Source organism: Ptychodera flava, chromosome 19, assembly GCF_041260155.1.
Source record: "Ptychodera flava strain L36383 chromosome 19, AS_Pfla_20210202, whole genome shotgun sequence".
NCBI classification, from domain to species: Eukaryota; Metazoa; Hemichordata; class Enteropneusta; family Ptychoderidae; genus Ptychodera; species Ptychodera flava.
The window spans coordinates 24,724,844-25,013,201 of NC_091946.1; the positions used below are offsets into that span (position 1 = coordinate 24,724,844).

Sequence of the window (288,358 nt, forward strand, 5' to 3'; positions counted from 1 at the left end):
CCCCCACACACTCACGGCAACATCGCCTAGCTGCTAGGCCTCACACAAAACCAGTATTGGTTAATTAAATACAGCAGGTTTCGATTTTTCCCACCAAGAAACTAAAATTCATCAATAAAATCTCAGAGGATAACACACATGGAAACGTACTTGCGATGACCGTAGCTTTAGCTATGTACTTTCTGTTGTATTTGTCCATTATATGGCATTCGTAGGCGCCTTCTGTCAATGACGTCACCCTTTTGATTTGCAAGACTGATGTTCTGTGAAATTAAACGCAAATGAGTATTCATGATGGTAATGTTTTAGCCTTAGTTATGTATCTGTAAACACTTTAGTTTACAAAGAAAATGGACATACCCTATGAATTGGTTATCAATGTAAATTACGCTCGTCTGATTCTTAAAATGAAGAGATTTTCCATTATGGTACCACGTTATACTTTTATCCCATTCGTCCTCTAATTTCGGTAAGTCTATGTTTTGGCTGCTACAAGTCAACCCAGCAAACGTTCCATACTGAGGTTCACTTCTTTGAGGGGCCACCATTATGGAAGCCTTTGCTGCAAACGTTGACAGGAAATGACAGAATAAATTAGAAAACAACGGGAAAAATAATTGATGCCACAAGAGGTCAAAGTTCCAACGTTGCCTACAAAAAAGTGAAAAGCTCTAATAACACAAAACATGTATGTATGTATGTATGTATGTATGTATGTATGTATGTATGTATGTATGTATGTATGTATGTATTGTATATATATATATATATATATATATATATATATATATATATATATATATATATTGTATTATGTATATATGTGTGTGTATATACAACAAAATCAAGTCTTATGACTTTGGCTATTAAAAGTCGACGGTGTACTTGTGTTATTAGATCTGTCACAACATTTTACGTCTTCTGAATTGAGGTAAACCAACTTACAAATATCACATGCAGGTCCGGTCCATCCAGATGTACATTTGCAGGCACCATTAAAAACATTGCATTTAGCTCCATTCTTACAGATGCATTGTTTATGGCATTTAAATCCGTATGTTCCTATTGGACAACCTACCAAAATATGAAAATAAATGCATCTGAACAAAGATTGCAGGTGAACATTTTCCTTGAAACAATTTGTTCTTATACCTTTACTCAGAATAGTAAAATTTACCTGAACCCACTGAGGCTCATCAATGACAATTAACGTTAAGTCTAATTTTCCCCTTTGGGTAAACGCAAGAATTGCAGCCGTTTTGAATTTCAAGAGGCCGTAAATACGGAGTAATATCTGTCAGTAGTAACAAAGTTTATAAGGTAACCCCTGATTTATTTTTTTAATTTCCAAACGGAATGGTTGAAATTTTGAACAAACGTTTAAGTTTTTCAACTACTTTTTCTATCATGATTTTGTTCCGCAATACTCATGATCTGCTTGAAGCAGTGTTGGTTTGAAAAGAAAATTTAAGCTACGTACAGATGGTTCAAATCTCAACTACACAACAGTGCAAAGAGGTAATCATAGCAGTTCTTACCTATGAAATCTAGCCAAGCGGTTTCTGTGAAAACGAGTTTGCCTTCGATCTCCACGTCGCAGTGTAATTTCAGCGGTGATAATGTAGTGTTTATGTTTTCAGACGTCACTTGTACAAGTGAATAACGGATATCAGTATTGTTGTAATCAAACCACTTTTTGTTGATAATAGCGTCTTGGGGAAAGTCCTCCTGTACAGCAAGACAGTGATCAAATCAAATTAGCATGTGATTTTTCACATTTTGATTCTTTGTCCACCATGCCTAAACTTATTTTCCATACAGAATTTATTATTGCATAATTAATAATTTCAGATCCCTCGATAAAAACTTGGCAATATGCAACGTCTTTAAAGCTTTGTCGCCAATTAGGCATCTTTCAAAAATGGTGAGGGCTGGAGGAGTTCAGAGGGGAATTCGAATATTCAAAGGGGTAGTCGAGGGGGGGACTTTGAAATATTGGCTCCTAACATTTTGATGTCATCAATTGTTCTAATATTAGTTATAATTATCCAAAATCTAGAACTGCTTTGTCGCATTTTCTGACTTTAATTTCAAAGATATTGATGTACGAATGCCATTATTTTTTGGTAAAAAAACAAGTTTGCCTTGCAATGGGACAGGAGTTGATAATTCTTTCAATATTACTATGCAATTTATCAAATAAAGTTTCTTTGCATCTCCCTACAGCGTGCTAAAAATACAATATTCATTTTGTCAACAAAGCTCCTTTGTCCAAGTATTGGAGATAATTGAATTAGAGTTCAGACTGAAAGTTATTTGTCAATGATACAAATGAACAGTACACGTAGGCTGTGTTGGCAAGCTGAATACTGGACAGCTCAACATACTGTAGGGAGTAGAACAAGAAGGCAGTTGTAAGAAGTGAACAAAAATATTGTCTAAATACAAAGTTATTACAGCTACTGCCCGGCTACTGCCTACAGGCAGTGTCACTGTCACTGCATACCGGCAGTGACAGTGATTGCTCTGATTCTTATGTAGCTTAAGGAGAATGTGGGTCATAGGACACTCAACTGACAGTGAAACATACATGTACTAGTACACAAGATCAAACCAGAGATAGAAGACTGGGAGACTTAAAAGTTACCATTGATTTTTGAGTTCTGGCACATGAGGATAATCAAATATTAGAGAAAAAAGATGGATCACCATGCTTGATCTTATACAAATCTACGACTAAAAGTCTCAAACCAATTAAAATCACCATTCTTTTCAAGTTCATTTACATAATAGTGAATAAAATTTTCACATCTCATCGTACAATAACACAAAAGCGAAGCTTTGAAGAGTGAAGACTCTAATTTAAATAAAAAAAATGTGTGACTAAATGGAATTATTTAGCTTTTACGAAATTCACCATTATTACATCCAAAATTTCTGAGATTAAAACATTTATTTCATTGAATATTTTAAACTTTCAATATTGTCAATTTTGTAAAACATTTGTAAGTTCACAATTTGCTACATGTAGCCAGGAATTACAATTTGTACATACTCTCTTATAATCCACTGTGTGTAATTCTCAGCTGGTCCCATTGACCTGACCAGAGTCGGATAAACTCAAATAAGCTTAGATTGATAGATCCAAAAAGTCCATTGATACATTTAAAAATGAATCACTTTAAGAACTTGCCCTAGGTACATGGCTCTACAACCTGCAGATAAGAGGTAATGTCGAAAATATACGTGCATATCTACGCAATACATGTTTACTTTTACTCTGCGTGCATTCCTAATAAATATGCGGCTATATGATAATTTCGGAGACACTTCAGCCCTTAAAATTTTTGATCATATAGACGGGGGAATTGAAAATTGTTTAGGGTATTGAGGAGGCATCTGTAAAAAACAAGATTTCAATCGCTATTCCTCCAGCACTCCTCCCCTCACCATTTTTCTGAACGCACGGAAACTTATTGCGTTCATTGAATAATGTCCAAACAGCCAACCAGCTTCTCGATAACCCTACTTTCAGAGCCGGTGTAAATGATGACAATCTATCAATCGAATTTATCCTTCTTAACTAGGAAATGACGATTATGGATTCTTCAAAGTTTCATGAAGGTTAGTAGCCATGATAAATAATAATACAGACTTCCGCAAGTGCATATCTACTATGTACTTGGTAGACGTTGTTGACGTAAAATAAAGTTAAAGATCATTGATGGACAAGTCAATAACATGTATGTGACACAGTTGAAATTATGACAGGATGTCATTGTCTTTCTTAAAGTCTACTAAAAATGTACTGAATATTCAATAAACGAATTACTCCTGAAAACCAAGGAATGCCTCAAAACTAAAAAAGCAAATTTTAACCTATGAAGCACAACAAACCAACGTAAGTATAAAGAACAAATTGGGTTACAAAGCATATCACATATATCATAAAAAGCTCTGTCGACAAATATTAACTATCAAATACGACTATCAAGCTAAATTTCAGCTGATGGCACACCTTGCTTACTTTAGCTAAAGCCGTCCGGTACATAGACAATAGTTATAGCTATACTATTATATGTATTATCACTTACAACTTGTACTTGATGAAATTAAAGGTTGTATACGCCTCGTAATTGAAAGTCTCTTGAACTTTGCTCAAATTTCTCGAACAATGTTCCCTTTACAAATAAAGAAAAAAAACACCAGGGATCTCCTTGCAAATTTTGGTATAGTAAAAACAAAATAATCTAATAGTTTATGGTATTTTAAATTCAAAATGGAAGTCATCCTTGTGTTAACTTTATTGGAAAAATAGTTTTTCAATTTTCACAAAAACTGAGACGGTCTAAATTTACTTTCTTCGAGAACTTAAAAATGATCCCGCAGAATCAGTAAACCCAAAAAGATTGTAAACGTTTGAAAGTCGGAATAGTTGCTTACGAGGCACATTCTACCTTATTGTCCATTTCTCTTTTACAATGGAAAACCACCTCCAGTACCACTACCACCACCACAGCCATGGCTCGAAATTAGCGGTAGTTCCACGCCAACAGACTATCAACTTTTCTCTGGGGCTACCAAAATCAATGAAATGGTAGCCCACACGGACTACCAAAGCCTGGGACCTTAAATTCAGTCAGTACTTGGCATGCCATGTACCCCTTTGGGACCAACGCAGTCAAACCCAGCTGGACACAGAAAGGCAAGACTTTAACTTTATTTTGCAAATGACGATGATGACCGTGCGGCGGAACTTTGCAACAAAGTTGTATCTGAACTGCCGTACTTGACTAACAGGCACAGGAAATGATAGCCAATAAAAATAGCATTTTGTTGAATTTTGATCATAATACCAATTACAGTTACACAGATATTATATGCCTCCACCCTACAGAAAGTCCATGGTGTATTTTTAGCTCAGTATGCCTCACTGCTGAGAAGGTCGCATCGTTGTATCAAAATGGCATACAACTCTGACAGTGAAACCGGGTGTCAATAGGTCAACAAACTTATGAGTATCACTAACGTCCATTATACCTGCTTTCTTTGGGTATAAAAGGTGTGCAATATTCACATCAAATGACTAGAATATTCACTTAATGGGCATAATCTTGAAAAATAGCTTTTTTCTTGTCTGGTTAACAAAAAAATATCCCTCAACTATAATATGCATTAGCTACCAACTTCAGAAAATGGTAGCCCAAGTGGACTACCATGGAAAAAAGTTAATTTCGAGCCCTGACCACCATAATAAATTAATCAACCAACCGATCAATCAATCAATCAATCATCATCATCATCATCATCATCATCATCATCATCATCATCATCGTCAATAACAACAATAAAGGATACAACAACCTCCACATATAGTGTTGTCAAAATTACCTTATGAATGTATAACCTTACGTGTATACCATTGCTTGAGCACTTTTGAAGGTTAACGTCTGTAACGTCATGGTACTGTGTTTTCGTTTTAGCTTTGGAAAATGCTGTCAGCTTACCTGTTTAAAAAAGGAATAGTCAGATTTAGAGATGCAGGTAACCATGAAAGAACGGAAGTTTCCAAACAGAGCATCTTTACTGAAGCACTTCCTATGCAAATGCCAAGATCGATGACCCTGAAACGTCATACAAAACTTAGGGCTTCCATACATATTTGTAAATTTGTTCTGCAATGCTATCCAAATCGGTCGCTAAGAAGACACTGTGCTTTGATATTACAGTTCCAGAGAAAGAGATATTCAAATATGCCTGTATCAGACTCTCATGTGAGTGTCACTAGGAGACCATGCCTCTGTCTATATATGCAGGGGTGAAAAAATCAATGTTTTACTGCATGGCGGACACTTGGCCGTAGTACCAACGCAAGGACAACTTACGTTAAGTTGGCTAGTCGCCCGTCTAAGACCGATTGACGCGTAAGGTCATGCAACGAAATCAGTTCTTTTAGATTATTAGTACTCCCTCCCTCAAAACAAATGATCGAAACTGTGAAGTGTTGACTTCAAATAGGGAGAACAGACAGTTTGGATAGAGTTTTGATTATTATTGAAAAATAATGTTACCTAAGTTAAATAAAAAATAGACGACATTTCGTGATTAACAAAACATTTACCACAAAGAAAAGTTAATGTCAATTTTTTTTAAAATATTTTCCTTTATAATGTAATTAAATATGTAATTAGTGATTGGCTACAGTAAAAATGCACCATATGTGAACTGAATGTGCTCACGTGTTTTACAACAGTTTCATTAATAGTAGTACGCTTCATTGAACAATAAGTTATCTGTTATATCACTATATGTGGCAGGTTTAAACAACTTTCGCATAGTACTCTCAGAGTTAAATCACTTATTACAAAAATGTTATTTAATATGCAAATACGCTGTTCATTAACGTGACACTGCTCAATTCTTCATGGGACAATTAGATATCTATCAGATCAACATTTGTAGAACATTTCATTACATTTAATGCTGTAATTTTAGAGTAATATCACTAATTACAAGGTTAATTGAATATGCAAATGAACCCTCAATTAAAATGACACTGTTCAATGTTTCATAGCACAATTAGATATTTATCAGATCAATATCTGTAACTGTTATCACCAAATTTGGTGCCGTAATTTCAGAGTTATATAACTAATTACAAAGTTTATTACATATGTAAATGAACCCTTAATTAACTTCAAACTACTAAATGCTTTACAACACAGTCAGATATCTTTCGAATCAGTATCTGCAGCAGATTTCTTCAAATTTGGTGCAGTTATTTCGGAATTATATGATTAATTACAAAACTTCATTAAATATGCAAATGAACCCTTAATTAACTTCACACTAATGAATGCTTTACACGACAATGAGATATCTACAAGATCAAAATCTGTAGCACGTTTCATCAAATTTAATGCTGTAATTTTGGAGTAATATCACTAATTACAAAGTTCATTAAATATGCAAATGAACCCTTAATTAACTTGACACTGCTCAATGTTTCATAGCACAATTAGATATTTATCAGATCAATATCTGTAGCAGGTTTCACTGAATTGGGTGCCGTAATTTCAGAGTTATATGATTAATTACAAAACTTCATTAAATATGCAAATGAACCCTTAATTAACTTCACACTAATGAATGCTTTACACGACACTTAGATATCTGTCGGATTAGTATCTGCAACGGATTTCACTAAATTTGGTGCAGTTATTTCGGAGTTATATGACAAATTACAAAACCTCATAAAATATGCAAATGAGCTATTTATTAACTTTGCACTGCTCAATGCTTCTCAGTACAATTAGATACATATCAGATCAATATTTCCTGCATGTATCATCAAATTTTAGAGACATGTCACTAAATACAAAAATTCATCAAATATGCAAATGAGCAGATAATTGACATGACACTCACAATACCATCATAATGTTTTGAGAGTGTCTTCTGGGAAAAGTTTCATGAAATTTTGTGCAGTATTTCTTGATATATGTCGACACTGTCATTACTGTCTCAATAGGGAAACCACTATATGAAAGAATTGATATTGCATAACGTCATTAATATGCAAGCCACACTAACAAAAATCTAATCAGTTTTTGCAAGTAGCATATGGTACCGGTCTACTAAATCTGAATCGAATCTGTTGAGGCGTCTTTCACTCATCGTGTAAACAGACAGACAGACACACACACACACACACACACACTCACACCCACCCACACCCACACACACACACACACACACATACACACACACACACACACACACACACACACACACACACACACACACACACACACTGACAGACAGCAGACAGCGCTATAGCATAAGCTCCACACGCGTGAGCTACAAATGACTTACAAAAATGTTATATCATAGTATATTCAATATACATACCACGTTTCGTCAACTTTGATCAAGTATATCCAGATATATAACACAATTGAAACTAATTTCGTTTTTGGCAATAATTCAAATATTACAAATATCTTTCTGGTTCAATCATGAACTAAAACTCACGATAAACACTCAACCGGCTACTATACCGCTCTTGTGTACGACAACCTTTTCATCTGTGAGAAAAGTTTGTCAAGAATACATTTGGCGTCGCCAACTTGTTCTTCAAACCACATTATCCCTTCCATAAGAGTAAGTTTTAAAGTGGCTAACTCATGTCACTCAACCAACATCTTGTACATGCTTTATACCATTTGATAACGTACTTATAGATATCTATCATTTCTTATTTCAATTAATTTAAAACAATCAGAGATACACATTTAAAAACAATTATAACATAATTATAGTCTACCACATTCCTCAAGCAAGACAGGCGCATTCAAGCTACTATTCATGCCGTTAAAAACATACTAACCTTGCTTTTCACATATTTGATACTTTCCGAATATTCAAAACCCTGGACCCTACTACCATACCAAAGTACAGGAACAAATATTATATCAAAAAGTGATTTAAATTACAATTACAATTAGAGTGCTCGATGCTAAGCAGAGCGTTATAAATAATAACACAAATTACAAAGGAATGAAATATGTTACATACTGAAAAGTATTTTGCTCATAAATAACTTTTTTGCAAATATTCATACAATTTAATTAATTTGTAAATACAACAATAAAATATTTATTGGGTTTACCTTTTAGCTTATCAAGCAATCGTAAGTTACGTGCTAAGAAGATGTGATTTATGCAAACATATACAAATCAACCGATTTCCTGGCTTCCGCCCAATTTCAAAAATTCCAAAGTATTTAACTCCATATTGGTTGGATCTAGTTTTCTTAAATTTGAAAAATAATATTTTGAAAACAACTCAGAGAGTTTGTTTAAGAGTGTAGATTTGTCAGCATTGATAATGTGTAGCTTTTCTGATACAAAGATTACATCGCTTGCTTATGTTAGAGTTGCTCGATGCTTTGTCAATGATTGCACATTATCAATGCTGACAAATCTACACCGTTAAACAAACGCTCTGAGTTGGTTTCAAAATGTCGCTACCAAAATAAATATTACTTTCAAATTTTAACACCACCTACAATTAGAATGGTACGTCCAAATGATGTAAAAGAGAGTGTTGGGCTAAGGATCATTTCACTTTATCTGTCTGATGATTGCAGGATGCATGAAACTCAAGTAACAGATTTAATTACTTTGCACTTGAAGTAATTTGTGTTATCATGTATATATATATATATATATATATATATATATATATATATATATATATATATATAGATGTCCTTGAGGAAAATGGCAGTGTTCAATGTTGAAAGCAGAGCGATAACAGCAGATTGTGTGTACGTATGTATATTTGTGTATGTGTGTACTTACATTTTCCATTATTCATATCGCCCTCAACAAGGTCATCGACTGGCCTTCGAAGAATGCGACCCAGTGGTACTTTCAATGTCCCGACAAGAAAGGTAAATGGTAAAGTCTTCGGGGAAGAAAAATTAATTTCTCTAAGTTTCACACAATGGAACGTTATAATGGTAGTATCGATGTTCACAAAACTGGCTTGCTTTCAGTAGTTTTGTAACATCAATACAATATAGAGAGGGCAAGGTCACTATTTGTATGTTGCCACCTAAAATCTATGTTACTCACGACGGTTATAGTACAGATGTCCGTGCCGAAGGTATTGAATAAGAATCTGTATACATCGTCTTTATCAACCAATAATTACCGCGAACGGAAACTCTCGTGTCTGAACCTTTTCATATGAACTCGTCATGAGAACGTAAAACGGATATGTCACGTGCAGAGTGTTGACATGGTCAACGGCTCCATTATCTGATCGTCATACCAAGCATTACTTGGCTAGTCGTTCCAAATGGCAGGGCCAGAAACTAAAGCACGACATTTTGTCATGAAAAGACAAAAGCCAGGGCAAACACAATTCAAATATTTAGGCAGCAGGTAATTTCGCCGCAATGGGCGGGCAAAGTCTCCTCTTCCATTTTTTATCAGTTTGCCACTTGCTGAACTGCTTGAAATTCGTTTTCGTGTAAGATACGTCCCTCATACTCGACTTCATGTTCAAAGAGAGACAAGATACGAGGGGCTCCGTTACCGTTTATGAGGGTTTTAGTAACTCGACTTGAACTATTACCCGAAACGTAATAATCCGTTTTGGCTTCCAACATGTTCACGGAAACCTTTATATTTTACATTTTCGAGACATAATTAAAATTTTCGAGTAACTTGTTACTTGGTTAATAATTGACCAAGACACATCAAAGTCCTGGTAATCCTGCTAATCAGGACACGCCTAAATAATCACAAGCAACTGCTTCGTACCAAAGGCAATGAACTATATTTAGTGTATTTGGTCTCACAAGAACAAGGACAGAGACTTTGGTGTACCATGGTCATTGACAGAGCACCAAGTTACCCTAACATAAGCAGTATACCAAAAAGGTTACGAATAATTTATGCTGATAAGTCTACACTGTTAAGCAACTCTCTGTATAGCTTTCAAAGTGTCGCTATCAAAAAGACTATTTTTACCAAAATTCAACACCACCTGGAACAATAGAACAATATTGAGAAATTCGAAAAATATGAAGACCCAATTATCCCAAATTAGTTCCAATCGTGTTATATATATATATATATATATATATATATATATATATATATATATATATATATATATATATATATATATATTATAAAATTGCACTGATATAGCTAGTTCTGTATTGGAATAAATGTTCATACTTTGTGCCTAACCTCCATCTTAGCCCTTACCCTATTCCACAATTCCATGAAAATTATTCATAATTTAAACCTAACCCAAATCTTAACCCTGACCCCCATTCCAGAGTTCCCTGAAAATGTTCACAGTTTTGTGCAATAGAAAACCATTTATAGGAAAATTAAACGTTTTGGCCCAATATGTTTTTACACAACCTATATGCCCTCCAAATCACCGTATTTTAGTGCGATAGATTAATATCAATTGTCAAGCGCATGGATGTAGGCAGGATTGTTTTTGCAAACAAACCATTCATAGTGTACGCCATATAGACAACTGAGTGTAGTGAAATGTGTATGGTGATATGCCACTTTTGGGTGTAATATAAATCAAATTTGTACCCATTTGCAGTTAAATTTAATCACAACAGTTTAGTAAAGCTCGTGCTTATCTTATCGTTTGTCAAACATAATATATAAAAGCACAGATTCATCTAGTTTTGAATTGGGGATAAGTTGTTCATAGTTTTGGCAATAGACTACCACGTATGGTGAAATGACATTTTTATGTGAAATCGAAGTATCAAATTTCTTTGTACACGAACTCAATTTCAGTTACTGTACTCTTGTCAGATAGACGTAAGTTTCAAATAAGATATATGACACGGCTAATTTCATGTCTTTGTGTCTGTGTGTAGCCGTTAGCTCCCGCTTAGTGTTAGTGTTTTTTGTGTGTGGTACATATATAAATACATAGATACATACGTATATACCATGACAGTAGTAGCTTATGGAATAAATTGGTGTAGGTTGGCTTGAATTCTCATATTTAGTGGGGAAGGGAAGGCTCTCGAGACTTTTTGCCGACAAAGGGGTTCGGAAGATTTGGACTCGATTACAGTCAGGAGAGTGAAAAAATCTGAACATTGCCTACGGTTTTCCTATAAGGAACTCCGCGGGCGTACTGATAAGATACGCACACCAAAGATAGTGAAATCAAGACTAGACCGAGCTACATCAAGGGCTGAGGGCTCACTATCTGAGGATGGTGACTAGGATCTCAGCATGGTGCTGTACTCTTGAGCAAGTCAATTTACACCTCATTGATCCATCGAGTAGTGGGTGATGGGTACCCCATCCTGTAAAGGAGCTTCTATCTCACTGGATGATTAACTACATAAAATAAAAGCTATCGAAAAAATCTAATCTTCCGCTCAAGTAAGGGAGACAAATTTTGAAGGACAGTGTTCGTCTAATCAAACTTTTACAATTCTCTTCTGATATACCACTTGTTGGAACTCATATCAAGCTCTTGGTGTAAGAAAATTTTTCACCGGCTTAGTTTTTCGAAATTCGAAAATGTTTATTTTTCTCCATGAAATTAACACAGGGATGGCGGCCATTTTGAATTTCGCATATTGGTAAATATTGGGTTATTTGTTTCTGTAGTACCAAAATTTGCACAGTGAACCCCGATTTTTATTCTTGATTTTGAAAGAGAATGGTTGAAAGATTCCTCAAGGAAATTTTGAGCCAAAGTTTAAGTCTTTCATTTTCGAAGCGCATACTACCTTAACTGTATACCAGTGGACAGTAATTGACTAGCGGGGTTCAGGGAGTTAGTTTTTTTTAACTTAAATAATTACTTAAAGACGTACCCATCCATCCTGCTGGCCTCTTGTTGGCATTTCGCATGTCTCGTTGTAATATGGCGGCCAATCAATGACGTCATCAACCACTATTCCAATGGAACACGTTGACTGCATTGCTTTCTACTCGTAAAAGGAAGAAAACACAGTAACTGCAGAATTAAACAAAATTTGAACCACGAATTTATGTACATTGAGAGTTAGTAGACAGAGGATTTTATGAAAATGTTTCATATACTGGGCATTTTTGGTACGATTGTGAAAATTACATATGCTTTTAAATTTTAAAAAGTATTATTTAATTCTTAACAGAGATAAAAAGTAAGTAAGGCATCTTACCTGAGAGGTTGGCAAGGCAATCGTTAAGGTGTATTCCGAGTCTATATCGTAATCTAGATAACCATTCACTGATATAATACCGGTAATTGCATCCACTTTGAATCGATTATTCTGAAGACAGCAAAGTAACAAAACAACATCAGTATCATTTGCATATTTCGAATGTGAACATGGCCGAGTTTTGGTGTCTTTCAGATATCAGCGAAGTAAGGAAGGTCAGACGAACATGTTTGCCGTCAACGTTTTGTCGCATTTGCAAGAATCATTTGACGTTCTACAAATACATCATAATGGCCCTTTGGAGAGAGGTTATGTTTTTTTCCGTACGAGTTAGGTGATATATTCGCATTTGAATATAGATTTGACTGTACACATACACCATGGCAGAGAAATGAACTGTTAGCATTTGAGAAAATGGCCATACCTAACATAAGAAATGAGTAATAAAACTATCAATTGACATCTAACCTTGTTGCCCTCAACTATTCTTACGCCCTCATAGCCAGATTGTGAAGAAAGCATTCCCATCGTTTCGGTCATAGAGGAGGAAGCGTTGCCAGAAATGTTATCCTGTGTAAATAAAGTCAATTATACAATAAACAAATAACCTATTAAGGTAATTACGCGCCTCGAAAGTAAAAGACTTAAAACATTTGCACAAACTTTTTTAATGAAACTTTTTAACAACTCTCTTACTAAATCAAGGGTACCATTCAAAGTTAGAAATAAGTTACCTAAAAATTACTGATATATTTCATTATGTTCGCCTTCCTTGTGTTAACTCTATGGGGAAAATATATTTTTTATTTCAAAAATCTAAGACGGTAAAACCTTTTGTTATTCCAAGAGCTTTAAAGGAGCCCTCACAATAATAGGTTAGAATGATAAAATTTAAAATAATCAGAGAGTCTGAATATCTGCTTCCTAGGAGCATTCAACCTTTATGTCCCAGGCTAGCAGTTAGTCTACGTATGTTATTATATGGGTTTAATCATAGATTATTTCAGAAAAATTACTTTTCAAATCAGATGTCTCCATTGTAAAGCCTGTTTAGGGAACAAATAAATCGCCATCTCCTTCAGTGGGCTATATAATAGACACCGTGCATGTGCAGGCTACCTTATGAGAAAGCGATAAGTCTACCGGTCTAAGCTGTTTTGAAGTAATTTCCGAAATGTTACACCGAGGTGAAGCTGTGTTATCAGGAAAGGTTCTCACTAATATGAAAATTCCATGACATAGAATTTTACCTTAGCAACACCTAAAATTTATAAAGTGTGAGCAGAGAAGTGAGAAGTGAGAAGTGAGCAGATAAGCCAATAATCTTACCCAGTTTGTAGTATTTACAACTCTGTGATTAACCAGTAGCTGATGATGATCAGTCGTTAACGTGGACCCATTGGTGAAGGTTGTGTCGCCGTTTCGCCGTCGCAAAGTGACAATGACTTTCCCAATTGGAGTGTCCTGGAATCATATTTGAAGAGTAAGCGCTGCCATATGCACGCATGCGTCCAGACACTCACAGCTCCTGCTTTCATTTGAATAACAGCAGAGTTTGTAGCTTAGCTGAAAACAGATCGCCTCATATTTGTTTTGCACTTATGATTCCAACATTGTGCCACTACATTTACACATTACAGGTAAAATAATATAGAAATAACAGGCGACGCGCTGACCATTAACGCCTATTTGTGGGCAAGGTCGACAGGAAAGCCAAACATTAACGGGCGAGGCTTGCCGAGCCCGTTATTTTGCTTTCCTCGAGCCCGCGCCCACAAATAACCGTTAATGGTCAGAGCGGAGTCTGTTATTTCCATTATATTATCAGCGAACCCACGAAAACCGTCAACATTTCCGAAAATTTCAGGAGCGAAAGACAACTGGGCCCAAGAAACTCAGCAATACGCGACGCACTGTCACGCACGCTGTAAAAAATTGCAAATCCGGAGATGTTTTCAGAAAAAAGTATCTCAACTTGACCTACAAGTGCTCCATTTTATTTTGTGATTGATTATGATTTACGTTTGAGCTGTAAAGTTACGATACTTTTAGTTATTATTCATATTCACGGGCATGTAAACAAACCATTATTGTGTATTTGTGGTCAGTCACGTGGTTCAGCTCGCCCAATCAAAATGCGACGGGCAGGGCATGGTAATATAATTCAATATTGTTAGTGATTGATTGTCCCTTGAGTGGGTTTATTAAGTATTTATGTGCAAACGTGTATACTTGTGGGGTACACACTTTTGGATAGGTTCAGGTTAGAGAGAGGCAGAATGGCCGGAGACAGCTTTGTATTGTGTCTTAGTATGACCAAGTTCAAATCTTGACCTTTATTACTATCAGAGGTCCATATATACAATGTAGTATGAATAGTCATTAGGATTAATGAGAGACACGCCTAACTAATGACACGCCCAATGCATAATTTGCTTAAGTTAGTAAAGGAGTTGGTGGGCGGAGCTACACCATACTCGTGATTCCCAACAATACTTTTGATGTCCCTTGCTTTCTTTACTCACCTCGCGAACGTGAACTTGGAATTTGCATGGCGAAATTGGCGTCATCTTCCACCCCATCCATTCCTCCTCTCGAGAGGCACGTGATCACTGAAGAGAGAGGCAATAAATAAATTTATCACATGAACTGGCCCGGATTCCCACCTGTGTGACGTAGAACAGGACGGATAAGAAATCCGAATTACCCCTGTTGTACGTCATCACCGGAACTTTTTTCTTGCATGGTACCGTTCATACAGCAGGCGTCGCGACACGAACAGATTGTTGTGATCGATGCCGTGCTGCTCCACGACACTTTTTCAAAAAGGTGACCCGATAAATCCACACATGGAAACATAGAAGGCATGTCCAGCGAAATTTCGAGTCGCTAAAACTATAGCTGTTCCCGAGAATCGAATGGGGATACCGCCGATCCAGTCGAGTCGCCTCGTAAGGCTCAATGTGGACGTCGTACCTGGCGATCCCGGTTGGCGATAAACCTGAAATCTTCACCTCAACGGAAGTTCAACTGAATAAATGAGTACAGTATAATCTTCGGGAAAGCGACATACAGGCACAAGCATAAAGTCATTCGACTAACAACGATAAATTTCCTTCATCATACAAAAAATTCCGTGAATTCTTGCTCGGAATCAAACCTGTAGCGGCGTAAGGCTGTAGCGCTATATATAGCGAAGACATCAGCTGTTGAGCTGTATATGCATTGCAGCGCTGTGGAATCCGATGTACTTCGAAAGTTGACTCAGACAACACTCAAAACAGAGTTTCCGTCAAGTAAAATTAGGATGTATCTACGGGTGAGATATATGTCACTGCAAACATCAAAGTCCTTAAGACGAAAACATTGACGACCGAGATCGCGATTAACGAGTTGACACCGGCATGGCAGAGACCGGTGACTGCAGCGTTGTGGGCATAAACATGCAATGAGGTACACTTTGTGTGTCATCGAACGGAATCTTTCGCGCTCGCCACGGTCGGAAACTTGTGTGATATTTTGAAAAGCCACGGAATCTCTGAGAATGAGAATTACTGTTTCGATCGTGTCGTTGCATTTACTTCATAAATCTATTTGTAAATATTCTGAATAACTCTAAATACTATGGCTATCCGTCGCTAGCACGATGAAAGTTATGTCCACCGTACGACTTGCCCTAGCATTGGTACAGCGCGAGACAATGATTGACAGGTTCACGTGACAGAATCTGTATGTCTGGTTGGTGGAGATACCATTTGATGTAGCGAATTTCAGCTTGATGGCATTTATGAATGAAAGTATCTCCTGGGTGACGGGCCGCTTTACTCTTTAAATGAAAGTAATCCGCGTAATTAAAACACAAATCGCGACGAAATTCATGCAAGTTGTTAAGATAATTTTGATCCATTCACGTCAAAAGAAAAATAAGAAGACTGTTCATGTGATAAATATATAATCCCATGGTATTTTTCTCTGTTTGACGTCATCGTATACTCGTGTTTTTCGCGGAGCCGCACAACTTCTCGCCTTCGGCTCGAAGTTGTACGGCTCCGCGAAAAAACTCGTATACGATGACGTCAAACAGAGAAAATACCATGGGATATAAATAAATAAATATGTTTTGTTGATATTGAATAACAATATGACACGTGACAATTAAGGAAGTTCGTCATATGACTGCAATATGTCATATTTTCAAAACTAGGAAATATATTTTATTAAATGAGGTGCTCACGATTTGGCAATTTGTTTGACTTTTTAATATTTGGTTTCGACACAGTGAGGAAGGAACAGTTACTGTTCTTTCGTTTTGTTCGGTGTAGACATGTAAACTTGTCCTTCGTTTACTACATTAGAAAGCCGTCGTGATCGAATTGTATTACATTTCTTTCACATAAAAGCATTTTGATAATAAATTGTGACGCTAAAAGCGTTCTGATCATAAATTGTGACGCGAAAATCTCAGCTGTCGAGTAACAAAAGACCGTTTTGCAGCAACTGCCTACGATTGCGTTGTCTCGTAACTTGCTTACTTAGCCTGACCCGGAAGCACAAGTCAAGGCTAGGAACGTTTAAAGATGTGTGTCTAAACGTAAAACCAATCATTAAATGTAACTGTTCTTCGGATATATTCATGGCATTAGAAAGTTGACATTTCTTCAAGATTTACCCTAGCATCTGACAAATCCCTGAAAATGGTCCAGTTACCATGCTCTATTACGGTAATATGCGCCTCGAAAGTGAAAGACTTAAAATTTTGCTCAAATTTTCCTCATGGAATATTTCAACCACTCTCTTTTAAAATCAAGGATAAAAATTGGGAGTCACGGGGAAAATTTTGCTACTAGAGAAACAAATTACTTGAATTTACCGATGTTTTAATTCAAATTGGCCGTCGTCCCTGTGTTAACTCTATGGAGAAAAATAAAATTTTTGATTTTCGAAAACAGAGACGCCGAAAAATCTTCTTTCGCCAAGAGCTTTAAAATGAACCCCTAAAAGTGGTAGACCAGAATTGAACTGATAAAGTTTTAAAGCCCGAATATCTGTCCCCAGGCGCGATCTACCTTAAAGTCAGAGCCTCAAAACTGCATAGATATGTCCCAAAGGGACACATGCAAACACTGGGTCCTATGAACAACGCATGCAAAACAGGGCCCGATAGTGGTAAGAATCATAAAACTGATGTGACAAAAATGCCTTCGTCACACGTTGGTTAATACAATGTATCTAGCTTTTCTCGTAAGCCACTTACCTTGTAATACAGCAAGTAACAATCTTAGCGCGAGTTTTTCTCTCCACATTTCGGATAGTAAGCAACGGTTACACCACTGAAACTGAATAGGATTCGGATTACTTTCAGATTGAACACTAGTTACACCTTGCTGACCAACGCTGTATTAAACACATCTGTGGGGAGTACCAAAGGCTATTTACAAATTTTATCTGACCTACTCATTTATCATTGCAGGGTCTAGTCCGCATAAGAGGCTGCGATGACAGACAGGATTATAGATAGTTAATAATTAACGTGGCAGAACGAGAAGGTATTGAAATGAGTAAATAGCCACATGTGTTGACCATTGTTTCTGCTGTGGCGTCATGATACATTGGCGTCATACATGTAAGCCATTAATATGATACATTTGCTCGACTTTCTTATCCTAATCAATTCTAGTTTATGTTCCGATATCGAAGTACTTTTTAACTTGAATTCAAGTATTTTTCCATAATGACCTGTTCCCAATCCTCTTACATGTCTTTGCAGCATGGCCCGACATTGTTCTTCTCTTTAATGATTGCATATCGGGAAACCCCACACACGTGATTTGTTTGTTTTATTTTTTATTTGTTATACATCGAAACTCGTATATGTTTCCTAATGTAACTTGGGATACACGTACTCTGACCGTGACGAAATATATTACCATTCTCTCTGATTTATAAAAGGAAATATATAAATTTATTCTAATTTAAACATCAGTGAATGAGGGCATTCATAAGAAGCTACATGTTGAATTTCAAAAATATAAGACGAATGCTAGAGGAAACAATATTCGACCAATAAAGAGAAAAATAACCCAAACAATTTGCATATGCAAATGACATTATCGCTTGAAAAAAAAACACCGAATAGGTTACCCTGTATTGCAAACCTACATTTAACAATTATCGGTATTGGACAGACGATTAGAGGGAAGCATATTTTTGAAGAAAGTTGAGCATAAAGAACAAAAGAACTTTTTTTCAAAATGTAACCATGCAAAGTTTATGCTAATTTATTCATAATTTGTATCAAATATTTTTTCAAAGTATTGTTACATTCAAGAAAACTATTTTTGCCCAAGTATGAGAACATGGGTCCAAAAATGTGCAGAAATAAATTTTTTCATCTTTTACAAACCACATTTAGTATTGGACAAATATTTTTTTGAGAAAATAAGACAATTGAGCAAAAACTAAGAAACATATTCTAAGATATTATACGTGCGAATTTTACGCTAATTTTACATCACTCTATAAGAATATCTCTAAAAACTGCAAATTGAATTTCAAAGATGTAAGGCTAGTGGATAGCGGAAAGCTATATTTTGATAAACAATAAGAAAATTAATCCTAAAAATGTGTATATGCAAATTCCATCGCCGTTTGAACAAAAAATTTATGACGTCATCCCTAGGAACTTACCAACCAAAATTGAAAAAACGATTTTATAGAAGTTTTTTGAGAAAATGAATAAAAAGCAAAAAAATTAAATTCAAAAATTGCAGATTTACATATTTGGACAAATCTCAACCAGGTCATAGCTAGGAATATGTATGCAAAATTCCAAAGCTGTCTGACGAGTTGATTGAAAGAAGATGTTTTCAAAAATGTCCTTAAAAATTCAGAGTTGGTTATTTCATCGTATTTGGACAAATCTGATTTGAGTCATCCCCAGGGACCTGCAAACCAAATATCGAAGCTATTGGACTGGCGGTTTGCAAGAAAGAAGCTTTGAATGCAAAAAGTACATGGTCAACGACGAGCGACGGACTGTCACCGATTTTGTAAGCTCCGAGTCGCTGACCTTTTAGCTCAATAGGGATGAAAAGTCGCATGAAGTGAAATCACTCCTAATGAGAACTGGAAAAGCGCTAGTCTTTTGAGTTTCATTTCCCTTCACCGGTTACACGTATCTCCTTGTTCTCGTCGGCATACCCTCTCCGAAATGCAAGTCTGCCATGCAAGTCTAAATGGAATATGAATACAACTATTTTATTCAGGAAAAAAACGGAAATGGGTTGTTAGATATATTTTATTTTACAGAACTATAAATGACGCCGATTTTGCCACTAGACGTACAAACTTAATAGCGGCTTATTAATCTAATCTAGTCTAATCTGATAAAATATTATCCAATCTAACCTAATCTAAAAATAATCTAATCTAATCTGAAATAATCTAATCTGAAAGAAATCTAATCTAATCTAATCTAATCTAATCTAATCTAATACAATACAATACAATATAATGTAATCTAAACTTATATAATATAAACTAAATAATATAATATATATAATATAATATAATATAGTATAATATAATAATATAGTCTAAACTAATATAATACAATCAAATCTAATCTAAACTGAACTAATATAATCTAAACTAATATAATATATATAATAATAATCTAACTAATATAATATTATATAATATAATATAATCGAACTAATATAATATAATATAATATAATATAAAATAATATAATATAATATAATATAATATAATATAATATAAAATAAAATAATATAATATATATAATATAATATAATGTAATGTAATGTAATGTAATATAATATAATATAATATAAAATAATATAATATAATATAATATAATATAATATAATAATATAATATAATATAATATAATATAATATAATATAATATAATATAATATAATATATATAATATATATAATATATATTATATAATATAATATAATATAATTTAATATGTAAGATATATAATATAATATAATATAATATAATATAAATAATATAATATAATATAATATAATATAATATAATATAATATAAATAAGAACGTCCCAATCTACGGACTCAGTCATGCCATAAAAAATCACAAACATGCAGGCCAGGAAGGTGAAAGGCAACACCTCACTATATACCAATTATCATAGCATCAGTGACTTTCGATGCCGTTGTTATTTGGAAGATAAACCAAAAGAAACATGACACTGTACTACAGCTCATATAATCAACTACTTGAACACACTTTCGCATAATGCAATAGTGAAAGAGCCTTTGTATCTAATTGTGCTTGTGCCTCAGTGAAAGTACTACTAAAGTTTTGAGTGCGAAAATCCATTGCCTGTTATAACCATTCTGTATTTTTAGTGCAGTGTACCAAGGTTAAGGAGTACCGATGGGCGTATGATGTGGGTTATATTGATGTCCATTTTTTGTGACATAATTTCCCGAATTTGCTAAACAATACCCCGAATGTTACATCCTCTAAACAACACTGTGAGAAAATCCCGTAGCATTCAGTACACGTTGGCGATGACATCGAGTGAAAATAAAAATACGCTTCGTCTCCCAAAGCATTGCGAAAAGGTAAAGATCGGAAGCAGTGTTTTTTTTCTTTGTTGTATGTCTCTACTATTCCCTGCACCAAACAATAACTATAACGATAATGTATTCACTGCGAGGGGAACGGCCAATTTAGTCGATAAGATAAGCCACTTCACTTCATTACACACTTTGAGAGTATAACATGATCAAGCAAACACAATTGATTTTCAATTAAATTCATGTACGGATTGAATCGGTTTCATTGGTGGCTGTAATGCGTGTGAGTCTAAGCTATTCTAAGAATCTTCCAAACTGTGACTCAGAATTTATTTAAACCTTCCAAAACAATTTTTATGCCAGAAAAACTTTCAGGGAGGTGAATTTAACCCTAGTTGATTTCTTTAAAATTGTGATCTAAAACTAAGCAAGATATAAAAATCTGAGACGCGTTTTGGAAGAGCGTTGTAACAGCTTGCATTCCAGCAAGTTTGAGTCAGATATTTTGAAGTTGAGACAAAACATAGGGAAAACCTATTTTTGAAAGGTTATGCAAATTACCTTTACATAGCCATAGTTATGTAAACAATGGTGACACTGTGGTTACCAAAATGTTCCCCTACATTTAGGCTTTCAAATAATTTACGGGGGTTCTGAGCTTATTAACCACCGGAAAATTGTAAGTTAAAAAGGTCAATTACTTGTCTTTGAACCTTAACTGAGTAAATGATTTCCTAAAAAAATGCCTTGTAGCTAATACATGAAGGTCATGTTCAGCTCTATGGTATAGGTCTTTGTTTCAGCTATGCGATGTCTTCATACACCTCTTCAAACAACTTGAAAACTAGTTTCATGTCTGTATTTTGTCATAATATGTCGTCATATTGTGTCATATTTCGTCATATTATGTCATATCTGTCGTTCGACAGACAGTTTTTTTTTTTCAATATAATGAAACAGTCATGTCATTTCAACATCCGACACTTTGAAGATGGAGTTGCACGGAAAACAGCGTATCTTGCTGAAAAATGACGTTTCCCAAAGATTCAATGCATTTTCATTAATTTGTTAACCCAAGATTAAAATTTTTATTTTGGTTCCTTTGTAAGCATGACAAGCAGTCGTAAGTCAGGTTAGAAAGTAATGTAAATTAATGCATTAATGCGTGAAAATAAGTCGATTTCTGGCTTCTTTTTCTCCCATTTTCAAAATTTAAAAGTATTAATTACACCCTGGCTAGGTAAAATTTTACGAAGTTTTCACTTTATGTTCTGAAACACTACTTACCAAAATTACATATCTTGCATGAGAGTCATTTCACTTTTGCTTATCATGATGTTATCTCTGTGTTTGAATGTCAGTCTTTCGACGCCTGCCATTTAGGAATGAGAATAGATAATAGTAATGCAAACCCAAATTTTCATTTTGTTTACATATACTCTAGTGTTTAATTACATATTAAAGTTCATAAAATAGTATCAAGGTTTTGACTGAAAATGATTTTTATTACTCATACGAAAATTAAGGTTTTGTACCCCAAATATACACCCCTTCATATCCTTCGAGTAAACTCTTGCTGCCATACTATACTTTTACTGGGATCATTTGCCATGAGGCGTTTTCTCGTCATTTTGGATGAGAAATATTGCTTTCAAAAAGTGCGTCGCTTCAAAGTGAAGTTAACAAATTCCATTTCTTCGTATAGTAAAGCGTGAAGTTCTCAGTTCGACAAGCTGTCAAAAAGGGAATCGAGACGCAGTGACCGACAATAATTTTGTTATTTCTCTCTTGAAGAGGTTTAAAAAATGCGGATAAATTGACTACTCAACAAATTAATTTTGCTCCCAGGAGGAGTTGATAAGTAATAATATCTGTTACTTAAGTTTCATGCATCCTGCAATTCAGGTAGAATTGAAAGGGTTTTTATCTTGCACTTCGATTTAATGTTTGTTTTGCTGGCGACATTTTGACAGCAACTCAGATCGTTTGTCAGATCGTCAGATCGTTTGTCAGAATTGATAATGCGCAGCTTTTCTGATATACACACATTGCATCGCTTACTTATGTTAGAGTAACTGGATGCCTTGTCAATAATTGACCACGAGACGTCAGAGACTTGGTCCTTGTCCTTTAAGTTACAAGTAAACTTCGACAACTCTGTATTATTTCTGTATTTGCTGTTACTGAATGATTGCATGTGGACAGCGAAGCGGGTCTTGAAGTTGTTATCAGTGACTCCCGTTGATGGCCTTGTATACGACACCTTTGGCTTGACAGTTACCTTTCAACAGGCATGCAGACTTGTCCCGGCTATTGCCATCAGCCAGTCGATCTTTATGCTGGCCTCCGGTGATAACGCTATTATTATGCGACTTGATTATATTCTTCATACAGGTTTAACTTAATTTAATTGTGTGTTCCTATTGAATATCTTTTGGAGTTTTGTCCCCTTTGGAAAGTGTTTATCAACAAGCTGGAGATATTTCTTTACTCAAAGGGGGTTGAACCACGTGATGTTTGGTCTCCTGTTTATTGCTTATCCTCGTTGATTGGTTAGTCTTAACGTATTCAATTTGGTCTGTTTTCCCACTTGACTTCAATGCTGTGTTGTAGTGACCTTTTTATTTATCAAAGATGCCCTTACCACTGGATATTATTGACATGCGTTTGCTTATTGCGTCGGGTATGTGTTTAATTATGGTTGGCGCGTGATTTCATAGCTTACGGACATACGATACGGATAGAACTTGCCGTTATTTAGATTAAATGTCACGTCGAAGAACTTTGTTAATTTTTGGTTTGTCTCACTTTTGATCTTCAGCCTGATGTCATGAAATACCTTTGTGATTTCATTTTCATTTTTACTGATATATATATATATATATATATATATATATATATATATATATATATATATATATATATATATATATATATATATATTCAAATAGTAACGTTAGACACTGTGTATATTTTAAAAACAGTTATCTGATGATTAGAAACACTAACCAAGCTTGCATTTGGGTCATGTTTGATGGTATATCGAAGTTTTTGAAAGTTTTCATTGAAATATTGTCACGAAGTTTGAATTGACACGTTTTTGTCCTCTCCACTAACAATTGTTTGTTCATCGATTAAAATCTGCTTAGTATATCATACTCCCTACCCAAAAATGCCTTCATTTCATACATTCCATAGCTGACATTATGAACGTCATATATCAGCAATAAAAATATAGGTATATCACTCTATTTGCGCAGCCTCTTACCATTAATTACATCGCAATCCCTCATAGCCACCACGGCCAAGTTACAGGCTGAGGACGCGTGCGCACTGTACTGATTGTTCGGTACTGTATGCTCGGTATGTGACTTAGCAAATGACACGGTGACCCTTGCATTACCGGCGTGGGGGACTATATAGTGCCAATAAATATAATTTTTTGGGCCAGGGGGATGATTATCAAGTTTTATCAAAATAAATTCCGGGATCGAACTGCTTGTCTAATGCTCTAATGATTTAATTTGGAGATATCTGTACATGGTTGCTCTTATTATAGTGTGTTGATTAAAGAAAAATCTGTATAGGTTCTTGTTAGTTTCTTACTGCTATGCACTGGTCCAGTATTTCGCGCTGTTTTGAAATTAAAGCGATAAGTATTGACAGTGTTCTGTCAACTGCATTAACCTATGAATAGAGTCACTATTTTCTGTGAGATCTCATGGTGGAGTTTATTGTCCGCTCGGCCTCGGTTCGCATACTGCATTGCCGATTTTCTATTCGTGCATTTATCTTTTAAAGGTATTTTCCTTAACCCATTATCACTACCAGGGGTGTCCCTAATAGTATTTCTTTGTATTTTAGACATATACACAATGCATTTTAGTCAATTTTGATTCCAGCAGAATGTCACTTGCGCGGAACCGAAACGTCTATATGATTCTGAGAATCACTTGAAACCGCTCTATGTTTCCCATCAAACTTAGTGCGACAAACTTACACAGCGAAAAACGGAGCCAGGGGAGCTTTGGTTTTGAGAACAGAGCTAAGGGAGAGGTAACTTAATAGGGGCAAGGAGAGGAAAAACTTTGTGCGATAGAGGGAAACTTAAAAATCGTCTGTGGGCACTTGCGAACAGTTTTCACTTCTTTGCGGATTATTCTCTTTCAAACACAACAGCGTACGTCTGTACCCCGAGGGACTGTGAGTCGCCCCCAAAAACGGACTGTTTCCCGAGGCCGAAGCAACTGTTTAAAATAACCTAAATTCGCAGTAACGTAAATTCCTTGTATTTCTACTATTTTGCCAGATGCATTTGTGTGTAGAACGTGGAGCAGATTTACTTTTCATCAGTCTTTATATTTCAAGTCTGTAAATGAAAGATCTTATTGTCGTTTGAAAACTTTTTAATATAGCGGAGTCTTCCCCTAAAATATGTTTTGTATTAGTTCGGAACTTTTCATCAATGTGTAAAAAGCTCATCTTATAAGCTTATGGGTCAATGACTGAGTTGATTCAATATGCTAGCTAAATCTTTTCATCGTAATCGGCAATTCTACTCTTTCTTGCCTGTATCTCTTCTTTTGTTCTATATATGTGTAGTATTATTGTTTCCTTTCCGTTTACCGTTTTATGACAATAAATCAAAGAGTACGAAAATCCTTCTAAATAACAGTCATTGCTAACAAGGTAGGTAGTTTATTAAACATATACATACATTAAAATAATATACATTGACAAGTATACATACATGTGCCTATATTAAAAGTGCAAGTAGACAAATATTCGCTTAATCAAGACAAATGTCAGCGGTACATATATGATGTCACATCCCTTCCTTCGAGTACATGAGGCACTAATAAAATCAAATTTGAAGTATATACTATATGGTAACAAACAAACAAACAAACAAACAAACAAACAAACAAACAAAATGTATGTATCATGAAAATTAGTTAAATATTGTCATCGATATCCAGTCCGCATCAAAATTAAATAATTATATGATTTACCGCTCTGGGAAATTTTACATTCCTAGTTAAGTAAAGTAAAGTAAAGTATTAAAGAAAAGGAAAGTAACCTTTATTGTCATAAACTTTATAGTAAGCTGAAAAATTCTGGCTTTCAGCGGCAAAAACGTCGATAAAAGTATTTCTACCTACAGACAAACGAGTGGCTTGCATATCTGCGGTTTCTGACCTAATAGTCAGCGTGTGGGTTAAAAGATATATATCATTACAAAATCATTGTAACTCCACTTCAAATATTCGAACACAAATTTCAATAATCAAAGCATCAACTTGTTGTTTATAGGGTAAAGTTTAAAAGCGGTTATAAGTGTCTTTCAAACGATTCAATGAAACAAAAAAGTCCTGATCTATTTGCCCGAATGACCATCCTACCAAGTTTCAGAAAATGTTATCGAGTTATGAGATATCTCTGTATACACCTAACGGCATGGGATGCAAGGCATTCAAACAGCAATGGCCTAAGCCCGTCAGGAGCATTCGTTTTTGTACGGGAAGGCGGTCGGTAGAACTTAAGCTACAAACAAAATGCAAAAATGCTACCCCCTCTAAATTAAATTGCTAAAATTTGACCCTCTCCCTATTCATCGATTGTATAATGTGACACCCCCCTCCTTTAATTTTTTTCATCTGATTTTATTTATTAACCATTTGCACCCTAAAGCCCTCGGGTGAAATAGTGACCCTTTAATGTATTTGCAAGAAAAAGATTGACCCTCCCCATTTTTCATTCACAAAAAAAGACCCTCCCCCCAGATGTCACAGTCCATATCAATAATATCTCAATTGACAAATAATTTCTCATTTAAACTTTGAACTTTAAAAGAATCCTTTTTGAACTTTACAAATTATCATTTGAGTAAAATTCCAACATCATATTTGTTGTTCACATCTGCTCTTTCAAACAGCCTATTCTCATCATGTACATTGTCAAACATATATAAAAGCACAGATTTAGCTAGTTTTGTATTGTACAAAAATCATTCATAGTTTCCTAATGGACTATGAGGTTATTACGAAAATACTGCAAAGGATGCACGAGGATATTGGCGCAGCGTATCGCCCGACGCGAAGCGGAGGGCGATGCGAGGCGCCAATGTCCGAGTGCATCCTTTGCGGTATTTTCGTAATAACCTTATTATTATACATCTTACATTCCTGATCGGGGCATCAAAATGTCGGAGTAGTGACCGTTTTCGTGCAATGTCAACAATTTTTCTTCCAATTTTATCGCGCCAGTGTGGAACGCTACCTCGGACGCGCTTCTGCAAGTTTTGGAGTGTGTGCACTGCACACATACGTACGTACAGAGCGCGCGCGAGACTTGTTCTGGCACTCGTCCAAGGGGTCCCTTGAAACCGTTCTACAGTGAACGCGCAGATACAGCCGCAGGGAATGGGGCGCCTTGAAACCGTGCCGTACGGAACGGGCGCGAGTTCCGTACGGCTTTTTTAGCGCACGCTAAATTCTATTGTTCTCGATGGTAGATGTATAATAATAGTATGTATACTAATGAATAAACATTTCTGTGAAATTTCAAAATAAAATTTCTTGCACACACATGCACCTGTAACCAGCCTAGTCTAGTCAAGTATATTAATATCAATAATCAAGCTTCTGTAAATACGCAGATTTAGCTAGTTTTGTGTGGGGAAAACATTATTCATAGTTTCCTTATAGACTGCAATGTATAGTTAATCAACATTTCGGTGAAATTATATTCCAAAATCAAATTTCTTGCAACCACATGCAGTTGTAACAACAATAGTCTGACCAAGTACATTAATATCAATTATCAACTGTCTATAAATACAAAGATTTGGCTGATTTTATATTGGAAAAGTGTTGTTTGTAGTTTCCTCATAGACTACATTATGTATGGTCAATCAACGTTTTAGTGAAATTCAAAAATCTATTTTCTTGTTTAATAATTGTATGTAATTACAAAGTCCAAAAGTCTCTACAAACACTACATACAACACCATATTTTCAAAACCTTAAGCTATTTTCCCAATATTGGAAATGTTCTAAAAGTCATATCCTGAACATGGCATGACACTTATTTATATTGGTCAACTTGAAATTTGTATTTTTATGAACAAAAGTGCTCCTTTCTGCCTGTTATCACCAGTTCAGACAGTAAACCATACTCGCATTCTGTTATATATACTTTTTTGTCAATTCCGTTTTTGACATAATTTCGTAATACAAACCTTTTAAAATTTGACCTCCCCCCAATCATCGATTGTAAATTTTGAACTCCCCCCCCCGCCCCAAAAAAGTTTTTTTTTAAAGTAAACCTCTTATTTCCATCGCCCCCCCCCCCCCCCCGTAAAAAACGAATGCTTCCTTAGCCACTCAGCCACTAAGCGCTCATGACATGTAGGCCCGGACAGCACTCCGTATTGTCGTGCGACAGAACGGACACTGTCTTAGCTGGGAGGAACACACATCACAAGTCACCAAGTGTCCACACGGTTGGAACAACATGCAGACATCACGATCCATGCAAATTTTACAGGTTTTCTTTCGTTTCAACTGTTCAAGCTCGTCCAGCATTTCTTTTTGACTGCTCAGATCTGAAATTTCATATGTAATATTACAGGTCTGTCAATACAAGTGACTTTTGTGATGTCATCTCCCAAAATTCTCACTGACAGTGTATCAAATTATCTAGTAGGCATATTTTGGCCCAGAAGTTTTGTACATGTACAAATGCCCTGGCATTACCAAAACTATAAAATGATACTGTACCCATCCCAGCCGGTAATGGACTAAAGCAAACTTTTGCACTACATAATGTACTCTACATTATGTTGTGTCAAGTTTCCTTTCGTTCATTATTGGCCGGGAAGGTTGCACATTATTGCGTAAGTAATATCTTGGTTTTACACATTTCATGTAACAATCGCACATTACAACGACGGAGCATTGAAATGACAGACGTTGGATTGCAGAAGACGCTGCAAAAGACATTGATATTCTGATTTCAAGTTTTAGACTGGTTGCTCAGAAATCTTACGAAATAAAACATGCGCTGCCTCTTCCATTTAAATTGACTCCCCTTGCCGTCACTGCCACGATTCGATAAGGATCTAGCTAGCGTTAACAAAAAAAATGGGTTTTCGGAGTTGCGTGTAAGGTCACTGATTGCACAAACTTTGTTGTTATTGACCCCCTTATCAGGTGTTCATATTTACATTTCTAGTTTTAGAACGGGAAGATTTGCTGATCAGATTTGTGATGAGAATATATATATATATATAATATATATATATATATATATATATATATATATATATATATATATATATAAGCCTTAAGTCGTGAGAAGTAAGCATTTCGAGCTTCCGGTAACAATAAACTTTTCAGCACTTACCGGAATTGAAGAGTGACGTTTGGTACTGGTCATGAGTTAGTGACGGGACTCCACCGACCGCACCAAGCAACTCTTCATTCTTTCCATCGCTAACGTCTTCGTCATCTTCATCGAATATTAATCTGCCGTTCGCAGAACTCTCGGCCTCCAGATCCCAGACTGCTAACAATAAGTCGTGGGTACTTTTGAAGCACTCTCCGTTTCGTTTCAAGTGTTTCCTCACCACTGCCTTCACCATATCTTTGCTGTAACCCATGTCTAAGACGACTTGAGCTGTGTCAGTTCTCATAAAGTCAGTGACCTGTCGTTTTACTAAAATACAACGGAATAAAAATATGCATAACTTGGTGAACCGTTCCATCATCTTGGCCGTAATCATGTCCTAACACAACGGTGCGCTAGTCTTGTACTTTTATGTTACCAAATATTCAAAGTGGTAATCTTCTCGGCGTTATTTTGTTATCCCTATCCATATGGTCACTGGACCACAAGTGCTGTGCATGCCCCTCTGATTGGGCCATAAAAAGATTTCACCACGTGACTGGACCAGTCAAATCAAAATTGTTGAGGAAATTTGACGATTTTCTTTCGTCATAGTTGTGGCACCCATCACCAGCTTTAGCTTTTGGCGGTCAATACCAAAACGAACAGAGGCAAGACAGGGTACATTAAATAGATACAGAAGTCGCGATCCTACGATGCAAACGTCTTTGAAAAAGCTAATAATCTGTGTAAGGGACTCATTCTTGCGAGCCAGAGCATGATTTCCACTCCGCGGACCTACACCTCTTTGTGGCTAGCGCCAAGTTGTTGCTGTAAAGGGGCGCGTGGTTTACAACGATAGAAGGAATATGTATAATCTCTGTGATAACGTATTTAGGTAATGCTATTATAAATCGGGATCTCTTTGCGTCGAAAGGCTTAGTCTTTTCATCTGACTGATGACTGAGGACAATGATTACTTACCGATTGTTTTTCCAGATATTTCTCCATTCCTTTGAGCAGTCTGAAACCAACAATGATGCTTTTGTAATTAATAATTTTAAGGTGAAATTATATTATAGCTTTGTCTATACAGTGAATTTTGTGACGTCATATCCACACATTATTACTGATAATGTATTCCATTATTCAGCATTGCGGCCCCACAGCGAGCAAGTTTTTCTTTTGGAAAACGAAAAAAGGACTGCGCATTTAAAAGGAGGGAAATATCGGATAAACCATGTCAATGCAAAAAACTATAAATCTTGATAATGGTGCACAATGTTTATAATAATGTCTTACTGTACGATTTATCACATTTTTTGAGTCCTCACGCACGCATTTGTCGTCTGTCTGGCTGGCGCTCAGCATGCAGTCCCTGTCCGATACGCTGGTTGTACTACTAGTACGTTTGTTGACAACATGGTTTGCTTCGTTGCCGTATAGGTGAAACAGAACTCAGTACGTTTGCAATTCCTAGACGATACTGGGTTTGACACATGGCATATTATGTATGTCAGTGGCCATGTAAACGATGCAAGCGTGAAAGGCTACTCAAACCAGCCGTAAACGGGCCAACAACGGCAGCTTGCTGTCATCAACCTTGACCGGAAGTGTCTACGGATATACTACGGAGCCATTCAAAGTCTCGGTCCAAGGTCAGCTACTACCAACAATCATGACGACCGTGGACTCTCCGTTGATCTAACATCTCGGCCACCTAATTCTGATGCACTGACTGTAATCCGAGACAACTTTCATTCATCGTTTTTTTCTCCATGTCTGTGATTTTACCTTGCCTTGTTCTCGATATCGCGACGGTAACGAAACCCTCTAGGCCTAGTATGTTTGTCAACTGTACCTTTCAAGCACCCGTTTACGTCAAGTTCTGTCGTTCGCCGAAATAAAATAGCTCTTCTCAAGGAGCCATCGAAAATTAAATTTATAGACACAATTATTATTGAAATATAAACATTTGAATAACAATGTTAAACTCTGTTGATATCGTTTGCAATGAATGCTGTACTACTAGCGACATAATAATGATCGTATTGATCAGCTGATACCATGGCATGCAGCTCGCTGATCATACTGATGTCGATGCATGAACATTCCGTTTTCTTCATCTCTGGCATTTCACCGTGTCGATTTTTTGAATGGCATGATATTTAAAGGGGATGTTTCAAGTTTGATATAGACGGTAGGGATGCAGTTACTTTTCATTTCCTTCGAAATACATCGTTTTTCAATTCAAAATGAACCGTGAAAGTGCTGGTCATTGTTTGTGCTGAACGTGCGTGTTCAGTGCAGTGCACTGTGCAGTGTGGAGTGCATGTAATATGTACAGAGTCGGGGCCGATCATGCTGGACGACGCTCACTGGCTTCAAACTCAGATAAAATTTCCTTTTTTATTCGTTTTCTACAACTACAAATTCACTTGCATTGCCAAAACTATAAAATAATAGCAATAATGCACCCCGTCCCGGCCCATAATGGACTCAAGCAAACTTTGCACTCCATAATGTACTCGGCTTCGCCTCGTACATTATGTCGTGCAAAGTTTGCTTTCGTCCATTATGGGCCGGGAGGGGGTGCATTATTGCTTAAATATATTTGCAGGGAAATTTCAGGATAAAACTGGTCAATCAGTGTTTATATTTCAGTATACGGGGAATTATGACCACTACAGTCTGGTTATGGTCAGTTGTAGAATGTGTATGTACCATGCGCTACGACTGTAACGTTTTGCTGAGTAAGTTTTAACTTATGTGGCGAAGTTAGTGTACGTTTAACTTTGCAGCGTTTAAACGTAGCTACTGTCAATTAAGATATGAAGACAATGCCCAAGAGTGTCCTTTTATCTTAAACTAACCTTTGATGGAGGATGTTGAACACCGGGTTTTGGGAATTTTTCTGCAATATATTTCATAAAGGCCGATCCTCTGTGTTTTGAAACGAATTGGCACTTAGGAAACCACCTTGCGTGTTCTATCCATGGTTCGTCTGTCGGTTCCCAATTCCTCAATGCACCGTCGCAGTGAAAGCATTTGACGTTATCCTCGATACCTTTAAGGAGAATAAAGTATTCAATAAAAGGTGAAAAAACTTTTCTTTCAAACATACATGTAGATTCTGTACTTCACTGATCACCGACGATCCGGTAGAAGTTCCAATCGCTCCCTTTGTGGGTGACAAAATTCTGCAAACTTGTACTGTCAAATATCGTGGGTTTTGGTTACTAAATATGAATCATCGGAGTTTGTCAATGCACACGCGCATATAACACACACACACACACACATACTAACACAAAAATCTAGAATGAAACATACTATTTTTTCTTATTGCTATGTAAAATGAGTTCGATATAGTGCACGTGACTGCATACATACTTCTGAAATAGCATCGGAGTCACAGAAAGGCATTGCCTTCGATGCTAATTTTCCAGAATTGTTTATAATGTTTGATGTTACTCTACCTGTGTAGTAGAATCCGGCCTTCGCTAAGAATTCATATGATAAGCTGCCTTTCCATTGCTGATAGCTTTTTAATCGCACTGCTTCATCTGCAAATTCGGGATGTTTTGGCGGTTGTACCTGCTGGGTAGAGGATTCCAACGGCGCATGTGCTCCTGCAACAGTACTGCTGTCTGATTCTTTACTACCGATGACTTCAACTCGACTGGGATCTCTCGGTCTTTGTCTTGCCACTGATACGAAATTATTTTCGGATTGTTTTGAAGTACTAGGTCGCATCGGTTCATTTCCGACGTCTTCACCCTTGACAAACTTGCAAGATGGAAAGTAGTATCTGTGTTCGTTCATGGGTATGTCGCCTCGTCGCCAGTTTTTGAGGATACCGCTGCAGGAGAAACACTGGACTTTGTCTTCCGTCCCGGCGTAATAGAAACCCGCCTTGGCCAAATCTTCCGGCAGGACAGGTGCATTCCTTGGCCAATAGATGAACGTTAGTAATCGCTTATACTCGCTTTTTAATATTCTGTTGGCTTCTTTTAGTTGCGGGTCGTTAATGTCAAAAACTATGTGAATTTCTTTGTTATCATGATCTTTTTCACTAGTTCCTTTTTTATCGTTTTCTTCGTCACTTGATGTTTTCTTATTTTTACCCTTCCTCTTTTTCTTCTTCTTGCCGTTGTTACCACTCGTAATCGTTTGTTTGGCGGCCGATTCGTAATCTTTGCTGTTCTTTTGAGCATTCTCTTCTGTTTGTTTAGCAGCGCAATCGAGAGGAATGTTTCTCGTGTCTCTACCGTTCACGAAGTCACAATGTGGGTAAAGCCGTTTATGTACTTCCATAGGATGTTCCAGGCCCGTCAAATCATCGAGTCTGATTTTTCCTTTACACGAAAAGCATTCTGTGATGTCCCCCTTGCTCTTGTAGTATAAACCTGCTTTAGCAATGGGAATCTGAGTAAGCTTTAGCTTGATCACCGACTCACAGGAAGTATGAAGTGGACTGAATGATACAGGACGCACTGCTTCCCTGTTCTGACCTTGAAGCTCTTGTTCCATTACTAACACTCACTAGGTAATTTAATTCGTACTTGTCGGTCAGTTAACAGTATTAGGAGGGGTGTCCACCAAAATCTGCTTGATGTGTTTGCCTATTCATAAAGAGAGAACGCACAAAGTAATGTCACTGCCAAGTTAGTTTGCCAAGACTAATCTAAGTAAGGTGGCGGGTTTCATAATTCGAGCCGAGTTCAAACGTACATACGTTGGTGGAAGATACATACGCACTCCAATTATAAAAACGCATATAAAGTTTGTATCCATCATATCTATGCTACCGAAATAAATATCAACCGACAGCTAAACCAATTTGGATTGAGTTTTCATTCCATTATGTTAAAAAATGAAATACATCATGTCCCGGTATAGATGATATTTACTATAATAATTCCAATCTTCGTCGTCAATGCTTTACAGAATCAGAACTATGAACGCGCAATAGTTCTTTTATCGGTTCCATAACGCAGTGCGCGCCAGGATATACAAAGCGTACGTTACGCATAGAACATTTTAGCCGTAGGGTACACGCAGGGTACGTTACTCATAGAACTCTATGGCAGATTACACCCTGACCTATACTTTCGTCGCTGATGGTTAGATTATACACAGAGCATTATTTGGTATTGCAATTTGTGGTCATTCTTCTTTAACAATCCATTGTACTAAACAAATCACATGTTTTCGCTGTTTTTAGCTTATATACGTGTTTGATAAAGTCACTGCAATGCATTGTGGGATAACCGGGAAAGGTCTATTAACAAATTGTACCCTCTTCACAGTTTGACTGGCATAGCGCCATGTTCGAAAATTCGTATGGCTTGCAGGAGCAGACGACGAAATGTATTTTGTAGCTTAGCGAATTTAGGTACCGTCATACGATTCTAATTCTGTGGGTTTTTGAAAAGCGTAAGTCTTATTCCCCCCAAAACCCGCATTACACTGTGCGTTCCCATGAAGTAAAAAAGAGAAGCTGTATATGTCGTGTTTCTCAGGCACGCCTTTGATATACCTCAAAAACATAGCCTACGACTAACAGCTTATCGGTTACATGTATATCGGGTATTTCATAATATTGTGAACTCATTACAACAGGCTTGTATGATGGACCTCAAGTTGAAATGATAAATTGTAATTTTATTGCTGCGCTTTAATTTTATAATTTACCTATTTCGTCAAAGTGCATGCGATCTAGTATCAATGGCCATGAACTAGCACGGCCAATATAATACCCGTCACTATTCAAACGCTTTGTATTATGGCGTTACGGTGACTAAGTGACATTAAAAAATATTGCCATTTTTGACAATTAAATATACTTTACTTTACTTTATTGCCAATTCCAAATATATAAGTAAGTATACAAGGTATACAAAGTATACAATGACGACGAAAAAGGCAAGTTGGAGCCAGGAATAATAGCTCAGAGCTAATCGAGCCTGGCCCCATTTTCATGAAATTTACATTGCAATATTTGTTTTAAAGGGCTAATTATGTCAATTGTTAATCAAAATTCTATATTTGAAATGAAAAAAAAAGATAAACATTCACACATCTTGGTATTCACTTAAGAGATGCTGTCTTAATGAGTTTATAAATAAATCTCTTGTTGCACTTTGTTTGACAATATTGGGTAGGCTGTTCCAGACTTTGGCACCCATATATGAAATTGCAAACTGTCCTGCAGTTGTAAATATTGTAAGGTAGAGGACGTGGACAGGAAACGAGACGAGAAATATTAATGTTCCTATCTTACTTTTTAGATCCCCTACATCTTATATCTGGAAAACGCCATGCCTTTGATTTTCTGCAGTTCAAACCGAAGCATTGCTATTGCCTGCACAGCGCAGACTTATGTAGCATTTCTGTATCGACGACTTTTAGATTGTACGGAGAAAAAATGTGTGTTGCTGACCAAGCAATGAAGGTCCACGACAGGCTTATAGACTGCGCTTTGAAAAAACTGCTGAGTCAGCATTTTGGCAGGTTATTTGTACACATAAGAATGTTGTTTATATTTCATTTAAAGTCGGGTTCAGTGTGGCACAGCTTTTGACGGTATATTTCAAATGAGTTCTCATTCAAAATCGTTTGTGAAAGTTTAAAGAAAACTTAAATATAATGGTTGTTTCTTGACTTTGTTCGTGTATACAATTGGAATAGGCCGATACTTCTCTACTCATGGGAAGCCCAAGTCTCCTTTACCCAGAATGCTTCGCGGAACTCTTATTCGGCTGGCCCAACAGAACAGTCTTTTTATACTACCTAGGGAAGTCCCCTACACTAGTCGCTGACTAATCAGAAAAGATGTGCTCGCCTTGCGTGACCTTCTATACTAATGAACGTATGACAATACACCAGCCATGACAGACCACAGGCTTTCGACTGAATGCGAGCAAATAAGTTGCTGCGGATCCGTAGCCCTACCACTCCCTTCGCTGGTTTTCCCAACACAACCAGCAAAAGGAGTGGTAGGGCTACGGATCCGCCGCAAGCAAATCGCCAAACCGCCACTGATGTCTGCATGAGTCGAAAGCCTGTGTGACTGACCACTGCCGTGACAGGACCGGAGACAGGAACAAGCAATCGCCATTTCATGACCCTCTAAGCTGTTTTTCTGTCTTCTCCAACTAAATTAATCTGAACTACTGATAATTTGGTTTCCCAGCAAACAGTACCATAAACTATTGAATCAAGGCCACTGACCAGAACCTCCGAAATACCAAAAACGGACAGAAATAATTTCGACGAGTTTTCTGCAATCTAATGGGTTTTAACGTTTCCTGAAGGGATTTCCACAAACTACAAAAAACATTGCATCTGGTAATTACTCCAGCTACTCTAGTGACGTCAATAAATTGGAAATGACACACATTTCTATACTAATGAAGAGGGTCTATTTTCATAATATAGGCCTAGCCCTATCATAGAGACCATCACAAAAACCGGAGCTGAGGGGGAGCAGATCAATCTTGCTGATCTGAAAATAAATTTTTGCATACAGAGATCATACCCAGGTAGTTTACCATGGGTCGGCTATCGTAGACACCATGTGTATATGCAGGTATTTCGAGGTATCAACAACGGAGGAGTGAGGGACATAGTGCGGGGCACGCAAACTGTTACTTATGGCACTGAGAGGGACGTCCCGCACTGTGTAAAATATGGGACTCTGAGGGAACGTCCCGCAGAGAGTTAAACAGGAACTTACAGGACCGTGGGCGCACAATAGAGCGATTATTCATGACGCTCATAATTTACATACACTGGGCGGGATTTTCGAAGTCACGTGTGGACGATGGTTAATGGAGGGGTAAACACTATCTGTTACCGATTAAGAGGGATTTCAATTATCACCTTCTGTCTAAATGTAATGGAAACCTGAGCAAGGAATTTGTCTCCACGGGTAAAATAAACTGAACGCGATCATTTTATGGCCGCAGTAAACCCCGTCTAACTTGAGGTCCCGGGCTTGAGGTCTGCCTAACCACAGTCCTGGAGGGACTGTGGCCTAACTGCAGTCAGAGTGAACGTCGACTAAAACTCGTTGTATACTACAGCATGATGACATCTTATGTATAACTAATTCAGTTGTTATAAGGAATGAATCAAAGGCAACATTTTCGCCTTCTATTTGAAAACATAAACAGCGCTGGCAGCGTCCGACAACGTCCGCAAATTCACAAACAATGGAACACAACACCGACCATAACGAAGTGAAGCGTGAATGTCACTGGCAGGATTTTGACCCCAGGGTGACGTAATTGAGGTGAAATGTACGTTGAGGTAACGTAAACTTTGACTGCACACGATACGATATGCCTACAGGAATTCGCACGATGCATAAATTTTGTGACAAACAGAACTTAAAGTTTTCCATTGACATTGAAACTTAGACTTGTAAGCTTAATACTGTAAATCTGAGCGTTGATATTTCAATTTTCATGACGCTGTAGTGTAGTTCGCCGCGATCGCCCGAGTAAGCTTGTTCGGATCGGATACATCGCCGTCAAGAGTTGTCTATACTCGCGAATGACGCTTGTCTGTCCATGCAGTTTTTGCATTTTTCGTTTATCTGGTGACTTAAGTTCCGACGCCTGATAACGTTTCGACACTGTCGAAAATGAAAAGACAGATGCGTCTTTGCCCGCTTTTCGTCAATCACTAGTAACATTTGTCGACACGGATCGACTGGCATTGGTATCAAGTTTGATAAACGGTACAAAGAAGCACGGTCCCTCCAAGTTGGCAATCTATAGACGCAAGCTGAATGTGTGAATCGTTTCTGGAACATGTCCTGTGTCACGAGTAGGGTATCCAAAGCTCACATGTTTATATCTGTGTCTTGATTAGGGTACACAGGTGTAATTTGTTGTCTCAGACTAATAGACCGTAGAAAATTGGACGTGAACGGAAAAGGCGAATGCCCAATAGCATCAGCTGGCAATGTCCTCCATAATTTCAAGTTATGGTACGAGAATACAGTGAAGTAGCATTTATATATGTTTTTTTTCTTTTTTCTAATTTTCTAGGCCTTACGTTTTTGTCATGCTATACCTCTATAACTTTTATCTAGTAACGACATGGTAAGACTTGCTGTCACATCTTGCAATAAAACGTGTGCAATCTAAACGCTGATGAACAGCGAGCATGGAGCAACAAAGACTGATGTGGAGCCATGATTTCTCATTTTCCGCTAGCCGGACAATTTTTCCTGAATGTTTATTCTGATGAATGAACGACAACTGGAGTAAACTGAGGCGACTCCAACCCAATTTGAAAAGATGGTCTACATTTTACTGTCACTGGCGTTTTCTACAGACAAAACACACAGACAAATGTCATGATGATACTGCAGTATGATGACGTTACCGGGACTGACTTTTTTTTGAACGTGTTGATTTCATCATGGACGTGTAAGACAAAGATATCCAGATATTATTTGATTACAATGTCGGATCATCGGATGTATACCTGACTGAGACCTAAATAGGGTCATAACTTTGACCCTGAGATCACATTTTATCGACCATTTAGGGTGATTTCGGTGACATCGTCTAAGACTCGAGACTTGCAACTTTTAGGTCAAGCCCTGACGTCACATACTCTCAAATAGGCAATTTTTGTTCATTTCGATATTATGTACGCTATCATCAAGCTTACACTGTCAAACTCCGTGTGACAAGAAGCCGTGACACGACCTCTGCTAGGATAATGTCCTATCATTTTGAACATATGATCTTAGACAGAACTAAGACTGTACACTTGTTTCGCACTTGCCATTGGTGGATGGAAATGACGAGAGTGATATCAGAACACATTTCAAGCCTTTTAGCACCCAAAGTCTTGTCACAGGAAGAAGCATAGAAAAGTTATCATTTTCATTATCCTCAAACTCAGTTGACACGACGGAACGGTATTTCGGGTCAAAGTTGCCAAAGTTTTGACCCCATGCTGAAGGCGTAATAATCGGACTGCAATCCCAGAAATCGGACGTCGAGTTTGGAATGTGATTAGGAGCTAAGTATTAATAATTTGAAACTTAAACCACCGATTTTTAATTTCGATGTGTTTAGAAAACTGTACATAAGAACATTTCATGATAATTAGTTATGTTTAATCCAAGGACGACTCAACTATATTTTCGACCTGTATAGCGTTTAGATATCGGTCTGTGTGTGTGTTGCTTTCGGCACCTTGTATCGTACGGTGTGGCTAACTTCGCTAAGTTTGTGGAAACGCAGCTATCTGTTGGCGGGGTGGCGTCGCTGTGCGTGTCAAAGGTCAACCCCGCCACGGATAGCTGCAGGCCAACTGCCGGCGAAAGTGGGTCCATTACGACGACACCACTTGTATCGGAACTTTGAAGGGCAAAATAAACCAATAAAATGACCTATACCTGCCTGAACTCTAATTATTGCTCATTCCCTAACTCCTTTTGTGACAAATTTCTGGTTCGTTTACGTAATTCGGCTGATTTCTGAGGAGTACTCAACAGGTTCGTGTTCTCCTCTTAAATTTAGAGATGTATTATGCGCACTCGCAGTAACGTTTTGACCCGTTGACCCTTTGGTGCGCGTGCGTAGAGCAGGAAGTTGAGCGTACCTAAATGTCAGAGGTCAGAGCTCGCTCCGATCGCGCGAATCGCGCTAAGTTTTCTGCCTGACCACCGTGTGTACTCCTTCGGAAGATTCTGCTGTATACAGTAAACTTGCCGAATCAGTCCACAGTTACAATAGATCAGCAATCAACGCAATATACCTCTTTACAGTGATCCCATGATAAATTTGTGGAACCAGCGCTTCATTTTTAACTTTCCTGGGAGCACGATGCAAGGCCTGCGTGGAGTGGCAGGGCCTGCAGGGCTGTGTGTGTTACCGGCGTTGAGGCCACATAACGCCGGTACCCTGCGACGCAGAGCCCGCTGCCCGGACTTGTATTTCATGTTTGCATGCACGGCAGTTGTATTTCTTTTGGTGTTAAACTTCGCCATTGTACCGTCGACTGTTTGTCCCTCCCTGCCTGTCGTTGTTGATCATTTCGAATATATTGCCATGGGGCTGTGTATGGCTTATAATTTAAATATGATGCTGCATGGAGGTAGAAACTTCTTCTGCCATCACCACGGTGAACGTACGTTGATGCTCCGATGGACGACTGCACTCTAGTCTGCAGAGGTACGTCAAAGGTGATCGTCAAAAACCTAAGCTTCCGCAATGACCCTCGGGGGCTAGGCTTCCATAACTGACGTAGGTTTCTAAAATTATTTAATTTCCCTTCCCCCCAGTCTTTTGCTACACGCCAACGACGCCAAAGGAGTCTCGCCATAAAGAGGTTGGGAGGATCCGGACTAATGGAAGGAAACCAATTGAAGAGGAATTTTAGTCAGACGTAGTACCGTACGACGGCAGGATGATAAAATTTGCCTAAGTAAAATTTGCTTCATGTGCATTATAACGTTTGTCTAGTCAAGCTTATAGGCTGATTTTCAGGTTGTTTTGATTTTGCTCTTGTTTTGGGGAAAACTATTTCCTCCAAAAACATAGTTTGAGGTTTTTTCTTTCGGTTTTGTTCTTATTTTTTTATCATCATTATATTTTTTGCACAGTGCAATGAAAGCATTTGTTCTTAGGTTAATATAAAAGACACATGTCAGCAGCATATCACTCATGGTTAGTTACTCAACAGGACTGTCCATGCAGCTCTATAAAGTACTACACAAACAAGACAGAGAAACATTTATTTACTGCAAGAGTATTTATTTGAAAATTATAATACTTATATTGTTATACATGTTCATGGTGTTGTGAAATATAATAAAGATACTGCAATATGACTTAGTAGTGTCTTTTTAGTGTCTTTTTAAATTCAGATCCTCAGTCATGAAAAGCAATACAGAATTACTGGAATAACAATACTGACTAAATTCAAGGTATCTCTTGTAGAAATACCCAAACTGCAAACCTTCAAGATGCATCACCAAATTGACTAATCACAGGGCCAGGTTGGATACCCGTGTGAGCCCTTACATGTACCATCTCAAAAACAAAAATTTACTATAAATGCTTGGCAACCCTAACCTCAAAATTATTTGTCTCTCTAGAACACAATTGTTATTGTACTCTACAATATCTGATACGTGCAACATTTATTTTAAAATGGGATCAAAATCCTAAATATTTATAATGGTGTATTTCCCCTCCTATCACTTAACATCGAACTCAGTTTAAGTTTGAACCCATCTGAAGTGCGGTACGTACCCACTGACTTGATTCAATTCGTATACTGCCACTTGACGTAGCCGGCCCTGCGTACAACGCTGTAGGTAGAGTTGACTTTTCAGATCCTCAGATTCAGATCCTCAGATCTCAGACCTCAGATCCTATAACTTCAGACGTAGATTCGGAATTAAAATTTCACAACTTTCAAAGTTTGATGTAATAGACTGATAAATAAAATATAATTTAGATTTGAAAAGGTTTTAAAAATTATTTTATTTCTATCTTGAATCTTGAACTTAAAAACTTCGATCTCAGAATCAGAACGTCATCACTCGAAGACAGGGTGCGCAATGATTCGACTTGTTATATCATCACGTGAACGTTCCCTCAATAGTCAATACATAGAGACATAGAGATAAACACACACCAGCGATCGAACGATCAAGACCGCGACGATCATGTAAATGCTGGCTATCGGCAGTCCGTATTTTACTATCGTTCGTAATATTGACGGCCAGGGAATATAACTAGTCCATGTTGGAGGCCAGTGACCCTGGGCTAAATCAGAATCCAGGGGGTCGGAAGAAGCAAGTTAGCTAATCTGTAATTGTAGACCCGTTTGTCGTTGAAACTTGTTAAGCGAAAATGTTTATGTAGACGTCCGACTATTTTGTTTTCATGCATAACTGCCTTGTATATGTCATATTCAAATTATTTTTTTTAAAAATTGCAATCATACTGTTAATACGGGTATTGTAAAAGGCTTGTAAATTTGAATCTGCATCTGAAGTTATAGGATCTGAAATCTGAGATCTGAGGATCTGAATCTGAGGATCTGAAATCTGAGGATCTGAAAAGTCAACTCTACCCAACGCTGTATGTTCCTGGCGTTACACGGATGGGAGGCCGTATAGCGCCGGGAACACACACCATCGTACGCAGGGCTACCACTTGACGCAGCTGAACACTGGGATGAAACTGTGGACAGTTGAAGGCTGTATTTTTTTCACTAAAAGAATTCCTTTGCGGGCTGTTCTATAAGTCGCCATGCATAAGATCGTTATATTCTTGGTACGTATACAAAACTAAAACGTCGGAATTTCCCAAATAGAAGTAGGCCGCGATGCATGTAAGGAAGTGTCGAGTGTCCCCCGATGTCCCCCATGGCGCAACGGCCATAAAATGCTGGCCTTTGTGTCCATCAATTGTTCATCGACAGTGTTGTTCACGTGGGATGAAAAAATCGGCCAAAAAAGACACTGTACGATGGATTTGAATATAGCTGAATGAAATCATGGATATTCTGACAGAAACAACATGGCGGAAACCCTGAGCGGACCGCTGAAAGTATTGCATAAAATCTACCGGAAATCCGAACTTTCCACCCTCGCTGGTAGCCATGACGTTAACTGAAAGTCCAAACTGTTTCTGCTTCCAAGTTTGACCCGAATATGTCTCTCTATCGCCTTTACACAAGAACCGAAAGCCCCCGATGCGGGACGCGTGCCCAGAGAAAAATCCATTTTCGTGTTGAACGGGTCGCTTATGCAAATGTCAATCTGCCCATGCGCAGTGCTCCAAACTACATCTCTAATTTAGAGAACACGAACTGCTCAAGATTTTCACTGCAGCAGCGAACTGAGACTTCTATCGATATGCTAATAAGGACGTCGTACGTTCCAATGTGAGGTCGTCCGAAAACTGTCACACTGAGTGTACCCTTCTGCGATTGGCCAATACAAAAGGTCATGACTTCAGCAAATGTCTCCTAGTTTAGAGTGTTACACGACTAATAAGCCCTCTCTTCCGCAATGATAGAAATGTGAACTACTGGTAATATGATGCCCCTGCAAAGTGTGTCGCTATAACGTTGATCACAGCCTGTAACGACAATAGAACATAGGGCTCCGGTGGCCTGATCCGGTGGCAATATATAACGCAGGAGTTACCTCACTGTCCTGAGGTGGCAAGTCTAACCAGATACATCATGTATGTGGACAGTCGGTTGTTCCGAAAACGAGTATTTTACCAAGGACTTGTAACATTGATCACTACAAGACAGAATTCACAACTATACCTTCTTCCCTCCCTCCCTCCTACCTACCTACCTCCCTATCCCCTCCCTCCCTCTCTCCTACCTACCACAGTCCCTCCACCAATGTGTACACTCAGTGTGACAGTTTTCGGACGACCTCAGTTTTCGGACATTTAGTGACATGCTGTTAGTTACACTCACTTCGCTCCGTATCGATAGCGTTTTACAGGTCATGTGACCTCATATTAAGTCAGGTGACACTGTTGTCCCGTTTTCGATAGTTTTTTTGGTAGAAGCTATTGAGTTCGCTACGAGCAGCGGTCACAAATTGTCGTCTGACACCGCGTCAGTGATACTGTCAACATACTGCCGTCAGGTCAAAGTAACTGAAATTTTGACTAAAGTCCTGATTTAGCATTGAATTTTGAATATGGGGGAGAATAATGATTTTGAAAATATTCTTTCCATTGTTCGCTACGATTGCACGTAGTTTTAACAAAAACTGCGCAGTTGTTTCGAGAAAAAAGTACATTTAATGAACGTAAGAAGTGTACAAGTTTTCGGACAGACAATATTTAGCACATGTAAACGTAGTAAGTGATTTACGTGGTAAAAACTTGACAGGTAAATAATTCCATACGATGAAATATACTCGCTATTTGTATTAAGTAATGCCTGTGCGATTCTCATACAAACAAAATATGCAATGGAAACAATTATAAGTAATACTCACTGGACAAACTTAGCGAAGTTAGCCACACCGTACGATACAAGGTGCCGAAAGCAACGTTAACACACACAGAGACAGCCCGTGTCCGATATCTAAGCGTTATGAAGTTAATAAGTTATACACGTCGAAATATAGTTGAGTCGTCCATGGATTAAACATGACAAATTATCATGAAATATTCTTATATACAGTTTTCTAAACACATCGAAATTAAAAATCGGTGGTTGAAGTTTCAAATTATCAATACTTAGCTCCTAATCACATTCCAAACACGACGTCCGATTTCTGGGATTGCAGTCCGATTATTACGCCTTCAACATGGGGTCAAAACTTTGGCAACTTTGACCCCGAAATACCACTCCCTTCGTGTCGACTGAGTTTGAGGATAACCACAATAAAGTTTCGAAAGGTATGGTAATAAGATTTCGTATTGCTGGTCATTTACGAAACGACTTTGGGCGAAATTCACTACCCTGTCCGAAAACTGTCACACTGAGTGTACCTACCTACCTACCTACCATTATCAAATAAGAGCCTATATAGGTGTATTTAGTGAACAGATAAAGCGGTGAGAATGGTGAACATATCAAGGTATAGTCTTACCTGCCTGTATAACAGCACGGTATACTGGTGAAGCACAACTATTGAGAAAGCTAAAAGCGCGGGCGTAATGGGCTGTAGCCCGAATCGCTTACAAATATATATACTATCGCCACCGGAGCGTCCTGCGTCAACATCGTCCTGCGTCAACATGTCAATAATAAACGCTCAAAAAACTTTAAAAAATCATGTTGTTGTTACATAGCCTCCGCTCCTCAAAGAAACTCTTCATTTGTTGGTTCGTCAAGCTGCACTAGACTAAAATTTAATATAAAAATCAATCTGAAGCCATAGACTTGTTCGACCTTATGGCTCGTTGAGCTCTCAAGTTGGTGTTCGAAATTTGCACGAGCTCAAATGTTACGCGGCGCGCAGGTCTTGTTGAGAATATAAACCCCGGCTCCAGCCAATCAGGTCCTGCGTCAACATGTTATTATAATATGCTTAGCTGGAATCCGGCAATCTAATTGGCTGGAGCCGGGGTTTATATTCTCAACAAGAAGACCTGCGCGCCGCGTAACATTTTGAGCTCGTGCAAATTTCGAACGATGAATGAGGAATTCAAAACTTTTTATGGGACTATCAAAGATTTTGTAAACAAAGCTGAAAATTGTGATGAGATTATGTATGATGTGGAGAGTTTCAATGCACCTATTGTAAATAATGAAATTGATTTTGTATTAACAAACTGAAATTTGGTAAAGCACCTGGTATTGATGGTATAACAAATGACATTTCCAAAGCATGATTTGTAAACTTTTCAATGCCGTATTGGATTCTAGCAGTTTCCCAGCTGCTTGGGCAACAGGTGACATTGCTCTAATACATAATAAAGGTGTCAACAATCATGTAGGTAACTTTAGAGGAATAACATTTCTTCCTCTAATGCGTAAAATATTCTGCAGCATTCTTGATTGTCTATTTCTGAACAATTTACATGCAAAGTTGGCAGAAAACAGAATTCTGCTCTTGTCCCAGCTTCTATATCTTGATAATGCCTTGTATGGTGCCAAATGCCTTGAGTGTTAAACTGACAGCCAGTTACCTGGCATGTTTTGTTGTGCAAAAATTACACAATCAACCTTTCACAGTAAAGAAAAAGTCAAGACAATGACCAACGTTGTTCCTGTAACTCTATTTATTTTGGTAAAAAAATCAGTTTTTGCACATCTATGTAAATGTTGACGTTGCATAGCAAGTATCTACAGACAGGCAGGTTACAGGCATGCCTGTTCACAGGCCCTGATCAGTCCTAATCTATATGATATGCCCCCAGTAACAGGGCCTGTAATTTCAACAAAATTTAAGAGCTGTATTCATGGTCCTGTTTCAGGTCTGTCAGTATATGGCTGTAAACAGTCATGTAACTTCTCACTGCATTTATTGCTTTGGCAACAGGTTTGAAACATGAGACAACAAACAGCTGTATCAAGTCAATTTAAGGGCCTAATTCTACAGAAATTTAAAACGCTGTCACAAATAATACGTCTCTTGTCTAACTGTATGTAGATGCAAAACATGCAAATATCAGACCATGTCACATGTCTGGTCTGTTGTGACGGGTGCTGATACATGATTATGTGATGTAACATGATTATGATTGTTACATGCAAATAACTCAACTCTCAACTCCAATCTGTACGAAGCCTGCCTGATTTGGAGGCATGGGAAATCGTAAATCTTGACATTTGTGCATGTTACAATGTGTGAATTCCAGTGAACTATAGCCTTTGCATGTATTTTAAGCCTATGATAACAATGGCATAGCTTGCAGCCACACCAAAGCTACTGAAGTATAATAATATTCTGAATCCTACTGGTGGTGCATGGTAGATTTACATCATGTCATTTCCTGCACAACTTTGACTTAATTTGGAGAACAAAACACGGATCTAAGTCCTGATAATCATTAACCTGACATGTGGTCCAGATATTACCTATATGAACATTCAAATATAGCTTAGTGTTTTTATCTCACTTCCAAATACACAGTTCAATATTCACTATTGAAACAATGGGTTTTAATACAGACACAACATATGGTAGTAACCAGGGTCGCAAATTATGACGTCATTGACAAAGGTAGCATTTCAACGGACTTACTAATGGAAGGAAACCTTTGAAGCAGATAAATAATTTCCCAGGCAATAGTCCCTGCTGTTCAGGCTTTCTGAACAGTGGCTGTTTGCTGAATAGGCTGAAACTCTACACAAAGGGTCTCACAGGCAGTCCAAACTGTGCTTGATAAAGTGGTATTTTTTGTGTTTGAAGTATGCATGGCATTGCTATATATGAAATCACAGTAAAGCTAATAGCTGTCGGACGCATGTCTAATTTGTGATTTTTTTGAGTTATTTTTATGAACTTGCTGGCTTTATGTAAGTAGCAGTTATTAGTTATAATATTTTTACTAATGTAAGTCTTTCCGTTGTCAAAGTTCATAGATTTGTGGGTACAGGATGTTATCACATCTCTGAACTTCATACACGTTTTTAAGTCGAACACATCTCATGTTTGAAAATCAATATGAGACAAATCAGGAAGGGTGATAATGGACAAAATTTCTGTTGGAGATACCTCAATGTAAATACCTAAGTGGAAAGGTACCATTGCAAACCAGTTTTACTATGTAGGATACTTAAAGTGTCGAATGTTCAGCCTTTATAAATGAAACTTAATGGCAGGAAAGGTCAAATGAGGTAACCAAGCTACCGTGAATTTTCAAAAGGTAGCGTGCTCTGATGGTTATACTTTCTTTATGGTATCTGACAATGGCATTACCTTCGTTTTCCATGGGCTTCAAGTGATAGGGGAAGAAACTGTCTTTGAACTTTGGAAGGAAATATAAACGGAAGCTAAATATCCCCCTTCTCACAGGATCCAAGTAAAAAGTGTTATTTTTGACACGTTTTTAAAAGGCACTGAATAACATGATAGAACAGCCAAAGAGCAATAGAAATGCAAAGGTCAATTTCTAAATAAACATTTAGTATCCTGAATTTCTGTTCAAGATACGTTATCAAAACAGCTGATTAGAAAAATTGACATGTTCTACCTTCGTATTTAAGATGTATACAAAACAAGACAACAATCTGAATACATGTTTAAAGGAATGAGCATTGTTCAACTGTAACAAGGTAGAAATATTCAATATTTGGTCAATTTTGACATATTTGGATGTGTGAAATTCACATAAGTGTAACTTGTATGTTTTCAAACAGGTGCATTCTGGTATCACATACTTGTTTACTTTTCAACTATTCTGTACTCATAAAAGTAAATTTAATCTTGCTGGATGTACAAATTTTTTCATTATATCTGTCCATTAAGTAACCGGTGTTGATGATTGCCTTTATCATTTAACCCTTATCATGCCAAGCAGTATACCAACATCCCCATTAGCCTATTCGTTAACGCTCTAAGTGCTGTAATTTTTCCCATTAAATTTTACTGCCACATTTTGTCAATTTTATGAATTTTTTCTTAAACTTTTTGATAATTTTAGACCAAATGGACACAACATTTCAATGGCTACAGTTTGTTATCAAAATTTTGAGAAAAATCTGAAAAAAACCTGATTGGAGTACATTTTCTAAAGGTGACAAAATTGACTTTGGCACTCAAACGGTTAAAAGACAGCACTGAGTCAAATCAATACATACCTTCACGTACTTGGCCTGGTGTGGTAAAGCAGATTTAGCCTGTCAAAATCATGTTGACAGTATCTATATTTTCAGAAGCCTCAGACGTTTTGTCTTTCAAAAATGCTAATTATGCAACATTTACTGTGACGCCTCACTGGTTTCCACCAACTTGTTTTGATGGTGATATAAGAACTTGACAGGATAAGGGTTAAGTGGTAAGTATACCTTAACAAATTACTGTTTATCAAAAAAGGGGAACAGTGGTAATTTGTAAAGTCATATATACTCCTGTTGAATGTCCATACAGTGAATTCTAATGAAAACTAGTGAATTCTGATTTTCGCAAAGGCCATTTCTTCATAGCCGCCTTTTTCATAAAGTAAACCAATGTGATTATCATCCACAGATGACAAACAGGAATATTCGCTATCGCCCGGATCAACAACCAAGGCACCAGCCCACGTCTTGCCATAATCTTCGCTCCAACGGACTGTCATGTTGACTCTTTTGCTGGGATTCGCCGGATTCGAGAAAAACATGATGTCGTTGTGTAGGAGCAGACTGCCGGCACAAGCCGGATCTATCAATGTCGCATCCATACTTATTTCTTCAAACGGAAAGCTGTTGCCACCGTCGTGACTACGAGCAATAATACGACACCTGCAGTGGTAGTGATACTGGTTGCGAGAGTTCAGAAGTAGTGAACCGTCTGGAAGCTCTACAATCTAGAAATAAATATCTGTTGATTAGGATTATAATAACTTACTAACTCACAGGTCAATATATGAGTAATTTTATCATACAGGATATTGATGGCAAAAATACTGCATTCTGATTGGTCGAGATGCAAAAATAACTGTGCTATATTTGCAATATAAATGTGATGTAGCACAGTATGTTTAGCTCTCAAGCTAGAGAAAAATCCCATTTTGACATTTCACACCAGAAGTTCATATGTAATATTATGATATAATTATATAGCAATAAACCACATATTTTGACCACTTCACTCCGTATATGCACTCGCTATCGCTCACAGCACATATGTCGTGAACTGGTCAAAATCTTGTGATATACCAGCGCTTTTATTGATATTCAACTTGACTGATAATGTACATTGTACATTGTCAACTAGTGTACAAGTACACTGCAAATGGGCAATGTAGATACCAGCTAGCTGAGGGGGAAAACCATTTGTGGCCACTAACTCTCATGTTTACCAATTCTGCATTAGGCAAGGCATGAAAACAGGAGCAAAGGTTGTATTCTATCCTTGGGCAAAATTTCAACAACTGAAATGCCAACTGTAAACAAATGCACATTTCAAACAAACAGAAAGTTCATAAACAGGAAGAGTCTGTCATTTAGTTATTATAATATGTAGTCTTTCTTTTTGATACCACAAATGGGCATTTGCAATCTCTGGTACATAAAAATGGCAAAACACTCAGACAGAATTAATTGGCACCGATGGGCGTAAGTCCAGAGATTAAAAGGAGGAACTTGTGTGTGATAGTGGGTGTTAACACAGAACCTGACAAGTAAAGTGGCTATGTTGTCAAAAAAAAGAATTTCAAGGCCGCTGTAACAGTAAAATAGTCAGAAAACAAATTCAGACTGAGAATAGGTATGGTGTTTAAAGCCTTGAAAGTGATATGCAACCATCTTATCATTTACCAGCCTTCAACCTGATTTTTTATCACACTGGTAACTCCTTAGCATAGCAGAAAATAAACTCAACTCATTGGATATTCTGAGAGGTGGCATTGCTATTGTTTTGCTTGATAGTAGATGCTCAAGAACCGTTTTGCTGTCTTCAGTAGAATAGGACACTTTCATTGATTCTGTCCATCCTAAATAATGAAATAAATTGAGACAAACCCTTCGACAATGGTTTGAAATCTGTGTACCTGTAATCTTTCAGTGTCAATCTGATGATGTCAGCAATAATCTTACAGGTTTGGAAGTACAGGTATGGAATTAATTAGCTAGCTAGAAAATCTCTGTATCTGATTTTAATCAGATCAAGAGGTCAAATGTCAACTACCAATGCTAAATCCCTGTGTATTTACAGGTGACTGATCATATAGTTTCAAGGGGATTCTTTTCTGACACAGAAAAGGACAGCAAAGAAACTCTAGCCTTACTGTTATTTCTATCATTCTGGAGAATTTTGTTTGCCATCCTAAAATTATTTTTCTCAAGAGTTTGTGTACACTTTATCTTAAATTTGATAGTAAACAGCTTGAATCTGTCCTCGCCTTGATAGCGTGAAAGATTAACCATGGACATTGACCTTGTAGTTTTCATCATGTGGTTGTTCAATGAAGTTTAATAATGCTATTATAGTGTACACTGCTGAGGACTAGCTGCCCCTTCGGTTGCTCTCTAACTCTCTGTCAACCAATATTTGTAAAATATGACCTCAGTTGCTTCTAGTTACACATGTAAGGTTGGTTCCATAGACACTGAGGGCGCTCATAAAAATGTTTCAACTATGGCATCTGACAGCTGAACAAAAATAATTATGAGGCACTGCCTATCCTTCATAGAGAATTGTCTCAAGTTCTCTTTTCTTTCATTATTTTTTTCCTGATACTTGGCACATTGTCAAGTTCAAATTGAAAGACACTAATAAATATGGTGAGGTTGAATTTATAAACTAATATGATAATACCGCATCTAATTTAGTGGCAACCTTTGGTAATTATAATTCTTTTGCTCAGAGAATTTAAAAGTATAAATCCCCATATGTCACCTTGATATGCCTGGCCTTTGATCTCCTGAACTGTGCAGAGACAGGTACATGTAATTCCAGTTTTCCAAATCTCTGGACTCAGGCCACCCCCCTCCCCCCACCCAAATCGGAGAATTCTGTTGCTGTTGTCTGGTGGACAAACCCATGTCCCCCAAATTCAGTTAGGATGTTCTACCAACTGAGCTAATGGGTCATTTTTTCACGCCCCACAAATTTGCTGTGCAGAGACAATCAGATGTAATTATGTGATTTTTCTCATTCACTTCTAATGTATATATATATATATATATATATATATATATATATATGTGTGTGTGTGTGTGTGTGTGTGTGTGTGTGTGTGTAGTTTTATATCAAAGGGAGTACAGGTATACTTACAGTTGATTCATCCATTTCAAAGTCTCCTGTTTTGTGACTTTGACCATAAGGAATTGTGGGTACTGTGCCTGCTATCTTCCATGTGTCTCCATGATCTGTCAGAAAGAACAGTATCTCATGATTATGCTCGGTAATCAAGTTATTTTGTGTAATTCTAAGTTAAACTGTACTGGAGAGACAGGATCTGTATTGTCTACGCACTGATACTGTGAGCTACTTTGTGACAATGGTACAGGTACAAAAATAAATAAACATATTAGGACGACTGCTAGCTCAATGTGGCTCTTCTTTTGACGGGGCAAGTTCAACCATTTTAAAGTTAGTGGTAGAACCTAGGGTATCAATTTGATATAGGAAAGATGCTCTCAAAATATATACAGTCATCCATATCAAACACTGACACGATCGAGAAATAACATGTATACATTTTTACTGCCTCATGTACTGTGCACATACAAAAATAAAATGGCATAATTGTCTACCAACTCTTGAAAATATGAAACTTTTCAAAATTTGATAAAACACTGAGGAAGTACATTTAAAGTTTCATAATTTTAAAATTTTATGAACTACCCTGTCCCTTAGCTGTTAATTCCTATAAGCAGGCAACACTGTGGTCAAGAAGTAATTTTTAGATTTCAAAAGCTTTGGAAAAGACAAAGAGGACCAGCAAATTGACAAGTATGCCTCATGAAAAATACACTTTATCCCAATCACCATGATATGTGAAATCCTAGAGCCATACAGAAACAGCTGGTATGCAATATCACTAATCATGTATTTCTAAAAAAAATGGCACTTACAGAATAATGTAAAACAATTGGATGTTGAATTGAAGATGATACGTTAATCACCATGTCGGACCGAAACTGTACTTTTTACTGTGTCAGAGTCCAGACACAGGTCAATGCAATGTCAATTTTACAGTGGGCTCTTGAAATGAGATCAGCGTTTGCACGTACACCGCTTTTTCTGTCAGAATCATCTGTCAGGATCAGGTCGTGCATTAACAGCCAGAGAACAGTAATACAATATGTGTTTCCTGTTTTAACAGACTGGACAATTATGAAAACTACTAAACATGCACAATAGCACGATTTTCATTGATTTGCTTCACCTCTATTCCCCATAGACAGTGGACCGCCACTGCACCAACCACAGAGATTTCCTAACACTGTACCAAAATATACTTTCATTTACCATTGACGAATTTGACCACTTGCAGCATTTACTGATTTTTTACATCCATGATTTGTCATACATTGTAGATCCCCTGGATACCCTTTTTGCCTAAATTTTGAAGTACCTAACCCATGGAGCTTACCAACATGCCTTATTTCGAAAGAAGTAATATACAGGGGAAATATTTCTTTCAAACATGTTTGTATGGGATTTAAGACAGCAGAACCAGAAGGGATGTTGTAATCATTGACATCGTTGGTGCCATATCAACACTTACCGTCACTTACAAGACAATGCATTGCCCTGAAAGCACCAATGCGATGGCCGCATGAAATGAGCCGCCCCTTATGCGGCTCTAGTCTCTTCTGGATTCCGTAGCCCGGTCCTGGGCAGTATGGAAAGTTGTAGAAATCGGGATTGGCTTTGGACAAGTTCACTGCTTTCCCCCAACTGTATCCCCAGTCGAAACTTCTCATCATAAACAGGGTGGGGAGACTGTCTGTGCAGACGTTGTGTGGGCAATGGCAGTACAGAAACACCAAGCTATTTGCGACATAGTCAACAGTAATGGTTCCGAAGTTGAAATAGTCTGTACCCGGTCCTAGATCTTGTACAACAAACAAAGTTGGATCCCAAGTCGAGCCGTGATCCCGTGATCGTCTCATGGTTGCTATTTTCTGAACCTTGTCAGATGAGCTGTACTTTCTGGAGCCTGCGAACGCCAGGATATCACCGGTTGGGGTGTTCGTCAGCATCGGCGTTCGATAGTAGGCGATTTCTCCCTCTCTCCCCGATTGCCATAGTATCTGCTTTTCGATGACAACTGGCGACAGCGCTACAGAAACTGTTATAACCAGCGAAAGTGAACACGTGAAGGCGAAACTGGCGTACACTACGGACTTCGCCATGTTTACTATGTTGCGTTGTGTCACATGTCAGTTGTCAGCTGACTTCATTTTACGATGACCTGTTTTCGGATTCAATTTCTTTTTCAGATTCTTATTAATAAACATCAGCTGGTATGTTTTCATTGAAACCCAATCAATTAAATATTTGCTAGATATATTTATCGTTTCTTTCGCAGGACTTCTCTAATTTCATTCACTAAAGTAAACTATTTCAAAATAAATTCTTACAATTTCCCAAACATTACAAGATGCATTCTGATATCACAGAACCACCACGGTTACTCCACCCCACCGTGGGGTAGAGTAACCGTGGTACACTGTCGCGCTCGGCCCGGCCGTTGTCTTGGGAGCAATGAAAACGGCCTATCTCCTTGTCTCGAGAACTGCCTCTATCCTTTGGGAAATAACGATTAGAGTAGCTCTGCATGGCAGGGCTGTGTGTTACTGCTCAGATAAGCAGGCTAAGGGTGTATGATCAGAAAATTTGAACAGATTGTTACACTTATGCATTAGGGATTTTTGGATTCTTGTATATTAAAATAATCAACAATTAAACAAAAAGGTGCACATGTTTTGTATTTTTTAGGAAATATTTTTTTCGGTAGTTCATCGTGCTCAATTTTTCACCATTTGGTAAAGTGTAGCCTGGAATTCACAATTTGCATACTCATGATCGTAATTTTGGATGCTCTTCACTGTCTAATTCAGTGAGTTAATGACCTGATGTATTTAAAAATGAATCAATTTAAGAACTTGCCTTGGGAATATATGGCTCTACACACTGCTGACAATATTTCTATAACCACTACAGAATATTTGTGTGTGTGTCAAAACAAGGTAGTGTCGGCGCAATAGGCCTACTTGTTTATTTTTTCTGCAAGTACAGCCCTAATAAATATGCGCCTATATGAAAGTTGGGGGGGAGTCGAACAAACGTTGTCATATAGAGGGGGATTTGAAATTTTTTCCAGGGTAATTAGGAGATCGGGAAAAAAGGATTTCAATCGTGATTCTCCAGCTCCCCTCCCCCTCACTATATTTGTGAACGCAGCCCAACACCCTTGGAAAGCGAGGTTGGCTTCGACTCAATGTTAATATCCTGCAGCGAAGTGCCTCCAGTCAAGAAAGTGCGTTTACAGCGTAACATGTGTATGTAAGTCACGCACTCCACATGCTCCATTCCGCTGCGCGAATGCCTGCCAGAAACATGATTACAACAACAGACTGCCATGACAGGACACACAATGACGTCACGGCCACGCTTCGCCAGGAATAGAAGGAATCGCGATTTCATGAACACACAAACTCATCCCACTCTTCCAAAACGATAAAAACGTGAAGCACTTATAATTTGATGTGGTGGATTGTGGACGTTACATAAATACTGAGACATGAAACTCCGGGCTCCGGCGGAGCGACAGGCCGGTATGCACCAAGCCTGCTCCGGCGGTTGAGATATCGCGAATGTAGCCAGCTCCACTATCCTGAGGTGGCAAGTCGGAATAACAACAGTACCTCCGTGTGTTGAGGGATTCTGATATAACGAAATAATGTGTACCTTGTTTTAATCGTATCGATGCTCTATTGGAAGTTTAATAAATGAGAACGTGCGAAACTTAGCCAATAGTAGGCTAACCTGTGGATGATGTCATGATCAGAAATCATAAAATAGCGAGGGTTGATAACTTAAAGTACCATAACTTAATAGACTCTCTGGGTTTTCTTGTTCCCCCGAAATGGTCGCTGATACATATAATCGTAATACGGTCGTCGCTTTATTGGTATGGTGCATGGTCTTCTGCCCAGGCTCCTACGAAGAAGGTTAGTGAAAGATGTTGGATAAAACTTGCTTCAATATCTCCAAGCATTGTCATAAGGCACGTCATGCATTTCAGAATTGTATATTTTGTTTACCGATGTCTTGTCCTTCTGTTGTCATATTATGATATTTGATTTATATTACATACATATATTTGATTTATATTACATACATACATACATACATACATACATACATACATACAACTACGAGTTATGTATGTCTAAGGTATCAATATATTTATGGTTTTGGAGAACGTAACTCAAGTGAAAATGAAACCGTGTGAGAACACTATGATATCATACGATGATAAAAACTAGACACACGCCCACTGAACATAGACAGTGGAAGGATCTTTGGCGTAGTTTTACAGGTGTGGTATTGGCATCTGAGCTTGCGTGAGATTAGCTCCTCTGGCCAGTGCATTTGCATATGAGTGAAGTGAACTTGATCATAGGCTTACTTGATCAGTAGTCTGGTTCCCTGACCCATTTCTACCGCTGGCTGCGCTGCTAACGGAGGGGTGGGGGGTCCTGTTTCCGTTAGCAGCGCAGCCAGCGGTAGAAATGGGCCACAGAACCAGACTACTTGATCCGCAGAAAGTCTCGCAGTCGGGTATTTTCTGGAAAGCGTGTTCGAAGTCCAGCTAGTTTCTAATATGGGCCGATGGGTTAAAAGTTTGACATTGTGTATAGTCCTCTCTTCCAGCAATTTTCCTCCGTACAGCTCTAGTGAAGGTAAGTGACAGTTGTCAGACGAAATCTTACTTCGATATTTTGCAAGGAACATCTCAACCCGTCATTTGCACTCTACAACCTGCCCTGAGAGACCACTTGTAAAACTAACGGCGTGAGGTAAAAAAGTCGAACTTATCGTGACTTTGCTGTGATTCCCACATTGTGACAAGCGCTTTTCACATCGTTTGTTATGTTTGAGTGAAAGGCAACAGTTGTTTTGTCGTAGGAGCGTTTTTTTTGTTCTGTGAGATTCGTTATGATGACAGATGAAGTTCACTCGCTGGTCATGCCGGATATAATAAGATCTGATGAGTGCAATTTGTGCAATCTGTATTGAGGACAGACGGCACGGTTTAATGCTGGTTCCGTTTGTTTTATTTTCATAGCAGATAGTTTGTTTGTTTGTTTGCAAAACACATTGAAGCATCAATCATCCTTAATGTGCTTTAGGCTCTTTAAGCGTGTTCTGCCAGGCTGACACACCCACATTGGTCCTTACATGTGGTCCGTCATGGCAGTTAAAACTCAGGGCCGGCGCACAATAGGCTGCGTCATAGTGACGTTTGTCGTTTGCAACACTGTGCGCATGGTGCGGGCTCATCAGACTCAGAAACATAAACTAACTGTTACATCCGGGGCTTCCTTTTATCACATTTGCCTGATTGCTGAGAATTATGAAAGTGTAGGTTAATTCGCATGATTCAAGCCTAGCTCTGAACCCTGGGTTTATCATGGAGACACCGTGCCTGAACAGTCCCGACACTCCAGGCGACTTGCTCTAATCAACAAGTCTGGCCGACAGACCTCTCTCGATCAATCAAGAATCATTTCCGAAAACGTACTTCAAACTACGTTGAAAACAGGGCATTTTACGAGCTTCGGAAGGAAGATAACATGCTGCTGACTGAGTTTACGAGAGAATTCTCTCGGGCACTGTAGGCCCTATTGTGTTAAATCTGGCCCTATGAAGATCTCGTGGTTCGGGTACAGCATGGGCGTAAGCGAGCACACTCGTGACATACCAGTGAACAATAGGGAAAAGTTTAGCAAATAAATTATTCTCTAAAGCACGGCACCAGATTGTGATGGTTTTAAAGCAATTGTAAAGTTAGAACTTTCTACTGTTTGTGGCTTCATCGCTCTTTTTTTTGAACCATGCAGTAATGCATGACCCAGAAGCACGGCGCCAGATTGTGATGTTTTTAGTTAAATCAATCGTTTAAGTTAGAACTTTCTATACTGTTTGATGAAGGTAAAAGCCTGTCACCGGTCAAAAAGCCCGGCAGACCTCAGCTTTTGACAGGCTATAAAAAAATGAAAAATATACTAACGAAAAGTATGCAAAAGAAATTGTGAAGCTGAAAAAAATATTCAACCGTTTACATTTTCAGTAAAGAGTTTAGGTATTTTCAAACAAATTACAGAAAAGAGTAAGACATTTTAGTAAATTGCTCTAAAATATTACTATCCCGATTTAGAGCTCGGCACGCAACGGAATGGCCGGAAGTAATTGCAGGCTGCATATTCGGTTACCTCGAAGAGGGACCGGTATGGAATTTGCATCGGGGACAGGCATTTGGACTATCAAACGTTTCCTGTTTGGTCATCGAGGAACTAAAGTTTTCACAGTCTTGTTGGTAGTGAAAATTGAAAATTTGATTTTCCACGACGGCTAGACCTTTGAAATTATTTTGAATTTCGAATGTCGGAAACTATCGGGTGACTTGATTCTGTAGTGACCAAATTTTGCGCTGTGACCGCTTATTTTTATCATTGATTTCATAAAGCAATGGTTAAAATTCCTAAGAAGAGTGCAGACAAAATTTTGAAATATTAGTTTCGAGGTGTGTATTAGAACAACCGGAATTCAGACAACAATCTCCAAAACTTAACCATGTAATATCTCATATATCCTATACTCTCTTAAAGGGCCATTATTTGTAACTTTTGACCATTTTTTACCTCGGAAAATTCCATGTTGGAGGCTCATATTTGTTGCAAAATGTTGTCTTACGAAGAAACAAACATGAATTAGTGATGTTATAGCCACATAAAACTGCTATTTTTTGTTCAAACGTGTTTGCCCTTCCGAGCTCGTTTGTTGACGTCTGGCATGCTCAGCGTGCTGGGGAGAACGCAGATAATGTTGACGCCGCGATCACGCCAGATGTACAAGTTCACGTTTATTGTGGGATCAAAACAACATTGAGTCGTGGATTGCCAGACATCTGGCTACGCAACGTGCTCGACAATGGACTACGACGTGAATACCGGGCATAAGCAATGAATATTTATTTTGAAATCGCTGTGAATGGCTCGCGCAGGTGCAGAAGAATGCCTACGTTGCAATCCGCGTGTCAACAGAGCTTGTATTTCTGTCCGGCAAAAATTGAAAATTTCGTTGTAAAATCACATGTTATTTAGTTGTAGGGCACGTAATGTTTCCGAATAATATGCGATTCTCTGTTATTTGACAGGCTATTCAACATGAGCCAGTGATCATTTCAATCAAAACTAACGGAAAAATCGCAAGAAGATACAGCTAATGGAACTTTAATATAATAAACGAAATAAGTAGCGTACTATTTGGCTATCTCTTGCGACGTTGACCCAGCAAGTTCGTCAAAAAGTCCAATTTTCATGTAAAGTCACTGAGCATAGCCGACAACAGTCAGATACTAAAGCGGCCACTCGTCCTGTCTACACAACAGCTGGTCTCCTGTGGCAGGTCACCAAATTATGCTTTAGCCTTATGGGTAGGTCACATCGGGTAATCACACGGCAGTCCAGAGACTATTGTGCTGTGCCATAACTTGCTACTGGGTTGTCATTGTCACGTACAGTTTACACGTCTTGTTTTACCAAGTGGCGGTGATCGACTCCTGCTATGGTTTCACAGCGGACAGAATCTGTGGTACGTCGGTTAGTTTAGATTAAAGCTGAAGATTTTTTTGGACAGACACGTTTCATTGGCGCGTACAGCTTGCCATTCGGTTACTCTCGCACAGTAGCAACTAGCTCAACAAAGCGTAAACAAAGTATAAAGATTAGTATATCTGTCGCTTTCCATGACTCACTGCATCTTGCGTGTTGTTCTGTTCAAACATAGCTAAAGGAATATACGACACACGCTTCCGCACTCAATGTTGGGGTATCTCTATTGTTAAACAGTGGGCTTGGCCAAAAACTGCTAGGTATTCTTTTACAAATCTGCTCTGAGGGACATCCATATTTTACGCAATACAATACCACAAATGGTCATGAAGAACAATGTTTTTGTGAAGGCTTTTGCAAGAGAGGTTTTAAGTCTGAGCTGATGACATCACTAGAAGAAGAGATAGCTAAGTCTGTTGCGAACACGCGAACATAAATTCCGTATATGATATACATTGGAGTATGGTCCATTGATGTGGGCGCGTGCCAATATGTACAATAAATCATTTTAACGTCCGATGCCACTCATTTCGCTTCAGCGAACTTACTGATATCGCTTTATGATTGATTTCAGCACGCCCCTCAGTGGAGGACACGCCCAGAAAACGAAAAGGCCAGGGTCGGCGACGATGTATCTTTTAACTGCTCGTTCTTTGGTTTGGGGGAAAGTGGACCTTTCCCGAGATGGGACACCTCGGGAGCATATATCGAATGATCTCTAAAGGAAAGAGTCATACGACCCACACTGTAAAATAACTGGTGATTTTTTGGTGGAGAGTACAACCTGTTGATCCGAAATGTTACATTTGAAGATGAGGTGAATGGAAATGTCTTCAAGTGCAAGCAGTACCACAAGCACAAAAGGCTTCTCTGACAGTGATAGGTACGTACACGTGCCCATTTGGGAATCTTTGACACGATAAGCATGAATTCTATAAACAGACTCTGACGCATAGCTGGACTCTCTCACAGCCCCCCCCCCCCCCCCCCCCCCCCGGTCTGCTACGCACCGCTATCCTCATCGATATTGTCGTGCGCCCTCAACGGTCTTTCTTAGCAAGCGAGGCTCACCGAGCCAGCCAGTTTAGCGTAGCGGAACTCAAGTTGGCGGTTCGTCTGAGGGCGGTATTATGGTCAGAGGTGAAGCTGGCGATGGGCTGTGAGAGAGTCTAACGCATAGCCTAAATAGAGGGTTAGATTTATGCTAAAACGTCCAATAATGCCATCGTAAGTTTGGTTAGATCTGAGATGCAATTTACATTCAACTGAGTTTTGCAGCATTTATCGATACCTAAGTTGTGCCATATTTCGTAATTTAGACATTGAATATCACACTATATAGAACAAATTGATGCATACCCGCACTGCCCTTCCGCTCATCCCCTGAACAAAATAGATAGACTATTTACCACTTCCCCATCAGAACGGATACAAATTGACATAACTGTCCGGTTTTCTTGCATTTCAGAGAAAGGAGAAGAATCCGGAAGTCAGGCCACTGCATCTCCGAGTTACGGCGTCGTCGTAGCCGAAGTTGTAATGGTTGTTGTGTTCACTCTATTTGGTGTCGCATGAGTTTAGATTTTCGCCAACAAAGTACCATTTCACTAGGGATAGCCACGCTTTTAGTACATCTTTTAGAATTGCATGAGAATGTCTTATTAGTTACAAGTCATAAGCAGATCCTTCGAAAGATTTCACAGTGTTGTAAGATGTCTTTGCGTCATTTGTCAATTGTACTTACTTCTTGACCGCGTCATGTTCAGCCCACACACTTGAACGTACTACTATACAGGGTATTGTCGTGGATTGCACACTTGCGTGTGGCATACCTGCAATGTAGCCCCGATGACTACTACCCCATCTCTGTGTTACAAGTATATTTGACAAACTAATATTAACCTTTGTGGCATTTGAATACTTAGCGAACGCATGCATACTTCAGCAACTTTTAAATGTGTAAACCAGGCTGAAGAAGATGCTGTACATCGGTCAATTCGAGTTAAATTTTGACAAAAATGTATCTGTCTGTCAGATTTTTTGTCATGTTACGAAGGATTTGCTTCTTCATAGCAATAAACTGGTTTAAATTGCATAGCTTTCCTTGAATTCTTGTTATTATGAAGATGTTGGACCACACCACAACTTTACAGAATCCCAGTTACTAGTTCAAAGGCCATGACTGTACACATACAAAGCCATCAGCAGCCTTGTCCCGTGCACCTTATATTTCAGAACTTATTGAACGATTAAAACTGTTATGATTTCTTATTAAAGCTTTAAACTTAGATTGACCTGTCAGAGACAAAGCCCACTACTCCACTTTTACGACATGCCCTACCCACAGTCACTTGGAGTGGCCATGGCCTATAAAAGGAAATCTGTTCAGCAAAAATTGTCGTAGAACAAAAAATAACGTTTTCAAAATCGCGGCTGAGCACGTCGACTAATCCACGGACAATCGTGATTGACTGGTCAACACAGGTCAACACTGGAATTAAAGGAAGCATTTATGGGACAATTATACTTTGGTGAGATCACTTCATACATATATGTTAAATGAGTATCCTTTGAATGCATTGCATAATTTTGTTCTGTGAACAAGTTGAAAATAAAATGCCTCTGTGTGGAGAGCCGCCATGGTATAGTAGGATTCGTATTGTACTCTCACCTTTTGAGCCGGCGAATGCATAAATTAGGTGAATGGCAGCTATCTGCTCATCAGGCTCGTTGAAAGAGTAGAGCGTAACTAACAAGACATGTGACAAGAAACGGACTTTTCATGCTCTAGCTGCTTGAGTGAAGGAGTTGACAGTAGTTGCATAAACTTACATACTTGCCACACGAACCCAATTGCAATCTTTGCTGTCGAAACACGACATTGCATCGTGCGCTCGCGAGACCCATTTAAAAAATTTCGCGCAACAAGGGTTTAAAAGAGGGGTACAATTTTCGACCTCTGGGACACTTCATCATGATGACTCCATTGCAGTAATCCCTTTTGACATCATGATAGTTTTGCCTCGTTTGGTTCATTTACCGGTTGTTTGGTCGCCATAATTATTTGTCGCCCTGTGATATTCATGTTTACAGGTAAAGTTCACCTTTAATCGTGTTGGATATAATAAAGTTTGATTCGTGGATCATAGTGAGCTTTGTTTCAATTGTAATGCAATGAATAGAAATATTCTAACGCACTTAAAGTATTATTTTAATCACCTTAGTTCTGTTCAGGGGTCCTGCAGTTTAGATGTAATACCAATGCCGACACATCCACTGCTGTAAGCTTCTGAATCTGAGCATACATTTACTGGTGAATATAAGGTTTCTGTATTTTTTTTCAATGATTTTATTGCTTCTTTTGGTGAAACTTGTATAAGACATGCGATACAGAAGAATCGCATAAAACTGATCATGTACAATTCATCTTAAAAGTGACCTTCACAAATCGATGCAAATCTCATCATCAAAGCTGAATCCCATGTAACAATTTAAACTTCGATACCTTGACATATTTTACGCCTCATCAGTCATTGCATTGACCCGCCTTAACAATGAAAATGCAATATATCACTTTTCTCTAGGAAACTCTGGTCAAAAGGTTAAAACTTTTAGCATCGGGGTGAGTATTAAAGAGCCTTTTCAGATGAGACAAAATTTCTCCTCAGATTAAGATCACAAACCAACTACTTCAACGCGTAATACATCAAATATCTAATGTCTTCTGTTCCTTTTATCACTGAATGAAATGGTTCAAATTGACAGGAAGTGATCTATTACCCGGATTTGATGGTCCATGGTGGCATACCTAGCTCTACAGAGTGTTGAACTTTAACCTGCGCGGTCTTGCTTTCAGGTGGACTCATGTGGTAGGTCACAAACTCGTTCTTTTACCCCTGCATGTGAACCGATGATATGTCGGTCACCTTAGCTTACAATAAAGAATATTAAAGACCTTTTGAACCGTTCAAAATTTAACATACAAACACCTTTGGTCTGTAGGTACAATATATCATTCCATGTTGGTGCACAGTACAATAAATCCTGTTACGTCCGATGACACTCATTTCGTCGCCTCAGCGAACTTTATACTCATATCAGTATATCATTGATTTCAGCACGCCCTCGGTGGAAGACACGTCCAGAAGACGTCAACGCCACGGTCATGCAGGATGATGTGACTTTTAACTGCTTGAAGGAAGGTGGACCTTTCCCGAGATGGGACCACTGGAGGAATGACCGACATCGAATGATTTCCAATGGAAACGAGTTATACAACCCATGCTGTGAAATAACCGGGGATTTTTGAGTGGAGAGTACACGTGCTGATCAGAAATGTTACATCTGAAGATGAAGGTGTATGGAAATGCTACCAAGTGGAAGCAACGCCACAAGGACAAAATTCTTACACTGACAGTCACGGTGATGGGTACGTACACGGTTTCGGTATCTTTGACACGATAGCGTGAGTTCTTTACACAGACTCAGATGCATAGTCTACATAGAGAATCCAGTGCTACAACTTCTGATGTCATCGTGGGTTTGGTTCGATCTGAGATGCAATTTACATTCGACTGAGTTTTGCAGCATTGATCGGTACCTAAGTTGTGCCATATTTCGTAATTTAGACTCTGAATATCACACTAGACAAACTGATGCATACCCGTTAGGAACACCGCCCTTCCGCTCATCCCCTGAACAAAATATATAGACTGTTTACCGCTTCCCCATCTGACGGAATACAAAATTGACATAACTGTCCGGTTTTCTTGCATTTCAGAAAAGGGAGGAAAAAAGTCGGGAAGTCAGACCAATGCATCTCCGAATCATGGCGTCGTCGTAGCCGAAGTGGTCTCGTGTTGCTGTGTTCACTCTATTTGGTTTCGCATGATTTTAGATTTTAGCAATTATGATCACAAAGTGTCGATTTGCCAGGCATTGCCACAGTTTTTGTACATCTTTTAGAATTAGGATTCACTGTTCATTGTATAGTCTATGAGGAAACTATTAATTAGACAGATCCTTAAAATGCTTTCATAGTTTTGTAAGCTGTCTTACGTCATTTGTCAATTATATATATTGCTTACCTTGGCCACGTCATGTACATCCCCAATATTGCAAGTACTAACAGGGTATTATCGCGTATACCTGCAGTGTAGAACCGATGAAAACTACCGCATCTCTGCCATACAAGCTATTTTTAACAACTGTACCTAAAATTAACCGTTGTAGCATCCCAAATACTCAGCGAACGCATGCGTACTTCAGCAAGTTTGAAATGTGTAAACCAGGCTGAAGAAGATGCTGTACATTGGTCAATTCGAGTTAAATTTTGACAAAAGATGTCTCTGTCTGGCAGATTTTTGTCATGTCACGAAGGATTTGCTTCTTCATAGCAATAAACTGGTTTAAATTGTATACCTTTCCTTGAATTCTTGTTATTAACACGGTTGGAACTAATTTTCGATAATTGGATTTTCATATTTTAAACTTTCTCAAAAGTGTTGGGTGCTCTTTAGCAGATTGTTGCAATATTACAAATTATTCACAAAAACAATTGTGTAACGTAAAAGAAAAGCAGATGAACTTACATTTGCAGATCAAACAGACATCACTTAACCATCCAATTATCCCAAATTAGTTCCAATCGTGTTTATTATGAAGATGTTCGATCAAATCACAACTTCACAGACTCCCGGGTTACGAGTTCAAAGGCTTACTTTATACAAAGCCATCAGCGGACTGCTCCACTAAACATTCTATTTCAGAATTGATTTTATGATTCAAACTGTGACGATTTCTTTATTCAAGCTCTAAACTTTGAGTGACCTTTCAGAGACAAAGCCCATGTCATATCAACGCCGACCATTTGTTTATTCTGTTCCACTTTTAGGACATGCCCTACCTACGGTCACATGGAATGACCGAGGCAGACAAAAGTAAATCATGAACATGGCTTAAAAGGGGAAATCTTTCCGCCATAAATAGTTGAAGTATCATCGCTTTATCAAAGCTTCTTTGACTAATATTATTGAGTTCCGGGGAACATCCATCTCTCTCTCTCTCTCTCTCTCTCTCTCTCTCTCTCTCTCTCTCTCTCTCTCTCTCTCTCTCTCTCTCTCTCTCTCTCTCTCTCTCTCTCTCTCCCACCACTCACCCATCCATCCATTCGTCTATCTATCTATCTATCCATCTATCCATCCATCTATCTATCTATCTATCTATCTATCTATCTATCTATCTATCTATCTATCTACAAATTAATATGGTATAAAAAGGGGCAATGGAGGAGGCCACTGGAGGGTAGAGGAGATAGTCTGAATAATATTGCCAAAGGTGAAGACTGGCACAATGAGGGTGGACGAGTCGCCAACACGCCCTTCAGCGTCCGCGATCAAAGGGAAGTCTCATAAAGGAATTGTATCTCCATTATAATTTATCACAAGTGTTATTGTTGCGATACATGAATAGCACTCACTGGTCCGTGAAAGCTGTCAGCTCATTGAAAGGGGGGGGGGGGGCGTTTAACAGCTGGTTTTACTATAGTCGTGTGACCGGAAACGTGCTTTTTCAACTTTTCATTCTCTGCTGCTTTAGTGCTTTAATTGAAGGGGGTGAAAGCTGACTTATATCGATACTACGCGTACATAATCGCAATCTTTGCGTCGAAACACCCATCGTGAGACCCCACTGAGGGCGTCACAGGGGTTTCGCCACCAGGGAGTAGCCAGAATTTCGAGCTCTTAGATTCATTACAGTGATGGCTCCATTTTGTAATCACTGTTTCACATCATGAACATTTATTTTGTTTCTCCATTTACCGACTGTTTACCGCTATAACTTTGTCGCTCTGTGATATTCATGATGATAGTTCACCTGCTGATCGCGCTGGTCATGATAAAATTTGATTCTGTATCTGAGCATACATTGACTGGTGAAATTAAGTTGTTATTTTCATGATTTTCTTGCTCATTTTGTTACACCCACAGAAGAATTAAACAAAAATTGATCACCCAGCACATATCTGCATGAAATCTCACTGTGAACTTGGATACTTTGACAGATTTTTGCTGAGGTCATTGCGTGTGGTCCTCTTTAACAATTTAAATCTAACATCAGTTTACTCGGGAAAAAGTTTGGCCCAAACTTAAAAAAAACAAATTTCAGTATTGAGTCGAGTATTTAAAGATCGCTTATAGGCGTCTAAACTACCTGTAGATTAGGAACGCAAACCAACTTGTTGACAAATTCAATATAGCCAATAACACGATTGGAGCTAATTTTGGATAATTGGATCTTTACCCTTTTCAAATTTCTCAAAAGTGTTAGGTGCCTTATAGCTGAATGTTGCAATATTACAAGTTACTCAAAAAAAACCCAACAAAGTGTATAACTTAAAAAGAAAAGCAGATGAGCTTACATTTGCAGATTAAACCGACATTACTTCACCATCCAATTATCCCAAATTAGTTCCAATCGTGTTTCAAGCACTCTTCGGCTAGTAAACCCTACTCGAATATTGTTTGACAAGAGTCAACATCTCAATTTCTAGATGTAATGGATAAACGAAATTGGAAACGAACGTTGCAACTTGAATTTGTGTAGCGAATTGTTCTGTGATGTGATTCGAAAGTGGCACCGGACGCCATTCCTTTCCAATTGCTTTCAGATCTCGAGAGATTCTTGTTATGAGCCGCAAGCGATTTCATGCTGTTTCAAAGTAACCCTTCCTAAAAAGTGTTTGGAGATGTATGAATAAAGAGTGCAAATAAATATTTAAAATTTCGTACACTTTTTACAAAGATTGTGTTTCCTCTCTCATTTCCGTCCAGCTCATCCCCAATGGAAAAAACGTCCAGATGATGTGTATGCATCTGTCGGAGACAGCGTATATCTCAACTGTTCACTGACGGGCCTGGTAGGTGGTGGTCCTCTACCAAGATGGGAGTTTCAGAAGTATGGCGAAACCCGGATCATTTCTCAAGGTCACCAATCGTTCTTTCCGTGCTGTGAAATCATTTCTGACTTGTCGAGTGAACAGTTTGAAATGAACGTGCCGATATCGTAGGTCCATTTTTCGAAACTTTTGGTAAATTATTAGAAATTCGTGTAAAGTGTAAACCAGACATATGCCCGAGGTATGATGTACCACATTATGCTCGTGTCACGCACGCACTTCACCCGAAGTGTCACCTCTGTGAGCGCTAAATCTGTCATAAATCACTTCAACCCGTTCATCGGGCAGGTAACTAAAATTTATCTGCCCGGCCATAACATTACTCACCCCTACAGGCCGGTAGGTAGAATCGTACGTGAATGTGATCAAAAGCAGTGTGCCCTCGCTGTTGTTAGATATTAGCACTAGGGATAAACGAGGTGGAAAACCCAACTCGCATGAATTTGTGTCTCTTATCATAAATTGTTTCCTGGTTATGACGTAAAATCTGACATTTGATAAGCATAACATAACATAAGCATAGGCATAACAAATAAGTAATGCAACTTCTTGATGGAGTAAATTTTGTAACGCAAAAAATATATGTCATAAGGAAGCGAATGACCCGGCAGGCTTTCGTATATTGTTATCTCTGCCCCTGTGATGGCAATAAACAATTTTAATCACATGTATTTGTTTCCTGCTTTTCAGATGCGGATGATGAAGGGAATCCAGAGGCCAGATGATATCGACTTCAGTGTTTAACGGTCATTGTCGTTGGTGTTTTTGTTTTATTAACAATACCAGTTTAGATGTACGCATAACATATTAGTTATTGCTCAAGATTAGTACTTACGTAACCATATAAAGATTGTAAAATAAGGTTGATGGCCATCTACATGAAACTCAATTTAAACGCTTAGCCACTCCCTACGAAACACTCCCCTTTCTTTTGAAGAAGAACACCTAAAAGAACAACAACAACTTTGGCAGGTTACAACAAACATTTACGTATGGAGCTCAGAGGTAGCTACTGCTTGGATTCATGCATCTAAAATACAAACCCAATATGATTATGCACGGTCCCTCCACAAAACCGTGGATTATCCTTGCAGACCACTTCAACACTATCGCCACTAAAATTTTCTTCGATACAACAAAGAGCACTTCAAGAGGTTCAATCGCTGGTTGCATAGTTGCCTATAGCCATCAGCAACAAAGTTCTCGGAAAACAGTCAACCACAACAACTACCTCGAACTATAATGAGAAATTACGATTATTTGCCAATCATCGCAGACAACGCCACAAATGAAGAAACACATCGTGGGCATCAAACTAGAAACTACAAGTCGAGGTGATCGCAAGTCACTGAATGTGTATATGTGTAGATATTATATAATATATATATATATATATATATATATATATATATATATTATATATATATATATATATATATATATATATATTATTTATATATATATTAAAAATTGATGACAAGTAGAAAACAGGACTTAGGCGTTACTCAGAGTTTCACGCTACATGTGTTCTCTGTAGCGATCATCAGAAGAAAATTTTATAAATATATAATATATATATATATATATATATATATATATATATATATATGAGAAATTCATCGTGTATTTTGTAGATACACACACACATATATATATAATTCTAAATATATATGTATGTATATAATTATATATATGTGTGTGTGTATACGTACGTATGAGAGAGAGAGAGAGAGAGAGAGAGAGAGAGAGAGAGATTTCGTTAGAATCACTACAAATTTGACATTCACATGTGAATAACATGCAACCGGACTCAGTGCATTTCTATCGACTAGGGCATTGAATAAATTATGAGTGTGTATAGACAGTGGAGTGGAAACCGCTCAACTGTCTGTGCGGTATGGCAGTGTTGAACAGAGGCAACCGCGTAAGATAGATGGATGAACTTTAGACCACTTTTACCGTATAAACCTCTGACTTAACCGTGACAATTTGTTTGTTGTACATTACGATCGACTATGTCGTTTCCAGTTGCCAGTCCCACTCTTTGCGATTTTACTTTACATATCCAACAGAGTAATATCATAGACAGAGTGGCAACAGCTATTGTTTAAGGCGTGAAGCGGTTACGTAAGCAATCCATGTTTGCCTCGCCTCACGAAGCTCTTGGCTCTCTTTTCCGAAGAGTGCCGACCATGCACCCTTCGGTAATTTTCGGATTTTCACCAATTGTTAAGCGAAAGTATGTTCGACAAAGCTTGTGTTGTAGTTGTCGTGTGGTGCTGATCGGAATTGATGTGCTGGCGAAAACGGGAGTGTTTTGAGCTTCAGGAAAGTGGGTTTTACCGTTTTATAAATTCCTCTCATATTTTCATGAATATATAATGAGTGTGTTTGAACCAAATTTGAAAGTCTTTTATCGATACTGTCTGGTTTTACTCAATGGTTTACGGTCAGTCACACCGTCTTTTACACGTGCGCCAAGAAAGGACATGTTTATGAAACTGCTGGCGTGTTATGTTTTGATTGGCATGAGGCAGTTGGTTGCTACGCGACTGGCAGTACGATGCCATCTCGTCGTATGTTTCGCATAATCTCGTGTAATTATCAACCACAAACCAAGCCTCCAAAAAGTTTAACACCTTTAAGCTCATTTTAATATGAAAAGCCAATAGTCTACCGAGACGACCATGGAACAAAAGGCATGCAAGTGTTGCCACTTCGTCTATGATATTACTCTGTGCATATCCCCAACACTTCTCTTGTTTGCTTTCACATCAGGCATTCACTTTTCACTGTTTATATTTTTTCAGTATTTCAAAATTACACACGTGATCAAAGTAGTCGTCATTGTAGTTTTTTAACACTTCTACTCCGAATCAAAGCTTTATTTTCCTAGGACAGTGTATTTTTATACAAGCGTGCAAGAGGGTTTTATCACGCCCAACCTTTCAATGTGCCGGATAAATTTTCACACTTTCTCCACTTAATAGATATGTAGACACTTTCAATGAAACTGTATGCTTTCTTGAATTGACTATTGTAGTGATGTTTATAAGTTGAAGTCAACATGTACTCTGCAACCTTTTTCAGCATTATGTAAAACATTAAGTCTCTTATAAAAAATATTATGTTTTTCGTGAATAATGCGTCTGGAACTCATTCCGATTGTTAAATTAAACCTTTTTACCGTTCTGCCCATTCATAGACCGTTTCTTGGTATTGGGTTTTGCTTTCTTCACTTATTTACAGTTATGTAGACATGACGTTTCATGTTTATGGTTGCATAATCTGCTATCAAAAGTTTGTAATACTTTTCTCTTGCTCCGGTAGAAAACAAAATCTTGGCAAAAATACCAATGTCAAAAATCCAAGCGGTAGTAGGTCTTTATGAAGGCAACAGTGTAGCATCAGATACACTAAAATTTATCATAGTCCTTCCTATTCGAAATGCACAATTTTGAAAGAGGAAATTCACAGTACGTACGCACATGCATGCACGTATGTACGCATGCATACATGCGGCATGCAGGCATACATACATACATACATTACGACTAAAGCAATAAAGAGTTAATAAACACTTCGGGTATCTACACACGCCTTTAAAGAATGTATCTAAAGTTGTGCCGTGTTGGTAGTGGCATCTACGCTTGCGTGAAGCACAGACAAATATTTGTCTGTGCGTGAAGTGAGCACTCTGGCCAGAGCGTTTGCGCATGCGTGATGCAGGAGCGGGTATTTCTCTGGGCACAGGCGCGGGTATTTCTCTGGGCAGCGGAAGTTATTACAACAGGGGCGTGTTCAAGTCTTGCTATTTTCTAATATGGGCCGTTTGGTTATCAGTGTAACATTGTGTATCGCGCTCTCTTCCATAGATTTACCTCTGTGCAGCTCTAGTGAAGGTAAGTTAGAATTTTCAGACGAATATTACTTCGATATTTCTCAAAGGACCAGAAAGACCATCAAAACCTTCTTGTGGCGAAAGTCACCATTGTATTGGCGCTGTGTAAACCTGCCAGGACAGACCACTGGAGCGTAGGTAAAAGCCGAACTCATCTTGGCCTTTCCGCGATTTCCTTATTGTGACAGGCGTTTTTCATATATCGTTTGTTTTGTTTCATTTAAAGACGACAGTTGTTTTGTTGTTGTAGCGTTTTGTCTTCTGTGAGGTTCGTCATGACAGATGAAGTTCACTTGCTATCGTGCTTGCTATGATACGATTTGATGCATGCAATTTGGCTGTATTGAGGACAGACAATTTAGGGCCGTGGATAATTAAAACCCGCACACGGTAAACGAAACCTCTGTGTTTAGGAGGGGTGGCTGTATTTCGATTCCCATGCGCAAAAAACGTACTACAAGTTTTCATATCGCAACGTATGGATCGCAAAATATCGACCTATATTGTTCGGCGTGTAGCAGGCGCTACACCAGCATTCTTTTGACATACAGTACATGTGAATCAGTGCACGTGTAAAATAACGTAACAATCATTTTGGATATACTTTTTCATTTCATTCAGTTGGTTGCGTCATTGTTGAGTTGGCGCTGAACAGGGATTGATTTTAGAGAGTATCCGGAGGAGAGGGGTACGGGTCGGTAGCGTATGCGAGATGTCATAGCGACGTAATTACCGATTGCATATACAGAATGAGGCTTGGTTGGCGTGATTTCATAGCGACATAATTACCGATTGCAGACAGGGAATGAGGCTTGGTTGGATTTTCGCACTTCCAAAGGGAGGGGGAGCGGGGTTGAGGCCAAACGCAATAGCCGGTTTCGCTTACCGTGCGCATATTATACAGTAATTGTCCATGGCCCCTTACACGGTCGGTCATAATTGTGGAGTTTGTTTTTATTTCGTAGCAATTAGACGATTAAAATCATCACTCGTTAAACTTTCTGTTGGCAATGCACCTTGAGGTATTAATCAGGCTAATGTATTTTAGGGCCTTGAAGTGTGTCCTGCCAGGGCAATTTATATAAAATCACTGCCGACACTCCTAGATTTTGTGTTTTGTTCCTTACATGTGAGTACGTCATGGCAGTTCAACATAGAATGGGCATCGGGGACCGATATTCGGACTCTCAAACTTTTAGTGTTGCTGTATTTGTTTAATCTAACTAACCATTTCTAAGGGCTTACATGTATTTTGAAGGCCGTTGAGTGACTGAAGTTTTCACAGGTTTATTATTTAATATTGCCGTAGAGCTTACACAGGAATGGCTACCATTTTGAATTTCAAGCGTCGGAAAATAGTGAGTTATTTGTTTCTATGGTACCAAATTTTGCACAATATTCTTGATTTCGAAAAAGATGGTTCAAAATTTTCTTACTGAACCGTGACGGAACAAAATTTTACTTTTTAAGGCTCATACTATCTTTATTAAATAAAATTCCCATGCCCCTTATTTTTGAAGTCCTAGATCAAACACTGAAAGTGTGCAAAAAAAGTTTTAAAATACTAGTTTCGAGGAGCATACTAGTAAAACCGACAGAAGTGGAATAAAGTTAATTCAGGAAATGATCGAAAACCAATACTGAATAAGTGATACCTCCTATATCCTATTCTCTCTCAATGCAGTGAATGAAGTGGTCGCGTACTATTGGCCGGGTGGGATCGTCTCCGGCGATGTTGAAATTTTATTTGACCAAGCAAGTTCAGCGACGAAGTCCAAGTAATCATCAAAGGTCACTTGGCATCTAAATGTCCGACAGCAACAGTCTGATAATAAAGCGGCATTGTCTACGCAACAGCTGGTCTCGTGTGGCAGGTTACCAACTTATGCTTACTCCTTATGGGTGGGTCACGCCAGGTCATCACGATGTCAGTCCAGAGACTGGAGTGTTAAGTGCAATAACTTGCTATTGGTTGTCACAGTCACGTGTCGTCTATATGTCTTGTTTTACCAAGTGGTGGTGATCGACTCTGCCTCCTGCTATGGTTTCACAGAGGACAGAATCTGTGATACTTCGGTTAGTTTAGGTTAAAGCTGACGATTTTTTGAACAAAAAAGACCCACGTTTCATTGGCGCGTATAACTGTTCCGTATCTGCCGCACAGTAGCAAAAACCGTAAACCGAGTATACAGTATCAGTACATAGCTCGCTTCCGTGAGTTACCGCACCATCCTGGATGGTTTGTTCAAAACCATGCCCCGGTACACGCCCAAGTTAAACAAAGCTATTACAATAAAAGTGTAAAGGGCATATGCGACACACGCTTCCGCATTCCTGGAATCTGTCTTTATTACAAAGTTGGCTTGGCCAAACAAATGTTGGCCTAAGGTGTTCTGTAAGATAGAATGCGCCTCGGGGGCAGAGAGTCGGACTCTCAAACTTTCATATTTCTTTTCTGATCTGCCACTTGCGGGGGTTCATTTAAAGTGAAATAAAAATGTTAAACCGTCTTAGATTTTCGAAAACCCAAATTTGTTTTTTCTCCGTAGGGTAAACACAGGGATGGCGGCCATTTTGAATTTCAAATATTTGCACGTGACCGTCGATTTTAATAATTGATTTTGAAAGAGAGTGACTTAAGATTCCTTGAGGGAAATTTGAGGAAAAGTTTAAGTCTTTCACTTTCCAGACGCATACTACCTTAACTAATCTGCTCTGAGAAACAGCGATATTTTTCGCAATACTATACCAATTGATCATGAAGAAGCTGTTTTTCTGAAGGCTTTTTCAAGAAAGGCCCAGGTCATCAAAACAAGACGAGAGAAAGAGAGAGAAGCCTATTGCGAACACATGAACATAAATTTCGTGTGTGATACAGTGCAATATGTTCAACGTAAAATAACACCCTTTTAGGTCCGATGCCACTCATTTTCGCTTCTGCAAACTTTCTAATATCGATTCATCATGATTTCAGCACGCCCTCAGTGGAAGATACGTCCAGAAAACGTGAACGCCAGGGTCGGCGATGATGTGAGCCTTAACTGCTCGTTCTATGGTTTGAAGGAGGATGGACCTTCCCCCAGGTGGGACCACCGCGGGGAGAACGGCATTTATCGAATGATTTCTGACGGAAACGAGTCATACGACCCACGCTGTGAAATAACTGGTGATTTTTCGGGTGGAGAGTACAACATGCTGATCAGAAATGTTACATTTGAAGAAGCAGGTGTCTGGAAATGTTTCCAAATGAGAGCAATACCAAAAGCACAAAAGGCTACTCTCACAGTGATGGGTACGTACACGTGCATCATTTCGGTATCTGTGACACGATATCGTGAATTCTTTAAACAGACTCAGACGCATAGTCTACATAGAGAATCCAGTGCTACAACTTCGGATGATGTCATCGTGGGTTTGGTTAGATCTGAGATGCAATTAACAATCAGCTATGAAGTTTTGGATAAGTGTTGAACGGTACCTCAGTTATACAATAGTTCGTCCTTTTGATATGAAAAATTCACCAGAAAAATGGATGCATACCCTTAAGCGACACCATCCTTCGATGAACAAAATGGGTATAATATTTACCGCTTCCCTCCGTGACGGGAAAAACTGACATAATTGTCATGTTTTCTTGCATTTCAGAGAAGGGAGGAGAAGAATCCGGAAGCCAGACCACTGCATCTCCGAGTTACAGCGTCCAATATTCTTTCAGTCATGCAGAGAAGGGAAGAGCAGAATCCGTGTCCGGAAGCCAGACCACTGCATCTCCGAGTTACAGCGTCGTCGTAGCCCAAGTGGTCACGATTGTGACTCTATTTGGTTTCGCATTATTTTAGATCATGACCACAAAGTGCCGATTTGCCAGGCATTGCCACAGTTTTAGTACATCTTTTAGAATTATGATTCACTATTCATAGTAGTTTATCAGGAAACAATTAATTAAGCAGGCCCTTAAAAAGCTTTTATAGTCTTGTAAGATGTCTTACGTCATTTGTCAATTTTACTTACTCCTTGACCACGTCATGTTCACCCCCATACTTGTTAGTACTAACAGGGTATTATCGCGGATACTTGCAGTGTAGCACCGATGAAAACTACCGCATCTCTGCCATACAAGCTACTTTTTAACAATCTGTACCTAAAATTAACCATTGTAGCATCTCAAATACTTAGCGAACGCATGTGTACTTCAGCAACTTTTAAATGTGTAAACCGGGCTGAAGAAGATGCTGTACATCGGTCAGGTCGAGTTAAAGTTTGACAAAAGATGTCTCTGTCTGGCGGAGTTTTTGTCATGTCACGAAGGATTTGCTTCTTCATAGCAATAAACTGGTTTAAATTGTAAACCTTTCCTTGAATTCTTGTTATTATGAAATCGAAGATGTTCGACCACATCAGAACTTCGCAGACTCCCCAGTTACGAGTTCAAAGGCTTACTTTATACGAAGCCATCAGCGGACTTGCTCCACCATTCTATTTCAGAATTGATTGATGAATGATTCAAAATGTGATGATTTCTTTATTGGAGCTCTAAACTTTGAGTGACCCTTCAGAGACAAAGCCCACGTCATATCGACACCGACCATTTGTTTAATTCTGGCCAACGTTTAGAAAATGCCGTACCTACGGTCACATGGAATGACCGAGGCCGACAAAAGTCAATCAATGACCATGGCCTAAAAAGGAGATCTTTCCGGCATAAAGTGCTGAAATCATAGCTTTATCAGCAGCTTCTTTGACACTCTCTCTCTCTCTCTCTCTCTCTCTCTCTCTCTCTCTCTCTCCACCCAAACGCCCGCCCACCCACCCATCCATCCATCTATCTATCCATCTATCCATCCATCCATCTATCTATCTATCTATCTATCTATCTATCTATCTATCTATCTATCTATCTATCTATCTATCCATCTATCTATCTATCTATCTATCTATCTATCTATCTATCTATCTATCTATCTATCTATCTATCTATCTATATATATATATATATATATATATATATATATATATATATATATATATATATATATATATACTGAGAATCTAGGAACTTGTAGTTGTCACTCTACAGGCTGTTTCATGCGCTAAGCAATCATCAGGAGTGAAGGTTTGGCGGCAATTGAACTGTTTATATTGTGTTGCAGGTGGGCATGCATATTCAAATAAGCGGTTGTGGCCAATGGCAAGTCAGTTATTACAGAGGAGGAATTTGCTGCGGTGTCTGCATTTTGAGAGGAATTCAGCACGTTTGTTGAGGGTTGATTTGCTATCTGAATAAATTATATGGAGTTTTTCTGTTATGCAAAGGTTGCAGCGTTTGGTTTTATTTGAATAGGGGGGAGCTCTGTCAATGATTGACCATTTGATGTCGTAGTTTATGTTGTTGCCTTTGAGCTTCCATATGAATTTTGAGAGCTCTGTGCTATTTCTGTGCTTGGGAGTTTTGAAAGTGTACTTGTGATACGTGTATCTTTGTTTGAAGGTTGAGTCCGTGAGTCCAATGTAGTGTTTCTGATCGTTGCTTGTGGTGACAGTGGCTTTGTATATTACTGAAGAGGTGAGGCAGTTTCCTGAAAGTGGACAATCGTCTTTTTTGCGGCAGTTGCACAACTTCTCTTGCTCCCTGTCTCTATGTAGTATTTGGTTGTTGTGGGCTTTGATTATACTTCCCATGTTTCTGGAGCAACTGTAGCTTACTTTTACGTTGTTTTTATTGAAGAGCTTGTGTAGACGGTGGCCTTCTGGAAAGTGGGTCTTAATCAAGTTCAGGAATGTTCTGCCGATGTTGGTTTTCACTGCCTTGTTGAACGGGGGATTGTACCAAATGATTCGTCTGCTTCGTTTTCTTTGTTTTCGTTGCTTGGTGACGGGGGCTCGTACTTCATTTTGTATGTGTATCCACTTTGTTTCAGCGCCTTTTCGAAGTCGGGGGCTGCTTTCTTGAATGTTGTTTCACAATCTGAGATGTTTGATATTCTGCTGTTGACTGAGGTAGGTATTTGTTCCAGGATTGGCGGGGGGTGGTTGGATCGTCTATCGACGTAGAGAAGCTGGTTGTTTGGTTTGCTGTATGGTTGGTAAGAAGCATTTTCCAGGTTGAATATTACGTCAAGGAAGTTAGTGGTCTTGATATTTGCTTGGATAGTTATGCGGAGATCAAATGCGTGGAAAATGGAAGTGAGTTCCTTTTTCAGTTTTTCACATTGCCTTGCTGATTTACTGCTTGTGATGGCGAGCCCGTCGTCTCGGTAAAGACCGGTGTTTTCTTTGCCGAGTTTCTTGCTGAGGTGGGAGAGGATGTACAATCCGACGAGCTCACATATCTCAGCTCCGTCAAAACTTCCCATGGTTATGTCAAACATGTCTTCTGAGTTTCTCTTGGTCCATACGGAATCATTGTTGAACAGTACTGATTTTCTTGAGTGCATTATGATTTCTTCTTCTTCGTCGGAGATGTCGGTGTATTTCCGTGCGTGATGGATAGCTTCTGTTAGCAATTTCTTTGTGATTGACGGGTAGAATTCTATAATGTCAAAGGCGATGAAACTTTTGCTTGCTTTCCGTTGATTCTTTCAGGAAACTGCCTCACCTCTTCAGTAATATACAAAGCCACTGTCACCACAAGCAACGATCAGAAACACTACATTGGACTCACGGACTCAACCTTCAAACAAAGATACACGTATCACAAGTACACTTTCAAAACTCCCAAGCACAGAAATAGCACAGAGCTCTCAAAATTCATATGGAAGCTCAAAGGCAACAACATAAACTACGACATCAAATGGTCAATCATCGACAGAGCTCCCCCCTATTCAAATAAAACCAAACGCTGCAACCTTTGCATAACAGAAAAACTCCATATAATTTATTCAGATAGCAAATCAACCCTCAACAAACGTGCTGAATTCCTCTCAAAATGCAGACACCGCAGCAAATTCCTCCTCTGTAATAACTGACTTACCATTGGCCACAACCGCTTATTTGAATATGCATGCCCACCTGCAACACAATATAAACAGTTCAATTGCCGCCAAACCTTCACTCCTGATGATTGCTTAGCGCATGAAACAGCCTGTAGAGTGACAACTACAAGTTCCTAGATTCTCAGTATTACCGCCCTGCAGAAATGCATTGAGCACTATACTTTGCCTGCATTGACAAGCAAACCATTTTCGTATATATATATATATATATATATAATATATATATATATATATATATATATATATATATATATATATATATATATCTATCTACAAATTAATATGGTATAAAAAGGGGCAATGGAGGAGGCCACTGGAGGGTAGAGGAGATAGTCTGAATAATATTGCCAAAGGTGAAGACTGGCACAATGAGGGTGGACGAGTCGCCAACACGCCCTTCAGCGTCCGCGATCAAAGGGAAGTCTCATAAAGGAATTGTATCTCCATTGAAGTGTTATTGTTGCGACGCATGAATGGCACTCACTGGTCCTATCCGTGAAAGATGTCAGCTCATTGAAAAAGGGAGCGTTTAACTATACTAGTCGTGTGACCGGAAACGTGGTTCGCCGACTTTTCATTCGCTGCTGCTATAGTGCTTTAATTGAAGGGGGTGAAAGTTGACTTACATCGATACTACAAGAACATAATCGCATTCTTTTGCGTCGAAATACACGCCACGTGAGACCCCTTTGAGGGCGTAAGAAGGATTTCGCCAGCCATAGAGTAGCCAGAATTTTCGAGCTCTTAGATTCATTACAGTGATGGCTCCATTTTGTGATCATTTTTTCACATCATGAACATTTATTTTGTTTCTCCATGTACCGATTGTTTTGCCGCTATAATTTGGTCGCTCTGTGGTATTCATAATGGCAGTTCACTTGCTGATCTCGCCGGTCATGATAAAATTTGATTCTGTATCTGAGCATACATTGACTGGTGAAATTAAGGTGCTATTTTCATGATTTTCTTGCTCATTTTGGTATACCCACAGAAGAATTAAACAAAAATTGAACACCCTGCACATATCTGCATGAAATCTATCTGTGAACTTGGATACTTTGACAGATTTTTGGCTGAGGTCATTGCGCGTGGTCCTCCTTAACAATTTAAATCTAATATCATTTTACTCGGGAAAAAGTTTGGCCCAAACTTTAAAAAAAACAAATTTCAGTATTGAGTCGAGTATTTAAAGATCACGCATAGGCGTCAAAACTATCTGTAGATCAGGAACGCAAACTAACTAGTTGACATATGCGATATAGCCAATGTCTAACGCCTTCTTGTTCCTTACTGAATGAATTTGTTCAATTGGGAATGATCTATTAATCCGGATCTTATGGTCTGTCATGGCATGTATAACTTTACAGGATGTTGAACTCACTCATAATGATGACGACAGGTTAATATAAGACGGGAAGGATGTAAAGTCTGCGCAGCCTATATTTCACAGGTGACCTCCTGTGGCAGGTCAGCACTGGTTCTTTATATGAATCGCTGTGTCTTGGCAGCACTTCCTGTTCTACATATGAATTGGTGGTGTCGGCCACTTTAGGTCACGGCCAAGAACAGTGAAAAGACGTTTTGATCAGTACAAAATTATAAAAACACGTTTAGCCAGCGCGTACACTGAAGCATACCATTCCATGCTTGGTGCACACTAGCCACTAAACCCCACACTGTAATCCTAAATTGTTCTATTACTTATGTGACTTTCTTCACTGACCGTTTAGGATGTTGTGTAGAGGAATGCCTAATAATACAAGACTGAGGACAGAGTAGGAAACACTCTTCCTTGTATAGGTATTTGCTCGGTCGAAATAAATTAGGTATTCTTTCACAAATGTGCTCGGCGGGAGAGCCTAATTTTGACGATACGATGTATATTTGTCATGAAGAAGCATGTCGTGTCTAAAGGTCACCACAAGTTGACCCCTGCAATATATCCCTTTCGGTGCCCTGTTATCTCTGAATGAAATCGTCATATTGGACTCGGAAGCTATCTATTAGTATTACGCGGGTCTGATCGTATGTCTGACATATGTCGTGGAGAAGCATTTTGAATCCTAAGTATCCATGCCTTGACTTTTTGTTCAGAGAGATCCAGGTCTACAGTGATTCTCGTCAAGCCGGAATACAGCTTCAACCCCACATCACATACCTGGACTTTTACCCATCCTAAGGTGACCAAACTTTGTTTTCTATTGTGCAATCTTTTGATAATTTAATAGGTATAAGATGATGTGGAAAACGGCAAAAAGTCTAGGTAATAACAATCAATCATGCATGCATGTACCATGGAACCAAATTTTGACTATCAATGTCACAGCCCCTTTTAAGGCATCAATTTGTCTCACTTTTACTTGAGACTGGAAATGTGCCATCAACATTCTATGTTGTGAAGTGGGCACACCTCTTCGACACCTGCGAGATGATAAGTTGTCTTCTATGCCTATGAAATCAATCCTAGATTAGTCTAATAAACAAATAACTTTATAATGGTTTGCTGCAAGCGTTCGGATAAATAAACAATTTAAAAATGTGGTCAGAAATTACAGACTGGAGAGGGTCTGTAGGCCCTATTTTTTTCAAAATGACGTTGCTCATAAAATAGTGACCCTTCAAAAGTGTTTCAATGAATAATAGTGACTATATATATATATATATATATATATATATATATATATATATATATATTATATATATATATATATCCCCTGTAATTTCTGTCCAGTCGCTTAATCTTTCTAAGTGTTGAATACCTGTACTCGAACGTAACGTGGTTTTTTCATGTATGTCCTTCCAATTCAGAATTGCTTTCCCCGTTTAGTATGAACGCCACCGTACTGAATTGAATGAGCGAGAATCTTCCACAAAATGTAGCTGGTTACTGAGCAAAGCTTTGGTACAATGAGACTGATCCTGCTTACCGGCGCGATGAGTAAGCGAAATTGGTTCAGAAAATGTTGTTGTGACGGCATAGTTCAATCTCCGTGCAGAGATTTGCAGCGTTGCCTGGATAATTATAACGTAGCTAGAAAGTCTCGACTCGAAGACCCTCTAGTTCTAGTTTGGTTAGAATTGTCCACGCCTCGCAGCTGCCACACCGCGCTTCTATCTCTGAGTGGGAGGTTGGGCATAGTTGAGATCAAAATTGCGATACGAACTAGAGGTGACGGAACAACAATGGGCGTTGGTATTCACTCAAGTTCTCAATCTGTACTTCATGGAATTATCTTCATCCTTCTCTGTTCTGCCTTCAGCAGTAAGGAAGGTAAGAATAGTTGGTTTAATTCGATCTCTCGCAAGCATCGCGTAACAATGTTGCGTTCAATTCCAAAACATAAAAGATACCGCTTTTCACGGTCCGTGAGCGCATTAAAGATTTTGAAATATGTGATGTGTCATAAATGTGATGGTTAATATTAATCAACGGGGGCTTAATTCGATCATCTCCACCAGCCAAATCAAGTCCCTTCAAGTTGTAGGTGATATCCACAAAGTCAAACTGAAAATCAAGCAACACGGAAGTTTCCCAAATATAAGAACATGTAGGTCCGCACGCAAGTTACAATGTACTTGGCTAACTTTTCCCCGTTCGATTGAGTTGGGACGATATGGGAGGTGTGGCCGGTAACACAAAGCCCTGCCGCGCAGAGCTTGACCGACTTTATTTCGCTCTCACTAAAATGTGACCCGAATTAATTTCGAGGGGGTCGAATCTGGGCGTTGTTAAACTGTCTTTGGTGCATTCACGTCGTTGTCGGGTCGAGATCACTCAGCTGAGCCGAAACGAGCCACCTTTTATGCAAATAAAGTACTATAAACAACGAGACATCATGTATTTCGCTCGCAATGGCTACAGGCAGTACCAATGTTTGATATGGAATGGTAAATTATATTGGAGTGGTGTATAATATAATAAATCGTATCAGGGATATATCAATGAATGCAAAACTAGTTTCAAATGGGATGTATGTATGTATGTATGTATGTATGTATGTATGTATGTATGTATGTATGTATGTATGTATGTATGTATGTATGTGTGTATGTATGTGTGTATGTGTGTGTGTAGGTGTGTATGTATGTATGTATGTATGTATGTATGTATGTATGTATGTATGTGTCGATTCGAGCATTTTATTTTTATTTTATTTTTATTTTATTAATAAGACTTCCACAGCCGAGGCCATTTATGGAAGACTGTTAGTAAAAATACAGATACAGAGTTAAAGCATGAAGACAAGACGAACAAACTTTAACAAATACTGAGAAAACAATGTTTTTAAAACATTTTTAAAACCATTTAAATTTACAGAAAAAGGATCAATGTCATTGTATTCGTTTAAAAGCAAATTAAATTGTCTCGGAATTCTACTAAAAAGAGAGTCACGAACACAATTAACTCTACCAAATGGCACATGAAACAAAGTAGTACGCCGAGTTGAAAACCTCGGTACATGAAGACTAAAAATGAAGCTAAAGCATTAACATTAAACTTTGCATTTATGCATTTGTATAAAAATATATAATCAAAAATAGTCCTCCTTGATTTTAATGACTGTAAATTGTAAATATTGCACAACGAGTCAATGTCATCACTGTAAAAAACAGTAATTCTTTTATGAAGAAATGTTAAAAATTTATGCTGTACTCTTTCAATTCTATCAGACTGGTGTTTACTAATACTGTTCCAAATAACAGAAGCATATTCAGGCTTAGACCTTACAAGGTAAAGTACAATAATTTTAAAACGTGCACACTGTTAATACAATGGCTAACATTAAGCCAACTCGAGTGGGACAACACTAATTTTAGATTGGGATCGCACAGGAACTAATTGACACGCGCAATATATCCAATATCTACTCTTCACTTTTATCACTGAATGAAGTCGTTCACACGAATTGGCATTGATCTGTTACCCGGCTCTGATGGTCTGTGGTGGCATGTGTAGTTCTATACTGGGTATTGAACTTTAACCTTGCTAAGTAAGTTAACGACGATTGAGTTAATCTAAGGTCACTAAGCATGTAGTCATTTAACAACAAGTTTGTGCAATCTAGATTTCACAGGTGGTCTCGCATGACAGGTCACCGTGACCGACACCGACCTCTGCGTACGAGTCGAACTATGGTACCTTAGCAACAGTTCCTTCATAATTAACTATTGCACTACATGCGAATCGATGGTATGTCGTGCACTTTAGGTTACAGTAGAGAACATCAAAGACTTTTTGAATCGTACAAAATTATACAAACACGCTTGGTATGCGCGTACAGCCCACCATTCCATGCTTGGTGCATAGCAACTGGCCCCACGTACACTGTAGTCCTAAAAAGTTCTATTACTCCTGTGACTCTCTGCATTGATCGTTTCGGATGTTGTGTAGATAAATGCCTAAGCATACAAACTGTATTCTTCCGTGTTTAGGAATTTACTTGGTCCAAAAAATTAGGTGTTCTTTCACAAATGTGCTCTTAGGGAGACCATATTTTTTCGCAATAAAATATCCATCTGCCGTGAAGCAGCATTTTGTGTCTGAAGTTATCTTGTTGACCCGTGCATCCAATATCCAATGTCTCCTGTCCCTTTTTAATCTCTCAATGAAATCGTTAAATTGGAAACTATCTTTTACCCGGGTCTGATCGTCTGTCTGACATTTGTCGTGAAGAAACCAAGAAGAGCGCTGTCAGCGACCTGGAGTTTATCACTGAACACTCCACGACGCACCCGTGGCTCCCGCCGCAGATCGCACACCACTGTTTCACACATAAAATTATACACATGAGTAAGCAATAAGACTATTTCTATCTTCGGCTTGACAAGAATCACTTTAGACCTGGATATCGCAAGGTGAAAATTCAAGACATGGATTTTTTAGACACAAAATGTACATTATCATGAGATGATAATAAGTGAGAGAGTAGTACTGCATACTTTAATGGGTGCGATTTAAATTTGGCTTCGGTGCAAAATTCTTCGGGCTATTCACACTTGCTTGAACGGATTCTATTCAAATTTTGCTCGAAAACTATTCGGCTAAGTAAACCCTACTCGAATATTATTTGAGAGAAGAGTGCGCCATCTCCATTTCCAGACGTAGCGGATAAACGAAATTGACCAGATATGAACTGAAAATGCTCACGTGTTTCATTACATATTGAAGTTATGTGTAAGTTTGAACCTTTGCTACATGTTTGCAACTTCATTGAAATTATTATGATCAACATAATGAACAATAATCACCACCGATTAATTCTAATTCATGAAGTATACAAATATGTAATTAGCTGAAATAAAAATATTAAAGTTATTTGACTGCTCTTATTGTATCACCACTTTATCTAGCAAGTGTAATTACCGTTGGCCAAGTCCTTCAAGCTATATATGCCGAGCTGTGAAAGCTCATTAGATATGCAAATTATAAATTAGCTGACATGAAAATGTGAAATGACTTTCGATATTGTTTTGACCTAGTACCTGGTACAATCATCAATGTACATAGCATGTTTTGCCAACTTTGATCAAGTAAATCCCAGTATATATCCCTAATAAGCAAAGTTCATTAAATATGTAAATTAGGAATTGACTTAAATAAAAATGCTTTATGATTGTCAATAATGTTGTATCATGATATCTGCAATATGTGTAGCAAATTTTGTCAACTTTGGTCAAGTCAATTCAGACATATATCTCTAATTAGGAAAGATCATTAAATTTGCACATTAGAAATTGGCTGAAGAGAAAATGCTTAATGACTTTCAATAATATTGTATTATAGAGTCTTTAATGTACATAGTAAGTTTCCTTAATTTTGATCTAGTCAAATCAGATAAATATCCCTAATTATGAAAATTCATTTAATATTGGCTGAAGTAAAAATGTCTTTTGACTTTCAATAATGTTATATCACAGTATCTTTGATGTATATAGTAAGTTTCAACAACTACAATCAAGTTAATTCAGATATATATCCCTAATTGGGAAAGTTCATTAAATATGCAAATTCGGAATTGGCTGAAGTAAAAATGCTTAATGACTTTCAAAAATGTTGTATCATAGTGGCTTCAATACATGTAGCAAGTTTCGTCAACTTCGGTAAAGTCATTTCAAATATATATTCCTAATTAACAAAGTTCATGAAATATGCAAATTAGGAATTGGCTGAAGTTAAAACGCTTAATGACTTTCAATAATGTTAAATCATAGTATCTTTAATATACATACCAAGTTTGGTTAATTTTGATCAAGTCAAATCAGACATATATCCCTAGTTAGGAAAGTTCATTAAATATGCAAATTAGCATTTATCTTTCATGTCACCCCTTAATGGTTCCCACTGCTGATATATCTTGGTGTGATCAACATTTGTAGCAAATCTCATCAAATTGTGTGTAGTGTTTTTTGCTCACGTGTGAACACGTGAGCATATGTCGCAGCGATGTCTGTCTGTCTGTCTGTCTGTGTGTCTGTCTGTCTGTCTGTCTGTTGGTCCATTTTCTCAAAAACGGCTGAACGTATTTCAGTCAAATTTGGTAGACATCTTCAGAATTCAAATGGCTAGAACTGAAAAGGTTTTGGTGGGCGTGGCTTGGATATTAATGAAGTTATGAAAGTTTTAATTTTTCTGTTACGCCGCGTATGACAAGTGAAAACAATCGACTGTTTGAGGGCGCTGTGAAATGTGCTTGTCCAGGTTGGCTACAGCCACAGGGGAGAAAAACGTTCTGCGCATGCCTAACCGGAAGTAGCGTTCATCAGCTGTGTTTTCAATTAGCTGGACACCTCGGCCGCCTATTTCTGCGGGGTTTTTTAGCGTTATTCCATTACTATGTTGAGGTCACTGTACCAGTGGTTATACTATGGCTTGCATTATCATTATACCTCTCGACAGAATTCCTGTAAGCGTTTTTTATTCTACAAACCTGTTTTTATTTTCTGAATTGTGTGATTGTTACACGTTTTTGGCCATACGATTACGAGATGTCCTGTTCTTCCCACAGACGCTCGAAACATCGCTACGAGAGACCCATGTGTTGCAACCAGAAAGGGTTGGTTACAACACACTGGCCTCGCGTAGCGTTTGTTCGAGTGCCTGCGGTTCTTCCTGCCGATTTCCTGTGTGTCAGCGAAGGTACAGGTGTTTTTACAGTCTGCCTTTTTGCCGGAGGCGACCGGGGGCTGTTCCTCGTGCAACGTAAGAAGTGTTACTCACAAAGAACCACACGGGTTACATACCCGCGGTACGATCCCCATGCATATCTCCTGTTGAGTTGGCTGCAGACGACACATGTGCTGATGAGTTGAAGGGACTGACACTAGTGTGATTGCAAATGTCCTTAGAAATTAATTGACTGACATAAAGGTAAGTTCCAAAGTAAAGTTTTGTTTTTATTACATAAATGTCGTCTTTACTTTAAAATTTGTGACATCTGACTTGTCAGAAGGACATATAGAAATGAGCAAACATGTAAGTGTTTGGTTTGAAATATGAGAATAAATATGCAATTCAAACTACATTAGTGTATTCTACATATTGTATACTTATATACAGACGTTAAAAAATTGCGGAAATTTCAAAAGCACTTTACCATGCATGACCTATGTATGTCACATATATATCCATAGAAAAATTATAGTCCGAGTGTCAAATACCGGTTATTTACACAAATGAATCTGCACATATGTACATGTAGTCAGTTACAAAATGGAAGAGGAAGAGTTTAATTCTAAGGTTTTGACCTTAACTTAGCGACTTGTAACAGTAATACCTGTGACACAATGTAATACACCTTTTTAAAATTATTGGTGTTCTCCTCAGAGCAATGAAACAATGTTGGACCTACTCTTTATTTTTTGGGGGAAACAATGGAAGCTAATTATCATAAGAACTGGTTGCATTATGATGCCAATTAGCCAATACATTTTCAGAAATTCATGGGGAGAACACTGGTTATACATCAAAATTGTTGCATGTCTTTCTCTAAGTATGTACAGTTCATTTTTAAATACAATTTTCATTCTGTCTTTTATTGCAGAAAAAGCATTGCACTACTACCAGGGTGATAAACTGGTAAGCAATTCAAGAGATGGATGCACTTGAACTTTATTAAGGTAGGATATCATCATTTATCTTCTCTCTTACATGGTGTTGTGACAGAAATATGGTATTTTAGCAATTCACTAAAACTTAAATAAAGTCACTGTACCAATATTATGCTCTCCATCAACCCCAATGAAACTATCATAAAACTGAAGCAAATACTTGACATTTGAATGCTGTACCTGGGCAAACAGTGCACCATTCTGACCCCCACAGTGTGTATGTGAATCAGCAAGTAAAACATAGCCTTGATTCACAATAAATAAAATTGACATATTTCTTCTTACATATACTAAAGCCATTTTTGCCCTCTGTTTACAATAATCCAAGTAAAACTCCAATAACCCTTGTCTTGGTTCAGACATATGATGAGTATAAACTGGTCCAATTTCATTTGAATGAAAACTTAGCTTTAATTTATTTCCTAGCAGTCTCATTCCTTCTAAGGGTGAAAGGTTGAGATGAGGAGATAATTCATTCAAACGATAGATGTCATGAGCTTGATTACCAAGAACACAGGACATAATAAATCCAACCAGACATTCCTGTGGAAATACTGATGATTCTGGTAGGATCTGTATTGAACACTCTTGGTAGTACCATTGTGCAAGCAGTAAACAAATCAATGTACATGCATTACTCCCCGATCGCATGTTGTTGCTATGCAATGATCCTTGTGAAATGACATTGTTACATGACCAGTAACTTACACATCCATGTGACTGTGGTTTTGGACATAAACATACCAAATGTCGCAAGTGGGCATATTTGTGAAGTTGAAGGGAAGATTGACTCATTGATTTTCTGTTTTGCTTCTGTTTTATTTGTTTGTCAGAGACAGAATGCTGCTGTACAGGTATCGAAGAAAGGGTTGTCTCTGTCTGCAGTATAGCTGCATCTGGCGGTACATGGTGCCTGGAATGGGAAGTTTGTGTACGTGGAAGTGCTGAATCAGATGGTGAAGGTAAGTTAGCTGTTTGTGTCTGTGGTATTGCTGCATCATTCGTTGATGAGGGGGATATCTGAGTCTGAGGAAGTACTGCACCATCTTCTGAAGACCTAGTTGTGTGTGTCTGTGGTATTGCTTCATCAGTTGCTGAAGGCTCGGATATCTGTGTTGGGGGTATTGATGCATTAATAGATGAGGAATGAGATGTTTGTGTCTGCTGTGCTGATGTATTTGTAGAGGGAGAAGAAATGTTACTTTGTGTGGTGTGTGCATTCATCTCCTTGTGTTGTTTGTTTCGGAATTGGCCTGTCTGTGCGTTTGGTATGAGAGAGGCACGGTTTTTTATGTCATCTTCAAATTGCTGTGTTAGGTAATATTGTATGTCATGACTTCTGCAAGATGTTGGTAGAGTGTCACTGTCAGTTGTTTCAGTGGATTCATTAGAAGGCTGGCTGTGTATATCTTTGATGATGGTTTCATTCCAGCTGTTAGACAAGTGGACAACTTCAGCAGTTAGCAGAGGAGAACATATTGGACAGCCACTTTGAGATAAGCAAGTTATGTGAAAGGTGTGGCCACAAGTGAGGCGTTTTGAAAGATTGGAAGAGGAAGAGATAGAGCAGTTCGGACTATCACAAATGAGATCTTCACTTGGCCGATGATGGTAGGACCATCTGAATCCAAGTGGAAGGCACTTTGCTGTGATGTCTGTGTTGAAAGTTGGAAGATGATATGTGGTGCTGTTGACTTCTGTATGTTGTTCATGTTCAGCTGCAGACTGCATTACCTGATTGATAATATCAAGAAGTGTCTCAGCACTTCTGCCAGCTAACAATGTGAGGTCATGGTCATCTTTACCATGGTTATGGTGTTGCAAGAAATCTCGAATGAGAGTGTTATGTTTTGTGTGGTGTAGCATGTGTGCTTGTCTTTGTATGGTGATGCCGTCATCGTGAGGCTGTATGTGGTGTCTTAGTGATGAATGAAATAGTTCAACTTTCTTCTCAGTGATGATGTGTTGGTGATTTTGTGTAAGATGATTATAGCCAGGTAAATGGGATGAATGATAGAGGTCATCAGAAAGTAAGCTAAGAAGAGACTTGTTATAATGGTGTCTATTGGAAATTATAAAGTATATTTCTAACCGCTTTAGTACTTTGAGAAGCATGTTTCGGTCTTTACCTTGAACAAATACAGGATAATGAAAATATACAAGGGGAATTAATTCATCTAGAAGATAAAGCATAAACTGGACTTCCACAGATTTACACATTGTTAATTTGCTGATCACATAACGACGAATGCGAATCCATCCACTGAAAGCCAAATAAATACAAAGTGACACTTTGTAAGGTTTGGAGATTTTGCTAAAATGAAACGTTTATCAAAAACCCCATTGCAGAGTAACTGGAAGAAAAATCTTGCAGATATGACAATATCACGAGAAGCGTTTAAAGTGATATGAAATTGACCAACAGTTGGTACAAAGGAAAGTATTTCTGTGGGAATACTTGTATCATTATCACTGAAAGAAGCTATTATTTTTTTACCAAAGTACCACACTGGCCAGTCACCAGGTGCTAAAATAGCTTGCTTTGAAGTATATGTCTTCAGCTGTGGGATATCAAGAAGCATCATCCATAGTTTGAGAAGATCTTGTTTTCTCTTGAGTGGCTGCTCAATCTCGTCAACCAGTACAGTGGTATTTAGAGTATGGAGTTCTTCCACATCAACATCAGTGTATGGTCTTTAAGGCAGATGAAATTTAAAAAAAAATAATTTACATTAAAAATATTGGTACACAAAACAATGTTATCACTCAATATAATTGAAACATATGATATTTCTATTTTCAGAGAAAGTGTACCTTTCCTTGTATCTCATCAGGGACACATTTCATCGTGAACAGGTAAGTATTACTATTACTCAAATGATTTTGTTTATATGTATTCATATATATTCAATGTCATGTGTATAATAGTATATACACATATTGACTGGTGATTAGGGTAATAGCATGTTTGTTTACATGAGGGACTGTAAGTACATCCCAAAATAGTTTGTTTCCCTCAGGTTTTGGTCATGGGAAACAGACTCTTTTGGGAAATTCACAGGTTCTAGTGTACACAAAAGGTTTGCTGTTACCCAAATATTGCCAGTCAATTGAATATATGCTTTGTAACACACCTCATCCATTACTTCATGACTTCTTCTGAATATATTATAAATTAAGACAAATCTTTACTGTCTCTGTCTGCACTGCGGATGACATTTCCAGTTTTGTGAAAGTGTGGATGGGTTGTCAAACCTATCCAAGTAACTGATTCATGTATCAGTTCCAAAATAACTCTTCCCATAAGAACATATGTTGAGGAATTGCATGATAGCGATTATGGATCAGGTGTGTTGTAATACATAATAATATTTCTTTAAAATTGTAACACAATATACCACATGTGTATTTCAGTGCCAGTAGCAAAACCAAAACAATGTGAAAAGGTGACAGCCTTGTCCCATCAAATGTCATTGTTATGTGATAAGATATTGGAATCCTACCTCATGTTCTTAAGGGAAGAGATGGCATGTTGTGTATCCAGTTGGTGATATTGTATCGGGAGACTCTCAAGGAAACTCAAAGCATAGTCTTGCATGAACAATTTGAATTCCTTTCGCATGACATGGGGTGCTATCCCTCCTCTCACAAGTATCTGCTGTCCATTTTTATAGATAAATATATTTCTATAATGCAAAAAATAGTACCATTAAGTGCACTTCATAATCTCAAATGTTACATGTTTTGATATGAATTTGGTGCAATAATTTTATGCATTATGAAAACATTATTGATTAATGATTGTTAGCAGTGCACGTTATACTTACTATCAAAGTCAGGTCATTATAAATTGACCCTTTCACACAATTGATGTTGGAGAAATTTTTTTCGTATAGATGTAATACACATTTCACAAATACAGTGTGTGTGTGTGTGTGTGTGTGTGTGTGAATTCTACAACAATTACAATGATGAGTCTGATATAAATTTCAATTTTACCTGTGTATTGATTCACCAGCTGGCAGATCGAGTGACTCAACAGGCAAGATATCCAGCATTGTTGTTGCCATATGTACAGCCTGACTGGTTTTCAGTTCCTTGTGTCCAGAGGCCATCGATTTAAATCCATGGATATTATGGAAATCATCAATAAGAGCGAGGATGAATGCTTTACCTCTTGACTTAAATAAATAGACAAACAAATAATTTTAGAAGTAAGGTAAATTACTCACATCTATCCAATTTCAGGCATTTATTCAATTATTCAATATGCTCACAGCAAAATATGAGAAAAAATGATCTTCAAAAACAATTTGGTTTCATGATATCAGTGCAGTTGATTTCGCATTTTTACTTGAAAATAAAAATATATAAAATGTATTTAAAGTGTTCTTTGTCTTGTATTGATTATGTATGTATGTAGGTCAATCATGCAAAGCTAGAAAGTGGTATTTACTTGTAACTTATCCATCAGGTATGTCTTGATTCGCTTCCCATGTTCTCCGGCAATCTGCTGTCTCTTTTTCAACAAAGTGCGGGGATGTTGAGATAGACCAAAAATGTGGCACATATCCTGCGCTTCTTGGGATAAACCCTGCATATTAAAATATATCCCCATTGCCTCCTGGAAGCCTCTTGTCTTCTGTGATCTGAATGATTGAAATGGCAGATTCTATTCTATATGCATACATAACAAGAACACAACATTAAAAAAAAATAAAATGACACTGAAGAGAGAAAGTTGTCTCTTGATATTATTTGTTACTCCTGATAGACTGCACCACTGAGTTTTCTAGAGTTTACTGAAATATTCTGTTCTATCAGAGCATTGCTTTCAGCCTTTTTTTAACATCAAATTATTTTCAAAGATTCCAGTAAACTGAAAATAGTAAGCATCAGTGTCATGGGATATACCTTCATACATCTGTGTTTCTATAGTTACAATAGTAATACTTATAGCAATGTCATTTTAGACTACTGCAAAGCATCAAAAGATATATAATTAACCTCACTAAGCTTTAATTTATGTGTCTGCACTCTATATACTACACTTCAAAGCATGTGACTGTGTCCAAAGTAAAAGAGTTATCCCTAAATTGCAATTGTATTTCACCTGTAATATGCAAGTAAACTCAGGACAGTCAATATTCTCTTCTCTTGTTGCCTTTTTCTTTCCACAGACAATGATGGGTCAACTATTGCACTGTAAATCTCCTGATAAAGATCTGGGACATATTTCTTGGCAAAATATTCCATTTTTTTACATCAAGGAACACACCATTTTGTTGTGACCTGTACAGCATTTCCTGCAGTGTTTTCAATTGTTCAGAAAATGTTGAACCTGCATGAACAAATTTAAAAGGTACACAATTAAATAAATTTCATTACAGGCACTTTAGCTGTATCTTTTGAATTATTTTTAATATCATGATTTCCAATCAAAAGTAACTCAAGCCAAAATCCTTCCCAAAGTGTGGACACAGAAAGTTTTTGAATATTGGTGGAGAACATATATTATAACTCAGATATTTTACAATAAATAATTTTTGGCTTGCAAGCAAATATGGCCGCCACCGGCAAGAACACATGTATGGGTTTGAATTGATAGACCTGGTTGTTGCCATGGACTAATAAAGTAACATTTTAGAGATGATATAACTTAATGGCAGGGAATCAAAACCATAACTCTGAAAATTGGATGATATATTTGTTGATAAAGCAAAGAAAAGAAAAGACACAGCTATGGGGCTTTAATGTTTTCGATAAGAAGCCATAGCAAGATAGTGACACCCCCCAAAAGTAAATTCAATGGGATTGTTGCCAGTCATTACTTTGTCCGCTTGGAGATTTTTTGTAAATTGGTTGAATAAAGTTTGCAAAGAATGACTACAGTGCAGTAGGATGCATGGTGTATGACTTGTACAAATTCAAATAACTCCAGATCTTAACCAGTCATCCACTCTCAGTGTTTCAAATGGTTTTTTTCAAAGCTGAGAAAAGTATGTATACAATAAATTATACCAACCTTGCAACCTGGAAATAATGCCATTCCATTGAGTTTTTGACAGCAACACATGACCCTCATTTGTAGAAAGAACGGTACCACAGTACACGGAATCAGTCTTATTGAAAATTGTTGTTTGCTGCTTGTAGGAGACAAAATAAGATACAGTTTAGTAGAAATACCAGCATTATTCACCTGTTGTAATTTTGGGAATCGATGTGTATACAGAGTTCTCCTTGAATAAGATAAAAGGGGCGTGGGGGCCCTCTTATAAATTCTGAGAACCCTCTTGTGAAAATGCTTTGCAACAAATAATTTTCAATCGCTGCCGAGAAAATCACAAAAAATCATGGCCAAATCAGTGCTAGTGACGTTAAACAGTGTTTACTTTCTGGTTTTAATTTGAATGTGTGCCGGAGCATTCATTTGATTTCTCATCAATCCCTGAAATCTCCTATGTGTGACCGCTTCTTTCTGCAGTGCTTCACAACACATGAGCCCTATTGTGAAAATTTCCTATGGAGAATTCTGTGTATACCCAATCAGTGGATAAAAACATATGCAGGAGCTTGCATTTTTTTGTGGGGGGGGGGGGAGGGTAAAATTTATATTTTTTTATTTATTGTTATCAGTATCATCATTTTGCAGAGTGTGGCCAGCCTTAAAATACGCCAACTAATTAATTACTCTGTATTTAGCTTAAAACTCACAAACCTATACTTCATGATTTTGTGCAATGACCCCATTAAATGATTATGTTTTTGATAAATTGAAGATTAATTACTCTTGACATCTTTCAGTTCACAATTTTTTTCCCAATTAAACCACCAACAGTTTAGTGCGCCCTCGTGCACAGGTTCTCAATATTTCAGGTCAATAACCTGGAGTCAATACAGCCGAAAACAACACCAGCCGCCGAAGGACCTGTCACAACATACCCTCGCTGTTGTTCTCGATTTACACTTACCAGTGGAGACCTGTCTCGGATATTGCTGTTCCCGATATTGCCGCCTTTGATTTTCTTTGGTGGAAGGTACTGTGAAAACCCGGGAAAAAACTCCAGATCTGCTTTTGATTTGCATCTGGTACACCATCACGTCCCCGGGACGTACTGTTCATCTTTTGCACCAATTTCATCGAAGACCTGGAATAGCCTTGATGGGATTGGACGCTCACATATCTTATCACTGTGGGCCCATGGTGCCGGACAGGAACATAGTCGCCTGTTTCTTCTGATGACTGCTTTTTAAATGATGTAAACAAATAAGATCACCGGGACTTTGACAACACCGTCTTAATTCCACTGTCAAATGACATAAATTTCCTGTGCAAGTGGTTTTCGCACGCGTTTTACCGGCAAGTACACACTCAGACATCTTGAACAACACTTCATTGAGTTTTAGAAGAAAAATTCGCGCCAATATTTTTATCGTCTGCTGCTATATCATATGTGTGTACAAATGACAGTTTCACGGCTCTGGTATATACTGTCAGTGAATAGATCATGTAGAGGAAATAAATTCATTCTTGAAAAAATGGCAAGCGCCTTTATTATGTGCAAAGCCAGTAAACTAGTAGACATGTGCATATTGTCGCATTTGAAAGTTTGCACTACTAGCGATTGAAACTGGCGAATGTAAACAAACATGCGTAAATTTAGCGCCACCCTTTTTCAAATAGTGTTCCTATTTTTATCCAGGATCGGTTTTTTTTAGGCAAAGGGTATGTTGTAGTTTATAATAAAGAGAGTTATTGTACTCATTTATAGCAATCCCTTTTGCGTATTTTTCATCCCTTTTGAGAAAAGAGAAGATCTCCGTGTATTTCTATGCATGAAAACTACTTCGGTGAAGCATGCGCAGAACGTTTTTCTCCCCTGTGGGCTACAGCTGGATACATTTTACCCACAAACCCTAGCGGCATAAAGCCAGTCTTACTGCACTTACTGTACTTGTACATTTCGTCTCCCCGCCATCGTCGCGTAAATCAAGTTATACCGTCGTATCATAACGAGCACATAGTTCTTCGCTTGTCTCCACAGCCTTTCTGTGCTGTGAGTACGCTTATCCGGCTTTTTGCTGTACAAATTCTGAAGCGTGATTTTGATGGACTGTCGGTGTGGTGTCGGTAAGTAATTCAAAGTAATTTGTGTGTGATGTGTTGATTCTATGTCGTGATTTGATGTATGCACCTTTGTTCGATACCACGATTTGACTTGGACGCTTTGAGTTTACGGTTGAGAAAGTGAATAGTACGGTACATGCATCAAAAGAATTGAGAAGGAGCGCGACTGTGACTCGATCGCGACTGGGAGCTGTAGTTCCGAACTTGACTTTTTCATGGCATAGATTTGTACGGTCGGCTCTTGCCCTGCGTACCCTGCTGTGTGTTTCGGGCGTTACACGGCCCCCGCCACTATCATCTACATCATCACATCTTTCATCTAGTCTAATGAGGTCTTCCAAATCCTTTGTATTCATTTAGACCCATATTTTTGAGCAACGGCTTTTGAGATTTTCTGGCGCACGTTTGTTGGCTCATTATAAAGTGAGTCTTGGGGTCGACTGTTCAGAGATGACAGCTGTAGTTGCTTCATTGTAAGAAGGCAGACAAGGCCCTCTGTCACAAACCTTAAAAAGTCTGTAGCATGATTGAAAGAATCCATTACTTTACGCTTCACTGTTCTGTGATTAAATGTTTTCTTGGCGTGCGCCAATGTCAGCTACGCTGGCTCCTCTGTAGAATTCATCCATTAGATGTGGTGGGGCCGTGTAACACCTGAAACACACAGCACGGTACGCAGAGCTAGCTAGGTCGGGTAGATTTCTGTGTACGCTGCACTGTCTCCAAAACCCACGTGGGTCCGGCCCGACAGGGTATCCCTTAGCGTACACGAGAGGTCCTGCACGAAGAATAACAACTTGACTGGTGTCAATGTTATTACTATTTCATAAAAATAGTCCACGTAAAGATTGTTTTGTGACAATCGACGAGAGTCATAGGCTGGTTAGGCTAATTTGTCGTGGCACCTAATTTGTCGTGGCAAAGCCATAGATTAGGGTTAGGGATTTTAGATTGGGCAATAGTTTTCGTTCTCGTAGATGTCGCGGGGACATGGATATTCTAGGTACACTGGTAGCAATGATGAATAGTTACTATTATTGTTTGTGTATAGGGTCTGTTGTGGTGCTCCGAAAGGGTTTCAGGTAATATTTTCATGATATCGTCATAATAATATGTCTGATCATTTACATACTTTTTAGTTTCCTATAATGTGGGACAAGCTACTGAATTTCGATGGTTGGTACTCAGTGGCAAAGACTTTGCTTGGAAAATGCGTTACCATCAAAAGCGAATAAGAATGTAAAATGCCCCCAAAAATCTTCCAGACCCCCCACCCCCAGGATATCAAATGGTCCACCCCATAGGTGGGAAGGCTTGTATAATGAAAAAATGACATTTATTCATCATATTCATAACTTCCAGACAAATATTGCTTGCAAGATCCTGTGAGTAGGCCACCACTGTAATTGTTGATAGATCAATAAAGCCTGTCGGCTGGTAGGAACTGATCAATTAGTGTGTGTGTGTAGTGTGGAGATTTCCTGACTTTCCATCCTGTAAATTTTGACAATTTCTAAAGTACAGCTTGTAAAAAATTACACAAGTTTAGTAATATGCAGATTAATTTTAGTGCCCTTTCTTATCCAGCTTTGAGTGTTGAATGAATCATTATGAGGACAAAATGGTAATGTGATGAATGTCACAGGACAAAGTGATGATAAACCATGAATTCATTTATTATTCATGAAAAGTATACTCTATGAGTGAACTAATGAGGTTTAAATGGGTCCTAAAAGATAAACTTAATTTGATGAGATTTACATCCGTGTGTTGCCCTTATATTTCATTAAAACAAAATGACATGTCATACACACATCAAAAACATTAAGATAGCTATTTGAAGAGATTGTTGGACATGGAAGTTGTGTGAGAAATGTTAACAGAGCTTTCGATAATGTTGTATCACTGTTCTAGTAAATTATATGGCACTTCATGGAGTCAACAAAATTTATGACAGTGGTCATTTTAATCCTTGGTGTTATGTTTTTTTTCATTTGCAGAAGTGGTCTATTGATGATTACATCACCACAGGGCATTCATTAGGACATTCCAATTAAATCCACATATTTTTTGTGTGAGTTCATTCACTTTTGCCATTCTTTGTTAGTCCATGCAGCTTTTCATTGTGTGTGCATTCAGGCATCTAGGTAGATATTTCAGACATGCCCAACCGATTTCAATTTGTTCTTTGATACTATCAATGCCATCAGGCAGCCATTATGTTATATTTTGTGGCCATTCACAAAGATATGTCTGACATACCTGGACCAATGTCATGCAAACTTGCCTTTGTAGGAATGGTGTCGTGTCATCAATGATGAACTTGTTGGTCAATAATTTCCATGAAAAAAATGGAATAAGTTCTTTACATGTTGTAAAACATCAAATTCATCTTTTTGGCCAATTTTTTCACTGGTACAAATATGTATATTTAACAGGATGCAATGGATGTCTTACTTTGATTTTTTGTTTCTTTAACAGATTATACCAGGAGGCCATATACGTGGTGAAAATTCACTCGCCCATAGGAGGCACAGCAATAACTTGCCCACAGGAGGCGCAATAATAACTTGCCCATAGGAAGGGCGCAATAATAACTTGCCCATAGGAGGCGCAATAATCATTTGCCCATAGGAGGCGCAAACAATAACTTGCCCAAAGGGGTACAACACAATCACTTGCCTATAAGAGGCACAGACTGCCCAGTTGAGGCACAGTTGCCCATAGACGGTACAGACTGCCTGTAGAGGCGCGTTCAAGATCACAAATTGATAGTCAACAAGCATTGGTTACAACATTGCTGATAGTACTTTGAGCAAACACTGTTGTGGTTAATTTCGCATTTAGATCACAACTGATTTGACATTGATAATATTCAGTATTAACTTGCAGAAGAAAAAAAATAAGGCAGTAAAGTTTTGTCTTTGTCTTCCTCAGTGTACATTGTGAAATTATACCGTGAATATTTAACAGCACACAAGTTAGTGCTCTATCATTTACTTCCTGATAGGAAACAAGAGTATTGTTTACAGGCAGATTATTTGCAATCAAATAGAATTACTTCAGCGTACTGAATATATAAGGAAGACTGACATTTCTCTACAATTTCTGAAAATTGGCATTCATTTACTTCATAATAAACAAGAACAGTCATACCACATTCTATCATTGTCTACTTATAACTGACAACCCTTTTAACTGCTTTTTCTGTCTAGGTCCAGCTTCCCCAATAAAGTTGGACCTAAATTTTGTAGTGAAAGGGTTCAACGTCTAAACTGCACAATATTGACAAGCAATAACACATTCATAGTCTACAATCTCAACAAACACAATCATTCTTTCATCAATACTTCAACTTTTAGGTTTCACTTTTCATAGCATCAGAAGAAATCAAGGAAGCAATAAGCAACATCAGTCAAATTATTAATTTTTCTTCCTATACAAGTGCTTGAATTGACTGTAAGAACTTATTATAATATTAAGCACACCCATAACACAACGTTACTATAAAAGTACAATGAGAGTAAAAAAACTGAGCATAAAAGCAAAAAATGAAAGAAGTAAATTGTACATGCAACGAAAAAGACAGTTGCAGACTCCTCACAGATGTTACACAAAGGTTAATGTCGAAGGTGATGGTAATTGCTTGTTCCGTGCTATAAGTCTAGGACTCTATGGAACACAAGATCATCATCATGCAATAAGAGTACATACTGTTGACTATGTAATTGAACATTGGGACAGATATGAGGATCCAATTAAAGGTGAATATGAAGGCTGGCATATTGTCACTCAAGATGACTATAGGCAGTATATGTCCAGATCTGAACCAGGTAATGCAACTTATGGAGGGGACATTGAAATAAATGCTGCAGCGCTTGCATATAACATTAATATTGCAGTTCATCTTGACACTTTAAGTGAACCATTAGAGACTGTTGGTAATTCTTCTGTAAGTATACATCTTTTGTATCATGCAATCCGTGTTGAAGGAGAAATTGATAGTGGTCACTATGACTTTCTGCAAAGCACAGAGCAAAATTTGTCACAAGCAATAAATGTAAACAGTTTTGGACCAGTACAAACAGAGAAATCTTCTATGCCGCAAAATGAACATTGTGTAAATTATAGAGAAATAGAGAAACAGAGAGACATGATTGCCAAGAGAGAAAAGAGAGAACAAATAGAGTTTAGGCAAAGCGAAAAGCAAAGAGATTTAACAGCCAAGCAAAATAAACGAGCTGATCCAGCATACAGGCAAACTGAAAGGCAAAGAGATATGAATGCTAAGAAAATTATGAGAACTGATGAGCTGTACAGACAAACTGAAAGGCAAAGAGATGTCAATGCTAAGAAAACTATGAGAGCTGATGATGTGTATAAACAAACTGAAAGGCAAAGAGATGTCAATGCTAAGAAAACTATGAGAGCTGATGATGTGTATAAACAAACTGAAAACAAGAGAAACAGGACATCAATGAAATTGAGACGGTGTGATGATGAGTACAGACAAACTGAAAGACAAAGGAATGTAATTGCTAAGAAAACAAAGAGAAGTGATGATGTATATAAACAAACTGAAAACAACAGAAATAGGGAGTCAAAGAAAATTAAGACGGTGTGATGATGAGTACAGACAAAATGAAAGGGAAAGAAATGCTAATGCTAAAAAGACAAAGAGAACTGACCAGGTCTTCAGGGAAAGCGAAAAGATCAGAGATGCCAATATTAAAAGTATTAAAAGAACTGATAAATCATATAGAGAGAGAGAGCAAATGAGAGATAGATTAAACAAACTAAACAACAGAAGATGTAGTGCTGCCAAATCTATTGAAGAGCTGATACAATTTTTTCACGGTGCAGTTCAGAATGGCCCAAATTTTGTATGTGTGTGCTGCCAACAGCTGTGGTACAGAGAAAGTGTTTTGAACTACAATAATGTTAAAGAAAAGTTAAACACCTTTGCATCATCTCAGGCTACAGATAATGATATGGCACCATTATGTAAAACTTGTTATTCATATTTAAAAGAGTCAAAGTTGCCTCCTTGTTCTGTGGCCAATAACATGTCATTTCCATTAATTCCCCCCGAGTTACAGTTACATCCACTAGAAGAAAGACTTGTTGCCTTACGCATTCCATTCATGCAAATAAGAGAATTGCCAAGAGGTAGACAAGTTAGTCTCAGAGGTAACATAGTCAATGTTATAGCTGATGTATCAACTACTGTCTCTACATTACCTAGAACTTTAAATGAATCGCAGACAATACCTGTCAAATTTAAAAGAAAGATTAGCTATAGTCATGCCTATCAGGTAGAGAATGTCAGACCAGTGAAAGTCTTACAAGCAGCTAATTGGTTAGTTAAAAATAGCCCCTTATATAAAGCAGAACTGATTACAATATCTACAGATTGGGTTGTTTGCAGAAAGGATGAAAACCACAATTGGCAGGAATTTTGTGAGGAAAATGACGATCATGATTATTCTCACATGTCTGACAAACAAACATGTAAACAAGATGACAGTAATGATCATGATGATCATGATGATGATGATAATTGGACTGAAGAAATAAAATTGGAAGATCATCCTGCTGGCACACTGGATACAATGCTGTCACCTTTATATGATCAACACACAGACTCTGATGGCGCAGTTTGTTATGCACCAGGCGAGAACAATAAACCACTAGGAATATTTCAAGACAAATATTCTGAGGAGCTCTCATTTCCAACAATATATTGTGGTCAACCCAGACAAGAGAAACGCATAGTCCCTGTATTATATAGTACATTGTGTAAATGGGAACTTCGACACAAAGATAGGAGAGTTGCAAAGTCGATGCCTAACATTTTCTTTAAACTAAAAAAATTACAAATCAAGCAGATTAAAGACAAGGCAACATTATGTTTGCGAAAATGTAATCTGAAGGGCCGCAAATTAACAGCTGGTGAGCTTCAATCACCACAAAATGTTGATAAAATTGTTCGACTTGATGAGGGATTCAGAGTGTTGAAGACACTTAGAGGTTCACCACCATACTGGGAGAGTGCAAAGAAAGATATATTTGCCATGATACGTCAACTTGGTATTCCAACATTTTTCATGTCATTTTCATCAGCAGAATCTAAATGGATACATCTATTGAAAATTCTTGGAAGGACAGTTCACAACAAGGAATACACAGATGACGATGTATTGAACATGTCTTGGAATACAAAATCTGATTTGATAAAATCTGACCCTGTTACGTGTGCTCGACACTTTGACTATTCATTTCAACGATTTATGCATGATTTCCTAATGAGCTCACATCATCCAATTGGTGAAATACACGATTACTTTTACAGAGTGGAATTCCAACAAAGAGGATCACCACATATACACATGCTTGTATGGATTAAAGATGCACCACAATATGGTGAAAATAGTGATGATGACATCACACAATTCATAGATCAGTATATTACATGTTCAAATGATACCAGTAATGAATCCTTCGCTGAATTGATAAATTATCAAATGCACAGACATGCAAAAACCTGTAAGAAAAAAGGCCAATGTGTTTGCAGATTTGGATTTCCTGTGCCACCTATGCCAAGAACAATGATATTGCAGCCATTCCAATGGATACTGATGAAAGCACAGAACAGATCCTTCAAAAGCACTATGAAAATATCAAGACTGTTGTTACTGATTTACAATTTGGAGAAACTCTTTCTTTTTCTGAATTCTTAAATAAACTACAACTTGATGAACAAACCTATATTAATGCAATACAGTCATCTCTAACATCAGATAAAATATTCCTCAAGAGGTCACCAAATGAAATAAGAATTAACAGCTACAATGAAACCCTACTCAAAGCTTGGAGAGCAAACATGGACATTCAATTCATTCTTGATCCATATGCATGTGCCATGTACATCGCATCTTACATTAGTAAAGCTCAACGTGGAATGAGTAATTTGCTCAGTAGGGCTGTGGAAGAAGCAAGGGAAGGATGTCATGATATCAGAGAAAGTGTCAGGCATATAGGAAACAAATTCCTTAATCATGTTGAAGTTAGTGCTCAAGAAGCTGTTTACCTTGTTATGCAAATGAGACTAAGAAGAGCTTCACGCGGCTTCACATTTATTAACACATCACCCCTGATGATAGAGTTATCCTATTGAAACCTCTTGATGACATACAAAACATGCGTCCAAATGCTACTGACATAGAAAGTGATAGCATCTTGAAAAAATATGAGAGGCGCCCAAAAGCCCTTGAGAAATTGTGCTTGGCAGACTTGGCAGCATGGTACAGTTTTCAAAAGTTAAAAGATAACCCGCAAGATCATTATCAAGATAATGATGACTTCTACAAAACTGATGAAGAGGATGATGATGATGAAAACAACACACAATATATCAGATACGTGGCCTTGTGTATAAAAAACGCACCAAAAGTAAAGTTATCAGATATGTTCGTTTCAATAGGGGAAAGACAAAGAAAATCATTACAGAGAGTTAATAATGTTGTTTTATCCTTGGCGAAATGAAAATGAACTCCTTACAGGGTGCAAAACATACTATGATCGTTACATGCAAGTGAAATTTGAAGTAGATTCTAAAGAAAAGGAGTACAATAAAAATGCTCAGGAATTAGATCAAGCTATTGAAGCAGTACAAAACACAGCCATTGATATGTTTGATAATGTTGCTCCAAATACACAACATCAGGAACATCAAGACATTTTAGAAGGATCAAGGCCAAGTGACACATTGAGTATGTTTGCACCATGTGATGAGAGTCATTCTAAATATGACATTGGACAGGACATTGGCATCAGTACAAATAATCCCATTATTGAAGATCTTCAACAACCACGAATGGCTGATAATGAATTATATCCACTTTTACAGAAACTCAACAAGAAACAAAAAGAAATATTCTATCACATAGTACATTGGATGAAAACAAGGACAGAGCCGTTAAATATTTTGTAACAGGTGGCGCTGGTGTAGGGAAATCTCTTGTTCTCAAATCATTGTATCAAGTACTTTTAAAATATCTTTCAAATCTTCCTGGTGAAAATCCTGACAACATACACTTATTACTAGTTGCACCTACTGGAAAAGCTGCTTACAACATTAAGGGTACTACAATTCATTCAGCTTTTCAAATTCCTGCATCCCAAGGTTTTCATTATAGACCACTGACATCAGAAAGACTTAATACTCTACAAGCAAAATACAGGAACTTAAAAGTCATATTCATAGATGAAATCTCCATGGTTGGTAATGGTATGTTAAATTATATCAATCTCAGACTACAACAGATAATGGCCAACAATAAAATCTTGGTGGTGTCAGCGTTGTTAGCTTTGGCGACTTATATCAATTAAAACCTGTCTTTGATGGTTGGATATTTAACGACCTTCAACATGATTATGGGCCATTGGCTGTCAACATCTGGAAAGACCTGTTCAAAATGTTTGAATTAACAGATATTATGAGGCAAAAGGATGACCAGAATTTTGCTAAATTACTCAACCGTATACGTGAGGGAAAGCATACATCTCATGACATAAAAGTTCTGCAAACTCGAATAGTCAGTGTTGATAAAAAAACTTCATCTATTGATGAGTCGACAGTACATCTTATTGCGAGAACAGACTTGTTGATGACCACAATGCAATAGCATATGACAGACTTACAGGAATAAAAACATGTATACCTGCTACTGATACAGTCATTGGCGATGTCTCTGAGATCATAAAACACAAAACATTAGGTATTGTTGTCATGCTTCCTGCTCAAAAAACAATGGGGTTAGTTTCTAAATTATCAATTGGAACAAATCAGCGTATTGAGCTTTGCATTAATCTGTCTGTAAATGATGGATTGATAAATGGTACTCCAGGAGTAATCAAATACATCGATGGACCTGATTTGCATCATGTTACTATTCTATGGATTTTATTTGATGACGATTGTGTTGGCAAAAACCTGCGACGTGAAAAACGGCATTTAATACATGACAAAGTATCTCACAGATGGACGCCAGTTTTACAGATATCACGGCAATTTAGAGTGGGAAGACACAAAAATGCAGAAGTTGTGAGAAAACAATTTCCACTCAGACCAGCTAGTGCCAAAACAATACATCGTTGTCAAGGTGATACACTTAACAATGTGGTTGTGGACTTCAGTACAGCAAACAAGAGAAATCAGTGTCATGTACACTATGTTGCTTTAAGCAGAGTGACTAAACTTACAGGTCTCAACATAACCACATTACAAGAAAATCAAATATCAGTTAGCACTGATGTTACACAAGAGATGCAACGCATGAGAACCCATTCCATGCTACAACTCTGTTTCACATTACCATATATTATATCGAACAGATTCATTATTACTTATCAAAATGTGAGATCTCTTCATTGCCATTTTCAAGATGTTGCTAGTGATTTCAGCTTAACTTCAGCTGATGTACTAATTTGCAGTGAATCAAGACTACAAACCGGCGATCACAATGATGACTTCAAAATAGCAAACTTCAACCTTTTCAGACAGGATGATAAAAACCGTCAAAACAACACCAGACCATATCATGGTATGGTTATGTACAGCAAAGAAAACACTCTTGAAGCTACCCCACAGACACTGCATTGTTTTAATACAGATTTCTTAATTGCAATACACAAAACAACATTTGGTTTAGTTCAAATTGTTGGTGTTTACAATCCACCATCATCACCTACATCAAACTTACAACATGCTCTTCTTCAGCTCATCCATACACTTGAGTACAATCTACCAACCGTGATCATTGGTGATTTCAATGTTGACTTACAAAAGCAAACACAATCTACAAGACAACTATCTGAACTTATGACAAAGCACTTCAACTACACACAAGTTATTGAGGAGTCAACAACAGACTATGGATCATGCCTTGATCACATTTACACTAACATCCATTGCATGCAAAGTGGTGTACTTGAGTCATACTATAGTGACCACAAACCAATTTGGATTGCATTGTAAAATAGAATTAAATCAAAAACTGCGGTCATACTAATTACTGCCCGTGACTACCCGTAGCTGCCTGAGAACTGCCCGAGGAAAAAGTGGGACAAACAGGTTCAGTTTATTTCATGCCCAGCCAACCCAAAATATCATTGATTTGACGTTAACCTGATGTTTTCTCCAGCCGTTTTGAAACACTGAAGACACCGGGCTTCGAGGACGTCGCCAGCTTGACATTGAGTTCATACCATTCAGTCCGAGAGATGGTACAATAATCTCGCCAAACGCTCACAGTTTGACAGCTTACCACCCCTTGCACTGAATGGTATGATCTCACAATCAACTGTAAAGAAAAAAAAATTGAAAGATTTCTGCAGTGATGTCAATTACACTTAAGGATTACTCAGCAAGGGCACTTTGCAAGACCAGTACTGGTTAGCCACTTTCATACAGAGGAATTTCTCCTTACTACTCTTACACAAAAACACTCCATTATTTCTCCGTACTACTCATACTAACTCTCTATTGCTATTTAAACTATGTCCTTCTCAATGGCTCATTTTAATCTATTTTCTTGAAAGATTTATCAAAAATAGCCATGTTGTTTATTTTTACTTGAGTTCTTAAAAAATAAAAATGGTTTTCTGAAAGAATGCGTATATGGCTTTTCATTACTTTATGGTGATATCACTTTGGCCTATACAGTGTGAAGCACTGTACCAATCAATTGCACTTGTTATGTAAATGCTGATACAATGCCAGAAGCCAAAGACATTCAGCATTTTTTCCACCGAATTCATATTTGTAAATAAAAGGCCGTTGTCATTGGTCTGTCATGATAATGTCCATGATCTTGATCATCACAGCTTAAAAAACTTTAAAACTATGGCAAAAGTTTAAATTTACAGACAAATGCAATATCTATGAAAACACGTGAGCATTTTCAGTTCATGTCTGGTTAATATATATCCGTTATTTCTAAAATCATTAATTATGCAAATGAGCAAAAAAGTATGCAAGCCGCACCCACCAAAAACTAATCACTTCTTGCCATTTGCTAACCCAATATATGTACTAGATTTGATTCTGATCTGATCAGCCGTTTTTGAGATATCGGACCAACAGACAGACAGACAGACAGACAGACAGACAGACACACAGACACACAGACAGACACACGGACGCACAGACAGACAGACAGACAGACACAGACAGACATCGCTGAGACATATGCTCACGTGTGTGAACACGTGAGCAAGAAACGAACGTTGCAACTTGAATTTGTGTATCAAAGCTGTATGGCGAGTTGATATGTGATCCGAAATAGGCGGCGGACGGCCACTCTGTTCCGATTGCTTTCGTATCTCGTCACGTGACATTCTTATACTGAGCCGCAAGCGACGTATATAAAGCGGATGCGTACACATAATAATGGCTGCACTAAGTGTTGTTTACTAATTAAATGCAGACGATATGTAAATTTATGTAAATTACCCAAAGCCTAGCTAAGCTAGATTCTGCCCCCCCCCCCCCTTTGGGCAATGTACACAATCTGTGGATATCTGAAAATCAAAAATTGATCGAGGGTCAGGACAAATTCTAAACAATAAGTAGACTCCTACCACATCGGGTCTAGCACGAGCCTTGTTCGTACGGTTGTTCACTGGATACGCTACGAACAAAATAAGCAACTGCCGTACATATGCGTAGTGTGCGAAATTGCCGTTTGTGGAGAGTCTCACAGGCATGGAATAGGCGCGTATTAGTAAGGCCAAAAAATAAATTGTGCTATTCCGATGACATGGTTTTCAAAAATAGGGTGGTAGGTAGGTCGGCAGAATTTTTTTCCTAAATATTTTTATTTTTATATTTGCATTTTTCAGAGGAATAAAAAACATAAAAGACATTCTCATTCAAGCAAAAATCAAATGCCAAGTAACGAACGCGTGATTTTACGGATTTTTTTTCCTTTTTCTTTTACTTCTGTGTTTACGTAGCTCTAAAAAGTTTAGGGTCGGCAGGTAAGAAATAGGGTAGGTCGGGTTATCGAAACAGCACAATTTTTTGTTCGGCCTAAGTAAGCCCCAAGGGACGAATCTGATCAGCCAAAGAACACAAACTAAATACTTGATGAAAGTGCTGTCTAATGCTCAAAGTTATATTGTAGATCTGAATAAAGTTGATAAATGAGAAGTGAAGTATTCATTAGCGGGGCCTGATCGTCTCTTGTGTGGCACGGCCCTGGCTCTAGTGGCCTTGAACTTTCACGTGACTCAACAGGTTGGTGACAAAGTTTACTTCAAGCACAGGGTGTTGTCTAAATGTCCGTCCCCAGGGGTGAGTAGGTGTTTCGTTGTATTGCTAATAAAGATATATTCTACCACCCTTTGGTGTTTTGGCCTTAAACTTAGCACTGCCCTTGACAATCTTGCGTTAACGTTTTATCAACATGCTGTATCTATTATCTGATGAGTTTGAGTGCCTAATTGGCCAAAGTAAGCAAGGGTAAATTACTAAGCTGTGGACGCTGTCACCAGATTATCACCGGATTAAATTTGACAAAGTCAAAACGAACGCGCCAGTAAGGTATAACTGAAGAAAGGGGCGAAACTCTCAAAAGCCGTGTTCACAGAAATCTACTTTACAATAAACATTCCTAATTTTTCGAACGTCAACAGTTTTCTGACATGTTTAAACGGGGACTGGCAAATCTATGCCTTCGTCGGTTGCTTCTTTGAGCTGTAGGACGCTAATCGAAGAGGTGGAGTCAGTGTCCCGATGTGGTCCGTCAGACCGGAAGCCGGAACTACAAACCTTTAACCTTAGAAATGTTTAGTTTAAGCCCACATGATCGATAGAGGTAAACAAATTAGCCAACATGCTTTGGGATCGAGGGTCAAGCTCATCGGTGTTTATAAACACGGACATGACAATCCATGTATTTTTGACTACAGCCAGTCATCGTTTGCGGGAAGAAACTCGCCGCTTGTAAACATAAAAACTGACTAGTCGGCAAAAGTATTTTCATGCCTTATATATGCTTATTCGTTTCAAGACGAGATGAAAGCTGCGAAGACACATTGGAAGCATAGTAGTACTCAACCAGGTTGATCTATACGTTGGGGAGATACTGATGTCACAGTCTTGTCGAACGAAAACGGGGATGTTTAGGCCATAGCAAAGACGATAAATCAGTCAGCTGAATAAAACGAATTTTTTGGACACCATATCTTTTTATGTCAGGTTTTGAACCCGTGTGAAACCTTTCGTAACAATGTAATAACTATACAAAACCTTTGTAGTTTTGGACATATCTTTTTATGTCAACGTTTGGACACGCTTTAGAAATGCATGATATAGCGTACTTTATATGTCTGACTGTCGGGGAAACACTTCTTGCGCCGCTGTCGGACTCAGTCGCGCGATCACGGTGTCTTTCCCTCGCACATTCGCTTTACCAAAAATGTGTTTTTTGTATAAAAACCGCAGCTTTACAGTTAGGATGTTAGACTTCGAAGTTTATGCAATCCATCATCATATGGCCACTGGCTCGCCTTTACATGTTATGTGGGACTTTGCTCGGAGTTCACTACAATTTGACGTAGGTTTCGTCGACTGATAGAATGGAATAACAGAGATGTGTACATCGGACACAAATGCACTGGGGTTTTTTTCGCCTCCGTCGGACTCAGTCGTTGTGTCTTTCCCTTGTACGTCAGCTTTCTCAAAAATGTGTTTTGTATAAAAACAACTTTACAGTGAAGGATGTGATCCCTCGAAGTTAGTAATACACTTGTCGATTTGATATGCGAAGACACACTGACGACCGTTTATTTATTAGTTCTCAAACCTGGTGAAAATCATTCCGCGACACTAATCGATTATATGTCTTTTGGAGAATGTCCTAAGAACCTGACATGACCCTTGTTTGATGCGTTAGGTAGTTGAGTATAAGGATTGATAAAATAATGTATCAAAATATACACAGATTCACGCGACTGCACTATCATTTTCTTGGCAGCTCAATGACGTTTATGGCCGAGAGGGTGGGAGCATAAGCAGTATGCAGTACATTGCATGCTTTCCATGCAAAATCCGGCTTTGACTAATGTTCCCGTCCTGTTTCCGAGCATAACTTTCGAGCTGCGTAGCTAGTAATGTTGTGGTCAAGATATCTGAATCGTTCGTGTTCGAAATACTTCTTGATTTGCAGAGAGAACACTCGACCTTCTTGTTTGTGTTTTAACTTAGCACATGGGGTCAATTGAAAAATTCAAAGCAAAATACCGCGGTGTATAACATTTGCAAGCACGTAGTCACCAACCCACAACACTGCTTGTACTGCAAAGCACATAATCGGTCGTATGTAAAACATGTCTTTTGTTATTTGAAAAAAAAAGACTAATACAAAAGTGTACGTATTACAAGAACGCAGTTGATAAACTGGACAAGTTGAAGGCGAGCTCGAACGTCGAGTTAATAAAGTCTTTTCTGTTCTTGTTCTCGACTAACACGGAATTTTTCAATATACCGTGAAGTCTGATTCAGTTCGATGCGGTGTTAGGCACGTTGACCAACGTGGTTTTTGCCGGGCCAGCAGTAAGAGTATAAACACATCTCCGATACGTTACCAAGGTGTGTGGAACACATACCACGCATTCCTTGGAGGTCCTCCTTTCCGACCTGTTCGTTTACAAATGAATATTCAAGTTTGTTTTGCCTTCTGTTTGTTTATGAATACATGAATATAAAGTGTCCACTAGTTTTACGGACCACCTCTGGACACGGATTTTGATTTTGTCAAATTTAATCCGGTGATAATCTGGTGACAGCGTCCACAGCTTAGTAATTTACCCTTGATTACTTTGGCTAATTAGGCACTCAAACTCATCAGATAATAGATACAGCATGTTGATAAAACGTTAACGCAAGATTGTCAAGGGCAGTGCTAAGTTTAAGGCCAAAACACCAAAGGTTGGTAGAATATATCTTTATTAGCAATACAACGAAACACCTACTCACCTGGGGACGGGACATTTAGACAACACCCTGTGCTATGAGGGAGAGTTTGGGAGTCATACTTTTCAGCAAAACGAATACAAAAAGATCGGGAAAAGGCATTTTTGTTAGGCTTTTTTTTTTACGTTTTGAAATATCACCCAGAGATAACGATTCTGAATGTATTCAAGCGAAAAGAGAGACAGTTCTATTGCCGACACAGGTACATAAATTTCAAATTTGATACGATGGCGTACGGTCGCTGCCAGCAGTACAGCCTTATGACCATGCATAGGCTAATACTATGATTTTTTAAAAACCAATCATTACGCTTGCGCAAACTTATTTAACTTATCATTTATTCCAGCACATCCTGTATGGAAGACTTTTCCAAAAAACTTGAACGCAACGGTCGGTGATGATGCGAGTCTTTCTTGCGCGTTATTGGGCTTGGAGAAAGATGGACCTACGAGATGGGAGCACAGAAGAAATGGCAAAACTAATTATCAAATCGTCATCAGAGGAAATACTTCATACGATCCATGCTGTGAAATATCTGGTGACATTTCGCAAGGAGAGTACAACCTGCTTATCCGAAATGTCACAGCTGAAGACGCGGGAGAGTGGAGATGTGTACATCTTCAGGCACGACCGAAAACAAAAAAGGCGACCCTGACTGTACGATTGGCCGGTACGTACTTGTGTCGTTTATTTGCAGCGATAACCATAAAATATACTCTTTCGCTAGGGTAGCTTACATGAAGGGTCAATTGGTCATTTCGCAACAATATTATAGTCACTTGGTTAAACTTGAGATGCAGTTTTCGATATTTGACTATGTTTTACTATAATGGCTTGGAGAGGGATGGAGCTGATCCGAGAGTACATCGTCCGGATCAATGATACCAACATTGATATATAACTGTCTGTTTCTTGCAGATGATAATGAAGGAACATCCAGAGGTAACGTATTTTTTTCCTTTGAATATAGCTAGTACGAATAAGCTCTCCGATCACATCACAGCTTCGCAGGCTCCCCGTGTTAAAGCCTGCTTTACACATAGAAAGACATCAGCGGGCTTGTTCCACCACATATTTCAGAACTGATTGAGAACGATTTGAACGAGTCGAACAGTGACGATTTCTTTATTCAAGCTCTAAACTTAAAGTGACTTTTCAGAGACACCGCCCACGTGCACACGCCATATCAACACCGGTTATTTGCTTATTCTGCTCCACTTTAAAGGCATGCCCTATACCCTTAGGTCAAGTGGAGTGACCATGGCATACAAAAGGAAATCTCTTTGGCATAAAGTGCCGAAATGCAATAGTTCTCTCAGAGTCTCTGTAGCAAAAATATTGAAATGTAATTCTCACGACGCAGTATTTCATTAGCATTGGACTACTCGATGTGGACCGATCAGGGACACTGTCTATTTGGTCCTCGTCTCAAGCAAAAATATGTTGACTATATGCCACTGCCCTTTCTAGCGAAAACAAAACTGGCGTAATTGTCTAATTTTGTGTTTGTGTTTTTGTTTATTTTACATTTCAGAGGAGAGAACGGGAGAATCCCGAGGCCTAGCAACTGCAAGTCCGAGTTACAGCGTCATCGTAGCCGCGGCGGTTGCTGTACTCACTGTATTTGGTTTCCCAATATTTTAGATTTTCGCCATGCGTTAAGTAACCATGAAAACAAAGTTCGCTATTACTCTTTAGTGCATCTTTAAGAGAATGACATGGAAGGAAGTGTCTCATTAGTTTGAAAGCAAGAGCCTAGAAATGCTTTCATAGCATTGTAGAATATCTTTTTGTCAATTATCAATACTTTGTGTTTCGCTCAAGTTCAGTGTAGCCCTGATTGATGACTTCAACCAACTTGATGTCACACACTTTGCAATAGTAAACTGTATCTGCTATTACTTTTTGTAGCATTTTAAATGGCAAGCTAATGCAATCATCTATAATTTTTACACTTGTAAACCAGGCATGAGAAGCTGCCTTGCTGCGGTACATTGGTCTAATAAGGATATTATGACAAAACGTGTCCTTTTCACGTTTTCCGTCATGCCATGAAGCGTTTGCTTCTTCATAGCAATAAACTGGTTTCAAGTGTATATTCTTTCCATGAATTCTCGTTATTTAGACGAATTTCGGTCACATCACTTTTATTAAGAAAACAACGTCACCGGTTCCCCAGTTACAGTTGAAAAGCCCATACAACGCCATCAGCGGGCTTGCTCCGCCATATGTATCTTAACTGGCTGAAATATTCACACCACGAAGATCTCTTATTCGATCACAAGCTGTAAACTTACAGTGAAAGTCTCAGAGACAATTGCTCATGTCATACGGACACCGGTCTGCTACTCCGTTGTGGCATACCGTCCACGGTCAGGTGGAGTGACTGCCCTGATAAATGAAATTTGTTCGGCACAAAATGTTGAACGCTCATACATCTATCAGCTAGCCTTTTCAATTGACTGAATTGTGAAGTTCTGGTTAGCGTATGTTGCAGGGCCTGTTACAGGGTCTGAAAATTTGTCCTATTTCAGGGGTGTATATTTTCAGAAAAATGGGCTAATTTTGTCGACAGAAATTAATACAGGAATAATTGTGTGCACATTAAAATATTATCAACCCTGTTGTAGGTCTGTATTCACATTGCTGTGTACAGTCCTGTAAATACAGTGCTGAGACAGGCAGAAATTTCAGATGCTGTCACAGGTCCGTGTCAACAATAGGTCCTGTTCCCACAGCCCTAGATACAGACCTGCACATCACATGCATCAGCCCCTATCACAGCAATCACGTCTATAGCTGTGATATCGCAGCGGTACTTGTGGCGTATATCGAACGCGCTCGGGTCATTGGGGTCATCCCGGTGACCCCAATGACCCGAGCGCGTTCGTATATACAAGTACCGCTGCGATATCACAGCTAGGACGTCTATAGTCTGTAAAAACACTAACACTCCCTAGTGACTAAGTGTGCTCTATGTGGTACGCTACAAGCATTCAGAACAAACTGACAAAGAAGTTAGCCGACTGCACCATGCATTGGGGGAGGGGAATTACATGTATTACACAGAGGAGACACAATTTATGCAATTACTCTGGAGGAGGTCATGGGGGCACGTACCCTTATGACCTCTCCTGCCACATGACATTTTCAGTGAATATTAAACATGCAATGGAGTCATTTGGTGGTCATTCGGAGTGTTTTAAACAATTACATTACAAGCAGTTTTCATGAACACTCAAACTTATATAAATTAATTCATGATTATTATAAGACACAAAACGATTTGCAATTACTACCTTCTCAGTGACAATTGGAAAGAAATTTATGTGAAACTGCAACTTAAATTAAGCTACACCTAGTCTAAATGCAGCTGTTGCATGTTTTATTTGAATGCAGGCTGTATTCAGAAATTTACATAATATATATATATATATATATATATATATATATATATAATATATATATATATATAATATATATGTATGTATATATATAAACATATACATATACATATACATATATAGACACACAAACATATACATATACATATATACATATACATATATAGACACACAAATATATATATATATATATATATATATATATATATATATATATATATATATATATATATATATATATATATATATATATATATATATATATATCCTGTAATATTATTTGAAAATTTGAAAGACAAGCTCAATAATTAGTACGCATATTAAGACATTAGAAGGCAGTTGTTAACATGTGCCCCTGTATAATTCTGGACAAACTGCATTGCCAAACTTGTGCTTAAAGTTGATCGAAATTGAGAAAGAGTTATTCCGAAACATGCAGATATGTTCGTGGACAAGCTGAATTGAGTATCCCACCATGTTTTAAGGGAGTAAGAAAGAGAAAACTGTTACAGGAAGCGAAGCACAACAAATAGACAATATTACTAAATGTGTCGAATAAAAAAAAACAAATATATGCAAAAACAACTAGGTACATTTAAAGCGCAGGAAAGGTATGACCATACATATCATTCATAACAGGAATTAAGGTGAAAACGAATGCAATGAAATCTGGTGTTATAAAAATTAAGCGCCAAAAGGATGCACCGAAAACGAATGATGTTACGCCGGAAAATGGAACTGAAAACTAAAGACAGAAAGTAACTGTGGGACTATTGTATTTTTTATTTATTGTTTGCTTGCAATCTTTTTTATTCTCTCCTGCCCTTCTTGGCTTATCGTTTTCTAAGGCAACCCCGCTCCCCCACCCACCCCCACCCCCCAAAAAAATCTTCCGAATAATGGTCCGCCCATGAGTCATACTGCTGTACGGGCATGGATAAAATCCTATTTAGAATCACAATGCCCTTTATTATGAACCAAGAGTCAAATGTGTTTATTTGATTGAACCCTAGCTTGGTTTGCAAAGCAATGGATGCTTCGTTTCCCTCCTCAACTGTAGCAAAAGGGGTTTCATTGTTTTCCAATCTCATTTTTGCCAAGGTTGCGGTCAAAATGCTGCCAAAGCCTCGACGCTGGAAATCAGGTGAAGGGTAAGTAAGACCGATATCACCCCATTCTTTGGCAATGACCCAAGAAACAGGCTGTCCGTTGTCCTTGAAAATGGCCAGTGTTTGTTGATGTTTGATCGTGTTTACGTAAAAATCAAGAGCATGCGGTGTACCATACCTCCATGCATCATGTAACAGACTTGCATGCGTTAGTCCAAGGGGCCTACTCTGAAGTTCGTTGGTAATTCCTTACTTATCGCCAGATCTGCAAGTTCAGTGTTGTCCAGAACGTATGAATAGGCTGGTCCGACATCATCTGATTTCAATTCATTTCTTTGAGGAAGTCAGTGACAACGTCCATTGCTGGATGTTGACAATTGAACGCAATCCTTTCGCCCTGTCCTACATCAACAACGCCAGGTATCCTTATCATCGCTTTTAAATTCTCTTGTTCTCTTGTGAAGCAAACATACCACCGTTCTGTATGTTGTGAGTTCACGTGCCACACTGCTACCACGCTGGTCAGTTCTTCCAGATCTCTGTTATCCACATAAACATCAATACACGGCCACACGTTGTTTGCTCTGTGACTGTTCTTGATCAGGTAGTAGATTTGTAACGACACCGGTTTCCACTTGTCCAATGCTTTAATCAATGAGGGAATTTCAGACAAAGTCACCTTAAAAGCCATTTACTGGAGATAGGGAACAAAAAATCCATTTGTCATGAGAAACAATCCTGGTTTCACTGTCCGAGAAGATATGATTGCATCATGAAAGACATCCTAAGACACATAGACATGAATATTCTGATAGTGAGGCAGGGCCAATTAGCCTATCCTTTGATTAGCGTCGTTACGTTCAATTCACCGATTAATTTACACTGGGGATATGTAATGACATTATACAAAACAGGTACAAAACAATCCTGGTTTCACTGTCCGAGAAGATATGATTGCATCATGAAAGACATCCTAAGACACATAGACATGAATATTCTGATAGTGAGGCAGGGCCAATTAGCCTATCCTTTGATTAGCGTCGTTACGTTCAATTCACCGATTAATTTACACTGGGGGATATGTAATGACATTATACAAAACAGGTACAAAACAATCCTGGTTTCACTGTCCGAGAAGATATGATTGCATCATGAAAGACATCCTAAGACACATAGACATGAATATTCTGATAGTGAGGCAGGGCCAATTAGCCTATCCTTTGATTAGCGTCGTTACGTTCAATTCACCGATTAATTTACACTGGGGGATATGTAATGACATTATACAAAACAGGTATATTTCTCTGGCACTTTAGGGGGCTCATGCATGGATCATTTTAAAGCTCTTGGTGTACGAAAACTTTTCACCGGCTTTTTGGAAATAAAAATTTTTAATTTTCTCCATAGAGTTAACACTGGAATGGCGGCCATTTGAATTTAAAATATCGGTAAATTTTGGGTAATGTGTTTTTCTTGTACCAAAATTTGCACGGTGACCCCAAATTTTATTCTTGATTTTGAAAGAGAGTTGTCCAAAGTTTCATTGAGGAAAGTTTAATATTACCTTAAACACATGAGTTTTACAGGCATGTCTTGGTGACGACACCACAGGCGTTATGTGGACCGGGTACTTTATGCTATGAGCTTATGCTACGTCCGACGTTCTGTTATCTAGCCTTATCACCATATATAACAGAATGTCGGAACGTAGCATAAACTCACAGCATAAACTACCCGGTCAACATAACGCCTGTGGACGGCAAGTACCATACTGTACTGTGAACAGTAGGAAAAGTCACCACGATTCACACGCAACGGCTGCCTGATGGTCGTATTGGATCGTATCGCAAAAGAATTTGATACATGTATATCGGTCATAATACATGTTATTCATGAAACACTCTTCTTTAGTAGCCAATGTGGCCTTAAAAAAGAGCGTCCCCCCACTTTTAGGCTCCATGATCAAGCGAGCCTGAACCGTGACGATCTCTCAGGACTGGAAAAACTTTAGAGAGAAGGAAGGGCGGTATTGCAGTCCCATTACATCGTAAATCTCCAATTGTACATTCTTTATGTTTCTTAATTTGTTTTCGTTTCGTATTTTACGAACGTTGCAAGCGAAAGCGAGAGCAGAGCTGATTCCAAATTTATTTTCAGATTTCGCCGATTATCGAGGGTCAAACAAGAACAACAACTTGAACGATTAGCGCACAAAAGATTGTTTCAGTTTAATACCTAACCTTCTAGACTTGATGATCCAAGTCTGTGGGCATATCAAAACATGTATTTTAAATATATTTAAGGACTGAACATCGGCAGACCGTCTCGCTAAGCCATTGCGTAGATCGTTGGATGAACGCCTGCTGCTGTCGAGAAAAGCCAGGGGACTTGTACTTGTAGGCCAGTCTAGTAATCTTCTATACAATGCGTATAATACTCAAACGTATAATATTACTCAAGTGTCCATGGCCACGACTCCACAACCGGTCCTGAAGGAAAAACTTCGAAAAATACTTTATTTTCTCCTGACATACATCGCCACGACCCCACGACCGGTCGTGAAGGAAAAACTTCGAAAAATACTATTTTCTCTCGATGTTTATCCCCACGACCGATCGTAAAGAAAAACGTTAAAAGAATACTTTTTTCTTCTCTCCATGTTCATCGCAGGACCCCACAATCAGACTGGCCTTGATCGAAAAATCCTCCGTATCACCGTACGACTTGGGGTATCAAAAGAAAACAGCAAATTTAAATGCATTTTATTTTCCTTCGAAATCAATCCATCATCCGGGTATTGTTAGACGTATTCTTTAACACACAGCGGATATTTGATTATGCTGTAGTTCGTGACTGAAAACAGTAGCGTGCTCATTAAAATCGTTGGTTCATTTTGAGCCGGATATCTCCGGCCAAGCCCGATTACGTGGTCCGACTCTACTAGACTTGTCTAAAACTGTGGGTAAATATCCTATATTGGAGATTTCACCACCCACGGTCCACCTCACATACATGACCACACAATTCTAATTTCGATACCGTGTTGTCTAGTAGCTGTAAATATCCGATATCATATAAAAGTGTAACGGTGTTTGATCACGGAGACATAAAGAACCAAACTCCATGGTTTGATAAAGCCATGCAGTGCATTGTGGGATAACTGGGTTGCAGTTATGAACCAATTGCATTGGTTTGCAGCAGGATTGCAAAATTCTTGACACTTTCACAAAAGACTTGGGATGAGAAGTCCGATGATTTTCAAAATGTATTCAAAAAGTGGTGTCATCGGGCAAAGTTTCTTCATAAAATGGCAAAATTATTCCTTTACATACAAAATCACAGCGAAGTCTGGCTCCTTTGTTTCTTTATTTGTTAGGTATGATTATTTCCACATATATATATATATATATATATATATATATATATATATATATATAATATATATATATATATATATATATATAATATATAATATATATATATATATTATATATATATATATATATATATATATATATATATATATATATTCCATATATAATATAATCACCCTTAGAAAGGGCAAGTATTCAGAGAGAGTGGTGAACACACATGGAGTACTTACTCCTCATGCCAAAGGATGGGTATTATTTATTTCATATGTGGGATTGAGTTAGAAAACTTTTTAAAGTATTATTTATTCACTATACTTGTCTAAACAAATAAAAGAAGCAAACAAACACCAGTTCCTAATCGACAAACATGAACACAAATACAACACTTTATTGTATCTTTACTGTATATATGGAAATACAGTAATTCGTAACAAATAAACACGCATAAAGAAAGAAAGAAAGAAACAAGGAGCCAGAGTTCCCCGTGAAAACACTCAGAAGAGTCTACAAAAAGATCCGTAGTCAGTTTTTCTGTGCGTATTTGATAATGCATTATCATGTACCTTCATCGCAGAGTCAGTAACACGCATTTATGAGATATACTTTAGAAAAGATTACACGGCAGGAAATACCGATACTTCCAGTTTCAGTCAGCTCAAGAAAGTAGGACAGGCACACTTTTTCTCTTTATTTCTTGTTGAGTCACAGCAACCTACAACATGAACCATTATAAAGAATATGACAATATTTCTACTTTTGCGCAGTCCTCTACATTAAAGCCATAGTTGCGAATGTGTAATAAACCGATCTAAAAATATCCTATTTTCCATGAGTTTTCTTTGAATAAGCCTCATTAAAGACTGAAAAGTGTATAACACTGTCATAAGTGTCGGCAGTGGCATGAAAATTCAAATGTTTTTAAACATAATTTTAGATTTCCTGCTATTTTCAAAAACCAACCATGTGACAGAGAAAATAAAGACTACATAAACAAAATGTTGGCCGTCATGTGTTATGCATTCAAGTAAATGGCACCATGGTTGTTTCTTGTATGATCACCATGTTTATGTGTAGGAAATACTGCATTTTTGTACTTTTCCGTCGGGGTGCCATTTTATGAGTGCCGCACCTGTTTATTATTTAAACTGTTAAGGTAGCTAGATACCTTATAGACACTTTCGGATTTTTATTATTTCTCAGTTATGAAAGACCAAAACCCAAATAAAGTTATATATTTTCTGAAAGCCCAGGCATTGGGAAATCCGACCGTGAACAGAACACAGTCATTATTCGCATAATAGTCACGCGAGAAGCGTTTTCCAAAAATATGTTTGTCCTCCCTTTAGCAAACACGCTGCGCGATTTCCGACTGAAATTTATGCATTGAGAAGCCTCAGCAATACCCTTCGAATCCGTGTCTGCGATTTTTTCTCTGAGTTTCCATTCAAATTATGTGGCGCAATCATAATTCCTTGAAAAGGACCTTAGTCTAACACCTTATGATGCATAAGAAAAAACCAAACGCAAATAACGGAAATCCCACACAATGATTTGAAAGGTATAATCAAAACTTGTCAATGCTAAAATTTCAACCGGAAATTGTGCAGCATGTTTGCTAAAGGGAGGAAAAAGCAATTTTTGGAAGCTTCGGTAAATGTTTGTCACGTGACTATTATGCAAATAATGACTATGTACTGTGCACGATTGGATTTCAATATCAGGGCTTTCAGAAATTTGGGGTTTGGAACTTCTATAACTGAGAAAAAAATAAAAATGTGAAGGTGTCAATAAGGTATCTAGCTACCTTAAAACGTGTACGCATGGTCCATATGAGCAAGCAGTGAGGACTTCTATACACGTCGCACATTTCATAGTACACGAACCAACATTCATTTGAAAATAAAATAAAAATACTGCATAAATTCGCAGCTATTGTGTCTTTAAAGGGATATAGTCGTCGGAACTGTGCCTGTGCGAGTTTCTTGTTTACAAACAATGTATTTCCTGCATGATATCAACATGCACCTCATCATAGCTGCGACATTTAAATTATACGATGGTAGATTATGACAGACATGTGTAAACTTTCATGAATCACCATTGTGCCTTGGATACATTGTTGCCTTTGGTCGTATGGGTCCCATACAACCTTTGAGCGCAGTTCCGACCACTGTATCCCTTTAAGTGGCCTAACGTAGATGTGTAAATTAGTATTTCTTTACAATAACGAATGAGTAACATCATTAAAGCCAGAAACAAATAGGGTCCATACTTAATTTTTATTAGAACAATGATGAATTTCTAGATGGGGAATATCGTCCATGAGATGTACATTTGGTTCTACAAAAGTGGATAAAAATATGCAACCAAAATATTCACAGAACGTGTTCACTGCCACAGGACAAGTAATCTTGAAATTGAATTCTAACAACTCATTGAACTCATAGCTGCAACTTAAGACTTCAAAAACAATGAGCAGGCATGCTTATCTTCCTGTTATAACAAAAGCTGGTAAAATGACAGCCTGGTAATTGATAATAAAAGGTTCGACATTTTGTATAAATATGACATCATATACAATATTGACTTGTTTTTTTCTCAATCCATAGATGTTTGGCTTTCATTCATTATATTGCTTTGCTCGTTCAAAAGTGTTTGTGCAGTCCTCCACGACTAGAGGAGATTTCGAGGGCTGGGCCATCTCCTGTTCGGGTGGAATCTCCTGTTTGGGCTTTGCCATCTCCTGTTTGGGTGGCATCAGACTATATATGTGTTGCTCTCCTGACAACAGAGTCATTTTGAGAAATACTTTGATAGCGTATGCAAATTTCGCATTCACATGCTAATTAGCAACATTTGTTTTGAAGCTGTGGACGATACTGAATAATTAATTACGATCGACGACTTTTAAGATACGTTGTAACGGTACTGTTTGTGTTGTTACTCGGGTATTTTATCTTCCAGTGAGTAATGAGGTTAGGGAGACGGAAAACCCATTCATTTGTAGATTTAATTATGATCTGACATCTATCATAGTAATTCTATTTTTTCTGCATCTTTGCATAAGACAAAATTAGGGGGCAACGCTGAAGAATTCTGGGCCCGTACTGAGCAATTTTATATATTGGATAATCCTAGGGGTTCCAGTTACTGCACAAAGCTATGGGCAGGCCCCTTAAGATGACAAAGTTTCTTTCACACGGACAACTGGGCCCAGCATTCTTCAGGTAGGGAAAACAGTCAGCCACTGGAAGAAGTCAGTAAGTCCACGATATGTTTTACGTCAGTCCAATTTCTTCTAAAACACTTCTGTTGCCGTCCATTTCCTGAGAAAACAAAATTTGAAAATTTGTCTCAAGGGCCAGAGAAAGTCACGCAAAATATAAATATCCAGTGCTGACAATACAATGACTGGACAACATGAAAGCAGTGTGTCAACAGTGTTAAACAGAAATTAATGAGATTTCTTTTAGAAAATATGACAGTGCAGCATATAGTTTAATCTATAGCAAGCCATGCATTTACAACCTTGTGGATATAACAGGTGCTTTCATGCAGTGCAAGAGATAAGAGAAATGGCTGAACTTTGAACTCTGACCTTAAATAATTGAATGAATGAATGACAGACCGAAATCATGAAGTCTGATACAAGATATGAGACATGAATGGAAGAGCTTATAGTAACTGCACAGAGAAAAGTGTTAGTATTGGTGGGGAAATTGCAATATTTTTTTTCTGATTGTGTAATGATTGAACAAATTTTGGAATGTGTTTAGAGACAAATGTTTAATAGTTGTTGTTTAATTGTGCATGTGCTTCCTTTTAAGTGTAAGGTAGAGTTACATGCTTATAAACTGACCCCTGCCCTCCCACTTAGCCTGCCAAACAAAAGGGCATTCTATCTCAAATTTCTCTTGATGCTTTTTAAATTTGGACCCTGCTAAAACTTGCAGCGATAATTGGATTCAGACGTCAAAACCAGAAATTACAGGATTTTGTTTTGAATTTGGAGGGAAGTGAGTTACACCCGATGATGTTCTTCTTTGGGTTAGTTTCAAGAAATATTTGAATAGGTTCGACTCTGTGGTAGCTCTAGGTTTTTTTTTTTTTTTGGTTTTTTGTTTTGTGTTGTTTATTTTTGTGTTTTTTTTGGGGGGGGTGTTAAATCTTGAGAATTTCAGTGTTAATTTGAATACCACTCATAGGTAGCACATGCACAGCGTGACTGAAATTTTCAGTGAACATCAACATTGCAAGCCATATTCTGCCATTTCCCCAGTATGAGAACTTTTTAAAAACGAGCATTTGGTTAGTAAGGTTTGAGTTCCCTACAGGGTAAGTGAGGTAGCCACCGAGAGAGTTTTGATTTAAAGAAATCCCATCTCCTCCAAGGCATTTCGCATGGCATCAGCCTCCTACACAGCAAATGAAAAGAGAAAGTAATTTGATACAGCAAAAACATAGAAGAGGAAAAAAAAAATTCAAAGGTTAAAAAGGTAAACGAGTTATAAGCTTGGATATTAGGATTGAAGAAAGAAGATTAAAAAGATCTCATTCACTACGGAAGGCGTTCGGCATGACTGTAGCATCGTATCTTATTGCATTAGTCAATATGCCAACATTGCATAGGTAAATGTACCAAATGACACATTGCAATTACTTTGAACTCTAGAGGGCGAAAGCTTTGACTGTTACTTTCATGTCGTGACATAAACAAATGTTCTCATATTTTGTCAGCTTAGAAGAAAAAAATTCAATTTTCATTGTAATTCTGCATACAGTGGAGTTACAATCTCACGAGAGAATATTTACCAAGACTACAACTATTGCCTCGTGAATTGCAAAACACATTTAATAGGCTACATACTTTTTTGGATTTTCATAGCAATTTGCAGTGAGCAAGTTTTAAGTGTAGCTAATGGGACATCCTACCAATAATAGATATGTGGAAAGTTTTCACTAGCAGTATCTTAAATAAGCAGTTAGCACATTGACAAAATTAGCCAAATTTTGCTGAAAAGAATGCTAGCTAAAACTACAAGTTTTACAGAATGTTTCAAGAGCCAATATTATCTGACAAACTGTTGATTCGTAAAAAAATAATTATATACATCAGTAAAATTCAGTTGAGAGAACTTATCAGATAGTTTGGCAGCTTCAAATGCATTTCATGAATGTTGATCCACTGTTACAACTGGAGTTCCACGTGTGCCAGCCAGTATTTACAAAATCAACTGAACTGAAATACTTGAGCGAGTCTTTTTTCTCTGTTTCCTCAACACAGATCTATGAAGTTCATCTACTCTCCGAGTGTCCTTTCACTGAGGGAATGACACTGGCAGCTACATAAGGAGAGTTATTTGCATTGTGTAATAAGAGAGCTCTGAGAACTGTTTGAAAGAAGGCGCATGAATGTTTGTTGATTAGAAGGGGTAATTGCATTGTCACATTACACAGATTGCATGTTAGATAGTCAGTAATTCATGCACGGTGATATGGGTGGTCACACAGTGCCTTAGGTCACTTTTTGAACTTTGAGTACAATCATTATTGAGCTTGGCTGTGATTGTCGTACAAACTTTGTCACCAATGAAAATGACTCTCTCACAGAGCGGCATACCTCTTGTAGAAGGTCCTGTGCTGCGATGGCTTTCAGCACATTCTTTTTGCTCGTTTCTTGGATTTCGCCGCCGAGCATCAGCTCGTCAAGCATGAAGTAGGCTTTTTCAAAATTGAAAATGATGTCTAATTCACACACCTGGAAAAAGCAGAGAAGAACAGGAAGATTATTTTGATCGACATGATATTTTGGTGGAATATAATGAATGGATAGTGAAACATGAGTTTCAAACTGCGGGAAGTTATACCAGTATTGATGTTCAAATTCGTTCTATGATTGTGACTCACTGTAACTCACAATAATGGAGCAATGGAGCAGCAAAAGTGGAGAAATCTCACTTCTTCAAGGAATTTTGGTGAGACTGCCAAACTAACTTTACATGTTTGCAAACAATCTATCTCTTACAGCAAGGTCATTTTGTTAATAAAATGTCATTGACAACTGGCCGTGGTTTTATTGTGCAAACAAACGGACAGAACAGACAGACGTGAAATCATGCAAACGGACCACTCTCTGCCAGAACATAAGCAGGGAGAACACAGTTTTAACTAACTTTAATAGTACAGTACATGGGTTCACCTCACAGAATTTTAATATGGGATCTAATGCATAAAAAAGGTGAAAAGACAATTACAAGCTCTAAGAAAATGTAACGAAAATTAAGCCTTGTCACTTAAAACAGTGAAACTGAACAACAAGTTCTGCATATATGGTGTTTACTTGCATGTACATCGATAACTGTTCGGAAAACAGAATTTATATTTACTGCACAATATTTTAGTATGACTTGGAAGTAGGATGATAATAAAGTGAAGGATATACTCACGCTTCCAAAGTATTTATCTAGGAGTTCCACATATCTATGAATAATTTCCAGTGTCAGTAATTCATTGTCTTTTTCTTCAATAGCACAGCAAAAATACAAACTTGCGTACCTGTCATCAATGAAACAAAATTTATCATTGCTGCTGCTGGTTTATTTGGCCTTTTATATTCATTCTTTCCAACCAACAAGTCTTTCATTCTCTGCTACACACACAGTGATACAACATTTTTTACTTTTGCCCCTACTTATCCCATGCTAGGAGCTACCACATTCAAATGTACCGGTATAAGTGTTGCTCAATGAGTTAGCCTGATACAGAAGACATTTATGGTATGCAGCACCTCTGATGCCATAGTTTCTGGCGTAAACAAGAAATTTGGATAACAACAAACAGACATGTAATGATTGTAGTGGTATAAACTCATAAAGACTTTACCATCCAAGAACTCAGCACACATCTGTTTGAAATAACAATGTGTGCCTTTTCACAGTTCAAAAGCAGCCAATTTTCTATAATGTATGCAGCACACATACAGGAATGGCCCTTTTCCAGGTTGTCCCACAATGCATTGCCATGGCTGTTTGAAACTCTTTTTACACGATGTGTTTTGGTATCACATTGTTTGGTACCTTGGAGTTGCCTTTTGATTTGGCATGAATATGTATTGTTCAGGGTAGTATCAGTCACAAATGGCAGAAGTTACTCACCATAGTGAGACAAGCATCATGAAACTAGTACAACAACAACATCTAGACTCGTACATGTAAGTATACTGTGAGCAACATTTTTCTCATAAACACAGAAAAGGGAATTAACAGGACCATGGACTTGCTTTTTAACCCTTATTTTGTCAAGTTCATATTTCACAATCAAGTCAAGTTGGTTAAACCTCATAAAGCACATTGCGTCCCATATGGTGCATCCTGACAAAAAATTGAACATTTGAAGGACCCTAAAAACATAGATACTGCACACAAAATGTTTAGTTTACTGACTAAAGCTACAACAACAGACCAAGCCAAGTGGGTGAAAATATATATTGTTTTGGCTCAATACTGCTTTTTACCAACTTGGCAGATGGGGAAGTGATACTATCTAGCAGGGAAGAGTTAATTGTCAACCTACCTTTTATACACGATTTTTAGATCTCTCCATTCTAGAAAGCTGCACATTTTAGGTTTCCTGGAAAGAATCGTTGTCATCAGTTCCCTTGTGATTTTCTTTTTGTCCTTGTCCAACTTGGCAACCCACCACTTCTGCAGCCGCAGTTTCCCCTGACGGCTGAACAGCAACATAAACTGCATCTGCATTTCAACAATTAATAAAGCATCTAGTTAGTTGAGGTGATAAAAGTGAACACCATTTTTCCATGCGGCGAACACTGAGCTTGTGAGCGCTGAGTTTGTTTCATGTTGCATACAATAGTTGAAAAAAATATTTCAACCCCTGGAGTATTGCAAAGATGGGAATCAGAGAAAGATCAAAGCATTGAAGTTGGTGAAGAAGATCAGTAAGTCCCAACGATGGCTTAATAGTTTTTAACTTTTTTTGCAGAGATGAGCAAGTTTACGCACCTGAAGTCACGGAATAGATTTTTAACACTGGGCAAGTATGGTAATTTTGAGGCCTATTAGCTCTACGGGCTTGTAAAATAGGCCAGTAGGAAAATCAATTGACATCAAACGGAATAGATAGATAGTTGCCTGAAAAGCAAAGGGAACACTGCGCCGATTTCCCGTTCTTGCTGACACGGTATTCTCATGGAGCTAGTGTCTGTTTCTAGCTCCATAGTATTCTTAACCAATTTCAAATTTCTCGCAAAATTAACATGTCCACGGAACCTGAAGTACTATGACCTTTGTTCACATTTGTAACGTAACCGATTTATTGTGCAAAGTACCGAATCATGAATGTGAGCCAATAGTCAATACGTAGCACAGTACAACCACTCGCGACTGGAAAGCGGTCGTACGACCCGTCGAGTTTAGCCATACGTTTACTATTTGTCTTTTGTATCTTGATGTACCATGCCATTTTCTCAGACTATGTTAGAACGTGTTGAGTACCAAAAATATCGATTGATTGATGAAAAAGTTGGTTCATTTTGACAGGTATCAATAGTACGAGTAATAGTCATAGTGTATTTCATCTCTACAAACGAACGAACGGTCTTATAACTCTCATTGTATCACCAGAAAGCACAATAGTTAATAATAATCGGTGACATGGGGAGGTAAAGAAAATTGGACATGGTTATCTTACCATTTTTACGACAAATTCTCTCGTTGTCCAAAGAATTCAATGGGGATGCAGTTGCCGGAAGTGAAACGCTGTTCTCCTCGTCCCAAAAGCAAATACTATCGCAACAAATTAACACAATGATCCCAAAAGTTCACCTTCGTAAGAGTCTCAATATTTCCTAATAATTGTTTATATTTGTATTAAAATAATTATCAAATGATTCTGTAATTAATTTAGATTAATAACACTTTCTGTCCTTTCTGTAATAACTGTAACCACGCGAGACAGGGGCGGCGCGCGTCACGCAGGTCACATCACGGGTCACACCCATTTCTAATGCTCATCGTTGGCTGCGCTAAACTCACGAGCTGCAACCTGGCCTTAATCCGGCCCCATAATCAGATTCATCGGGGCGACCGAAGATTAGTGGACGCACTCTTGCTTTTGTTGCGAAGTAAATAAATAAAAATGATGGCGTGAGTAGACTTTCCAGGTTACTAACAATTAAGACAAAATGTTTCTTTGTGTCCACTAATCAATTTTGCCGATTTGGATAGCAAAATAATTATTTAGGCCTAGTTGATAAAACTTTCATTTGAAAACGAGAGTGACAAAACCTTAAAGAGTACTAGTACTCTACATGTACACGTCTACTAGCGCGAGAACCCGGGATTTGGATAACAGCAAATACGCAGTGGTCCAGCCAACAGATTCGCTTGGGAATGGTTTTAGGGACCGTTCAGTTTTTACGGCCGGGGGGGCCGGCAAAATCCAGGGGGGGGGGTCATCATAATTTTGGAATCCGAGAAGGGGGGGGGTCATCACTTTTTCACTGGTAGGAAAGGGGGGTCACCACATTTTCAAAAACATAATACCTACAATAAAGTTCACTTTATGCCATGGCTATGATCGACCCTCTTACCGGCGGGCCGCCTTCGGCGGCCCACTACAATAAATATACTTTATGTATTACCCATGACCCTCTTAACGGGCAGACGCCTTTGGCGGACCACTCCAATTAGGTTTACTTCATGCAATGGCCATGATTGACCCTCTTTACCGGCGGGCCGCCTGCGGCGGCCCACTACAATAAATTGACTTTATTGTAATACCCCATGACCATCTTAATGGCCGGACGCCTTCAGCGGCCCTGTTCAGTAAAGTTTACTTCGTGCAATGGCCATGGTCGACCCTCTTTTTACCAGCGGGCCACCTTGGTGGCCCACTAGAATAAAGTTGACTTTACGTAATGGCCCATGACCCTCTTAACCGGAGGGCTGCCTTTGGCGAACCACTCCAATAAAGTTTACTTTATACAATGTCCATGGACATAAGTTGTCTATGGAAATGAAGTTAAAAATTGCCTTACAGTCGTCCTAATTAACAGACTTTTGCATGGATGTGACTGAGAAGTTTGTGCACTGGCATCTCTGCTACACGAATAAAGTGCGCCGCGTACCGGAGTTCAAATCCAAACCGTGCGGGTAAATTTGACATATGGGTTTTGGTTATTTTTCAGCGGGGGGGGGGGGGGGGGGGGGGTCATCAAAATTTTTCGTCTTGACAAAGGGGGGGGGTCATCATTTTTTCGCGAAAAATGCAGGGGGGGTCTATATTTTTTTGAACACCGGCGACAAGATTTTGCCGCCCCCCCCCCCCGGCCGTAAAAAACTGAACGGTCCCTTAGAGACCACGACTACGTGGACGAAAACGAAAATTCTCCGCGGAGATAAATTTAACACAGTGCGGAGCTTTTTACACAGTGCGGAGATAAATTAACACTGCGCAGAGAATTGTCGTTTTCGTCCAAGGTACACGAGAGCCGAACCACTGGCATCCAAAAGCACGTTCAGTCTTATTGATTTGTCTTCATTATCCTACTCGTTCATTGATAGTTGTCATTTCTTTAGAAAGCTGCGCCTTATTAAATCTAGACTTTGTAATTGTCGTTCCTCGGATTTTTGGTGAGAAGACCATAAAACCAGATATTGAATAGCAATTTCAGGGAAAAATTTAAAAACTGTTGCTACTGGTACTTTTCAATCGAACCTTTCAACGGCAACTGTTTTTGGTTTCATAAAACGAAGTGAATAAAGGCATTGATAACAATTATGATTACTCATTCATTGTTATAATTGTGTAGGCCAGAGACAAAATATCGTTCCTCGGATTTTATAAGCAAAACTAGAGAGGCAGCGAGAGAATTTTCTTTATTCAGATGACTTGGCGTCTATATTTCACAAATTGTCCACAATAATAGAGGCATTCCATATAACGGGTAGTGTTGACAGAACAAATCCTGAGTATTACAACAGAAGAAGAAGAAAAAAATTCAAAAGATGCAAATGAAACTGCCCCAAAAATAATTGGCTCACTTTGGAAACAAATCCATATTGGCTGAAGCAGAAGCGACGATTCCGAGAAACAAGTAAATCATTCGGCTACCTAACCGTATGATATGCGAAAATATAGCTCTCCACTTCTGTTAGTGTATATTTCTTCAAATTCTTTGAGCTAGCTTGCCACGTTCATAAAAAAATTAAACTCGGTGACTCCAATCTTTCATCCAGTATTTACGTGTAAAAGGGACACAAGCTGTACCTGTGATAACATTAGGCAAAACAAACAAACAAACAAACAAACAAACAAACAAACAGATAAATAAATAAATAAATAAATAAATAAATAAATAAATAAAGCTGTTCCGATATGTGGTTTTTTTTAATAATAGGGTAGGTAGGTCGGCAGAATTTTTTATTTTCCAAAATATTTTTATTTTTTAATATGCATGGGTTCAGGGCGGTACACTGACCACAACATTTCCAGAAAAATGTATCATAATAAGAGGAAAGAAAAAAAACATAAAAGACATCCTCGGTCAAGTAAAAATCAAATGCCAAGTATATAAACGAACGCGTAATTTTACGGTTTTTTGACTTCTGTGTTTACCACGTAGCTCTGAAAAGTTTGAGGTCGGCAGGTAAAAAATAGGGTAGATCGGGTTATTAAACAGCACTATTTTTTTTCTTCGGCCGTAGCGGTGCTGTTGCTTTCTGATGGGTTGTATTTTACACGTTAATTTTGACTTCGACGACTTTTCGCGCCGCCACCCACACTGTGGTTAAGACAGAAAACCCACAGAAAAACCAACAGCACACGTATGGACCCACAGCCATATGATGCCAAAGCGCCCCCCCCCCCCCGCAACTGTCTATGCTTCAAGCCGCGAACGTTCACACATTGCTGCCTCTTGACACCACTCCTGCCTGCTTACACAGGTGTCCGGAGTTGCCAGTGTACATGCATAGAGAGATATCTCTCTCTATGCATGTACACCGGCAACTCCGGACACCTGTGCCTGCTTAGGGACTGGTCAGTTTCTTCAGCCTGGGGGGGCCCGGTGGATTCATGGGGGGGGGGGGTCACCCTGTTTTTGACTTTGGTGATAGGGGGGGTCACCATGTTTTTGAAATGCCCAATAGGGGGGGTCAGTGTGTTTTTTGAATTTTGACACAGGCTCATCATTGCCTAAAATGCTAGTGTCAGCCCCAAATTTCATCATGCAGTGTGTATTTTCGGCGCGCCCTTCGGGCGCGTGTAACTTTAATAATCAGTCGTATGTTTCAGCACGCCCAACTTTAACATATCAAGCATACATATATCAGAGATATCTGTATTCAATATTTTTCAGCGTTCCTTCAAGCTCATTAATTAATATATCAGACATTTTCAGCACGCCCTTCAGGTGCATGACTTTAATATACAAGGCATATACATCAGAGATATCAGGGGATGTTTCATATTTTTCGGCGCCCTTCTGCAGTTCATATGTAAAGGATGACAAATTCCTGATACTTTTATGTTCTCTCAATGAGAATTCAGTATGAGAAAGCAACATGCACTAATATTTCACAATATATATTTGATACAGTGACTTATTTTAGAGATAGAAAAATGACAAGAATTCTTTCCTTCTCATTGATGCAATTATTTTCCTTTGTTTCTCGGGTTTTCTGTAGAAAGATGCTTTTTTTAATAACAAAATAACAGTTAAAAAAGGCAGTTTTTGTCATTATTAGCTGTGCTTTTATGGTTTCAATGTTACAAGAAAAGGTCTTCTCAAACACTGTAAACATCAGATTTGGCTAAAAAAGCTCTCTATGGCTCAAACTTTAAGATTGACACTTTGAAATTCCTGTCTTAAAACTGATATGTCAACAATTTCATTAAAACATAGAATGACTATTTAAAATATATGTAAAATGTAAAATATAATATATATATACGTATATATATATATATATATATATATATATATATATATATATATATATATATATATATATATAAAATCTATGTCCACCTTTTGTTTTACCTGTGTCGCGCGCGGGGGGGGGGGTCACCCTGTTTTCGAAATTGGAATAGGGGGGGGTCACCCTGTTTTCAAAATTTTGAATAGGGGGGGTCAGCCACTTTTTGACGTCGGCAAAAAATAATCCACCGCCCCCCCCCCCCAGGCCGAAGAAACTGACCAGTCCCTTAGAGGCCAGTCTTCTCCCCTCTGGAGAAACTTGACTTACCTGTTAGACGAGTGTAGTCGTCCAAACTATCTGTTATACAACTTCGCCGAAAGCATTTTCGTAATAATATTCAGATTCGGATTCAATTACCGCGACAAATGTCGAGGTCACTGACATGACACAAATGCGTCTTTTTAAGAGGTATGGCACGACATAAATTTTATATATCGTTTCAAGTGCAGTATTCAAGGGGTGGGCGGGGGGGGGGGCATTTAAAATCAATAGCATTAGATTGTTCCATCATCTTGAAAAGCACATGATCAAAATCCTCAAGCAAAATGTAACGCGACGACTGAAAACCCTCCCACTCTTGACATATTTTCGCTCACTTTCAGAAATCACGCATAATTTCGCCTAAAAATAGCTGAATTTACGGGTCACATCGAAATAAAGCTAAGGGAAAAAAGGTCTCGAGTGACCTGCTATGTTTCTCGAGGGCTTGTCAAAGGAAACACACGATTTTTTCTTACATCTATAGTTTCTAAGCGTGTGAAAATATCTGCATGTATTTCTTGCCTTTCTGGTTTATTCGAAAGTGCCACCCACTTTTCTTTCACAATTCTTAGTTAAGTTTTCTCTTGTTTTTGTGAAAGAAAAGTGAAAGGCATGTTCAAAAAACAGGAGAAAACTTAAAATTTGAAAATAATTGATCGGTTTTCATATCAGTCCTTGCCACATTTGAATTTTTTTTTAAGTTGGAACAATACCAAATTGAAAGGCATTTATCAGGAAGTAATTATTCTCACGATATTCAAGTTTTGTCCTGAAAACGTGTGAAACATTGCGGAAAATGCATACAAGATTCCATTTTTCATGCCAAAGTACGAATAAAACCACAGGCGACCCAATAAGTATTACTGAGTTTTTCACACTGTTTTCTCTATCATTTTCTCTTCTTTCTTTATGCTCTGAATGATCGGAATAAATAAAATAAATGGTTTATATAACGTAACCTAGCCTCTAGATCTGTGACTCTTTATTTATTTTACACTCCATTACAAGGACGTATATCTCTCATACACACATGCTGTAATTAATTAGTCAACACAACTAATTATGCTAACTTACTCTTGCTGTCGCCTCTCCTCACTACAGCGAGAGAATACCGCGTAAGTAAAGACGTTGGCCGTGCAGGCTGATATTCCACGGCCAGCTGGCTGAGCTCGTGACTCAGTTTTAATTTTGTTTCAAAACAACTAGCAAATGTACCCATGTCCACTTGGTCTTTTACACCGTAATTCCTAATAGCATATATTGCATTTTAATTGCGGTAGCCGACAAATTTTGGTCAAAAACGTTGAATTGAAACGTTGCAATACAGGCTTGTCTTAATAGTACGAATCCGAGTACAAAAATAAGTTCAGGGACCGGGCGATATTATGTAAGGAAGTTTTGTAAACAGATGTCCGTGACTTCGTCCGCGTGACAATTGGGTGGGAAATCGAGTGATCTGATACCATTGACAGCACGTTGTACTCAGGGAAGGCAAGAGACTCAAAATGTATGGATCTGTGTACAGAAATTACACTTTCTTTATCAAAGGATACAGAGAATTTGGAAAGTAAGTGGAGCTCGTTGTTACGATCATGGACGCAGTACATATCATTGGGCACTGCAAGTGCAACTTGTTTACACGGTGTGAATGAACACACTCCTACAAGTTATTTGGATGGTTCACTGTAAAGTAACTGTAACCATGGAGGTAGTACCTCCATGCTGTAACGTATTAATGGAGCTGGAAAAGTCTTGCATGCAAAGAAGTCAAGGGGTTAAATCTTGACAAAACTTCTCCATGCACCACAGCATTATCATGGTGACCTTGAAGCACATCTTATCAATAATTAACAGCAGGTTGATAAAATCAGCAGGTACGTCCAGAAGGCGAATGTTTACAACAAGACGTATATGGCTTGCCATCACATGACTTGGCCCAGCTTCAGTACTGAGACTCGAGGTTTTACCTGGGTATTTGGGTTTGACTGTTTTGCCGTCAAACCCAAATAACCAGGCAAACCTGGAGCTACAGTACTGCAGCTGGACTTGGCCCATTGCAGTCAATGACAATCAGATACACCTTATCCAGGATGTCTGTTTTTTTACATCCGTGCTTTAACATTCGATCCTACATGGTACCTTCAGTATGATATTGTGGGGAACATAAAGCAGTGGGCAAGATGATTACGATTCATATGAATTAAAATCTAATATAATCAGATATTATTTCTGTTCAGGTATGGAGGTGCAAGGTCAAGGCAGCTGAGGTCAATAATTTTTTAGAGAGCCAAAGTGCATGGGTCCATTTAACTTGAAGTTGACCCCTATAAGTTTTTGCCCATTCACTGCTCTATGAGTATGATCAGCTGCACAGCTCAGAGTGTGCGGTTCGATCGCCAGCTCTAGTCAGGAAGCTTAACCCAGCTTGTCTGCCAATTCATGGGTTGAAATTGCATCGATTTTTAGGGTGTACTCAAGCTGACATTCAGGTGCCATTATCCTGTCAAGTCGGTGAAAAATCACTTAGTTTATAATAACCAACCACAGGAGGGATCGTGAGCCAGCCAAGTCCAGTGTCACACTTTGACACCATGTTTAAGTAGATTTTAACACAAGTGTGCGAAAGTCTCATATCCGGGTCTCATACATGAGATACCGAGTTAGGTGAAAGTGAGTTCCACTTTTACTGACTTTGCAGGAACCGCCAAGTGACAGACCTGGCAGGAAAAAGGTCAAACAACATGCCAAATGCTTTGAACAAAAAAGATCATTGCAGAGCTAAAAACATTCCATCTTAAGTCCAGGATTGAAGTTGTGACTCAATGAAACTGATCTCCAAAGTATCCTCTCACCTTTATGTAGAATGATTCTCTGAGAGAAAAAAGCATGGATGTGGTTCTTCCTGCTATACATTTCCATCGGAACTCTTTCAATATCACATGATCATTATGACAGAGCATTTCCTTTCTCCACAGGAATGGGTTCCAGTCAGCTGCCAAACACTTTGATCCAAAGGCTCTAGATGAAGACATTAGTAATAGAAGTTACATGATAACAGGTGCTAACAGTGGTATTGGTAAATCAGCGGCAACTGAATTAGCGAAAAAAGGTTTGTATCTATAGCATCAGAAGGGGCTACTCATTATCTTGTCCAAGTTCAAAGGAGAGATTAAAAGGGTTATTTTGGTTTGTAGTTTGCGCCTTTAAAGTGAAAGACTTCAACTTTTGCTCAAATTTTGAAATGTAAAATATTGGATATTTGCAGGTGCAACCATTCATATGGTTTGCCGGAGTCAACAGAGAGGTGAAGACGCCATGCAAGAAATCATGTCCAAAACAGGAAACCAGGTGAGTGCAGTAGTGTTTTGATGAGATTATACCAAATGCGTGGAAAGTGAGAGTTGAAATGTTGTAATGCAAACAAGGCTGTCCAGAGAGTTTCTGGTATGTTTTAACATATGATTCATGCAACCATTATGTTCTAACCCTCTCAGATGCATTGATACATTTCAATATTGCCATCGTCCTTTTGACAAACCACAATATGCTACTAGAAATTACAGGTGTAGCTAAGGCATCTGTCTGTATATGAGCCAAAAATTGTATTGCCAAATTTCAAGATAGCATTGCAGCACTTACACCTGTTGTTAGCATACAGCTCTTCGTTCAAACCATGGAACAATTATGGTGACCCATTCTGTCTGGCTCAATAACCAGCCCACATGTACTGAATTCTAAAATATGTGCAACTTATCAAATTTTGTATTCTTTACTATCCTATCATCTTCACTTTAATCTGAAATCCTGCTTCCATCAACTGAATTTTAATTATGAGAGATACTAGTAAGAATGCATCAGAAATTGCTCACAGCAAATTTACTCCCGTCAGGAGTAAATTGATGACTGTCGGAAAGGAAGGCCAGTTTTAGCTGGAAAAGAATTTGAATGTTATATTTGAACGACTACACTGAATCACAATTTTTCCCCTTTTGCAAGAAGAATGTGATATCGCTTAACCTTTCGCCTGGATATTCTAAAACTCAGCGGCATCATTGTGTGTCGTATATTTGTTTGAAAGTGGTAAGTCAGCAGTAGATTGTACATACACAGTCATAGTTTAGGGGCTGCTGTACACTCTGTGGACAGTTTTCAGACAGGGTCGTAAATTTTGCCCAGAGCCGTTTCATAATTAAAATGACGAGCACTACGAAATCTTATTACCATATCTTTTGAAACTTAATTGTGTTTATCCTCAAACTGTTAACAGGATGGAAGTGGTATTTAGGGGGTCAAAGTTGCCAAATTGTTGACCCCATGTTGAGTGCGTAGTAATCGGACTGCTGTCGCAGTAATCGGACGTCGTATTTGGAATGTGATTATAGAGCCAAATATTGATATTTTTCAATTCGATGTGTTTAGAAAACTGTATGTAAATATTTCGTGATAAATTAGTTACGTTCAATCCATTGACGAGGCAACTATATTTCGACGTGTACGGTGCTTCCATATTTGACATGGTCTGTCTCAGTGTGCTGCTTTTGACATCTTGTATCGTATGGTATGTTAACTTTGCCAAGTTTGTAGCGCCCGAAATGGCTTCTACCAAAAAAAAAAAAAACTATCCAAAACGGGACAGCAGCGTCACCTGAGTTAATATGCTGTCACATGACTTGTAAAACGCTATCAATACAGAGCGAAGTGAGTACATTGAACAGCATGTCATTAAGGTAGCGACTCAGGTTCATTGTCACTTATTTTCAATCCTCATTTTCACAAAGAAGACGTGGTCACACACCCGACATGTGGTACTTTTTTATCTGTTCGGTCACCGAAGAGTTCAGAAAATTTGTTAGTTTTTTAAAAACAGTGCGCATACGGCTGTTTTACTCAAAACAACGTGTTTTTTTTAGTTTTTTTCTCAAAAAAGTGTGAAGTACAAATCTCCAATCGCCTGTGATCTGTTTACGTCAATCGACGGCTGGGTATACTGGGCAGAAAACCGTGTCCCGGATTTTTGAAATTCGCTTTTGTTTTCGCACAATGCACCTTCAAAGTGTCACTTGACGTTTTTGCAAATTATCGGCCTTTGTTCACCGTTTGTCAGGATATCTTCACTTCCAGGCCCTTTGCACACTATTTTCGGCGAATTTTCTTACACCAGGACTAAGTTGAAATATTGAGAGTCAGTTTTGGGAATTTTGAATATGTTTAGGATTGCAGATCGTGTGAAAATAGAAAGAAATTATACACTGAACTGGCAAATGCTTAGTGCCAGCAGTGGGTGGTATTAACACAACAAACACAGAGGGGTACTTAGCGATTTAATCCATTTTTGGAACGTTTAACTTGTAGATTAACTGTATACTGTTGTCTTAACAGTTACAATCTGGTTACCAGAGTTCACAGTCAAGACAAAGACGTCGAAACTTGCGTAAAAAGTCTATCCGATCGAGACTTATGTGCTGTCGTCGCGTCGGGCATTCACTTGTTCTTGACTCAAGTTGTCTACTTCCTGTCTCGCGATCGGCAATTTATGCATGTTCTTTGTGAAAAGTGATTGTCAAGTTCATGTTAGCGCTGACACTGTGCGAACGGTACGTCACTTGCTTGTTTTCCTACCTCAAGATGAGACGATCACACGTAACTCTTGACAACATAAAATGTCTGTCGTATTTTCTTAGCTTTTGCACCGCACTGCAAACTTGTCGCCCTTCGTTACGACGGGAGAGATTGACTCGTGTTATTTTTTCAAACTTTATTTATATGTGTTCTTGTACCGATTTTATCAAACTAATAATAATCACGCCGTAGCGTAGAACAGTGCAGGCTGTCATCGACAGCGTGTTCCAAGAGACAGAGTATCGACTAGTCTACAGTGGAGTCACTCGACTTGCGCAATACCAGCGCACACATAAATATTTCTGAAATTTTTACTTTTAGTCAAACTTTCGATGACTGACCTCATATAGCAAAAAATGCTAGTTTCAGCACTTCTAGAAGTTAAGCCGGGTTTGTTTTACGTTCAGTGTTGAGGTCCAGCTAGCAGCTGTGGAGTCTGCGGGTAATTGATAAGTTTAGACAACACGCACACAAGAATCATTTGTGAACCCTCGCAATTCACGTTTGACGTAATTTAATTTTTGGGTTATATTTAAAGAAAGAAAAGGCATGAAATAAAAAAAATATTTGCATTTCGTTTCGAAAAATTAGCAGATCGGTGAACTTGCTCTTGTGAATCTACATTATGTGTGTATGAACTCCTGCACTGGCTTGGGAAACTCCTTGACATAAATGTTACGTGATGTCGGGTACGGTGCTGTTCAAGGTTTCTCAGCAGACACGAAAAGACTGCACGACAGAAAACTCGAGTTTAAAAATATAAAGAACACGATAGTAACACCAAGCATGTACAGCAAGAGTGATAAAATTATCGCAACTAACAGAAGTTTCATCTCGCTCAGGCTAATTTTTGGACTCGGGTATGTAATCAGCATAGCCTAATATGTTCGAAAAGCAGCGTGTCAAATACTTTCACAGTTGTTGAACTGAGCACGTCTCCGTTATCGTCTGCGTCCTCGGCCAAATCTGACTCTTCACTGCATTCTTGATCGTTATTGCAGGGAGTATGAGCCAAAGTCGGGCTGTTTTACATTTAAATCGACCTTTGCGCACGTTGCTGTCTTTTTCAGGTCCGCTTTTGTGGACCTCGCTTGCTTTTTCGACGGTACGGAGCGCGAGCGCCAGCTTTGGTCTGCTCGACGTGTTTGCCGTACCGATACATGTGGAGTTCAAAACGCTGAGCCTAACGTTGAAGCTAGCGCATGCGCACTATACCGCAAAGCGTATACATAATCTCTGCGTGTTTATCGTGGGTCGGTAATCCGCGACCGTTAAGACAAAAGGGAAATAATGGCACGCGGTGTAGCTGATAGTTTGCCATTTTAGTAATATTTCAGGAATTTCCCGGTACGATTTGACCAACACCTTTCCCCAAAGGAAAGACCACGTGTCAGTGGTTCGAAATTTGAAATAAAAAAAAATTGCTAAAATTGACCTTTGAACCTGAGTCGCATCTTAAATGTCCAAAAACTGAGTCGTCCGAAAACTGTCACACTGAGTGTACAGAAAATGACAAGATGCAAGTTGTAAAGTGTGTCGTAGTTATGCTGATCCAACTTTTTCTTGACACTTTCAGAACATTAAGCTCCATATACTGGACATGTCCAGTCCTCGCAAAGTGCATGACTTTGCTACTTCGTTCTCCGGGGATGGAAACTCATTAGATGTTTTGGTAAGTTACTGCCTTTAACTGCTAAAGTCCCAAATATTAAGAACGTCCTTGGTTAATGAACGCGCCATCAGCTGCATTAAATGTTAAATTCTGTTTGCAAATGCCATGAATAATGATGTCGTGTCGTAGAAATAATGTCCTGGGGGAGTTTTGCAATGATTTTGTGTTCTCTTTTCACCAATCAGACCTTCAGTGTACTCTAAGTGAAGTGTACAGCAACACATACAGTCAGTGGAAGGAATGGATGTATATTTGAAAGTTGGGAGAGGCTTAACCCTTTGAGTGCCAATGTCAATTTTTGTCACCTGTAAAAAATATACTCCAGTCAATTTTTTTCAGATTTTTGTCAAAATTTTGATAACAGACTGTAGCCGATGAATGTGATGTCCATTTGGTCCAAAATTATTTAAAAATTACAGAAAAATTCATAAAAATTGGTAAAATGTTGCACTAAAATTTTGGTGGGAACAATTACAGCACTCGAGGGGTTACATTGTAAAGCACAGTAAGCTGTATCATTCATTAGCTTACCAAAAAATACCATCCAATCTTCTGAGAGATGTTTTTGTCTTCGAAGATGTTACTATTTCAATCATTGGCGATGGATTAAGTCAATTGTTGGTAGCCTGTGTGTACTCTCTTGCGGCGACCAAATGTGACGTGCGCGCGCAAATTGAAATTATTTGGTTGTTAAAATCTAAGTTGTACATTTGTCGCCAGTGTTTGATAAACGTACTGTGCATGTGGTTACACTTCGGTAAGCATTTTTACATGTCATTGAGGTGCTGTTGATTTCGAACTATCTTGAAAAACAGTGTTGGAAAATAAATTAGAATAATGATAGACACCATAAGTAGATCCCAAGTTAAGTGATGGCCAATGGAAGCACAGTCAACAAAAACACAAAGAGAAAGTGACTAAAATTATGCAGTTAGTGCAATTTCAATTTCAGTTCACGCAAGAAATCTAGCGGTTAAGACTTCAATGTGTGAAACAACACCCACATAGGACAGCAGTTCAGTGTGTTGTTATCTGTGTGAGCTAGCTTGCTCCACTGTTTTAACCATCAAAAGAAACTGACCTTCATGATGTAACTATCAAGATCCAACTTTATAGTGAAAAGCGATTGTCTGTGATATTGCTTACTAGAAAGAGAATGAACGTACGTCTCCTTATTGCAGATAAACAATGCGGGTTGTATGATAAACACTCGAGAGGTCCAAGAAGACAACTTAGAGAAGAACTTTGCCACCAATACCATGAGTACATACGTCCTAACCAAATCACTTATTCCAACACTGAGTAAAAGCAGTTCACCGAGAGTGGTAAGTACATTATTGTGTCTACTAAGTAGTTTAATATCATGATCTGTTTCTCAAGATCTAGATGTACAATTGTTTCCTTGAGACTCTTTGTGTTACTGATAGCTACTTTTGTGAATTACATGTACCAACCATCTTGTAATTCAGACAGTGCCAAATTTATTTATGCACATACTTAGATACGACGTTCAAAAAGTGACAAAGTAGCTGAACATTGTGTATCTCGACATGCTTAGAACAAGATTTGATTGACATCAGACACAAAAATAGTGGTAATATCACAAAATGTTATGTACAGCTACTGGTCCTTCAAAAGATACAAAGAAAATGACATCTTTGGCCCAAGTGTCATGTGTGCATCCTTGTGTGTGTGAGTGTGGGTACTGTCAACCTTTGAGCACCTTAGTCAATTTTTTTTGCCTTTATAAAATGTACCCCAGTCAAATTTTTTCAGATTTTTGCCAAAATTTTGATGAAAAACTGTAGCCAATGAAATGTGATGTCCGTTTGGTCCAAAATTATCAAAGACATTACAGAAAAATTCATAAAAATTGGTCAAATGTTGCACTGAAATTTTGATGGGAAAAATTACAGCATTCAAAGGGTTAATGTGATATCAAAACACAATTTGATCATCTATACAGATCACAGTTGCATCAGGAGGAGCCTACACAATGAAGTTGGACTATAAAGATTTTAACTTTGAGAAGATGAGTAAATTTGATGGTACTTTTGTCTATGCACAGAACAAGGTATGTAAGAACATTTCAATTAGCTATTTTAGGAGTTTTAAATTTTGTCAATGGCAACTTTCCACAAAGGCATATTTGCAGATATTTGAAAACCATTGGTGTAACACCCTAGCGAGAACCCTAGCTCTGTCTACGGAAGTACCATTAATGCACCATATACTGTACTGTTCATGGGTTTCCCGTTTGGCATACTGAAGCTGTCCTTGCATTAAGTACAAAGCATATAATTATATACAATCATGGCTTGTCCATTGTCGTCATTGGTGCACATGAGAATTTGCGTGTCATTTTCCTAACACATATAGTGGCTTACATGTACTGGTACAGTGTTGCAGCCAGGAATTTTAAAGCGAGGGACACTGTGTCCCACTAGTGTTTATTTTTGGGACATATTGCAGATTTTTGGGGCAACGTGCATCAGTTGTCAGTCAAATTTTGTATTGTTTTATTTATTTCATTATAAATTAGTTTCACAAAATAAAATTCAAGCTACCAGGACCGTGTCGCTATGCTGTAATTTCAGGCAATTGTAACAGTATACCGTATCTGCCTCCAATCAGAGCTACAACCAAGTGCAGCATTTTAGTTACTTTTAATCAGAGCTTCAAAATTATGTAAATATAAGCCTCAAAATGATCATGCAAAACTAAGGTCATTGTCAGTAACAGATATTACTTTCAGACTACAACCAACACAGTTGACTCCTGAGTACACCTGAGGTGGCCCTCAGCACTGAGAATACGGGACAACAGGTTCCGTTTTTGGGTCACTGTCACAAGGGCACATCCTGGCTGCAACACTGCCGATAGTGCCATGGGAAAAACCAACCTGTAAATTAGACTTACGCAAAGAATGCCATGATTTATACAGGTTTGTAACTCACGCTGTTATACTTCAATAGAGGCAGCAGATTGTGATGATGGAGATGTTTGCAAAACAACATGGAGGAATACAGTTTTCCAGTATGCATCCAGGCTGGGCCGACACACCTGCCGTGCAGAATTCTATGCCGGATTTCTATGAGAAGTTGAAGGACAAGTTTCGGACATCGGAGCAAGGTGCCGACACAGTGGTGTGGCTGGCCGCGTCGAATGCAGCCACAAAGCAAGCCAACGGCCAGTTCTTTTTCGGTAAGTTTCAGAATGGCATCATTCTAACGGTTTCCATTTCCTCATTTAGAACATTTTTTCAGTCACAAATAAATGAAAGAACTTGCATGGACACTGAATATTAAACCATATGATGTCCCACAAGGATCATGTGTTGCATATTTCAAATGTTTCTCAAATTGAAGTTAAGATGGTTTGCTCTCTATAGCAATGGAAAAGTGGCAAAGAAAGATCTGAGGGCATAATAGAGCGATTAAAAATATTTTGGGTCCCAACCATAACTATATCAGTATGTCAAGTACATGTGTGCCATGCTGGGCCATGGCAATAGAAAAGTACACCAATACTAAAATAGGTTCCTCAATAAGTGTTTAAGGTTTATATGACGACATAGTATTCTATAGATAACAGAGGAAATTCAGGATTAGAAAAATTTTAATGCGTAAAAACATTTCATATTATTGAAAGGAGCACAACAGTTTAATTTGTTGTGCATCTTGCCATTACACAGTTGTTGCCTTTCACTATCGGCTTGACTTCCTCTTATGGCCAAGTATACAAAATGATTGAAACACAGTGGAATGAAGTCACAGGACATGCAGTTGTTACATCACAAGTTTACTGCCTGTAGTTGCTAATATCAAGGTCTAATTTCAACTAATCTTAAAAGTACTTGCTTGCCATTAACTGATTATTTTTTTCCTTGTCAAAAATTGTCTAACTGTACTTTTTAAGACAATTTTGCAAGATTTGTCTTCAATAAGTCTCAGATTCTTGAGTTAACGCCCCAATAGCTGCTAATTTTATGCAATATTTTCATGATTTTATTTTCAAATCAGAATTGGTTCGTTTAAATGTACTTACTGAAGGATGTGTATTGAAGTGTCACTGCTCGCTGATTTTGACCATGCCTACACATTTTAACAGGTTTAATAATAAACGGGTGCCACACCCATATAATGGTGCCCCACAGGAATATACAAAATACAGTATTTTCTGCACATATACATCGTGATCATACCAGAAACAAGCATGATACCATTTACTTGAATGCACAACACACGATGGCCAACATTTTGTTCTTGTAATCTTTATTTTCTCTGTCATATGATTAGTTTTTGAAAATGGCGGGAAATCTAAAATGATGTTAAAACCTTTGAGTTACATGCCACTTTCGACACTCATGGCAGCGTTATACACTTTTTCAGTCTCTAATGGGTCTTATTCAAAGAAAACTCTTGGAAAACTAAGGATATTTTGAGATTGGTATAATAAACATATGCAGCTATTGGGGCTTTAATGGGATGCATGTTTTTTGAATGATTATGAGAATGTTAGAGCGGGTAGATTTTACCATTACAGATTATAAATAGTCGTTGCCTTTATCTGTTTGTTTTAGTACAAATTTATTGGGATTCTAGGTTTGACATCACAACACGTCTTTCTCTTCCCAGATCGCAAAGCAGTGAGCCCACATCTGCCATTGGCTTGGACCAAATCAAGCGACAGAGAAAAGAGCGAGTTCATGGAGAGGTTAGACAGCTTGAGTCGTCAGGTCACTGGCGCGTCATAGAGGGGGTACTTCACAGAAACTACGGACAACTCCATGTACATATTATCTTATCAGGTTACTGGACCAGCATGAGACTACACCAAGTGCAGTATTGTCACTTCACATGTTCAGTGCCATATAACTGTTATGTATTGAAAATTAAATTGTAATATGTTGCCAAATTTTGACATGGCATGATTAAACTGTTTCAGCTACAGTCAGCAAGCTTTTCTGTCTACATCTCCCTTTGTCAGGTAGGCAATGGATAATCTTTACAGTGAACAGACAAATTGACTCATTGTATGCAGTGGGAGAAGGGTTTCCTTTATTACATCATCATCCACAGCAAAATTTTGCACTCCATACACACTCGCGTTTGCATGTATCCTTGATTCTCAATCACGGTTCAGATTTTGTTTTGAAATGTGTTAGTTACTGTTCAAAAAAAAGTTAAAGCGGTTAAACTGCAAACAACCTATATGTAAATCAGCACTCTACCAACCTTTGGGGGTGGCTGTGATCATAATCTCAACATAGTATTTTGCAATGTGTAATTTGTTCAGGGGATTTTGGGGTCAAATGCAATGAGTTCGATTTCCCATGTGCATGTTTTGATTATTGACTGTCCCTAAAGCTTTTGTTGAGAAGTAGTACCTGTATGGTAAAGTGAAAAAGGAGTTATGACTCCTGAATAAAATGAATTATTATTTAATGAATCAAAAAAAATCTGCAATACTAGTCAATGTGTTAACAATAGATATTGCCAAAGTCATAATACCAGAATGTTCATGTTCAAGGCACCATCAGGTGTCTTGATCGGAGCGAGGCAATTATAAGAAAAGCTGAGGTTTCCAAAATTTGAATCTGCATTGTTAATGTTTCTACATGTATGTCCCCATGTATTTTGTTCATTATATGCATCCACATGCTACAGTAAACTAAATAGTTGTGGAAATGCCTTCAAAAGTGGAAGGAAATATTAATCTTTATCTGTTCAGTATTCAGATAAAATCATTTGTTTTTCTTGAAAAAAATTGAAGCACAGCATCAGAAAATGAAAAAGCCACTTCAGAGACAGCAAATGCAGATCTGATCAGCATTCTGTAATTCTAGTATTTTGGAAATGTACATGTCTCTGTCGTTCACTATGTAAATTTCTAGATCTTGACTGTTGTGATATTCAATACTGAAACTGTTTCCAATCAAATTTTCCTGTATAAAATGTCCAGTTTACAGTCTCCGGCCACAGGGCTGCTATTGGTCCATCTGATACGGTTGGGTATTTGGATGAAGATGTGGAATAGGATAGCCATAGGGGTAGTTTATGCTTTGAATTCTCTGCCCTTCTCAATACACATATAGTTTGGCAATTTTGTTATAATGTGTGAAGCACATACAGCACACGTTTTGTTGTGGTGAAACTTTGTGAATTGTCAAACAACAGGACACCGTTTTTACTGTGGTTTGTTTATGTTGTGAGCAAATTGTACAGTATTGCACAATAAGAGCGAGTTTGTGTCACAAGTTTTCATTATTCTTGAACAGACAGAGCTGTGCATTTACAGTGTTTGACTTCTAAGAAAGTTCCGTGAAAGAAAGAAATTGAAGTAAAACCCATAGCCCATCTTCCTAGGTAATATGATCCAGCTTTGCATATGCACAAGGAAGAGGCCTTTGTAATTTTTTCAGATTTAGTATAATTGTAATGTATAAGGATCAACCTTTGAATATGTTTTGAAAAAAAATGCCATTTATTATTTCAAATATGTGAATTAAAGTTTACAGACTTTATGATGGACAAATGTGCCTCTTTCATGTGGGTTTTACATGAATGTTGTGTCAGAGGAGAGGAGTAGACTGATCCGTCGCTCAAGGACGCTTCCTACGCTCTTCTCCTCTTAGGAGGAAGGGAGCGTATAGGGAGCGTCCTCAGCCGACTGACCTTTCAGTCTAAGGTGTGCAGCTACCGCTACAATGGGCTGATATCCTTGAACCTCAAACTGTGCCATTCAAGTAGTCCAGCGATCTACAGTCCCTTACACACATGAGGGACTGTGAACCAATCTGTGCATACCACTGATAATGCACTTGTGTGATGAAGAATGCATGCTAGATTGTCAATCTACGGTATGCTATTAGCCCAGTAGACGTAATTGATGACCCTCATATAAATCAAACACTCCACACGTTTACTCAGCATAAAGTGTATCCTGGTCATCTGTAGCAACCTTTTCACATCAAAACCACTGTAGATGGAACGGTTGAAGACTTCTGCAGAGGTGCATTGAATGTTTGTCTTTCTGTCATGATGACAGAGAGGGATCTTCTCAGGAAGGATATCCAGTAATGAGTGAATTCACTCCACTCTCCTCAGTCCTGCATCCGAGCTGTTACAGTCCTCAATCCCTGGTTCTCACATCAGTGGTCATTGACGTTGACTGTTTACGTGATTTTAATCCTTTAAAATTGTTCTCCTTTGAAAGTTGTGCTCAGCTATTTAGTCAATTAGCTCAGTGATAAAGCTGAAAGAAAACTATCCCTTGAGCATGGGATTTGGAATCAGATCCAGCTGTTGGAAATTCCTCATCTCACTATGGAACGCAATGCAATGTAATGTGCAAACTGTGATATATCAACACAATATACATGTACTTATGTTTGTTGCATTTTCTAATAGTTTTACTGTGTTTTATAAAACAGTTTCATGTGCCACTCCCAAAATCACTTTGAAATGCATGGTTTGTAAAAGGTCAGTACCTATAACTTTTGTAGATTTTTTCACAGTTTGTTTTCAATTTCAATACACCTGTTCAGGCTGAGTTTACAAGCTCAACAATGTTCATCTTAACATGTTTTTGCTATTGGAAGAGAAACTGTAGATGTCATCAAACACAAATTGAGGGAAGACCATTAAAAGTTTTTATATTACCATGCCCTGTCCATTGGGTTTTATTGGTCGAGCTGAACCACGTGACTGCCCACAAATACACAGTAATGGTTTGTTTTCATGCCCGTGAATATCGTAAACATAGTAACTTAACGGCTAAAACGAAAACTGTGATTTGTACAAAGATCATAACCAACCACAAAATAAAACGGCATTTGTGGGCCAAGTTTAAACACTTTTTTCAAACAAAATCTCCGGATTTGCAAAATTTTTGCAGCGTGCACACTAAATGACAGGTTCTGGGGCTCCATTGTCGTCAGCACGGGAAATTTTTGTAAATTTTTATGGTTTTTCGGTGTTCGTTGATAATATAATTGAAATAACTGACTCTGCCCGTGCCTGTTAATTTTTGGCTTTCCTCTCGCCCTTGCCCATAAATAAACGTTAATGGTCAACGCATCGTCCATTATTTCAATAGTAATTGGCCCTTAAATATAAATTTTGTCACAAAATTGATTGTCACATACACTCCTTACTTGCTTGCACATACGAATCACACAGCACCAACAGGGAACAATCTTAAAGTCAATAACTAGTCACTAGAAAAATGATGCAAATGCCCATACAACTGGAGTGTAGTAAGGTACTCCTTTGAACCCAGTCTGCTTGTTCCCTTTACAGTCTTTCAACTTTTGTAAGAATTTGCACGTGAACACACACACACTCACTCACTCTTTCAAGACTGGACACCGAAAATATGAATGTAGTCTCAAAAGCTGTTTTTTAATGATCATGAAAGCCATTGTCATGGCTTCATCATGTATTTCTTACAAAGCTTCAAGAACATTTCAGAAAATATATCTGCTATGATATTTGCCAATATGTTTGGCAAGGGAACTGTTCAAGTCGCACAGATTTTAGTTTTCCCCATTTTTCTCATACATATTTGAACACCTATATATAGTACATCTCTTGTGTGTACAAGTGTATAATACTATTTAAGTACTTAAAAACAAGTCTTTTACCTAGCATCTTTTTGTAGCTAGTTTAGCCAAGTGTTTAAAATTGCTCAAAGATGCTGCTGATTAAAACTTTTCCCCATATTCACTATTTTCAACATGTCTTTTTAGCTAAATTTAAAACCCGCTAATTGCAATGAAAACCCAAAATCGCCAAAAAAGAATGCAGCTGAGCCAACTCAAAGTGTTTTACAGTTGTTTGGAAACCATGCATGGGCAATATTTGTATCTTAACAAGTGCGCCCTCGACGGCAGAACCTTGTTCCTTGTTCCATAGACCCTCGAGAAAGTTTTTCTCGACGTTCTATGGTTCCAGCATGTCAAAGTTCCACATGTACACTTCACGCAGAATCACAACCTTTTTACAGCCAGACAGCCGTACTTGCCAAAGTGCAGAACTCCACATGCAGGTTCAGAGGTCAACAGTGGAGAGTGGCACCAAATCATTTCATGGTATTTATCATCAAATTCAATGACCATTCAATTGTTTGTATACATTACCTGAGAGAATAAGAATTTTGTAAATAGGTGGAAGTTTTTTCAGAGAACATTACTTGCTTATTTTTTGACATGAGAAAAACCATCATCGTAAGATTCGGTATTGGTATCTCATTAATATAAATAACTGTACATGCATAATATTTTCCTGCCAATAAAGTATAAACTGAAAGTCGTAGAGGGATAGTAACACCCATCTATACTTTAAAGTAAATTTGAGAAAAGGATGGTATATTTACTCCTGGTATGAATTTACAAAATGATTGAACTCTGGCATGCATTTAGATATTTTGCACATTTTGGCCAGCAAACGTATGTAAAAAGTGACTTTTATACATAAAAGTACTAATAAAAGTAAAAATATACACAGTTGACATATTGACAATAAAGACCAAAGTTAAAAAGACAAATGGTGTTCGTACCATTTCATGAATGAAACTTTGCAAAATCTAAAATTATTTCTTTGCCACATGAAAGAATATAATTAAGAAAAAAGAAACATTGCACAAGCAATCATAATAATCAGATTGTCCATTCAGCGAAGCATAATAAAGTAAAGTTTGGTGGCACTATCTTGGTAGCATATCTTCCATGTCGGCTAAGATGTATGACACCACTGCCCACGCTGCGGCACACAAGTTCATCTGGTGTGGATCTTGCACTGTCATCGTGTCTCCTGTTGACAAAAACGCAAGCATGTTATAGGTTGGGAAAACTTACACACGTTTACATTGAGTTTTGAAGCAAATCAGTTGATGTTTTAACAAGTACTTGGATGCACAACAATCTCCTTTGTGAAGTATCACCTACAGCATTCAATCAACCTTGACTCTCAATCAACCTTGACTTTCCAAAATAGGAAAGCTTATTTGACAGTTAACATGCATTGTTGCTGGACATGTCATTAATGCTGTTCAGTCTTTTTCCATGTGATACCCATGTGATACCTTACCCTTTTTAAGACAATATGGCATTACCAATATCAGTATGAAAAAAGTCAATTGCTTCCAGACAATGTGTGTAAATGTGTGTTTGAAAGACAGCAACAGACAGAGAAAGACAGAATTACAGAGAGTGAGAAATATCTTCTCTTTTCTATCTTCTCTCTCTCAATATACTGTTGCTAAGCAACATTCACAGCACCAGTAGTCTAACCATGATGACCCGAGAGTGAGAGAGTCACTCCAGTGTTTATTGGGTCTTTAACCAAAGACAAATATCCCATCAGAGGAAACACACAAGACAGAAAAGACTTTGGCAAATCTCAAAACTTGTCTCACACTCACCATCTGAATGATGATACCAGAAGTAAGTATCAATATCGTCGGCAAGGCTGCCTCCCGGCACACCAGCTCGAAGCCACAATTCAATGTCTGTGCCTTCAGCGCCCTTTGAGAGCTGCGTCGCATTGACTGGTGCCAGAAGTTGTACAATATGCTCCATTATGGCGTAGGCGGCATCAGACCCTGTTGGTAGGAATGTCAGTACATGTATGTCTGTTATATGATGAGAAATACCAGCTACACCATCATACCACATTTACTGTTTGCTAAAGTTAGAAGTCATTGGTATACTGGCTTTGTGGCCCCTACAGAATAAAACTGATATTGCCTTACCCTTTTCTCATTACTGTACACCAAGCACTTGTGAGTTTACCTGATTTCTCATCGATATATTCATGATGAACATGGGGATAGCTGTAGCAGTGCTGGGAATCACGATGGTGTTGGTATCATGGTCAATTTATACCAACAAAAAACATTACGATGCAAGCTGGATCATACAGAAGAGATGAATATTACCAATTACTGAAGTATCCAAACCTTAAGCACTTTTCAAAGCTCTGTACTTTACTAAAACTTCAATAGACTATGGAGTCACTGCGCTGCATGGTGCATGGTCTTTGAATTTTTAATTGGGAAGTAAACCAATGTTCAGATTTAGACTACTTTGCCATTATCATGCTCAGAATACAAAGCTATGGAGGATTCCTTTACCTGTAAATTGGATGCCCAGTGGAGTGAATGTTCCCGCATCAGACTCCATGACAATGTTGAAGTTACTCATGTTGCCCTGTAAATGAAAAGAGTGCAAAAAACGTTGGTATAAACCGTCAATATATCAGTGTTGCTGCTGCGTATATGCAGTGAGGAAAGAGTACACTTACCCATTCAGATGCTGGAATGAAGTGCATGTGTTCGCATCAAAACCTGGTGAACCTTCTCATCTCACTTTGAATAATTTTTCTTTGTAAATTTTGTTGTTTTTACAGGTCTGCCAGACTACAAGAATGACAATGAGACTAACCTTGGGGACAGATATTCAGACTCTCACAGATTTACGATACTTTTTCTGATCCATAGGGGCTCATTGTGATGCTCTTGGAGTAAATATAATTTGCATCATCACAAAAATCGGAAAAGTATTTTTTCCCGTAGAGTTAACACAGTGATGGTGGCCATTTTGAATTTCAATTGCTGGTATTTGTTTCAACCAAAATTTGCACGGTGACCCCCCTTGTTTTTATGTGTGACTATGAAAGAGAAGGGTTGAAACTTTGCTTGAGAAAAATTTCAGCACCGAAGTTTAAGTCTTCCACTTTGGAGGTCTACCGTAAGCACATTTTTCTATTTCACATATGCTTTTCCTATCCATGGATTTTCTCATTTATGAATTCCATCCTTGTATTTCTACACAAAGAAAAATACAATCCCCCTTTGATGAAGGAGACACCATCCTAAATATCACCATCACAATAAATTCTACCAAAATTTTCATCACCATCTTCAGAGATTATAGATTCGAATGATACTATATGTAAGCTACAATATGAGCTTCTGGTGTATTTCCCTTTAATTGCTACTTACTTTGTGAGCATTGAAGTAAGCTTGTCCACCCAGACCACCTTCCTCTTCACCAGTCCATAATACCAATCGTAATGTTCTCTTTGGTCTGAGGCCTAGTTGCTTGACCAGAGACAGTGCCTGCAATCCAAATCTAGTCAATTATGCAAAGAACTCATGAAATACTAAATACCATTACGCTACATCACCATTGTTAGAAATGTAATTTATATTGCTGCAAATGCTTATCCTTCTTTCAACAGATTGATAATTTTCCTGAAAGCGAAACACATTTCTTCACAAAAGGCACTGTAGGGTTTTTTTCAATTGATGATGACTTGACAAAGTTTTCTTCAATCACTCAACAGTAGTGAATATCTGTGTACTATACATGTAGTTAAAGCCAGGTACAGTGGTCATGCAAGGGACCAAAAGAAAGTGAGCACTATGTGGAGGTTGACTTTCTATAGAGGGTGGGTGTGGCATTACTTTGGTGTAGGTGGTGAATTTAGGAACAGACACAGATAACAGTAATAATAAAAGTCAACATCATGAATCGCTTGAAGATCGTGATACATGAGTTTAATTTCTGAAATAGTTGTGATGCACATATAAACTCCGTGAAAGTAGACTCATTTCATACTTTGAGTCTAATAATTTTTTGACAGAGGTCATTCTGAGTCAGATATGCTGACCATGTAATATACAGGCTATGCACCAGATTGGAGCAATTACATGTGGCCACTGAGCACATACGAGAGGTGGCTGTTCTGTAGAGGACCTTGAACATGCAACATGATACAGGACTGCCACAAAGTGACCGCTGAAAATTCAAGGAGGTGACCACTCTGTAAGAGTGACCACGATGACAGGTGTGACAGTGTCAATAAATAACGACACAAAAGTGAAGTTGGCACATCTTTTACCTCCCATGATATGAAGGCACCGCCGCCATCATCCATTGCACCTTGTCCAACATCCCAGCTGTCCAGATGGCCACTGACAAGAACAACCTGAAGAAAACCATGGATAAACATCTCACTGCAACAATGAATAGTTTTGACAACCATCTGAATTTTAGATGTGGGAAAATAATGAGATGAATCACAAATTTTACAGTTTATTGAATTTTAAAATGCAAGGCCATGACAAAAAAGATTTTGTTTCCATATCATCAGGGTACACACTATCTACTGAGAAAGTAAAAGTGATGTTTCTGGAAGTGGTCCAAGATGTGACAAATCGATTACAATCTACACTATTGTAGGTATTATCTTTCAGTTATGGTTGTTGAAAACTCTCTGAGGAAATAACTATAATTGAGAGTTGGCCTTGGCCTTGATGTTGATCGCACATTATCTGAACTATACTCTAAGCACCTGTACCTGTGGGTATGTGATGTAATGTGATAGCACTTCTAGATCTCTATACAATACCTGTTCTGGGTGTTTGCTGCCAATGATTTCTGCAACTGTGTTTCGTGACTGCACTGGAGGTAGTGTTTTGGCTTCCATCTTGATGTTGACGACAATCTTTGTACCTACCATAGAATACAAGGGAACAGACATTATATAAAAAAAAACATTTTCTAGGGAATAAAAATTTCAAAATAATTTTCTGACAGCAGGGAATAGACTAAAAAGAATGTAAGAAATGACTTACTGTTATATGATATTAAAGTACTACTACAAAATAAACTTTGTATTTGAAAGCCGCATTTTCTACGAAAGCTTCACATTACTCACTGATTACTGGCTCTCAATATATTTTCTAATATTTCTATCTGTTTCTGCCTGTCTGTCTGTCTGTCTGTCTGTCTGTCTGTCTGTCTGTCTCACCTCTTGCTGCCATCCTTGCCATCATTTGTGCATCTTCAATTGTGATGCAAGCAGTGGGCACTTTCTTCACCTTTGGATCATAATCCTACAAGGAAAAATGCAAGGATACCTGAGTTGCTGTAAAATTAAAGGTTAATCAAAATAATTTTTGTGCAAATAACATTATGCCAAAGTTGTTCTGTCAGAAACTCAAGACAGAAACCAAGGTGTTGTTGTCATTACAATATTGCGGAAAAATATGGAGATGAGACAAAAAGTTCGTAAAGTTATTTTAAAACCAGCATATGCTTGGCAGGCTAATTTGAGGCAAATCAATATTCATAAAATGTTTGGGTAGAGGAGAGAGGCAACAGGAGATGGTAAAAGAGTGGAAGAGAGATTATAGAGAAGGACAAATCTACTGTCCTATATGTCATATACCTGCCATCCTGTGTGAGGACTGTGTATGGAAAATGGTCCGACGGATCTTATAAGTGAAGCAACTCCTCCAACCATGGCAGTTTCTTTGGCACCAAAGTCTCTGTATGCCACTGAAACACCATAGCCTTCGTAGTCTTCATAGAAGACGACAATTTTACCTTTCGCCTGATGGATATTCAATGGAGTTAGTAGATATTTATCATGTAGGCCTAATTATTCATTTCCACTGGGTTGTAAGAATTTAGATGATGCCAATATAACACTCAATATGATTGATTTTCAATGTACGACAAAGGTCAAACAGAATTTAAGATACAGCAGTGTTATAAAGCTTAACTGTTTGATCTGTTTTGCATTGTATTTGCCAACTCTTGTATTAATATGATTTGATGTACCACACTATGTGTTATTCATATGAATCAGACTAACACAGTATCATTGGCAGAGTCTAAAAATTCAAATTCAAGCAATTCACCTATAAATACCCACAACTTGGATTAGGCTCTGAGTTGTTGATATTGTGTGAAGATAGTTCAATGTTCAAAAACTTGGGAGGAAAAATAAGTAAACAGATACAGGTGTACCTAAGTATCAAATTTATGCCTGCATTTGGTTCATGATAAAATCCCAATGATAAAACCAACTTGCCTCTTTTGATCTGTTGTGAAGCTCATCGAAAGAATGGACAACAAGGACTTCTGCAGTGATCCCTAAAAAAAGTGACCAGCAATGATTTGTGTTATTTGATTGGACAACTGTCAGTCAAATGGCTTTCATTTCCTAAATATATAAACACAAAGAATGACACAAAGAATGATTCCAACTCCATTTCTAAATTAACAAGTATGAACAAAACCCAATCAAACTGATAACTGTGAACTTCAAAGTCAAGTCCAATAATTCACAATGCTAAATTTTGGAGGTCAATGTGATACAAATAAAGAGGAAGTGTAGATACTAGGGTATGGACGGTGCGTGACAGAACATAAGCGTGTTACACTGATAGATGTTGACATGACACATTGCATTTGTATGACGGAAAGAGGAAGTCACTAGACACCTGATATCAATACAGGAACTTGATAAAGGATGTCTGATCTGTGCACAGAAGGTATTTCCATTCATTAGATCTACTTCTAAAACACATTCATATTATACCAATTTCTGCTCTATAGTTTCTATGCTTTAATCTGTGACCATAGGGAATTCAGTCTCCGATGATGATGATCAGATGGTGACGATGATGATGATTAAACATTAAAAATGAAGGAAAATAAAAATATAATCGGACTCAGTAAAGTTGTTGTTGTTGTTATTGTTGTTGTTGATAGTATTTGTAGAAAAGAACAAAGTATGGGTTGCAAATTCAATACAGCCAAACTATACACATGCACTGCAAAATTCAATACAGCCTTTATAGTATACTATACACACACTTTTTTGCCGCCTTTGTAAAATATAACACAGACAATTTTTTTCAGTTCCAGATTTGTTTTCAGGCTTTTGGTAAATTTTAAGAAAAAAATGTTGCCAATGAAAAGTTATGTCCCTTCGGTCCAAAATTATCAAAACATTTTCATAAAATTTCATAAAAATTGGTAAAATGTTTCACTAAAATTTGGGAGGGAAAAAGTACAGCACTCAATGGGTTAAGGCCTAATATCACAATAGGTGGGTTGGATGGGAGACTCAGACTCAGTCTTGCAACTTTACCTTCTGGTGGGGTAGCTATACTACCACCAAGTCCCAGCATGGCAATGTTGTACCTCCGAGGCGCTAGCATGGTCGCTGATTCGTTTCCCCTGACCCAGTGTGTCACATTCGCCGGTTCACTGTGAACGTTGTCCAAGCCATCATCGGACAGCTCTTTCAGCATGTAGTCTGAAAAATGGGAAATTTGAGATTGAATTTACAAGAATTCCATTCTTGGGCATGGACAATGCCAACACTGGTTTTAAAGTCAATAAAGTTGCCTATGTTTTGATCTTATTCTGTACTATTGCGGTACATACCACAGACAGGGCTTACGGACTCAAATTCTATTGATGACATCATGATCAGGCCTTTGAACGCACCATCATGATGGTTTTTTCCAATTTTTATGACCAAACATTCATCAATTGACTTTCAACCATTCTTGTGATGTATACTTTATTGAATTTATTCAATACGAGTCATGGAGTCAACACTGGTGGATGCATGGTGTTACTTTGGTCATATACCACCAATGTGTACTTTATGCGTAATTAGACAGGTTTGGCTACACATTTTAAATGAACCTGAACGCATAGAATCCATGTTGGTGTTGGCGTACACTTTCACGTCACCTGTTCGTGTGGCTCGGGCATGAAATGATTTGGCTCCTCAGCTTGGGTCCCTGTAGTCTATTTCCACATCACAGGGATAGCTCAATGGTTATCTGGTATGCCGCAAATCGACGAAGAAATTTCACATAAAAAATAACGAAAATACATGAATATATCTCTGAGGATGTCACTATCATATATCCAACTAACAACATGCATGATTGTAACACACCTCATCCGCAGTCTGTATTCTAATTCGCCAGTTGATAGTCACATGGGATGCATTCTTTTTGTGCTGATCCACGTAAATGACGTCATCAGGCATCACTTGTTGGAACTGTTGCCTGCCAGGCATCAGTTCCGAAAAATGATGCCCGCTGACGTCAAAAACGACATTGACGCGTGCGCGGACCGGAATGTAAACAAAGATGTCGTCTGCGGCCGATCGAAACGATAGTCGAGAATTTTTTTGGTTTATCCTACTTTCTGAAGAAGAATTGAATGCTTTGGTTTCCAACAAGGACTCGAAACGGACGAAAACTATAATCAAAGGTGCATTGAACGTTTTGCAGAAGTATTGCGATCCTGTTAGGAAAAACGTTTTCTTACTGAACCACTCCAACATATTACATCATAGGCCTACATGAGACAAGTTTTGTGTATAGTACGTTCTTATGCATGGCTACGGATGAGATGTGTTACAAAACACAAATTGACTGGCCATGAGGGCAACAGCATACGTCTTTAACCCCTCGGGCCTGTGAGTCACCCCCAAAAACAGACTGTTTCCCTCGGCCTACGGCCTCGGGAAACAGTCTGTTTTTGGGGGTGACTCACAGTCCCTCAGGGTACAGATGTATGCTGTTGCCCTCATGGCCAGTCAATATGTGTATAATGATTCACAGTTATATACCGATACCATGTTTTGATACCTAAAGATGAGAACAAATTTACATGTTCACAAAAACAGCTGTCTCCACGTAAATATGCGACACCGGCTCCGGTTCCGTTGAGAATGTACGCACAAGTCAATGACATCATTGCAGGAATTTGTGACTTTACGCATTCACGTTCGCGTAAAACGTGTAGCCAAACCTGTCTGATGTCCCCTAAAAATCTGGGACATTTGTGCAGATTAGAGCAGGCTGTGGTTTTGCCATCGCAAGTCTGCGTGAACACCATGGCCAGGTGCAATGAGTTTAACATGAATAGAGTCAGTGGAGAGCCAATGACATCCAGAATGACAAAGACACTGTCACCTGAATGAGTGAATCATTCTTCTGCTAGTCAATAGGGAGCACAGAATACTGCAAGGATTTGCTCATCTCAGGCCCCCCCTGTGATTTATCAAAATTTGCAACCAACCTACCGACAGCTCTTTCAAAGTTCTGAGATCCTGCAATCCTGTTTCCAATCGTGTCTGTGAATTTGGCGAGTCTGTTGTATGATTGGTTTTGTGCAGCGCCATACACTGCCAGATTAATGATCTCATTGGCAACACCTGTTTATTAAAAAAATGTCAAATCCTTTGAAGTATAATGATAATTGTGCTTATTCAAACAAGGACAACTGTCATGCAAGAGATTGTCAGTGTAAGGCAAAATGTAAAACGCACATGGAAAATTATCAATGATATTTTAAATAAGAATTGCCGAAATGGAATGACACCGCAGAAACTTAGAGTTGGTACCAATCCTGATAACTATGTCCGACACCATAAATCACGACATTCTACTATGTAAGTTAAATCATTACGGTATTCGTGGGCCCGCATATAGGTGGTTTAAGCCCGCATATAGCTGGTTTAAGTCTTATTTGGAAAACCGTCGACAATTTGTTGACATAAACAGCTGTTCGTCAGATATACAGAGAATCACCTATGGAGTGCTGCAGGGATCAATACTTGGTCCTCTGCTATTTCTTATTTACATTAATGATATTCAAAACTCAACTGATACTTTTAAATTCAGGCTTTATGCTGACGATACAAACCTGTTTAGGTCAACGAGAACCAACAATGTCGATCTTAGCAGTTTGAACACAGACTTGGACAAGGTGTCAGGATGGTGTAAAGCAAACAAGCTTACAATCAACACTGAAAAAACTAACTATGTGATCTTTAAAACACCGCAAAAGCAAATCTCTCTGAATGGGAATCTGTCTATTGATGGTTTTCCCTTAGAGAATGTGTCTTCTGTGTTGTATCTTGGGGTTACAATAGACGAATCTTTATCTCGGAAATCTCCAATAAAAATGTAGTCAATAAGATTACCGGTAGCCCAAAAGTAGGTATTTTATCTTATCTGCGTCACTTTCTACCCAAATCAACCATTCTGATGTTGTATAATTCCCTAATTCTACCGCATATAAATAATTGCATTGAAATATGGGGCAATACACATATAACCTACATCAACCAAATTTTCAAACTTCAAAAGAAACTTGTTCGTTTGATTTCTTTCTCTGACCCTCGCTCACATTCTGCACCATTATTTAAACAGCTAGGTATTCTTGATATTCGTAAACTTTGTAAATATCACACATGTACCTTTATATTCGATTTGAGAAATAACCACTGGGACTACGCTCACACAATATATCATTATGCGTCCTTTGTGTCACATTCCTACCCTAATAGATCGGTTTTACGTTATGATTTTTTATTTCCGAAAGTTAATTTAAGTAGTACTCAAAATAATTTTTTCTGTGCATGAGTAAAACATTGGAATGACATTCCTACTTCAATTAAATCGATTAAATCAAGAATGAGGTTCAAGAAGGCTTTGAAAAACTATATCATGAATGAAAAATGAATGTTTTATTTACCCACATTTTAGATTGGTTTTTTTGTATGAGACTTTAATGCACTTTTTTTAACTGTGAATATTTATATTTCTTTTTTGTAAATGTCTGTTTGTATTTAATTTCTTACTATTGACAAGGGCTCTCAATCCTCATTTTCAGCTTGACATTGGGGCTAGGGACTAGATTAGTTCTGTTAGAAATACCTCCCTCGTCCCCACCATTTTTTTCTCGATTTATATTTTTCTATGCTCTGTTTTTATGTGTATTTATTTACTTACTTACTTTTAATACTTATTGTCATGTGTATAAAATGGTGAAATTTAGAAATAAATAAATAAGTGTCTTACTGTAATAGAATAAAATTTTGTGAAGAGGAGTATTAACTCTTTCACCCCATTTCCCTTTCTAGAGGTCCAACCATCCCATAGAAAACAATGGGACTGGTTCAAACCATGGTGATGAAAGGGTCTAGTAGCTGTTTTAGAACCGAGAAAATATGGCATTTTCATTTGTTCCATTCAAATCATTGATAGAAGGGAAAAATATATGTGAGGTTTGAATTTTCAGTTTCATTTCCAAAGAAAACGATAATGAAAGTTGAGCAACATTGAACATCCATTATTATACACCTGCTTTTGTAACCTATGGCGTTTCATTGTATACAGCTGTAAGTTTGAGTGTCAGTGGATAAAAAAGTCAAATAACAGTGGTGCACAGTCCGATAACTTAAAAATATGTTGCTATTGGATTTTTGACCACACCACTTTTATATAAATACTGTGAGAATGTATCTCACAGGATTTAACTCAACAATACATGTATGTGAAAACCAGTAAATATTACTGAAATAGTTCATTGAACTATACCACTTCTTGACTGCGCAATTTGAATTTTCACTGTGTGCACGGCTACTCCACTGGACACATGCCAAGTCGGCAAAAGATCACGCAACTTAATGTAGATACTGGGTATTCTGAAAACACTGAATTTTTACTTAATATAAATTTTGACTTTTAAAGTTGTTTGATGATAAGGTTATCCAAGAAAACATCAGTATTTAAGTCTGAGTATATCTGAGCTTTGCCTTTGTCCTCAGCGCTGTATATCTCAGACAATGCCCCACTATACAATGTATTTGGACTTAAAAACTATCTACTGTTGATTGACCAATCAGAGTGCTCAATTCAGGGTGTTTTATTTACTTGCAAAGCCTTGGTCACCAAATTCCAGAAACGAATGACAGCCTCGTTGTAAAGTACTGTCCAATCAGAAGTGAACATGTCATATTCTGTAGACATCTGGTACGTTTTTTCCCTAATATTCAAATTTGGTAACAAGGCGGAAACTGCTGCAACACAAAATCTGCAGTGGTACAAACATAAACTAATGTGCCTTAGGGCATTTATAGGATGTTCCATTACATTGGAAGGCTATTTCACAAATAAAAGTTTTAATTCATATCCTAAACATGTTACATTGACAAAGGGGATGCGGTTGACGTAAACACATTGAAAACGAAAATATATCAGTTAGGGGCAATAGTTTTTAAGTTGGATAAAACCCTCGTACTCGGGCTCTTCTTGTATATAAAGTCCAACCCTACGATAAAATGTCTCGGCCTGCGGCCTCGATATTTTATCGTTGGTCGGACTTTATATACCAGAAGAGCCCTTGTACTCGGGCTTTATCCTATACATAAATCCCAGTATTTTATGTATAATGTACCCTTATGTTGTGACATTGAAAAAAAGGCAATTGAAAAGTTAAATAGAAAACCTAACCAATTTCTTGATCCAATACATGTTGATGCGCAATTCTCGCATTTTGTCAGTCACAGTACAGGTAACCTTACCAATTCAAAAGACAATTGTCTTCTACAGGAAACCTTTAATTCAAATTACACAATAATTGCGCACAAACTGGTTCTTGTTGGTGCATAAACTACATCTCTTTTCTGTCATTCAACTGCATGTTCAAAATATGAAGTTTATATGATAAAGCGACTCACCTTTGTAACTTGAGATTTCATCAACAACTTTCGGTGAAACTTTGTTTGGAAAAGAAAGACTGTAGACTGAATAAGAAACACGAATGTTTAAAGAGACAGCCATTTCGACTCTTTAAACTTTTCCAAATTGTGGTGGTATGCTGCTTGTGTTAATTTACTCATTTCAAAGTTTTTTGGAGTACATGAAGTTTTTGAAAATTTGATTTTTCTCCATAAAGTAAACATAAGGGGATAGCGACCTATTCAGATTTAAGATATCAGTAAATTTTATGTAATTTGTTTCTAGAGTACCGATATTCACTTGTTGATTTGACTCCTGATTTCTGTTCTAGATTTTGAAAGGGAACGGTTTCCTTTTGAAAAAGTTTCTGAAAAGTTTAAATCTTTCAGTTTCAAGCTGCATACCACCATAAATGCAATTTACTAAAAGTTGCATTTTTGTGTTCTTTATTCAATGTAATGGTTTAAAATGAAAAAAAAAACCATGAATTTTTTGTATAGTTTTGAATAGAAGTGGTTTCATATCTTTATAATTGATATTTGTGTGACACTGTGCGTATGTATCAGAAAAATAACCATGATGTCATTTTCTTTTCATGACATAACAAAGATTATTGGTAAACAAGCGGTACCAGGCTGCACAATACATAACTTGACGCATTAGCTCTTTCATTTTCGTTTCTTTCAGATAACAGATAACCTTATAGACTTCAGTGCATTCTTTTGTCTCCAATGGTGATGCTGTCATGTTTTGAAAAATCTTTTGCATTTTAATGGACAAGGAATGACCTATCTGCCCTCATTGAGCAATTATACATCCTAGCGACATGCCTAAATAAAAAAAAACACACTGGTAAACTTAAGGTAGTATGCACCTTGAAAGTGAAAGACTTCAAACTTTTGCTGAAACTTTCCTCCATGAATATTTCAACCATTCTCTTTCAAAATCAAGAATAAGAATTACGGGTCACCGTGTAAATTTTGGTACTAGAGAAACAAATTACCCAAGATATACCAAGATTTGAAATTCAAAATGGCCACATCCCTGTGTCAATTCTATTGTGAAAAATAACATTTTGATAATCAAAAAACTGAGATGATGAAAGGTTTTTTACATCAAGAGCTTTAAAATGAGCCCCACAAGTGGTGGATCAAAAAAAGAATTGTAAAAATTTGAGAGTCGGAATATCTGTCTCCGAGACGCATTCTACCTTAACATACATGTAGCATGCACCTTGGACGGTTTATTTTTTCAGCAAATTCGTTTTTTTACAAGATTTTTCTGAACTCCTGCATGTGTGTATTCAGTACTATTTTGAAGTGCATGGAGAAATTCTGAAGCAGGGAACTTGAATTCGATGGAAAATTGCAATGGATATTTGGATAGAGTACTTTAGGTGTAACTTGCCAAAAATGGCCATGGCCTAAGTTGAAAAGGCCGCGGCAAAATAAAGTGTGTTCCCATGGTAACTGGCATCTGCCTGAGACTTGTGGATCCCGCCAAAAATGTCGTTCACCCATCCCATCCCCAAAGGCCTAACAACCCCCTGATGGCTCAAAACTTATGTGTACAATCACTGAATCAAGCTCTATTCTAGCTCTGCGTGGCAAGGGATATGTTACCGGCTGTGGTGGGAAGCACTATGGCCGGTAACACACAGGCCTGCACGCAGAGCTAATTACATTCTCGCCGTCAACAAACAACGCTTACCTGGCGATGCAACAGCCGGGACCAACAGTAAGAAGACACAGTAATGCATAGCGTTACTTTACGTGTAGTTTCACAATTTGGAAAACGAGTAGAAGAAGACTTGATATGGAGTTGACCCTGAGCAATTTTGGTACGGAAGGTTGCAACAACTTTGTCTACTAGTACTACGTACGTCTTCTCTGCTGACTACATCACACAAACTGCCCGCTCGAAATTAAATGAGTCGAATGACTCGAAATGTGCATCTGCAGTCACGTCCAGGCTACTTTTGTGTTCGCTGTCTGCTCTCGACCTCCTATAAACACGCCCACTTCTGGATAGTGTAAGGTTGGATACAAAAAGCCAACAACCTTTTTATTTCGGTCACGGCACGGCAGAGCTACTGACACAACAGTGCAGTGCAGGGTTCCGCTACTTTCGCCGGAGTGTGGAGCGTGTCACGTGTGCGCTGTCAGCTGATCAGTAACCGGTTGACCGTAAGCTGACGGGTCATCTGAGGTCACGGCATGCACATTACATCGCGCGCGATTGAGTTCGAGATTAGCGAAATATACTTTAATCCGCCTAAGGGCTCATGTCAAGCACTCGAAAATAATTTTAAAACGAATTAAACTTTAATTAATAAATCATTTATCAGTTTAACTGTAAACTCTCAGATTATACATAAATCAGTATAATGTGTCTAAAATTTAATTACAAATGATCGTTGCACCATAGACCCTCGAGAAAAACGTTTTTCTCGAGGGTCTATGGTTGCACTTAAGCTTACTGCTTTTAAAAATAAGCCTATCACAACAGAACTTTTTTTGAGCATTCAAACTCTCTATGCTATCTGTTCAGTACTGAGATATTACAGAGTACCTATACCCCAATACAATCCACTTACCTCCCAATTGAATGCCATGCAACAACCTAAAAGTCTTTTTTTGAACTATATACACTTGCAGACATGTAGCTTTAGCTATTAGACACTTGTTTATAGTATAGTTACAAATAGTTTTTTTTTCATTTCCTGCACTAACTGTCTTCTACCATGGACCTTAGTTTTCTCCAGGGTCTATTAATTCTTCTACTTACAAGGCAGTGGAGGAACTGTCAGCATAATGTTTGATGACTATCAAGTCGATAAGCGTATTTATTGTAAATACAAATATATTATGTTTGTGCAGTTATCATTTGCTGGAAATTTGTAACTGTCTTCAACTCACACTTCTCCATTTAGAAAACATAGCGTTAATGACACTTGGCTCACATTTGGTTCTATGTGGCAGGCTAGAGTGAGTATACTTAACTAAGTTTACCCCTGGGAACATGCATACCAAGTTTCAAAGCAATTGGACGAGCGATTTCAGAGAAAATGATTTTTTTGACCAAAAATGGGAAAAATTGCCCCAAAATACAAATATGAAAATTTCACTACAATTTGAAGAGACTGAACTAAGGTTGCCTCTAGGTACATGCATACCAAGTTTCAAAGCAATCAGAATAGTTAATTCAGAGAAAATGATTTACGAGAAAAATTGCCCCAAAATACAAATATGAAAATTTCACCACAATTTGAACAAATCTGGCAGAAGACAACCCTAGGATTACAAGTATCAAGTTTCAAGCAATCCAACGTGAACTGGAGAGAATGAATTTTTTACCAAAAAATGGGAAAAATTGCCCCATAGAATATAAATATGAAAATTTCACCACAATTTGAATAAATCAGACAGAGGCCAACCCTAAGATCATGCATACCAAGTTTCAAGCAATGAGAGAGAAGATTTTCTGACCAAAAATAGGACAAATTACCCCAAAAATACAACTATCAAAATTTCAACCAAATTTGAATAAATCCATTTAAAGTCACCATAAAGACGCTGCATACCAAGTTTCAACCAAATCTAGCGAGTGGTTACAGAGTTATGGCAATTTGCAGGATTTTGCTCTACTTTTTTTGCTTTATTTGAATAATTTTGACACTGACATGTTCATTTGTACAGATTCACATCTCCACCTCTGGGTGCACCTGTACACAAAATACTAAGTAGGTACTATGGTTTTGGATGATGCGGACAGACATACATCTGCACATACTAACAAACATACATATATACATACTGGTACATACCATTACATACATACAGATACAGACAAAGCTGACCTACCATATAAGCGCTCTTTGGTATATATACATATACCAAATGTACGCTAAAAACGCAATAATATGAAGATTTAAAAAAATACACATTGAAATTTATTGAAAAATGACAAAACTGAAATTAACAGTACTTAATATTCATAATTTATGAATTAACGTTTCATGATGAAATTTTTTTCAAAATCAATGGTCTGTGTATGTATAAATGCGCAAATCACATCACAAAAATGCAGACAGTCTATGGTTCAAATATCTTATTAGCAGGAGATATTCAGTTTCACAACTGTTCACTGCATGTGCTTTGTGCTCTTTGTCGGAAGCTCTGCAGTGGTACAGGAAAAGCCAGGCAGTGCCTGTTCATTTACACTATTCTAAACAATAATTCCGCAAGCTTGACTAAGTTGAAAGTAAAAATAAAGAGACTTGCAGCGCAAGTGATTTGTATTTACCCTGCACTTCAGAAGCTGTTACAAACTTCAAAGATAATTCTGCAGTCAGCAAGAAATGTAAGACGCCTTCACATAAACATCTGATGGCATTTCTAACCCATTCTCTCCATCTCTGCCTACAAGAGTCTAACTTTGCTGTTCTGTGTGGGCTTTTACCATAATTTGGTTGCAAAGAGTTGTTTTACAAACCATCACATTTTTATCTGTGAAGACACCCCTTTGTAATATGTACACTCTATGTAATTTGAGAGAAAACGACATATAAAATTATTTGTGAATTTCTCAATGTCCTTTACAGCTAAAAATGAGTTGAAGTTCTACCCTGTGTGGTCACATCCCCATAGGATTCCATGGTATGTTGTTGATGGCGTAGCAGTACTGATAGTCATCATTTTACGGAAACTGACCTGAAATTATTTTCAAGCTGACAACTTTGGGATCTAATTATGATTTAATCACACAATTTTTCATGAAAGATACAGGGAATCCTATATTTAAAAAATTACTCAAAAAAATAATAGAATGCAGAACAGTGACGTAAACATATTCATGCACCATTCAATGAAGAAAATTGTTGTAATTTTTCAACAGATTTCTGTCTATCATGATAATAAAGCATAAGATTGTCATTTACAAATCAAAACAAAAATTTGGTATGAAAATTGTGTGGGAAGGCATGTCAGAAAAAAAATTATAGCCTAACCAAGGGCTGTAAGTATGCTTGTGGCAAGAGACCTCTAGATGTCAGGCAAATGGGCATCTGCTAGCTCTCAAGTACATAGCCCCTTGTTGGGGCCATAATATATTCCGTAAAACCGTCAATGATGACCATAGTACTATGTCTCGAACAGTCTTCCATGGTTCGGTTTTATTTGGATTTGATGTGTTGTAGAATGTGTTGCTTCAATTTTGGCATATTTGTCTGTGCTTGTCTGCAGACGTGACATCTGATGAGAAAAAGAAAATGAAATTAAGTACACATAAATGGTGATTCTGACGGTCGGCATGCAAATTTTGGTACCATGGAAATAAATTGCATGTAACCAATATGTACATGTACAGGTATTTAAAAATTCACAATAAGCCCCCCCCCCCCCCCACCCCCCCCCCCCCCCCCCCCCCCCCCCCCCCCCCCCCCCCCCCCCCCCCCCCCCCCCCCCCCCCCCCCCCCCCCCACCATCCCTGTGTTATCTCTATGGGGAAAATAAAATTCTCAATTTTCACAACAAAACTAAGCCGATAAAAACTTTATTTACTCCATATGCTTCAAGATGAGCCCTGACTATTGGTAGGCCAAAATGATATTTAAAAGTTTGTGAGTCCAAATATCTGTCCCCAAGGCACATTCAACCGGTACCTTAGTAGATTATTTTTCATTTACCTGAGTGGAGTTTTCAAGAGTTCAGCATGTCTGCCAGCAGCTGGTGGATTAACCCTTCCTGTTGTCTCAAGTTGTTCAATGATATCTATGAAAGAAAACAAAAGAAACCTGTTTTACAGAAGGCCACACAAACAGACTCAAAACATGGAGTCATGACACCACTGGGTGGCGCCCCAATGCAAAGATGGCAACTTTATTGTCATCAATCTTTAGATTATGCTGGTGGCGTGGATGAGGAATACCACTATTTGTTGATTATCTATTTCATTATACGCTATCAGTGAAAGCAATACTTAACCTGAGAGGCAATACTTTGTCGACACTTTTAACATATTAACAAATCTTTTAAATGTGGCAGATTCAAAATTAATACATGTACATACATTCTTTTGCATTTTAAGGCTGTTTACATGCCACTGTGCAATACCAAGTTGTTGTTTTCTTTAATTGCATGCTTTAGTATATGCCTACTCGCATAACTTTCTGTGCATGTATTTTTATAAATTGAAAATGAACCCTTTTGCAAATGGGCTGGGGGCCTTGTAAAGCAAATGAAAGTACACAAAGTGGTAGACGAATCAATCAATCGATCGATAATTTCTTTTATTATCAACAGTGGCATGTTGTCAGCAAAGTCTCATTTATATATACACAAACTTAGCTTGGGTATCACCAATACAGGTACTTACCCTTTGACCCCACAAAATACTGAGTAGTGAAAGAGTTCCAGTGTTTCTTGGTTTTGAGGCACGGTGAGTTGAAGTCCTGGCTGATGACATGCATGTGTAAATGACTGTAAAGGAATTAAGTACTTCATTGTATGTTAATGTACAAAAGTCTGTAAATAAAGAAATCTAAACAGTGTTCTCTCTCTTTACAGAAACAGATAATGGAGAAAATTTTTTTCAATATGTCTGCGCCTCTGCGGAGTATTCACTGTCTCTGATTAAGCCAGCAATCAGCAAGACCTTAACTCTAAAATTCTTGTACTTAAAGGTATACTGTCACCTGTTCCAATTTTGCCACAGTTACCATGGAAAGAGAAAATCTAACCACTCACAGATTTTAAGCGGGTGGCCGCTTTTTAAAAACAGCGCCCGCACATGGGCATTTTGAATACCGAGGAACGCCCCTTTGACCATATATGGGCATATTTAGATTACAGGTGACTGTATACCTTTAATATAGAGAATTCCAATACGGTACAATAGATATTTAAAATCCCTTGATGATAGTTGTTTTATGGATATGACACAATTTTTACTCATTTTGAAGAACATCCTGCCTAAGATTCTTTGAGCAGGCTTGAAATATCAACCACTACATTTAAGCAATAATGTACTCCTTCCCAAACCACAATGGACGAAAGCAAACTTTAAATTTGCACAACCACAGTCCCTCCAATGTGGTACAACATACCGGTACTGTACGAGGCAAAGCCCAGTCAATTATAAAGTTTGCTTGAGTCCATTATGGGCAGGGATGGGGTACATTATTGCTATTATTTCATAGTTTTGGCAATACCAGGGAATTTGTAGATGTAGAAAACAAGGGGGGGGGGGTACAAAGTCAGATAATTGGATACATTATCAGTAATAATCTGGGGGAAGGTGTCACAAAATTCACAGACATTGACAAAGCTATAATATAATTTTCCTTGTACTAAGTAATTGTTATATGATCTCTCTCTTAGAATCTATGGCAAAAAAAGCACCAGACTGTACAAGCGAGAGACAATTCTGGTATGCACTACCTCATGCTGGGAACACAGTGATATCCAAGCCGGAAGTCTAGCCCTGACGATTTGTGTCTGAAATGGATAATGATATTATGTGTGAAACAAAGCAACAGATACACACTGTTAACAAGTAAGATGTACCAGCTTGTTTGATCTAAAATTCAGCATTATGGTATTGCTAGAATGAAAAAGTTTTGGTTGCTATGTCATGTATTATCTCACGTGACAGCTAATACCTCTGTAATATTGTTACATTTTAATGTGACTTAAAGAAATTTTCTGATTGTATTCAAGACAATATTACATATTCAGGAAAATACGTATCAAGGAAGACACTTGCAATGAATTTTACAGAATAAAATTACCTATTATACATGTACATAAACATTTCTATGAAGAAAATACTTTGGTAGGCTAATCGATTCTCAACATCATTTTACCATTACTTTAATGGTATGTTCTGTATGCTTATTCTGCCAAAGTAAATGATGCATTGTTGCACAATAAAACAAAACACACATGAACATACTTTTCTGTGATTTCTCTGCCCTTTTTGTGGATGTCTTTCAAGAGTTCCAAGTGTTCTGATTTCAAACTCTTCAGACTCGGTATGCTGATTCTTGGTAGAACTAAATAGTGGTACTTGGCCTGTGAGATTAAAAGTGAAAGCAAAAATGAAAATGTAATTTAAAAGACCCACATTTTTCTCCACTGTGCAGGAAATAGCATCGGAAACAAGAAGCAAAAGTCATTGCTACCATCACATCAAGTGCTAATTTGACAATTCGTGGGGACCTCTACTTTGAGACTATCCAAAGAACCTAATAAGTAAAATGCAGATTTTAGCAAACAGATATTACGTTTCATTGGCTAAAGTTTTTGATCAAAATTTTGGAAAAAATACTGAAAAGAGTGACTGGGTAATATCTTATAAAGTAGACGTACTTAAATTGACTTTGGCACTGCAAACGTTTTAACCAACACTGCAACATTCACCAATCATACTCACCTTTGGGTACTTGTCCTTGATGACAACAATTCTGTCATCTTTGTAGATCTGTAAATCAGGATTATTCATAGAGTCTAGCAGACCCATGCTCCAGTGTCCTGTCCTTACTGGAGGACGGTTGGCGCCACTCATCATGCGTGAGGTACCCTTTTTGGTCTTCTCATCCTCGTCTTCAGAATCACTGAAGTCTCTGCGCTGTTTACTTGGTTTAACACTTGCTACTTTGGACTGAATGATGAAAGGACATATAAACTTGATTGTTGTCAGATTGTTGTGCACAATTTGGTTATTACACGCATGCATATTTAAAATACGTATAAGATATATAGTAGTAGGCACGTTTTATGCATATAAGTGAAACGTATAACATGCTATGACTGCCAGCAATGTGTACAACAGCAAACCTCTCCCTTTCAATTTTACTGTTTGCAATGCTAATAAAATTTCCATATATGCAAGGAAATTCAAAAATGCAGCAGGAAGACAGCAAAAAGTTGACAGGTAATATTTTCTGAGTTGTGGTGAAACTGTCATCAGATATCATACCATGGTAAATATAAAACGATGATAATCTCACTGTGAGCAAGTCAATATAAATTATCTGCATTTGCTATCAGACACTGTGAATTTCTGAGTCACTGAATGATGCAATCACACATACCTGAACTAATACAGCTGGCTGTTCTTCCTCAGAATCACTGAAATCTTTACGTTTCTTCACTTCTGTCTTTATATTAACACTTGCAAATTTGTCCTGCAATGTGTAGAGAATGTTCATGGATTTGCATGAATTTTTTTTGAGAAACAGCTTCAAGTTACGGCCAACAATATAGAACCAAATCAAGTCATAAGGTTTAATCCTGTGTCTTGAAAGTTACAGGTCGCATCTGATGTAACATCGAATTTAGTTAGATCAATGCTTAATGAACCTGCAGTTCAAAATATCTCCTAGTTTTCATTTCTTGAAATATATCAATTGTCCAATCACGGTCATCATTAGTCTGGTTTGACAGTGCAGCTAGAGTGTGTCCAGATTAGATTATGTGTAAAAATACCGTATATTGAACTTGTGGTAGATATACAATATATGTCCCTCACAATAAACACATAATCAATGGGAAGAAGAGGCTATTAAACTAGCATAGCTCCACAGTTTTAAGGTAGTATACTCCTCAAAAGTGAAAGACTTAAATATTTGCTCAAACTTCCCTTAATGACACTTTCAACCATCCTCTTACTAAATCAAGACAAGTCATCGTTGATGACACAGTCCCCACTTGTTAATGGGTGCTTTGATTACAGGTCCTCAGAGAGGATAGAGTCCTCTTCATTAGGTCTGTGATAAAAATACTTTTGAATAAATTCGCTTGATACATGTCTGAGTTGTAGTTCAGGACATGAAAAAATCGTAATAAAATGGCCACATGGTGGCCATAATGGATCGAATCACAAAACAAATCAATGTGCATATGTATGACATACGGGAGGTCAATGTCCTTGTACCAACTTTGATTAAAATTGGTTGAAATATGCCTGAGTTATGGCTTTGTACATGACAAAATCTAACAAAAAAAAGCCGCACAGCAGCCATATTGGATCGTATCACAAAACAAATTAACATGCATATGTATGACATTGGTCAATCTCCTTGTACCAACTTTGAATAAATTTGCTTGATACATGTCTGAGTTATGGTTCTGGACATGAAAAAACGTAATAAAATGGCCACACGGCGGCCATATTGGATCGTATCACAAAACAAGTCAATGTGCATGTGTATGACATAGGTCAATGTCCTTGTACCAACTTTGAATAAAATCGGTTGAGATATGCCTGAGTTATGGCTCTGTACATGAAAAAATCGTAACAAAATGGCCGCTGTGGCCATATTGGATCGTATCACAAAAAGAATTGACGTGCATATCTATGACATTGGCCAATGTCCTTGTACCAACTTTGAATAAAATCAGTTGAAACATGCCTGAATTATGGCTCTGTACATGAAAAAATCGTAATAAAATGGCCGCCTGGCAGCCATATTGGATCGTATCACAAAACAAATCAACGTGCATCTGTATGACATATGAAGTAATCCTTGTACCAAGTTTGAATGAAATCGCTTCGGGCATCTCTGAGATATCTGCGTGAACGGACGGACGCACGCACGGACGCACGCACGGACGCACGCACGCACACACGCACGGACACGACCAAACCTATAAGTCCCCCCGGACGGTGTCCGTGGGGACTAATAAAAATCAGGGGTCAGCTTGCAAAGTTTAGGAGTGGTAGAGAAACAAATTACCCAACAATTTACTGGTATTTGAAATTTAAAATGCACGCTATCTCAGTGTTAACTCTATTGGGAAAAATACAATTTTCAATTTAAAAGAAAATAAGAGGGTGAAAAGTTTTCTTACTCCAAGAGCTGTAAAATGAGCCCCTACAAGTGGTGGTAGATAAGGAAAGAGTTGTAAAAATGTAAGAGTCCAAATATCTGTCCTCTGGGTGCATTCTACCTTAAAATGACCACACTTTCAGTCACAAATTGTTGGAAAGCAATGACATAAGTTTACATTTGTCTCATCTTCACTTCCTGACTCACTGAAATCTGGACGGTGACTGATGGTACGGACATGTACATTCTTTGGGGCTGTCTCCACTTTATCATCATCCTCTGAGCTGCTGAAGTCTTTGCGTGTCTTTGCTGACACCTGAGGCTGTGTGATGAGAGAGAAAAGTTTGATGAGAAAGCATATTTGTCGGATGCAATCATCATATGGGACAGAAAGCACCTGTCCAGTAAAAGTTGAGAAACATGCACAAATGTATTATTTGGGCGACATTTGGCTATCTCCTGCTAGTCAAACTTTCAAGCGTGTCCTAGTTCAGACTTAAAAAACCCAGTCAACAACACATTTTTTCATAAAAAAGTTTGATTAGTGCATACTGGTCTGCGATCAAAGCAACAATTCCTGCCAAACTTTTTTCAAAAATCTAACTTCTTGAGTGGATTCAATGTCTCTCTTGTAATTTTGTTCACACAGTAACAAGCTCTTTCCTTCATTCAGCAATAGTCCCCCACATAATTTGTATTCTTACTCATGACTGGGACTGCTTTTTGACATTGAACACTTCAAGTAATTACGTTGCTTTATCCAAGTTTGGTAGACAGAATATCTGCAATGATGTATTATTTGACCTTTCAGGAGTTTTCTCCTACTTGAGGTTTTTTTCTGTAATGTTGAGAATTTGTAAGTCGAGTGCTGAACTACGATACTTACTTACTGCTGTTACCGGTGCAGCGAAATCATTTCTATCAAAGCTGCTTCCATTCATTCAATTACATTCAAATCTTGAAAACAATAACTCAATTGGCAGTTCACTTACTGTAGAATCCCACCATAACTGACAAGGGGTTGTGATTTGTGGAGTATTATTATTAGGACTGGAACTTACATGTGTTTCATCTTCAGTATCTGACTCACTGAAATCTGGATGATGAAAGTTTGTTCTGATATTTGTACTCTTTGTTGTTACTCCTATTGCTTCATCTTCATCTGAGCTGCTAAAATCTTTGCGCTTTTTGCTTGGTTGGCTACTTGTTTCTAGGGACTGTACAGTGAGAAAGTAAAGTTTTAAAAACACTTTAATAGAACAGAATTGGATTCAATGCCTTACAAACTCTTGACTTTCTCATCGTTTTTGGCATGGTCTGTAAAGGTTATGTTTTGAAACAGAAAACGGATTAATGTTTAAAAGGGGTTTTAGAGACTAAAACTAATACTTTGCGAAGATATAAATGGTAAGTGTTCTTTAAAATGATGTTTGATATCAGATGTGAAGCTTGTGATTTTACAAAAGGCTGCTTCTTCACACTTTCCCACACTTTCCTGCTTTTATGCCACTAAACGACACAGTACAATAAATTACCCACAATTCTCTTTGATTTGTATCCGTGAAGGTTACTTTTCTAAAAACTTTTTCAGTTCTGCACGTAAGCAGTAATGTGCAGCATCAGAATATGTTAAATAATATCTAGTAAAAGTACGTTTAGATATTTTAGTGAAAGTTACAAACTAACCACTAAACAACAATAAAAGTCACATTCTGTAGGTACTACAAATGCCTTGCTTTTTGGCAGCAAGTTATGAGGAACTGAAGGGGTCATTCTCTGAGAAAACTTAGCATGCGAATTTCTTTTGTCACTTCCATTGCAAAAAAATCAATATCCTTTTGTTTCATAAAACAGGTGCAACTAGTCTCCCTACTTTCCATCACCTTATTTTGTATGGCTGAAGACACAATCAGTTGCAAAGTTTATAAAAATGCGATCTCCTCCCTCAATTATGCATAATTTTCCAAATTATTTAAAATGAGAATTGAGAAGAACGGCATGCATAAAAGTACGTTTTCAAAATTTTGACAACTAGTCTGTGAATTTGTCTACACATGGGAGACATGGTAGACTTCACTGAGGAATCTCCGTGGATACAAATCATAATGAAGTATGGGAAATCTACAGTTCTGTGAACGACGACAGGATGAAAATCAGACTTTAGTATGATGAGGGAATGATTACTACGAAAAAATTTACAAGCATTCCTTTTCATGGTGAAGCTCTAGCCTACGCAGGAAACATAATATTGCTTTCAACCATTCTGGAATTTTCCGTATCTTGATCATGCCTGTTTAGAGCTAAATTTGTTTGAAAAAAAATCATCTTTGGTTTTTAAAATTTCTGCGCTCATATGACGATCTGTGGTGGTTCTGCCATTTCTGTCCTCTTACAAAAACTGGATATTGATCTGTCATTGTTTTATTACATAAAATAGCAAGCACAAAGTTCAGTATGGTACAACTTAGGAGTAAAGTATTGCTACCAAGTTTGTGCTGATTTGTGAACATGGCAGGTCAAATTGACTACTTCAGCAAATTCAGGTAGAACGCACCTTGGGGACAGATAGTCGGACTCTCAAATTTCTACAATTCATGTCTATTCTACCACTTGTAGGGGTTCATTTTAAAGCTCTTAGAGAAAGAAAAACTTTCACAGTCTTAGTTTTTTCGAAAATTCAAGATTTAATTTTTCCCTCGTGGACTTAACTCAGGAATGGTAGCCATTTTGAATTTCAAATATCAAAAAATGTTCTAGGTAATTTGTATTGCTAGTTCCAAACTTTGCATGGTGACCCCAGACTTTTTATTGTTGATTTGGTAAGAGAATGGTTGAAAGTTTCATTCAGGAAAAGTTTGAGCAAAAGTTTAAGTCTTTCACTTTCGAGGCGCGTACTACCTTAAAGGTATACAGTCACCTATAATCTAAATATGCCTATATATGGTCAAAGGGGAGTTTCTTGGTATTCAAAATGCCCATGTGAGGGCGCTGTTTTTAAAAAGTGGCCACCCGCTTAAAATCCGTGATTGGTTATTTTCTCTTTCCATGGTAACTGTGGCAAAATTGGAACAGGTGACAGTATACCTTTAATGTCTTTCAATATTTTGTCCATCTATTTAATCCAAAAGACTGAAAAAGACAACAAACAACAAAACAAAACAGAATTAGAAGATAGTACAACCATTTCCATACCAGTGTTTCATTTTCACTCTCAGAATCACTGAAATCTCTGCGTTTCTTCTTGTCCGTCTTGCTGGCCATGTCGATATGCTGTGGGAAGTTCCTTTACACATAAAAGTTACAAACATACGCTTGTGCAGTAACTCTTGCAGGAACAAGACATTAATACAGGCCCGTAGTTTGTGGATTCCACACTGAATGAATGAATGAATGAATGAATGAATGAATATAAAATGCAAATTATAGTAACAGGTTTGAAATGATGAATTATATTGTTCTATGGTTGGTGACAAAAATAAATAATAATGCATCATAGAACACTGAAATTTGTGAACATGATTCTGCTAGCTGCCAGTCACATTCCTCCCTTCTCCATCCTCTTCTCCCACCCACAACAGCTGCTCTACCCTGCACCCGCCCATGATAATTTGGGGTGAAAAAGGAATAAAGAAACAATTGCTAAAAAACTTACTGTGATTAATTGCATATATATTCTAGGTGTTTTGGGTTCAATAAAGGCAGTGCATTGCGCAATGTAGGACAGGGCCCCGGCCCGAGGTGAGACTTTGTTTTTTTCGAGTCTTGTAACATTTGCGAACTTTGACCTTAAAGTTGTCTTTGACCTATCACAGCAGGTCTTGTTATTTGGAATTCTCGTCAGGTTTGTGATCTTACAAAAACATATGTTGATCAAAACATCAAAGATAGACATAATAAAATTAAAAGTGTACATATTTAAAAGAAACTTAGCTTATGTGAAGAAAATTAAAAAGTACGAGATTACACTGTTCCCATGATGCATTTGTCGCCAAAATGGCTGCGCCCTTGGAAAGGCGATCGGCACGTGAAAACGGAGGAAAAACACCGATTTACACGTAAATTAATGGAAACCAACAGCGTAATTAACTCTTGCTAAGTAACGTGTAAAACTTAAAAAACTGTCAAAGTTTAATTCACACGAAATCACGCGTTTGTTTTTGACTACACCGGTGCTTACGAGCTGACGAAATCAAAATTCACGCCTGTGCATTTGTATTGTAAACTTCATAGCTGAACTCCGTTGTGCATCGATATGATGATCGCATCGAGAAGCCGTGTACTTTGTCGTTGTCTTCGAGATGTACGATCAGTCACGACATGGTCGCCGTTAGCGTCTGCATTCAATACAAAGATTGAGACTCAAGAAGACTTCAAAGGGGCCAATGTTGTGAGTAGCATAATATTGTCTGAGCTAAAACCAAACACTCCTCCCCCCCGAACCAAACCACCCCTACACTCACTCAGTTAGGATCTTTCATTGCTTGCACTGTCTGCGATAAACAATTCCATGCTGTTCTCTTTAGTGAGGATATACAATGAAGCATAGCAGAATATCAATCACAGAAAATTGTATCTATGATGATGAAATACTTTTCCTCCTCCCCCTCCCCGCGGGACAAACAATTAAATGAAAGTACCCACAGCTGGTGCAACCAGTAGGGGCATTTTTTGGCATGTGTTTTTAGCATTTGTTTATCATGTTCAGTTTGCTGTGCTTGAGACAGATATAGAGATGGTTAGCTGCAAATTGTAGCTCTACGGTGGGGGGTCCTGCTAATTACTGCACGTGACTGCCCGTAGCTGCCTGAGGACTGCCCGAGAACTGTACGAGGACTGCCCGAGGAAAAAATAGGCCAAATTTCGCCCATTTTAACACTAAGCCAATAGGTCTAATGTATATCATGCCCGGCCAACCCAAAATATCATTGACTTTGCTGATTTCTCTGGCTGTTTTGGAAATCAGAAGACGCCTGACTTGAAGGACGTCGCCAGCTCGATGGCATTCAGTGCAAGAGGTGGTTCGATATCCTAGCCGCGTGCGTGCAGCTTGACAGCCTAACACCCCTTGCACTGAATGGTATGATCTCACAATCAAAGCTAGGGACGTCTTTCTTGTCGATGATCCAGCGTCCAAAACCGCTTGAGAAAACATAAGGTGAACGCCAAATCAATGATATTTTTGGTTAGCTGGACATAATATACATGTAAGTTGAACCTAATGGCTTAGTGTTAAACTTGGCTAAATTTGGCCTACTTTTTACACGTGCAGTCCTCAGGCAACTATGGGCAGTCACAGGCATTAATTAGTAGGACTGACAGTGAGGCGGTCGGTGATTTTTGGTTTTGTAGTGCAACCTTGTTCACCAGCACAGCTACAATGCCAAGGGCCATATAGAGTGGAAAACAAGCATGATGTCAGTGTAGCGTATTTAAGGTACCAAATATATTCGTTCCACTGTATATCATTGCACTTATCTATCAAAAAAGAACACTTCAGAATCTTCTACACTAAAGTTGTCATTTTGGGGGTTAAAAATATCCTGGGACACAGCGCTCATAATCGACAAAGATCTTCGGCAAAACAAAACATAACACATGTGTCACGCTTATTTTCCACTCTATAGGGCCTTCTGCATTGTAGCTCTACTGGTGAGAGAGGTCACAAAACCAAAAATCACCGACTGCCTCACCGTAGAGCTACAAGATTGCAGCCACAGATATGATATGCACTGTATAAATTATAAAGTTCAATTATAATATAAATGCATATGATACAAAATTGCTTTTTCATCTAGTTTTTAATTTAAAAGATTTTAAATGTTATAATTACTTTTTGACACACCACAAAGTAATGCCAATTTGTGTGCTGAACTAGAATTCACAGACATTTGCAAGTTTTGATAATTTATATTCTCATCTCATCCTCTTCTACAAAGTGACAATATACAATTTATGCTCAATGATTATGATGCATATGACAGCATGTCACTAAGAACTGCTGTGAGTGATACTGGTTGTCTTTTGATATGTTGACACTGTTCAAGGAAGGAAAATCATCTTTTTTCGAATCATGATTTCACCTTGTACAGGGATTGTTCGGTGTTCCAGAGTTAACTGAACCAAGCGGTTTCAGAGTAGCTCAAGAAAACTGTCTCAGGGAAGTGGAGGAACTGGTTCACAGTGCTGTTACCAGCCCGACGTCACCTGAAATCGTAAAAGTATTTGACAAGCTATCTGATGCACTCTGTCGGGTTGCTGATCTGGTGAGTACTACAAGAGTGCTCATATGGTGCTATCATAGACACTTGAAAAATCAATTGTGGCCATAAGTCGGTCAGTTTGTACACGCTTTCATGTATGTGTTTTGGTGAAATGTATTGCAAAATAAAGTTAAATGATAGATAGGAAGAGCTGCAAAGCAATGGAAAAGAAACCCTAATTCAAAATTAAGTAACAGAATTCAATGATATGAACTTACTTTGTACACAATATGCTTTATATACACGATGTGCTTTATATTACCACCTTCAGCTGGTGTAAACTAATCAATACAAGATCTCAATTTCCATATCTTTACAGAAGATATCATGCTGTGGCCAATGTTTGTGTCTATGCTTTTAATAATCAAATACACATACAAATGTATGGCCGTCATAAAATCCAACCACAACTTTTGATGATTCTGTGCATTTTCTGAACAGATATTGAACTGCAGGGATGTACTTTCTCTTTTAAAAAATCATCAAATATGTTCTGATTTATCAATTTTACGGCTCTGAAAGGTCATATTCCAGCTCAGATTCCATGAAATTGAAATGATAGGTCATTCTGAATCTGTGTTTCCTCTGAGTTCAATTTGCTCCTGGCCAGTGTTCAATTTTAAATCTGTTACTCCTGCCAGACAATTTCGCATTGTACCAACTTTTAATAAAATTGTCCACTGTGTGGACAATGGATGTCGGTAAGTCCCCTCGCCAAACTCAATTTTTGGGTTGCATACTGTAATTTGGTGAGTTTCTGAAATGCTGAAACACTGCTCACTATGAAAATCTTCCACAGGCTGACTTCATCAGGGTAGCACATCCCAAGAATGATTACATTGAGGCTGCTGAGGAGGCGTGCTTCTCTGTGGGTAATATGGTTGAAAAGTAAGTGAAATTCTCCCGTACTGATTACATCATAGTTTTCCTGATAGTTGTCTGTCACAGGCTAAGAAGAAACTTAGGGGTGAGCAAATCCACTAGCCTGACCTCATGGCCCAGCAGTTTTTCTCAATCTGTCCAGGTGGGCCAACGCTTTTTTGTATCTACATGCCCAGCAGATTAGTGATTTGGGAAAATTGGTGGGGAGGAAATACTTCCATGTACTTCCCCAAAATGCAGTGTCATTGCTGAATTATAACCTGCATAACCTGCAGCATATTAGTAGAATATATTCTGATAATGATTTATTGGTAAAAAGTGTAACTTGGCAAAGGGGCTAGTGGATTCTTATGGTTGGCCCATACTTTTTCAGAGCTACTAGCCCAGGGGGTGGATGTGAAAAGAACTTGCTCACCCCTGCAGCGTATGCATTTTCATGTTGCCATATTTGTGAATCATTATATTTACACTTTGAACTCTAGAGTGAAATATGTAATCGGGCATTGTTTGACAGACTGTCATTGATTCATGTTCTACTGTATTGCCATCTGATTGGGTGTTACGTTTCCTCTTCTCTTCAGTGATTTACAAAACTACATATTGGTCAAAATACATCATGATTCTTCCCTTTTTCCCCCCAGGTTGAACACACATGTGAAACTTCACAACTCTCTCAGGAAACTCTTAGACAATGAACAAGTGTTTGGAGCGATGAACAGTGAATGCAGGAGAGTGGCAGAACTCTTCATGTTTGATTTCCAACAAAGTGGAATTCATCTTAGTGCTGGCAAGGTGAGTGTATGATTTCCATCAAAGTGGTATTCACCCCAGTGCTGGCAGGATGGGTACACAATATCTCGTTGGAATTGGCAAGCACAGCCCTAAACATCATGTTGGTCAAGAATAGCATTATGTGTTACTTGTCGTATTAATACTGGGGTTCCCCTTGTATAGCAATGCAATCAGATTAGGGGGTAGGGGACAGTAGAAATGTCACGGGGTTCCGCAAATCATGAACCACTCTTCCCCAGCCATAGTGAAAAACACTGCCTTCAAGTCTGAATGCCCAAGGTAAGATCTGTGAAAATTTTAACAAAAACGAATACTGCAGACGGCTGCTTTTGCCACGATCATTTTGCAATAAGACATAGACATCTCTTCATGCACAGTGTCAGTGCACTCTAAACACTCACAAGGTACACATTTCCCTTGTTCATAAAGTCGGGATGCATTTTTGTGGGTTTAAATTGTGAAAAAGGTGAGTGATAAATGCTGTCGTACAGCAGGACATCTAATTAACAGAAAACATACTCTACAAAAACAACAGTGTCAGACCTGGGTTTGTTTGATTCTAGAAGTACCTTGAATGAAGAACTAAAAGATGGAGAGTTTGACAGTATAGAATGTGTCATTTGGTCAGTAATACCTTGCCCCTGATAAGTGCCTTATGCAATAATCCGTGTTTTCCCTGCATGTTCATAGAAACTAAGGGGCAGACATGAAATTTGTAGGTGGCTCTTATATTTCATCATTTATGTAACGTTTCAGGTCCTGCTTTCAAACTTCCCCACTATCAAAAAGAGAACATAAAATTTCACCTAGTGTTAATGGAGACGTAATAACAGATTAATTAACAAGTTATTACATTTGGTTCACCATCATACATGCGGATGGACAGTGTCCAGCGTGTGTTTAGTGAATTTGGCACTTTGGCTTGGACACTTACATTATAAATGTGACAACACACCGGTTTTATGCAATGTTTTGCATGATTGTGATTCGTAAGTGCTAAGTCATTAGTAATACAGTAGATTTAGACATTTACTTGCAAGTGTCACATCACTGATTTTTTGCTCTTTCTTGGCTAACTTTCAGAGGAGGAAAGTTGTTAAACTCAACAGCGAGATTCTCAGGCTGGGCAGTGAGTTCATGCAGGGAACCCAAACACCAAACGTTGTTGCCAGAGATCTATTACCTGAACATATCCGCAATTCATTCATACTTGAAGGTGACACTATCAAAGTGAATGGACTGTATACAGACTCACCAAATGACATTGTAAGTTTAACACTGATTTCGTTCCAGCTCATGTGTTATCAAGACTACTTAGGAGAGACATTTTTATTCCATCGGCATTTCTGTAGTTCATTACCAGTAAAATGGGTTCTCGATAAACAAGATGCTGCGCTAAAGAAAAAATACGTCAATCTTAAAACAACAAAAGTCGGACAAAACTGTTCCGTCTTATGTCGCTATAAAAGACAGTGAGAGAAATATAGTAATTTACAAATTTCTCATTAAAGCGCGTCTTTGTTGTGGAAAATATCATAGAACTTACTTGCTGCTACCCTATTGTGAGATTTTAGGTTCATATTAAAGTGGATACCTTTTCTGTCTTTTGTATATTCGTTCTCCGTCACTTCATATGCATCAAATTTTATTGATGCTGTCCATCTCTGGGCACTGAACAAAGATTATAAATTGATCTGGCAGAGTGAATTCAATTTTTCTCTCATGACGTTTGAGTCAAGAATTTACTTGAAATCATCATTTTGTGTACGTGTCCAATCCTGCAGGTCAGAGAGGTAGCGTACAAAATCTTTCTTTACCCCAACCCTCATCAAGAACAACTCCTGGACAAGCTTCTTTCAGCCCGACACGACCTGGCCAATCTAGTGGGATACCCGACCTACGCTGACAGGGCCTTGAAATCGTCCATGGCTCAGACCCCTCAGAATGTCATGAACTTCCTTGAAATGACAGCAAGCAAAATCCATGGCAGGTAGGACACTGGAGAATTTGAAAGGCATTGTAAACTAACTCCGAAAAGAAGATTCTAGAAATTTCTTTTCTGTTTATAAACTTTTAAATTGGTGAAATTGTGAAAATAATATATTGCTGATTTGAAATAAAAAGAATGTGATTATTTAGAAATTAATGAAGACAGTTGTTAAGGCTCATAGTACCTTCATTTGAACTCCATAGATGAACTGTTTAAGGTAGCATGCGCCTCGAAAGTGAAAGACTTAAACATTTGCTCAAACTTATGTGAGGAATCTTTTAATTGTTCTTTTTCAAAATCAAGAATAAAAATCAGGAGTCACCGTGCAAATTTTGGTACTAGAGAAACAAGTGACCCAAGATTTACCGATATTTCAAATTCAAAATGACCGCCATCACTGTGTTAACTCTATGGAGAAAAACTAAAATATTCGATTTTCGAAAAACTAAGAGCTTTAAAATGAACCCCACAAGTGGTAGATCAGAAAAGAATTGTAAAAGTTTGAGAGTCCGAATGTCTGTCCCCGAGGCATGTTCTACCTTAAAATGACACTAAAATCTGTGCTATGGAACATAAGTTGAATGTCCTTTTTTGCATGACCTTACATCAGAAAGTACAGTATGCCAGATATCCAGCCTAATATCTGTCTTCAAACCAATCCATTGTAATCCTCATAATTCGACTTCTAGCCTTTGTTTATATTTGAAAGCACAGTTCTGCTAAAACTGTCTTGTTTTCTGTAGTTCAGTTTTGAATGTTAAAGGGCCCGTAGCTGTAACAGTTGAAGATGGTTTCACAGATTGTGTTTTGTATATCAATTGCAGTTCTTGCTCTTCTCCCTAAAGCATGTTGCAAGATTAACTATTTAGTTGGTCAACACAGCGTCTATCAGCATCTATACTCGTATAGTGCACTGGTATTGTTTACTATATGTATGTATTCTGGTTGGGACCAGGATCGACTTGTCAACAGTAACAATGCAGTACAGGCTTAGTTGACAAGCAGAATACTGTGTATCTCAGCATACTTTATGAGTGTAGAGCAAGAAATTAGTTGACGATAAAAACAAACTGGAAAAAAGATCAGAAAAAAGTTACAGCTGCTGGTACTGTCTACAGTATGTTTAAACTAACCGAGTTCTGAGGTCTTATATGCTAATTCTTTTCTCTCTCAGGGCATTAGATGAAATTTCACAGCTGAAGACAATCAAGAAGAAGTACAACAGTAGAAATCCAGTAAGACATAATGTTCAACTGCTACACCCCAAAACCAGCGGAAGCATGAACAACCACAACTGTACATGTCAAAGTCTGTCCCATCCTGAATCAAAGGCCACATTGCACAGCGCCCTCTACAGGGACTTACTGAAGAATTTGCCAGCTCCCAGGTGTTATGTATTCATAAAGAGAAATATGAAATGAATTAGTACATTATATTCATGGTATTGTTTGTGTAAAATGCAGACTAAAGGTTTACTAATTATCAGTTTCTTTTCATCTCTTTACAGAATATCATGGCCTGGGATCTAGCATTCTATGTAGGAGTTGCCAAGCATCAGAAGTAAGTACAGATATGAACCCTTTGTTTACATGTACTCCTGAAAAACATTTTACCCAGCAGATGCCATTGTGCTTCGAGTAGAGGGATTACTATAGGTTGAAATTGAATGATAAGCTAGTTTCATTTGGGATTTACTGATCTTTGATGAGAGCCAAATGTGATAATTCCACTTATTTGCAGAAATACTGTTTAGTTTCCTCCTTCCATAGCTGGAACTTTAATGATTTTTTTCATTTTTTGTTTACAGTTTCTTGTTCTATTCCCCAAAGCATGTTGAGATACACAGAATTCAGCTTGTCAACTCAGCCTGCATGTATGTAGACTGCATTGTTATTTTTGATGAGTGAATTCTGGTCCTGACTGGAATCCTAATGTAAACAATAACTGTCCATATTAAATGTATTGATCCTGTGCTGACAAGCTCTGTAGTTGGTGTTTCATAATGCTTTGTGGAGCAGAACAAGAACTTGCAATTGACATACAAAACAAAAATAGTGAAAAATTCATCAAAAGTTAGAGCTACGGGCTCTTTAAGGTAGTATGCGCCTCGAAAAGGAAAGACTTAAACTTTTGCTCAAACTTTCCTGAATGAAACTTTCATCCATTCTCTTACCAAATCAACAATAAAAATCGGGTGTCACCTGAAAAAGATTGGAACCAGCGAAACAAATTACCCAACATTTTACAATATTTGAAATTCAAAATGGCCGCCATTCCTGTGTTAACTCTATGGGGAAAAATTAAATTTTGGATTTCGAAAAAACTAAAGCTTTAAAATGAGCCTCCACAAGTGGTAGATCAGAAAAGAAGTGTAGGAATTTGAGAGTCCAGCTCTCTGTCCTCGAAGCGTGTTCTACCTTAAATGTGAACAAAAAGGTTTTAATTAGAATTAATCTTGAAGTTAGTGGCACAAACACTTTATTGTAGCACCAATAGCGGTAGCTTCTCATGCTCACTTCCTATTGGTTGTTTGGCAGGTGTGACATTAATTCTATGCAATACACGCCCTACTTCTCACTGGGTACTTGCATGGAAGGGCTGAGTTTGATATTTACCAGTCTCTATGGAATCAAACTGGAAGAGGAAGACACACTGCCTGGAGAAATTTGGTCTCCTGATGTCAAAAAACTGGTTTGTATGAATAAAAGATGTAGTTTTCTTCTTGTGTGCAAAATATTGCCTTTCTGTAAATACAAATCTTCTAGTGTTTTTGACAAATCTTTGTGCAGCAGTAAACAAAGGGATAATAGACAGTTGGAAAAAATGCCCTGTTGATCATTATTCTGCACTGATTAAAAAATGTGTGGCAAAATTACAATTTTTAATGTTAATTGATGATATTTGCGTTATTTTCATTTTGTATGTCAATTATTAGTTCTTGTTCTTCTCCCAAAAGCATTTTGAAACACAAGCTACATTTATTTTGCTTGTCAACACAGTGTCTATACGTGGAAAATGCATCGCTATTGTTTACATTTGTACTCAAGTCCGGACTTGAATTCACTTGTTGATGACAACAATGTAATCCACACATACACAGGCGGAGTTGACAAGCTGAATACTGTGCATATCATCATGCTGTAGGGAATAAAACAAGAAAGTGTGTTGTCAATAAAAAACAACTGCATGGAAAAATTTAATAGCTAAGAATGTTCATTTAAAAGATTTGGAATTGTTTTTACTTTCTCAATGAAGGCTGTCGTACATGAATCAGAGGGCATTCTGGGATACATTTACTGCGATCTGTACGAGAGGCCTGGCAAATCCCAACAAGATTGCCATTTTACAATACGAGGAGGGCGTTGCCTTGACGACGGCTCCTACCAAAAGCCAGTGGTTGTTCTCATGTGCAGTTTTCCGTAAGTATGACAAAGCAAGATGTTTTGATATTCTTATCATCAGTTTCCAGTCGAAGGTGAACTTTTTAAGGTCAAATGTATTAACACAGATGCATAAAAATGGTTGTTGTTTGAAGGATGATGCCAAAAATTCCTCTTCATAATTATCACACATTACTTTTATTCTGTTCACCCCCGATTCATGTGAACGGGTCCACAATTACCATTGATAACAATAGGTTTGGGCCAAACCATGGTGGTGAAAGGGTTAAAAAACAAATATCTCACACTGTTGTACTGCTCCTATTCTGTGCTGTATAATAATGTGCACTGAAATTTGTTGCCAGGCTAGGCTAGCACAGCAACCAATACGTGTATGTGGCAAAACTTTGCCATGCTAACTCTGCCAAACTTGCTGAAATTGGCTACGCTCAACTAAATTATTAAGGTCCTGTGCACTTCCTTCAACTTAATTAAAAGGTTATGTGCACAGGTAGAATGATAGGACCACATCACACAGCCAATGGGAGTCTGTGAGAAAATGCTTGGAGCTAAGATGCCATTGTCATGCAGTACGTCTTATATTTCTGTAAATTCCCTTTCTACATTTCAGGTCTCCCACCAAACACATGCCTTCTCTTCTTACTCATTCGGTAAGTTAGCAGGTGATTTCAGCATATTCTCTTACTCAGCAGTTACTAGGTTTCATTTCAGGGAATTCCCATCATTCTTATAACCTTCAAGCCATGCAAAGAATGCAGCCCATTATTTAAAAAGTACACTAATGTGTTTCAATGTTAAACACATTATAAACTGTAGTCTGATTTTTGACCAAAATTTTAGTTTTTCAATCAACTAAATAATTCATGATGTATTTTCACCTTGCACAATCGAGAAATAATAGTACAACTGTTTCATATACATGACAACCATACACTTATGGATGTTTACTATCGTGTGTTACCAACAGACTGTACTAAAACTCTGCTATTGCATTCTATGTTTTTAGAGATTTGAATGGGACTTTACATGTGCTACTTGTGGCTACTCTGCCTATAAGTTTTTGCTTACAAATTTTGGAAGATGTACCATATAGGCCCATGTGCTTGCATATTGTCACATTGTAGTGTTCTTTATGGAGGAGAAAATGAAATTTCTGTCTTTGATTCTTGAATATAACATGGAAATAATCAAATAGAAAACTTGCATGTGTAAATTTTTCTGTGATGTTTTGGAAGTTTTAGAGTAAATGCTAAACAAAGAATTAGTTACTCTGGCCTAATGATTAAGCTTAAGATGTAAGTAAAATTGTGTATGATTGTGAATCATGTGAAAATAAATGTACTCACTTGAGAGAGAAAAAAACTAAATGTCTTACGCGCTATATCATGTTATAGAGATAAGAAATAAGTAAAGAAACAGAAACTACAAGCAAAAATTGTTCCAGGAATACTTGTGTAACAATCTGCTGACTTATTTAATTGTTACTGAAAGACAAGTGCAAGATTGTTCAGATTTGAAATTTTGTTCACACCATTGTCCTCTGTTTATTTCACAGATGATGGAAAACTTGTTTCATGAGATGGGCCATGCAATGCATTGTGAGTACCAAAAGTTTTAAATTTGAAGTTTTTTATAAAAAATTTTATATATCCTTATCAAAACTGTTTACTGTATGCATGATTTCTTCTCGCTTATAGAACTTTGTAGATAGCTTGCTTTGAAGAGTTTCTGTCAGTGACTGAAGAAACAAAATTGTGACAATGAACGTCATGATATCAGTACACAAGAAAAAAGATTGACCGTTTCAGGCCAAAGTCTGAAAAACTATAGGCTTGTTTCTTACGCATTGAAAAAATCCTTACAACAATGATATGTTGATGTTTATTTTTTGAGGTCGCACAATCCAATAGCAGACATGAAAACAACAAACCAGAAGTTTTACATACAGTTGCACGTGTTCTAGACTTCTAACTGTACTAACTGTGAATATGATCTTTCAGACATTACATAAGTGTGAACTTTATTATTCTTTCTGTTTATTTTTTAATCAAAGAGAGCAAGAAGTCTAATGCTGCTCTTGTCGAAATTGATGGATGTGAGGAAGAGAAACAAAGTTTGTTTTTCTGCCTTGGCTTAACTGACCTTGCTATGAGAATTCCTTGGTTTGTCACCATAGAGGGCGATGTTTAAGTAATCGGTTTGATTCTTTGTATCTCATCATAGCCATGCTAGCACGGACCACATATCAACATGTGACGGGTACTCGCTGTTCCACAGACTTTGCAGAGGTGCCGTCAGTACTCATGGAGTATTTTGCAAATGACTACCGTGTTCTCAAGCAGTTTGCAAAACATTACAAAACTGGTGAGGTAAGCCCCTAAAATACATAGTCCATTCAGAAGTCCGAGGTATATTGGTAGTGTGGCACAAGCCTAAGACATGACTGTACCAGTATTGGTCAGGGGCTGATGTGTAACTGAAAAAAAAAGATTCGTTTTAACATCTGACAATAAAACTGTGCTGGCTGCATTGTTCTGATGATGTGGACAGGTTCAAGTGCAAGATCACAAAGCTGGCAGATTGAGGAAGTGAGCTCATCAAATTTGAAATAGCTATTACCTTAGTGTCTGTCCATCAGAGCTCAGTTTCACTATTTCATCCCTTTTTTCCTGCATATCGGTCCAACTTTGCCACAGAAAACAATAGAATTGGGACAAACCATGGTGGTGAAAGGGTTGAAAAGAAATAAAGTTTGAACTGCACAATTTGTCAGAGAATCAGAATACTGTATGGATTGAAAAACTGAAGTCAAATCTCAGTTGTCTTTTATCCAACACGACATTTCAGGTTGTGTTGAAAATCTTAGCTTTAATCACGACACAAAAAACACTTGTCACAAACGGTGGACAAAGAATTCTACAGCAAGAATTGTACATGCTCTGACGATGATGCTTTCATGAAACATCTTTGCACAACAGCTTAGAATAACAGAATACCACAAAGTTATATCTCAGCAGAATATCACAGAAGGCTGTTGTTTTGAACAAATGAAGCCAGAAATGTCAGCCATTTGGATTCAATGTGAATCTGAGTTTATAAAATTATGTAGATGGTGTTAAATTATTGTTACAGCAGCTTTTAACCACCCAAATGTGGACTAGAAGACACCGCTAGGCCTTTCATGTTCCTTCTCTCACATATCCTCTGTGTTCACTTGGTTCAGACACTCCCTGAAAGGATGATTTCAAATCTGTGTTCTGCCAAAAAGATGTTTTCAGCCTGTGACATGCAGCAACAGGTCTACTACGCCATTCTGGATCAGCTATACCACGGAAAACATCCACTGCCTACGGTAATGCCAGAGTTCTTTGATCTTTGAAAATTTTATCAAATGCTAAAGAGACCTTCAGATGGTAGACCTGAAGGTTCGACCAGACATGTCCTTAAAGAACCGTTCTCAACACATTGTTATGATAATTTTCATTTACAAATAGGTAATGAACTTGAGATATATCCCCACTTTCTGCCTTTCAGTTTAAGTTGAATGGAAAATATACACTGCTGTCTTCAATCACTCTTCCTTTCTCTCTTTACATGCCTTTTCTGTTCCACTTACACCTCCCTCCATGGCTCTCTCTCTCTCTCTCTCTCTCTCTCTCTCTCTCTCTCTCTCTCTCTCTAGTAATTTGGTTTTCATGCCTACAGTTTCCTCTCATCCCATTTTGTTTCTCTCTATCACTTTTCAGACGACAACTGAATTGCTGTCAGAAATCCAAAACAAGTACAGCTGCCTTCCACACGTGGATGGAACTGTGAGTATTGCAAGACTTCTCCTCTGTGTCTTTCTAAGCATAGGGAACACTTTCAACTTGATCACATCCTAGGCTCAAGGACAATTCGCTGGAATTATTCAGATACCTGTTACACAACAAACTGTGTATCTGTGTATCCCAGTACACCTACTGTTTCATTGAAAATACAAGGGTACAGAAACAATTTTAAATAGTCAATGAATCAGTGATATATGCCATTTTCAGTGTCTTATATACAAGGAATTCTCTTCCACTATTTGTCATTAAATTTTCTATCAGCCAACAAAATTGTGCCATGTCTATATCAGAGTGTTTGTTTGTAAACGTATGTTCTTATCATGTCTTTCCTAGGCCTGGCAATTAAGATTTGGTCACTTAGTCGGCTACGGTGCTAAATACTACAGTTACCTGCTGTCAAGGGCGGTTGCCTCGCTGATATGGCAACAGTGTTTCCATAGCAACCCGCTGGATAGGCAAGTGGGTGAGAATTACCGACGGAAGATGCTGGCATTAGGCGGCGGTGAAGAACCTTCTATTCTTGTGAAAAGTAAGTTGGTTTGATAAAGAATAAATTTCTGTAAATGATGAATTGGTATCACTCTGCCTTCTTTTGTCTCTACCTTCCCCATTTCTGATGACAGTACTTTCTTTCCTGTTGACATGCCATATAAAAATCACTGGACTTTTGTTTTCAAAACAGTCACATAAATATAAAATATTGTACTCTCAAATTTCATTTTCATGATTCAGTGTCCATTATAGCTGCCACAGTAATGAATAATTCAACTCACTAGCTTTTTGTGCTGTTTTTGTATCGCCCTAGATATGCTTGGACAAGCGCCCTCTATGTCTCAACTTGTGGAAGCCTTGATTCAAGATGCCTTCTGATCACTAGCGCATTATCAGGTCACAGACTTTGATGCAAAGGATGGAAAAAACCAGCTGATTTTATGTGTGGTCTGTCGCTGCAGTGTTGGTGACGCAGAATTGTGACAATGGAGTACTCTCATGACTGATTGGTTGAAAAAAATGCCGAGTTTGAATGGATGCAAGGATCATTAGGCTGACAAAGTTCGTGTCTTCATATGCAATGAATAACATCAGCATGGGCATTATACAAGCGTAGAGTATGAGTGTGAAAATTGTACCGCACATAAAATCACATTTTATCTGCTTCATTGTACGTGAACATTTCTACTCTACAATGTTGTTTAAATGGCTAATCAGACACTTTGACACAAGTAAGAAAATTATCTTACTGAAGATCATAAACGAAATGTTTTGAAATGTAACGTAAGAGCAATACTGATTCTGTTTATACTGTTCTCTAGTTTTTCACTTTTTTTCAGAAAAACAAGGGTAGTTCAGGCAATTTTGTGATGAACCAGAGGGTCATAAATCTTTCAATAACAGTGTTTTGTAAGTGAAACCATGGTGTCTCCTAGCTTATGTATCACCCCTATTTTCCTGTATATGGTTTCTACCATACCAATACAAATAATGGGGTTAAAACAATAAGTTAGTATAATATGGGTAGGTTAGCTTTGGAAACGCCATGAAAGAAATATAAACCAATCCCTGATGGACTGTTTTATCTCTCAATAAGCAGCCCAGTTATCAACAGTTTGATGCATTAATAATTTCATGTTGATGAAATTTGTAAGACAAGCCAAGAACTTTTTCAAGTGCTTGGGTGTTAGTAAGGATAATGTGTTCGCCATATCGTACATGCAATGTAATTTCATTACAATTTTGTCTTAGCTTTGACAAATACTTGAACACTACCTGAACTGATCTTGCTTTCAGTCTGAATGATGACAAGCAATCATATGAGTGTTAAACACGCCCATTTCAATCCTTCATGTTAAACACGCCCATTTCAATCCTTCAATTTAATTATAACACTTGACATCAGCCTAACAGAATCTGATCACAAAACGAATCAGCCCATTGTATGCGTGCCATTTGTAATTGGGCATTGTAAGCAAAATTTACCAAATTGTGTATTTGCATCTTTTCCCAAACGTTCAGATGATTAAGTGTAATGTTTGAGTTAAGGGTATACTTTCATCTGTTCCAATTCTGCCTAAGTTTCCATGATCGATGATCGATGATCTGATTAGTCTAGACAATCCTGACATATCAAATTACTTACATCATATTTACCCTGACGAGTTGGAAATCAAAGAAACAACAGAGGGTAGGAACTCTGCTTCATATCTTGATCTGTTCCTACAAGTGGGTACTAATGGGCTACACACTAAGCTGTATGACAAAAGGGATGATTTCGATTTTGAAATCATAAATTATCCCCACTTGTCAAGTAATATTCCATCTGTACCTGCTTATGGTGTGTACGTGTCTCAACTTCTCAGATATTGTAGGGCTTGTGATTCCTACACTGATTTTCAACTGAGACACAGCTCATTGGCATCAAAATTACTGAGACAAGGATACACAACAAAAAGACTCATTAGGACTTTCAAAAAGTTCTATGGTCAATATGACGACATTGTGGCCAAATATGACACCTCGGTCACTCAAATGACTAACGACAGCATTCCCGGCTTTGACTTATTACAGTGATTCATATCCTGTATCCTTTCATACAATATTTAGACAATTTTGGGACCAATCCTGACGGGTGTAGCATGCTAGCAGGGTACACTTACCCATTCCGGACACCTGGTACCACCACTAATTATCTGTGGTTCAGGATGGTCCTACTTAAATTTGTAAATCACAATTGTCCCATGGACCTGGTAATATATTACCTTGAATGGAAATGATTATTGGACCAGTTTAATGTCATATTCCATGGAAAGAAAATCTAACCAATCACACATTTTAAGCCGGTGGCCGCTTTTTAAAAACAGCGCCCTCACATGGGCATTTTGAATACCAAGGAACGCCCCTTTCACCGTATATGGGCATATTTAGATTACAGGTGACTGTATACCTTTAAATTTGGAGTGTCAAAAACACTAACATTTTGACGAGATGTTATTTTCTTAAGATAATCATGTAAAATCAGTGAAAATCAGCAGTTGCAATCACATCATCAGCCCAAACAATTATTTGAAAAGGCATTATTGCAGTATTAGGAATGAAGAATATCACATCTCCTTGACCCTAGCACCTCTTTGCAGCACCAACTACTGACAAAGAGGCTCCATTTTTGCCTAGAAAAAGGCTCTGGCTCTCAAAGATGACAGTATTATAGTTGGAGTGATTAATTTACAAATATTCTGATGGTTAATCACCATAATTCGTCGTCTGTCAATCAGCATTAGACATTTTTTTAAATTTCAGTGCAGGTTTTGTCTTTATATCAGTGTTTGATCACAAGTGAGAATTTTCACTACTTGCCGTTCAATTGCAATTAGAAATGTACGCACAACAGAAAGTAAGTAAGGAAGTTTTGATTTTGTGTGGGAGTGAACGTGACGTGACTTCAGTTTTTGTGTGGGGGGGTTGTTTTGTGGTGTTAGGGTACAAGTGTCCTGATGAAACTATTTTAACGTGAAAAAGTTGTACAACTGTAATGGTTTGTTTTGAAATTAAAAGTACGTTTCATTGGGCTATACTGCTCTGTAAGTGTCTTACCATGCTGATGCTGAAGGCGTACGTACGGCAAAGTAGGCAGTGCTGTGTGAAATGGGTGGCGTTGTCTTCACACAGGGGAGTTGCTGTGGTGTGAAAACACTATAATATTTCTCTCATCTAGGAATCAAAATACAAATATTCCAAAAGTTGTAATCCATACAGATGAAAGATGAGACCAATATGTTTCAAATCATCATTAACAAAAACGTGTCGAAGGTTGGTAACCTATTCATAATCATGTGTGAAATATATGTACATGGTCGTAAATTTCATAATAAAGCTAAGGTAATATGCGCCTAGAAAGTGAAAACCTTCAACTTGTTTTCAAACTTTCCTCATGCAATATTTCATTTATTTTAATCAATAAGAATCGGGGTCGCAGTGCAAATTTTGCTACTAGAGAAATAAATTACCCAAGATTTTCCTATATTTAAACTTCAAAATGGCCGCCATCCCTTTTTTAACTCTATGGAGAAAGATAAAATTGTCGAATTTCGAAAACTTAAGCTGGTAAAACGTTTTCTTACACCAAGAGCTTTAAAATGAACCCCTACAAGTGGTAGATCAGAAAAGAATTGTAAAAGTTTGAGAGTCCGAATATCTGTCCCCGAGGCGCGTACCTTAACTATATTGGGGGAAAATAAATTTCCGATTTTCACAAAAAAAGATCAAAAACGATCACAAAAGTTTCATGAAGGCTTACCCCATCGGCTTTAAAATTAGTCCATACAGTCTGCAGTACATAAAAGTGAAAATTTTAGTGTTCCAAAACTGCCAAATAAGTGTATACGTTAACAACGGGTACTTTGAAGCGTGTGCGCATAAATATCTTTGCGAAATTAAAAGATCCGCGTCAGTAGGTTTAACTAGAGTGGCTAATACTGGCACATGGTAGACAATTACACTGTGACAGAAACACGTACAGGTTGAAGGAAAACAAACAGTGCGATCACAGTTGTCCTGTTGTACAATAAACTTGCCCCTTTACTAAGGGCTGTCGACTAGGTGAATACAGCTCCGTTGAGCTGTAGCGTGCCTTCTTAATAGTGAATGGAAGTGGTAACTGTTATAATTGGCATCGGGATGAAAAGAATAATGGTAAAATGTCGACTATAAACATGCTTAATTACTGTTTTTTTTAACCTGACAATTGCCAATTCTTACATCGCGTCTCTGACTACAGGCGCTCCAAGTGTTGAATGTTGTAGAAGTTGCAGGAGGGAAGAGGGTTCCTGACCGTTTTACTTTCTATGATTACAGCAAATACTCAAGATCGCCTGTTTCTCTGATCTGCCAGTCCAGCAGCTGATGTAACACCCTCATCCGACACTCTTCTCGGTAGTGCGCGCTTCGACATTGAAGTATTTAACTTCTACTCAGCTTTCTGCAAGAAATCTTTTGGACATTCTCTAACCAGATCAAGATCAAAATCAGGGGTCATCATGCAAAGTTTGATAGCACAGAAACAAAATACCCAATATTTACCGATATTTGATATTCAAACTGGCTGCCATACCCGTGTTAACTCTTTGGAGAAAAATAGAAATTTCGATTTTTACAGAACGACGAAAACTATACTTACTCCAAGATATTCAAAATGAGCCCACAAAAGCAGTCGGTCAGAAAGGTTTGGGGAAAATTTGAAAGTCCGAATATTTTTGTCCCGAGGTGCATTCTAACTTACAATCTTACTGTTGGCTCCAGAGGAACCTCAGCGACACGAGGGGGAGTAGTTTACTCTGTTTGAAGAGAAACGAAAATGCCCGGGGGAACGAATTCTCATCTCGAGTGAGAACTGCGCATGCGTAAGGATAGTTGTAAGCAAAATTTATTCATTTGCAAAGGATGTTAAGGCTGACAGCCTTAATCTAAGTCACATATTTGAAATATGCATTTGTTTCACTTTCCTTCGGTAGAGAGTTATTACATTTTTTTTTTTCCAGGTCATCCATTTTTCATAGAAAAGTGAACCCCGAACACCAGTAAAACTGGCATCATTATTAATTGAAAGTCGAAATGTGTGCTCTGTGTTTCCAATCAAATGGCATTTTATTGCATAATTGACATGACTTTAAACCCCGACCCTGGATCTTGAAGGGGCTTCGGTCACGATGGACCCGTTTCTCTTTTCAAGAAAGTGTTACTTTGACATGTTTCAGCGCATCAAAGAAATACAGCAGACAAAAGGGACCCAGTGCTGCCAGCTCAGTGTTTTCCCGCTTCTTGCCTGCAGCGTCTGTTGTTTTCTATATGACGTCTACGCTGGTGTTCCATGTCCTGGAAATAATTGACAATTACCGAATCTGTTCTGAAAGTTTCCCGATCGGCAGTATCGTAGAACGCGTCAACATTTCAGTGCCGAGAAGTCATCCTCATGAAAATGCGGTCAAATGAAAGTACACCTTTGCAAGCTGACGAGCGGAAGGTGCCACCGGCGACATAAGAGCGGCCGCGTACAAGAACACTTTCACTTGAGCACCGCTGCTGGCATGGGGGGCGATTAAAGCATGGCTTGTCTACGACACAATGGCTTGTATACTCGTTTGTCAAAGATAAACATACCCGTGGGCGTTAAGACAAACTATACGTTGTAGTCAGGAACGGGGGAAAAGAAAACTTCGATGATGTGAAAAATGAGGTGGATTCGCCATACACGTAGCATAGATAAGTAGTTCGCCCTCGTATGTAACGACAATATCAGTTGCGTGTGTACAGGGACAGTAACGTCATCAGAGCGACATTCAAGGGACAAGCTGTCTTAAAACGACGACTATTTAACGTGCTGCTTTTGCCCCGCCTTTTATTGGACAAAAAGTTTAGCTGTTGACGTAACCTCATGAATAACTTACAGCGCTCAGCTGGTTTCCCTGTGCCGGTCATATCTGTTTATAGCAACGAGGCATAAGCCAAGGGGCGGAGCCTGTAAGGAGTTTTGCCCACAGACAGCGGTGCTACTGCACAGCTCTTTCAAGCATTACGGTCTCCTCAAAGCACCTAAACGCCGGCGTCAGGGGAACTAAACATGGTAAGTGCAATGCGTTGCGTAAAAACAACGTTTCTTGTGGGCCACTTAGCATAAAATGATTGTTCGTGTTCGAAGATTTGTTACCCGAGAAGGAGTTTTGGCTGTGCATATGCACATGCGACTGCAGTTTCCAATTTTCTTCTCGCTTCCAAACCGTCGCTGATTATCTTCGTCAAGGATGATGAAATTTCTCGTCTCCTGGCCTTAGAAGTCACATATAACTGTCAACACACTCAATGACGTGTTTCTAACACGGGGTAAAAAGTGTTTAAAATCTTTCCTCAATGATAGCTTCTGATTTGCCCGAAATAATGTAAAAAACCCAGAAATACATCGGCGGTGTCATGGCGCCTCAACTTGCTTTCGGGTGCTACAATAATATTTTTGTTTTCGTTCGCTTTTGAACACGAACGTTCCTCCCGGCGACATTTTCTCAAGGGTTTGAAATTCTTTATACAAAGGATTATCGTTCAAAGTCTTTGCAGTGTCAGCAATTGGCATTCAAGCCATAGCTTGGTCTGTTGTGGTCAGATTTTAAGCGATTTAGAATATTTTATTAAATCTACACCCGACAGGAAAGTCTAAGCCGTTAGATAAAGAACAAAACACTTTTAAGTATGTGCTTCTCACTAATGAAGCAAATAATTCTGATCTTGATAATTAACTGTAAAATTTATTTGAAAATCACGCTAAAACCAAAACACGCCTTTCCATTATTCGTTTTCTGGTACGTCTTTAAGGTAGTATGCGCCTCGAAAGGAAAAGTTTTAATTTTGATTATAAACTTTCCTCAAGGGGTCTTTCAACCACACTCTTTCAAAACCAAGAATAAAATCTGGAATCATCGTGCAAATTTTAGTACTTAAGTTTTACCGATATTTGAAATTCAAAATGGCCGCCATCCCTGTGTTAACTCTATGGGGAAAAATAAAATATTCGATTTTCGAAAAACTAAGACGGTGAAAATGTTTCTTACACCAAGAGCTTCAAAATGAGCCCCCACAAGTGGTAGATCAGGAAAGAATAGCAAGAAATTGAGTGTGTGCATATCTGTCCCCGAGGCCTACTCTACCTTATTATCTTTAACCCCGCATTCAGTTTCCTCTCATATTTTCCACGTCCATGCAGACGTACTGTAAATCTTAGTTTCTGATCTCGCAGATAGGTTGTCACCATCATTGAAACATTAAATTTCTCGCCCATTTTCGGAGAGACAGACTTGCAACTATTTAATGTAGTAATCGAAATAGGTTTAATGTACTTTAATGAACGAATATGTACTTCCACATATGTGTACAGGAGAACGCAGTCAGGATTATGTTCGGACGGCCGAAAACATAGGTCATGACAGCTTTAACTTCGAAAAGATGTGTCGCGAATAATTCGTTGCAAAGACGAAATTCATATTTTAGAATCTAGCCCATCTCTCAATTTTTCTCATCGTATAAAATGCATTTTACTGGCCGCTGTTACATGTTAAATTGGCGAGATGTGGGATGTTATTTCTAACAGGTGTAGGTGCTAGCTATGTAAGCATAATTTTTTTGTGTACATCAAATGTGTACATGTCGTCGTTTTCTACTTTAAAAAGAACCTGTTTAACATATTCAAATCAATATACTAATATCCAAGTGTGGAAGAGGCTCTGCGAGTTTTGCGTAATTCGGTACAAATTATCTGACTCATATGAAAATCGTTTTAAATTTTTATTTTATTCAAACGGCGAACTTGTCTGGCTATTTAAGAGTTCTGATTCAGCGAACAACAGAATGATCAGGGGCTGTGTTTAAGGGTTCTTTAACGTGACGGCTTACTCAATTGTCGGACAAAAACCCATGAAGTTTTCAAAAGATTGTAAAGTCGCGATGACAATTGGCGGATTCTTTTGTTCAAAGCACTCAAGACGTAACATTTGCACGGATATTGCTCTGATCCAATACCAAAGCGTCCGCTATTCGCTCTACGCACACCTGGCATTTCTTCAGTCAGGGCTCTGACATCCGCCATTTTTCCCCTATAGTCGGACGCGTTCGTGTCTGGGTTTACTTTGTAATTTGTGTGCCAGAAGTCTTACCAAATACATCCCACAAGTTGAGTCTCTGTGGGTGTGTGTGAGATGTAGGAAAAAACAGACAAAGCTCATTCATCCCTTATTTTGTGACAGGCAAATAAATGTTTACTCGGTTTTCTCCTCATCTCGGATTGACCCGTTTTAAACCAGGCTCACTGTTGTACTAGACCGGGGCTCACGCTCGGCAAACAAGTGTCTCTGAAGGTAGACCACAATAATAAGACGACTTTCTCGTTTACTGACAGCAGTTGTTTGCGCACACTGACGTCAATTTTTCTTTCTCTTTACTGCATAGGCAGGACTCAGCGAGGAACAACTGGCAGGTGAGATTGGAAACCACATACATTGTCCATGAAGTTGTAATAGATAAAGATTGGTTGGAAGTTGCCCGCACAGATAGGAATTGTAGAGTGAGCGATAGCCATATTCAGGGGCGGAGTGGAAGACGATGGATGAAATGGAGAGAAAGAGAGAGACGGAAAAAGCAATGATTTTATTCTAGGCAGAACACCTTACTCGAGAAAGAACAAGACAGTCAAAATGGAGAGAGAGAGAGAGAGAGAGAGAGAGAGAGAGAGAGAGAGAGAGAGAGAGAGAGAGAGAGACTTCATGACGCAACGTTCTTATCATTTGTTAAGAAATGGGATCACAAGCATCCAACTACGCAATGCAGAAATTTCGCTAAATATAGCCAATATCGAATAAGCCGTAGACTTATACATGTGTGATTATTGCGTTCAGATCTACATAATTAAAGAAATATCAGTCACAATATGAAATTTAACACCTTTAATTGAAGTCTCACTCAGTTTGAACTTTAATACACGAAAGTAGAATGGCAAGCTCAGTTGAATCAACACTCATTGACTTGTCTTCAATGGTCGTTTTAGAAAACTGACCGACTATAAAACGTCAATCTTATTGTTTCTACTGCTTTACACAAGCTATATTGGGTGTATACATCTTTGAAGGTAGTCATTTGTAGCCGACAAAGCGTTCAATTAATTGATCACCTACAACGTTTACAGAGACAAAGGTTCCCTCGTTAGCGTCCGGAGGATCATCAACCCGTAACATGCCTAGCAGGGATTGGTCCCTCGGTCGTCGCATTGCGACACGGTTTAGCAAGGAAATTTACGTAATGTGTGCTGTAAAGACGGTCCGAACCACCTGACAAAAGCGACCGGGTGGGTGAAGGCAAAAATTATTGTGTTTTCGAAATGCAGACAGATGAGAGCAGTTGATAAGTGCTTGTGTTTCGACCATCTCACAATAGAAGGTTTTTTCGTGTCACGTGACCAAACATGTCACGCTTGCGGCGAAATGCTGATTGAAAGCAGCGCAAATAATCTACAATTGTGAGGGCTGTTCGTTTTGTTCCGATTTTACCAGTACAAAAAGAAAATGCGACTTGGATGTGTTTAAGCAAGTCGGCAAGCGATGCATGATGTTTACGCTCTTAACAAGAAGGATTTCTATATTCCACAATATTGAACAGACGTTCGGCACCAACTTACGAATAGCGGTCTATCAGAAAAAAAGAGGACGCAAAGATGTCGTGATACAAAAAAGCGAATGCGGCAAAATTTCTCCTTGTCCTTCGTAGCCATCCACAAAAAATGTTTGCTCTGGCTTTCCTTCAAAGGACAGTGGGACAATGCCCTCTTGTGAGTGATTATACCTATTGGACGCATATTTGCAGCTGGGGGCTATTATACGGACATATGACGACGTTCATATCTGCAGACTCGGATAATAAGATAGCGGCAGGAATACGCATTGTTTTCCTTACCTTTGGCAGACTGTACAAAGTTCGCGTTAGGCCTGAGGCAGAGACGCGTAACGATAGCCGACAGTGAAAGACGATGGCTATGTAAACTGAAACCCTCATTTCATGTACGGACAGGATACCGAACAGAAATCACCCAGCGTCCCTTTTATTTCTTGTGTCTTTCATGCGACATTGATGTCACTCCTAGGGTATGTTCACAATGTTGCAAATTGTATAGGGTGGGCCAGCATTAAACACGGAGATCGGCGTGCTAGGCGATCACTGGCTTTCAGATCAAGACGAAAAAACAATATCAAGTGGTCTGTCAGGCCAATATTGGACATTTTCTTGTGACGTAATGCAGGCAAGGACTTAGTAAAAGGTTTGCCCCTCAAGTGCTTGGAGAGTTCAGTTTAGAGTAATGGTAAAGAGGGGCGCTTACCTTAATGGACACCTCATGCACCTTTAGGTTTGCCAACGTCAATTACTGAGAAGAACGAAAAATATTTAAACCTTGAGCGCCAAAATCAATTTTTGTCGCCTTTATAAAATTTACCCCGTCAGACTTTTCTAATTTTTGCGAAAAAAATTGATAAAGGTCTGTGTCCATTGGGTCAAAAATATTCAAAATATTTAAAGAAAAATTTATAAAAATTGGTAAAATGTTTCACTAAAATTTTGGTAGGAAAATTACAGCACTCTCAAAGGGTTAAACAGGGAGACTCCCGTTCTGTTTGTGTTCTTGGTAGAAAACAGCATTAATTCTGTACAGAGAGAGAGAGAGAGAGAGAGAGAGAGAGAGAGAGAGAGAGAGAGAGAGAGAGAGAGAGAGAGAGAGAGAGAGAGAGAGAGAGAGAGAGAGAGAGAGAGAGAGAGCGAGCGAGCGAGCGAGCGAGCGAGAGAGCGAGAGAGAGAGAGAGAGAGAGAGAGAGAGAGAGAGAGAGAGAGAGAGAGAGAGAGAGAGAGAGAGAGAGAGAGGGTTTAAGAATTATCAAACTCTTTTAACGCCACAGACCGACATTTTTTCGGTGATGTATTTATTCATCATTTTATCGAGGAAATGCATCACCAAAATTTTATGTCTTGATTTTGGCCGATGATGTTTCCAATTTTTATGCAATTTTGCATGAGATGTAGTGCTTTTGAAACAGGACGCAAATAGAATATGTCAGATAGTCTGCTTACAAAAAAACTATATTGACGCTATAGATCGCTACAGATGCATTGTAAAATGAGCAGGCGTTGACAAAGAGATGTGGATTTTGTGAGTTCAAAGCAAGAACATAGAAATATAGATATCATTGGAATGAGAATTTGATACTGGGCGAATTTTATATACATACATATACACAAATATACAAAATGTATACAATGTGCCCTCCCGGTTATCACCATAATGGCTTTATGGCAACCTCTGAACTTGGGCACAGAGAGAATATATATATATATATATATATATATATATATATATATATATATATATATATATATATATATATATATATATATATATATATATATTATATTTTGTATAATTACTTATTTATATATCCAGAACTCAAGGAAGCTTTCACGATCTTTGATAAGGACGGCGATGGTACAATCTCTTCGGAGGAATTTGAAAGCGTGATGAAGAAGCTAGGTCAAAATCCGACGAAAGAAGAACTTCAAGAAATGATCAACGAGGTTGACGCAGATGGTTTGTTCCCAACAATATTTATAATTCATTGTCCCCTGAGAGTCGCTACTGAAATTAATATGGTTTCATGCTTCTTATAAATATCCTATATTTTCAATCGGTCTACACACGTGTACAGTATACATGTAGACACTGTCTCGTTGAATGTCCGTCAGAGCAACATCATCCATTTGTTTCACAGAGGGCCGGCCGGTCTGGCCAGGTCTAAGCGTCTCCCAAAAACTGGTCTGTTTCACACCCCGTGGGTTTCACTGACGTCACCGATTTTGACAGACAGTCTGGTCCCCTGCCCCATTTCCACCGCTGGCTGCGCTGCTCTCAACCAGCGGTAGAAATTGGGCAGGGGACCAGACGACTAGTATTTCACGGATTTTCATAGATTTGTTTGGACGGACAACAAAGCCGAAGGCAAACAACCGCGTGCTCTTGCCCGAATAAGGGCGCGCAGATAATTCGAATATACTTTGTAACGCACATCACCAATTTTCCTTAGAAAATCGAGAGAAATTTATCTACTACCACTCATCCCAGCCGCAGATGACACGGTCATACTCGTTTACGTTTATGCCTATAGAATATGCGCATGCCTATGGCGTTTTAAAATTTATTGAGGTGGCAGTTGCCCGCACTGGTACCCAGTGGGGTAACAGCTACCGGTAACTGGCTCTTCACATGTATCAGTGCCGAACAACGCACACCACACAAATGAAGACCAACGATAAAATTTGGGATGAGTTGTGTTGCAATGCAAGCTAATTTTTAATATTTCGGAAAATCATTGCAAACGGAAGAAAGATAACCGGGTCGTCTCCTAACTTTCAAAAAACCTTCAAATTCATTACAGGTACTGGAACGATCAACTTGAAGGTATTCTTAGCGATGATGGAAAAGAAAATGAGCGAGCAAGATCCAGACGAGCAACTCCGTGCCGCCTTTCGCGCATTCGACAAAGATGGCGATGGTTTCATTGGAGCACAAGAGTTACGTAATGTGATGGCAAACCTCGGAGAGAAAATGACGGAAGAAGAGATTGAGGAAATGATAAGGGAAGCTGACACCGACGGCAATGGTCAGGTCGACTATGAAGGTTTGAATTCTTGATTTCTTTCTCAGTTTTAAAATATGTAAGTAGGCAAGGGCCGGGCCACTTGTGAATTGACGTAAAACATTATTGAGGGACCATTCAAAGTACATTAAATATTATGTCAGGCGAATATTCTTAAGTATATCATACCAGTATATTGATGGCGCAAATACAGCGATCTGATTGGTCGAGACGCGAAAAGAACCGTGGTATATTGGCAATATAACACGGCTGGCACACGCGCGGGCTCTCAGCTTGAGCAAAAATCCGTTTTTGACGTTCCACACCAGAATTTTAATATACTGTTATGATATAATAGCAATAAATCACACCCAGCGACGGTATACCACTCGATTTTGACCAGTTCACTTCAAGTATGCACTCGCTATAGCTCGTGCATATATGTCGTGAAGTGGTCAATATCTCGTGGTATACCATCGCTGGGTGTGCTTTATTGCTTATACATACAATGATGTTAAAGGGGTTGCAACTGTAACATTTGATGATTTTTTTTTTCACCGTTTGTGTTCTGAATGTCAACTTCTATTCCTTGTTCCACTCCAAAAAGAATGTTGAAAAACCGATGGAATTGTAGGTTGTCAATACGGCGTCTGTGCGTGTAAAATGCGCTGTTATTGAATACATTTGGATTCTTATCAGACCGTAATTCACGTGCCAACAATAACAATTGATGGTCACGTCTACACGTGGACACATGTGCAGGCCGAGTTGACAAGCCTTATAATATGTATCCCAACGTGCTTTAGAACGAGAAACTGTGGTTGAAATTAAAAACAAAAATAATAAAAAAAACACGAAAGTTAACCTAACGACCCTTTAACATGTCTTGATTAAAAGCAAAACTTCGGCAAAATTTCGCATTGACTTTATGAATACCGATCGTTTTCTAATTAATATCATCTTCGAACATTTGAAATTGTGAAAAGTACTTTTTAACGGGATTTCGAATATGCAAGGATGGTGAGGCCATGCCTGCAATGTAACATCGGTACTTGAGGTTTTGGTGCCTAAAAGAGGGGCATTCAAATCAACTTTACACCCGATAATGCAGAATATGGCATTTTCAATATTGTAATATTTTTTCTTCAAATCATGGCAGATGCCGATATGTCAAAAATCAACTCCATTTAAGGTAGAATGCGCCTAGGAGATAGGTATTCCGGCTCTCAAACTTTTTAAATTCTTTTCTGATTCACCACTTGTGGCGTTTCATTTTAAAGCTCTTGGTGTAATAAAACTTTTCATCGTCTTAGTTTTTCGAAAATCTAAAATCTCATTTTTCTCCATAGCGTTAACACAGGGATGACAGCCATTTTGAATTTCAACTATCGGTAAACCTTGGGTAATTTTATGTCTGGTATCAAACTTTGCACGGTGACCCCCGATTGTTATTCTTGATTTTGAAAAAGAATGCTTGAAATATTCCTTGAGGAAAGTTTGAGCACAAGTGTAAGTCTTTCATTTTCGAGGCGCGTGGCCACGTGACTTTGACATTAACCTTTTCACAGGTGAAATACTTGCTGCACATATCATCCACAGACGCAATGTCAGCTCAAGACATCAACTGATATTAATCTCCCTCCTGCTCTCTCTTGATAATTATTTTTGGCGGGTATAGCATCGTCCCGAACGGACTGAAGCTGTAAATAAACATTCAGTAGATCGGTATTGGGTCCGATGTTATACTCGAAACCAAATAGTGCACCATTGACATTGACATTGACATTTACTCTTATCGTTATTTTACATCTTCTTTCTTACAGAATTTGTGCAAATGATGACGTCAACCTAATCCATTTTTAAATCACTATAGTTTAAAGGGCAGAGAAACGTACATCCTGGTTGATCAACTGAATGTAAACAAAACAAGTGTGTGGGATAAAACGACACAACTTGCGTCAAATGCAAGCTACATCCTTTCTACAGTTGATGAAGCAAATTTTTTCTGTAGAAGACAATATGAAAGGGAGAAGAAAAGGAAAGATGATATTTTACTTGTGTACAACTCAGTCTGTGTGCATTAATTAAATAATAGTAAATTTTAATGTTTGTTTCAAAATTAATTTTGATTTCTTTTAATCCAAACATAATGTTCTGTATTGAGTATAACTTCTTTTGTTCTTTGAAATGAAAACTAGCATTTCTTTATATCTTAAACATTTTGTTTTATTAAACAACATGGCAATTGTTGTTTTTCCCCGGTTTATCGTTATAAGGGTCGTGTTTATACATTAAGTTTTGATTTGATTTGACAATAATGCAATTTTCATACAACAATAGACAGTGGAGAACTCTCTATTGTCTATGATACAACTAACTCACAACGCCCTGATCTTTGAAACATTCCACATAATGCTTCTTTGGTGCAGGAGGTCTTGTGCAGGCCGTTGGGATCGACCGCCTATTATTTTTTTTTGTTAGTTTTGTGTGCGTTTTTCAACATAAGGTAGTTTAATTTCTCCCAAAATAGATTATCCATAATATTCACAAAATAAATTACGACTACACAGTTGAAAAATTGCATTGTTGTATGTTAGTATAGCTTTACAATGCCTTTTACACATTTTGCGTTTGCGTGACTGCAGCAGACAGCCGTTGAGGGCGCACATGTATTGGAGATGATATGATTAACGATGTGAATGTATGTATTTCAATAGTTATTAGTTTTGAATATCAAAAGGAAAGGCCATAGTTTAACATTGACTTTCTCGGGTGAAGTGGAATAGTATGTTTTTGAAATTATTTGTAGACTGTTGTGTTGCACACATTTGTCAATAAATGTTAGTGAATACAAAGAGTGAGTTTCCAGTTAATTTTCACTGAGTATTGACGGCAGTTTGATGTCTCGTACGCAAAACGTTTATCGAAACCAATATTTCAGGCTAACATGTTAGTTTCGAGTTTCTTGTGTCTTTCACTTTTCCTTAATGAGGCTTGTATAGGCAAATTTGTTTATTGTTTCAGTATCTGCACTTGTAGACAAGACTATCTGCGCGATGCGAGTTGCAATCATTTTAACACCAAAAAAAATATACCAATCACGTTATTGCCACTCATTCGAATGTCATTATCACTAATATCTGCCAATGTACACATTTTAGAAGATGAAGATTTATAAATTTCAGCTTGGCAAACATGACATGAAATCGACGTAAAAAACTTCATGGTTTGTTTTGTTCCTGCAATATCGCTTGTATTACAAGCTCTTTGTTATTTACCTTCACTCAAAAGATTGCATTGTCGTGGTATACAATAAGTAATCTTATGAATATTCACGAAACCCTATTGTAATAATGGTGGAATTAGAATCCAGCAATTTTAGGTTGCTTTCAGAAATTCGTCACAATATATGTTTTGCTCTTAGCACTTGCCAAGAGAAATAAAATAAACGTGTCTTTGATTACTTTCAACCAACTTCTTCTAATTTAGTGTGTTCCTCTCATTATTCAAAATAACAGATATTTTTGGGATTTTTTCCAACATTTCAAAAGATTATTTCATTTAAACGCGACTGTTCTGAAAACAAAGGTTGCTTACTGTGGTGTTACAAGAAAGTTTAGTGTAAGAGCAAATAGGTAGCATTGTTGGCCAAGGGGGGATTTTCCCTTGTCATAAAAATATCTGTAATCAGACAAAGTGATCGGAATAGAACTTTGCTCGTACTCCTTCCGTTGTATTCGCCAGGTATAGGTGAACGTCGGCGAACTTTTGAACTTCGGTATACACGAACAGGAGATAAAAAATTAAACAATATATCAATATTGGCATTTATCTGTCGCCGTGATCTTTTCCTTGCGAAAGTTATAATGTTGCTACGCTAAGCCAATCTTTCTTTAACATACTGAATGAATTCATAGACCCACCCGACATGTCATTTACCCAGGTTAAAATGTACATTTAAACCATTCATCGTTATGGCGTGCATTGTTTAAGTCAGCAATCGATTGTTCCAGGTCAAAACTGCCAACCATCAATATTCATTATGGTAGTTATCTAACAGCTGACTTACGCTACGCTAAACGAAGAATTGTGTAGATGATTGTCATTCCAGTTTCTATATGTATTCTTATGGAGACAATTGTAGTTTCATTCAGTTTATTATGACAGGCCTATTGTTAGCCGATGAATTAATCATTGACAGTGGATAACTTTCGATCATGTTTAATTTTTAATGTTTTCTTCCATTTTTCAAATAATCCGTTCTATGGGCGGGTAACATTAACTTTAATTGGGTATCGTTGCAAGATCCATATTCAACTTGATTGAGTTTTATCAACAATTCATTTGGTTTATCACCAGGTTTTACATGAATGGCATGACTTCCAAAACAGGCAAGACCCTGTTAAACGCACATTATTATTTGCACTGACAGCTAAAGTGACAAAGCTGGCCATGTTTTTATTAATTTTGTTCGATGCAAGATACCACTTACATGAATATTGTTTGATATGTTTAAAGATACTGAATGAATGGGTGACCATGCATATATTCGACCCCGGGTTTAGACAAATTAAATGACACCATCGCGAAAATGAATTAATGGTCATGACCATTAATTCATTTTCGCGATGGTTCCATGTATCGTTCTAAATCCTGGGTCCAATATATGCATGGTCATTCATTCATTCAGTATCTTTCAACATGTCAAACAATATAAGTAGTATCTCGTATCAAAACAAATTCATGAAAAATGGCCGACTTTGTCCCTTTTAAAAGTAATTATCCCAATAATTAGTACAAATTCAAACAAAACGTTACAATAATGCTGAATGCCCTGATCGGATCATTTTCAAGTTTCAGTATTGAAAAGTATTGAAAAGAAGCGACGCATAACGATTTTCAGCTCCTTTGTTTTGGTATCCTGCGTGGTGCATCATCAAATTGCTACAAAAATGAGAACCTATATTGTATGGGTTCTAATTTTTGTGACAATTTGATGACATACCTCTAACGATGCCACACAGAGACACTGGTTCATTTCACATCATGTTTCCACCGGTCATTCTTTACTGGTTCTAACACTGCCGTGCGATAACCTTATATTGCCGAGCAAACTAATTTAAGAATAACTTAAGATCCACCGACGTTCCGATGCGATACTACTTTGAAAATGCTCATCTGCGAAGTGTATGTATTACCTCATGGAGGTTATTCCCTTGGTCACGGAAAAATACCCATAAAAGTTGGCTCTAACAATGCAATTCAAATTTTTCAGTAATAGGAGAGAAGTTTTAATACTACGCTGATAAATTTATACATACATACTACATACATACATACATACATACATACATACATACATACATACATACATACATACATACATACATACATACATACATATGACAAAAATCTGATGAATGACCATGCATATATTTGACCCAGGATTTAGAACGATACATGGAACCATCGCGAAAATGAATTAATGGTCATGACCATTAATTCATTTTCGCGATGGTGTCATTTAATTTGTCTAAAACCGGGGTCGAATATATGCATGGTCACCCATTCATTCAGTATCTTTCAACATGTCAAAAATCACGTCCATTCGTCAATCAGTCTGAGACTACAATGAATATTGGCAAACTGATGTTTCTCGTCAAATTAAAAATCTGGCATTTCAATATTATTTTAGGGAGTTGAAAAAGAATTATTCTTGTGTTTCATTGGCACAGGCAGCTGGACCGTCGAATTGTGTGTTATTCAAAATGATCGTGTCACTTGGGTGCACTGAGACTTAATGCTGCGTTTCTCTTACCCTCTAAAGCTTCAACTTCTCAGATTTCTCATTTGTTTTCATCTTTGTATGCTATCACAAAGTGATTAAACTTTGCAAATCAAATGTTATCCAGTCCTCTGCATTTGCAGCATGCTGAGTCAGAATGTCACCTTATTGCACAAAGACTTCATGCTGTATTTCTCTTAATAGCTCATCTTGTAATTGGGTTCGCCTGTTGGATAAGTAATAAAATAAGAAATAAAAATTTAAAAAATCTTTTATTATTAAAGACGCGTTCTCGTTGAACTAATAAACTGTCAAGAGAGTTGCAGTGTCACTTGGAAATTATCTTTATACATCAGGAATTCTAAAACTTCAAGCTAGAACAAAAGACTGACAGAGTGTTGATGAGCGAGAACTTTTTTAATTACCGGTATATTGTTTTCTCTCCAAAAATGTTCTATATGCGAGAATGCGATAGCGCATGGAGATGCAGATGTCGATCCTATTGTGCCAGATAATACTATGCATGGAATGTGTTTCCATGAGCAGGGCAAATTTTCTTTTTCTTCAAATTATCAGTAGGCCATCTTGTGCTGGAAAATCAATTTTATTATTCTGAAATGCATATGGACGAGAGTGTATTCCGAAATAAACCGATGCTTTACTAATACTGAAGCCTCGTCCACAGGTCGCCAAAGCGAAGGAAAGAGTTGTCTACTGCCCCTATGTCTTGATCACCGTGCAATGACAGAACCATGACACGCTGCCAGTCAAAGATACGTAAAAGCTAATCCCTTTCATAATCGCTCCAGCCCCATGGACTAGCGAACGATACATGATAAATAGCTGTTACATAGTTTAGACATTTTGACGACCAAGGTGAACTCTGTCAGCATGTGCTTATTATAGCTGCCCAGCACCATCTTTGTGTAGTGATACAAGAAAAAAGTCCGTATCTGTTGTCTACAATAATACCCCTCTTTATAGTTTTCTCACGAGTATCAATGCGGAGGACCAGCGCCCTAACACCCGCTTACAACTCATAAGGTAAATAACGGATTCTTGGCAATGATCGCACGCGTTGGCGATCAGTAGCAAAAACTGGTGGGCAGATTTTGGATGGGCAATTTGTATGTATTGACTGTTCAAACTTTCCTTGAAAAAAGTTCACATAGATAATGAGGTGGAGATAAATAGGTAAACATGGTCAAAGTTCATGCCACTGTTGGAAAAATGTTTAATTATTGAGGTTACCTCCATAGTTTTAAGGTAAAAGTTTTGTTATCGCAATTAATAAATATATATGTTTTGTTCGCCAGACCTCGTGCTGTGATGGAAATGTGAGCGTAGTCATGTTAATTATTTGCTTGAATGTAGTTTGGGCATGGGGTATTGACAACAGTAAACTTTCTGAGAGAGTTCTTGGAAAGCATTCTAAGATTGGTCACAAATGGAAATGTCGTGTCGTGTCGTGACGCCATAAAACGGTATGATTTGCTGTAGGCGTAATCGACGCAGTTTGTGAGGAAACGGGATCATACATATAGTAGACACCGTACATGGCAGATACATATCAGTGCACGTGACAAAGGTATGAACGTTTCAAGCTGTACAAGTCTCATATGAACTGCGATGCAAATATTTTCGATGGCTAAATGAGGTTTAATGAAACAATATAACAAAGTATAATTGCGTGCACGGCATAGGCAGTGGACTGGAACAATGCGGAACACGTTAAAACAAAGATGGTTACTTTAATAATAATGGTAATAAGTCTCTCATCAGGATTTAAAATCAGTAGAGTTAGATTTCGCTGGTTACCCATATTATATAATATATATATATATATATATATATATATATATATATATATATATATATATATATATATATATATATATATATATAATGTGTGTACACTTCCTTGTTTGGGCTATAATATTTTGATAACATGCCTCTCCTACATAGTTTTATTCCAAAATTGTTTTGACTTACACACAGATGACTATCATATTCTTTATTTTCGTGTTTAACGAAACTCTGTTAAAATAATAAAACAATTTTCATCGTCGAAAGGCGCATTTCTATATTTTAAATCACTGCTATGCGGGTTGTCATACATACATACATACATACATACATACATACATACATACATACATACATACATACATACATACATACATACATACATACATACATACATACATACATACATACATACATACATACATACATACATACAGGCAGGCAGACAGGCAGATACAGACAGACACACACACACAGACATAAGCCAAAGGAAAATTAAAATGTTTCTCGTCCTTTAGTGGATTCAAAAATGACCTGTCAAGCGAATTACTTTTTTCCTTTCTTTTTTGGAAATGGAAAAAAGGCACCCATTATTTTGAGGGTGGGGGGAGGGGGAGAAGCAAACATGACTGCCATAAAAAAACAACCTGAGGATCATCCAGAACATATATTGAACATATCAACTGATCCATAACATGAGTTTACATGTAGATGTTATTTCGATGTAGACGTTATGCTATGTTATGATTTTTTTCGACTAGGCCTTATTTGGCGCTCCTATTACTTCATTATTTTAAAGGTTTTTCTTTTTTCAAAATTTAAAAAAAAGGTCTGAAATAGGCGCAGTAATGATTGTAAACAGCAACTAGAAAAAAATGTCAACGGGGAAAATGTCCACACGAATTCGTGAATATAATCCGCAATGACTTCGAATGGCCCTAGTGGAGAAATGTGGCAGAACATTGACATTAAGGCGTGTGATGTCAAGTCATGTAATGAATGCACATCACAATATAAAAATGCCCGTCATTGTATACGAAATGCAATATATTATATAAGAAATGCACATTCCCGTATAACAAATGTACATGAAAATGCCATTAATTCCCATTGCAATACGAGGATTGCTCACTAAATTATAACAAACGCCTATCACCATCTAACGAATGCGCATCAAATCATCAGTTTACTTAAGACAGCTATGGCTTTCCGTGCCTGTTGATTAAATTTGCCATCGAGTGATCCTCTCTGTTTTATGTGAAAAGAACATGCCCCCCACCTTTGCAGTTTTCAAATCTAAGCTCCACTGACCCCGATTTTACCATCCCATGTCCGTCCATAACGATAACGAATGAATGTTCCCTTATGATGGTTGTTTTCGCGGCAATTGAAACTTTGCAGACCGTACTCGAAACTCGCCGATTCAAACTCTTTTTTTCGCCATCTTTAGCGATCATATATGAACATGTATTGAACATATCAACTGATCCATAACATGAACTTGACTTTTCGTGGGACCACAGTGGAAATAAGTTTTTAACTTTTCTGTATTATCCCAGCACTTTTGTCTTTATCTTTTTTCTTGTTTGTATTATATGGTTATTTTTTGTAAGTGCTAAATAAATCAAATCAAAATCAAAGAAACATAGCATAATTACACACGTAACTCTGGAACAACAGTTACAGTGATAATAATCGTAATTTATATACAACTCCGATCTCTTTAGATTTTCGCTGTTTCATTTGGAGTTAATGTCACCTTTTAAACGGTAGCGCCGATTTTAAATGAAATGCAGGGTGCTTATACACAGAATGTAAACCGTCGATGCTAGGGGTCGATATGTGTGTGTGATTTAATGTACATTTCTTTCTGTCATGTGCTTTGAATTATTTGTCGCTGTTTCTCACCTATAAGGTTGCAATACTATATTTGTAGCTGCATTGCAACATGCACAACGCCAAAACGGCAAAGCAAAGTCATGAGTGATTAAGGGGGCGCTGCATCCAACACAGTGTATTTTGCTAAAAAATCACTTTTTTTGCAAACATTCAATTCGCGTCAAATTTTCTGAAATTTTCACATTATATTCTTTCAAATGCTATTTAACAAAACAACTGTTTTGTTTGACAATAAAATTCTTACATTTTGAATAAGAGAAATTTTAATTTTGCTAATCATGATTTTACTCACTTTTTTAAGTGTCATTCTTTCAACCCTTGTCATTTTAGAATGAAGATAGATAATGTAAAATAAAATATTCGTTTTTTTTCTACATATACTCTTTCTTCAAGTGAAGTATTACATTTCAGAAAATAGCTTCAAGTTTTTGACTTAAATTAATTATTATCATTAACATCAAATTGTGTGTTTTTTTACCCCAAATATACACCCACTTCATCCCTTGAGTAAACTACTGCTAACATACTAAACTTTAGAGTATCTCCTTTTTGAATATATATATTATGAGGGGGTTTCCTTGTCATCTTTGATAAGAAATTTTGCTTTGAAAAAAACTGGGTTGGCAACATGCAACTCCACCTTAATTGAGATGCGTTCCCATGGAACTAATAAGTATAGTCTAGGAAGTTGCAGTGTCACTTGAAGATCAGATTTACTCATCAGATTTTGAAATTTCATGCGAGAACAAAAGACTGACAGAGTGTTTGTAACCACTCCAAAATCAATCTTGCGATAGCCTGTTGCCGTTATATTACGGTTCAATTACCGCTATAACAGATTCTAATTCAATTTTGCCAGTTCTAATTTGGAAAATTTAAGACACACATCAGATTTTTCTTGTAAAGTAGTAAACTTTATTGCAAAAATCGCAACTTCATTGCATACATGAGGCATACTACAGTTACAAATGTCGAGGCAATGTACACCAGACAACATGAGCTGTACTTTATTGAACACTTCAGCTACAAAAGTCGTGGCAAATACACGAGTCCACAAGAGATCTATTTCGGTGATACCATACATTTCAGCTACATTTGTCATGGGAATGTACATCACTCAACAAGAGTTGTACATCATTGAACACTTCAGCTACAAAAGTCGTGGCAAATACACGAGTCACTATGAGCTCTACTTCACCGAACACAAACACTTCAGCTACATATGTCGTGTGAATGTACATTACTCAACAAGAATATTGTTTTCTGCGTAAAACATGGTTTTCTTTTGTAAAATTAAAAAAATTCAGAATGGGATTGTGCACGGACTTGCAAAGGTCAGTTTTTAGTTTAAGACAATGGGCGCATAAAGATTATGTCAAATGTTATTCGCAAAACATCAGAGGGAGATGCAAATTCTGATCTTTATTCAATACAATGGACGCATAAAGATTATAATCTTACGACAACCTCTTTAAATTACTGGGTATATTGTTTGCTGCGTAAAGCATGATTTTATTTTGGAAAATTCACGAACGAGAGAAATGAATTATGCATGGAGTTATGCAAATTCCGATCACCAGTTTAAGATAAATGACGCATAAAGATTACTTTTATTGTGTTCGCAAAACATCAGATGAATATGCCAATTCCCATCTTTTATCTAAGACAATGGATGCATACAGATTACTTTTCTTTTGCCAAATCAAATGAACAAAATATGAGGGCGTGAATAATACGTATTTGTTCATAAAGTGCATAAATAGGCCCCTGAATTGCTTGCTAGTCAACTTGTAGAGGTGCGCTCTTCACAGACTTTCGTCGAACGTCGATCCCTAGCATATCTTAAACCTTTCTGCCGCCTTCGCGGACCTGGTTATTTATAGTTTTGAACCGAGGAAGAAGCAAAACGATGGTGAGTACCTTTCCATGCCTTGAACTAAAAGCAGAGGAAAAAGCAATGCCATATTTAAATAATTGAGCAGACAGATTTTACCGTTTCTCATGTACCACCAAGAGTCAACGCAATTTAACCACAGATTCAGTCAGTCCTATATTCTTTCACACGAGTTTTTTCTTGTTTATGGCACCGTAAGGTGTCAGTGGTTTATATCTCCCCTAGGAGCATTTGACAATGTATCAGGAAGCTTCTTATTTCAGCAACAGTTCTGTAATCAAAGGGTGCTTCTCAAAGGATATTGTGATGTGGCTGAATGTTTCAGAGTTGCCATGTTAGTAGGTTTTGACACTTTAAGCTGACTTGCGACATCCACTCTACCTGGTATATGGCTTCCTTCATCATAGAAATAAGAAAGAGCTCCTTCCAGCCTTCGTGCCTTGCAAAGATACCCTCGGATCTTTGGATTCATTGGTGTGTCGCATTGTTGAACGAGTCCAAAAGGTTTAGTTGATGAATTTGCAATCTTTGCTGCAGTAATGCACGCATGGCTAAATACTTGTACATATACGCTGATATATTTTGGTCATTGGAAAGATCTTTTTCGATTTTTCGGTAATTTAATTAGTCATACTAATATATCTGTAATTTACCGTTGATTTACAAAACGGTCAACTCCCACTTGTCGAACCCAGTCCATGTATAGGACAGTATCAGTTTTACCATCATACCAACTTGTTAATTGTGTGCCGAAACTCAAAAAGGGCCGTTGGATATACCAATGAAATCATGAATACCATCAAAATTTGTCTTTGTCTTTGATATAATTCAATATTAGCAATAATTAGTTTCGAAAAACGGTGCTGGGCGTTAACAACATACCACGCGAAATTGCAAGTGCTTTAGAAAGTGCATAACTATATGTGTCTTTGCGCGAGCAAACATTTCGATCCATCTGACCGATTGACTGTCTAACTGCAATGTCTGTCTAGATGTATCTATCTTTATAGCTGTCCAGTTTGTATGTAAACATAGATATGGTGAGAAAGGACCATATTTGAAAAGAGATGAATAAGGCAAGTGCACAATTAATGAATCAGCCGGGAAGGTCGGTTATTAGGCACTAACTGGTCAGACGGTTAGTGATGTTTAAAATCAAACAAAAGTGAAACAAGGCAATTAAAACTCCCTGCAGACAACTCGTATAGAAGCAATGATTACCGAATTCACTTCCGCAAGATAAGGTCGTATTTGTGAGTAACTGAAAGGTTTGTTAATTTGACGGTTCAGATATCGACCATTCCGATTTTACGATAAGGTGTCGCCTTTTTCGATTTTTTTAAATTCCCGAGGATGGTCAGAATTCAGACATGCGAGAGCTTTCTGCTTTGCGATTCTTGACAATTTTTGGGTGGTATGGGTATGGCTGAGAGTCGGGGTGCGGTTGGTGGTGTCAGGATATCGCCGAGCGCATAGCTTCTTCCATTCTTTTTTCAAAATGCCACACCCTCTTTCAGTTGTTATCGACAGAGCGGCCATGTTGCACAATTTGGCTGTTCTAACTCTTCAAGCCTTATTGTTATTGGCAGAGCGGTAATGCTGCACATTTTGGCTGATTTTACCCTTCATTTTCCACATTTACAGCGGCAGTCCCAACACCCCTGGTGTTCTCGTATTAGCACTTGATGACATCGACCTTTAACGTGATGTTAGTCCTTGGTTCTGCTTTGAGAGCTGTTTACAGTCAATCCATTTATCTCATGATCTTTGACAATATTCCCCTCTTATTATTTTGTAGGCTCATCAACTGTCCGAAGCACAAGTTGCATGTAAGTAGACACGTACGTACACCGTTGACGTCAATACCGTGACACGTATGATTATCGCTACTTCACACTCAGAAGAGACCAACATCCAAAGGCCACACGGGTGGGGCGTGGAATCATGGTGAAGCCACGTGACTCGAGATACCTCGAGCTTAGGCTTGAGAAATATTTGTGGAATGTGTTGCATACTTTTCCCCTGTAATATGTTTTCCCCAAACATCCAAGTTGATTATTTTGCTAGAATATCAGGTTGCACTCTTTCCGCAACAAAAATTAGCTTCGATTTTTTTCCCAGTTTTTCACTTCTGAGATGATTCTAACTACTACTGTAGCAGCATTGTTGATAGAGTTTCGCTCTAGTAGGTGTTATTTGAAAACGAAACGACAAGCAAATATAACTAACGCCCTCACACTAGGCATAGAATCCAATATAGACTTGAGCTGAGAATCCACCCGTGGCTCTTGAACAAATCAACAGCCATCGTGAAATCCTGAACATAGGTTGTTACGGCCAGTCGAGTGCGAATATTTTACCTCAGAGATTCGAATTAAGGAAGTGTATCCTTATCCGGTCATTTGGAAACGACATATTAACATAAAATGTAAGGAAGTAAAAAATCTCGAACGTGCATTTTAATTCCAAAGGAATGACTCTACTTAAAGATGCAGAGAGAGAGAGAGAGAGAGAGAGAGAGAGAGAGAGAGAGAGAGAGAGAGAGAGAGAGAGAGACCTGTACATATAGCTACCTTTTGAAATCTTACGTTTGTTTAACTATATTTTGTTTCAGACTTAAGGGAAAAGTTTTCCGCCGTTGACAAGGATGGGAACGGTAGAGCCACGAGTACGGAACTGGGAACTTACCTGAAGTCACTTGGTCACAATGCGACAGAAAAAGAAGTTCAGGATATGATTAATAGCCTGGATACCGATGGTGAGTTTTCGATGAAGGACGTTGTCAGACTATCTGGAGAAATGATCGAAAACATTTTGAGACATTATACACGCTCGTATAGTGTGGCGATATTGCAAAACCAAAGTGTCGAAATTTTACATATACTATAATTTCAATCAAATTTAATAAAGTGGCGTCAATATTTTGATTAAATTCTGGTCATTAATACTAAAATATATAACCCATTCATCCTTAGAGTACACTATTGCTACGATGCTTTAGACTGTCGGCTATTTGCAAATATAAAGATATTTAATGTCATTTTGATAAGAAACATTATCTGGTAAAGATGTAGGTACAGATTTGCATATAGATATATAGTCAGTTACTAGTTTTGTTCTGTCGTGAAAAAAACAGAAGCTTGTTCTACTCCTAAAAATCACGTCCACTCGTCAATCAGTCTGAGACGACAATTTATGGTGACTACTAAAGTATCTAGTCGAATTCAAAATCTTGCATTTCGGCATGACTCAGTGGGTTGAACAAGAATTTTTTTTGTTTCATTTGCACAGGCAGCGGGACCGTCGAATTCTCAGAGTTCCTCACCGCGGCGGTCAAAAGATACCAAAACGCCTTCAGTGCACTGGACAAAGACGGCAACGGTTTCATCACCTCCTCCGAGTTGGGTCAAGCGATGAAGGGTCTCGGCATTCAAAAGACAGATCAAGAAATTGAAGAAATGATTAAAGGGGCTGATGTCGATAAAGACGGACAAATCAAATTCGAAGGTAGGGGCTGTTCTACGTATCCTACTCGGTGACAACTTGAAATTACATGTAAACTATGCTTTTAAAATGACAATGGTTTTCCTAAGTTTGGGTTAAATAAAAAAAGGCATTTTCTTAGTTTCAAAAAAATTAGCGATCTCATCGTCCTTAGTTTATATCGATTGGTAACCATGGAAGGGGTTTGATTGGATTCAGAAATTTCTAATTAAGGGCACTTGATCTACATACATGTGTTGATCTTCTACACCGTTTTACAGTTAAGAGGACAGTTTGCAGGATGTGTTGTTTGAATACACTCGCGTAGCAGAAGTGTTGATTCTTAACGACAAAGGTTACAGCCCACAAATTCAGAGAAATGTGGCCCTTGAAACAAAACTTTTTTTTTTGAGTGGCCCACAGACAAAGAGAAATGCAGTGTTTCTAGTTGTCTTTGGAGTGGCCATACCATCCGTAAAAGTTGTACATATTCACAGACACTGCATGATTGATACAATTTGTCAAGTACGACGTACATGAAAATGCTATGAACACTTGTAATCACATAATTCTACTCTTCGGAGGAGCAATTTGTTTGGTAAAAAAACCCTTCCCGACAACGCCTTCTTTACATGGGACAGTCTGATGTAAAAAAAATCTTTCAATGTGCAGGCACAAGTTTGTTGAAAAATGCGTATACATTCACGCTGAATATGTCCTGGTTCATTCCAATCAAATTTCATCAGCCCTGGCGGCAGCGGCCTGCTAACATTCCACCACACCAAACTTTTTTTTCACTTTTCGCGTTGTAACATCTTAAAATGTGTGCTCTTTTCCACCTAGAATTCGTCAGCATGTCGCAGAAATGATTCCCGAAACATGATGACGTAGAACTTGGATGAACATTCCATGGTGCCGTGTGGTGATGAAGATCACAGATTTTATTGTTTTAAACGCGGTGGATAATATAACGGTGTTTAGAAATGTTCGATCGGGATGTAAAATTATTTACTCTTTCAACTAATAATTTATAGTATTTCACGAACATACACTCACTCAAGTGACTTTTATTTTCCAAAAAATTTGGAAAATTTTGTCACATTGAACTGCGGAGTTTTGAATATAAAAAAGTTAACTAACATGTTGCGTTTTCTCAACAAATGAATAAATCTTCTGTTACCAACAATGTAAACGTTTTGCTGTTTATCTTAATCCAGAGTTATGACTCTACTTTTGAAGATAGTAATCAATTAACCGCGCAACAGTGATGCAAGAAAGACTCATATCATGCTCTGTTGAACGAAGACAACTGCTAGTGATACACTGTTGATATGTCGTCTAAAAATACAGGATTTCTCTCGTAATGACGAATATAATGAACAAATGTTTATATAGCTAAGGGTCGACAGAAGCAAGGCACTGGTCACGTGAGTTGCGAAAAATCATGAACGCTTGCCCAGCAAACATAACGCACAGCTTAGTCAGTAGGTTCTCAGCAATACGTATACGTCTCTTTGCTATGGTATATTCGGAAGGATAACGGTACATTAAGGTAAAACGCACCTCGGGGACAGATATTCGGACTCTCAAACTTTTACAATTCTTTTCTGATATACCACCTGTGGGGGTTCATTTTAAACCTCTTAGTGTAAAAAAACTTTTCTCCCGCTTAATTTTTCAAAATTCGAAAAGTTTATTTTTCTCCATAGACTAAATACAGGGATGGCGGCCATTTTGAATTTCAAATATCGGAAAATCTTGGGTAATTTGTTTCTCAAGTACCAAAATTTGCACGGTGACCCCCGATTTTTATTCTTGATTTCGAAAGAGAATGGTTGAAAGATCCTTTAAGGAAAGTTTGAGCAAAAGTTTAAGTCTTTCACTTTCGAGGTGCATACTACCTTAATTGGATAGGTAACTTGGGAAAAGCAAGGGTACACCACGATCCTATAGGGACCGTGAGTACACGTATCGCAAAACACATCCATGGGCAAAGATGACCAATCGTAATTGACGCAGGTCAAAGGCTGTTATCTTACACATTGAGAGGACAAATTATGAATTGTCGTGTGCGATATTTCTCTTTTTGAACAATTTAGTGGCCACGAAAAGGGTCCTTTTTAGGCACGTTTGGAAGCACGTATAGGTCTGTGTGGCCGACAGCTATTCAGTTTTGTTTTGTTCTGGTAAGACATGGTTGATATAAACAATGCCGACACTCAGCAGCAAAGAGTTCTATCGGAATATTTTGTCTGTTCTCGATTTGACTGTGTCTGTGTCTTCTCCGGTCTTCATCTGTATTCAATACACTTTTCGATCTTAATTTGTATCGGTAGAACTTCTCTCTTCCCCCTGCTTCTTGTCCTTCGCTGTGTTACAGCAAGAAGATCTCAATTATATAAGTCGATATGAATACAAACCATTTTTTGGCTAATGCACAAAGAAGCTAATTCCTTTTTACGAGAATGTTTACGAAGTTTAACGCAACGTATGGTTAAATAATATGAAAATAACGAAAATATGTATCATTAACGAATGAACATGAGAAAATCACGTGATGGGTTTGCAACGTGCTACATTGAGTTTGAAAATTATATCTGACATGTAAGCTGAGACCAAGAGTTGTATTGATGTTTATGATTGATGGATTATTCATATAGCTATTGTTTGCTAAAAGCCACGCCTTGAAGATAATGACTTTAAAATTCCATTCCAAAACTATGCTGAAATTGTACGGCAGAAATACAACGAAAAGAGAATTCACCGGACAACCAAAGAGTAGTACAAGACATTTGGACCGTGGGAAAGGTCTATCTTGGGCGATGTCAACTGTCAAGCTGTTCTACCAAGAAAGAAAGTCTATTTAGCATCAACGAACTCTGGACGTCTCCTGTCCTTTGAAGATCCGCAGTACCTCTCAGCAGGCCAAGATGAGTTTACGACATACAATACCCGTAAAAAACGTATAGTACCAGCTGATACGACGAGTAACACGATACATCTTTACGCGATAAACGCTGAGCGCTGTCGTTAACTCGGCGGTGACAAAATGTCCTGATCTGTTGACTCTGATGTGGCTGAGATGAAATCACGTGCAGTGACTTCTGACTTCTACAACTCCTTGGACCCTTTCACACTTCTGACTTTCTAGGCTAGGCTTGGTTCAAATCGGTGAACTTAAAAAAAATAAAATCATTTATAATAGTTCCTCCTGTGTCTCTCCTATTTCGTACAAACCTATTGCGAATTTGGCAGCCCTGGCAAGGTTTTCCCAGCGATTGAATGCGTTACCTTTGAGTCTGCGCAGTAGTGAGTTAGTTTCACCGGATTCCGGTTGAAACTCTCCTGTATTATTATTATTATTATTATTATTATTATTATTATTATTATTATTATTATTATTATTATTATTATTATACTTTATTTAACGAGGGTAGTCTGATTTACAAAATGAATTGTAATTTCCATCAGAGCCCTCTAAAATAAGTCCATTGTCATACAAAGAGAAAGCATACATGGAAAAAGTATTGAATTGGGGACATTTCGATAAATATACAGATTATAAATAAATATGCGAAAATAAAATGTAACAAAGGTCCAACAAGACACAATCAATCCAAATCAGAGCCCTCGTCTGTATAGCGTTCACCCCCTCATCACGTCCACCCCATTCATGTGTTTCATATGAAAACGTCGCGTTCACTCCTCTCAAACATTCACAAATCACAGACTTGAACCAAGTCTATTTTGGGCGTACGTAAAACAATTCTCTATCTACTGTCCTCCTGATCTGCATGGAGGGATAGCTCCATGATGGTCCTACTAATATCCACTCGCACGTCGTAAAACTCTGCCCGTCCTAAAACTAATTTCTAACTTACCATTTCCTTTTGATATCTAAATGGCAAAGACCTTTGCTAATTATAAAAAATTAAAGTCTCCGACCCTAAAACGCCGCTTTTTAGTCCAGCGGGCTACGCTATCGGCTGCGGTGCCTGAGCCATCTTGTTCTCGCCATGTATTGGCATATAGAATGTTGAGGCGAGCTTCTACTGACGTATGGTATTTCTATTCTTTGTTCAAAAGATTAGCACAACATAAAACTATTTTGTAACCTATAAAATATGGCAAATTATTTTCAATAACTCACGTAATAATGTTAAAGCTTCAATCAGTGTTTTAGATAGCGTATCATAACCGTTGCAGAGTATTTCTCTCTTTTTATATAAGGAATGTCAATATACTATAGCAGTAATATTTGTAAGTCCGATAACTACTTAGTATTCGAAAATCGGCGGGGTTTTTTTTTGAAATTTTGGCTATTATTTGTGGGCTTTTATCAATAGCTGTGGTCTGTGGTATTTAAATACCGATCGAATATAGTAATTGGTGGTTAATTTCGTGACGCGACGATTAAATTAGGTCCCCAGGACCCGAAAATTCTTGTGGTTTGGCACAGACAAGGAGAAAAGATTTTGAAGAAAAATAAAATTCCATGACAACTTCAGTGAGATCTACAACAAGCAACAGGGGAGCCAGTACAGTGGAGTCCATAACGTGTAATCAAATTCTTTCAACGATTGGCGAAAACCCTTTGGTCGCTTTCAAACAAACGGACTTTCGAAATGTTTTAGATGGACGTCGTCAAATTTATTTATCGTACAATTTCAACGCACTGTGTGTTGAATCATGGACCTTAAAAGAGTCATCTATGGCTTGGATGTGCAAGCGATATTGCCATGCCAGCGTCGTTGCCGGAGGTGCAGCAGGCCACAGTCCTTTGGCACGAAGGCTAGGTGGCCCGTTTTCATCGGCATGTCGTTTGTCGAATACTGAACCTGGGCCAGGGGCTAGTCTACGTGCTGAAATAGACCGGACACCTCGGTGAAACTGCAATTCTCAACGTTGTTATTGTGTCTGGACACGGCGTTGAATTGCCCAAAATGTAAAACCACAGTCCCTCCACCCACCGGTGTGGAGAGACTGGTAAAACACTTTGAATTACCTGTATGCTATTTTCATGTTAGCGCACAGTCCATAGAGGGACTGTAGTTAGCGATTTCGGACTTTTATTGCAATCGGCGGTTTTTTTAATTAAGCTGAAAAGGCATCTTGACCTTGGTAAATGTGGGTGAAAGTTTAAATTAGCGGCATCTTAAATTAGCGAATTTATACACTCAGCTCAATTAGCTAAAAGGGTGCGAGATAAAAGACTAGTTTACAGTACTCCGTGTAACTTCAACAAAATGTAAAAAAACTCGTTCACGACGTGATTGAAGCGTACTGTTCGACCATTGAGGTAATCACACGTTTACGTTAGGTTCAAGATGAAGATAAATCGAACAATGGGCCGGAATCGCCATGTAGAGTACTGTTCAGTACAGTTCAAACGTTCGTCCCTGGTATGTACCATCTCTACCAGTGAAACCGCCATTCACATGATGATTCAAGGGAGCACAGACCCTCGTGTGTTGAGGGACCGTGAAGGGACTAAATATGCTCAGGATATCGGGATTGTCGTCCAACTACGCCATTTACGCAGTGGATAACAACAGAATCCATTATCATACATTATGGCCGTATCCAAATGAATTAGAAAGGCTGAGCAGCCGCCCACTTCCGTCCGTGGGATTCAAAATTCATGGAGGTTATAATGAATGGGGAGGAGTCAGTTAATAGAAAATAATATTCATACTGTTCCTTATTGTAACAAATATCATCGAACAGATGCATGATTTTTTTTTTTTTTTTTTTATTTTTTTTTTGCTTTTCCCTGTGGTGTCACCTGATAATCGTTTTATCTATATAGGAAGGTTACGTATGATTAAAAATATTCAAACGAGAACACCAAAACTGATAAAGTCTTAAAGGCGGAGCCTCCCTTTAAAAGGGCGCCAACCTATGGCGGCGTTCATTGTGTAAGTGGACACCAAACAGGCAACATGAGGGCACACGCTCCAGAAAATGCCACTTTTTATTTTTTTCCGACTGCAAAAACGCTGACAGACTGCCAAGCGGTCAGCACAAAGCTGCTGCCAATCGAACTCTGTGGTTATATTCAAATTCTAACGTGACTGGAAGACGTTTTTTAAGGAAATTTGAGTGTGGTGCTGGGGAATAAATGACCGTTGGCAATTTGAACCGACCGTCAATCAAACGGTTATATAAGCTCTACTTGCAGGATTAGCAAAAGGTGACAAAAGATTGAAATCAGTTTGTGTAATTAATGTAATAGAAATCAAACATAGTACTGGCCATGTGTTTGACTGGGAGGAGAACTCCACTAATGCGAGAACCTGGGATTGAAAAGTGCGGCTTTAACGAGCACTTCACATATGCACCGACGTCAGAACCTTACAAACATTACCGGTATATCAGTGAGAATGGTTTTCTATTCAACAATCTTTACTTTAGTAATATTCATGAGTACGAGGATGGGGTCGTGCATGGAGATGCAAATTCTGATCATCAATCGACAACAATTGACGCATAAAGATCGCTTGTGTTCCGTGGAATGGAATGCGCAGGTCATCAAGCCGTGAACAGTCAGTTCTTGTTAACGCATATATAATAGCCCATCGAATATTTAAAGTCAACATAGCAAGGCCACGCGCTTTACAGACCTCCGTAGATCCCAAGCGTCATTTCCCCCTCTCTGTCACGCTCCTTGGAGGACCGATCTGATTATTTACAGTTTCGAAACACGGACGAAGCACACGATGGTAAGTACCACTCCCTTCCAATAAGCGCGGGTCGGATAGTGCAAGGAGCGACACGAATGACGTACAAAGGCCATTGCTACATTCAGACACAATTCCTCGTTTGGAGGGACTGTGATTCAAATAATTGAGGGAGCCATCTCCCATTTCAATGGTGCACCATCGAGGGGAAATCCAATTCACCATATATACAAGTATTAAAACATTTTTTCCTTCGGCGTTTTTCTTGATCACGGCATCGTAAAATTACAGTTGGTTAATGCGTCGCCCAGCCACCATTTCAGGAGGGTAACCGGAGAAGTCGGCCTGTTGCGAACTCGGCTAGCGCCGGCGCCGACCAACTCGGCCAGTGGGAGAAGTCGGCCAGGAGAAGTCGGCCACTCGCAACAAAGCAATATGATTGCATACGCATTCTCTTCACAGTTGAATACTTAATCGGCACATGCCAGTTTTTAAATTTTTGCTACCATAGTTTTTGTTATTTTGTCGGTTTAAACATTCAGAAAACAACGCCAAGAGGTCCCACGTCCACCCTGCAAACATGTACGGTCTGCCTCAGTGTTTCTGAACATTATGCCATTTCTTCAGTAAAATTTAGGTCGCTTTCGCATACAACTTTGGTGGGACTTCAAAAAAACACTCTTATAGATCATATATTCTAATTGGCTGCATACTCTACTGGCCGAGTTCGCCCACTGGCCGACTTCTCCAACTGGGCGAGCTCGTAATTGGCCGAGTTCCTCCACTGGCCGAGCTCGCAACTGGCCGACTTCTCTTGTATTCACCGGGAGCAAAATACATAAGAACGGTTCTTATTCAAGTGACCGTCCTATAATTTCAATGATGCTATAGTGAGACTGGGAGGTACAGCCTTACAATAATTTTCGCATTTGACACTTCAATCTGAATGTCAACATCAACTATCGGTATATGGCTTCCTTCGTCATGGAAATAGCAGGGAGTTCCTTCCAACCTCCGTGCTTCATCCAGAGACCCGCACTTGATCTTTGGTTTCAAGGGATGTGACACATCGTTCCTTTCAACATGCATGTCCACCAACAGTGGTAATATAATTTCAGGAAAAAAAACCATGATCGTTTATAGCCATTTACCCGCCAGGAAAAAGGAACGGTTCTGTTTGCTAATATTTCATGATACACTTTATACTGCTGTCATGGTCCGACAAGAAACGTTAAAATTTTGACACTTGACTAGGAGCTTTAGTCGTGACGTCGCAGTTTGCCGAACAGCAATACACGACTGAACCTGACATTGTCATTAGACTACGGAGTTCATATTTACCTCCCATGTTCAAACACATACAACCTCAGCTTGTAAAAATGATTATTCTCTCGGGTTGTAAAGTTCATCCTTACGGCACTAGGCGCCTCGAAAAGTAAAAGGCTTAAACTTGGCTCAAATTTTCCGTAAGAAGTTATTAAACAATTCCCTTTCGAAATCAGAGAGTATAAATCAGGGGTCAGCGTGTAAACTTTTGAACTAGAAAAACAAATTACGCAACATGCACCGTCATTATGAATTCAAAATGGCCAATGTTAACGCTATAGGAACAATCAAAATTCTCGAATTTCACAAAAATAAGCTGGTGAAAAAGTTCACTGACTGCATGAACATCAAAATGAGCCACCCCCTCCTCCAACGAATGGTAGACTGAAACAGTATCGTAAAAGTTTGAGATTTCAAATATCTGTCCCCGAGGCGCATTCCACTTCATGACCCCAGTCTGTATAAAACCTGCCATGCGATTTGTAATAATGCAGTGTCTTGGCTACAGAGGGATAATGGACTCTTTCCCTCCTCGACAGCTTTTCCGTCTTTCTATTGGATTACAAATAATTTACGGCGACAGGAAAGAACCATGCAAATCTGATGGTGAGGTGATTATCTGTTCAAGGGTAGAGGTCACCGTACCCTCACTGGCTAGGTTCTCGCTGCTTGCGTAAAATGTAATGAACTAGAAATTCAAAACCACACCCTATAGCTTGTATCGTGGTATACCCCCCGTATCTATTAGGCAAGCTCCGGTCCAAAATGTTTAACATGGTTCGCAAAACGTCGGTTTTATACATCAGCTGAAAATTTGAGAAAGTGAATAAAAATGCGAGTGATGGTGACAGATTATCGTCAAACAGCTATGATGAGTTTCACATTTTGAACTACAACACGACCCAATTATTTTAAAAGGTCAGGACGCAGAAATGGTGTATACATACCTGTCAGTGATGACGTAAGCTTTTACAATGCATGACGTCCAGTTACGCCACACCACACAACTAGCTACCCCCTGGAAGTGGACAATTAAAATTTATTAGTTACCAATATGGTTTGTAAAATATTATATTGTCATTTATTGTCTCATCGAATGTGTTGTTTGAGTTTGAAGTTTCATTTGGGCGTGGTATCGTGAAATACTTTGTCTCGGCGACAACAACAGATTGACTGAAGCACGCCGAGAGACCACCATCGTACTACATGTATCGCAAACAATGTAAGATTTACCCATAGACCCTTGCTCCAGGGTCCATGATCTACCACAGTCCTGCAGCACTACAAAAGAGCATGGAGGTAGTATGGGCAAGGGTCACAGAGAAGGAACATGTAAATTATAAACTACGCGAGCCAGAAGTACATGTAGATTTGATATTATTATGTAAATATTTGAAGATAACGCACAAAGACTAATTAATGTAATTTACGAAAGAACATGATGTTGCGCAACCGATACGCATACTACTTATTGTCATATTACACTTATATGAAACGATTTTTTCAGTCACCTGTTCGCCACTGGCAGATGTTTATCTTGGTCTATATGAAGCCCGATTAATTAAGTGATAAATAAACCCCTGTTCATTCAAATTGTTAGTTGCAAATGCAGATTTCCAGCCCGCCGACGTTTTAGTGCGGATGGGTGAAGTTTTGTTAATTGAATGGTGGGCGCTGGCTGCTATGACAGAGCATGCTAATGGATGAAATACGCATTGTTTTGCTCAGTACCGCTCTTTTATTGACTTTTGTGTTTGGGAAGTGGTACCGTCTGGCGAAAAGTGGGTCATTCACAATTTGGCAGCAATTTTATTAATTGCTATAACATATCATTTCCAGTTTCGGACGTAGTGATCATATTTAAAAAATTGATCATATACAAATACGAGACAAAATTTAAAACTCTTAATTTTGTAGAAAACTTTAACCCGAGCAAGAGAAAAACTCCTGTGTGTTCTTTGAAACCTTGGTCAAGTGTCAGATAATTTTACGGCAATTTTGATTTTACGATACTAAGAAGTCGCCCAGTCAGAATTCCAACATGTAATATTTTTTCCGATAAACGACATTTGACAATTATGGCTTTTTTGGATGGGGTGCCTTTGGGAGGGGATGATATGTTATTGTGTGGGGCGCACAATTTTTTACTTTGTTTTTAGAATGCCAAATCCTCTTTCAGTCCACAACAGCTTAGGTCAGGTGCAGGTTCGTTTTATTGCGAGAGCAGCAGCGCTGTGCACTCGGCAGTTTTTACTCTGTATTTTCAACGTTTACAGCGGGCAATCCCAAATCCCCTGTGTTCTCGTATAAGAACTTGATGACATTGACTATTACCGCGTTGTTAGTTCTTGGTTCTGCTTTAGAAGCTGTGTGCAGTTGTAGAGATAAAGCTGCTTCTTTAACACTTTCCGAAGATCTGATGATGGTTGACAATATTCGCGTATTACTTTTTTGTAGGCTGATCAACTTTCAGAAGAACAGATTGCAGGTGAGTGCACACTTATGACGTCATCAACATAGCATCTCAAGGCGCACCGCTTATTTATGATTATAGAGAATTAAGGGGGGCAAATATCTCTTGCTACGTGTCTCTCCGTTGATAGTAATATGCAAGCATCTCCCTGGGTGTGGGTGCACAGTCCTTGACAAAAACGAGACTATTTGTAAAGTCTGATTAAACTGTGACTGGAAAGTGCTGCGGTCGTCTGTTTCTACGCTCCCATAGCGCATATTACCAAAAATATTAATTAAACTTTCAGAGAAATAATATTCACAAAAGTTGTTGTAATTATGCGTGACTGGTAAATCGAGAGAAAAATACTCTATAAGCAGTTAAAAAGTAAGAAAACTATTCGCTATTATAAAAAGAAAAATCCTAAATACTCGATTGGATGAAATGTTCAAGTATTTGCATATTCATGCTGGAATCAGGCGATATCAACTTATGCTTATTGCTATCTATGGAATTCTTTTCAAGGTCATGCTGACATGTAAATATATGGCGCTATCAATATCATAGGAATTTAATACTTCTCGAGTGAAGCTACAACTCCAAGAATCGCAGAGCCAAAAGTCAATTAGTACATGTGTAAACTTGTTCACTTTTGTTTAAAACAAGTGTCGGCTGGATTGAAGTCGAGTTTCATAGTCAGCGCCCGTGTACATCTTTTGTTTGTATTCAATGAAAATGGCATTATTATTCTTCTTCGTTTCTTCTTCTGTGTTCGATACCTGAAAGGGCCGGCCGCTGTAACTTTCGTCAATTTATTTCCATTATAATATTTGTCATTAATGTCAACTACAGATTCTTGTTCGACCACCCCCACCCCCTCCAACCGATGGAGGTACACAGTATTCAGCATGACCTTTTGGGCTGCACATGTGTGAACTGCACCGTTATCGTTGACAAGTAAATTTTGGTTTGGACTAGAGTTCATATGTAAACAACGGCAGTACATTCTGCAATTATATACGCTGCCTTCATGAGATATGAATATTGGATGTGGCAACTTACTTTTGGCCAGTGAGGTATAGAAAAAGAATTTGCTGTTGACATATATGAAAACAAAAATCTTGAAAATAATCACCAAAAGTTAAAGCTTCTGGCCCTTTCATCAATATTCCGATACTAATATTTAACTTTATTTTAGAACACATAAAATATCACTCGGAATTTCACCGAAAGAAGACATAATTTCCTAACATTCGTCCAAAAGAGTTTCTCCATAAAATTAAATTCAATTAAAACAAGGCAGTATTGCTGAAGGCAATGAGTACTTGGGCCGTGATAGAGTAATTTTGAGGACAATATATACTACTATTCAAATATGGTCTTGAATTTCCTCCTGTCAATTAGGCATTTGATTAACTGGTTATTAAACGAAGCAATGGCATGACAACGGCAAAATATGTCTAGCAACTTTTGTGGAGTTTGAGGCAAGGGTTCTTTATTTATAGTGGAAATTGCTTAAACTCCTTAAATATTCAAATTACAGCAAATTTCTTTTGTTCTCGATGGTAGATGTCTAATATTTAGATGGGCATATTTAGATTTCTACCCTATAGTTATCCCTATATACCAAAAATCGGACATCCAGCTCTATTGGCTTGCTCAGAATTAGATATGCGCATAATTAATGAGTACAATATGTGGTGTCATAAGGTGTCCCATCATACCAAATATGAAGGGTGTAGCACTTGTGGTTACTGAGTTGTGGACAAATATATATGAGGTCAAAGGTCATTGAGGTCACGTGACATTTTGTCAAATAATTGTATTGCTAAGTTATTCCTGTATACCAAAAATCAGACCTCTAGCTCTATTGGCTCGCTCAAAATTAGATATGTGCATAATTAATGAGGTACAATATGTGGGTCATAAGGTGTCTTATCATACCAAATATGAAGGATGTAGCACTTGTGGTTACTGAGTTGTGGACAAATATTATATTTGAGGTCAAAGGTCATTGAGGTCACGTCACATTTTGTCATAATAATTGTATTGCTAAGTTATTCCTATATACCAAAAATCAGACCTCTAGCTCTATTGGCTCGCTCAAAATAAGATATGCGCACAATTAATGAGGTACAATATATGGTGTCATAAGGTGTCCTATCATACCAAATATGAAGGGTGTAGCACTTGTGGTTACTGAGTTGTGGACAAATATGTATATTTGAGGTCAAAGGTCATTGAGGTCACGTCACAGTTTTGTCAAATAATTGTATTGCTAAGTTATTCCTATATACCAAAAATCAGACCTCTAGCTCTATTGGCTCGCTCAAAATTAGATATGTGTATAATTAATGGGGTACAATATGTGGCGTCATAAGGTGTCCCATCATACCAAATATGAAGGTTTAGCACTTGTGGTTACTGAGTTATGGACAATAATGTATATTTGAGGTCAAAGGTCACCAAGGTCACATGATATTTTGTCAAAATGTCTGAGATATCTGCGTGAACTGATGGACTCACTGATGGACTCACGGACGGATATGACCCAATCTATAAGCCCCCTGGACTTTATCCGTGGGGACAAAAAACTGTGTCACTGCATCCTTTAGGCAATATGAATACGATGAGAAACTAAATTTTTATTTTTCTTGGCCTTATACATGGTAGTCTATAGAGAACTGCCTTATACATGGGAGTCTATGGAGGTGTAAACTAAAAGTCCTCTAACACGGCCAAATTCGATCGCATTGTGAAACAAATCGACGTGCATCTGTATGGGGTTGGGTACTATTCTTGTGCAAAGTTTGAAAGAAATTGACCAGGGCATGTCTGAGATATCTGCGTGAACGGACGGACGGACGGACTGACATGACCAAACCTATAAGTATAACACCCCAAGGACTTCGTCCTCGGGCACTAAAACAACGCAACAGTTATTACAGCTACACCGGCGATAGGTTCATATCTAGAGCCCCGTACGGTCTGCCGCCGTCGCTTGAAAACAATCTCATAAACCTGGCCATATCAACTGTGTATGGCAGCTGGATACTTGACTTCCCGGAGAAGGCGAGCTGTCACGTTCAAGCTCAGGATTATTTCACGATCAAATTTCAGTAAATTTACCTTACCTAGATGAAATTTTGTCTATAGGCTGAAATTTCGCCGAAGTTTGACAAAATTGCATCGATTTTTCAGGTTCATATCCGACATTTTTGAGTTTTGAGTGCAGACAGAAATAGCTACATGGCTGCGACCCCATGTTGACCCCTAGCCTGCGTACGATGCTATGTGCTACAGCTAACACACAGCATCGTACGCAGGGCTAGCGAGAGAGTTGCCGACATCGACGGTTATTTACGAGAAGTGAATAAAAGACTGTCATTTTTGGAAGCGATCGAGTAGCTGAGGTAGGCTGGGATACGACTTGGGCCCAAGAACGCTGAATTTCGGCAGTAATTTGGCTTTTTACGTCAAGTCCCAAAATGGATTTGAAGTCACCGACCCTACGTACGGGTCTTTTGCAGGGCTGTGGTGAGCGGGGCGATTAGCTGTAGCGGAACACACAGCATCGTACGCAGGGCTAGTTGACCCCAAGTGAAAATGTGTTCGCGATCAAGTCTTCCTATATTTTTTTCAGAATTTTCGACAAAATCATTGCTTCTTAAATCTTTTGTAAAATATAAAATACTAAAATAAAAATGCGATGTGCCATGTCTCCAGATTTCTAAAATATCGTTCGTTGACCGTTCGACGGAATACTCATTTCGCAAACTTGTGACGCAGTTGAAATTCAATACTGACCGCCAAATAATCTTAATGAGACGAGATCATTCTAGACATCCTCCATTCGCGTTAGAGTTCAGCTCGCTTAGAGTAGCCGATAACATTCTTCGGCCTTCGTTTAGATCGACCCTAATCTCTCCCATTTAGGAAATAAATACACAAGCTACCTTGACAAAACTTCGTGCACCATCCAGGACCAAACGCACTACAAATCTGTCTTGACGTCATCATCTCCTTACATGGTAATCGGCATACCGTATTTTTTAGCAAAGGAGACACAGAATACGTCGGAGTATTCAGTTTCAAAACGTATTACATTGTGTGATGTTGTCAAAAAAAGGTAATGTTACTGCAGTGGTATAAATTACAAAACACAAAAGTTCAAATCAGTTTATTTTGGACTGGCTTTACCCAACATTTCATATTGTTTCTTATGCCAGATTTGACCACGTGCTTACTGGCGACCCCTTTACATGCAAATTTTGTGTCAAATGGTGTGTTCTCCTGGAAAAACAAACGTACGATTTCTATATGAAGGAGGCGAAATTTGCCCTCAAACTCGAAACCACCCCTTTATGGGGTGTACCTAGCTATTTTGAACGAGCTTCTCGAATCTGCAGCTCTATTTCGAAATGATGGTCTGGTTTTCTCAGCTCAAGGATAAGTGTTCTCCATCGCTGTGGGCATTACTATTCTCAACTGGGGGTACAGTTTCCAGTCGTAATGTTTTTCATTGTGTCCGGGATATAAAACATTTCCTTTTCACACTTTTACTTGGATTAACACTAGTCCACATCTTGTCAGCGATTAAACATGTTTCAAGTTTAAATGTTAAATTCTGGTCTCGAGCCCTCTTGTTCGACCAAACTGAAATTACCCCTCCCACTTTGGCTCGTCCAGTGGGTGTAGCAAGGGTCGTGCCATCGCCTAGGAAACGGAGGGTGCATTAATTGTTGCATTTCGATGCACATTTTGATTATATTCAGAAGATTTTGTGGCAAAAACTCAGATAGAGAAGCATTAATATTCACATCTCACTTATTCAAGACTGGCCGAGAGCAGCACTTCCATTCAGTTACCATCATTACGCCATCTATTATGCCAAGAAAGATGAAGCCAAGACATTTTGCCCTCCCTGGTCTCAGCCAGAAATGGTTATACCTTACAGAGTTTTTCCCACGGAATGAAAACAAATGTACTTGGGCTGAGGCCCAAGTACAACAATATTAGTACAATATTCTATTCTTCGAAATTAGTTCCAATCGTTTTTAACACTGAAATTAGTCAGTACCAGTGTATATGACGGTACGTTACGTAAGGCTATGCATATAATTAGTATAGACCAAAGAATGGGACCGCATGTGTCATGTTTTACAAGAACACGATTTGAACTAATTTGGGAGAATTGGATCTTCAAAAGTATTGGGTGTCCTGTAGCTGAATGTTGAACTTACAAATTACTAAAAACACGAGAGCCACATTTGCATTTTAAACCGACCTGAGTTCACCATCCAATTATCCCTAATTAGTTCAAATCGTGCTCTAGAAAGATGATAAAACATGTGACGCTCTCCAGCACAGAGTGAGCATGACGTGATCGCAGATACAATACAATGTTATCAACTTCTATTAGCTGCCTCCCTATAGACTGAAAGATCCGTCGCTCGAGGGCGCTCTCGGAGCGAAGAGATCGCCCTCGCGCGAGAGATCTTTCAGTCTACTGCCTCCTATGCTTGCTTGAATATTTACCGAGCACAAAAGCCTCTAGGTTATGCAACGTGTGCTCTTGATCGAATATAAAAAAATGAAATTATACCGACTTTCCAATAAAAAATCAAAACAACTATTCTTGAAAAGTAATGAATTTGAAAAGAGCGGATACTGAACGTGTCGGAGCATAGGCTCTGACTTGGAGAGGATTTTTGGGTGGTTGTTTTCGTCATCGACTGATGTTGAGCCACAGCCTCACGCCAAACGCTCTTTTCAGCCAAAATGCGTCACAAAACTGAGAGTTTTGAACTTTTTCTCAAACTGTACAGAGGTAAACTTTCAACCGTTTTCTTTCGTAATAAAGATCTGTGTCTGGGATCACCGTGACAGTTTTGCCATTGAGTAAAATGCAAACAGGTTCAGAACATATATCAAAAAGGACGATTCTTTAGAAAACACACCTTCCTCGAACGAGGTTGCCGCGCCTTTATAACCACCGATATTCTGATTGAAAATCAAAATAAAATGAACAAAGGATATATATATATATATATATATATATATATAATATATATATATATATATATATATATATTATATATAATATATCAAACAAGATATACTATATATACATATATATATATATATATATATATATATATATATATATATATATATATATATATATATATATATATATATATATATATATATATAACGCTCTGCTTTTAGCATTGAGCACTGTAAGTTCCCACGAAGACATCTGTATTTGTTGATATTTTCTACCATGAAACATAAGCATACCCTTTAACATCCTAGTTTTTAGACGAAAAATACCTTAAGCACGCTGACAAACATAAAGATTTGGCATATGATAATTTACAAATTTTAAAAGAATAGGAAAGACGAGGTCGGTTTATTCAGATAAGATTCATTTTAATGTGAGAACTGTTGTCGGATAGAAACTGATCAGTGATTTGGATTGGTATACGTCAATACACTATAAGGTTAGAATTTTCTTTTAATAACTTACTCTCAAACTTCCCTGCTGACGAAGACGCGAAGAGGGCGCCGATCCGAGCGTGCGTTAGCAACATCGGAAAGTGCGTTGCTTCAATAATTGACCTGCATCTGATGGGATTTAATAAGGATCTCCTCTTCTCCAAGACTTAGAACTTTGACACCATGTTGTCGATAGTGGTTACTGAAAAAAAAGTGACATAAGCCCGAGAAACACCTCCCAAAGCGAGCTCGTTCTGCTATTGTTGTGCCATTGCGGCAATGCAAGGCAGATGCTTGTTTAGGCGCGTGTATACAATACAATCATGTATTGTTAAGGTAGGTGGCATACACGTAAATATCCGATAACAAAGATGCCTCTGCTTCTTGAACGTAAATCACTCACACAACAGTGATCGCATAAATAAGAGCACAGTATGGAATGCACAGTTGTGGTTTACAACCAATTATCGCGGCGTGCAATATTCTTTCGGTCAATTCAAAGTATAGCCGCGAAACAGCTAGTTTGACAACGAGAATACAACGTTTGTCGAATGCTCGGCTGAGCGAACACTGAATATACCACAACATTGTTGACGCTGTGCGCATTGTTTCGCTGTGTGCGTAAAGACCACTCCAGAGTTGTTCAGCCAACTCGGTAAACTCGCCGTGTTTGTCCGCCAACACGGACTTCAAACAATCTTTCAGCCTCAGAAAACAGTGTCCCGGGCGACTTTTGAAATCAAAGCAAGCGTAGAAATGTAGGGACGACGTGACGGGTGTTAAGGGTCCGCGGTCCAAACAGTTCGGTTCTCAGCGTCGTCTGATGACATTCGATAGTGTTTCGCTAAGTGTTCGCAGACCAAACGAGAAACGAAAACCAAGGCCCCCCGAAAAACGATGCAAGTGGTGAACTATTGAAGCTAAGTAGACGTTCTATATAAGACGTTGAACACGGCAGTCACACTACTTTACGGAGAGATGTCGAGATACAAGAAGCGACAGAACCGTCAGTCGTACAACACTGGGGATCAAACCTCTGTTTACATGAAACAAATTTTCCAACTAGTACCACGGGCGCAAGGTATGTTAATTGCGTGGGAGTATGTAGGGCGTGTTATAAATGTTTGTACAGCTATGGCAATGAAAGTCACTTTGATACATTCGTTTGTTTTTTTTAATCCAAATTAACATCGCTCACACGAGTTGCTTCAACTGTTGAGGTATTGAAAGGACCTCGCTTCGACCCACATATTCAGCATAGACCATTCTATGCAAGGAAATCAATTAATATTAATTAAATTATTGACAAAATGTTAACAAGATTTACGGCCCAAGTCCATTTAATTATCCAGTACTGTGCTGGTTAGATGCCTAGTGCAAAATTTCATGAGGCACGGAATCCAATATAGCTTTACACCGGGAATTGTACCCGCGGCTCTTGAACAAATGACCAGCCATTGTGAAGTCCTGAATAAAGGTTATTGGGGCCAGTTAGGTACAAATAAGGCCATTGTTGTGCCCACTGACTTAAAAACGGAGTTACAGTTCACCTCAGAGATTGGAATCAAAGTTCTGAAGTTTATTTTCATCCGGTCACATGGAAACGACATAAAAACAGGAAATGTATTTAAAAAAGTTAAAATATTGAATTTCCGTTTTTTAATTCAAAAGGAATAACCTCAGGGGGGGGGGAGAGAGAGAGAGAGAGAGAGAGAGAGAGAGAGAGAGAGAGAGAGAGAGAGAGAGAGAGAGAGAGAGAGAGAGAGAGAGAGAGAGCTCTACATGTCTGCGTCATCGAAATTTATAAAGTTTTTGAAAGCATGTTTTGGTTTTGGTTTCAGAATTCAAGGAAGCGTTCTCCCTCTTCGACAAGGATGGTGACGGCACAATCACGACCAAGGAACTGGGAACCGTCATGAGGTCACTGGGTCAAAACCCGACAGAAGCCGAACTTCAGGACATGATCAACGAAGTAGATGCCGACGGTGAGTTTTCGGTAAAGAAGGTTGTCACCCTATCTGGGGAAATGATTGCCAACATCTATCACATATTTTCAATCCGTACACATTGTTATAGTATAGAGAGGCTGTAATCGAAAAAAGCTGCATAACTTTTAGTGTTTTTAACGCATGTCCTCAGGCTCTATTTTTGTTCCATAATTGTAAAAAACTGTTTCTTGTTCTATTTCTAAAATTCAAGTCTACAATTCAATCAGTTTGAAACGACACTGTTGCCAACTGAAGCATGTAAGTTACAAATTGATCCGGCATTTAGTGTAGTATACCCCTTGAAACTGAAATATTTTAACTTTTACTGGAACCTTGCCAAGTGAAACTTTAACCATAATCTCAAGTTTGTATGCGCCTGCGTGACGGATATTCGGATTCTCAATTTTTTTCAATTCTTTTCTGATCTACCATTTGTGGGGCTCATTTTAAAGGTATTTGGAGTAAGAAAACGTTTCATCTCCATAGATTTTCGAATCTCGAAAATTCCATTTGTTCCCATAGAGTAACTCATGGATGGCGGCCATTTTGAATTTCAAATATATGGTTGTTTCTCGAGTACTAAACTTTTCACGGTGACCCCTGACTTTTATTCTTGATTTGGTGAGAGTATAGTTCAAAACTTTCATTTAGGAAAGTTTGATCAAATGTTTAAGTTTTTGATTTTTTTGAGTCGCAGACTACTTTAACAAATCAAGAATAAAAATCAGGGGTCACCGTGCAAAGGTTTGTTCCGAGAAGCAAGCAAGCTAACAGTTACTGATATTTGTATTCAAAATTGCAATCCCTACTTGGTTTACTCTATCGACGGAAGTAGAATTTTCGAATTTTACAAAACGGAGACAGTGAAAATTTTACCAAAGGTAAAAGATTCAAAATGAGCCCCACAACGGTAGACAAGAAAAGTTTTGTAAACATTTGAGAGTTCGAATGTATGTCCCCGAGGCGAATTCTACCTTAAACATCATGATTTGAGGGAGTTGAACTAGAATCAATCTTGTGTTTCATTGGTACAGGTAATGGGACCATCGATTTCCCAGAGTTCCTCACCATGATGGCGCGGAAGATGAAGGAAACGGACTCCGAAGAAGAAATCCGCGAAGCCTTCCGCGTGTTCGACAAAGATGGCAACGGTTTCATCAGCGCCGCCGAGCTGCGTCACGTGATGACGAACCTCGGCGAGAAACTGACGGACGAAGAGGTCGACGAAATGATCCGAGAGGCTGATATTGATGGCGACGGACAAGTCAATTACGAAGGTAGGGACGACTCCCTTGCTCTATTACAAATTTAAAGATATGTTGTCAGAATGGAGCAGACCATTTTTTCTACCGATGTGTTAAATCGAAATTGGGTTACATTCAGCTGGTACCCATGGACGAAATTTGATTGGTTTGACTGATTCATAATGAAAATGAATTCTCACCAAGGGCACTCAATCTATATGCAAGTATATTAAACGTTTTGCCGGAGAGGACAATTTGCTTGGTGTGTTGTTTGCATACTATTGAGTAGCAGTTATGTTGACCGTCGCCGACAAATGTTGCGAGTCAAAAAATCAGAAAAATCTGTCCTTTTGAAACAACATGTATTTTTTTGGAGTGGCTTCACCATATATGTGAAAGCGTGGGTGATTGGTATAGGTTGTAAAGTCAGACATGCATAGAAAGGCAGGGAACGCTGTAAATCCACATACTTCTCTCAACAGATGAGCATTTTGTTTGGTAAAAAACCACTCCCAACAACGTCCTTCTATATATGGCAGTCAGGTGTAACCATCTTTCGAAGTTCATCCTTATATGTTTATAGAAATATACTTACCGGCTCTAGAGACAATTTGTTCCAAAACCACTTTGAATACTTCATGTTTCAACCAAGTCAGAGTCCACCAGCCGGGGTAGACCTGATTGTATGTATTTTTGTCTCGCACGCACTTTCTATTCCTCGCTTTCAAATCACTGTAAAATATGTCTTTCTCCCCAGAATTCGTCAAGATGATGACGTCGAAATGATTCCCGGAAGATGGTGATGTTGAATTTGGATGAGCATTTCAGTGAATTGTGATGATGAAGAGCACAGACTTTACACTTTTATCATACTATGGTGGGTGGGGGGAGTTCTTAATAATTATTTTGGTGTTTGATCGGGAAGTACAATTATTTACGTGTTTTGTTTAGATATACCATAGTAAGGCACGAACATACACTCAAGCAAGTGACAATTGTCGTATCAAAAATTGGAACAACTTTATCACATCATTGAACTTCTAAGATTCGAATATTACAAGACTTTAATAGTTAATGAACATTTTGCATTTTCTCAAATAAACATAAATAGATTTTCTATCCTCGACAAACGAAATGTATTGCTGTTTATTTCAATCTCGGGTTTCGACTCTAATATTGAGGATCACCGAGTCTCAACAACTGATAGTTTGCTTTCCAACTGACAAGAAGAGTCTCTCCTTCACTATGTTTGTACGTTGAAATATGAATTAGCATTTTGTCCGAATGAATTAGAGACATACTGTGATGCTTTGCAAAAAAAAAAAAAACAAACAAAACAAACAAAACAAACAAAAAAAACACACACACGAAAACTTGTCGACACAGTTATTACGAAGATTCCACAGACAGCTCCTGAGGGCGTTCCCGAAATCCAAACTGTTTATTGATACTGAATACAGTATAATACCAACCCCGTAATGGTATCATCAGCGACTCCTGCTCCCGGAATGATTTTATCTGATTCATCGGATCTGCACATCAGCAAACGTTTACAATGTAACGTATAACTTTGTAAAATTACAACGAAATATAAAGGTGCCACCAACTCGTTGTGATACAAAATTTAAGAAAACTTACCATGTGTGATTGTCGTCATCTTCAAGACACCGCATTATCCATGAAACCTTGAGAGCTTTATAAAGGGCAAAAATTCCGATCAAACCTGACCCCCCTCCTCTTTGCTGTCACTGACCATTGCTAACCCGACCAGAGGCATTCCAAACGATAATGTCAGACTACAACCCTTTTCAGAATTAGAGCGCGAAGCCACTGCAGTGAACTGCAATAAAACTGATTACACTAATTAGTTTCAGCTGTAGCCGTGGCCACTTTGGTGTTGAACAAGGCTACTTGATAAAGACCAAAAAGTCTGCTTGTACAAAGGCAAAACTAGCTCTGTCTGAGGCTCGAGTTGTAAATGAGAGTTTACGATTGGCACCCTGTGTTCAAGATTAAGATACAATGTAACATTACCATACACTGGTCCATGTACAAATCTTTTTTATTTCAACTTCCCCAGACAAACTGTCTGCATGGGACATACAATGTTGTCGACTTTGACAGCTGGCTACAGCTGAAACTAATTAGTGTGAGCAGTTTTATTGCAGTTCACTGCAGTGGCTTCGCGCTCTAATTCTGAAAAGGGTTGTAATAAGATTGAGGATATAAACACAAACCGAGGAATAAGACGTTTCTTGACAAGTCGGACTTTACCGATTAACGTGACGTCCTCTTGAACTCCATAGGTTTAGCAGCTGAGACAGAGATTTTAAACGACTTGATATTTTCTTTGTGAGCAATCTCATAGTCATACGAAAAGTAAATCCAACCAATCTGTATCATGCCGGTGGATATGGTAAAACTTTTCGTTTCTATGCCTCCACCTACCAAGCCATAACTGCTTTGGTTTCACTGCAATTTATGGAAAGGCCAGATGCTGCTTGAAGTTTCCTAAGAAGAAAAAAGAGGTTTTCAAATGATGTCTCACCTGCTAAAAATGGCTGAGTTGCCCGCAAATGCGGATTTTTTATAACTTTTTCAAGAATCGAAATGCCTGGAATACAGTCTTTCTATTGAATGGCCACTAAGAGGACCTCTAGGCCCCTGTCTATGGACAACAGTTCTGATGGGGATGAAGGTCCCCCCCAAGCGACGGACGCCCTATTCAGATCATGATTTGAAATAACGATTGGCAAGACCACGATGAATGATACAATTATTATCTGAAATTTCAACAATCGTCGGTGGCTTTAACTCTCAGCAATTTTCAAGTATATGTTTTTGAATGGTGCTTTGAAACATCCACTCTCCTGATCGTCTGTGATCGTATGTAACTTGGCGAGTCTCTCAGTGTGATCCATAAAGCTGTAGATTTTATTACCAAGTACGTTACCACGCTCTTTGCTGAAGAGAAACTTTCCCTTTTCTTCCATGAAAAGCACATCGCCACAAAGCGACAAGGAATCAATCCACACCTGGGAATTGTTGCCTGCCATAAAAAATAAGGTAACTCACATGCAGTCCCTCCACACGTGGAGGACCGTGGTAGACTGTAAACAGTTTCCAAGGGGGAAAACGTTGCCTTTTAAACCATGTAGACTTTTTTGTCATTTGATGAAACGTTCTTGAAATATCGTCTCTCGCTGAATTACTTTGAGTAAAGAGAAGACTTTACGACCGGCTAATTGTAATAAATAATTGTAATAAATTAATATAAAATCGATAGTATTCTCCAAGACTAGTTGTTCGACATTAATCTGTAGGGCCAAGTCAGCTAATTTTTTCAGAACTCTCGTCTTTAGTTATGTACTTATATTTATTTAATTGTGAGGAGAAATAAAGAAGCAACAACAACAACAACAACAACAACTTGTCGATCCTAAACATTTAACTGCGTTACGTAAACGAGGTTGTGAAGTTTTGCGGAAAAATAATATTTAACGAGAACCAGTGAGATCTATGATAAGCAACAGGGGACCCAGTGAAGACCATAACGTGCAATCAAATTCTTTCAAGGGATACTATGATGGAGCCGAAAAAAACCTTTGGTCACTTTCAAACAAACGGACTTTCGAAGTTTTAGAGAAACGTCGGTCAGATTTTCTTTGTGGTACAACGCACTTTGTGTTGAATCATGGAGCTTAAAAGGCTTATCCATGGTTGAATGATCAAGCGGCATTGACATGCCAGCACCGTTACCTGAAGTGCAGCAGGCCACAGTCTTTCGGCAGGAAGGTGACCCGTTGTCACCAGTACGTCATTTGTCAAATATTGAACCTGGGCAAAGAGGCTGGTCTACATGCTGAAATAGACGGAACACTTCCGTGAAACTGCACTTCTCAGAGTGTTGTTATCGTGTTTCTCTATGGAAACGAGCGTTGCCCGAAAGACTCGTCTACTCTGTTGACGAATAAGTTTGTATTACTATATTTTAGCTGCAGTGCCGAATGCATCGCGCCAAAACGGCTAAGCAAGTTAAGTCACCAATGATTTATGACCACTTCACATACCAATCTTGCGATAGCCTTTTTAAAATACCGGTGTATTGTTAAGTTCTGCGTAAAACTTAATATTTCTTTTGTAAAATCGATAAATATGGGAAAAGGAATGTGCATGGACATGCAAATCAGGTTTTTAGTTTGAGACAATGGACGCATAAAGATTACGTTTATTGTGCCAAATGGAATTCATAAAAGTGAGACCGTGAATAATAATTACTTGTTCATAAAGCGCATAAACAGACCTTTGAATTATTTGCTAGTCAACTTGTAGAGACGCTCTCGTCAAAAACTTTCGTCTATTCATACCCGTTCTGCCACCTTCGCGGACCTGATTTTTTATAGTTTTGAAACGAGGAAGAAGCACACGATGGTGAGTACTTTTCCGTCCCTTGAACATTTGCGCAGGGGAAAGAGCAATGCCGTATTCAAATAGCTGAGGAGGAGTTTTACCGCTCCCCATACAATGGTGGACCAGCATCGAGAGTAAACGCAATTCAACCACAGATTCAGCCTGTTTCTTTCATTCGAGCTTTTTTTCTCGTTCATGGCATCATAAGGTGTCGGTGGATTATGTCATTCGTCCCTAGGAGCACCTGTCAGTATATCAGAGACGTTCTTATTCCCGTTCTGTAATCCATAGGCGCTTCGTCAAGAATTTTGTGCTGGGGCGCTGCCCGGTATAGGGTAGACTGAAAGAACCGTCGCTCGAGGGCGCTCTAGCCATAATCGACTTGCAACAGAAGTACATGTAGATTTGATATTATTATGTAAATATTTAAAGATAACACACAAAGACTAATTAATGTAATTGACCCTAGACCCTGGAGCGCTCAAGGTCTATGAATTATGAAAGAACATGATGTTGCGCAACCAATGCGCATACTCTGTCATATTACACTCGTCTAGATGAAACCATTTCTGGCATTTTTCAGTACCGCTCTTTTATTGACTTTGGTGATTGGGAAGTGGCCTTGTCTGGCAGAAAATGGGTCATTTACGAAATTTGGATGTAACTCAATCAATTGTATCAAATATATCATTTCAATATCGATGTTGTCATAGTCATTGAAAACTTGATCATATACTTACACGAATACGATACAAAATTTGAAACTCTTCGTAGAAAACTTAACCCGAGCAAGAACAAACTCCTACATGTGTACTTTGAAACCTTGGGTACGGTCAGATATTTATAAGGCCATTTTGATTTTACGATAAGGAGCCGCCCGGTCCAATGGAAGAGATTCCAATTCGAGGAATGTCAGAATTCCGAAATGCATTTTTTCAATATACGACATTTGTCAATTTTGGTGTTGTTTTTTTTTGAGAGAGGGGGGTTGGGGAGGGAATGACAGGATATTGTATGAGGCGCATAATTCTCTAGTTCTTTTTCGGAATACCACACCCTCTGTAAAGTCTTAGTCCGCCGTCAGTTTTGTGGAGTGACCGTGGCTGGGGTTATTTTCATCGCCAGAGCAGCAGCGCTGTACATTTTTCGGCAGTTTTTACTCTGCATTTTGAACATTTATACAGCGGCTATCCCAAATCCCTTGGGTTCTCGTATTAGAGCTGGATGACATAGGCTATATTACCGCGTTACCAAGTCCATGATTCTGCTTTGAAAGCTGTGTGCAGTCAATCAATTGGATAGAGATAGTATGCACCTCGAAAGTTAAAGACTTAGACTTTTGCTCTAACTTTCCTCAAGGAATCGTTCAACTATTCTCTTTCAAAATCAAGATTAAAAATAGGGGGTCACCGTGCAAAATTTGGTACTAGAGAAACAAATTACCCAAGATTTACCGATATTAGAAATTCAAAATGGCCGCCATCCCTGTGTTAACTCTATGGAGAAAAATAAAAATTTTCGAATTTCGAAAAACTAAGCCGGTGAAAAGTTTTCTTTCACCAAGAGCTTTAAAATGAACCCCCACATGTGGTATATCAGAAGAGAATTGTAAAAGTTTGAGAGTCCGAATGTCTGTCCCCGAGGTGCGTTCTACCTTAAAGCTATTAAAACCTTCAAAGATCTGATAATCGTGACAAGATTCGCATATTATTTTTTGTAGGCTGATCAACTCTCAGAAGAACAAATCGCAGGTGAGTTCACACTAATGACGTCATCAACATAGCGTCTCAAGGCGCACCGATTATTTATGATTAAAAAAGAATTAACGGGCGCAGTAAATATCTCTTCGTAAGTGTCTCTCAACCGTGTCTCTCTTGATAGTGATAGGCAAGCATCTCCCTGGGTGTGGGTGCACAGTCCTTGACAAAAACGAGACCATTTGCAAAGTCTGATTAAACTGTGTCTGGCAAGTGCTGCAGTCGTCCGTTTCTACAGTCTCATAGCGCATATCACCAGCATTGTTAATTAAACTATTAGGGAAATAGTATGCAAACAAAAAGTAGTTGTAATCATGCATGACTCGAGAGAAAAATACTCTACAAGCAGGAAAAAAGTAAGAAAACTATTAGCTATAATTATAAAAAGAAAAATCCTAAATATCCTAAATACTCGATTGGATGATTTTTTTTCATATGCTGGAATCAGGCAATATCATCTTATGCTCCATCTATGAAATTCTTGTCAAGGTCATACTGACATGTATGGGGCTGACAATGTCATAACATTTGTAGCGTAAAGCTACTTGCGGGGCCAAAAGTCGACCGTACATGTATGAATTTGTTCACTTTTGTTTAGATGAAGTGTCATGTCGTCGGTTAAACTGAAGTACACATTTCATGGTCAGTGCCCATGTAATCTTTTGTTGGACCGGTATTCAATGAAACGTGGCAGTAATGTTCTTCGTTCTTTCTTTTGAATGAAACTCCGGTATCCGTGTCCTGTATTTTAAAAGGCCAGCCGCTGTAACTATTTACAATTTATTTCCATTACAATAATTTTATTAACGTCAACCACAGTTTCGTGTTCGACTCCCCGACGGACATACACGAAATTCAGCCTGACTGTTCGGCCTGCACATGCGTGAACTGCACTGTTATCGTTGAAAAGGTAATTTTGGTTCCGACTGGAATTCATATGTGAACAACGACAGAACATAATATTCTGCAATTATATGCGTTGTCTTGGCAAGCTAAATGGTGGGTGTTGCAACATGCTTTTTGGAGTAGAAAAGTTACCAGCTCTGATAGTAATATTTAACTTTATTTTAGAACACATAGGAAGCAATAAATTAGAAATTTCACCGAAAGGCATATTTTCCGAGCATTCATCCATAAAAGTTTCTCCATAAACTTAACTTTAATTGAAGCAGCATTACTACAATATCCTATCTCCCGAATTAGTTCCAATAGTGTTTTTAACACTGAAATTAGTCAGAGTATCAGTACAGGGTATAGGACGGTTGAGAAGACCTCAAAGGTGCCCCTGTCTCAAAGGTGCCCCCATGTTTTCAGTTGAACTTGATTTCCTTGTAGTCTTATTAAATTTCTGTTCATACATCCTGGTATGAATTTGTAGATCTTTGTAACGTCCTCAGTACTGATCTGTTTTTCGAGTAGTTTTTTACAAATGCATTCACTTTTATCATGTTTTTACTTCCGGAGCATTTTATCTTGCGAAGCAAGGCTGAACTGCGCGTCAATTTTTTCACTCAGAGGGTTTAATGACATCATGGGATTATACGCACACGCAGTGCAAGATCCGTCTTTGATAGAATTGGCACCAATATAACATTGAGCTATGTCCAAACCATGAGCGTTAGCGCTGTGTATGTTGTTATAGTTATTGTAACCAACTTCGGCTTTATTTTGTTTGCAGTCTCTTTGCTTTTTGAGTCAAAGGATTTAACACAGCGTCTCAGGACTCATGAGAGTAAAAATAGTAATCTCAGCAAATATCCAGCCCCCAACAAGCTGCAGGGGTGTACGTACAGAGGAAACATTGCAGCAAGGGAGATGTCATTATTTACGGCCTGAGAGTCGGAGGAATGACCTCGAAAATCCGAAATCATTGTGTGGGCCCATATTTTTGACAGCGTGGACTGGAGACCTAAACATTGTCCAAAGTCACCACTATATCTGTGTGTGTGCCTGTCTGTCTGTTTGTCCGTCCGTCCGTCCATAGAGAGATTTTGTTCAAGTCACCGCCTAAAACCAGAGATCATGCAATTTGGTACATAGCATTATCATTGGAAGATCTAGATTTGATTAGATATTTAGTGGATGTGGTCCGCATAATTAATAGTCATTTGCGTAATTAAAGCCCCACTAGCTGTATATTTTACCATTATTTTTATGATTTTACTTTCAAGCTAAAATAAGTTTGTAAGAATGTACTAATTTAGATGTGTGTATTCACTTATTATTAACTTCCCGCTGGGACTGTATATGCAATTTTGAACAAGATAAATATGACAATGCGATTAAACGTTTGCCCACACATTAAATCGCAGCCCCATGAGTAAAAGCATATATATCTGCACCGAAATATTCACATAAACTGCACAGAGTAGTCATGTAATGCATAGGGGTGAATGTTTTCAACTGTGGCGTTGCATGTTCTGTTTCCTTTGTAATATTACGAATGGCGGGAAGTGACCGTTAAAATTTGAATATACTTGTCACACAGGAATGGTTTCCTAATGCAGTAAAAGCCCATATCTCTTAAGAGGGTAGAATTCAGAGTAAACATGGAGAGAATTATATAGGAAGATATTTTGAGGTCAACAAATTTCAAGAGCTACAGCTAGTGGGGCTTTAATTAATTAATTAATTTGAGTATTTGACTATATTGCATTCTGAAGAATTACTCAACCAAACGTGGTGCAATTACTATGCAGGTATGCAAACTGTTTCTGTGGTCGTAATGTGCTTAATATTTAATGTGTCTTACAAAATAGCTCATTTTCATATTTAATGAATTTCTATGATTTGGCTGTATATCAATACTGAGTGCACCGATTATAACAGTAATAATCACAATAAAATATTGATAATAATTAGGTCGGCTTATGATGTAAGTTTTATAAGCAAGACGTTCTAATTACTAGCTCATTTGCTTTTTTAATGATTTCTGTAATTAGGCTGTATATAAATATTGATTGCACTAGTTTCGAGTTTGACCTCTGCGTTGGATTAATAATTCCAAGTCAAATTTATAGTGAGTGTTCGAAGGGCGTGACATCTTAATTACCAGCTCATTTGCATATCAATGGAATTCTATAATTAGTCCATATGTCAAAACTGAATGGCTACATTTGATTTAAATACTGGTATACATTTGTTATACTTAGATTTATTTTTGCTCCAAGTTTGATTTGTGTGATGCTTCACATCTATCACAATCTCAGAGATAATGAATTTATGTAATTAGGATATGTATCAAAAGATGTTAAAGGGAATCGAGTGAATTTAATCAGACTACTGAGGTACATAAGCTATACAAACATTAAGTCATACTGAAAGTTCATGAGCATGGCATATCAGTGGATTTTATCAGTTTTCTAAGGTACATGTCAGAGCAGACCACTGTGAATTTGAATTTGAGTACGACATTGTTTGAGTACGACATTGATGAATGTTTGATGGATGGATTCATTACCCAGATAATTCTGACAATGATATGCTTCTACTGCTATATGCAAACTACTTTTACGTAATTGAAGGAATTAATTTGACTTCAAAAATTGTGCCAGGTGACCTGTAAAGTGTCATTTACTAAAACTAGGATTATGGTACACTTCCACAGTTTTTCTAACACTTAGTATTGATTTGAACAAATGACTTTGATTTCAAAAGTGCCCATGACCTCAAAAGTGTTCCCAGATAAATCTGACGATTATCCGCTCCCGTTGCTACATCCACCTACTTTATCGTAATTTAAGGAATGTCTTTGACATAAAGAATATGCCAGATGATCTGTAAAGTGTCAGTTACGAATAGGATTACAGAACACTTCCTTGGCTTTGTCAAACATTTAATGTTGTATTGAAAAGAAAATATGAATCAAAAAGTGTTTCAATGACCCCAAAGGTTTCCCAGTTTAATTGCAATGATTATTTGCTCCCAACACTATATCCAAGTACTTTTTACGCAATTAAAGGAATGTGTTGACTTCACAAACGTGCCAGGTGACCTATAAAGTATATTTGCTATTAAGACTATAGGGCATTTCCTCGACTTCTTCAAACATGTAGTATTGAACTAAGAAAATAGATTTGACTCCAAAAGTGTCATCATGACCTCAAAAGTGATGCTGGATAATTATGGTGGATATGCTTCCACTGCTATATCCAACTACTGTGCTAGTAAGATACCTAACGCAAAATTTCACGAGGCACAGAATCCAATATAGCTTTTTGCTGGAAATTGTACCCGCGGCTCTTGAACAAATTACCAGCCAATATGAAGTCCTGATAAAGGTTGTTGGGGCCGGTTGGGTACGAATCAGGCCATGGTTGTGCGCGCCGAGTAATTTAAAACGGAGTTACAGTTTACCTCAGAGATTGGAATAAAAGTTCTTTGTTTTCATCATGTCACATGGAACGACATATAAAACATAAAATATATTTAAAATAAGTTGAAAATGTTGAATTTCCATTTTTTAAAACACAGGACTAACCTCAGGCGGGTAGTGTGTGTTTGAGAGAGAGAGAGAGAGAGAGAGAGAGAGAGAGAGAGAGAGAGAGAGAGAGAGAGAGAGAGAGAGAGAGAGAGAGAGAGAGAGAGAGAGAGAGAGAGAGAGCCGTTCATGTCTGTGTCATCGAAATCATAAAGTTTTTGAAAGCATGTTTTTGTTTTGGTTTCAGAATTCAAGGAAGCGTTCTCGTTCTTCGACATGGATGGAGACGGCAAAATCACGACTAAGGAACTGGGAATCGTCATGAGATCACTGGGTCAATATCCGACAGAAGCCCAACTTCGGGACATGATCAACGAAGCAGATGCCGATGGTGAGGAACGTTGAGACTGTCTGGGGAAATGATCACCAACATCTTTTACACATTTTAAATCCATACACATTGTTATAGTATAGAGAGACTGTAATCGATAAAAGCGGCATTAACTTTTAGTATTCCTAACACATGTCCTCTATTTTTGTTCCTTTGTGAAAAACTGTTTCTTGTTCTACTCCTAAAAAATCATGTCTACTAGTCAATCAGTCTGAAACGACAATGAATGTTGCCAACTGGAGCATGTTAATTACAAAATAATCCGGCATTTAGGGTAGTATACCCCTTGAAACTGAAATATTTTTAATTTAACTTTTGCTGGAACCTTGCCAAGTGAAACGTTTACCATGATCTCAAGGTGCTATGCGCCTCCGGGATTGACATTCGGACTCTCAAATTTTACAAGTCTTTTCTGATCTACCACTTGTGGGGGCTCATTTTAAAGGTCTCGGAGCAAGAAAACGTTTCAGCGAGTCCATATATTTTCGATAATCGAAAATTCCATTTGTTCCCATAGAGTAACTCATGGATGGCGGCCATTTTGAATTTCAAATATTGGTTGTTTCTCTAGTACTAAACTTTGCACAGTGACCCCTGATTTTTATTCTTGATATTATAAGAGTATAGTTTAAAAGTTTCATTGAGAAAAGTTTGACCAAATGTTTAAGATTTTTCATTTTTGAGGTGCATACTACCTTAACAAATCAAGAATAAAAATCAGGGGTCACCGTGCAAAGGTTTGTTCCAAGAAGCAGACTACCTAACATTTACCGATATTTGAAATTCAAAATTGCAACCACTCCTTGGCTAACTCTACTGAGGGAAATAGAATTTTCGAATTTTAAAAAACTGAGACCGTGAAAACTTTACCTATTGCAAGAGCTTCAAACTGAGCCCCACAACGGTAGACAAGAAAAGTATTATAAAATATGAGAGTTCGAACATATGATCCCGAGGCACATTCTACCTGAAACATCATGATTTGAGGGAGTTGAACAAGAATCATTCTTGTGTTTCATTGGTACAGGTAATGGGACCATTGATTTCCCAGAGTTCCTCACCATGATGGCACGGAAGACGAAGGACACGGACTCCGAATTAGAAAATGAAATCCGCGAAGCCTTCCGCGTGTTCGACAGGGATGGCAACGGTTTCATCAGCGCCTCCGAGCTGCGTCACGTGATGACGAACCTCGGCGAGAAACTGACGGACGAAGAGGTCGACGAAATGATCCGAGAGGCTGATATTGATGGCGATGGACAAGTCAATTACGAAGGTAGGGACGACTCCTTTGCTCTATTACAAATTTAAAGATATCATTCGCTATCAGATTGGCTGGTAACCATGAACGAAATTTGATTGGTTTGACTGATTCAGAAAGACACAAAGTAAATGCCAAAATTTCTCACCAAGGACACTCAATCTATATGCATGTATACATTAAATTCCTTGCCGATGAGGACAATTTGCTTGGTGTGTTGTTTGGATACTATTGAGCAGCAGTTGTGTTGACCCTCGCCGACAAATGTTACGAGTCAAAAATTCAGAGAAATCTGTCCTTTTGAAGCAAAATGTATTTTTTCTTGGAGTGGCCGTACCATCTATGTGAGTTTTAAACAGTTGGTTATTGGTACAGGTTGTCAAGCCAGACATACATTGAAAGGCAGGGAACCCTGTAAATCACATACTTATACTCAACAGATGAGCATATTGTTTAGTTAAAAAACACTCCCAACAACGCCCATTTATATATGGCAGTCAGGTGTAATTATCTTTCGAAGTTCATCCTTATATGTTTAAAGAAAAATACCTACCGGCTAGACAATTTGTTCTACAACCAAATCAAAGTCCACCAGTCGGGGCAGACTTGATTGTATGTATTTTGACACGCACACAGTGTCCATTCCCCGCTTTGAAATCACAGCAAAATATGTCTTTTCTCCCCAGAATTCGTCAAGGTGATGACGCCGAAATGATCCCGGAAGATGGTCACGACATAGAATTGGGATGAGCATTTCAGTGAATTATTGAATTATAATGATGAAGAGCACAGACTTTACATTTTTATCAAACAAGGGTGGGGTTTAATAATTATGTTAATGTTCGATCGGGAAGTACAATTATTCACGTGTCTTGTTTCAATATACCATTATAGTACGGCACAAACATACACTCTCTCGAGTGAAAATTTCCGTATCAAATTTGGGATAATATCATCACATAAAGAAGTACGAACTTTGGAATATTGAAAGACTTAGTAAGTAAACATCTTACATTTTCTCAAAGTATAAATAAATCTTCTGTCATCGACAAAAAATGTACTTCTGTTTATTTCAATCCGGGGTTTCGACTCTAATATTGAGGATGACCGAGTCCCGAAGACTGATCGTTTGATTTCCAACTGACAAGACAAGTCTCTTCTTTGCTATTTTTGTACATTCAAATACGAATGTCGAAATCAAACAGAGACGTGCCATAATGCTTTGCAAAACGACCCCAAAATATGTCGACACACTAATAACGAAGATTCCAAAGACAGCTCCAGAGGGCGTTCCCGAAATTAAAACTGTGTATTGATGCTGAAGACAGTATAATACCAACCCCGTAATGGTGTCATCAGCGACTCCTGCTCCCGGAATGATTTTATCTGATGATTCATCAGATCTGCACATCAGCAAACGTTTACAATGTAACGTATAGCTTTGTAAAATTGCAACGAAATATAAAGGTTCCACCATCTCGTTGTGATAGAAAATTTATGAAAACTTACCACGAGTGATTATCGATTATCGTCATCTTCAAGACACCGCTTTATCCATGACACCTTGAGAGCAAAAGGGCCGATCATACCTAATCTCCTTATTTGCTGTAGCCGATCATTGAATTTATGCTAACCCGGCCAGGGCCATTCCAAACGATAATATCAGACACCTTATGCCTAATGTTTGTAAAATTGAAGATATAAACAAACTGAGGAAGTGTCTTGACAAGTCGGACTTTACCAAGTTAAGATGACGCCCTCTTGAACTCCATAGCTTAAGCAGCTGAGACAGATATTTTAAACGACTCGATATTTTCAATGTTAACAATCTCATCGTTATACGAAAAGTAAATCCAAACAATCGTTATCATGCCAGTGGATAAGGTAAAGCTTGTCGTTTCTATGCCTCCACCTGTAGGGCCACACTGCTTTGGTTTCACAGCGATTTATGGAAAGGCCAGATGCTGCTTGAAATTCCCGAAGAAGAAAAAGGAGGCTTTCAGGTGATTTCTCACCTGCTGAAAAAAACGGTTAAGTTTCCCACGAATGCAGACTTTTCGATAACCTTGTCAAGAATCTGAATGCCTCGAATACAGTCTTTCTATTGAATGGCCACGAAGAGGCCCTCCAGGCCCCTGTCTACGGATAAGAGTGCTGATGGGGATAAACGCCCTCCCCCCCCCCCGGCAGACGCCCTATGATTTGAAATAAGCATAGGAAAGACCACAATTCAGGACACAATTTACACTGCGCAAGATCTGAATGGAAAAAAATGAATCCAATTTTACAAGGGATGGAATAAAATTAAAGGACTCAAGAGCTGTATAAATTAGGATTACTCTAAGCTGCCAAATAATTTTTTTTTCAAAATCCACTGCCATTTAAATATCAAGAAGGTCCTCCTCCATCTTAGTGTACTTCATCATGCCTTTAATAAAATATGGACAGTCTCCAATTTGACGTCCCTTAGCGAAAGCAGACCGGGTGTCGCTGATAATTTTAGCTAGCATCTTATCCCATCATCTGGCAATTCATTCAGCGCAAATTTTACAGTCTTTTTACAGTATTTGTCTCCATTTTCTCGTTTTCTTATTCAAAGTCTATATTTTCCTTTTTTCAATAAAAATAGTAAATACGCCCTTTTTGCATATTGGCAAGATCACCTTTTTCATAAGGAGCGTTAAGTGCACCGACAACGTGCTGGCCACTACGGGGCCAAGGTGACATTTAGAATTCCACAGAGAAGCCATCTTTTCAATGTGTTTTATCGGTGGCCATGCTATGTAGAGACTGAAATGCTTCTTCAATAGTGATGGCACCCTCTCACAACTGACTGTCCCTTTCTCTCAACTTTGGTTAATCAAGAGTATTCACATTACAAAAAACTGAGTGACCTACCAAAAATTTGTTTCAAAAGTACAAGACATATATGAATTACATGCTACTCAAAATTGACAATACTGAAAGGTTAAAATATTCCATCAAATAAATGTTTTAATCTCTGAAATTTTGGGTGTAATAATGGCAAATCTGATTAAAAAATTAATAATTCCATTTAGTCACATATTTTTTCATTTAAGTTAGTCTTTACTGTTCAAAGTTTTACTTTTGTGTAATTTTATGATGAGAATGTCAAAATTTAGATAATCAAGCATGGTAAAGCATCTGTTTTCTGTAATATTTGATTATTCTCATATGCCAGAATTCAAGTCCCCCTACTACCCCCAAAAATGTTCGATCCCCCTTGAATTACTCCAGCCCCCCCCCCCCACCGGTATTCGTGAACACAGCCTTACGTGAAGTTGCTGAAAGTTCACACGAAATCCCAACAATTATCAGCGTCTTCAAGTTGTCTGAGACTGGCAACCGTCAGGAAACTTCAACGAAACTCTGACATCATTTGCATATGAATATCTTCTCATGTCGTATCATATCATACCATATCATATCATATCATATCATATCATATCATATCATATCATATCATATCATATCACAATATCGCAATATCAAAATGCTTGCAATAATTTGGTATTCTTTTTTACACAAATTTTCAAGTGATATTTATTTCAATTGAGACTGGCAACCGTCAGGAAACTTCAACGAAACTCTAACATCATTTGCACATCAATATCATATCATATCATATCATATCATATCATATCATATCATATCATATCATATCATATCATATCATATCATATCATATCACTTGAAGATTTGTGTAAAAAAGAATGCTAGCAGATCGCACTGTAAAAGTATCAGATCAAGTGCAGATTCAGGAAGTACTCAAACAGAGTGTGTGAACCCTGCTATGAAGGGATATTTTCACTGGCGGCTGTCAGTCTCGCACAATCCGCAAGCCAACAACCTTTGTTGAAATTTCGAGTCAACTTTCAGCAATTTTCAGGTAAAAAGTTTTTGAAATATCCGTTTACTTGGCGAGTCTCTCAGTCTGATCTATATGCTGTAGATTATAACAAGTACGTTACCACGCCCTTAGTTGCAGCGAAGCTTTCCCTTTTCCTCGATGAAAAGTACAGCGCCACCAAGCGACAAGAAATCAATCCACACCAAGGAATCGTTGGATGCCATAAACAATATGAGGTAGACTCACGGTCTCTACACACGTAGAGGGATAATGGTGGATTGTAAACAGTTTCCAAGGGGAAAATCATTGCCGTTTTTAACAATGCAGACTTTGTATTTGTCATTTGGTGAAACATTCTTGAATGTATCTGCTCTCGCTGAATTATTTTGATTACAGAGAAGACTTTACGACTGGCCAATTGAAATAAATATCACTTGAAGATTTGTGAAAAAAAGAATACCAAATTATTGCAAGCATTTTGATATTGCGATATTGTGATATGATATGATATGATATTGATATGATATTGATATGATATGATATGATATGATATGATATGATATGATATGATATGATATGATATGATATGATATGATATGACATGACATGACATGATATGACATGATATGATATGATATGACATAAGATTATGGTGGAACTTGAAAAAATACTCTCTTTGATCGTGCTCGTAATTTTCGAACACGCCTGTACGCACCTGCAAGTTCACGTTGATCACGAGTGCCAACGTAACGGGCCCCGCCCTATTTCAACCTGCCGAGCAGCGTGAGACCCCAGCAGCTGTCACTCAGTCTTAACTCTCGTGGAATCGAGCTAATCGATAGCCGTCAAAGTTTATAGAGTCTTCAAGGCGCACGGTTGATGTTTGCCGGGGCACTGGTAACGAAGCGTTCGGGCTTTTCCTTCAGATCGCTACCTGCGTGATAAAAAACTTTTGATTCCGGGTGTTCCCCGCTCAAAGAGGTAACCGAGGCGTACCCACTAGGAACTCAAAACACCGCTGTACAGAAGGAGTAAAGGAAATTCTCCCGACAGGAGCAACTAACAAAAAGTTATGGTGAGTAGTTTATTTTTGAGCGTGCCGTTTCTATCAAACAGTCTGGCGTTAATTCAAATGTAGTTCAGCCGATTTGCAATGATAACCCTATTTCTTAGTTTCTTTCTTTAACGGGGTGTGTGGGGGTGGTGGGTGACGACCAAAGTGGATAAAAAACGACCGCAGAAAGGACTCAGTAAGGCGCAGGTAAACCGGTATGCTAATGACAAAACGGTCCCCGATTGTTCATCAAGGCTTTGTTTACATAATCGTGCTGGCATCCCGTTTGCTTTCAGACGAACAAGGTGTCCGACAATGGTATTCGATGCTCCGAAGTATTTCATTCTCTCGTCAATTCTCCTCGTCTTAAACGAGAACTTCAGTTTTGCAGCGTTTGACCAACAAACAACATTTAAAAGTAACCTACGTTCATTAGGATCGCTAAAAACGACTGTTAAAGATATCGATTTTCTGGCGATCGTTGGGTTACAATGCCAGGACACCATCTTGAACGTCAAACGCACGGTTACAATGTGTCTCGCGCCAGAGAGAAATTCCTGAACCGGCTCGTTCCTTTCGAAAGCCCAAAGAAGCATCTTAGGTATTCAAAAGGGACTTACAATAATCGGCTGAAACACGCTAAGTCGTGAAGTTCGAGTTTTTAATTCTGTGTGCAATGAGCATTGTGGGTCATTTAATGGCTTTACGCGAGGTCCGACTCAAAACTCAATTAAGATTGTTTTTGAAATGAGTCCTCTTCAAGTTTTATGAACACCAGACGCGCTGAGTATTTGTCCTTCGCGACGCATGTTAATTGTCTTACTCGTTCACAGCATGGGCCTCCTAGTTTCATCTTGGCCACAATTATATATTTTGCCGTTGACGTCCCATCACGGGTCACGTTCGACTCGGAAAGTGGTGCACAGTGAGAGAAGATGACAAGTTTTCTTAACACGAGGAGATTTAAAGTGAGCCCCCACAAATGGTAGATCAGAAAAGAATTTTAAAAGTTTGAGAGTCCGAATATCTGTCCCCGAGGCGCATTCTACCTTAAAGATTACCTTGATAAAATTACTCATAACATGCTGTTACATTTACTGGCCCCATCCCACATCGGTGGTTTCCTTGGGCGATTTGGATCATAGTCGAAATATTGGTACTCGTAACTTATATAATTTGTCTCACTTTTAACTTTCACAAAATTTAATCTTCTTACAAAGAAGTGTGAATAAAAATGCCACGGAAAAACTCTTGCTTGCGTCAACCTGCACGGCCAAAGTGTAAACGATGATAAAAACATTCTCAGCAGTGTTTTTCTCGAGTAAGTGTCCTGGAAAGAGTAATTCCACCTCGTCAACCATTGCTTTTACCTCCATGTGTCAAATATGGGTTATTTGTTCGTGTTGTTCACTGTTACGATTTTCATCTACTACGAAAGACACTGAATGACTGTATCAAACACTCCAAGTTTGTAATGCAGTGGGAGTAAATACCCCCCACCCCCCACAAAGAAAAGTTGCTATTGCGACGGGACCCTGGGGGCAGCGTCCGTCATAAAGGCCCGAACGTACTCACTATACGGTATTGTGTTCTCTGTTGGGACAAATTCCTGTTCTTTCAACTGCTTCAAATGTTTATTTTTCTTTTCCAGGCTGAAAACGAACTCACAGAGGAGCAAATCGCCGGTGAGTGTACATAATATTGTAAGTCGTTCAGACCTTTCACTCATGACAATATTGGAATAAAAGTATCTGGTCTCTCTTGGTCGTATTGAAAATATACCACTTCTCTGTCTGTGGGCCGATACACTACGGAGTGCATACAAGTTGGCAATCAGGTTTTTATCACAACTGGAAGTTGTGATATAGAGGTGGTTTCAACCGGTGTTTGATGTCGTCCATTTCCGTAAACGACAAAAAGTCAAAAACTGCTGAACAGACTGCGTTGATATTTGGTACCGATATTCAGACTGGTTCCAAGGTTCCAATTCGGAAAAATGGAGCCAAACGGAGCGGCGGTTATATAGTTTTGGGAAATTTCTAACCCCCCTTTTTAACTAATTGATTTTAGGGGTCTTTCATATATGTAGTTTTGGAATGTACACCAATCCTGCATTGTGGACTGTTTTATGAGTTGTGGAACAGAAATGAGGTTTTGATGAATGTTAAAAATATGCAGGATGGCTGATTCAAAGTATAAGAGATTTCTATGCTCTTTTGGGTATCAAAAGCAATAAAAAAAAAACATATTTCATAGTTTAGATTCTCACTTTTGAGATGACCCTAAGCATTTGTTATGTAAACATCCTTGAGTCAATATACAGACTTTGACATTCCTGAGATTAAGTATCCACGACCTCACATGTTACAGTCTTTCACTACCATGGTATGGCCCAAACCCATTGTTATCAATGGTGAGTGTGGACCTGTCTACAGGAAATTGGGGTGAACAGGTTAGACAATGCCGTTACAAGTTGTAGGTTAGTTATCAAGGTAGCACCAGCATAGAGTCCTAAGCATGTCCATGTGTTCTCACAGCAAATTACAGGGGAAAAAATTATTTGAGATGTTTCTCTCCTTTAAATAGAAGTATATTACAATTTAAACCTGTCATGGATGGATTGCTCTCAAATGATCTGAAACACAGTTATTGCCCATAAGCAACAAATCTATAGCAAGATTTATGTAAAGTTCATGAACTTACACAAGGTATTAGACAAAAGATGACCATGACTTTGCTGCTTTTCAACATTTATTTCATTCAGATTTCCTCAGCTTAGTGTATAATTTTGTAATCTTAATTACTGTCAACTTAGCTTTACTAATTCTAACCTCATTATTCTTACACTACTGTTATACCTTATAACCACAAAATTTCAAGAGATGCATATATGATTGTCACTTAACAAACAATTTACAAATATGTCTTCTGCTTTTTTCTCCATATACATATACATGTCCCTTTTCTCATAAATATGGGCTTAAAATCGCAATGTGAAAAATAGTCTTTCAGCTGTATGTTGCTCATTGACTTCGTGGTCTGTCTAATTAGTCCCCACGGACACCGTCCGGGGGGGACTTATAGGTTTGGTCATGTCCGTGTGTGCGTGCCTGCGTCCGTGTGTGCATCCGTCCGTCTGTTCACACAGATATCTCAGACATGCCCTGGTCAATTTCTTTCAAACTTTGCACAAGGATAGTACCCTACCCCATACAGATGCACGTCGATTTGTTTCACAATGCGATCAAATTTGGCCATGTTAGAGGACTTTTTAGTTTACACCACCATAGACAACCATGTATAAGTCAGCTGTCTATAGAATCCCATGTATAAGGCCAAGTAAAATAAAAATTTAGTTTCTCATCATATTCATATTGCAAAAAGGATGCAGTGACACAGTTTTTAGTCCCCATGGATGAAGTCCAGGGCCTTATAGATTGGGTCATGTCCCTCCGTTCACGCAGATATATCAAATATTTTGACAAAATCTCCCGTGACCTCAGTGACCTTTGACCTCAAATATACATATTTGTCCATAACTCAGTAACCACAAGTGCTACACCCTTCATATATGGTATGATGGGACACTGCATGACGCCACATATTGTACCTCATTAATTATGTGCATATCTAATTTTGAGCGAGCCAATAGAGCTAGGTCTGATTTTTGGTATATAGGGATGACTTAGCAATTCAATTTTTTTGACAAAATGTCACATGACCTCAGTGACATTTGACCTGAAATATACATATTTGTCCATAACTCAGTAACCACAAGTGCTACACCCTTCATATATGGTATGATGGGACACCGCATGACGCCACATATTGTACCTCATTAATTATGAGTAGTTTCACAATGTACCAGTTGTGATCAGTGCCATTGGCGCTGTTTTTATTTATTACGATCGATGCTGAGCGTTCTTGAAGAAACCCCAGAAAGTTTGAATGAATAAACATGTGCACAAATCGCAAAAGCACACACCCTCAGTAAACGATCGTAGCGTAGTAACAAAGTCGTTTACTCGTGACAGTTCGATATCGCTGCTTTCACGAAACCCCCATGACACGTAACTATGATCCCTTTAATGCAATAATCATATGACTTATCACATTTCGTAAATATTTTTGCAAGCATTCAATCGCGTGAACGGCAGTGGTAAACACGTCCGCTGTCGCTCTGCGAACAAAAAGTGAATTATCCTGGGGATTATCGCGAGAATTGACATAACGCGATTAAATTGTGTCAAGCGCCGGGTTATGGCACCTCTCTTCAGAAATGAAATCCGTTAACTTGAACCACCATTTTAGGATAAGCCACCTCGCTGCAGTGGACAGAACGACTTCTAATGAAGTTGATAAGTGGGAGTTACAAACAGACAATGAAGACGATTATGATGTAGCCATGGGTAATCACTGTGATTGGCACAACGCCAATACTTTAAACGGTACCGCCCTGAGGGGAGGGCGAATGAACATTGAATGGTTCTTCCATAAGGCAGTGGAAACTATTGTATGTTTCCAGTATCGGCGAAAGCTACATTCATTGAAAGAGTTATTTCGTTTTCCTACTCTCGCATGTAAGTAGCCAGGAACTATTGATGGAAAGTGCTTCTCGACGCGATATTACCTATCCTTCCACACGTGTATTATTCAAATTCGCGTCCGTATAGGCTACACAGTATTATCCAGTTCAATATAATCCTATCATATGTAGTAGAAAAGATGTCTGTAACTGAATGCAACGCAAAGCTACACACAACCAACATTATCGATGCAGAAATATAGACCGCTCAACATGAAATGATAAATTTGGAAGTGATTAAGGCACGGTGTGTTATCTGGACACTTAAAATAATCTTCAAATTAAACCGACTGATCCCATTCAGCATCGACGTAAACAACGGGTCGCCCTCTAACACCATATGAAAGGCTAAAGCACTTTTTCTCGTTGACAGGACGGGTGCAGTTTTGCGAATGATTTGGCAGGACGTGTTGTATAACGTTCATTTTGTTTCAAGGTCGAACCATAGATGGGGTTCTCCACTGTGCTATGCTTGTGTTCAGTCCCAGACCTCAGATTTAGGAGAACGACTGTAAATAAACTCCAAAGTCTGATTAGTAGTGTAGAATTTCATTGCCGTTAACTTTTTTCTCAAAAAAATTAATAAATTCTATTTTCAATTCCCGGTTGCCTTTTTCTGAATCAAACTGATTCTGAATCGGTGAATGTTTGCACACAGTTTTGAGCATGGATGTAAAAAGAGATTTTGAATCGATGGGATTGAGCACAGCACATGCAGTTTTGAAGGTTTGCCCTGAATTCCATGTAATTGACATTGAACTCTTAGAATACTGTGGGGGCATTGGCAGCACATGGCAGCAGAAGTCAGTACTATTGCTATCTTGTCACAGCTAATTAATCGCTGTGAACTTTTTCGAACATACGTTCCGGGATACTCGTGGAGGTCAAAATCAACCTGTCGTGGAAAGGACAACAACGCGACACCCCTGGGAATAAAATGAAGATCGCTGATTGGCTGTTTCATTGTCGCAGTGCGACAGATTTTTTTGTCAGACCATCTATTGTTCTCTCTCTGTTAGGATTACAAAAGACTCGACCCATGAATTGTGATGGTTGGCCCTTTGTTTTGAACTTTCATGACAATACCTGCTATTGTAAACTGGTTTTGCATACACTATGGATGTCGTGTGACAGTGACAGCGCCCGAACCAGCAGTATGAACATTTCGCCTTTTAAAGAGCTAAACACGATCAGGAAAATGGAGTGGCCTTGAGCTTAAAACATGTACTATGCAAATTGTTGAATAGCACCAGGCGGTGAAAGTGTGTGTAGAGGCTGATGACGCACGGAGGGTGACGTAACCACGCTCCCTTCCCGTGCTTATTGTTGACACCGTCGTTGATGCAACACGCCTTCAATGCCATCCCGGAGTGCCATGCCCCTTCATGTTCCATTGCTGTGTAAACAGCTAATAGGAATTCTTGCATTTACTCACGAATTAAAGCAAAAAAGCGAGATATTTAAACTCTGTAGCCGCCACACTGTCAAAGAGACGATGTCGTAATAGTGCAGCGACGCTGTTTCTCTCGGCAGAAGTTTTACACGATCATACTGATAGCATTTCCTAGCGACAATCTCCGATGAAGTCTGATACATGTCGAAAGTAAGGCGGCTGAAAGGATAAAGATAATGTTGAAGTTCAGCACAATGATCATGCCTATGCTATAACAGTGCTAATGATGACAATGAAGCTGTTCTTGATGATGATGTGATGATGATGATGATGATGATGATGATGGATGATGATGATGATGATGATGATGATGATGGTGGTTGTGTGGTGATGATGATGATGATGATGATGATGATGATGATGATGATGATTATGATGATGATGATGATGATGATGATGATGACGATAACGATGACGATGATGGCGACGACGACAATGATAGAGTACTCATGTACCATAGGCTACAGTAGAGTAACATGACATATGTCTTTCCTTGCCCTTATATTACAGCAAGGGCAGATTAAATAATTTCTCCGTTATATATACTGTAATCCATTTTCCACACGACAGAATTCAAGGAAGCGTTCTCCCTCTTCGACAAGGATGGAGACGGCACAATCACGACCAAGGAACTGGGAACAGTCATGAGGTCACTGGGTCAAAATCCGACAGAAGCCGAACTTCAGGACATGATCAACGAAGTCGACGAAGACGGTCAGTTTGCAATTAACATTTCTGTTATTTCCGAAATTTGCCTCAAATTTCCATTAAGTCTGATGAATGAGTCGGAGAGTGTGCCATAAAATAATAATAGTTAAACACCAACGTTTCATACACAAGGCACCTACACTAACTGAAACAGAATATTTTAAATAGGAAGTTTATGACGCTATTGTTTAGCAGTTATGTCGAATTTTGGCGATAAATGATACACTCTCAAAATTTTAAAAGAAACTTATTTTTTTTGAAAATGTAATAATATTATGCAATTTTTAAATATGGCCTTACAAGTGTGTAAAGGGGAAAATAGCTTATGGGTTTTTGTTATGTGCCCACAAAAGTGAAATATCCGAAATTCAGGAAATGTTCATCATGAACGCACAGTCATACTCTCCACTAGACCGTGTGACTTTGTCGAATAAAGGTTCCTCAAGACAGTGTCGCCTCCAAATTTTTGTAAGTCGACGCAGAAAACTAATATTAACAAGTCCTTCATTTCGATTTCCCCGTGTATGTCAACAGGAAACGGAAACATCGACTTCACGGAATTCTTGCAAATGATGGCCAAGAAGATGAAGGAGACAGACAGCGAGGATGAAATCCGCGAAGCGTTCCGAGTCTTCGACAGGGACGGCAACGGGCTAATCAGCGCTGCGGAACTGCGTCACGTGATGACGAATCTCGGTGAGAAACTGACGGACGAAGAAGTCGACGAAATGATCCGAGAGGCCGATATGGACGGTGATGGCAGTGTGAACTACGAAGGTAATTTCATTATCTTTTTTGTTTAACCTCCTAATTGGTTACTTGTTCTGCGTTTATTACTGTGCACAACAAACTTGATTTAATGCCTATACAATCGATTTATCTTGTTCGTTCGAATTTCTTTCAAAAAGGAAAATAACAGCGCATGTCGTCGCTTTGTCTACAATGACAATCTCAGAAGGGATTTCACGTCGACGAATCGACAGAGATAGAATTGGCACAAAGACAATCAGGGTTCAAGAAGCTGCTTGACAAAACCAAAATTTAATGAAGTAGAAAAACTCGAAAAGACTTAACTTCACTGGTTGGTTCAATGTTAAGCAAGTGAGATTTGTGCAAAATGCAGAACAGTCGCAAAGAAAGAAAGAAAGGAAGCTTTCTTGTGAACTTTTGGAGACGTGCGCTTTCTCGAAATGCATCTGAATGCTTTTCTGAAGTTGTAAAGAGAGCGTCGCCAGTGTTCCTACTAGATTGTTTGCTTATTTTAGTACGTGACGTGTGATCTTGTACAAAAGAGACAATTCCCGCACGCAAATACTGAATGGCTTTGGAAACTCTTTCAGATTTGTTCAGTGTTATGCATCATGAATAAACGTACACGATACCACTAAACAACAAATAAATCCGCCACTCCAAAGGATTACGTCATTTGGCACATAAGATACGAATGACAGCAGAGCAGAAATTCAAAGAAACCCAGCTATTTCCCTCACATAAAAAAGGCTTAAGAAATACTGTTTCTTAAATATTTCTCAAGTTTGCTTCACAACAAGGCGGTACATTTTCACAGTTTCGCACTGGCTTCTTCATAACATCTTTTCCGTGTACACATATATGTACAAAATGTGATTTAATTCGAATAAAGGTTAAGTACGCCGTTGTGTAAATACGAGATGTGTACAAGTTCTAACTTGGTGGTATTTTAGATTACGTTTATGCCGAAATATCATAGAAATAAAATTTTGCATCTTCTGTATGTTAGACATACAAAAATGTTCTGGTTTGTTTGGAAATACTCGAACGTTTCCAAAATGACGTAAGCATTTTCGTGTTTCAAATTTTTGCACTTCAGTGACATGAATATACATGAGGTAATATTAACATGTCTCACACTGTATATTTTTATAAATCAACACAATCCTAGGGGTTCAGTCTTTTCAAAAAGCCATGGCAGGGCCACCTAAGAATACAAATCCATGCCACGGCCTATCCAGTGCTCTCCACATGTGTCCCTAGAGGAACAATTGATTGACGGCTTATATCTTTCCAGTAATTGATTCTGTCATTTTGACAACAGCCTATTTCATGATAAAAAATTCTTTTCTTTTGCAGAATTCGTGAAGATGATGACTGCAAAGTAAAGTTGCTGTCTTTCACCTTTCAAATCGTCCGTTCTCCGAACATTTCGTTTGTACTGACAATTTTCGTAACATGAATGTAGTCAAGTGGGTAAATATTATGTATCGAAATCGTAGACTATAGTTTAGAAGATATTTGTATGCTTGTAGTAGGCCACATTTTTTAGATAATTATTGGATGCCCACGAGTTCTTTCGCTCGATTCTGTACAGTTTCGTAATTAATTTGTCATTTTCAAATTTTGTGCAGAACTTTTAGTCACAAATTAATAAAATCTACTAAAAAGTTGATCGTTGCATTGTCATGTTAACCGCCTCACATCAAAATCGTTTTTTCCAGCCTTGAACTTAGAGAACCCTTGTTCTACCATCAACCCTAACAGGAGCCATGATGGTCTGAGATCGGAAAATTTTTTGGAAAGCTGTCAGTTGACTAGGAATGCAGTCGAAACTACGTTCTCACAAGAGAATGGGCTCCGATTTTCGAACTTGACCAGGAAATAATTGCTATCATAGCACTAAACATTTTTCAACGTATTAAAATCATCTAGAACTCGGGTACTAGAAAAGTCACCGGATTATGCCTAGTGACGCTAGGGACCATTCATTGACTTGCCACCTTCCAGCATCCCCCCTCAAAATGTCATGGGGCGATTTGTATGTGGATGTTTACATTGACGTTATGACTGCCATGAACCATTCATTGACTACAAATCTTGTACGACCCGTATGAATTGGTCTAGTCCGCAACTTGACATACTGAGTCTGACTGTACCCTTTCTTCACCCAAAGTGACCTTTCTTCTGACTGTTCCTTGCTCTCGTTTAACCATCCTATCTAATCTTCCCGGCCGGGTGAAGTCATATCACGTGTATAGATCTCCTCAGTCTTAGTCTGGACAACTCCGACTATCAACGGGTCTCTCCGCTTCCTCTTAGCCAACTAAACGGTTGCTTTCCCATACAAACCCATTACTCCTCTCTGACTGTTCCTTTACCTACCTGTTTTTCGACATACCAGTAATCTGTCTGTCCCTTTCACTGCAGGCGTGGTTCCACTTCGAGTCCGCAGAACATTTTTAAAGGAACATTTTTTACCTAAATTACCTGGCACGTGATCGTTTAACTGCCCAATAAAGATTCAAGTAACCACTGCTCCAATTTACTTTCCTTTTCCAAATAGATAACTCTTGTTTGCATGACATGGGGTTTGATAAAAAGTTCTGCAATAAATTTGAATGATGAGGATTTAGTGGTTAATTGACTAAGGCGCTGGCATTAGAAGAATCATTTATCTCCTTTTCGCCGATGGGGGCGCTATACCCATGCAAGTACTCACGCGCGGTGGCTACACTTCATTGCACAGTGAAAGTACCGTGTCTCGTCCATCTCTGTGGTGTACCTGGATAAATATGAAGCGAGTATCTCATCTACGATAAATAGTAATCCCGTACGGGTTTGATGTTTAAAACTAGTACAGCAAAATGCGTAGATCATAATTTTCGGAGGACGGTGATTAAAATCTGTATCAAACGTGGGACGAATTAGAATTGTTTGCATTTAATATTGCATATAGGACCTCCGTCGAAGGAATTCAACGTTCAGAATACTGAGAATAAATTGAGAGTATAGAGGAGGTCTAAGTAAACATTTATCACTCTGTCACATCACACAGAAATCAACAAATTAAAAAAACCCAAATTACTAAACAAAGAAAAATAAATAACAGGCAAACAAATAGATACATTTTATGAATAAGTATAAATGAACAAATAAAGATGATAAATATATAAACAAATCAATAATAAAACACATAATTAATAAATAGACGAGATAGAAAAATAAATAAATAAATAAATGAATACATAAGTGATGAATAAATAATAATTGAATATATAAATAAGTCAATAAATCAATCAATCAATCAATCAATCAATCAATCAATCAATCAATCAAGCAAGCAAGCAAGCAAGCAAGCAAGCAAGCAAGGAATCAAGCAAGACTACAAATCCATGACAATAGTGAACAGCAGTGCACACCGCTTATTACTCTCTACAGCTGTTTTTATGACGTACAGATGAAACTAAAATAATCTCTATATTGCATTGAGTGATCCACATTTTGACATGTAGCGGCGTTTTGGTTCCACGTTTACCCGAACATGCAATGAAATTGGCTTAAATCATTAAATGTTAAAATAAATATTAACTCGGTTCCGATTATTCCCAGGACAGTTTGATGATCCCCCTCCCCGTGTTTGACTCAATTTGTTATTCAGATAGTCAATTTTCTGTGTCACGCCCCTATGTGACGTCCATCTTCCACGTTTCTGACACTGGAAACTTTGAAAACCGCAGTTTTTCTTTTTTAAGGATCGATTGATGGAACGTCATACTTTTGTATTGATTTTCAAGACTCATGTTCATCAAAACAACTTGTCAAGGAAAGAGCTATTTTTAGCCCTCATTTTGACCTTCAGTTTTATTGCGAAAGGTTACATCACGCAACTCGCACGCTGTGAAGTCATGAAAGGGTTTATCCGTAAACCTGGGTGTGCTACAGCCCCGCCTTTGTAATTTATCCATCTCTTCAGTGAAATAGTAGTTTAGCTATTTAAAAGATTACGACCGTGTCCCGAGAGTTTAAAAAAACAACAAAAGCATTCCTTTTCGGGATTTATTAGTCGAATAACTTTGACGTTGAAAAAGAAGATGAGCTACCAGATCCGGAATAATAAAGAGTTATACCTGCAGGCTGTCGGATACTTTAATTGCCTTCATGGACAAATGACGAAACGAGATGAAGTTCATTTAAACGGGTCAGAATATGAATGCCATCTGTAGCCGATTTATCATACCACGTAACGTGCACAGGTTTTCAAATGAGTGACACGTGACGCCCAAATATAGCTATCCGCTATAGGTATAGCTATCCGCTATAGGTTACAAACAGCAACGTCCAGCTGTGTAATTAAGAGGCATCGCCAAAGATTAACAGCTGGTGATGGATCGCCATCCCGTCCCAGTGCGATTATTGCCTGACTATTTCCATGCAAAGCGAGTTGTGCACCAGCATCGAACGACCTTTTATGCCAGGAATATAAAATAAGGAAAGAGAAGTCCTAAATTCGCAATCCTTTCCATTTTTGTCATTTTTTGTTCGTGTCGTCATTGCCCACTCTGTATCATTATTCTATTGTCTTTTACATTTTTCAAAAGCTCTTAAAACCACCCTGTATTTTACACTCTCAATATACACACGTCATTGCCACGTTTGGTGTACAGCCGTAAATTTTGATAAATGACACGTGTTATGTTCTCTATACATTATAGTAGGCCTCTGTGCATGCTTACACGTACAGGTAGATAGATAGATAGATAGACAGACAGACAGACAGACAGACAGATAGACAGATAGATAGATAGATAGATAGATAGATAGATAGATAGATAGATAGATAGATAGATAGATAGATAGATAGATAGATACATACATACATACATACATACATACATACATACATACATACATACATACATACATACATACATACATACATACATACATACATACATACATACATACATACATACATACATTTTTTGTTTATTTCGGTAAGTATCGTAATGCCTCGTGATCGAGGGAGACTCGAAAATTATTAAAAAAAACGGACCTCTCACCCAAATATACTATATGACAGTGACACCCGTTTCTGCATCGTTTAAAAAAGTATAATTAGATCTGGGCGAGATTTACTCGCGCGACCTCCTTTATTTCCCTGTCTACCTAGGGCCAACACAGACTACTATCAATGAGATTCACGTTTTCATTTGCCAAGGGCCAGACATGCCATGGGATTTGAATTTGTACTCGACATACTTACAAAATGATTTGCCTATTTTACAGTCAATATCCAAGCTCTTAAATGGAAAATTAAAACTGGAGTGTACTTTGAGCGAAAAGTATCTCACTTTTTCTCTCGTAAAAATGTTGCCACCTTCTCTGATTTTATATTTTTAGTTATTTTTGGCCAAAGCGCAAGTAAAGGTTTAAAGTTATTGATACAATAAGGAAACTTCCGACTTGTAAATATTTAAGTCTATTGCTTATTGAGTGCGAGCAACAGGACTTACCATGCAACCCATGTGTACCTCTAGTTCGCATAGACATTTTCTGAACATAGCTCTGTACACATGGTGCTGGAAATTTACAGAAAAAAAGAAGCTAACATCGGTATTGTATGATGTGATGGTACTACATCTCTTTATATAACTTCAAATGTTGACCTTGTAGGTCTTGTTCATTTCCCTTTGAATCTGTTTGCAAAGTTTTTTACTTCGATCTTCCAGAGACGTGCAGCCTGGCGCCTGCTCGCACTGCCTCTCTGCCATTTCAAGTCACTGAGAAGGCTTTCTGTCTCACAGACCTGGCCCGGAGGTCAGGCTCGGTCCTGCCCGTATTTCAAGCTTCTGTTCCCGAGAAACACGATCTGTGAGCTGTTATATATAAATTGGGAACCAATTATGTGATTACAAGAACATGTTGGGTTGTATTTACAGATTAGGGTGAAATGAAAGGGCATTCTCTCGGTCTGCCGATGAAAAAAACCCTTACTCAAGTTCTGAACTCAAAACATCCTTTTCTCTCAACCAAAGTGAAAAACTGCAATTGTCTGTCTTTACCATCGACTACATTTTAATGAAACAAGCCCTGAATTCAAATGCTGTAAATTACAATTAAAGGTGATATTGAAAGCGTATTCACTATTTCTGCATTCTTAACTTTTGAAGAACAATACGTAATTCTGTTTTAAATCGAAAGACATCTGTACATGAATGTAGTTAACTCCAAAAAAGACAAAGAGAGATTATCTGTTTGTAATAAATGCAGTGCCTGACGGGAAATATCGTTGCATTTTTAAGGTTGCATGCAAGTTGCAAAGTCAGGAAAGAATTTTCGCACGTGCATGTAATCGTTATCTACGCTAATGACAAGATAATGAAACTTGTGTCTTCCTCGTATTGTATAGAGCCAAATGAGATGGGTCAATTGGGAATGTTATATTTTCTCTTCACCAAGGCAAAACTTAGACGAATCAGTGATGGTCACATGCAGGCACTGTTTTCAAAAGCTGAACATGTTAGTCGGCTACTGTAACTTATTTAGGGAATTTTCATTATTTTTGTTTTAATCTGAACTAGTTTCTTCTTCTTGTCTCCAAAGCAGGTTAAGATACACGGTATTCAGCGTGTAAACCCGGCATTTACATGTTTAGAATGCATTGTTATGATTTCACATTTACAATCACAAATCGGAGAAATGTACCAATTAGGCTGTAATCTTCCGTGAGGTCCTCTGAGCAACAAAAGAAAAATATAAATATAAAGTGTAAAAAAAACTGTGAGAACTATAAATAATCAAAATTCGACAAAAGAAAAATTCAATAAGGTTATTTTTCTATATCAGCAACAATAAAAGTTTTCAGTTGACCTTTAAAAACATGGAGATTAGCGCTATATCTTATAGTGTCTAGTGATGAATTCCAGTGTTCTGCAGCACGCATAGCAAACGTTCTCTGTCCACTGGCTGGCCGGAATTTCGGAAGAAGCAATTTCAATATGAAGGCTGCACGTGTGTGATAATCATGAACATTTCTGAGTGGAACGATTGCTTCTGTAAAACGAGATGGAGCTTCATGTATATGCAAGTAGAGTACATAATGCGTTGCTTGATAAATAAAACATAAGCCAATTCAAAAAGGAGATCAGTTGAAGTCATGAAATCAACATCAAGAAGAACTCCAAGCGCGTTCTTCTGTAATTGATTTGTACACGCTGTCAATATTCTTGGCAATCACTTTCCCCAGGCAACACGACAATAGTCCAAGGTTGATTGAATCAAACCGAAGTACAAAGTTTGACATTGACAAGTGAATTCTGGACCGGACTAGTAGAGTTCAAATGTTAACAATAATGCATATCTTCATCAATAGACACTGTGTTGACAATCTAAATAGTGGGTATTTCATCATGCTTTGGGGGAGTAGAACAAGAACTTGCACTTGACATAAAATAATGTAAAAAAAGTGTTTTTACGTGGAGATACACAACTCTATAAATTTGGAGGGGTTCCACTGAACACGACGTTTGGAAAATTTTTCTCACCCGCTTATACCCTCTCTCCCTCTGTCTCTGTCTGTCTGTCTGTCTGTCTGTCTCCCCACTTAGCCCTATTCCAATTAGATACTTTCCCTACAGTCTTCTCCTGATTACACATTTACTCCTCACTACCCCCCCCAACTCTGTATGGTTCTACCCTATCAATAACCTACCGACATAGCTGTATTTAAGGCTCCCTCACCCGATGAACTTATTCCAAGAAGATAGTAGCCTAATGACATAAACAATACCTTGTCAGCCTCTTTCTCTTTTCACTCGAAGACACGAGAAAAAGTATTCGTCCTTCCGCTAAGAGATCACCTATAAATACGTATTATTTGACAAACAACATTAACTTCAATGGCCGCAGCTATACAAACAGGTTGGTGCGCTCTATGTACAATATACCAACGCTATATCAAATTTAGAATTCCAAGGCTTGTAATGCAGTTTACGGAGAGAAAACCTCCGCTACGTCGCTTGTATCATAAACTGATAGATTATGTAATTTTCATTAGTTATGCACTTTCCAAAAGTTTTGTTCTGATCAAAAAAAAAAAAAAATACTGTTTCTCATTCTCTTCCGCTCCACTGTCTTTGCAAACACTATGCTTTCAGTCACTGTGTTTTGTTGACAATGAAATGGGCACTAGCACAATACGTACTGGATATATCCCAACGAGATACAGGTCCGTTTAGATATCCCATGGTTATTCATTATCATTTGTACCATAATTGGAGATTCCTCGGGGAAGTCTGCCGTGCCTCCCAAGTGTAGACAAATTCGTCGACTACATGTAATTTTAAAAATTCTGAAAACGTACTTTTAAACACACCATTCTTCACTATTCCCATTTCAAACAATTGTGGAATATTATGCTCGGTTGAGAGAGGAGATAGCATTTTGTTAATTTTTTTTCTCAAAGATTGTGTCGACGTCCTCAGCCATACAGAACAATGTGATGGAAAGTAGGGAGACTAACTAGTTGCACCTGTTTTATGAAACGAAAGGATATCGATGTAGATTTTTTCCAAAGAAATGACAAATGCAATTTATATGCTAACATTTCTCAGAGAATGACCCCCTTCAACTTGTCATAACTTTCTTCCAAAAAATAATGGTTTTTGAAGTCCCCGCAGAATATGTGACTTTAATGGTAATTCGACGATTATTTTGGATGTTTTTACTAAATATTATTAATTAAAACAATATTTTATATGCTTGTTGTAACTGCTTATATGCAGAGCATAAAGTTGTCAGAAAAGCAACCTTTATCGGTACGAATTAAACAGCATTATGGGTAATTTATTGTGCCGCGTGTGACTCGAATCCAAGTGCAACGTTGCATATTCACTCAATTACTTGTGTCTGAGGGGTACCCACTTTGTATGCCAGCATAACGTTGGAGAGAAGAAGTGTATAGGAAGAAGGAAGTGCGATTGACCCTTCAACAAATTATATAATTTTTCCCCTTCATTTCCTGGAGCAGAGTTCTTGCACGTAAAATAGTAATGACTGTAAAGTAGAATGGACTCACAGTGTCCTACTTTTTTTCCTGAATAGCAAGATATGTAAAAGGGAACAAAAACTGTGAAAATATTATCTTAAGTTAGTGAAAGATATTGTACCTCTTATCAGAGCATGCCGGTCCGAGTTGACTGGATTTAAACTGTTCAGATACGGGCGCAGGTAAACACATGATTCCGTGACTGCCTCGGTCAAAGAGGAATAACTTTTTATCACCAACAGTTTTTATGATTAGAATTCATATGTCTGCCATCAGCGGCTCATTGCACGTTGTCAGTGCAGGCCGAAAGTGCGCGGCGGTAGTATGTCGTCAATTGATGCATGTGAAAATTTGAAATGTCAGTTCGGTCATCCGTTACTATCTCTCATATGATCATGCAATCGATAGTGTCCTGGTTGCTGATGGACGGCCCATTTGTGAACTTTCAGCTTCCTATGGATAAAGTAAAACTGTAGCCAAAACACCTGCGGTTTTTTTCAGCGAGTGTACCTACTTGACGTGAGAGGCTAGTGTAACCCCCCTCCTCTCTGGGATAGATTCAGCAAACAACAGTGCTCTTTTTGTCTGACACTAAACATGCGCAGATTTTCTGCGATAGCAGCGTTTGTAACTCAACGAATCGGCCGGATGGTTTTTATATGCGAACAACACCCCGTCACCATTTCTGCGGAAATGCTGCATTTCCCGGGCACCGCCGCCTTATGGACCTTATTTGACCCGACGACAAAAAAGCTACCATAAAAGGGGTTCAGGTACTGAAGAATATGGCATAATTGACTAAAACTTGGATGAACGGAGAGAGAGAGAGAGAGAGAGAGAGAGAGAGAGAGAGAGAGAGAGAGAGAGAGAGAGAGGGTGGGGAGAGAAACCGCTACTTTCATAAACACTTCCTGTGGCCTGTTCGATAGCATCAAACCGATTTTTACCTAATTAACTCGCCAGTAACGCTTCCCGTGATAACTGCTCAGCCACATCGCTCCGTGCAATGAATACATAAGAGTTCTCTTCTCGCGAGACTGCCTCTCGTATGTTTTTATCATACCGGTTCCCCACCGACGCGCGAGAAATGTCGTACTTGCATATTTATATAGAAAAAGGCGTTTCCATCTATAGCTCCCACAGGTTGTTTTCCGGTGAACATATCACGACATGATTCAAAACGATAACTTCATTTTTGGCAATGACATTCTGTATGCCTGGGACGTCTCTGCTGCAACTCATATGAATATTTTGATGTCACCTGAAAAATTAATATCATTTCGTTATTTTCGCTTTCGTTGTCGTTCCCAACTTGTTCGCTCGCTTATCTTATCTTTAATACATGTAGTGAACTTTTTTACCGGCAAATGTACTCTGTCTTACTCGGCATAGACATAACATCCAAGTTGGACAAGGTGAGTAAAAGTTGTGACAACACGCGGGAAAGACACGCCCATTTTTTTCGTCGTTGGCTATACCGAGCGTCCGATTATCCGCAATGCGCAAAAAGTGATTTGCATACGAGTGTCACGCAGTCCAGCAGCCCCAGCTGTATATGGCAAACGTTGACAGAGTGCCAAGCTTTGAAACATGATAATAAAGAGGAATTTATGTCGGAGGCATGACACTTCTGCACCATTGTTATCTGGTGAACAACTCTGAATTTATGACGAAACGTGTGCACCTTCACCAACCTTACAAGTGGTTGCAGGACTGACTGCGCAGGCGCGCGCGTCAGACGACCTGTTCGGTCACAGTAAGTATTACGTATAGAGGTAGACACTTACAGAGTGAGACGCAATACAACTGCAGTGCCGAAGTCGATCTCTTCTGAACAGCATTCGCTAGCTGTCACCACACTCAGATTGAATCAACAAGAGGTGGAACATCGATTCGTCAAAATCATGGTAAGTCGGGTTTCACCCATGTTGATCCTGGAGAGAATAATTCAGCTTCTGTTTCGTTGGCTCCGTCGCGTCGTCGACGTCGGGGGAATCAGGGATTTCGAAATCAAATATTGTCCAACCACTACATTGCTTATCGATTCGTGACCGCGTCCAATATAGTGATGGGCGGTGTACCGTGACATGTTCGCTCGCCCGTCTTTCAAGGACATCTCATTCAGGCGAAGGGTCTCTAAAATTATCTGACAGTGGATTTGTGTCCTTTGATTTCTCGCCGTGGAGGCGTGTTAAACCCTGAAATTGTTCGGTAATTTCTGCGGGCAATCAAAGTCGCGCACAACGGCCACTGTGCCGCAGTGGTGTATCGCGACAAGTTTCGACACGTACGTCAAAACTGTCGGAAGCCAAACACGGTGTTTAGCTTCGCACATTGACACTTAAAATCAGTTTGTCTCGTTTAATAGGACGGCGTGGGTAGAAATTATGTAACATGCAGGGCAAAATACCATTGGTTTGTATTAAAACTATGTTCGTGACCTTTATCGGGAGTTCTGAAACCATGATCACGGCAATAAAATCATCAGTCAAACGCGTTTACCTGGCTGTCAGTTATGTACGCTGGCGCTCTGTGGGTTTGGTTAAATTTTGAGGAAGTAGTAAATATGAGTCATATTGTTCTAAGCAGTTCTGTACACACTTCCTCACACTTGACTGCAGTATCCCGTGTTATGTATGAGTTGACTCAGTAAACGCCAGAATGCGTAACTTCTTGTCTTTCAATCGAACGGGTTTTCCAACGTGATTCAACCTCCGTGCCACTTGGGAAGTCAGTTTTACAGGTACACTTCGCCGTCACGTGCCGCCGGACAATGGCGCGCTGCGAGAGGGCAAACGTCTGCGAAGATACGCCGAAAGTCAAAGAACTAAGTAAACCCTCTCAAAAATAGTTGCCCTAGGCTAAAGTCTATACCGTGTTTTGTTGCTGCTTTCCGAATATGCTGGACACGGACCAACTAGTATACACATACGGTGCACAAGGGTCAACCACAACGTAAACAAAGCATAGAAAAGGTTGCTTAAAAAGTGTTTTTATTGCATATATACACACGAATCTTTTTCTATCACACTGGACTACACAAACAACAATTCTAACCTTATTGTGTTACTCCACTTCGTAGGCAGACCAAATGACAGAAGAGCAAATAGCCGGTGAGTATGCATAGCGGTGAAAATGTGTTCCTGTGCATTTGGTGTGTACACTGCGAGTCTTGAGCCCGGCAATTCATGGCAAGGTGTCCTGTCGATGATGGACGAGGAACCATATGCGATGGGGTCTCTAGACTTTCTCATAGGGAGGGCGATTCGGACTAATGCTACCCACTGTCCGTCCATCATGCTTTTGCACCGACATTGTATCAAAATGGACGGGGATCCAAAACCATTCATCACGGGCAGCCGCTACGCCGAATGTTAATAGATTCTTTTGTAGCCCGTCCTATCCAGCCCTCACGAATAGAATAACAAAGAGGCACCTATTATCTATCGAACAGATAACGCATAATTTTACTTTGTGGGCCCCACTCGTACCTCTTAGAGACGCGCTAGTTACCGAGAGGCAAGAGTCAAATATGCACTATGTCGGTGACCTTTTATAGTTCAGTAAACCGTTCACAGTGGTCTTTGATATATTGGCCAAAGCAAGGCCTGACCCCCAAATTGGTGCAATATACAAGCCGGAAAGCAAACACCAGATGTTAGGAACGGCCACACAGGTGACCTGGTAGCGAAGGATGTTCGTTTCAACATTATTTCAGGCACGTATTCGTTGAAAAAGACATGGCTGTATACATCACCTTCACTGGGAAATGCGGCAATTGGAACGGGATAATGTATTATGAAGCCCATGACAGTGTCCTATAAAACGTTAGCACATTTGCATATGGTAATGAGCCATCCTCGGCACTAATTGTCAGTTCTTACACGTTAGACTGTATTAGATATGGGAATCACGAAAATGAGAACATCGTATGCATATTAAATTGAATGAGTCTTTCAATTTTATTTCAGCACCGACCGAAATTTCCTTGTTGTGCCTTCTGATAAATCATCTTCCTACAACCCTTCTTTTGCCAAGCGAAAACATTAATGAGTAGAAATGTGACAATGTCTTCTAAATTCTACGCAGTGTTTTTCACTGAGAAGAAGACTTGATGCATTTTGAGTCAGCACTGAACGACACAACCGCCAAAGAAATTGGCCGATTCTATGGATGACTTATCATGCAATTAAACTCAAATAAAACTCTACTTCCCAGAATTCAAAGAGGCGTTCGCCCTCTTCGACAAGGATGGCGACGGCACTATCACGACCAAGGAACTGGGGACCGTCATGAGGTCACTGGGTCAAAACCCGACGGAAGCCGAACTTCAGGACATGATCAACGAAGTAGATGCCGATGGTGAGTCGGAAATACGTTACTCTGCAGATATGTACTATGATACCCGGTCTATTTGTATATCAATGCAAAGGGTCGAATATGTACTACGAGAAATCATTCTTCACGATTTATTAATTTGCGTATTCATCGGCATGCACTCACACAAACTCTTCAATCAGAACGTAAACACCTGACCTTGGTGACCTTCACATGTTAATCCCGCCCAATAAATGATCGAAGAATCGTGTCCCACGGTCTGACCATGAACTTCGACTAGTCTCATAAATCGTATCAGAAACCCAAAACAAGCAACCCAGTAAAAAAGATACAAACAGAGGCTTTGGTTGTTTTATTACCTTAAATGATTTATATTAGCAACTGAGGAGTTTGGAATTCATTTGTGAAAGGAAGGCGACTACTTGTTGACAATAGGACGGTATGTCATCTCCTTATGCGAGGTACGCAGGCATTCATATATTCGCAGCGATCTATAATGTCATGTGCTCCTATAGGTCACAATAATGAGACAAGTTTATTCAACTGTCATAAACAGTTAATATCTCTCCCGAGTACAGCAGAAAATGGCGAATAGTCCGATACATTTGTTTTAAAGGCGTGTAACTTTGCATTTTCAGAAGCACATATCTCAGTAAAGTATAAAACGTAAGTTGTGACCGTGAAATGACGCAAATTGAATTCATACTAAAATAAAACTTTTATGAAATCAGACGTACCATAATCTGTAATTTTACGAAGTTGATTACTTTAGCTTGAGTAAGTCCTGTTCCTGGCTTTTATTGTTTCATTGTTTAGTTCTTATTCTTTCCGGCATCATTCATAAATGTCAAATCATTTTTCTAGAAACGTTGAAAAGTAAGTATTATTCAACAGCAAGCTAGCTCACTTGTACGTTTATCTTTATGATTTTTCTTACTCGAAACAAAGTTTTAAAAAAGAATATTTCTAACGGAAGCGTTAGACCATGATCTTCATGATTAAGAATAAAAAGCAGAAGTCAACGAGTAACATTTGTGGAGAAAAAATACCAAAACTTTACCAATATTTTATATTCAAGATTGTCGCCACACCCTTTCTTAACTCTGACGGGAAACCCGAAACTTCCGATTTTCCCAAAAAGAACGCTGTGTGAAAACCATTTCAAAAAACCAACTTCATTTACCGAACAGGCTTCGAATGAGTCCACAGGAGTGGGAGATCATAAAGACGTTAGCGAAAGTGAGAGAATCCTAAAACTCCGCGTGCCGCATTCTACAATCGAGAAGACGGCCATATTTTTTTTGTGAAACGGTGGGTCAGTGGGCCACTATTTAATCGACAAATTTCCATTGAAACACCGAGACGTTCGAAGTGCGATGCATGTTATAACGTTTTAATGCATTTTATACTTATAACGTGAATTAGACTTTCAACCCAAGAATGAAAAATCAGGGGTTACCGTGCAAATTTTGGTACTCGGACATGTAGAGTAACAAATCACCTACATTTACCGATATTTGAAATTCAAAATGACCTCAATCATCATGTCAGTTTTATGGTGAAAAATAATATTTTCTGTCGTTGAAAAACTAAGACTCTGTTTTTTTTTATTCCAAGAGCTTTAAAATGAGACCCCCCATTTGTGGTTGATCAGAAAGGAATTGTGAAAATTTCAGCGACCGAATGTCTGCAGCCACGGTCTCCGAGGTGCATCATACCTTAAACAGTTAGACAACACGTTCTGATAAAACACACAAACGTTCTTTACATTGTAATGATAACTAGCGACAGACAATATAGAGTTTGGCCCCGTTTCTTTTCATACTAACACAATAGCGCCATCTTGTATCAGTATTGCGAAACGCAAGTCGCACTGGTTAAATATGGCGACAAGTCAAGCCCACCTGTTGATATTACATGTGTCACCAGTTACGTCCATTAAATGGTTTACCCGTGCCTTCCTTTATAGATCATTTCAAATTCGTGTTTTTATATCGCATTGAATGGCAGCAATTTGTGGACGTTCAAGTTTTCAATTCGATTTTATTTTCAATCAGAAATATATGACGTATTTAGCTACTGAGCCGCTGACCGAACGCTGTGCTACCGAGCTTGTCAACAAAGCCAGAATAGGAATACGATTCATCACATTTGTTGACTTTCCGACAGCAAATGTTTGGACAACGGTGTAACAGTTTTGTATGGTAACCAACCCTGCATAATAAGCCTTTTCAGACACTGGAGGATCAATCATATTTTAATCTGTTTAAATGTATTTCACAAACTCGCCTAATTTAGTGTGATTAGGATCCAAACCTGGCCGTTTTGCGATCGTTGCATGCTTCAGTGTTAAGCTTTATAAATTCACACATAAGGAAAACGTGTACACCGGGGCCGCTGTTTATTGATATGACTCCGTGTTTCAGATGATAAAGCACAGCCCTCTTGGATAAAAGCAAATACTGGAAGAGTGTGCGTATATATTTCCACGCTCTCTCTAAAACCATGTAAATTCAATTCACAGAAACATGTAAGCGTACTTAATGGTTCCATGTTTAACTCACAGTTCAACTTTCGGACGTATTTTAGAACACTTTCTGAGTTTCGTTGTCTTTTTTCAATAACAAAATGAATTTATCCCAATAGAGCTGACACCCATAATAGCGCCCTCAATTTTTGCTTTCAAATGTTTGTCTGATCCACATATATGCACAACGTACGACCCCTACGGTTCATTAAAAAGTTTGAAAGCAAAAGTTCCCCCTTTGACCCGTAACAAAAGTTTGACACACTCATTTTTGGTGATACGGCTGAACTAAACAAATAAGTGACAACTATGTTTCCTTGCACATTTCAGGAAATGGCACGATAGACTTCCCAGAATTCCTAACGATGATGTCAAAGCGAATGAAGGAGGGAGATTCGGAGGAGGAACTCCGCGAAGCCTTCCGCGTGTTTGACAAGGACGGCAACGGTTTCATCAGCGCCGCCGAGCTGCGTCACGTGATGACGAACCTCGGCGAGAAACTGACGGACGAAGAGGTCGACGAAATGATCCGAGAGGCTGATATGGATGGCGACGGGCAAGTCAATTACGAAGGTAAACACGAGCAAAAAAATATTCGTCGGTAATGGCTGGGACACCAAAAGTACTAAGACCTGATCCATGCCGTAAATTTTATCGGGAATCAAGTCCGTTTTCTACTGATTTTAATCTATCACGTTATCATGTGAATATACTTTGGCGAAATTGTTGCCTATGCTGAAGCTAGACATTGTTTTGTGGGACAGATCTGGCGCGATCTTGTCACTTTACCATGTTGAAGTCACTGAATAATGCAGTTGAAATCCGTCAAAGGCAAGCCTCAAACCTCAATTTGGTACTTTTGTGTGTTGTGTTTGAAAATTCGCAATAAGTTAAATTGAAAGTCAAATTTAAATATGATAAATACTTCACCTGACAAATTTGCATATTTGGAGTAATTTCTGTCCCGAGATCGAGACTGCTGCCATAAAGTTGCCTGATTTTGCATCCGGCCTCGATACTGGAAAAATAACCTTTTACTTTAATTTTCCTAACCGAAAGTTCGAATTATTTTCCATCAAAGTAAGAATTTAAAATTGGGGTAAAATCGGGGTAACCGTGCAATAATTTTTGGTACCGTAGAAACAAATGACCTAAAATTCTCAGGTATTTAAAATTCAAAATGACCACTGTCCTTATGTTAACGTCATGGGAAAATTTAATATTCGACAACTTGAAGGCACTGCAGATTCATACAATCGTTTAGCTCCGAAATGAGTTTAGATTAGATTAGATTAGATTAGATTCAAATATCTGTCCTCTTGGCTTATTTACCCTCATCCAGGCCCTGGGTCAATTCTACACACAACATACAAAAATGGTCAGATTTTTAACAACCGCAGTTTGATAATGTGCATGCCGCAGAATCTAAGCAAAGTAGAAGCAGCAACGTTAAGAAAATTACTAGGGTTGTGAATAGTACACGAATCGGCCAAAATCTAAAAAAGCTGACAAATTATCTCACTAACGACTTGTTTTTCACGCAGTTGGTCAAATTATTGAAGACCTTCAGGTCCATCAACATTTACAGAACAAATTACCAAATTTATAACGAATGCAGTGTGATCGTAAAGGAATACATAACAAGGTTCAGATATGCTAAGCATCAGAAACAATCGTAAAATTTTGCATGAAATATGGATAACTTACATCTGTATTCTATACTTCTCTTCATAATTTTTATCTGGTGTAGCACAGGCAGAAAGATGACTGATCTATATTGTTATGAGGATGAGAAACAAAGACTAACACTTCTCACCATTGATGAACTTGAAACTGTCACGGCATAGCACTGTATAGCATTGCATGACATCACATGGCATGTAGTCGCAACATATCTTATCGCATCGCATCGCATCACATCGCATCGCATCGCATCACATCCCATCGCATCACATCACATCCCATCGCATCACATCGCATCGCATCGCATCTAATCTCCCTACATCGCATCGCATCGCATCACATCCCATCGCATCACATCACATCCCATCGCATCACATCCCATCGCATTGCATCTAATCTCCCTACATCGCATCGCATCGCATCGCATCACATCGCATCACATTACATCACATTACAATCACATCATAGCACACCACACCACATGTACACCATGCCACACTGAATCACATCACCTCACCTCACCTCACCTCACGCCAAGCCACGCCACACCACACCACACTACACCACACGACACGGCAATACAGTGCACTACACTACACTACACCACACCACATCACACCACACCAAACCACATCTCATCACATCACAGGGAAAAATCCAGACAGTATATTGCTTTCCATTAGAAAAAGATCCATTCCCTTCTCCTAAATGTGATTACATACCTGATCGCCATTGTTCCTTTTAAACTTGCAACCACTTCTGAAGGTCTCGAAACTGATAATGAAATTATCTTTTCTTTCTTCCTTTTCCCTGAACAGAGTTTGTACAAATGATGACTGCCAAATAGAAAAGCCAACTAGGTACTCTATATCTTCCGACTTGCCATACAGACAACTCTAATATCTAACTTATAAAGAAGCAGCCACGCGATCGTGATGTATTCATCACCAACGTTCATCTGGGCTTGGAAATATTATCATGTTATTGGATATTGCTTAATAATGAAAAAGACTTTTTTCACCTGATGACATTGTAAATATTTTAAGTTGTTACAACTCGAAGTAGAAATTTAGCACGATTTCATGATTTTTTGTGTTTTGTGATAATGTCGACTTTGTTCCATATTGGCATCTCATCAAATTTACAAACGAGAATTTTTCCGAAATTGTCATTCCAACTAATTAATATGCAATTATTTGTATACATATTAGAACTACTTTCATTCACTGCAACTTGATGTTAATGTGTTGACGTCTTTCTTTTTAATTTTGATCGGAAAAAATGTGTTACGCCTTCTTAAGATTCAATAAAAATTGCTATTTTGTATATACTGCAAGTTGGTCGGTTTTCATGGCTTGGGGAGTACGCTTCCTATGTCTGTTTCACAAGTTGTCAATTTCAGCGGTGACTGGAATTCGGAATGCCTGTATGTCTGATTGGAAAGCACACTTTTAACGTCAATAATACAACAGCGTGAGTCACATTGTCTGTCGCCGTGATAAAGTTTGCATCTTTATGTGGAACGGAGAGGGGATTTTTGTTAGGTGAATCTGCCCCACAGCGCTCTATATTGTATTGCTTTTGTTCTGTCTCCTTGTACTTACGGACCTTTAAAAGTTGATAGAGTTAGTGATATGTAGGCTCTACTGATCCTTTGCTTCACAACCAATATTTAACGTCGGAGTGGCATGCCTAATCAAAAGTAAATTATGTAATTTATTACCTGAAAGAGTTTCCATAATATTTAAACTCGCTACATAGGAATGCTAAAAGAGTGTGCGTGGAACGAATGGTATGCACACAACTTGACAGCATCCACGATGAAACAAAACGAATTTTGGTTCGTGCGATAGATGATTCTGAAATACGGCTGTCAGATACCACGGTCCAAAGAATAATCTGAAGTTCTATGAAAATAATAATAATATACTGCAATGTGACTGGTGAGCCAAAATGATGAAACTCCGAAAACGTCGTTCTGAAGTATCGCATATTGCTGTGCCTGTGAAATATTTGAAACTTTCTGTGTTTTGGGAAGTCTGTATTTATCTCGTGGGAAAAATGTATTTTTTTCACACTATATATATTGTGATATCATCGCCCTCTATCAGATACCAGGTTAACTTCTTTTTTTCTTTTCTCAGTTCAGTGCACAACAGTAGTATGACAGAGCTAGAATTAAATTAAATGTCACACAATACGTCGAAGTCTGTCTACCAATGGCACCGTTTGAAAAACATTACGTGTGCTTATCATACTTGTTCTTAAAAGAGCACAATCTGTCATGGTAAAAATATTTTTGTTCCATGTCATATTCTGTTTACGGTGAAAAACCTCTTATATGACGATCGTTCATCCAAAAACAGATTGAAAGATTTCGGATATTTAATTAACCATCAGAAAAACAGATATGCAAGCAGTGACTATTAGCCTTGGACGTCGACACGTTATCTAGGCCATATCGATAAAACAAATTGTTCACGTCATGTGGCCATGTGTGTTCCTGGTTTGTCCCTTTTGAATAGCACTGTATATGCTGTGACATGTAAGTGAGATAACTATCCGGTATTTACTAGTAAATAAAGCAGATATTGAATACATCTGTTGGAAAACAATAACGAAACGGCAATCTGCCACAATCGCCCAAAACTGCACAGAACTCCTTTTTAAGGGAACAAAATCGAAAAGTACGGCCTTATCTCAGATGTTGTAAAATGTGCCGACAAAGCTTTAGCTTGCGATAATATAATGCATTGGAGCTGTAACAAGATAATCGCAGGTATAGATATAATTTATGACTCTCTCTGCAAGGGGCACGTCATTTATGACCGGCGTCGGAACAGTTTGTATCATTAAAATTCATATATCTAGACCGGACTATTCAACGAGACCTATTGACCGGGCCCACAGACCTGCGCAGTAGTTATACATGATATACGTGACAGCCAACTGTGATCATCCTAGTGACCCATGTTTATGTAATCTATTGCTTTCTAGGTAACGGTCGAAGGTTCACATGTGTAGTTTCAGCTCTTTTGTGGAAGAAATTACTCGAAATACTCGTCTTTTCAGCGTCCAAAAGTTAAATTAATTCAAGATAGCAGCAAAAATTAATTCTATGCTACATTACATTAATTCCAGCATGTAAGATTAATTTAAAATATATTTACTTAATTCAAGGAATATACAAAATTAATTACCAGTACAAGTAAAAGTAATTCGAGACTACATAAAATAAATTCTAACACATTGAAATTTATATAACGTAATTTTGACTAGAACGGGCCTCCATAGAAGAGCGTTATATTTCTTTCCACATGGTTAGCTTTACAATCAATAATTCTCACAGGTCTCACGGGAACATATACACAGATATTCTGCGATAAGAGCATTTATGAGGGCTAGACCATTTGATCGGGGGGAGGCTAGAGGATTTTTGAAATAAATAATTTTTCTGCCCAGAGGGCAGGGAAAAATTTGCTTCAAGGAAGGATGTAAAAAGTCGTCGCCATGTACACAGGGACAGCACCCTCGGACTGTGTCTTCAGTCCCTGCATGGCGCTGCCGCCTACGGCGATTCGAATTAATCACGCCCAGCATAATTAATCTACTGCATTTTGGATACATGGCATAAATGGGTTATTGGAAATATATACAAGCAGAAACCTGAGTATGTATGGATGTGTACTTTTGTATTGCAAGTTGTTTAAAGCCTTACTAGCTGCATCTTTTAGCATTATTTTTATGATTTTTAAAACTAAAAATAATTTTGTGAGACCGTTGTACTAATTAAAGTACCCTCTGAGACTGTGCAATTTTGAACAAAATAAAGATTTCACTGTGATTAATTGTGTGCCCAATCATTAAATCGCGGCCCCACGCTAATAGGACAACAAAAATGGATACTGTGTATATCTGCACTGAAATCTTCACATAAACTGCATTGAGTTGTGCAAGGTAATGTATAGGGGTGAATGCTTTCAACTCGTGACATGCATCGTATGTTCTGTTTCCTTTGTAATATTACCAACTTTTGAAAATGGCGGAAATCAAAATGACTTGTCAAATGTTTCACAAAGGAATGGTTTCCTGATGCAGTTGAAGCCCATATCCCTTCAGAGCCTAGAATTCAGATAATATCAGGAGAGAATAGGAAGATATTTTGAGGTCAACAAACTTCAAGAGTTACAGCTGGTGGGGCTTTATGATCGTCAAATATAATAGCCGTACTGTCAAATAGGGTTACACCACACTTCCCCAAAATATCACGGCTGGTTTATACTTACAGGTTTAACATTTTCTCTTGAACAGATTTGTATTGCAAAAGAAAGTACTGGTAATGCCAATAGCATAAGTTGTATGTCATTTGAAAAAATATTAATGAAGAAAATGAATACGTTGAATATTCAAGATCTGTTTTGGGTAGGCCTGCAAGATGCTCCCTTACACTAAACACCAGTCCTATCCGGAATTTAGCGATGCTATTATGTATTATTGCCTGTATACGTATTATTGCCCGAGGGCAGGTGGCAATTTGCGCGACGCCAGGAGGGCAGATTGTCTCCTGCTGCGGTCTCACATAAAGCCATGTATTCAGGCAATAATATTTTTGTTACATGCCCCATCACAGTTAACGCTGTATAACATTTAATTACATGCAGGGCATTCTCAAACAATTTTACCATCGTCGCCCAGTATCAAACAGATGTTAACGAATGTCAAAATAGCAGTATATGCGCATGGATATTTTACATATGGTGTTAAGCGTCTCCTTGACGTCGAAAACGTCGAAGGGCTTCATCGGACCGGGTAACTATGGAAACCGGTCCGAACATCGTTCACTCGGACCGCTAAATCCCCGGATGTTCGTATTCAAATCAATGCACTGATCTGCACTCACATTGAGGTATGTAACAAACCATAGCACAGGCGGCCCAATCACTATTAATAAGCTTATTATTGAGTTTTTCTCAGTTTTCTCTGTCACTATCAGTCCCTCTCCTTTTCTTCATGCTCTGACTGATCGTAGTAAATAAAATAAATGACTATATAGCCTAACCTATAGCCTCTTGACTCTTTATTTATTTTACACCCCATTACAAGGACGCTTATCTCTCATATACACATATCTTGTAATTAATTAGTCAACACAACTAATTATGCTAATCCGTGGACTTATCAAAGGTTGGTCAACATTGCAAAGATAGAGATGTAAATGAAAAAGGAGTTTTAGTAACCTTTCCTATCTTTCGCGATGTTGACTAACCCATAAAATCCCTGATAAGTCCACGGATTAGCATAATTAGTCATTTTGGCTATTAATTACAAGATGTGTGTATATGAGAGATAAGCGTCCTTGTAATGGGGTGTAAAATAAATACAGAGTCGAGAGGCTAGGTTAGGCTATAAAGTCATTTGCTACGATCAGTCAGAGCATGAAGAAAAGGAGAAGAACTGATAGAGAAAACTGATTAAAACTCAATAATAAGCTTATTAATATTGGGCCGCCTGTGACCATAGTATGACAGCCAACAAGCGTTGGAGGCCCGTGACCCGTCATCGAAAAATTTGACAAGCACTGGATCGATTTCCTGGTAATGTCTGCTTGTGTCCATGGTTACGTGAGCCATATTGTCAAATGGGATCACCGTGACACTGGGCACTCCTCCAAACTACCAGAGAGATGGAGGGGAAAGTGTTGTATTATTAATTCCCGGAGCATAAATATGGACGATACCACAAAAACACAGCCGTAGTACCCGCACCCTGGTCATCCTCACCCGTGCAATAGTTCTTTTACCGGTTCCATGATGCAGTGCGCGCCAGGGTATACAAAGCGTACGTTACGCATAGAACTTTTTAGCCGTAGGGTACACGCAGGGTACGTTACTCATAGAACTCTATGGTAGATTACACCCTGACCTATATTTTCGTCGCTGATGGTTAGATTATACACGGGGCATTATTTGGTATTGCAAATTTGTGTCATTCTTCTATAACAATCCATTGTACAACACAAATCAGTATGTTCTCGCTGTTTTGAGCTCATATACGGTGTTTGATAAAGTCACTGCAATGCATTGTGGGACAACCGGGAAAAGGTCTATTAAGCGACACACAGAGCATCTCTGGGATCCGTAGGAGCTTGTGTAAGTTGACGCATTATGCTGACGTCATTGATAATCCATTTCGCAGAAGAATTTTCGTTCATTTCATAGTGAAGGGTTGGGGCTCCACCAAAAACGAAAGAATTTAATGCGGTACCGGTAGTCGTGCGCCAGCTTTTACTGTCGACGATCACTATAGTAGTCTGCTGCAACTCAATAAATCTGACGACGAATTAGCGTCATGTGAGAAATTGTGAATACATTTGTTGATGTTTTCGTTGCTGTTCATTTAGACATGCTAACTTGCAAATGCGTGACTTCGACGGCACATTCACACACTCTGTCCTTACCATACATCGAGATAAAGTCGACATACGGCGGACGTTTAAATTTTCATATATTGGCAAACTGTTGACAGCCACGTGTAAACGGTAACTCTACGACCCTGAAAGTTACGCAAAATGGATAAAAGGCCCGATGGTATTTCTGCTGAGCATTTGAAAAATGCAGATAGACGTCTTCACCCGTTGCTGTCAATTTTATTTACAAGTGTACATATTCATGGTTATTTGCCATCTCGCATGTTAGATACAATCTTAATTCCCATTGTCAAGGATAAAACTGGTGATGTTACATTTACTGGCAATTATCGCCCAATTGCTATTGCTACTGCAATTTCTAAGCTTTATGAATTTTTGTTACTTCACAGATGTGAAACATATCTTGATACCAGTGATCATCAATTTGGTTTTAAGACCCATCATTCTACAGACATGTGTGTTTTTCTTCTGAAAGAGACCATAGACTTTTACAAACGTCATAACAGTTCAGTTTTCTTGTGCTTTTTAGATGCCACAAAGGCGTTTGACAGAGTCAATCACTGGACTCTGTTTCGTAAGTTACGTGACAGAAATGTTCTTCTGTATATTGTTAGAATCTTAATATGTTGGTACCGAAACCAAGAACTTGAATTTCGTGTCAGATGGGGCTCTGTCATCTCTGAAGCCTTTCATGTTTACAATGGTGTTAAACAAGGAGGTGTATTATCCCCTCGTTTATTTAATATATACATGGATAACTTAGGCAACTTGCTATGTAAAACTAAAATAGGTTGTCACATTGCGGGACATTGTCTCAACCATTTGATGTATGCTGACGATATAGTCCTTATATGTCCCTCTGATAAAGGTCTGAATAGACTTTTAAACACTTGTAGTAATTATGCATCTTCTCACGATATTGTCTCTAACGCAAATAAGTCAAAGTGCATATTTGTAATGCCTAAGCAATGCAGAATCACTCGCATTCCTCATGTGTATTTAAATGGCTCAGTACTTACTTTTGTAAAGAAACATTTGTACCTTGGGGTTATGTTAAATGATTTAGGAAATGATGTTGATGATATTAAGCGACAGATGAGGAGTTTCTATGCAAGTGCCAACTCTTTGATTAGGACTTTCTATAAATGTTCTTCCTCAGTTAAAATATGTCTTTTCAAGGCATATTGTTCTGCTCTGTATTGTTCCCATCTTTGGAGTATTTACACTGAGAAATGTATCAATGATGTCAGAGTTTCATATAATAACGCTTTTAGAATATTGTTGGGTATTAGACACCGATTGAGTATTTCAGAAACTTTTGTCAGTCATTGCATCATGACATTTCAAAGTAAACAACGGATGGCCCGTTCTAATTTTTACGTTCGTTTGATGGAAAGCGAAAATCATCTCATCGCAGCAACTTTATCTTTTGATATAATTCGACACACCAACTTTTGGCGCAAGATTTTCTCAGAATGTTTTTAAACTTTATGTACTTGTGTTCCAAGTGAAGAGTATATCTAGTTTTATTTTATTCTCTTGTAGAGTAAGTTTTTTTTGTGTGTGTTTTCCTCTGGTTTTATGAGTACGCTCTCGAATTAAAGAATAAATAAAAATAAAAAAAAAGTGGCCCATTTTCTTGAGTCATTCTTTGACCATATCGTGCGCCCGGTTATTTACAATGTGCAAAAGTGGTTTGTGTTGGAGTATGACGTAGTTCAACCATGGAAAGTCTTACATCCCCACCGTCTATGGTTCTAAAGCCCAAACTGTATATAATGGGTCGTACAACAAGAAACATTGACGAAATGCTAAGTTTAAGGATTTTATGTGTCGGGACATTACATTCACCGCCATTGTTTTCAGTTGAACAGCGGTGAATTTATTACATAACGGCCGCACGTTCACAATCTTACAAGTGGTTGCAGGATTCACTGCGTAGTCGCTCGTGTCAGGCAAACCGTTCGGCCAGCGATCGCGATCATAGTATTTCGCGGCGCCGAGTAGGTCACGAAATACGCTGCCTGAAAGGCATTTGAGCGTCCGCCAGCTGTCAACACATTAAGATTGAAGGTAACAGAGGTGCTCCATCGATTCGTTAGAAATGGTAAGTCGGGTCAAATCTCTTACAAGATTCCGTATTTTTGGCCCGTCGATGTCGGAGGTAAAACATTCCTAAATCACATGGTTTTACTACCAATTTTGCTTATGACTGGGAGACCACGTCCAAAATTGGCGAGCATTCATGTACGTCGTACGTGACATGTTCGCTCGCGCACATTCAAAGGCCATCGATCTACGTTTGGAAGTTGGATTTGAAGGTTGGGTTTCTCCATGCTGAATCGTGTTTTAGCCCCGAAATCGTTCTATAATTCTACTGACAAATACACACACCCGTGGCAGAGTCGACAATGATGCAACGGCAACAAGCTTCGATACGTATCATAAAAACAGTCAGAAGTCAAACACAAAGTTTATTTTCATTTATTTATTGCAGCATGGTTTAAGTCTCCGTTGACATTTAAACTCTTCTCGTCGTTTGGAGGGTGTTGCAAATAAAACATGATCGGGCCAAAAACCATCGCTGTGCCGAGGAACCATATATGTGACCCCTTCGGGGAATTTCCAAAACAATGCCCACGGGCAATAAATGTCATCACCATAACATGTTACCCGATAATAAGCACATTTGCGCTCTCTGGGTTGGGTTTATAAACATGAGTAAGGCCGGGTTGTTCTACATACCCTTGTTAGCAGGCCTCTGTACCCGTGTTTTGATTGTGTGTGCCCATGACAACCAGATTATGTAACTTGTTGTCTTTCAACACTGTGGGGGAAGGGTAA

General features: G+C 38.3%; 15 protein-coding genes and 4 long non-coding RNA genes across 32 annotated transcripts in view; 13 read left to right on the forward strand and 6 right to left on the reverse strand.

The window, feature by feature from the left end:
- Positions 1-28,660: 28,660 nt before the first annotated feature.
- Positions 28,661-34,218, reverse strand: LOC139118106 (baculoviral IAP repeat-containing protein 7-like). The gene is made up of 5 exons (XM_070681399.1): positions 33,165-34,218; positions 32,559-32,752; positions 30,670-30,709; positions 29,704-30,015; positions 28,661-28,903 (listed from the first exon to the last, which is right to left on the reverse strand). Exons 1-5 carry the CDS (start codon positions 34,216-34,218, stop codon positions 28,698-28,700), a joined length of 1,806 nt encoding a protein of 601 aa, XP_070537500.1. The 3' UTR covers positions 28,661-28,697.
- A 14,964-nt stretch (positions 34,219-49,182) lies between these two features.
- LOC139119024 (sialidase-1-like) lies at positions 49,183-54,195 on the reverse strand. The gene is made up of 3 exons (XM_070682634.1): positions 53,541-54,195; positions 52,082-52,176; positions 49,183-49,670 (listed from the first exon to the last, which is right to left on the reverse strand). Exons 1-3 carry the CDS (start codon positions 54,169-54,171, stop codon positions 49,269-49,271), a joined length of 1,128 nt encoding a protein of 375 aa, XP_070538735.1. The 5' UTR covers positions 54,172-54,195; the 3' UTR covers positions 49,183-49,268.
- Positions 54,196-56,553: 2,358 nt separating this feature from the next.
- Positions 56,554-112,896, forward strand: LOC139119029 (signal-regulatory protein beta-2-like). 4 transcript variants are annotated; one of them, XM_070682638.1, is made up of 4 exons: positions 71,410-71,520; positions 111,134-111,457; positions 111,706-111,729; positions 112,322-112,896. In XM_070682638.1, exons 1-4 carry the CDS (start codon positions 71,442-71,444, stop codon positions 112,429-112,431), a joined length of 537 nt encoding a protein of 178 aa, XP_070538739.1. In that variant the 5' UTR covers positions 71,410-71,441; the 3' UTR covers positions 112,432-112,896. The 4 variants fall into 4 exon arrangements, with proteins under 4 accessions (XP_070538737.1, XP_070538736.1, XP_070538739.1 ...); XM_070682637.1 differs by lacking the exons at positions 111,134-111,457; positions 111,706-111,729; positions 112,322-112,896 and adding exons at positions 73,204-73,393; positions 74,494-74,811; positions 75,165-75,868 and having other exon boundaries at positions 71,479-71,520; XM_070682636.1 differs by lacking the exons at positions 71,410-71,520; positions 111,134-111,457; positions 111,706-111,729; positions 112,322-112,896 and adding exons at positions 56,554-56,727; positions 74,494-74,811; positions 75,165-75,868.
- Positions 59,962-61,756, forward strand: LOC139119030 (uncharacterized). The gene is made up of 2 exons (XR_011548842.1): positions 59,962-60,544; positions 61,130-61,756. It is a non-coding gene; the product is annotated as an uncharacterized lncRNA (long non-coding RNA).
- On the forward strand, positions 86,262-91,952 carry LOC139119025 (uncharacterized). Of its 3 annotated transcripts, XR_011548838.1 has the most exons (6): positions 86,262-86,415; positions 86,518-86,879; positions 87,553-87,628; positions 88,453-88,581; positions 90,423-90,475; positions 91,638-91,952. It is a non-coding gene; the product is annotated as an uncharacterized lncRNA (long non-coding RNA). The 3 variants fall into 3 exon arrangements; XR_011548837.1 differs by lacking the exon at positions 86,262-86,415 and having other exon boundaries at positions 86,478-86,879; XR_011548839.1 differs by lacking the exon at positions 86,262-86,415 and having other exon boundaries at positions 86,478-86,879; positions 88,459-88,581.
- On the reverse strand, positions 90,215-91,654 carry LOC139119026 (uncharacterized). The gene is made up of 3 exons (XR_011548840.1): positions 91,619-91,654; positions 91,123-91,305; positions 90,215-90,313 (listed from the first exon to the last, which is right to left on the reverse strand). It is a non-coding gene; the product is annotated as an uncharacterized lncRNA (long non-coding RNA).
- On the forward strand, positions 95,556-98,907 carry LOC139119027 (uncharacterized). The gene is made up of 3 exons (XR_011548841.1): positions 95,556-95,750; positions 97,748-97,821; positions 98,229-98,907. It is a non-coding gene; the product is annotated as an uncharacterized lncRNA (long non-coding RNA).
- An 8,038-nt stretch (positions 112,897-120,934) lies between the features above and the next one.
- LOC139119032 (AP-1 complex subunit sigma-2) lies at positions 120,935-127,684 on the reverse strand. Of its 2 annotated transcripts, XM_070682642.1 has the most exons (6): positions 127,384-127,536; positions 126,247-126,425; positions 125,121-125,229; positions 124,295-124,432; positions 123,007-123,089; positions 120,935-122,000 (listed from the first exon to the last, which is right to left on the reverse strand). In XM_070682642.1, exons 1-5 carry the CDS (start codon positions 127,384-127,386, stop codon positions 123,042-123,044), a joined length of 477 nt encoding a protein of 158 aa, XP_070538743.1. In that variant the 5' UTR covers positions 127,387-127,536; the 3' UTR covers positions 120,935-122,000; positions 123,007-123,041. The 2 variants fall into 2 exon arrangements, with proteins under 2 accessions (XP_070538743.1, XP_070538742.1); XM_070682641.1 differs by lacking the exon at positions 123,007-123,089 and having other exon boundaries at positions 127,384-127,684.
- A 5,614-nt stretch (positions 127,685-133,298) lies between these two features.
- LOC139119033 (dehydrogenase/reductase SDR family member 12-like) lies at positions 133,299-145,764 on the forward strand. Its single transcript, XM_070682643.1, has 8 exons — positions 133,299-133,503; positions 134,912-135,045; positions 135,202-135,284; positions 139,132-139,227; positions 140,409-140,552; positions 141,194-141,301; positions 142,203-142,431; positions 143,865-145,764. The coding sequence occupies exons 1-8, from the start codon at positions 133,442-133,444 to the stop codon at positions 143,981-143,983; spliced, it is 975 nt and encodes a 324-aa protein (XP_070538744.1). The 5' UTR covers positions 133,299-133,441; the 3' UTR covers positions 143,984-145,764.
- Positions 145,765-147,611: 1,847 nt separating this feature from the next.
- On the reverse strand, positions 147,612-162,740 carry LOC139119034 (carboxypeptidase Q-like). The gene is made up of 13 exons (XM_070682644.1): positions 162,298-162,740; positions 160,587-160,652; positions 157,143-157,274; positions 155,181-155,348; positions 154,116-154,177; positions 153,468-153,632; positions 153,048-153,132; positions 152,646-152,749; positions 152,136-152,222; positions 151,234-151,350; positions 150,364-150,439; positions 149,653-149,832; positions 147,612-149,042 (listed from the first exon to the last, which is right to left on the reverse strand). The coding sequence occupies exons 1-13, from the start codon at positions 162,344-162,346 to the stop codon at positions 148,936-148,938; spliced, it is 1,398 nt and encodes a 465-aa protein (XP_070538745.1). The 5' UTR covers positions 162,347-162,740; the 3' UTR covers positions 147,612-148,935.
- A 1,776-nt stretch (positions 162,741-164,516) lies between these two features.
- On the reverse strand, positions 164,517-207,609 carry LOC139119036 (aprataxin-like). 7 transcript variants are annotated; one of them, XM_070682649.1, is made up of 11 exons: positions 207,591-207,609; positions 174,611-174,701; positions 172,480-172,635; positions 171,597-171,740; positions 169,682-169,774; positions 169,021-169,248; positions 168,541-168,659; positions 168,027-168,083; positions 166,963-167,066; positions 166,274-166,358; positions 164,517-165,839 (listed from the first exon to the last, which is right to left on the reverse strand). In XM_070682649.1, exons 2-11 carry the CDS (start codon positions 174,677-174,679, stop codon positions 165,761-165,763), a joined length of 1,134 nt encoding a protein of 377 aa, XP_070538750.1. In that variant the 5' UTR covers positions 174,680-174,701; positions 207,591-207,609; the 3' UTR covers positions 164,517-165,760. The 7 variants fall into 7 exon arrangements, with proteins under 7 accessions (XP_070538750.1, XP_070538747.1, XP_070538748.1 ...); XM_070682646.1 differs by lacking the exon at positions 207,591-207,609 and adding an exon at positions 193,744-193,873; XM_070682647.1 differs by lacking the exon at positions 207,591-207,609 and adding an exon at positions 175,071-175,202 and having other exon boundaries at positions 174,611-174,792.
- Positions 175,394-192,141, forward strand: LOC139119035 (mitochondrial intermediate peptidase-like). 2 transcript variants are annotated; one of them, XR_011548843.1, is made up of 18 exons: positions 175,395-175,805; positions 177,508-177,681; positions 178,478-178,566; positions 179,202-179,352; positions 180,436-180,618; positions 181,137-181,342; positions 182,517-182,577; positions 182,850-182,902; positions 183,880-184,033; positions 184,598-184,761; positions 185,354-185,393; positions 186,299-186,341; positions 186,967-187,112; positions 187,967-188,095; positions 188,490-188,555; positions 188,907-189,102; positions 189,379-190,645; positions 191,357-192,141. XR_011548843.1 is itself a non-coding variant. In XM_070682645.1 (17 exons), the coding sequence occupies exons 1-17, from the start codon at positions 175,671-175,673 to the stop codon at positions 189,441-189,443; spliced, it is 2,055 nt and encodes a 684-aa protein (XP_070538746.1). In that variant the 5' UTR covers positions 175,394-175,670; the 3' UTR covers positions 189,444-192,141. The 2 variants fall into 2 exon arrangements, 1 of the variants encoding a protein (XP_070538746.1); XM_070682645.1 differs by having other exon boundaries at positions 175,394-175,805; positions 189,379-192,141.
- On the forward strand, positions 195,000-205,246 carry LOC139119038 (calmodulin-like). Its single transcript, XM_070682654.1, has 5 exons — positions 195,000-195,186; positions 197,553-197,580; positions 200,584-200,727; positions 201,572-201,814; positions 203,596-205,246. The coding sequence occupies exons 1-5, from the start codon at positions 195,184-195,186 to the stop codon at positions 203,622-203,624; spliced, it is 447 nt and encodes a 148-aa protein (XP_070538755.1). The 5' UTR covers positions 195,000-195,183; the 3' UTR covers positions 203,625-205,246.
- A 5,388-nt stretch (positions 207,610-212,997) lies between the features above and the next one.
- LOC139119039 (calmodulin-like) lies at positions 212,998-217,831 on the forward strand. Its single transcript, XM_070682655.1, has 5 exons — positions 212,998-213,174; positions 214,955-214,985; positions 215,771-215,914; positions 216,448-216,663; positions 217,483-217,831. Exons 1-5 carry the CDS (start codon positions 213,172-213,174, stop codon positions 217,506-217,508), a joined length of 420 nt encoding a protein of 139 aa, XP_070538756.1. The 5' UTR covers positions 212,998-213,171; the 3' UTR covers positions 217,509-217,831.
- Positions 217,832-223,157: 5,326 nt separating this feature from the next.
- LOC139119042 (calmodulin-like) lies at positions 223,158-237,965 on the forward strand. The gene is made up of 5 exons (XM_070682658.1): positions 223,158-223,361; positions 227,103-227,133; positions 235,440-235,583; positions 236,621-236,863; positions 237,588-237,965. The coding sequence occupies exons 1-5, from the start codon at positions 223,359-223,361 to the stop codon at positions 237,614-237,616; spliced, it is 450 nt and encodes a 149-aa protein (XP_070538759.1). The 5' UTR covers positions 223,158-223,358; the 3' UTR covers positions 237,617-237,965.
- A 3,143-nt stretch (positions 237,966-241,108) lies between these two features.
- Positions 241,109-250,125, forward strand: LOC139119040 (calmodulin-like). The gene is made up of 5 exons (XM_070682656.1): positions 241,109-241,261; positions 242,961-242,991; positions 247,665-247,808; positions 248,836-249,084; positions 249,756-250,125. Exons 1-5 carry the CDS (start codon positions 241,259-241,261, stop codon positions 249,782-249,784), a joined length of 456 nt encoding a protein of 151 aa, XP_070538757.1. The 5' UTR covers positions 241,109-241,258; the 3' UTR covers positions 249,785-250,125.
- A 3,611-nt stretch (positions 250,126-253,736) lies between these two features.
- LOC139119041 (calmodulin-like) lies at positions 253,737-263,163 on the forward strand. Its single transcript, XM_070682657.1, has 5 exons — positions 253,737-254,015; positions 255,646-255,679; positions 260,603-260,746; positions 261,275-261,517; positions 262,850-263,163. Exons 1-5 carry the CDS (start codon positions 254,013-254,015, stop codon positions 262,876-262,878), a joined length of 453 nt encoding a protein of 150 aa, XP_070538758.1. The 5' UTR covers positions 253,737-254,012; the 3' UTR covers positions 262,879-263,163.
- A 9,025-nt stretch (positions 263,164-272,188) lies between these two features.
- On the forward strand, positions 272,189-280,413 carry LOC139119043 (calmodulin). Its single transcript, XM_070682659.1, has 5 exons — positions 272,189-272,446; positions 273,622-273,652; positions 274,758-274,901; positions 277,735-277,977; positions 279,906-280,413. Exons 1-5 carry the CDS (start codon positions 272,444-272,446, stop codon positions 279,932-279,934), a joined length of 450 nt encoding a protein of 149 aa, XP_070538760.1. The 5' UTR covers positions 272,189-272,443; the 3' UTR covers positions 279,935-280,413.
- A 6,999-nt stretch (positions 280,414-287,412) lies between these two features.
- The window catches only part of LOC139119044 (calmodulin-like), a 10,800-nt gene continuing 9,854 nt past the window's right edge, over positions 287,413-288,358 (forward strand). The window contains exon 1 of the mRNA XM_070682660.1: positions 287,413-287,621. Within this exon, the coding sequence (XP_070538761.1) occupies positions 287,619-287,621 (3 nt within the window). The 5' untranslated portion in view covers positions 287,413-287,618. The remainder of the gene's footprint in view (positions 287,622-288,358) is intronic.

Coding starts and splice junctions, on each gene's coding strand:
- LOC139119039 (XM_070682655.1), top strand. Junction 214,986..215,770: donor GTCCGAAGCACAAGTTGCAT/GTAAGTAGACAC, acceptor ATTTTGTTTCAG/ACTTAAGGGAAAAGTTTTCC. Junction 216,664..217,482: donor CGGACAAATCAAATTCGAAG/GTAGGGGCTGTT, acceptor TTTTCCACCTAG/AATTCGTCAGCATGTCGCAG.
- LOC139119033 (XM_070682643.1), top strand. CDS start 133,442: ATGTATGGATCTGTGTACAGAAATTACACTTTCTTTATCAAAGGATAC. Junction 135,285..139,131: donor TGTCCAAAACAGGAAACCAG/GTGAGTGCAGTA, acceptor TGACACTTTCAG/AACATTAAGCTCCATATACT. Junction 140,553..141,193: donor AAAGCAGTTCACCGAGAGTG/GTAAGTACATTA, acceptor TCATCTATACAG/ATCACAGTTGCATCAGGAGG.
- LOC139119038 (XM_070682654.1), top strand. Junction 197,581..200,583: donor CAGCGAGGAACAACTGGCAG/GTGAGATTGGAA, acceptor TTATATATCCAG/AACTCAAGGAAGCTTTCACG. Junction 201,815..203,595: donor TGGTCAGGTCGACTATGAAG/GTTTGAATTCTT, acceptor TCTTTCTTACAG/AATTTGTGCAAATGATGACG.
- LOC139119034 (XM_070682644.1), bottom strand. CDS start 162,346: ATGCATTACTGTGTCTTCTTACTGTTGGTCCCGGCTGTTGCATCGCCA. Junction 160,653..162,297: donor CCCGGCTGTTGCATCGCCAG/GTAAGCGTTGTT, acceptor TTTCTTATTCAG/TCTACAGTCTTTCTTTTCCA. Junction 151,351..152,135: donor GTGCCTTCATATCATGGGAG/GTAAAAGATGTG, acceptor TTTGGATTGCAG/GCACTGTCTCTGGTCAAGCA.
- LOC139118106 (XM_070681399.1), bottom strand. CDS start 34,218: ATGGAACAAGAGCTTCAAGGTCAGAACAGGGAAGCAGTGCGTCCTGTA. Junction 32,753..33,164: donor GGCCGGATTCTACTACACAG/GTAGAGTAACAT, acceptor TTCTCCTTAAAG/GTATCGAGGATAACGTCAAA. Junction 28,904..29,703: donor AACGTCACTCTTCAATTCCG/GTAAGTGCTGAA, acceptor ATGAAATTTCAG/ATCTGAGCAGTCAAAAAGAA.
- LOC139119036 (XM_070682646.1), bottom strand. CDS start 193,835: ATGCACCTCGGGACAAAAATATTCGGACTTTCAAATTTTCCCCAAACC. Junction 171,741..172,479: donor ATACTGAAGATGAAACACAT/GTAAGTTCCAGT, acceptor CTCATCACACAG/CCTCAGGTGTCAGCAAAGAC. Junction 169,249..169,681: donor AGCCAGCTGTATTAGTTCAG/GTATGTGTGATT, acceptor TTCATCATTCAG/TCCAAAGTAGCAAGTGTTAA.
- LOC139119041 (XM_070682657.1), top strand. Junction 260,747..261,274: donor CAACGAAGTCGACGAAGACG/GTCAGTTTGCAA, acceptor GTATGTCAACAG/GAAACGGAAACATCGACTTC. Junction 261,518..262,849: donor TGGCAGTGTGAACTACGAAG/GTAATTTCATTA, acceptor TTTCTTTTGCAG/AATTCGTGAAGATGATGACT.
- LOC139119024 (XM_070682634.1), bottom strand. CDS start 54,171: ATGGCGAAGTCCGTAGTGTACGCCAGTTTCGCCTTCACGTGTTCACTT. Junction 52,177..53,540: donor GCATTGTCTTGTAAGTGACG/GTAAGTGTTGAT, acceptor TCTTTCTGACAG/ATCATGGAGACACATGGAAG. Junction 49,671..52,081: donor TTGAAATGGATGAATCAACT/GTAAGTATACCT, acceptor ATTTATTTCTAG/ATTGTAGAGCTTCCAGACGG.
- LOC139119040 (XM_070682656.1), top strand. Junction 242,992..247,664: donor CTCAGAAGAACAAATCGCAG/GTGAGTTCACAC, acceptor TTTTGGTTTCAG/AATTCAAGGAAGCGTTCTCG. Junction 247,809..248,835: donor CAACGAAGCAGATGCCGATG/GTGAGGAACGTT, acceptor TCATTGGTACAG/GTAATGGGACCATTGATTTC.
- LOC139119032 (XM_070682641.1), bottom strand. Junction 124,433..125,120: donor TAGATAAATACTTTGGAAGC/GTGAGTATATCC, acceptor TGCTTTTTCCAG/GTGTGTGAATTAGACATCAT. Junction 122,001..124,294: donor CACAGGACCTTCTACAAGAG/GTATGCCGCTCT, acceptor TTGTTTTCTCAG/GAAATGGACGGCAACAGAAG.
- LOC139119043 (XM_070682659.1), top strand. Junction 273,653..274,757: donor GACAGAAGAGCAAATAGCCG/GTGAGTATGCAT, acceptor TCTACTTCCCAG/AATTCAAAGAGGCGTTCGCC. Junction 274,902..277,734: donor CAACGAAGTAGATGCCGATG/GTGAGTCGGAAA, acceptor TGCACATTTCAG/GAAATGGCACGATAGACTTC.
- LOC139119029 (XM_070682636.1), top strand. CDS start 56,649: ATGGGCCGATGGGTTAAAAGTTTGACATTGTGTATAGTCCTCTCTTCC. Junction 56,728..74,493: donor TCCGTACAGCTCTAGTGAAG/GTAAGTGACAGT, acceptor TCATGATTTCAG/CACGCCCTCAGTGGAAGATA. Junction 74,812..75,164: donor GGCTACTCTCACAGTGATGG/GTACGTACACGT, acceptor CTTGCATTTCAG/AGAAGGGAGGAGAAGAATCC.
- LOC139119035 (XM_070682645.1), top strand. CDS start 175,671: ATGATGATCGCATCGAGAAGCCGTGTACTTTGTCGTTGTCTTCGAGAT. Junction 182,578..182,849: donor AGTACAACAGTAGAAATCCA/GTAAGACATAAT, acceptor ATCTCTTTACAG/AATATCATGGCCTGGGATCT. Junction 184,034..184,597: donor CTCCTGATGTCAAAAAACTG/GTTTGTATGAAT, acceptor TTCTCAATGAAG/GCTGTCGTACATGAATCAGA.
- LOC139119042 (XM_070682658.1), top strand. Junction 227,134..235,439: donor TTCAGAAGAACAGATTGCAG/GTGAGTGCACAC, acceptor TTTTGGTTTCAG/AATTCAAGGAAGCGTTCTCC. Junction 236,864..237,587: donor CGGACAAGTCAATTACGAAG/GTAGGGACGACT, acceptor CTTTCTCCCCAG/AATTCGTCAAGATGATGACG.